The 272033-nt window shown below is 44.7% G+C and overlaps 2 protein-coding genes and 1 pseudogene across 3 annotated transcripts; all 3 read right to left on the bottom strand.

Annotated features, from left to right (window-relative positions):
- Nucleotides 1-5632: 5632 nt before the first annotated feature.
- On the bottom strand, nt 5633-6433 carry LOC308307438 (GPN-loop GTPase 3-like; the record flags this gene model as incomplete). The annotated part of the gene is made up of 1 exon (XM_080752704.1): nt 5633-6433. One exon carries the CDS (start codon nt 6431-6433, stop codon nt 5633-5635), a length of 801 nt encoding a protein of 266 aa, XP_080608830.1.
- A 3960-nt stretch (nt 6434-10393) lies between these two features.
- Nucleotides 10394-14438, bottom strand: LOC308307448 (annotated as a pseudogene). The gene is made up of 3 exons: nt 14262-14438; nt 11034-11653; nt 10394-10399 (listed from the first exon to the last, which is right to left on the bottom strand). The product of its transcript is annotated as an uncharacterized misc_RNA (transcript).
- A 14339-nt stretch (nt 14439-28777) lies between these two features.
- Nucleotides 28778-270582, bottom strand: LOC308307447 (titin-like; the record flags this gene model as incomplete). Its single annotated transcript, XM_080752712.1, has 255 exons — nt 28778-29070; nt 30467-30763; nt 30897-36860; nt 37267-37477; nt 37671-38053; nt 38228-38533; nt 38742-39317; nt 39741-40040; nt 40455-40760; nt 41357-41672; nt 42125-42393; nt 42887-43189; nt 43425-43727; nt 44136-44435; nt 44877-45167; nt 45535-45944; nt 46323-46506; nt 47056-47337; nt 47622-47924; nt 48176-48339; nt 48515-48656; nt 48844-49143; nt 49265-49555; nt 49714-50025; nt 50380-50682; nt 50909-52164; nt 52425-52900; nt 53019-53353; nt 53630-53929; nt 54161-54448; nt 54754-55047; nt 55190-56959; nt 57088-57393; nt 57539-57689; nt 57861-58012; nt 58682-58981; nt 59192-59479; nt 59646-59939; nt 60303-60605; nt 60809-61146; nt 61328-61577; nt 61901-62209; nt 62407-79506; nt 79848-80150; nt 80320-80598; nt 80813-81121; nt 81448-81744; nt 82129-82320; nt 82507-82611; nt 82781-83087; nt 83280-83560; nt 83893-84180; nt 84706-84996; nt 85294-85581; nt 86150-86464; nt 86927-87229; nt 87805-88107; nt 88541-88828; nt 89235-89534; nt 89965-90267; nt 90630-90929; nt 91610-91885; nt 92146-92451; nt 92966-93274; nt 93816-94100; nt 94544-94870; nt 95007-95271; nt 95613-95971; nt 96403-96731; nt 97264-97954; nt 98366-99685; nt 100124-100417; nt 100745-101044; nt 101189-101470; nt 101597-101753; nt 101938-102089; nt 102178-102341; nt 102486-102624; nt 102733-102844; nt 103085-103272; nt 103556-103837; nt 104312-104617; nt 104957-105259; nt 105648-105929; nt 106027-106177; nt 106530-106762; nt 107122-107436; nt 107819-108118; nt 108534-108830; nt 108946-109042; nt 109461-109681; nt 109799-109946; nt 110072-110223; nt 110457-110586; nt 110803-110984; nt 111251-111559; nt 112609-112723; nt 112859-113173; nt 113486-113715; nt 113809-114117; nt 114456-114755; nt 115170-115463; nt 115754-116041; nt 116358-116535; nt 116930-117048; nt 117566-117708; nt 118299-118455; nt 118968-119270; nt 119662-120213; nt 120478-120780; nt 121309-121489; nt 122104-122222; nt 122698-122822; nt 123194-123347; nt 123591-123902; nt 124334-124530; nt 124668-124773; nt 125114-125413; nt 125681-125980; nt 126136-126251; nt 126440-126626; nt 126903-127199; nt 127776-128063; nt 128592-128713; nt 128832-129009; nt 129170-129317; nt 129520-129671; nt 130288-130572; nt 130933-131047; nt 131175-131362; nt 131611-131913; nt 132336-132635; nt 132939-133208; nt 133696-133962; nt 134071-134195; nt 134365-134773; nt 134992-135267; nt 136736-137002; nt 137978-138247; nt 138365-138533; nt 139277-139374; nt 140468-140734; nt 142790-142913; nt 145015-145157; nt 148902-149028; nt 149673-149812; nt 150757-151023; nt 151677-151940; nt 152063-152329; nt 152607-152733; nt 153375-153514; nt 154458-154721; nt 155140-155406; nt 155676-155942; nt 156881-157007; nt 157590-157729; nt 158291-158560; nt 159128-159406; nt 159897-160292; nt 161025-161081; nt 161635-163245; nt 164179-164223; nt 165398-165463; nt 166080-166203; nt 176313-176614; nt 177841-178188; nt 178476-178964; nt 179351-179416; nt 179931-180116; nt 180687-180758; nt 181893-181946; nt 182959-183006; nt 183150-183197; nt 183643-183699; nt 184030-184056; nt 184469-184546; nt 184675-184884; nt 189390-189650; nt 190278-190545; nt 191775-191858; nt 199179-199362; nt 200229-200514; nt 200959-201069; nt 203446-203733; nt 205395-205685; nt 206237-206524; nt 206958-207245; nt 207476-207754; nt 207939-208220; nt 208326-208604; nt 208810-209097; nt 209203-209481; nt 209594-209875; nt 209975-210253; nt 210418-210699; nt 211020-211298; nt 211416-211703; nt 211905-212183; nt 212345-212623; nt 212979-213257; nt 213848-214129; nt 214231-214509; nt 214830-215117; nt 215231-215509; nt 216120-216398; nt 217076-217354; nt 217896-218177; nt 218347-218625; nt 218733-219020; nt 219225-219503; nt 219639-219920; nt 220364-220642; nt 221122-221403; nt 221782-222348; nt 222485-222763; nt 223938-227768; nt 239239-239289; nt 240977-241327; nt 241939-242127; nt 242466-242591; nt 242994-243278; nt 244252-244483; nt 244954-245122; nt 245634-245778; nt 245995-246255; nt 246671-246931; nt 247497-247757; nt 248454-248717; nt 249408-249668; nt 249779-250039; nt 250577-250840; nt 251174-251446; nt 252187-252453; nt 253139-253420; nt 253844-255528; nt 255648-255816; nt 256373-256537; nt 256981-257213; nt 257347-257591; nt 258071-258298; nt 258805-258959; nt 259505-259647; nt 260223-260448; nt 261147-261191; nt 261460-261718; nt 262068-262127; nt 262888-263133; nt 263478-263591; nt 264135-264515; nt 265487-265672; nt 266780-267004; nt 268245-268327; nt 269038-269325; nt 269791-269994; nt 270492-270582. 255 exons carry the CDS (start codon nt 270580-270582, stop codon nt 28778-28780), a joined length of 94599 nt encoding a protein of 31532 aa, XP_080608838.1.
- Between the last annotated feature and the right edge of the window lie 1451 nt (nt 270583-272033).

The raw sequence follows: 272033 nt of genomic DNA, 5'->3' as shown, positions 1-272033 counted from the left end.
TGAAATCTTTGATTCTGTGAAAAAAAGGAAAAATAATATTAAATTATTTGATAATATAGCTTTGTTTAGCGATATTTCTTTTCACAGAATCAAAGGTTTTATGGTCAGGATTCACTGACATCCTGGATGGTCCCAGATCAATATTTTGGGGGGTCACGGCCTGAAAAGTTTGGGAACCCTTGGTCTCTACTCCACGGTCTACTGGGCACAACAATGGAGAGACTAGAAAAGATCATTTCTAAGAAATTTTAAGTGTGCCTGCAGCTCGCTAAGTGTGTGCAACCTTGTATAGCAGTTGGTGTTAGCATTAGCATTTTGCATTAATATTAAAATCATTAGAATTTTTTACATCAGCATTTTTATCATTAGCCTTAACATTAACATTTTTTTAACATTAGCATTATCATAGATTTTTTTTCTTTAAACATTAGGCATTTGTTAGCATTAGCATTTTTAGCATTAGCATTTGCATGTGTTAGCATAGCATTAGCATATTTGGTAGCATTAGCATGTGTTAACATTAGCATGTGTTAGCATTTGTTAGCATTAGCATGTGTTAGCATTAGCATTTGTTAGCATTAACATTTGTTAGCATTATCATTTGTTAGCATTAGCATTTGTTAGCATTAGCATTTGTTAGCATTAGCATGTGTTAGCATTAGCATGTGTTAGCATTAGCATTTGTTAGCATTAGCATGTGTTAGCATTAGCATTTGTTAGCATTTGCATTTGTTAACATTAGCATGTGTTAGCATTAGCATGTGTTAGCATTAGCATTTGTTAGCATTAGCATTTGTTAGCATTAGCATTTGTTAGCATTAGCGGTTAGCCGTTGGGACTGTGGGACCACCCACCGAGTTTGTGACCAGTAACGTGTTGGGAAGTGGAGTCATGGCTGTTTAAAGCCCAGCCAATAGGAAGGCATAGGGGGCGGGGCTTAAGCATTTACAGATAGTTCCTTTTTGCCATGTAAGTACACACAGCGAGTTTCGAGACGGTACCATGCTGCAAACTGGAGATAAAGCTGTTTAAAGCTAAGCCAATAGGAAGATAGGGGTGGGGCCTAAGAGGGGGCGGGGCTTAAGTAATAAGTCCCTATTGGCCGTTTAAGTCCAAACACCAAGTTTCAAGACGGTACCATGCCGTGAACTGGAGTAGTGGCTGTTTAAAACCCAGCCAATAGGAATACAGAGGGGGCGGGGCTTAATCAATTACAGCTCATCCCTATTGGCCGGAAAAAGACCAAAGTTGTGTATGCATTATAAAGTTTAAGTGACGTTGCTAGGCAAAAGTATGGCAGAGTTATTTGGTGCCAAAGTTTCTGTTTCCCAGTCCCCCATTCTAAGTCAATGGGGTTTTTGGGCGTCGTTTTTTGCGAATTACGTCAGAATGGTAACGCGGATCGGAAAGAAAAGTAATAGCACCCCATTCCCGGCCGAGCCGCACGTTTTGATGTATATATTGCGGCGGTGGCGTAAATCGTGCGGCAGTTATTACGTGCCAAAATTTGTGGCGAAACTTAATTAATTACGTACTTACTTAATTAAGTATGGCGGATTACAATAAGTGTTTTGCCATTGCGTTGCATGGCAGGCACACTGAATAAAGGAAGGAAAAGTGGGCACCTCAGTGTTGCATTTGGAAAATGGTCACATGATTTGAACATGCATCATGCACATCAGACTTAAATCTTCAGGACCACAATGGAAACTAGAAAAGAAAATTTCTAAGAAATTTTAAGTGTGCCTGCAGCTCGCTAAGTGTGTGCAACCTTGTGTAGCGGTTGGTGTTAGCATTAGCGTTAGATTAGCGCTAGATTTTTTAACATTTGCATTTTTTGCATTAGCTTTAACATTATCGACTGTACGACAAACGGTTCATGAGATATAGAGGCACTTCCTGTTTGGTGAAGGGCACTTCCTGTTTGGTGAAGGAAGCATCAATTAAGGTTAAGGACTTTTAATCAAGTCATATAACACCACCCACGCGTCTGTACGACAAACGGTTGATGAGATATAGGGTCACTTCCTGTATGGTGAGGGGCACTTCCTGTTTGGCTAAATAGGCCCAAATTAAGGTTAAGGACTCTTAATCAAATCTTAATGCACCACCCTTGCGTCTGTACGACAAACGGTTCATGAGATATAGGGTCACTTCCTGTTTGGTGAGGGGCACTTCCTGTTTGGCGAAATAGGCCCCAAGGAGTCTTAATAAAGTCATTTGACGCCGCCCACGCGTCTGTACGACAAACGGTTCATGATATATAGGGTCACTTCCTGTTTGGTGAGGGGCACTTCCTGTTTGGCGAAATAGGCCCCAATTAAGGTTAAGGACTCTTAATCAAGTCATTTGACGCCACCCACGAGTCTGTACGACAAATGGTTCATGAGATAAAGGGTCACTTCCTGTTTGGTGAGGGGAACTTCCTGTTTGGCGAAATAGGCCTCACTTTAGGTTAAGGACTCTTAATCAAGTCATTTGACGCCACCCACGAGTCTGTACGACAAGCGGTTCATGAGATAAAGGGTCACTTCCTGTTTGGTGAGGGGCACTTACTGTTTGGCGAAATAGGCCCCAATTAAGGTTAAGGACTCTTAATCAAGTCATATGACGCCACCCACGCGTCTGTACGACAAACGGTTCATGAGATGTAAAGGCACTTCCTGTTTGGCGAAGGGCACTTCCTGTTACAGAGGGGGCGGGGCTTAATCAATTGCAGCTCATCCCTATTGGCCGGAAAAAGACCAAAGTTGTGTGTGTATTTTAAAGTTTAAGTGACGTTGCTAGGCAAAAGTATGTCAGAGTAATGTGGGGACAAAGTTTCTGTCCCCACATTACTGTGGGACAGAGTCCCCCATTCAAAGTCAAAGGGGGTTTTTGAGCGTAGTTTTTTACGAATTACGTTGACATGGTAACGCGGATCGGACAGAAAAGTAATCCACACCATTCCCGGCCGAGCCGCACGTTTTGATGTATATATTACGGCGGTGGCGTAAATCGTGCGGCAGTTATTACGTGCCGAAATTTGTGGCGAAACTTAATTACGTACTTACTTAAGTATGGCGGATTACAATAAGTGTTTTGCCATTGCATTGCATGGCAGGCACACTTAACAAGCCCAATTGTATAATCTTACCACTGTATTATTAAGTGGGCCTGCCATGCAACGCAATGGCAAAACACTTATTGTAATCCGCCATACTTAAGTATGTAATTATCGCCACAAATTTCGGCACGTAATAACTGCCGCACGATTTACGCCACCGCCGCAATATATACATCAAAACGTGCGGCTCGGCCGGGAATGGGGTGCTATTACTTTTCTTTCCGATCCGCGTTACTATTGCGACGTAATTCGCAAAAAACGACGCCAAAAAACCCCATTGACTTAGAATGGGGGAGGTTTCGGCACGTAATAACTGCCGCACGATTTACACCACCCCCGCAATATATACATCAAAATGTGCGGCTCGGCCGGGAATGGTGTGCTATTACTTTTCTTTCCGATCCGCGTTACCATGGCAACGTAATTCGTAAAAAACTACGCGCAAAAACCCCCATTGACTTTGAATGGGGGAAAAAAACAGAAACTTTGGCACCACATAACTCTGCCATACTTTTGCCTAGCAACGTCACTTAAACTTTATAATGCATACACAACTTTGGTCTTTTTCCGGCCAATAGGGACGAGCTGTATTTGATTAAGCCCCGCCCCCTCTGGATTCCTATTGGCTGGGCTTTAAACAGCCACTACTCCAGTTCACAGCATAGTACCGTCTTGAAACTTGGTGTTTGGACTTAAACGGCCAATAGGGACTTACTACTTAAGCCCCGCCCCCTATTAAGCCCCGCCCCTATCTTCCTATTGGCTGAGCTTTCAACAGCTATATCTCCAGTTTGCAGCATGGTACCGTCTCGAAACTCGCTGTGTGTACTTACATGGCCAATAGGAATTATCTGAAATTGCTTAAGCCCCGCCTCCTCTGCCTTACTATTGGCTGGGCTTTAAACAGTCATGTCTCCACTTCCCAACACGTTACTGGTCTCAAACTCAGTGGGCGGTCCCACAGTCCCAACGGCTAACCGCTAATGCTAATGATAAAAATGCTAATGTTAAAAATTCTAATAATGATCTTAATGTTAATGCAAAAATGCTAATGCTAACACCAACTGCTGTACAAGGTTGCACACACTTTGCGAGCTGCAGGCACCTTAAAATTTCGTAGAAATGTTCTTTTCTAGTTTGCAAACTGTTAAGCATTCAATCAATCTCTTCAACCTCTTGTTTATGCCCAAAATGATTAATTTTTTTTTGGATTAATCGAATGTTCAATATGTTCTCATCATGTATACTTTACATTAGGCCTACTAACCCTAACGGCCAAACCCTTTTTCTTTTTCTTTAAATGGTAAATTTACCATAATGAGGTAGAACTGGTCTGGTGCTGTTTACATTTTTGGGGTGGTGGTGGGCTGCTGTGGTGTAGGCAAGTAGGCAAGGATACACGTTTTTTATACTTATACTTAAAGTCCTCCATTCAAAGTTTTACTTTGCGTAAAAGTACAAAGGCATTGGCATCAACAGCAGCACTAAAATAAAAGTGAAGTCGACCTACTCATGAATGGACCATTTCATCACACCATCCAGGGCCTTGTCCTGCTGTAGGCCTACTGTGAGTGTCTCTGTCTCAGCCCCCCACAGCAGTACAGATTATATATAGAAGGATAACGTGAGGTCAGTCACACTGTTGAAAGTAATAATTAGCTGAAAACCTTACAAGATGACACCACCTGTCCATTGAACTCAATGGACAGAAGGGGAACAGCTTCCTCTTGAGGTCATCTCCCACGTCAGCTCCACAGTCTCCTCATCCCACACAAGGAATTCCAGGCATTCACTGTAACTGTACAGTAGATACAAGATGGCAGATGTCACTTGCCCAAATATGGAGTTCTATCTGGCCTGTCAGTTACAATAATATGCTCCACTGAGCCCACCTACTTTATGTTATTTAAAAATGTCAACATCACTAGAATTTGTATTTATCAGTCACTCAACATTACTTATCCACCAGGTCCAAATCTGTGGATCGAATGGGGTTTTTGTGAGGCTGAAGATGCTTTCCAGCATAAAAAGTATGATTTCATAGTATGGTTTAGAAGTCAGTCAATTGTCTTTCACATATTCAAATATATTTTATGTATGTATTCCTTAAATCATTTTCATCACAATTGTTTTTTGGGGAGGGGGGCTAAATCCCCCTCTAACCCCCTCTGATCTAGACCTCCTGACACAGAGATGCATTTTATGCCAAATCTGTATAATTCATAAGCACTACTTTTGTTATAATATAGTCAGAGGATGAAGCCTTGACCTTTTTGTTATCTCGTCCCCTTATGTTCTTTAATTAATAATTATTTCTTAAATACCGGTAGCCTACTACTGCATCTGATTGGAGTTCCCCAGGGGTCAATACCAGGCCCCTAAGAAAATAGCAAATCTACAAGCTCTAAAACACATCACAACCCCAGAATAGTGTTAAACCCATGTATGGGGGTCCCCTGGCACATAATATTTTCAAATTGGGGTCCGTGGCCAAATACATATCACTTTGGGAGTCCTTGAAATGGGTTAAACCTCCTTTGGCTCCTTGACCTCCAGATCCTCTCCATACTGTATAGTCATGTCAATGTGTTGCAACACCACACCAATCTCTTCCTCATCTCTACGATCTAACGGCAGGAATCTCACCATGCTGTAGTCATCGATTAGACCACAGATGACTTCAGTAAGCTTCCTGAACTTCTTGCTCCGAAGCGTGACAGAGTCGACCCCCATCATGGAGTGCGCGTCCGGCTCCAGGTGCTTCTCCATGTCCCGCTTGGCCTTGGGGCTGAGCAGGTCCATCTTGGTCATGATGTTAACCTGGGGAATCTCCAGCGTTACCATGGCACTCAGGGCTGCCATGACCCCCGAGATGAACTTGAAAGACTCGGCCATGAACTGGGAGTCGACCAGGAATACGCCGCACACCCTGAACTCCCAGCGCTGTAGCTGCTCCGCCAGCTGCCTCATCACCGGGAGGTGGGTGTACAGCTCTATCTGCCCGGGGCAGTCGAAGAGGATGTAGTCGTCCTCGGCATGGCCGAGGTTCTCCTCCAGCCAGTCAAAGTTCTGGGCCAGGTATTCCATGCAGAAGACCAGGCCCCCATTGGGGCCGTAGCTCAGAGACCCATCCTCCATCACGTCGTCCAGCTGGATCAGCTCGCGGATATCCACCGTGACCGGGTAGTCAAAGTGTTCGGCCGCCGGGTCCAGGTTCACCACCTGAACAGAGCGGTTTATGGCCTCCGCATGTTGGATCATAGTGGAACAGTAGGTGCTCTTTCCACTGCCGGCCGGTCCCATCACTATTTGTGCATAACGAGGCATCTTGCTTCTCCTTCCTCCTCAGTGCTTTAGCGTTGACACCGGTGGAATTTATTCTGCTAATACCAAACACGTTCGGACATCCTGCTGTTGTGTTCAGGCTCCCATGAGGATCTACAACTTCATGGGGCGAGTCTGTGACGTCAGTTGTCTGTGATGTGTCTATGACATCATGACTCCATACTTGCACAAGGTTTCAGCCTGACACGACCTTCTCAGCTTCTCTGACTTCCATGATGACGGAATGAAAATGCAGGTTTCATACAGAGATTCCAGACTATGGTGTGACCATGCCTGGCTTGTGAGCTTGTAGATTGAGACTAGAAAAGAAAATTTCCAAGAAATTTTAAGTGTGCCTGCAGCTCGCTAAGTCTGTGCAACCTTGTGTAGCGGTTGGTGTTAGCATTAGCGTTACATTTTTTAACATTAGCATTTTTTGCATAAGCTTTAACATTATGGTTCTTCATATGACACCACCCACAGCCATTTCGACTAATTAGTGGCGTTTTGGCGCATTTTTGGCCGTTATCACGGGTCGCACTTTAACGACTGTTTTTTTGAGAAAAAATTGTTTTGTGAGAAAAAAATTGTTTTGTGAGAAAAAAAAAGTTTTTTGAGAAAAAAAAATTTGAGAAAAAAAAATGAGAAAAAAAAAATGAGAAAAAAAAATTTTTGAGAAAAAAAATTTGAGAAAAAAAAATTTGAGAAAAAAAAATTTTTGAGAAAAAAAAATGTTTGAGAAAAAAAATTTTGAGAAAAAAAAAATTTGAGAAAAAAAAAATTGAGAAAAAAAAATTGAGAAAAAAAAAGAATTATGACACCAGCCGCGGGTCTGTACGACAAACGGTTCATGAGTTATAGAGGCACTTACTGTTTGGCGAAGGACACTTCCTGTTACAGAGGGGGCGGGGCTTAATCAATTACAGCTCATCCCTATTGGCCGGAAAAAGACCAAAGTTGTGTGTGCATTTTAAAGTTTAAATCACGTTGCTAGGCAAAAGTATGGCAGAGTTATGTGGCGCCAAAGTTTCTGGGTTTTTTTCGGAGTCCCCCATTCTAAGTCAATGGGGTTTTTGGGCGTCGTTTTTTGCGAATTACATCGCAATCGTATCGCGGATCGGAAAGAAAAGTAATAGCACACCATTCCCGGCCGAGCCGCACATTTTGATGTGTATATTGCGGGGGTGGCGTAAATCGTGCGGCAGTTATTACGTGCCGAAATTTCCCCCATTCTAAGTGAATGGGGTTTTTTGGCGTCGTTTTTTGCGAATTACGTCGCCATGGTAACGCGGATCGGAAAGAAAAGTAATAGCACCCCATTCCCGGCCGAGCCGCATGTTTTGATGTATATATTGCGGGGGTGGTGTAAATCGTGCGGCAGTTATTACGCGCCGAAATTTGCCAGAACATGACTTACTGACTTACTTAAGTATGGCGGATTACAATAAGTGTTTTGCCATTGCATTGCATGGCAGGCACACTTAATAATAGATTAAGGTTTTAATGTAACACATTATTACAGCTGGAGAGAAAAATATAACTTTGCAAGAAAGTATTCAGATTGCTTGGAGTCATCAGGAAAATGAGTGGCCTGGTCAATCAGAACTGTCTGCTTACATTATATTAAAGCTTGATTCTGGGCCAGTACATAGGCCCTCTACCTCCTCAGTGCCTCCTCAGTGTTATTACCTTAAAGGGGTAGACCACCCATTTTCAATATTGAAATATGTCATTATTATATATACCTTAGAGGAGTTGTGTGGAAATAGAAAAAAAGTTCCCCCCCTTCTGTGTTGCCTAGAACTGGAGGAGTGATTTTGGGGTTTGTATAAAGGGTATGCATCTACGTCACGTCTCCCCCGGGACACGCCCCCTTTTGCTCACTGAGTGGCAAAAGTAAACACTGGAACAATGGCGCAGCATAGTGGAGGGAGCAAAACAGACGAGCATTCGCTAAAATTAAAGTCAGTTGGACTCGACAGTGACCCTTACGACCTACCTAAGAACCAGTGGTCCACCACGGACATTAACATGTGGCCAGATATCAATTTTGGCGACATTTATATGTACTTGATATCGTCACCGGGAGAATACACACAACGGAGCCTGCAAGCATGGAAAAGCCTTGACGCTTGGGCGTTCTTCAAAGCTGGATTTGTTGGTGAAATTAAGGTGACCAGGACCCCGAAGGATGTTCTAATCGTGTGTGGACAGGTTTGTACTTTTTTATTTTTTACTTAAACTTTATTGGAAAGTTGTAATCTAGCATTCTAGCCATACTTTGGCAGTAACTCTACCGTTATGTATTTGTGCAGGTAAAACACAGCCAGCGAATGAATGAGACACCACTGAGGGATGGCTATCCTACACCATTAGCACATCTATATGATTCAGAGAATCTTGGCTTAACCTACAGTGAGCTTTGTGACAAATGTGACAAGGTCTTTGAAGAGTTATTGATCACAGATGATCAGTGTAAGCTTGTTGAACAGGAGACAAGGCGACAGACTAAAGAAGAGATGTGGTATGTCTACAGAAGTGGCAGGATTACTGCTTCCAGGTTTGGTCAAGTTGTAAAGAGCAGAGATAACAAGCCCCCCAAATCACTTCTAAATGACATGCTACCCAGAGTCAACAAAGTTTAAAAGTGACCCAACAAGGTATATATTATATATTTTTTAATGAAAAGTAAATTGATTTGTTTTTATGAGGTCTTGTTTAGCCCCGTCCTTTTTATTAGTGAACAATTTGAAACACACACACAAACACACACATATGTCTGTCTGTCACTGTAATGAAAAGTATAAGAATGTATATGGTAAACAGAAAATATGAAATCATGAGAGACACTATCATTTAACATGTGAGGCAATAAAGGTCAAGTGGGAAGTCTGTTGGTTACTAATCAAAAGGATGGGGCTATATAAAACCTCAAAACACTGCAGTTATGGACATGTATATTAATGCACCTAACCTAAGTTATATCAAATATTTCTAGCTGGGGTATTCGTCATGAGACCACGGCCAAGGAGAAATACATAGAGTCGGAGTCATCAAAGCATCTCAATTTTGAGGTTCCCCCCACTGGATTCTACATTTCTCCACAGTACCCTCATCTTGGTGCATCACCTGATGGGAAGGTGTCTTGTGACTGTTGTGGCTCTGGGTGCTTGGAGATAAAATGTTCCTACTCAGCACAAGACAAGACACTGTCAGAACTGTCAAAAAAAAGAGACTTCTGTTTGGTTGCATCCTCATCCTCAGATGTGACACTGAAACTCAACTGAAAACACAACTATTACTTTCAAGTCCAGTGCCAGCTTCATGCTACACAATCATCATACTGTGACTTTTGTGTGTGGACACCTACAGAGTTACATACTGAGAGAATAGCCCCAGACGCAAATTTTGAAAGTTATGTTATGAAGGCAACAGTGTTTTTTAAGTATGCAGTGTTGCCTGAATTGCTAGGAAAATGGTTTTCACGAAATGAGAGTTCATCTGAGCTGTAGGACAGCTTGTGTTTAGGGGAGATCAATTGCACTCAAAAAAGGGATTAGCACATTTATACACTTGACACTAGTTATCACAATGATAACTACTGAAATTGTAAAAAAAAAAGAAAATGTAAAAAAACAAAAAAAGCAAAAAGTGTATCACTTATTTGTCAGCCTTGCTGGGGATTCAACATAAACAAACCCTTGTTTTTGTTACATATAGTTACCGTACCTGAAAATAAATATTCTCTGAAAATGATGCTATGTGAAATTTATTTCATATAGTTACATTTCTTGTTCTTTACTTGCATTATATATGAAAATCATGTCTTACAGTTCACATTCAAGATAATCAAGGTTGGGGAAAAAAAACCATTTTAGACCAACAGTGGTGATATGGCTATTTGAATAACGTTGATATTAACTGATAACTGATATTCACTTCAACCCGAAGGCACTATGACGACTATGACTTCACACAGATTACAGAGAGCACAACATGAGAACACAATCTTGTCTATAAGGCTGTCCTCCACTGTGTCATCCTGTTTCACTCTAATGAGACTTACAGGCAGAGTTGAGCTTAGAATGGAATATTTTTGCCTCAAAACTCCAATGACTCTTTCAACATGGATTCTCACACGAGAAATTTCTCGAGCATGCTCAATCTCTCTTTTTTCAAGCTGCTTCTTTCCTCGTGTGAATGGAGGTGTTTTTAGTTCAGCACAATGTAAACCAACACTATCCTGTACAGTGAAACCCCGGTCAGCAAGTACCAAGTCCCCTGGCATGAGCTTGTCAAGGAACCCACTGTGTTCAGTAATGTGTTTGTCTGTAACACGTCCACCCCAGGCCTTTGACACATAGATGCTTCCTTGAGGAGTAATTGAAATAAGAAATGTAATAGTGTTGTGGTGTTTGTAGCTGCTCCATGTTTGAGCTCGAGCTTTTAAATCTGAAGGACGCTCTATGAACACCTCAAAGCAGTCAATGATGCTCACACATTTTTTGAAAAAAGTCCTAAAAGACATTGGTAAGCTGCATCTTATATCTTCTCTTTCTGGCCACAATATCAGGTGATGAAGCCTGCTTGCCATAACATCTACCCAAAGGTGAAAGATTCTAGATACAGTTGACTGGTGAATGTTAAAGAGGTAACCTAAAAGTTCCTCAGACAGATTGAGGCGCAGTTTCATCAGTGTAAGCAGAAGTCTCTGAGTTTCAGTGAGTGACTGTTTCGCAGTAGGAGGTAAACCTTGTGACACAAAACTGAACACCAACATGAAAGTCTGCAAATTTGGTAGTCCTGTGAAGAATTTAATTTTTCTGTCATCAAATTGTGAAGGATCAAGAGTACGATGTTTCAACTCACTTTCTAATGTGTTAACTTTATCCCTAAGTGATTGACATTCAGCGTTTAAAGATTTAATCTGTTCATGTAATGAGGCAATGTCATTGTGCGTTTCCTCTGTCTGGACCTCAATGCCTGGGACTTCAACAATCTGTTCCTCTGCAGCTGATGCCTCTGGTGCAGGACATTGCTGCAGGTTCAGAAGAGCTGAGGCAGCGAGCGCTCTACTTGAGTTGACAAGTCTTTTCTCAGAAACATCTTGAGATCGCAGATATCTCTTCAACTTGATCACAGCCCGAGTTCGATCGGTGGTGGAGGTGAAACAGAATAAACTTGGCACGTAGTCAGGGTGTAGCAGTTCATCACTCTTTTTTCCTTAAACAACAAAAACAACAACAAAAGAACATTTAAATTTTAATAGAAATATAATATACTGTATAATTCAATTTGTTTATGTAATGGTGTTCTCACATATGTCCCGTTTCAGCCCTCAAAACACGTACTTGTCTGGGACCCCCATGGGAGCCACCAAATTAGCTTTGTAGGAGTTTTTTCTTCTTTTACATTTTAGATAACCACATTAACCCTAGCATCCCTACTCTGGATAGAACATTTGCATAAAATAGCAGATCTACAAGCTCACAATGTGACAGTGTGAGCTTGTAGAGCTGATACTTTAACAAAGAGGTTTGTGTAGAGGGAAATAAAGAGCAGACCAAGTACAGAGCCAAGGGTAAAGTTGAGAAGGTATTGAGGGTTTTGTGATTAAATATAACTTTGAAATGTCACATTGACATGAATCTAACATACAGTATCAATAGAAAAGATCATGTGTAAATAATTAAACAAATATATTAATTTACAAAACACATTATAGTCATGAAGCTCTCCCTCTCAGCTAAGGGGTCCTTGGCCTGAGAAACATTGAAGATGTTGTGGATATGATCCATCAAATATTATCGATAGCCACTCTCATATTTTATTGATATTTCTGTACAGTATATAAATCAAGTCTTACCAAAAGGTTTTGTAGCAATAAAGTATGTATCCAACAGGTTAGCATACAAAACAGCACTGTAGTGCTTCTTAGCCTGAACCAATGTCTACTACTGTATACATTATTAGCCTAATGTCTACTACTGTATACATTAGCCTTAGTCAGTGTTTCTCAAACTTTACATTTTAAGGTCTGACTCTCCCCTAGCCGCAAATTGCAACACTAGATTCTTTTTTATACTCGGATGAATCTAGGGTTGCAATACCTCCCATAGGGATCCAATGCATCAAAACGTTTTTTTGCTATCTGATTGTATTAAACGACTTCAAACTCACCAATATTGTGGCTCTATGGAGAGCTTGGAATTTACTCTTGCTATCTGCAAAGTGTTTGTTTCAGAAAAATCCACCGTAGAATTGTTATGATTTCTTTTCTGTCAAGAAATCCGAGCAGACATGGTTTATTTTCTAAGTGTTGAACTTCGGAAGCGCTCGTCTTCTATTTACGCAGCGTCCCGCTGCCTCCTGCATTATGTGACATTTAGAACCAGGTGGTACACAGGACCGCTGAGTGACTTCCCACAAGCGCTTCCAAACTCCAGCACTTAGAAAAAATAATCACCCGAAGCCAATTTCTTGATAGAAAGTAGCTCCTAACAATTCTACGGTGGATTTTTCTGAAACAAACACTTTGCAGATAGCAAGAGTAAATTCCAAGCTTTCCATAGAGCCACAATATTGGTGATTTTGAAGTCGTTTAATACAATCAGATACGTTTTGATGCATTGGATCCCTATGGGAGGTATTGCAACCCTAGATTCATCCGAGTATAAAAAAATCTAGTGTTGCAATTTGCGGCTAACTCTCCCCTTTGACAGTGTGCAAAGGGCACCAAATGGACCCGTTAGCGTGCATTTGGTTCCATTTACTGTATATACGAGTTAGTAGGGGTGTAACGATACATTTTAAGAGCGATTCGATACATATCACGATACATGGTTGACGATGCGATACATGGACGATATTGGTTCATTAATGGCGATACGATACGATTCGATTTAATTATTTAAAATCGATATAGTAACTATTTAGCAAAGAAATTAAATCTGTGTGAAAGGTGTGGATAGTGCAGGTTTTTAAGGGAAACGTGTATTATTATGGATATAAATAAGTAAACAGTGATTATCTGCCAAATACATGGTCATTGTATATTGACAAACCTGCACCTTGACATGAACCCAGAGATTACTCACATTTATCGATAGACCAGTGTAGCTATATGGAAAGGAAAAGTAATTAAACCCCTCCTTTTATTTTTTTCTTCTTAAAAATGCTCAATACAATGCACATGTAGGTAGTATCGATACAATCGATTCTTTGCACTGCCGAGTGCCGATACGATACAAAATAAAACGATTCGATTCGATTTTAGCTGTTTTCATTTCGATCTACTTCGATTTTTTAAGTTAAAAACGATATTTCGATACAGTTACTATATTGTTACACCCCTACGAGTTAGACTTGTCTGGGTCAATTTAGACCCCCATAAAGGAACCCACAGAGTCCATGGAATCCACTTTGAGAACCACTGGCCTAAGTTATTCATTAGCGGTTTCATAGTAGAATGACTCAAGTCTCGTTTTAACGCTATGGACCAGAGCAGTACATCAAGGTACAGCAAACATAATAAATCATATCAGGTACAGGTCTGAGTCTGAGGTCTAACGAAATTACATGTGGACAGAATGAGGACTGAAGCCCGATCATTGCTGAAGTGGACCCAGTGTTTGTTATAGTTTCCTGGCTGTTATAGTCCCAAGCATAACTCTTGCAGGTGAACTGACAATGTTTACAATGTTAATCCACCATTTGGTCCACATGAGGAAGACTCTTTTCGGTTCATTAAAAACGGGACATCATGTGAAAAGGCCCTTTTACATAATGGTGTATATATTAAACGTATGGAACAAAAATAAACTTTACATACCTGACACAAAATGGTTACCGCAAATCCATGTTTCCCTGTCTGGATTCCAGTTGTCTCGGCGAAGTGCGCGGATCCATATTCTTCTTTTTTCTTTCTCTTTAGGCAGTCTGTAAAATGATAACTCAAGTTCTTTTTGAACCCGTTTGAACAGTCAACGGCACAACAGCTCTTTCCCATTTTTGAAGTTTTTTTGCGGTGTTAAGAGCGAACGAAAAGCTGCGTCGCAACAGTGTTTACTGCCTGGAAAATAGTGATTTGCCACTCAGAGGGGCATGTCCGGCTGGCTTTCCCGTACGGTGACGTCACGCGCATTCCCTTTATTGTAAAGTACAATGTGATGTCATCAAGTTGTACTTTACAATACAAACCCCAAAATCAATCCTCCAGTTCTAGGCAACACAGAAGGGGGGGGGACTTTTTTCCTATTTCCACACATCTCCTCTAAGGTATATTAATGACACAGTTCAATATTGAAAATGGGTGGTCTTCCCTTTTAAGCAATCTTTATTAGATTGAGGTGATTATTGTTGCAACATATCGTACAGCAGTGATTCTCAACCATTTCGGCCCGTGACTCCACAACATAATCATAATTGAACTGGGGACCCCCACCCTGACACGCACTTGGAATTGTAGGAGTTGGGACATTACATTTAGTTTGACTCACTTACACAGGTAATTATTGTGAAAATAGCAGATCTACAAGCTCACAACACCTTGCAACTCCTTGTAGATCATCTATTTTCCACGTTTGTCTCTTTCTTATATTATTTGACATAGAACACTGTTCTATAGTATACAATAGTTTGTTACTTTTGAGGCAGTAATACAGTCTTTTACATTTCTTTTAAAGTCTTTTGCATTTCTTTTAAGTCTTTTTCATTTTCGTAAAATCATGTGTGGACCCCCACAGGTTGAGAACTACTGTCCTACAGTACCTTCTACGTGCCGTGGACCTCTCCATCATAAAGTTCATGTCGTCCCAATGCACCCATTGTTTTTTCTTCCCTCCGGCCGACCCACTCCTCTCCTGTTTCTCCTTGTCCCTCTTGTGTCTGGTATGTGTCCTTGAGGTTTTTCCACCGAGCCTTTGCGTCGGCCTCTGTGAAGTAGAAGCATAGTAGCATTAATTCAATGAATTGAGTAGAATGGACCCCAATGCAAACAAGCCATAGTGCCTTCTTGGATTTCAATATGAAAGTGGTACTAAACTATCCAGTAGGTCTGAGCTAAGCCAAACAGGGCCAAACACTTAATAATGACTGATCACTCACAGACTTTTCATTAATACCTGTATATATCAATTGTTGTAATAATAGATAATAATCACAGTTAAGAGTCAATTTATTTCTTACTGATAGTGATAGCTAGGGTACAAAGTGATTTGTGTTTGTATACAGGACAATGATACTGCAGATGTGTTTAATGTGGTGTGGTGTAGTGTTGTGTGATGGGGACCGTACCTATATTCCCCAGGTCATTTCTAATTATTAATAATAACTCTAAACACACAATAACAAGGAGACATTATGAATACTAGTGGGACAGGGGGCACTAAAGTGACATCTGGGCACTAGGGACATGTGGGCATTTTGATGAGAGGGCACCTATTGATTGATTGATTGAAGAATTCATTAGAAGTTTGCAATAGAAAAAAGTACAGTTTCATGACAGTACAAATCACTGGTACAAGGTCAACTAAAAGGAGATCCTAGAAAGCCGAGGCTTATTTCCACAGGAACCACACTTTAAGTATCTCATATAACATTGAAAGACAGACGGATAGAACATAGTACTTTATCTAGGATAATATCAGTTTCAAAAGCATAACATCAAAAACAAAAAAAGAGAAAAGGGGGGGGGGGGGGGAGCATGGGGGCTTAGTCTATTTACAAGTCACGGGTAGCAGCTGTCTGAAGGTGACTTTTCATACCAATTTTGAAGGAGGCTAGGGATTTGCTCTCCTTTAGGGCTTGTGGAAGGGCGTTCCACATGTTGATGGTGTAGCAGGAGAACGAGTTAGAGCCTAGACAAGTTGGCACTTAGGGGTGGAGACATCTGGGCACTATAGTGTGTGCCAGCGGCTACGTCATTGTAGTCTTTAGCGGCCATTTCTTGGGTCAAAACACAGGTGTTTCAATTGTTTGATTGCATAGAACTAATGCTATAGTCTAATCAGAACACCTGTGTAAGGCTGTGTTTACCCAAGAAATGGCCGCTCTTAGAACTACATTTGGCACACCCTATAGGGACATGTGGGCAACTGGGCACCTAAACTAGGATGTGCACATCCTAGTTACAGTGATCTCTTTTGTTGGTTAAGTGGGGAACATAATATTATATAGAACCTTTTTGTGGGGAGGGCCTGTATCTGATTTGTACTGTCCTGTGCTTTTCATACAAGAACTGCTAATAAAAGTATACACTGACTCAATCTATCGCCGTCTCTTTCGGGAACCTGTGTCGATTTTGTATTTTGAATGACGACGGTACGGTGTCACCGTGATCATAACGTGTCTGCTGTTAACTTTGCTGTGTTTAATGCGAGTCGCATTAAACACGGCAAAGTCAACAGCAGACACGTTATGATCACAGAGAGTCGTGTTTATATTTATACAACATTGCATTGATGATCATGACATTGTTAAACAACTATGAAAAAGTTACCGGAGCTGCCCGGCTAGTTAGCTACTTTAGCTTCATATGCGCGCAAAGCGTAGGCAAGCATGTACGACTATTGAAATATACTCACCAGTTAATTGAAGCTCTTCTTCAATCTCCTTCCAGGCGTTGTCTTTCAGTTCACTGTCTGTAACTGCTCCTAAGCTGTCCTTTTCCAGGCAGAATAACTTGCGCTCCAACTGATGTTTCTCAAGTGTTTCTTTTATTTTACACCCAAGATTAACAACGTGAAAAACTGAAATGATACAAATACATATTTTTAGCCATAATGAATAAAACAATGCAATAACCATTTACAACAATAAAAGGCAATGTAGTGAGTTAAACCAGACAAAATAACAAGAAACAATGATACAAAAACAAACAATAAAAGGTGACATACCGTGTGGCCTTCTGCTCTGAATATGTTTAGGAGAGTTAAGTTACTTTCTTGTAGAGAGCCTTATTTGCTCTGACTTATCTTGGTTTTTAGAGACCCTTCTCGGTAGACAGGGCTCTTCTCTACACACAACCTAGTGTGTCTGTTCTTCTCCTCTAACTAACCTGAACCTTGACAGGTGCACCTCATATACTAGCTCAGCTCTGATTGGCATCATGTGACCATGCCCATATCATGGCACAAACCAAACACAAGATGGCCTCAATGTCTGTCACCCACAAAAAGTCACCCAAATAAAACATAAATTCACACTTCACATATTTCAAACAAACCCAACAATAAAATAAAATAAATCATCTAGTCCCCCCATTGCTGGGACAGCTACACTGCCCCCAAAATTACCAAGATTTCATTACTGCTAATTAGGTCCATTTAGGCTGTATAAATCTGTAATTTTTCTATCAAACTGAACCCAAAGTGCTATATTTAAATTGACCTTCAACCAACCAACATTAATGTTTTTAAAGATTTTTTTTTACCTTTATGTTTTGCGTTCTACTTTATAACTGAGTACAACTGAGTGTTCCGTTCACCTTTTCGTTTCAGGTTTGTCAGACCTTCAAGTGTCTCTGCCCCCATGGGCCTTCATTTTGACCTTTCTCCTTCCACTTCTTCTTTCTCTCTTCCTTCTCCGGAACTTTGCTCTTTTTCCATTTGCGTCTTTTCTTCTTGGACTCAACCCCAGCAACCTGAACTGTCTGCTGTTCCTCCAGTGTTCACTGGTCTTTTCATTTGCGTTTAAAGTGCTCTGAGGACTTGTGCCTTTCCTTGCCAGTTCAGCCACCACCACTGGTTGCTTGCTTGGCTTGTCACTGTCCGTTGGGTCAAGCTCTTGCTTCAGGCTGGGTTGATCTTTTGCAGTACTGGGCCCTGGGTTGGTGGCCTCAACTTGCTTGCTCTCAACCTCTGCTGTGAGTACAGGGGGGTCCGAGGAGGTAGGGTTCACGTTCACCACATGGAGAGAAGCTTCCCCTGCCTTCACTCCAGATGGTGGCGCCAGCTCCAGGACCGGTGTAGAAGTGCCCTTGTCCACCTCCATGGACTCAGACAACACTGACATCTCATCTTGAGAGTAGACAGCAATGGTTACTTTATTTAATAAAGGCATTTCCTTCTCTTTACCTTCTACAGCTTCAAAGTCCTTTTGTTTCTCAGTTATTTTCAACCTTTCAGTTTCCATGACTTCCAAATATTTTTCCTCCTTTTGGGCCCTTTCTGGGCCCAACTGTGTTTTCCCAGCTTCTGCTGAACGCCTCCTTATAAGAGCCACCAGTTCACTAGTCACTGAAACACAGCTTTGCATTTTTCTTCTGAAATCTTGACATGGAGTGGTCAGCTCCCATAAACCTCCATATTGTCTCTTTATGTCAGACTCCCATTTCTTTAGAGTAAATACCCATTCCTCCAATTCAATTTTTGAGCATTGCTCCTTTAGTTTGAGGCTGACATGTTTAACATCAGTTTTAAAGTTATTATACAAGGACAGGAACCTTTTCTCTAGTTTTTGAATATCATGGTTTAATAATTTAGTTGGCTGGGTTTCAACTTCTGATACTGCAGGGATCTTAATTTCAGGTTTTAACTCATGTTGCGTTACAAATTCTGCGAAGTATGCATTAATCTCTGTTATTCTATTTTGAATTATTAGTCTTTCGGACTCATCAGTTGTAGTTTCCAATATGTCCTCCAAGTACAACCTTTCTTCTTCTAGAGCTGCAGTTATTTGTGCTGGGCTGAAATCATCCATTTTTAATTTCAATGAAGAGCCCAAGCTTAAATTAAAGTGCTTAAGTTAACATGGGTTAGCCCATTATTGCACAACTCAAAATAAAGTGACTAGCTCAGGAATTATTATTGCACTCTGAAATAAAGTGACTGTTGCTCAGGACCAATTGCACAACCCAGAATGCATAAGAGTAAAGGCTAGGTTTAAACCACCAAACTGACTCGGAATTGTATTTGGAATTACTTTTAACAAAATTAATCCTTATCAAAACCTTAAACCTCAACCCTTGCCTAGTTAGCAGCTTTACAAAATATTGCAGTGGAATATTAAACCCATTTTAATGAATATTCAACCAGCAACAATAAAATGTATTTCACAGTGTACGATGTCATCTACTCAAATAATCAACCTTCAACAATAAAACTTAAACTTGTTAAAGTGCTTTTTTTTCTTTCTACTCACACCAGTCCGACCTGTGATCCCAAACCAATGTTCTGACTGTTGCACAGGACCTCCAACCTTCTCTTGTAGAGACCAAAGGACCGGAGGAGACGATGCTGCCCTCTTGTAGTCAACTCGACCACGCAGCAGCACCAACTTATTGCTCCTCTACCTCTGCTCACCGCTCTGTTTAGGTGAAGTTCACATGTGCATTGTCACACCAGGTTGAGACTTGTAGACATAGACTGGTCGGCTGATGCGGGTGGCACTGGAAGATGCTCCTCTCCCATGGCCATGTTGTGTGGATTTGAATGGACCGCAGCGTCCCAAGGTTTCACCGCCGCTACCGGTTGAATCGCTCTCCCCCAGCAAGGAAACTCCGTCGGGGTCCGTTCTTCAACTCGGCCTGGCAGTGAGTGGCGGACGTTTTTCACTGTAACTGCTCCTAAGCTGTCCTTTTCCAGGCAGAATAACTTGCGCTCCAACTGATGTTTCTCAAGTGTTTCTTTTATTTTACACCCAAGATTAACAACGTGAAAAACTGAAATGATACAAATACATATTTTTAGCCATAATGAATAAAACAATGCAATAACCATTTACAACAATAAAAGGCAATGTAGTGAGTTAAACCAGACAAAATAACAAGAAACAATGATACAAAAACAAACAATAAAAGGTGACATACCGTGTGGCCTTCTGCTCTGAATATGTTTAGGAGAGTTAAGTTACTTTCTTGTAGAGAGCCTTATTTGCTCTGACTTATCTTGGTTTTTAGAGACCCTTCTCGGTAGACAGGGCTCTTCTCTACACACACTAGTGTGTCTGTTCTTCTCCTCTAACTAACCTGAACCTTGACAGGTGCACCTCATATACTAGCTCAGCTCTGATTGGCATCATGTGACCATGCCCATATCATGGCACAAACCAAACACAAGATGGCCTCAATGTCTGTCACCCACAAAAAGTCACCCAAATAAAACATAAATTCACACTTCACATATTTCAAACAAACCCAACAATAAAATAAAATAAATCATCTAGCCCCCCCATTGCTGGGACAGCTACACTGTCTTTATATTCTCGGCTGGATTTATCCCATAAAGCAGGGTACTGCTGCATACAAATGATAAATCTATCCATGTTTGTTTGTAGCCTGCTGATTGTACTGGAGGACGTGACGTCAAGCACATGACAACAACACTGCATTCCAATTGGTCAGAGAAACACGCACAGTTCCCCTCGGCCTCAATGCAACGTGAACTTCGTGAAGGTCCCTCGACCATCCTCTCTCTCTTTTGAAATAGGGCAGAGTGAGCTTACTTTCATACAGAGAGAGAGATGAATTCGCCTTTGAACGTTCGCTAAATTCGACACAAGGGCGAATAAAAAACAGACGCCTTTTCGCTTTTTCGAAATTCGCTTTTGGTGTGGATGCTTCCATTGACTTTATAAGGTTTTTTTTTTTTTTAAGCGAATTATACGCTAATTCGCTATTCGCCAATTCGCCCTCTGTGTGTACGGACCGCCTAATCACATTACTATTACATGAATAATCATCCTGTAAGGGGCAACTGTGTGCTCATTCAGAGCAGCAGCAAAGATGAGCCTCAGCAAGTGCTGAAAAGTTGATGCAGAGAACCAGCACTTTCATTTTACCATCTCATGCATATTCAACATCACTTTGTTTAATTTGCCAGAAAACAGTGTCACCTGTTAAGATCAACAATATAAGACAGAAGTTATCAAGTATCATTAATGTTGCCATTTTATCAACTGGGCCAGCTATTTGAGTATTCCTGATATAGGGCATTAATTTATGGAAAGAAATATAGAGATACAAGTTTCTGCCTGACAGCAACAGTATGTTGCATAAACCTGACTAAATCCATGAAGGTAAACCTATGTAGGAGGGTATTAAGGGCAATAAAAACTATGACATGTCTATTGCAGTTTCTCCTTGGTTGGGTCCTTTATTCTTTTTAGCTTGACTGCTAGCAGATGCATTTCCATTTTGTCTTCAGGATACAATTTCACCCTTGAATTAGCCTGTGTCTACCTGAACTACCTGACATGCAAAGAGAAGTAAACACTTGTCTTACTGATTCTTGGCCTATGCTTCTCCAGTTCACTCTGCAAATAAAGTGAATTAATGGTTACAGGCTGCCATCCCCTGTTGGCAGAAAGAACTGCACAAATGGCATAAATCAGACAACATTCATTAACTTGTAACAGAGTATTTCTGCAGTGCAGTATTGATACTTTTACTTAAAGGAGGACTTTTCAACCTATCTTCATAGGTTATAATAATGTTCATAATAAAATTGCAAAAGGTCATTTTGGGGGCTGCACTATCCCTTTACACCATGTAATGTATCTGACAGAGTTGACATCTTATGGAGTCTTACAGAATCAGTCATAGTGTGTAGACTATTTATTTTGAGCGGTGCAAACCGCTCCTATACATCTGGCATTACTCAGATATTATTAGATGATTATTTAGAAGGACTTACGGAGTTGACATGTAATGGTTGAGACACATCTTATAGCAATAATATTGAATGCATTTATCAAAATATGGAAAGATTTTTTCTTATTTATATATATATATATATATATATATATATATATATATATATATATATATATATATATATATATACACACACAATGATTGATTTAAAGCAAAAACAATCACACAACTTTCAGCGAATTCTCATATGTTTTGCGCAATAGGTTTCTGCAAAATAACTGACACAAAACATCAATGCAGACTAGTACAATAGCACTGATAATCATACTTTATTACTATCAATGGACAAGGCTCACAGAGGTGAAAATCTATACAAATCTATAGTCTATTCAATCAAAGGACAAACTGCACTGGTAATAATGATGGAAGTAGGGAAAGGGGGAAGGGTCGATATAAGATGTTTTAAAAAAAAAAACTAAAATCAAATCAAACACAAGTATGGAAACAGTCGTTCTGTTGGATTCACAGCTCATCACTGCTTATACCAGACTGGGACAACTCAGTGTTTCTGGCTTCTCCAAACAAGGCACCGATACTATACTTTAGTAGCAGTTGACCTTTACCCATCTCATGTCTTCAGGCAGGGTTTCAATCCTGGAAGCACAGCCTGGAAGTAGAATCATCATCATTGCAAAGGTGTTCATACAGAATATATAACAGGTAAATGAATAACATGTAAACACATACAATATAGCCTAAATAACAGTTGATGTTCTGACCCTATATGAACGTCTTTGAGGAGTAGCCAGCCCTGAAGTGAGTGTGGCGGTAGTGATCAACTCTGGTCATTTCAGGGACAAATGCCTTTGCAGCTTCCTCATCCTTGCGGCGGGATGAGAAGGCGGTGAACTCTCCTTTGGTCACATCCAGGGTGCCGTAGTCCGAGGCCTCTCCTTTGGCATTGGTGCACACGCAGCGGTAGGTGCCGCTGTCCTCTGCTTGGCAATCCCGGACAGCAATGGACAAGACCCCAGACATATTGGTGAAGACGTATTTGCTGCCCTCAGAGATAGGAATGCCGTTGTGGTACCAGGTGACCTCGGCCTCAGGTCTAGCCCGAATATTCAGGGTAAACTTGGCGTTTTGGCCATTCGGTACACGGTGGGAGCGCATTCTGAGAGTGACGCGGGGCGCGTGGTCCAGGCTGAAAGGTGTCTGGGTGACTTCCTGGTACGTCCGCTCTAACTTCAGAGCAGACTTCCTGGCCTCATACGGGGACATGCTGTCAACGTGGGAAGAGCTCTCAAACCTGGAGGAAGAGCGAGAGGATGTTGGTTAAAATCAAACCAAAGCTGCGAACATATATAGGCACATTTTAGAATGTTAATGTCACTGCTTTCTGACTGTAATTTGGGAATTTAGGAATTTTTCTAATAGACATTTTAGGTACCGGTATATGTTTGTATAGAATGATTTACTGAGGGCACCGCCGCCTTTAGCTGCAGTGTAAACAGTAGTGTAAAATAAATTACATTTACTTAAGTACAGTACTTGAGTATTTCCCATTTTCAATCATTTTACTTCTACTCCACCACTGGCTGCAGTTTACACTAATGGCAACAGCACTCTCTACAGGGGAGCGCTCAGGAAATCGGTCTATTGAAAGGCCTATAACCAGGGACTGGGGTTGCAAATTAGCCATGGCTATAAACCCTATATACAATGCAACGGTTTCATGTTTTTATAACTTAATACATTGTTTTTTGTATTGTCCCTGTCAAATAAACATATAAATAAATACATAAAAATCTCTCCACAGACCTGATGGGGCTGGGGGAGCGGGCACGGGTTCTCTCAGGGGTGGGGGACCTCCTCTCCACTGCCTCTCCCTCCACCTCCACAGGCCGGGCACGTGTTGGTTTGATCAGCTCAGAGACTGGACGCATCAGCTCGATGTATGTTGGAGACAAGGACCTCCTTCTCCTCGTGAGCTGAGACACAGTTTGTTTTTTCTTTGTCTTTGTGACCTCCTCGACCTCCCGCCTGACCACCTGCCTTCTCTCCGCCTTCTCTGCAGAACTCAGGGCGGCACGCTCATATCGGACAGGGCTGCCGACGGGAGAGGACAGGTAGTCGTCCTCCTTACCAGGACATCTCCAACTGGATCTGATGGAGGCCTCAGACTCAGGAGATGGGGAGCGGCAGGTGGGTCGGACTGTCTCCAGATCATCCAGGCTCACTTTGGGAACGCGCCATCTTGGCCTGTAATGGTCGCTGATTCTGGGGAGGGGCACGACGTAGGACTGCTCCCCCCCACACAGAGGGATGCGTCTCTGTCTCTTCGGCACAGTCCTCTCCATTCTCTCAGGAAGCTCATACGTCTGGTCTCTCAACTTATTGTACCACTTCATGTCTGACAGAGGCACAAAGTGTCTGATAGTTTTGTCTTCATCCAGAGCTCTGGGATTGTGCAGCACAGGTTCAGGGACCTCATAAGGCATAAAGATCCTCATCTTCTCTGTCTTCTTGGTCTCTGACTTCTTCTCTGTGATATCGAACTCTCCTTTCACATTCTTGGTGCTCCATGCAGGCTTATATTTCTCTGCAGCATAATCGAGAGCGGCCTGGGCTGTGGGGGTCAGTGGAACCGTCTCAGGGGCAACAACACGCTGGGCCATCTTGATAGTCTTCTCAATTTGTTTCAGGTTGTAACTCTGTCTCAGCTCTTGTACTCTCTCCTGGTCTAAGAAGACAAACAGACAATATGAAAACTATTTGTTTCTCATCTGGTTCTCTGTCATAATGTTAGATATCCTATGGTTTTCCTGCATCCGTTTCTCGTCTACTAAAGTAAAACAAACAAGCATCTCTTCAAGTATTCCTTCCTATTGATAGGCCAATTTTGACTTGTGTTAGGGACTACAGAATGAACAGTGCCCTCCAATGGCCATCATTAATACCATGTGCTTTCTGACGCTGTTCAGAGATTATACAGTATATATAAAAAATTAAAACCTGATTGAGCTTGTTGGTTGATGGCTGTGAGCTGGAGGCTAATACTCTCTTAGGTAAACGTAAAACAGTCTAATTTAAATGTAAAACAGCTGGGTAAATGCATTTTGCTCTTGTGAAGTAGTCAGTTGGAGCGCTCTTGAGTAATAATAATAGTAATAATGTTAACTCACCCAACAAATGTTTTCTTTTGGTTTCGTAGAATTAATTAGTTAATTATTTATTCCTATCCGCCTTCCGACTGTACGACTTCACCGCTCTGCCTGTAGCTGTTTACTGCCTGGTACCAAAGCAGGCTGACAGCTGATTACATTTGGGGCGTGTGACTCATTTGACCAGCATGAATAGATGGGTCAAGTTTCTTTAAAGGGGTATACTGTGAGAACATGTGAGTGTGACTCTAAAAACTGAGATTACATTCAATCAATAGATTTTGTAATTTTTTGTAGTATAAAGGTCTACTGTAGACTATAAACTGGCCAATGTCTTGATCATTCTATCAACAAATTTTTGTGTTATTGTTTATTTATTTATGTTTGTAGTCTTTGATACATTAGCTAATATTGAGATACATTTTCTTAAGACTATAATTTAGGGCTCTATTATGATCCAGGTCTTATGCCTTATGCCTTCTTTGCCTTTTTTTACTATTTTGAAAAACATTTTTAAATACTTCAAATGCTGATCTACATCTGCACGTTGTGAGCTTGTAGATCAGCTATTTGAAATATTTAAAAAAATATGTATATATAGTAAAAAAAAGGCAAAGAAGTTAAGGCATAAGGCATAATACCTGGATCATAATAGAGCCCATGTTTTAACACTTAGACAAGCAGTAAAAATAAGTCTAACTGGTCAAGTTGGAGACCCTCTGGAGTCCTATTTATATAGTTTGGCACAGGGTCACCCTGGCAACTGGTGTTGGAGGTCATATCATGTCTCCTGCCAATGAAATCCGGTATTTTCAACCTACATGTCCTGAATTGTCTGCTCCAGCTTCCAGTGGGGGAAAGTAACTTTACCAGCTCAGTGGCCTTGTGGTTAGAGTGTCCACCCTGAGACTGGGAGGTCGGGGGTTCAATTCCCCAACCAGGTCATACCAAAGACTATAAAAATGGGACCCAATGCCTCCCTGCTTGGCACTCAGCATCAAGGGTCGGATTGGGGGGTTGATCACCACTAAGGTCCAGGGACTACAGATGAAAATTAGCCTGTGGCTAACTCTGGCTCATTTACATTGAAGTGAAAACTGACATGTCCATTAATGAGTACTGTCCCTGTCAAATAAACAAACTTTCAACTGTACTTTTTTTCTCTTCTTCTTTTTTAACTTTACATGGGTATTTCCAATTGTCAATACTTTATACAATACTTATACTCCACTACATCTCAGAGGCAAATATTGCTTGTAAGCTTGTAGTGATTCCAAGTAAAATGTTATACTGTGTGCCTCTACCACAGTGTGGTAGGCTACTTTTACTTCTTCCACCACTGACAGCTTCATACTGTGATGTTTGGATTTATTGATTGATTGATTACCTTTATTGTTCACAAAAAAGATATATATTCATGTCACAGGTAACATACATCAGACCCACCATAATCAAAAGGTTGCAAAAAAAGCTTACAGCTTGTTTCCGTTATGGTCTGTGTGTATGAGGTCATGTAGTGTGGTGCTGGTGAGTGCATGAATGTATAGAGTTCAGGATGTGGTCATCTAGTTTTTACTAAAACAAACCTCAATACTGTACCTACAGTACGTACTCAGTCAGTTCCCTATGCAGAAACAGGTGAGCAGGTAGACCATTCAACACAGTAGCACAGCAGAATATTTGAATGCATTTTTTTTTTTTTTTTCAGTAAGTTTTGAACCTGCAAGGCACCAAGTCAGTGGGGTTACTTTTAGATGAGGTGCTAAACGAAGGCTTAGGCCTCCTGTTTTATAAAAGTGACAGCTGACGTAAGTGAGATGGGTTAATGAATGACCTACCAATGAATACATTTCCTGTCATTGTCTTTGCCATCATGTGATCCTTTCTACTTTCACTCATTTAATCAGAATACCTGTAACAAATGAATCACTTGACTGACCATTGATTCTTAGTCATACCTGCCAACCTTCAGGGGGTAGGGGGATTCCCCCTGGATTTTTAGCATAGATGTCATTCCAGTAGGTCAACATAAATTGAATTGATGACGAAGCAATAAAAGATGAATTTAATAATAACCACTAATTACTTAAAAGTGACAGCTATCTCTTTATAAGTGCATTCAATTACAATGTATCTTAGATACATGGAGTGTATGTAGGACCGGAGTTATACATAAAGAGTAACATTCCCATTTTTGGTGTTTGTGTGTGTGTCAGAAGCAAAGTGGCATGGCAAGAGAGAGAGAGCTAGATCTCACAGTATCACACCTTTCAATAAAAAGAACAAACAAATACTGCCGTGGCGTATCATGGCGTATCAAATAGCCAAGGAACTATAATGCCCATAGCTGCATATTATCTGATATATCAGATACTGTATGTATTACAGATCCATAGCTTCAATTTGGACCCCTGGTCCCTGGGACAGACGGCGAGATCCAGTGCCTTAGTGTGTATATAGTTAATGCATGTGAAATTATTGATACAGGATGTTGGGGGAGCGGCAAAGAATGGACACAAATAATCAACACAGAAAAGCAGAATAGTGCTGATAATCATGCTTTATTAAATCAATAATGGATAAAGCTCGAGGAGGCTGAGGAAAATCGCTACAAATCTAAATTCAATCAAACCAAAGTGCAGGGCAGACTGCTTGTAACACATCCATCTCCTTCATGTTTCGGTTTAAACACAGCTAGTTGTTGCGGCTGTGGTCCTAATGCTTAAGCAGTGCCCTGCTGATTGACCGGTGAACTTCTAATGCTAACACACAAAACACACTGCAACACCTCCAAGAGATGGCCCCGCCTCTGCAAGCAAGCGCATGATGGACTCTGTCATTTTGATTTGGCCAGGTGATGATACTCGCGAGAGTCCAAGACAGGCGGTCGCTTGCCAGAAGCGGAGCACAAAAAGAACACTTGTGCTCAGGGAGTGCAGGCCGCTCGCACTGTGAGCATGTCATCAAAATGGTGGTATGACATAGTCAAGTCAGAGCACAAGACCAGTTCATGCTGCTTACATGAGGGTAGTATGCAAACAGCACTCAGGGTCTTATGGTCGTGTTATAATTCATAGGAGTACCGTAACAGCACTGCATCGTTTTATATACAGTGCTTAATATTGTCTCGCTGATTTAGTAAAACTTCAACAGGGAGCCTCTCTACCTGCTGAGGCAATCTTAGACTTCAACATATCGTTGAGGCACAGTGTTTTAGTTTCAGGTTTAACAGGGTATTCGTTTCATGCGAAACTTTCTCCTTTTGTTTCAGTTAATATTGTCATAAATAACAATTCATACATTTCCCATAACCGTTAAATTCGGCTATATACATTATGTACATGTCACAGAAAAATGGATCAAAAATCCTAAGTCATATTTATCCAATATGGCACATTTTATAACAACTTTAGACTTTAGTCTAGTTTGGCATAAATTAATGTCAAGTTTGGTATAAAAATAGTTCATATTTACAAGAATAGAAATCCATGTCTTTGTCAAGTAAGATTAGCTTGCTTAATTAATAAATAAAAAGTTGTGGAAGTAGGGAAAAGGGGAAGGGGTCGAGATTAGACGATACATTTTTCTTTTTTACATTGATCGAATACTAATGGAAACAGTGGCTGAGTCGGATCCCAGCTCGTTGGACAGTTTAAGGGTGTAGGCTCCAGCGTCCTCCTGCTTCACGCCCGTGATAATGAGGGTGGTCAGGTCCTCTTGGGTCTCGATGTGGAAGCGTCCGCCAGGCGTCACCTCTATGCGTTTACCAGACCGGACCCACTCAATGTTTCTGGCGTCTCCAGAGAAGGCACAGGTGACTGTCAGGACTTTGCCCGTCTCGATGCTGATGTCTTCAGGCAGGGCTTCGATCCTGGGTGCACAGCCTGGAAATTCAACACAAGGTATGTTAGAAAATAAGGAAGGGAATGCACTGAGCAGCACTGACAACAGTGTGAGATGCGGCTACAGCAGGGCTTGTATGTACAATAAGACAGTCAGACAGACAAATCGGCGGAGATTTTGCAGCAGACAACCACAGCTGGGCTCACTGGAGACTGGGCGCATGACGGTCATGTCATATCGACCCTCCTGTTTCAGGCTAACGTAGCCCTGAAACATGTCTGTGCTTGTCTGCCTCCGCGTCATTGAAAAATATAGTCAGCACCGACAGTGCACGCAACAGATCGCAACGGCCAGGGAACGTGGCATATGCCTATTGTGCCACAAATCTCCTCCAACGAGCCACCAGAGTGTTTTACAAAGCTCAAAGCATCAAACTGTTTTAAAAAGCTCAAGTACAGTAACAGTGCAACTCATAGCAGATATACAAGCTCACAGCGTGGCACCGAGTGCAACTCAGGCTGAGTTGAACTGTACTTGAGTTATTGTTCCATATACAAACTCACCAAAAATAGCCAATCTACAAGCTCACAACGCATCTTGTGATGAGCTTGTAGATTGTCTATTTTTAGTGAATGTCCCCACAGAATAGGGATGCTGGGGTTTGAGTGATTAAATGCCAAGTATAAAGGTTTGTTTATTAGGACAGATTTAAAATCTGTCCTAATGAAAAATGTAAGGGAGCCTCAGCCTCAGTACACTCAAAACTTTGCAAAATCAAGTTTTTATTTTCAGTTATATAAAGTGCAAGCTTTAGGTCATAGAACTTCTTCAGGCATCCAGCACCTCACCTAAATCTATTGGCAGATGAGCGGTGGTCCTTTCACTATTAAATCTGTCACTATTAAATGGAAACACATATTTTCTCAAGTTGTTATATGTTTGTTAGGCCCACTTGAAGATTCTGGACAGTATTTGTCATTATAACAATAATAATAATAAACATGATGCATTTGCATAAAGCAAGTATTTATCTACTCCCATGTTGATATGACTATTAATATCTGTTTAAGGTAGATTTTGAACAGATGACAAATTTGCGATTAATCGCGTAATCAATTGACAGCCTTAGAAAATATGTAATCTCTCAAGTCAGAGAGATTCAGAGCAAAGGAAAACAACAGCAGAGTGCGCTGTTTTTTCTTTTGTCGATGGGTTCCCAAGATTGGAAAATATGATGGCGCACACACAAACACTCACAAACCACTGTGTGGCTATGGAAATGTAAACCAATCAACCGGAACCCAATATGAAAGTACTTATAAATCATTGCAAAGGTGTTCATACATCAGATATAAGGTAAAGTAACTAATAACAGTTGATGTTTAGACTCCTGTATGAAGTCTCTTTCATCGTGAAGTTAATCTTAAAATAACTTACTGATTGATCTGAAGGTGGAGCCCTCCATGAGTGCAGATGTCTCATGGCTGCTGGAGCTCATGGCGTACGTCTCAGAGGTCATGGAGGACATGCTGGACATGGACATTGTCTCAAACTTCATCTCAGCCGCCATGCTACTGAAGGAGCTGGACTCCATCATGGAGGACATCATGGCTTGCTGGGCGGAGGAGGAGGTGGAGGAAAAGGCGGAGGAGCTCTCCTCCATGGTGTGGATTTCTTTCTTCATCATCATGGATGATGATGATGATGACTCCTTCTGGCTCATCATCATCGATCCTGGAGTAGAGAAGAGGAAGAGAGGATTAAGAGGACCTCCATAACAGAGTTTGGCAGTTCTCTTTAATGGTTTGGCTTAGTCTAGTTATCTAAAAATACAAAGCTGTTTTCTGTTTTAAAGCAAGTCTCTTACCTTTAAGTGCCACTTTCTGCTCTTGGTACGCTGTGACCTTCATGCGAATGGACTGGAAGGCCTGGCCAGTGAAGGAGAAGGAGGATTTGGAGACTCCTCCCTCTGCTGTCATCTCACAGGTGTATTCTCCCTGGTCGCTGTCCGCCAGGTCGTGGATCACCAGGCTGCAGGAGCCCTCAGAGTAATGCATTTCAAATCGGCTGCTCTGGGACAGCCTTCGTCCGTTGACGTACCATGTCACCTCCCTCACACTGCTCTCACACACACATGACATTCTCACGGTGTCCTCTGAAGCCTCGGCGGTCATCTGGCTCAGCACCTTGGGAGGTTTGGAAATTGGGGATTTGACCCTCTTGGGCGACATGATGGGGGGAGGCGACTTCATCCTCGGGGGTGACTTAATTCCCTCGGGCTCAGGGGATTTCAGACCAGGGGATTTCAGACCCCTGAGTCCAGCAATTCCGGCTGGTTCTGGTGACTTGACACCTTTTGGCGTCTTGACGCCAATGGGTTCTGGGGACTTGAGTCCTCGTGGTGATTTAAGTCCTGCAGGCTCTGGTGATTTGAGCCCCCTGGGGGATTTGATTCCCTCAGGTTCAGGGGACTTGACTCTGGGAGGAGAAGCAATAGGTTCAGGAGACTTAAGACCCTTGGGTGTCTTGAGTCCTTCAGGCTCAGGGGACTTCACACTGGGAGTTGGGGATTTGATGCCTGGAGTTGGTGATTTGATACTGGGTGCAGGAGAAGTCACAGATGGCTCTGGAGACTTCACTCCTGGAGATTTGATACTGGGTGCAGGAGAGGTCACAGATAGCTCAGGAGACTTCACCCCTGGAGATTTGATGCTGGGTGCAGGAGAGGTCACAGATGGCTCAGGAGACTTCACCCCTGGAGATTTGATGCTGGGTGCAGGAGAAGTCACAGATGGCTCAGGAGACTTCACTCCTGGAGATTTGATACTGGGTGCAGGAGAAGTCACAGATAGCTCAGGAGACTTCACTCCTGGAGATTTGATGCTGGGTACAGGAGAGGTCACAGATGGCTCAGGAGACTTCACTCCTGGTTCAGGTGATTTCACGCTTGGAGCGGGAGATGTCACACTTGGTGTAGGTGACTTCACACTCGGAACAGGAGATGCTACACTACTCGGTGCAGGTGACTTTACACTTGGAGTAGGCGATTTGATTGAAGGTTCGGGTGATTTGACACTGGGCACTGGAGAAGTTACAGAGGGAGCAGGTGATGTGACTGAAGGCTCAGGTGACTTCACTGAAACCTTGCCCGCCTCTTTTGGAGCAGGTCTGTGAATGGTCAGGGTGAAGTGAGCTTCCTGCCTGCCCTCTGAGTTCTCCACCACCAGCAGGTAGTCACCCTCATCAGAGATTGTCACAGATGATATCTCCAGGCTGGACTTGTACTGGGTGGTGGTGACCTGGATGCGGTGAGAGGTTACAACAGATCTGCCTTCGCGCATCCAAGTGACAGTTGGTGCTGGCTCCCCATCAATGTCGCAGGAGAAACGGGCTGTTTCTCCCTCGGACAGGACCAGAGACTGGGGCTTGGTGAGGATCCTCGCTGCGAGAGTAGACTTCACGGCAGCGGATGACTTCACCTTAGCCTCAGACACGCTGTGTTTCTCGGTCAGGGATAACTTTTCAGAGGAGGCAGAATAGGAGGAAGCAGAGGACAGGTATTCAGCGGAGGCATACTTAACAGATGAGGCGTACCTCTCAGCAGAGGAGTATCTCTCTCGTGTCTCATGTGTTTCTGTCCGCTTCGTTTTGGTCTCCTCCACGGCAAACTCGGTCTTTGATGAGTAGCCAGCCTTGAAGTGAGTGTGGTGGTAGTGGTCAACTTTGGTCATTTCAGGGACAAATGCCTTTGCAGAGTCCTCATCCTTGCGGCGGGATGAGAAGGTGGTGAACTCTCCTTTGGTCACATCCAGGGTGCCGTAGTCTGAGGCCTCTCCTTTGGCATTAATGCACATGCAGCGGTAGGTGCCGCTGTCCTCTGCTTGGCAATCCAGGATAGCAATGGACAAGACCCCAGACATATTGGTGAAGACGTATTTGCTGCCCTCAGAGATCTGAACGCCGTTGTGGTACCAGGTGATCTCGGCATCGGGCATGGCCTGGACGTTCAGGGTAAATTTGGTGTCCTGGCCAGTTGGTACACGGTGGGAGCGCATTCTGACAGTGATGCGGGGAGCGTGGTCCAGGCTGAAGGGTGTCTGGCTAACCACCTGGTATGTCCTCTCTGCCTTCAGAGCAGACTTCCTGGCCTCATAACGAGACATGATGTCAAAGCGGGCAGTCCTCTCAAATCTGGAGGAAGAGCGAGAGGATCTCTCCACAGACCTGATGGGGCTGGGGGAGCGGGCACGGGTTCTCTCAGGGGTGGGGGACCTCCTCTCCACTGCCTCTACCTCCACCTCCACAGGCCGGGCACGTGTTGGTCTGATCAGCTCAGAGACTGGACGCATCAGCTCGATGTATGTTGGAGACAAGGACCTCCTTCTTCTCATAAACTGAGATAAAGTGCGTTTCTTCTTTGTCTCTGAGACCTCAACCACCTGCCTTCTCTCCACCTTCTCTGCAGCACGCCGCTCATACCGGACAGGGCTGCCGACAGGGGAGGCAGAGAAGCCCAGCTCTAGTTCATCCTCCAGCATCATCTTCTCTTCCTCAGTTCTCCTCATGGACAGGTAGTCATCCACGGGCACCATCAGCTCCTCGTCACTCAGGTCTCCCAGAGATCTCCTCCTGGATCTGAACGATGCCATAGACTCGCTTCCAGGAGATGGGGAGCGGCGGGCGGGTCTGACTGTTTCCAGATCATCCAGGCTTACTTTGGGAATGCGCCATCTTGGCCTATACTGGTCGGTGATTCTGGGAAGGGGCACGACGTAGAACTGCTCCCACCTGGAAAGGCGGATGCGTCTCTGTCTCTTCTGCACAATCCTCTCCATTCTCTCAGGAACCTCATACTGGTCTCTCAACTTCTTGTACCACTTCATGTCTGACAGAGGCACAAACTGTTTGATAGTTTGGTCTTCGTCCAGAGCTTTGGGATCGTGCACCACAGGTTCAGGAATCTCATAAGGCATAAAGAACGTCCTCTCTTCCTCCAACTTCTTGGTCTCTGATTTCTCCTCTGTGATATCGAACTCTCCCTCCACGTTCTTGGTGCTCACTGCAGGCTTGTAGACATCTGCAGCGTATTTGAGAGCATCCAGGGCTGTGGGGTTCAGTGGAACCGTCTCCTCTGTGGCAGCAATACGCTGTGCCATCTTGTTAGTCTTCTCAATTTGTTTCAGGACGTATCTCTGTCTCTCCTCCTCACTCTTGAACTCTCTCCTGTGGTAAGTAAGGCGGTCCACCTTCAGGGTGGCGCTGCATGTAATAGAGCCAGCAACGTTGGTTGCAGTGACCTTGTACACACCTGAGTCCTCCAGTAAGGTCTCTCTGATGTGCAGCACGTGGTATTCGGCATCTTCCTGGACCACCGCAACCTTTGAACTCATCTTAAGTAGCTTGCCATCCTTCTCCCATTTCAGAGTAGGTGCGGGGAGTCCCGACACCCGGAGATCAAAGCGGACGCTGTCTCCTTCCACACATTCAACGTTGGCCAACAGGCGCTTGAACATGGGTCTCATGGTGTCCTCCGACACAGGATGAGGAGCCACAGTGAGACGGGCAGTGCAGCTGTCCTCTCCAAACTTGTTGTGGGCCATGACGGTGTATTCAGCATCATCATTCATGTCCAGGTTGTGGATCATCAGTTGGTATAGACCCTTGTCACTGGTGAAGGTGTATTTGCCTTCATTTTCACCTGGTTTGATTCTCTCGCCATTCTTCAGCCATGCCACAAGGGGCTCAGGGTGCACGGTGATAGTGACACCAAAGCGCACATCCTCTCCAATGTAAGCACTGCGGTTATAGAGAGGCAGAGTGAACTCGGGTGGCCTCTGCAACAGCTTTGACTTGTCAACCTTCTTCCTCAGTTTCTTGACAGAGCGGCTGACGTAGAACTCCCTGATGCACCTTACTGTCTCAACGAAGAGCTCTCCGTAGGCACTGTCCTCTCCGTCATCACTGATCACCTTGCATCTGTAAACACCATCATCAGACTCCTGGATGTCCTTCACATAGATGCTGGCAAAACCATTGCTATAGGTAATCTCATACTTGGGGCTTGGGTGTAGTTGACGGTTGCCAAGGAACCATGACACCTGTGTGCTCTTGTCATAGTTATAAATGTTACACATGAATCGGACATATCCGCCCTCTTCGGCTGAGCCGTGTATAACTGGGCCAGCACGCAGGCCGCGGAACTCTGTTCCAATCTTCGCTCTACCGATGGCCAGGCTTCTCTGGTTCTTGAAGGCACCACCAAAGGCAATACGAGCTGCAGAGACAACAGTCTCGGTCTTCTTAACCAAGGTCTGGTAGTACCTCCTGTGTCGTAGTGTCTTAATGATCTTGTTGCTGACATTTTCAATCTTCATCTTCAACCATGGGTGATCAAGAGCCTCTTGAGCCGTCATACGGAGCTTTCTGTCCTTAACCAGCAGTCTGTCAATGAAGTCCATGGCCAGCAGGCTGGTGTCCTTGAAGGCCTCGCTGTCAAAGACGTACTCACAGGCAGAGATGTTCTCAATCATCTTAGTGGTGGACTCTGCTGCGAAGGGGTTGAGGCCGCTGAGTAGGACATAAGCCATGACACCAACAGACCACATGTCAGTGGCTGTGGTGATCAGGTCACTGCGGTGAACCTCAGGAGCGTAGTACTCTGGTGCTGAGAAAGTCAACCTGATGTTTTCTCCGGGCACCAGCAGCCTGGACTGGCCCATCTCAATGATCTTCACTTCAGTGCTTCTCTTGGTGGTATAAACAATGTTGTCAGGGCGGATTTCAAGGTGGCCGAAGTTATGGCTGTGCATGAACTGGAGTGCAGAGCAGACTTGTCTCAGGTAGCGGACAATCTCCTGCTCTGTGAGCTCGAAGCTACCAGTGCCGAGACGCTCAAAGATGTCTACGCCTGAGATGAACTCGAAGATCAGGATGATTTCCTCAAGGCTCTCGAAGTACTCATGCAGGTAGATAACATTCTGGTGCCTAGCCAGGTTAAGAGCCTCAATCTCCCTGAGGACCAGCTCACGGTCCATTCCTTTGACCTTAATGAACTTGGCCATGTAGGTCTTCTTAGTTTCGATCTCCACACAGCGGTGGACCACTCCAAACTGGCAGCGAGACAGCTCCTCAGAGATGACGTATCTCGAGGACAGCTCCTTCACCTTGTAGGATAGAGCCTCCTCCTTGGTGACCTCCCTGGTCTCATCCACTTCATCGTCGTAGTTCCTGAGGATGGACGTGACTTCCTTGGTGGTGATGGCTTCCGTGGGACTCGAAGGCTCGCTCACGCCATACTGGTTCTCGGCAATGACGCGGAACTGGTACTTGGCCTTTCCAAAGACGTTCTGGACGGTGAAGCTGCAGACTTCAGAGAGACCGGCACGGATCCACCTATCACCATTAGTGGGGCATTTCTCCACAATGTACTTGGTAATGGGAACTCCGCCGTCAAAGCTGGGGGCTTCCCAGGCCAGAGTGATGGAGTCGCGGCCAATTTCGGCAATTGCGATTTTCACGGGAGGATCGGGCACGTCGGCCACCGCAATCTCAATGGTCTGCTTGTCCGATCCGAACCTGTTCTTGGCTGTGATGTTGTAGTAGCCAGTGTCCTTCCTTTGGACTCCCTTCAGGAAGACCAGGGACGTGAAGGACCTCGTGGTGATGACCTGGTGGTAGGAAGTGTTGGAGATGATCTCCTGTCCCTTCTGCCAGGTGATGGCTGGCTCTGGCTTGCCGGTGATGGGGATCTTGACGGTGACGACCTGGCCACGGACGGCGTTGACCGCTCCCATGCCCTGGAGCTCTAGTGGCAGATGGATCTTTGCAGGAACTGGAAGAGAGAATTCGAGAAAGACCACAGTGAGTTACTGTAAGTGCCACGAGACATAATCCATGTGAATGTCAAATCCACTTCTCTCTTAAACACGTTCTTGTCTCATATGTTGACGGGATTGTTTTAAACCATGATGTGGGGAGGTTTTGTGTGTGTGTGTGTGTGTGTGTGCGTGCGTGCGTGCGTGTGTGTGTTCTTTCGGGTGGGTCGCACATTTTATTATTTGTCATTTGAATCATAGGTGGAAAAAGTTGAAAACGCAAATAAAAAATCAAACTGAGCATGTTGTTTCAGAGACAAATATGAAATTATACCAAATATAGAAAATACACATTGAGAATCGTCAAAATCAAAGTTGAATGAATTGAATTGAATTATGATAGTTATTTGTATTCTTTCATACCTTCCACTTCCAGCTGAGCTGTGGTGGAGATAGATCCTGAAGGGTTGGTGGCTCTGATCTGGTAAGAGGTCACGTCCTTCTCGTCAGCATTGGTGATGACCAGCTGGTAGTAGCCTCCCTTGAACTCCTGGGCCTTGATCTTGGTTCCGTCAGCCGCCAGCTCCTTTCCGCTGCGATACCACTTCACCAATGGCTGGGGATATCCCACCACCTTGGAATGACAAGAACAATGTTAAAACACATTTTTCCTGGATTGGACCTTTCAACATACAGTACTTAACAGCTTAGACTGCACTACACTAGTGCACACACTAGTGGCCTACCACTCGCCCCAAGCATTATTGTAATCATTTTAATTATTTATTTTTATTCTGTATTTTTGAGCCCCAGTAAAGACGACTCACCTTGGTAACGAAGGTGGCGTTGGCATGGTATTTGACAGTCATGCTCCTGATCTCCTCCCTGAAGACGGGAGCGCGAGGAGCCTGCTCTGACTTGGGGATGATGGGCGCAGAGATCTCGCTCCAGTCGCTCTCCCCGCCCATGTTCTCGCACTTGACGCGGAACTCGTACTCGAAGCCCTCCAGCAAGGCTTTGACCTCGTATGTGGTCTCCACGATCTTCTTGGAGATGACCGACATCCACTTGTTCTGCTTCTTCTCGCGTTTCTCCAGGTAGTAGCCGGTGATCCTGGCTCCTCCGTCGCTGCTCGGTGGCTTCCAGCTCACGACGCAGGAATCCTTGGTGGAACTGGTGATGAACGGCTGCTGAGGAATGTCAGGCTTTTCTGAAAATAGACGGAAATTAAACAGAACATCAGTCACGTCATCAATATAAGTCTTGCTCTTTACATAATTGTGTTGCATTTGAGTGGAGCTAGTGAGCATTACTGTTCCACTATATCTTGTGCAAACATTTGATACATCATCATCTCTCCAATAGAACTAATGTGAACACTAACCGAATGGACTCTTAATGATGAGAACGGAGGGAATCTCCAGAGATTCGCTGACTCCATACTGGTTCTGGGCAGACACTCTGAAGTAGTAGCCGGCCTGCTCAGTCAGGTTGGGCACACGGCAGGTGTTGCCGGAGACGGACGAGGACACCAGGTGCCACAGCTCGCCCTCCTTGGCCTCGCGCTTCTCCACGATGTAGTTGGTGATCATGGAGCCTCCATCGTCCTTGGGAGGCTTCCAGCTGATGATGACGGAGCTCTTGAGCATTTTATCCACAATGATGGGGCCCTCTGGGATACATGGCTTGTCTAGAGACACACACACACATAAAGGATTGTTTAGGCTTTGTGAAAGGTTTTTCTATGAAGGTAATGTGACCACATGCAGAAAGCTATTTTATATATACATAATATACACATACATAACACACACACACACACACACACACACACACACACACACACACACACACACACACACACACACACACACACACACAGATGCATGTGTCTTCACCTTGGATCTCGACGCGCAGCGAGGTTTCGACGGTTCCGTACACGTTGCTGAGCTGCACCTTGTAGCGGCCGGCGTTGGTGGCCCGCTGGGCGTTCCTCACCACCAGGTGAGTGTAGCTCTCCGTGTTCTCGATGACCACCTGGTCCGACGCGGTGAGGGGCTTCTTGGCGTAGAACCACTTGATCTGCGGGATGGGACGCCCGATGTAGACTACGTGGAGCCTGAGACTGGTTCCCGCTCCGGCGTAGTACTTCTCCTTCAGGGGAAAGCCGGCGTGGAAGGCCGGGGCGGCCTGCAGGCGCAGCTTGCCGCTGGTCTCCACCTCGCCGGCCTCGTTGACGGCCCGGCAGCTGTAGACGCCCTCGTCCTCCTGCTCGTCCGACAGGATGGACAGCGAGTGGTTGCGTCCGTCGGAGCTCATCTTGTACTTGCGGCTCTGGATCAGCTCCTTGCCGTAGCGGTACCACTTGATTTCGGGCAGAGGTCTGCCGATGATGGCGCAGGTCAGCGTACCGGACTCGCCCAGATTGGCGGTGACGTCCTGGATGTCCTCCTTCAGGGCTGGAGCCTCACCGACTGTTGGTTTGTATGGAAAGGATTTAGACTCTACCGCTATTCTATTTTTCGTTAATATTGTAATAGTGCTTTTTCCCCCCTAATATATATATATATATATATATATATATATATATATATATATATATATATATATAAGCTATGGTCACATGCAGTACTTGAATCTAAAAATATAAAAGATATAGATAGATATAGATAAAGAAATGTAAATCAAGATAAGCTTACCCACTTAAACCTTACATACATTGTTGAGTCCCTCTGTTTTTATACTTCACCAAATCTCTTTGCTGAAAATACTCGATCTATAAGCTCACAAAGTGCCACAACGTTGTGAGCCTGTAGATCGGCTATTTTCAACACATTTTGGCCTACTTTCACAGAGAATATGGGCTTCAAAGGTACACAGACTGCAGGTCAACTCACCGCTCAGCTTGGTCTTGATGCCCATGGCTGTCCTGCGAGGTCTGCTCATGCCCGTCTCATTCTGCGCGAAGATTCTGAACTCGTACTCGGTGGCCTCCATCAGCCCGCCCATGGTGAACTGGCGGTCCTTCGAGCGCTCTTTGTTGCATTTCTTCCAGGCGCTCTCTCCGGCCTCTCGGAACTCTATCCAGTAGCCCAGGATCTCCTTGCCTCCGTCGCTCTCTGGCCTCTGCCAGTGGATGGTGATGCAGTCCTTGGTGACGGAGATGATGTCGATGTCTCCTGGCTGGCTGGGTTTGTCTGGAACACACAAATTAGCAAATAAAGATGTGAGATTTAGGGTTGGAACAAACCAATGGCTTAAAGTGTTAAAGTAAACAAATATTTTCTCAATAACTGTGGGCTCGCTGAAAGGCGAGACCAGTATGTTATACCAAAACTAAAAAAAAAAAAAAAAAAGGGGTGTGTCAAGTTTATTGTCCTAAAAAAACTGACTGACAGTACAAAGGCAGGGCCAATGGGGAGCAGTGAAAGGGTAGCTCTTTGTGCCCATACATGGTGTTCCATGCGAGCCCACACTGTTTCGTAGGAACAGTATTTATAGTGAAATAATTATCCTTTTCTTAATACACTCAATTAGAACAACCTGAGTTTATTTATTGTCATTATTGTTCAAAGACTTTCATTCAGATAAAAAAAAGAAAAAACACTCACCGAATGGATCTTTGCAGACCACTGGGTCCGAGGCTGGACCGGGCTCACTCTTTCCGATGTCGTTCTGAGCCACCACCCTGAAGGTGTACTCTGCGTCGGGGATGAGTCCGGTGACATTGTACATGGTGGTGGTGATGTGGGTCTTGTTGTGGCGCACCCACTTCTCCGTGGACACCTCCCGCCTCTCCACGAAGTAGCCAGTGACCCTGGAGCCGCCGTCGTCTCTGGGCCGGGCCCAGGACAGAGAGATGGTGGTCTTGGTCACGTCCATGATCTCTGGTGGGTAGCCGGGAGGTTCTGGTGGGCCTGGAAGGAAGCAGAAAATGTACACATTGTTATGATCCAATGGTAATCAAAGGGGATAATTTCATTAGTCAACAACTAGATACCGTGTGCTACTATATAAGCCTTTTGTTTTCTCGATGAGCTCATGAAAATAAAAAAATCCAGTATCTCAAAATATCTCAAGTCTACCTGCAATGGATTAATTCCTTAAATCGCAATAATTAGAATAAGAATAAGAATAATAATATAAAATGTCTTAATTCATTTGTGTCATGTTCTTTACATATTCTTATCCATTCCTAATCCTTTTCCACACTGTTCAAATGTTTTGAGATGCACCTATTACTACTTCTATGAATAACATCAACAAAAGTTGAACATCACCCAAATATCGACGGGACTTTGTCAAACCCACATCCACACTAAAGGCCCATTCCCACTGGGCGCAATAAAGATAAAGATAACGATAATTATCGTTAACGATCATTATGTTGGCGTTCACGGCGTGGCCATCCACTTCAATTGAGAACGATATTTCTTTTATCTTTATCGTGCCCAGTGGGAATGGGCCATGAATAAAACTAATAAAGTGTGGCGGTCAAAAAGTGACGTCTTACACAGCGGGGTCTTTGGCATGACGGCTTCGTCGGACTTCAGCGATCTGCTGACGCCGAACTGGTTCTCGGCAGAGATCTTGAAGTGGTACTCCACGTTCTCCTTCAGCCCCTTCACCACCAGCGAGGACTCTGTGACTCTGCAGTCCACTGTGCACCAGGCGGCCTTGGGGACCTCGCGCCGTTCCACGATGTAGCCCAGGATGTCGGAGCCGCCGTCGTCGGACGGGGGTCTCCAGCTCACCCTGACGGAGCGCGCCTGGATGTCGTCGAACTCCAGAGGACCCTCGGGAGCGTCCGGGCGGCCGATCACCTTCACCTGGTGGTGGGAATATAATGTTCAAATGAATGAAATGCATTTAAGCTATTGAAGTATGTAAATCAGTGGGACCCAAACTAGTGAAAACAACAGATCTACAAGGCGCCACGTTGTGAGCTTGTATATCGGCTATTTTCACTACCTCTTTATTAATAAAATTTCCTACTAATTAATCATTACCTTTTTTATTCGTGAAAAGCTTTTTGGAGAATGTTTTTTGAAAACGTTTTGAAATAATAATAATTAAAAACAAAATTTCCAGTGTTTGGGAACCAGTGATGTAAACCACTGGTACTAAAAATGGGGTCAGCGTAACCCCATCCTTGAGTTCCAAGAGGGATCACCGGGAAAATTGAGGAACAGTTAAACACTTAAGCTCTATTTCATTTTTCGGCTATTTGAAACTTAAAACAATCTACAAGCTCACAGAGCTGACCAGTTGAAGCACTAACCTTGATGTAAACGGCCTTTTTGCCACATTTGTTCTCCAGCACCAGGTCGTAGGTGCCCGTGTCGTCTTTGTGTGCGTCTTTGATGATCAGCTCGGTCAGGTCGTCGTGGGTGGCGATCATGGCCCTGTGAGAGATGTCACGGCCATCTTTGGTCCACTTGCAGGTGGGGAAGGGTTTGCCCTTGATGGGCACAGCCAGACGGATGACTCCGCCCTGTCTGACAATGTAGCCCTCCTCGTATGCCGTCTCCAGTTCGTAGTCGGGATAGACTAAGGTGGAGATGAGAGAACAGGTGAGTTCCAACGTATGGATATTCAAAACTATAGAATTTAAGAAATGATGTGTGGAACGTGGTTGCTGTCGGGCATTACCATTGTATCTCCATATCTCCCAACTTTTCTGTAAATTAATGCCCTACTTTTAGCCGTTTTACAAGCTCACAACACATTGGGATGCAACGCGTTGTGACCTTGTAAATCTACTATTTTAGCCATTTCTGAAGAAATTTGAATGTGAAAGTGGTTAAGTGTGTGTGTGGGTTTCTATAAATATTGAACAAATGAACAGTATCAACAAGAGCTCATGACCAAATAATAACTACATTGCATCCATTGGAACACAGCTTATTTTTTCTGTTGAAAAGTAATTGTTTTGGTCATACAAGGATTCCACCCGACAGTGACGATATTCTGAACTAAAGAATAAAGAAAAGACTTGCAGAAACACGACACATATTTAAAAACACAAGGAGCGGATACTCACTGAGCATTTCCTGTACTTTGACGACTCCGGGGACCTCTGCCGCCTCGCCGGCCCCGCCGCCGTTGCAGGCCCTGACGCGGAACTTGTACTCCGCCCCCTGGGGCATGTGGGTAAGGGTGTACTCCAGGATCTTGATGGGGGTGGTGTTGCACATGGTCCATTCCTCCTGGTCCACCCTCTGCATTTCAATGAGGTAGCCGGTGACGGCGGCGCCCCCTTCTTCCTCGGGAGGCGACCAGGCCAGTGTCACGGATGTCCTGGTGGTGTCTGTCACTCTGGGCTCCACCGGAATGCCTGGTGGCTCTGTTGAACACAGACCAACGGCTGGTTAATACAGTGGCTCTCGCACTTTTTTTTATTTCAAGGACCCTACCTTAACTCTGACAGTATACCAATGGAATCAAATGGTTCTGTTTGTGTGCAGTCAAGAGTTGTTGACTTATCAGAGTCCATTTAGAACCATTTAGAATTGTTATTTTCTTAGTCCCCCCCCTTTTCTTTGTTCTAGTCAACTAAATAAATAACTCTTTCCACTCACCGATGGGATCCATGGCCATGACGATCTCAGAGGTCTGGCTGGGTTTGCCCTCTCCTCTGGAGTTGATGGCGGTGATCCTGTACTCGTACTCGTTCCCCTCGATCAGAGCCGACGACCTGAAGCGCGTCATGGTGACGGGGTTCTTGTTGATCTTCATCCAGCGCTCCGAGCCCGCCTCCTTGCGCTCGATGATGTAGCCGGCGATGGTGGAGCCGCCGTTGTCCTCCGGGGCGCTCCACGTCAGCGTCATGCCCTCGTGGGTGACGTCGACGATCTCTGGTGTGCCGGGGGGTCCGGGGATGGCTGCAGGAGAGAAAGAGAGGGAGAGAGAGAGAGGTGTGTCAAAAGGTTTTCTTGCTCACATACATAACAATTTTATAACAGCCAATGCGCAGTTTTTGTGCATTTTGTGCAAAATCACAATCTTTCAAAAATAGCAGATCTAAAAGCTCTCATTGTATAACCGCTATTTTTCAATAATTAAAGCATTAAATCAGTGGTTCTCAAAGTGGAATCCAGGGACTCTGTGGGTTCCTTTAGGGGGGTCTAAATTGACCCATACAAGTCTGTAACTCTGACAGAGTACAAATGTCCATTTGTACTCTGTCAAAGTTAAGGGGAGACCTTGAAATCTGAAAGTTTGAGAAACACTACATTAAATAATTCTAGGCCTAAATGGGTTGGACAGTGAAACGGATTGGTTAGACTTACTCTTGGGGCTCTTGCACTCCACCACTTCAGACTGCAGGAATCCGCCCACGCCGAAGCGGTTCATGGCCGCCACACGGAACACGTACTCGGTGCCCTCCTTCAGCCGGGGGAACTTGAAGCAGGGCCGGGTCACCGACTCGGACACCGTTCTCCAGCCGGGGCGGTGGGCCTCACGCTCCTCCACCACGTAACCGCTGATGTTGGCGCCGCCATCCTTCTCCGGCGGGTCCCAGCTCACCGTCACCGAGACGCCGTCGTTCTCGTCGATCCTCACCGGGCCCACCGGGAGGCTGGGTTTGTCTGCAAAGGGGCAAGTAGGATGACTGGTTAGTATAGATCAGGGGTTTTCAAACCTTTTTAGGCCGTGACCACCAAAATAAACATATTTGAACTGGGGACCCCCCCCCACCCTGACAAGCACTTGGAATTGTAGGTATTACATTTAATGTGACTCGGTTCCACAGATAAATATTGTGAAAATAGCAGATCTACATGCTACATGAGCATGTAGAGCGGCTATTTTCACGATGTTCGCCTCTTGCTTACTTAATGTTTGACAGTTTGGCCAGTTTGGTATTAAAACGGTCTTGAAAGTCCTTAAATTGTCACTTTATAAATATGCAGATACCCTGTATACACTTATGTTGGTTTGTTTGTCCTATCCAATAAAGGCATAAAAGCCCCAAAACAAATCTTAAAAAAAAGAAAAGAAATAAGGTATATAAAAGCGATGAGACTGACCCAGGATGATGACTTTGATGACCTCCCTGGCTGTGCCAAGGGCGTTCTTCACCTCCAGGGTGTAGCTACCGGTGTCGTTGATGGTGGTCTCCCTGACCACCAGACGAGTGTATTTGCCGTTGCTGTCAATCTTGATGCGGTCCAGGCTGTCCTTCATCTTCTGGCCTCCGAAGGACCAGGTGCAGACGGGAGCTGGCTTGGCCTGGATGGGGATGTTGAGGTCGATGGGTTTGCCATGGTGCACCATCAGCATCTTCTGGGGCAGGGCGGACATGTCGATCTTTGGCACAACTGGGAGACAACGGAGAGACGTGTGTCAGGTCATATTGTCATCATTAGGGAGTGTGTGCTCGTTATCTGCAGCCTACCAAGCTGAAGATTTGGAAACGGTTATTCTTTTACAATTAATATAATTTGTTTCCCTTAATATGTCAGATGTTGGTGTTTCCCTAGTCGTTATTATCGCGCCCCATCTGCATGAGAAGCTGTGAATTTACAACCCAGGTTTTTCAAAGAAAATATCTGTAATCCGTGCACTAGGACTCTCCAAAACCGGGATCGGACCCAATAGTCTGGCATCGGTCGGCTCTAGCTGACGCCCTGACAGATAGTGAGTGGGTGAAGTGATTGGTGAGGGTGACGTCTGTTCTGTGTGTACCTTTTTCGTCCTGGATGATGACAGGCGTGGGCTGGTCCATGGGCTGACCGGCTCCTCGGCTGTTGGTGGCTCGGATCCTGAACAGCAGCTGCTCGCCCTCCGTCAGCGACTGGATGGTGTACTTGGACGCCGAGGCCTTGACGGTGGCCACCGTGCTCCAGCGGTCCGTGCCCACCAGGCAGGCCTCGATGATGTAGCCCGTCAGCCGGCTGCCGCCGTCGTGGTGGGGCTTCACCCAGAACAGGCTCACCGTGGACTTGGTGACGTCGGTGATCTGCAGGTCCAGCGGCACGGACGGCACCTCGCAGGTCAGCACGGCCTCGGCGGTCTCGCAGCCCTCCCCAACGCCGTAGATGTTCTCTGGCAGGACTCGGAAGAAGTAGTGGCAACCCTCCTCCAGGCCAGTGATCCTGAACACATTAATGGTTGTATTGTGTTCAATTATTGTTGTTCATTTTCATTGAGTTTAAAATATGTTTTCTGTCAGTAAGTTACGGACGGTGCTTTCCAAATTAAACAGAAGGGATTTACCACAGTTAATGGTGTTTTTGACTCTGAACGTTGGGAAATGTATACAAATTTAATTTCCTTTTTTAATTGCACAGTGCATGTGACAAATACCTTAAATATACAAAGAAATGATTGAGACTACAATACAAGCTCATAGCGCGCTCACAACACGTTGAGAACGCGCTGTGAGCTCGCTATTTTCCAACCGATTGATTTAAACAGAGGAATTGAAACGATTCTGTCGATGACGCTGATGTAAGAATTGCGACAGGGCCTACCTGTACAAGGTCTTCTTGCAATCTGTGGTGACCGTCTTGTAACCCTTCATGTTGGCTTCGCGTTTCTCTATGATGTAGTTGCTGACGTGGGCTCCTCCGTCGAGGGTCGGGACGTCCCAGGTGATGACCACAGTCTCCTTGGTGTAGTCCTTCACATTCACCACGCTAGGAGGCCCAGGGGTGTCTGCAGAGCAGGGGCAAAACAAGGATTACAAAAGATTAGTTCTGAAGCGATTCTAATAGTCTTGAATTTGAATTCATCATGACTCATATTTAGGGATGGAGCTTGTTACTTTTTATTGATAATGAGCACCTTATCGATCCTGCTTATTGAGCTGGGCTTTTATCGATCCCACAATTGAGCGTTTTCTAATATTTTGTGGAAAGACGTGAGACAAATTCTGGCTGACCACCATCTATGAAGATGACTATTGACAAAAGTAACAAATATTATTATTAAATATCATTAAAACAATCATTCATTAGTGTGCAATAAGTGTTAAATGGCTTTATATATTATGATTTATGAATAGCACTGTAATCATTTCTTGATCGCCTCTTGTCTTGATTGTTTAAACATGACGTCATGGGCCACTATGCTCGATAACAATCTTGATAAGCTTATTGATACCGGGTACTCAATACATTTGTTTGAGGACCCTAGTTTCGAGCTCCACCCCTACTCATATTGTGCTGCAGTTTAACGACATCATTATTGTTATCGTCGTCTTACCGTAGACCTTCACCAGGAGGGTGATGGTCTTCTTGCCAGAGGGGTTCTCGGCCTCGAGGACGTATTTTCCGGAGTCGTATCGGTCCACCTTCTCTACCATCAGAGAGGTGTACGTGTCGGTGGTCTCGATGAAGCCGCGTCTCTGCAGCTCCACGCCCTCCTTCCTCCAGGACACCACGGGCGTGGGTCGTCCCTTCACTGTCACAAACAGCCTGAGGGTTCCCCCGGCTCTGAGACACACTGTCTTCTTCAGGTCTTCCGAAAGCTCCAGGTCTGGCATGTCTGCATCGGGACAGAGAGACAGAAGATTAAAAACGACGTTTAACACATTTTATAGAAAAGGGCTATTTGAAGTGCTTTTCAAAACTTGATAGATTTGGGGACCCCCAGGGGGCGGCCTGAAAAGGTTGAGGACCACTGCTTTACAAAACATTGCACTTAAGTGCAGTACTTGCTTAAAATGTACTTTGTTACTTTAATCCACTGATTACAACCAATATTTTACGAATCAACAACCAATCTGTCTTTTTTTGTTGTTTTTGTCGTTTTCATCCGGTCCAACTTACCGACTTTCTCCAAAGGCTCTGTGATGACACTGGCACCACTGAACTCTCCGGTGCCGTTGCCGTTGACGCCTGCCACGCGGAACATGTACTTCTTGTTGGCCTGCAGGCCGGCCGCCACGTACGAGTTGGTAGTGATGGCCTTGGCGGTGGCGCGGTACCACTGCTCAGTCCCCTCCTCCAAGATCTCCACCATGTAGCCGGTGACGTCGGAGCCGCCGTCGTACATGGGTCTGGTCCACGTCATGCTGATGCTGTGCTTGGTGGTGTCCGTGATGCGAGGCGTCGAGGGGGGAGCAGGGGTATCTGGGGGGGGGGGATTTGACACACATGATAGCTTTAATCTGTGCTCAGTGGCTGGTATTAGGGTGCACTATCAAACCGATATCAAAATAATATACAGTAGCGGTTTTAGGCGATATTATGTTTTATATTTATATTTGTATGAAGCTGAAAAAAAGCCTTTTGTGATGATGAAGACTGCAGTTCCGTGTTTTCTGGGGAAGCTTCCGAAAGGTCAATATTAATACATTAATGGAAATGAGTGTGGTTCTTACAGGTGGGGTCTTTGCAGAGGATGTAAGGCGTGGCGTCACTGGGCTGGCTGCAGCCGGCAGCATTCTCCGCCGTCACTCTGAACTGGTAGTCACTGCCCTCCAGCAGACCTGTAATCTTCAAACGAGTGTCATAGATGGTGTAGTTCTTATTAACCCTGGTCCACCTAAAGAAACGGAGAAAGAGATAATTATGGTTAATTAACACATTGCCTGCTCACATTGAGGAGAATACTCTTTAATTCAAAAAAGTCTGCGGTTCCCCGCTATTGAGGAGAATGGTTTAACATCCATCCATCCATCCATTCATCCATCCATCCATCCACCCATCCATCCATGTACCTGGTGCTACTCTTCTCTCGTTTGTCCACCAGGTAGGTTTTGATCTCACTTCCTCCATCACTCTCAGGTTTGAGCCATTCAATGATGACATGCTCTTTAGCTACAGTTACGGCTTCAGGAACTCCTGGAGACGATGGAATGGCTGAAACACACAAACACAACACATCACAATCATGTACTGTGAACACACTTATATCTACAATACAAAAGCTCACAGCGCGTTCACAACGTTTTGTTTGTTATTTCTTATTTATCTGACGTCGGTACAGCAGACAATAACAAAAAAGAATCATTCAGTCAATCATTTCAAAGCTCAGGTGTCAGCTTACTGTATGCGTTCCTTGCGATGATGGGCTCGGACTCCCGAGGGACTCCGACTCCGAACTTGTTGACTCCCCGCACTCTGAAGATGTACTCGTTGTTCTTGATCAGCTTGGAGCTGACGCACGACAGGGTCTTGCACTCATTCTCCATCACCACCCAGTTGAGGCGGCTGGTCTCGCGGCGCTCCACCACGTAGTGTGTAGTGCTGTCACCGCCGTCCTCCAGCGGGATCTTCCAGCTGACGGTGCATTTCTCCTCCGTCACCCTGCTGATGGTGATGTTGTCTGCTGGAGCCCCGGGAGTGTCTGGAGGTAAAGAACACACTCATAGTCAGACTACAGACAAGACAAACAGACAGACCAACTCACATCAAAGCAAAGAAAAGAACATCTGTCTTTCATCGGGAGGTTGTGTTGTTTTTCTTACCCAGGACTTTAACATTGACGGCAGCCGTCTTGGTGCCGCCGGCGTTCTTCACGGTGAGGACGTATCTTCCTGTGTCATATCTGTCGCAGCTCTTGATGACGGCAATGGCTTTGGTGGCGGTGTAGGTCAGAGAGTACTTCTCTCCCAGGTCCAGAACCTTGTCTCCTTTAGACCACCACACCTTGGGCTCTGGTTTACCTCCAACTGCGCCGTCCAGAACCAGGTCTGAGCCAGCTGTGACTGTCACTGTCTCTCCTAGAGCTGCGGTGTTCAGCTCTGCTTTGGGAGGACCTGAGGAGACAGGGAACAGGGCCAGGTGTTTTGAAATGCAGTTCCATGATATATGATCGCTTATATAAAGATTTATATAATAATGCTGAATTACAAGCACAAAGACTAGGAATGGGCTTAATGGTGAAACGAGTAGAGGACAGCAACCGTTAACGTACTGTATTCGTCCTTGCAGGTGACGGGTCCGGTGGTCGCGGAGGGAGCGCTGTGGACACCGCCGGCGTTCTTGGCGATGACGCGATACTCGAACGTCTCGTCCTCTCCCAGGTTGCCCACGGTGAAGTAGGTCTCGGTGATAGTGGTGTAGTTGCACTTCAGCCAGCGGTAGTCGTCCCATTCGTCGGTGGTGTACACCTTCCTCTCCACGACGTAGCCCACGATCTTACTGCCGCCGTCGTTGAGCGGCACGGACCAGGCCAGAGACACGGAATTACGTGTGATGTCTGTTACCTCTGGTTTACCGGGAGGATCTGAACACACGGCAGGGAAGGGTGTTTAGAGGTAATATAGAATAGAAACACTTGAAAATGTAGAACATTTAAAGGTGCTGTTGGTGATACTTTTTGGTGAAAGCAAAAATAGGTTTTATTTGTGTGTGTTGTGATAGTAATCACTGCTATAGATTGGATTGGATAAAATTGTTTCTGTTTGCTAAAGACCTAGATAGATGGGGACACTCCTGTTACTAAACAGAAAAAACACTAGCAATGCTTACTATGTTAAATATAGACCTATTTAACACTTATTTTCAAACCAAAACAATATCACTTTCTGCACCTTTTAATAGTTTATCCAAATATCAGTGGACAGTATTTTTCCCTTACCGACAGGGTTGAGAGCCAGCACAGGCCTGGAGGCCTCGCTGGCCTTGCTGAGGCCGGCGATGTTCATGGCGTAGACCCTGAACTGGTAATCCAGTCCCTCGATCACACTGGACACCTTGTATTGGCACTCCAGGCAGGGCAGCTTGTTCTCCCTCACCCACAGGATGGTGTTCCTCTCCTTCTTCTCAATCCAGTAGCCGGTCACCTGGCTGCCGCCATCATTGTAGGGCACGTCCCATTTGATGCTGATGGCACTGCCTGACACCGACACCACATCTGGACGAGTGGGTGGGCTCGGGGCAACTGGAAGGACAGAGAAAAGGGCATTGAGATTATTCCGTAGCTCAGAGACCATATGTTTTATCGATAGGTTCAAATGTTAAAACAAAATAATTACTGTGAATTTAATTACATGTTGTTGCTGTAATATGAAACCAATGAAAAGTATTAACAAGATCTTATGACTAAATAATACCTACAGTGCCTATCCTGAAACGTAACTTGTGCTTCAGGTGTCAACACAACTCACCGAATGGATGCTCGATGACCACTGCAGCAGACTCGATGGACTTGCTGACTCCGAACTTGTTCTCGGCGCACACTCTGAAGGTGTACTCCATGTACTTGGTGAGGTGAGACACTTTAATGGTGGTTCTCTTCACGCTCGAGTTAACCACCTGCCAGGACGCCGACCCGGACTCGCGTTTCTCCACAATGTAGTTGGCGATCTCGCTGCCTCCGTCGTCGGCAGGCTCTGACCAGGCCAGGTTGCAGGATTCCGAGGACACTCCGGAGATCTCCAAAGGACCCGTGGGAGGGCTGGGCCTGCCCACAATCACCACCGTCACCGCGAAGGTCTTCACTCCGGCGGCGCTCTCCAGGACCAGGTAGTACTTGCCGCTGTCGGTCCTCTTGCTGTCTTTGACCACCAGAGTGGCTCTCTCGGCACTGCTCTGGATGGACACTCTGTCCGTTTCCTTCAGCTTCATCTCCTCCAGCTTCCAGGTCGCCTTGGGAGACGGTCTGCCGCTGATGGGGATGTCGATGGTGAAGGTGTTGCCGAGCTTGCAGACGATGAGCTGTTTGGTGATGCTGCTGAGGTCGGCCGTGGGCTCGATGCGAGGCTCCTTGATCATGATGGCGCCGCGGATGGCCTGGGGTTCACTGATGCCGGCGTCGTTCGTGGCCTTTACACGGAATTCGTACTCGGTGTTCTCGGTCAGACCCTCCACCAGCATCTTTAGGGACTTGGTCTCCCCAGCCACGTTCCACTTGTCGGTGCCCTTGATCTTGCATTCCACGATGTATCCTCTGATGCGGCTGCCTCCGTCGTGTTCGGGTTTCTGCCACACCAGGGAGGCCGTGGAGCTGCTGGTGTCCACGACGTCCAGCCTCTTGGGCGGAGCAGGCTCCTCTGTGGCCATGATGGGCTCGGTCATCTCGTGAGCCTCTCCCTGGCCATACTGGTTGACTGCGCACACCCTGAACAGGTACATCACGCCGATATCCAGTCCGGTCACCCGGATCATCTGGCGTGAACACTTCATGCTGACTGGCTGCCAGGCCAGGCGGCTGGCCTCGCGTTTCTCAACGGTGTATTCACGGACACGTGCTCCACCGTCATTGCTGGGGGCGTCCCACATCATGGTCAGGGCTCCACGGGTCACGTCCTTGAACTTGATGGCTCCTGGAGGTCCAGGTGTGTCAAGGACTTTGAGCGTGAGGGTGATGGCCTTGTGTCCGCTGTTGTTCTCCAGGGACAGCATGTACTTGCCAGCCTCATACCTAGGGGTTGGCACAATCATGACATTTTAGTTGACGATTAATCTTCGTACAAATCATTGTGCTTAGCGATTTTACTGTGTTTTTGGCATTGCACATTGTAATGTATACTACATTTCTGTTAGCCTTTTAGGCTTCATAAACAAAAACTGCATAACTTAAATATACAAAGAAATGACAATGACGGGGACCAATAATCAAAATAAATAATGTACAAAGGCCAAAACAGGCCATATACTTGTGACAAGGCCTATACTCCGTACCTGGTGACACCCTCGATGGTCAGCGTGGAGGAGGACTCTGTGGTGTGGATATCGGCCATGACGGGCAGCTCGGCGTCTACCTTTGACCACGTGGCCAGAGGAGCGGGTTTGCCCCGGAAGGGAATGTGGAAGGAGACGGTGCCGCCGTTCTTCACAATGTGGGTCTGCTTGAAGTCGGCGCCGATGTCTATCTCCGGGGACGTCAGCCTGTCCAGGGCCTGGACGGCGTTGGGGACCACCCCTGCGTCGCCCTGTCCGGCCCCGTTCACCGCCATCACTCGGAACTTGTAGAACTCTCCGGCCACCAGGCCCTTGGTGGTGTACCGGGTGTCGATGCAGAGGATGTCGTTGACCCTGTGCCATTCCTCCAGGCTGGCCTTGCACATGTCCACGTAGTAGCCGATCACCTCCAGGCCTCCGTCGAATATCGGCTTGGTCCATTCGATGGTGATCGAAGACTTGGTTGAATCCACCGCCTAGACAAGAAACGACAACAAGTTCAATGGCTGGATTTTCTCACAAAGTTACTTTACCAACACCCACCACCACGAACTCATAAAAACAAACAGTTATTATTAACCCTACAAGCAGTACCTTGACCAGCGTGGGGGCGCTGGCAGTGCTGGTGGGCTCTCTGGTCTTGAAGAGCCTGGATGTGCTGCTGGCCGGCCCGACGCCGGCGCCGTTCTCCGCCATGACGCGGAACTCGTACTCGTAGCCCTCGGTGAGCATGGTGACCCGCTGGCGGAGCTCAGTGATGGGCCTCTTGGAGGAGACCTTCACCCAGCGCAGGCTCTTCTTCTCGCGCCTCTCCAGGATGTACTGCTTGATCTCGTTGCCGCCGTCCGAGCGGGGGCGGGTCCAGCACACAGTGATGCTGTTGCCTGTGATGTGAGTGGCGTCCGGAGTGCCGGGTGCTTCGGGAACGGCTAGAGGAGGGAGGGAAAGATGGTTGGTTATCCTGTGCTGTCGGGCAGAAACCTCTTATCTCCGTATTTTAACTTTTTGAGAATAACAAAATATATACAGTACTGCACATTAAGTACTTTTACTTTTGTTACTTTAAGTATGTTTTGATGCCAAAATGTGGGTATTTTGAGTAAGATTTTAATTTAAATACAGGACTTTTACTTTCTACACTGTGGCATTGCTACATTTGCTCAAGTCGAACATCCTAGCACTTCTTCCATCCAGCGTGTACTTACTGTACTGCATCTGAGCGATGATGGGCTCAGAGTCGAGGGACTTGCCCACGCCAAACTTGTTGACGGCAGAGATCCTGAACTGGTATTCGTTGCCCTTGATGAGGTTGACCACGTTGTAGGAGCAGGCCTCCACCTTGGAGTTGACGAGGGCCCAGGAGATCCTGGACGTCTCCCTCTTCTCCACCACGTAGTGGATGATGGCCGAGCAGCCGTCGTTCTCCGGCGGGTTCCACCACACCGTGCACTTTTCGGCAGTAATGCCTGTGAAGCGGATGGGTCCTTCCACGGGTCCGGGGGTATCTAAAGGGAGGGGGGATTAGTGGATTAGTTTTTGCAGCCCAGACAATATGATGGACCTTTTGTGATCAGTGCACGTTTTCGCTTAATACGTCAATGGCTCTGGGGAAGAAGGGGAATGTTTCCGTCTGTAGCGCCTCAAGGGCAACAGGTGATGGTTCGGGTGTGTACTGTCCTGCACATATATGATATATAATATATGATAATAATGTAGTTTTATTCATGTGTACTGACCCTGTACTCTGACGTTGACTTCAGCCTTTGTGCCTCCAGAGCTGTTCTTGGCCTCAACGGTGTAGAGGCCGCGGTGGCTCCTGTCGGCGTCTCGGACGAACACGCTGCTGCAGCCGATGTTGGTGGAGACCTCGATGTCGAACATGGTCCTCTTGTCGATCTCCCGTCCGTCCTTGTACCAGATGACCTGAGGGACGGGACGGCCAGTGATGGTGCAGTTCAGCTTGACGTTCTCGCCAGCCCTCAGGGTCAGAGCCTGGTCCTTAGCCCACTCGATCTGAGGAGCAACTGGATGGGGGACAAAGCAAGCATCAGACGTCGGCACAGTACTCAACACGTAAACCCCATACGTTGATGGGCAGAGTCACTCAAGGCTCTACGTGCCTCTTAAGTTGTTGCTCTAGATTAAATATATTTGCTGAAAATTGCAGATCTACAAGCTCACACCTTATTGTCATTCTACGTGTTGTGAAGTTATTTTTAAATGGTACTTTAAGGACACTTTTGGTACTTTAAATATATTTTATGGAATGGTATCCTTCCACATCTGCAGATATACGGTATGCCATTAAATATAAAATCTGAATACATACCGCTTTCATCCCTGGTCATGATGTATCCAGAAGAGTTGGACGGTGGGCTCACGGTGCCCACAGCATTCCTGGCAATTACATGGAACTCAAAGCGGTCTCCAGATGGCAGGCTGGTGACAGTGAACTGAGTCTCACAGATGTCAGTGAAGTTGCAGCGCAGCCATTTGCCGCGGCCCTGCCGTCTTTCCACGGTGTAGCCCACGATCTTGCTGCCGCCGTCTCTCTTGGGAATGTCCCACGCCAAGGTGACCGAGTCTCTGGTCACGTCGATGCATTTGGGGGTGCCGGGTGGGTCTGGACGGAGGAAGGGGTCAAATACATTAATTGTTTGAGAAATGGTCCCACAGAAATACAATGATTCCTTCAATGTAACTTTTAAATTAACCTTTAATTTATTATACTTTTGTATTTCTTGGAGCACTCATTGGGGACTTACCAACAGGCTGGATGGCAAGACGGTGTTTGCTCTGTTCACTGACGGGGCTCAGGCCCGCGTTGTTCTCGGCGTAGACTCTGAAGGAATACTCCAATCCTTCAATCAGGCCACCAATCCTGTACTCTCTGTTGGTGATGATGGTCGAGTTGTGCTTCTCCCAAAGCAGGCTGTTCCTGTCCTTCTTCTCCACGTGGTAACCCAGGATGGGGGAACCTCCGTCGAAGCCCGGCGCCTCCCACTGGATGCTCATGCCGTCACTGGTGATGTTGAAGGCAACTGGTTTGCCCGGTTGGCCTGGTGCCTTGTACTGGTGCTCGGCTAAGACCTCGGCGGAGGTGAGGGACTGGCTGACACCGAACTTGTTCTCGGCGCGCACTCTGAACTGGTAGAGTGTGCCCATGACCAGGTTGGTGATCTTGAAGGAGGTCCTGACCACGCTGGAGCACACTAGCTTCCAGGTGGAGTGGGCGGGGTCGCGCTTCTCCACGCTGTAGCAGGTGATCTCGCCTCCGCCGTCCTCCTTCGGTTCGTCCCAGGAGATGATGATGCTCGTCGCTTTGATCTCATCGAAGCGGATTGGACCGATCGGCAAAGAGGGGGGACCCAGTGTTATCACTTTGATGTCGAAGAAGGCCTTCTCCGTCATCCTGTTGTCCAGGACCAGCGTGTACATGCCGGCGTTCTCCTTCTTTGCCATTCTGACAGTGATCGAGGTCTTGTTATCCGTGGTCCTGAAGCGGATCTTGTCGCTCTCCTTAATGGGGACGTTGTCCTTCATCCAGCTGATGTAAGGTCTGGGTTTGCCCTTGAAGGGAAGCTCGATGTGGATGTTCTGCCCGACGCGGACAGGCAGCTCTCCGTTGACGTAGTCGATGAGGTTGGCTTCAGGCAGGATGATGAAGTCCTTCACCGTAATCGGTCCGATCAGGGAGAAGTCGCTGTTGCCCTTCTCGTTCTTGGCGAACACTCTGAAGTCCATCTCGGCGTTCTCCTTGAGTCCTGTCACCTCGCAGCTGCAGCGCTTGCAGGTGGCACCCAGGACCCAGGTGGGGTCCTCCTTGGTTCTCTTCTCAATGATGTAGTCGGAGATGTGGCTGCCTCCGTCATGATCGGGTCTCTGCCACTGCAGGGTGACAGAGGTCTTGGTGGAGTCCAACATCACCAGGCTCCTAACAGCGCCGGGCGTCTCCGTCGCTCTGACGGGCTCTTTGGTCTCACAGGTGTCGCCCACACCGAACTCGTTCTCAGCGGACACGCGGAAGAAGTAGGCCACGTCCTCCTCCAGACCTGTCACCTTGTAGAAGGTGTTGGTGCACTCTGCACTCATCACCTGGTAGGCCTTCATGGTGGACGCCTTCTTCTCCACAATGTAGTTGGTGATGGGGGAGCCTCCGTCGATAAGAGGAGCTTCCCAGCTCAGACTCAAGTTGCCTCTGGTCACGTTCTTGATCAAGACCTTCTGGCAGGCGGACGGGCTGTCCTGGACCCTCAGAGACACTGTGATGAGCTTAGGCTCTCCGACACCGTTCTCGATCTCCAGTATATACTTTCCGCAATCGTCGCGGGTGACTGCGGGGATGAGGAGGGTGGTGGAGCGCTCTGTGTTGGTGATGTTGTAGCGGTGGTCGCCGGCGATGTTGCGGTCGTCGCGGCGCCAGGTCACATTGGGAGCGGGGCGCCCCTTCAGCGGGATGAACACCTCGACGTTGCGGCCCGCCTTGGCTGTGTACTGTGTTGTCATGTTAACGTCCAGATCCAGGTCAGCCTCCTCTGTTTGGACCAAAAATAACACAAAATAAAGCAAATATATATATACGAATATATACGAATTTCAATAAATACGTTTAAATAATTTACCAAATATCACACTTTAAAACGTTTAGTGTAGGAATACAAACCCAGGATGTCTTTGGCTTGGATGGGCGAGTACATTTTAATGTCCTCTCCCCGGCCCTTGCCGTTGACGGCGAACACCCGGAAGAAGTAGTACATTCCAGGCTTTAGGTGGGACACCACATACTCGCAGGTGCGGACCTCTCCCTTGGAGCTGATGGTCACCCATTCTCTGTCGTCCGTGTTCATCTGTTCCACGTCGTAGTGGGTGATCTCGCTGCCTCCGTCGTACACAGGCGCATCCCAGCCCAGGGTGATGGATGTCTTGGTGGAGTCCACCACTCTCAGCTTGGACGGTTCGCCTGGGAGGTCTGGCGTGGAGGAAGACACAACATGTTTGTTACACGTCAACTTATATTGTTACAGTTATTGTGCTCAAAGTCCGGAATGTTGCGATGAAAGATGACATTGAAAAACTCTTGATCTGCGTTAATATTCAATTAAGTTGTTTTGTACCGATGGGGTCGTAGGCCTTGTAGAGGTCCGATCCTTCGGAGTATTTTCCGGCTCCGGCCTTGTTGACGGCACACACTCTGAACTGGTACTCGTTGTTCTCCGTCAGGTTGCCCACCTTCTGCCTGGTGTCTCTGATGGTACCCTTCACCACCTGGTAGGGAACCAACAGCAGCTTCAAGTTAAACACTTAGCTAAATTATGTCTTTGTGATGCTTGAATCCTGAACACAATCAATGCAGTGCAGACCGTGCAATGCAAATGTGAATCTGCAGATGAGATATTTTACTTTTTATTATGTTTCATTTCTATAATATATATTGACCTTAAACCACTGCAGACTCTTCTTCTCTCTCTTTTCCAGGTAATATCCATCGATGTCACTGCCTCCGTCCAAAGCGGGTCTCTCCCAGAGCACTGTCATGCACGACTTGGTGATCGTCGTCACTTTGGGCTTGGAAGGCTCGCTGGGAGGAACTACGGGAATGAACAAATATAAACCGGTTGAAATATACAATTATACATAATACAAGTCATATTGTTTTACTTACAATGAGTTCAAAATAACAATGAAATATATATATATATATATATATATATATATATATATATCAAAAATCCTTTTATTGGTGGTGAATAATTAGATCATTTTATTTAAGATGTCTCTGATTTAGGGGTTTAAGAGTTTAATCAAACTAAACAAATCGATTTGGGGACTGCCCCATAGGTCGAACTTCCGTTGGGTCAAACAGTGTTGGCAGGTTAGATAATCACTCACCAGCTTCGGCAGGTTAGATAATCACCTGCATCACGGTTACTGAGGTTAGGGCTAGGGTTAGGGTTAGGTTTAGGCATAGTTTTACTGAGGTTAGTAAAACTATGTTAGGGTTAAGGTTAGGATTTGGTTGTCGGACCAAAAGGGTGTTCGACCTAATGACATGTTTGTTACCCATCGATTTAAGCAATCATACACAGTATGATTAAAGTATTAAATAGGGCACTATGTAACCTTTTAAATGAATAATACGGTATGTAATTTTGTCCAATCTGTATGGTAGACTATGTTAATACAATATAACCTTCGTCTCCCCGCACTTCTATTGAGGTAATTCTTTGATCGTGATCACGTGTGTTGCATTTCTTTACCGAATGCGTTCTTTGCAACGATGGGCTCGGACTCCAGGGCGTCTCCCACTCCGTATTTGTTGATGCCGCGGACCCTGAAGATGTACTCGTTGCCCATGATGAGACGCTGCACGTTGACGATGCAGTCCACCAGCTTCTCTGAGATGATGGACCACATGATCCTGCTGGTCTCCCTCTTCTCCACGATGTAGTGCGTGACCATGGCACCGCCCTCGTCGGTCGGTGGAGCCCACATGATGGTGATGTTGGACGCTGTCACCTTCTTGAACTGGATTTCTCCCGCCGGAGGACCCGGCTTGTCTGGAGAACACAATGCAAAGGGAAGAAGGAATTAGAGCTGGGAAGATTCTCTTCTATTATTATTTAACAGCCTATGAATTTAATTAATTATATAACCCATAATTATCATCAATGAATCCAATGATTATGATCAATAATCAATAGATGAATCTAATGATTCTTATCATCAATAATCCATGTTATGATCTATTAATTAAAGTAGCAGCCCACCTAGGATTTGAAGCCTGACGGTGGCGGAGGCCGATCCCAGGGAGTTCTTGATTTTGACCTCGTAGCTTCCAGAGTCCAGACGGGTGGTGTCCTTCAAGATCACGGCTACGGATTCAAACGTGCTCTGGAAGGAGACCTGAGCACTGGCCTTCAGTTCTTTGCCGTCCTTAAACCACTCGATGGTCGGAGCGGGCTTGGCGGTGATGCTGAATTTGAGCTCCACAGTGGATTCACGGTGGTGTTTCACTTCGGTCACATACTCCTGAGGAATGTCTATAACTGGAGCACCTGCAGAACAGAATCAGAATCAGCTTTATTAATGTCGCATCACAGGTTTTTGTAGTTTTCGTGAGAGAGGCGGATAGAGATAGAGGAAGTGCAAGGAGAAACATTCAAGAATCACTGCAATAAAAAAAGATAGAAAAAGTTTCTTCAAAAAGAGTCCACTACCCACCATAGGTGTCCACACATGTAGCAGGTCCCACCACAGCGGAGGGGTTGCTGGTGGAGCCCACAGCGTTCTTGGCCATGACTCTGAACTCGTAGCTCTGGTCCTGGGTCAGACCGGTGATCGTGTAACGTGGGTCGCTGATGTTGGTGAGGTGAGCCTTGGACCAGCGCCCTTCGCCCTCTCTCTTCTCCACGATGTAGCCGGTGAGCTTAGAGCCGCCATCGTAGTTGGGTTTGTCCCACATGAGGCTGATGGACTGCTTGGTGATGTCGCAGATACGCACGTTGATGGGAGGTTCTGCAGGACAGAAGGAACCGCGTGTTTAGTTTATTTTCCTCTATTGAGTCAAATAAATGACATTTGCTACATAGTTCATGCATTATGTCAGTCATTGCTTCTAAATACAACTGATGATGTAATTGATCAACTTGATTCACTGTATAGGTGGGAGGGACAGCACTATGGGCAGTGACAGCCAAAATCACACATGAGATATTCCGATTATGCAGCTGAGGTGCTAAACCTGCATGCTGATATATATTTTAAATTCAAGTTTGACTACACAACTCTCAGCAGAAATTAATCATTTAACCACTTTAGGCGAAATTAGGCAATCTACAAGCAAGTAAATATGCTAACTGTTTTCCACATCAAACTCACCGCACGCATCGATAGCCAGCACAGCATCGGACACCTTGCTGAGAGGGCCGACTCCAGCAGCATTCTCTGCTGCCACCTTGAACTCGTAGATCAGTCCAGGGGCAATGTTAAGGACCTTGTAGTGGTTGGCACGGATCACCGTCCTGTTGACGGTGGTCCACAGGATGCTGTTCCTGTCCTTCATCTGCAGGTGGTACCCGAAGACTGGGCTGCCGCCGTCAGACGTGGGCCCATTCCAGACCACGGTGACAGTCTCCCTGGTCACTGACTTGATCTCTGGAGCGGATGGAGCGTCAGGGAGAGCTGCAAAAGGACAACACAGACAGGTCAGTGATGAGATGAGGTGAGGGGAGGGGAGGGGAGGGGAGGGGAGGGGAGGGGAGGGGAGGGGAGGGGAGGGGAGAGGAGAGGACAGAACACAATCTATATTCTATGGCTTCCATCCATTTTAATGTGTCTTCCGTACAATATCAATCAGGAAGAGAGGTCAAATACTTGAAACGTACTGTAAGGCAGGCTGACAGTGATAGGTAGTGAGTCCAGTTGCTCGCTGATGCCGTATCTGTTCTCGGCCCTGACTCTGAACTGGTACTCCACCCCGGTGTGCAGCTTCAGGATCTTATAGGTGCAGCGGGCCACTGCAGACGACACCTCTGCCCAGTTGGTGCCGGTGGTCTCTCTCTTCAGGAGCACGTAGTTGGTGATGACGCTGCCGCCTTCGTAGGCCGGGGGGAGCCAGGTGAGGGTGACGCTGTCCTCTGTGACGTCGGACATCTCTATCGGTCCCAATGGAGCGCTGGGACGGTCCAGGACCACGATGTTCACAAACGACTTGGTGGTTCCGCTGGAGTTGGGGCAAGATCGTACATTTGGTTGAAAAACTAACGAAACAAAGTTTATTGTGTGTATACAAAACTGAGTAAAATCACAGAGAAAATGTTTTTGTTGTGTGGACCAAACTACAAAACCCACTTTAAAAACAAACCAAAAGTCTAAACTGACAACATTTTCAAAACTATAATAACCTGGAGTTGGAGGCAGTGATGTCGTAGCGGCCAGCGTCAGCAGCGATACTCTCCCGCAGGGTGATCTTCAGGCTGTCGGTGGTGACCTCCGAGTTGAACCTCATGGTGTCCTTGCAGATGACGTTGTCCTTGGCCAGGCTGACCTTGGGCAGGGGACGGCCCGTCAGGGGGATCTCACATTTGAGGTTGGAGCCGGCCCTGACGAACAACGTGTTGTGGGGAATGTTCTTCATGATGATTTCAGGGGATTCTGAGAAAGAACAAAAATAACATGTGAAGACAATGCACAATGACGCGTGTATTTTTTTTTTATTGGTTTACCCTAACCCGTAAAATAGTGATGCTAGTCACAAAGCATTCTATTGCAGGGTGTTCCCAAACATTTTCAGCTTCGGACCCAAAAGATACATTTGGTGTCTCCCCGGGACCCAAACTTACAACAAAACATTTTTTTTAAATGAACAAAGAAAATATCTGATTTACAAGCTCTTTATTTTATAGCTGTTCTATAAAACTGTTCTACTATTTACACGTCATAATTTACCCTACTCATCTCCTCAGTCTGACACTCACCAAGCTGGTCTTTCACCATCACAGGTAGAATCATGCCTGTGAAGTCACTGAATCCGGACTGGTTCTCAGCTCGGACTCTGAAGAAGTATTCAGCACCCTCCCTTAGACCAGACACTGCAAAGTGGTTGAACTTGGTTGTGCCGCACGTGACCCATTTCTCCTGGCTCTTATCCTCCACCTTTTCCAAAGCCTCCACCAGGTAGCCGGTGATCCTGCTGCCTCCATCGTGGTCTGGTTTGGGCCAGCCCAGCGTCACACTCTCCTTGGTCACCTCAGTCACACCCAGCTTGGGAGGTGGGCTTGGTTTTTCTGTAAAGGTGAAGATTTTAGCAGCTCGTCTCATGTTTTCATATTCATATGAATTGGTATTTTGTGGCCTAAAGAAATAACTGTAAACATGTTGTACAATTAGTGAATCATTTTGTCACATTTGAGGTAATCAAGGCTTAAACAACGGTAAAAAAGTTAAATAGTTATTGTTTTTCTTTCAATCAATATTTAAGTACCTGAGATCTTGGTTCCGTCCTTGGTCTCAGCGGAAACACCGGTGCCGTACTCGTTCTCTCCTGTCACCCTGAAGTAATAGATTCCTCCCTCCTGCAGGTCTGTCACCTTATAGGTGAGTCTGTGGCAGGTGTCAGTCAGCCTGGTCCAGCCCTTCTTACTGGCCTCACGGATGTCCACCAGGTAGTTCTTGACCGGTCCGCCTCCTTCATTCTCAGGAGTGTCCCAGGTCACAGTCGCAGAGGTCCTTGTCACCTCCTTGGTCCCCACATTGGAAGGTGGTCCAGGGGAGTCCAGGACTCTGACATTGAGTGTGAGCGAGGTGCTTCCAGCCACGTTGGACAGTGTGATGGTGTATTTTCCAGAGTCGTTGCGAGTGGCTTTCTCCAGGGTGATAAGGGTAAAGGTGTCTGTGGTGTCAATGACAGCACGGACTCGCAGGTCCACGTCAGCCTTGGCCCACGACACGTGGGGGACAGGCTTGCCTCTGAAGGGTACCTTCATGGTGAAGGAGCTACCGTCCTTCACAATAAGGGTCTTCCTCATCTCGTTGCTGATTTCAAACACTGGCTCCTCCTCTCTCTCCTTGGCCACCAGTCGTTCAGACTCCCAGCTCTGATCACTGGGTCCGATCTTGTTGATAGACCTGACAGTGAACACATACTCGGTCCCAGGGTTCAATCCCACCACTGTGAATTCTGTAGCCTGTGTGTTCTGGACGCCAACAAACCATTCATCGTCTAAGTATTTCCTGTACTCCACTTTGTATCCAGTCACAGGTGCTCCGCCATCAAACAATGGCTTGTTCCAGGACAGAGTGGCAGTGGTTTTGGTGTAGTCGATGATCTTAGGCTGAGCAGGAGGAGAAGGCAGGAACTGTGGGTCTTCCGCCTTGATGAGAGGGCATGGTACACTGGGAGCACTGAGGCCCGCTGCATTCTCTGCAAACACTCTGAACTCATACTCACAGCCGTCGCGCAGGTTTCCAGCCTTGACTCTCAGGTCATACACAGGTTTCTTGTTGACACGGAACCAACGCAGGCCAGTCTTTTCTCTCTTTTCAATGACATAGCCACCGATGGCGCTGCCTCCGTCGGACACTGGCCTCTCCCAGCAGATGGTCATGGCCTCACTGGTGACTGAGGTGACTTGGACGTTAGTGGGAGCAGCCGCTGCAGTGAATTGATCCTTGGCCCTGGCAGGATCACTTTCCAGGGCCTCACCCTCTCCATACTTGTTGACTCCTCTGACTCTAAAGATGTACTCATTTCCTTTGAGTAGCTTGGTGACCTTGCAAGTGGTGGCTCTCATGTCTCCATAGATCAGTGTCCAAGCGAGGCGACTGGTCTCGCGTTTCTCTACGATGTAATGCATAATCTCAGCACCACCATTCTCCTGAGGAGGTCCCCAGGTTATGGTACATTTCTCTGCTGTCATGCCAGTCACGACCAGTGGTCCAGATGATGGACCGGGTCTGTCCAGAACTTTACAGTTGACAGCCACAGACCTGGTTCCACCCACATTATGCAGGGTCAGCACATACTGACCAGAGTCTCTCCTGATGGCATCTCTGACGATCAGTAAGGTCTTGAAGTTGGTGGAGATGATCTCACACCTTGGCGTCTTGGCATCAATCTCCTTTCCGTCCTTTGACCAGGAGATAACAGGAAGGGGTCGACCAGTGACCTCTGCGTCAATACTAATGACCTCTCCTGCCTTGACCACCATCAGACTTCTGTACTTCTCGTCCAGAATAACCGTGGGTGGGTCTACATCATCCTTGACGGTCACAGATCCAGTGCTCTCAGAGGGAACACTGAGTAGCTCGGCGGAGTTCTTGGCAATGACATGGAATTCGTACTGCACGTCTTCTGTGAGCTCAGTCACATCAAAGTAAGTGTCCTGCAAGTTGGCAAAGTTACACTTCAGCCAGCGGCCGTTGGGCAGCTCTCTGCGCTCCACGATGTAGCCGGTGATCTTCACTCCACCATCGTACTCTGGGCCATCCCAGAGCAGTGAAACTGTGTTCCTGGTGATGTTGGTGACAGTGAGGTTGCGGGGAGGGTCACATGGGTCCCTGGCTGCTGCAGGCTCGCAGGGCTTACTGCATGGGCCAATACCAGCGGCATTCTCAGCATAGACTCTGAAGTGATAGGACAGGCCTTCCTCAATGCCGGTCATCTTGAACTGAGTCTCAGCCACCAGACCTCTGTTCACCTTGTTCCATAGCATGCTGCTTGTGTCTTTACCTTCAACATGATATCCAAGGACAGGGCTTCCACCATCACTGGCGGGCTTTCCCCAGGTTACCAGCATTCCATACTTAGTGGAATGGGCGATTTGGACATTGGTGGGAATAGTAGGAACTTCGAAGGGATACTGGGCAACAATAGGCGCAGAGTCAATGGCATGGCTCTTGCCATAACGGTTTTCAGCTGCAATGCGGAATAAGTACTCTGTGCCTTGGTTGAGACGACACACCTTGATAGATGCCCTGGCAACTGTGGCAGAGACGATCTGCCAGTTTGTGGTGGTGGTGTCTCTCTTCTCCACCACATAGTTGTTGATTTGACAACCACCATCATAGCTTGGAGGGTCCCAAGACAAAGAGATGAAGTCAGCGCTCACCTCATCCACCTTGATGTTGCTGGGAGGTCCAGGTTTGTCCAGGATGATAACAGATACCTCTGCTGTTTTGGTGCCAATAGAGCTAGTTAGGGTGATCTCATACTTTCCAATGTCCTCCTTGGTTGCGTCCTTAATGATAATCTTGGATGAAGTCTTGGAGGTGACAACATTGACCCTGGTGGTCTGCTTCAGCACCTGGCCATCCTTCTTCCAGGAAACCTCAGGCTGAGGTCTTCCCTTGAAAGGAACATCAACCTTCAGGTCGTTTCCAGCCTTCACGCTGAATGTGTTAAACAGCAGGTTGATGGTGGGTTCTATTGTCATGTCCTTCACCAAGACAGGGTTAGCCAGGGGCTTGGCATCGCTCTTGCCCTTTTCATTCACAGCAGTCACCTTGAATGAGTATTCCTCTCCAGCTGTGAGTCCCTCAATTGTGGCCTCCAGTGCTTTAATTTCACTGCACACGGTCCATTTGTCCTCTCCCTTAGGCTGCATCTCTACAATGTAGTTTGTGATCTTGCTGCCTCCATCATGATCAGGCTTCTCCCAGGCGAGGCTGACACTGTTACGTGTCACATCCACCAAGGTGATCTTACCAGGAGGCAGAGGGGGCTCTGACACTTTGACAGCCTCTGTGGAGGCAGGCAGACCTACTCCTAGCTCATTTACAGGCAACACACGGAAGTAGTACAGTCCTCCCTCCTGGAGGTCAGAGATAATGTACGAATTCCTCACACAATTGTTGCAGACACTGGTGAACGCCATTCTCTTCTGCTCTCTCTTCTCCACGATGTAGTGCGATACCTTGACCCCACCATCAATGAGGGGAGGTTCCCAGGAAATAGAGACTGATTCTCTCTTTACGTCCTTCACCTGTAGGTTGGTAGGAGCACTGGGGGAGTCCAGAATTCTAACATTGATGAAGGCTGACTTTTTGCCACTGAGGTTCTCCAGGGTTAGCACGTATTTGCCAGTGTCAAATCTGTCAACATTGTCAATCAATAACATTGTGTAGGAGGAGGTGGCCTCAATTTGGGCACGCTCAGTCAAAGTACCATCAGCCTTAGACCATTTCACCTCAGGCTCAGGCTTTCCTCTGATGGGGACGAACAGACGCAGGGTGGCACTGGCACGGACATTAACCATCTTCCTCAGGTCAGCATCAAGCTCAATCTCAGGCGCTTCCAGCTTCTCAGCAGCAATCACAGACCCAGGTAAGTCTACGTGCTCTCCTACTCCCTCGATGTTCATAGCACAGATACGGAAGTTATACTCTAAGTTCTCCTTCAGTCTCTTGACAGTGTAATTGGTAGTCTGGACACCCCTGGGGGGTGTAGATGTGATCCATTCATCATCTGCTTTCTCCTTCACCTCAACAACGTATCCACTGATTGGTGCGCCGCCATCATAGATGGGCCTGGACCAGGCCAAGGAAACAGAGGTGCTAGAGTGGTCTGTCACTTTAGGATTGCTAGGAGCACCTGGTGGATAAATGGCATCGCTGGCCATGATGTATTCAGTTGGAGCACTGGGCTTGCCCACGCCTGCAGCGTTTTCAGCTGAGACTCTGAACTCATAGGAGTGTCCTTCTGTGAGGCCTGCACATCTGAACCTGATGTCAGTCAGTCTCTTCTTGTTAGCCTTTGTCCATCTGATGCCCTCTTTGTCACGCTTCTCCAGGACGTATCCATCAATCATGGATCCTCCGTCACTCTCAGGTCTCTCCCAGGTAAGCACGATGGAGTCTCTGGTGATGACACCAACCTCAGGGGTAGAGGGGGAACTGGGAAGTGTGAAGGGGTTGCGAGCAACAACTGGATCAGACTCCAGAGGTTCACCAACACCATATTTGTTCACAGCTGTAACTCTGAAGATGTACTCATTGCCAGGCAGCAGCTTGGTGACCTTGTAGCTGACGGCAAAGATGTTTGGTTCAACCACCGACCACGACAAACGGCTGGTTTCCCTCCTCTCAATGATGTAATGGGAGACGGCTGCTCCACCATCATGCGTGGGGTGGCTCCAGTGTAGATAGCACTTCTCAGAAGTCACTCCCTTCACCTCTAGTGGGCCTGCAGGAGGACCAGGTCTGTCCAGAACCTTCACATTAACTGGGACCGTCTTGACTCCACCTACATTGATGAGTTTTAGCATAAAGTGGCCTCCATCCACTCTGATGCAGTCCTTGACTGTCAAGACAGTTTGTGTAATTGTGGTCTTGACCTCCATTCTAGGCGTGGTCTGGTCTATCTCTTTTCCATCCTTCAGCCAGATAACCTCAGGCAAAGGCTTACCAACATAGTCTGCGTCTATGACGAACGTTTCACCAGCATGAACCACAGTCAGATCCTTGAACTTAGGATCCAGGGTGGCTTCTGGTGCCTCAATCTCATCCTTGGCAGTGATTTCTCCTGTGCTCACAGAAGGAGCACTCAAGGTGCCTGCTGCGTTCCTGGCGATGACTCGGAACTCATAGACACGATCCTCTGACATACCCGTGTAAGTAAACTGTGTATCAATGATGTTGGTGAAGCTGGCCTTCATCCAGCGCATGTCTGGGTGTTTTTTCTTTTCAACAATGTAGCCAGTGATGCGGCTGCCTCCATCATATTGGGGCCTTGTCCACTGGAGTGTCACAAAGTTCCTGGTGATGTTAATAGCCTCAGGCGAGGTTGGTGGGTCACAGGGGTCCGTGGCCACTGTAGCTGCAGACAGTTTGCTAGCGGGGCTAAGCCCTGCAATATTTTCAGCATACACTCTGAATTCATACTCAATGCCCTCCTCCAGCTCAGTGGTCCTGTATCTGGCATCAGGAACAATCAGCTTGTTGAGTGGGGTCCACATCAGACTGTTCTTCTCCTTCCTCTCTATGTGGTAGCCCATGACAGGACTGCCTCCATTGTTGGTGGGAGGTTTCCATTCCACCACCATGTTGTCCTTAGTCACAGAAGAGATGAATGGGGTTCCAGGAGCGTCAGGCTCTGTGAATGGATACTGAGCAATAACAGCAGGAGAGAGAATAGCAGGACTCTTTCCATATCTGTTCTCAGCCGTCACTCTGAACTGGTATTCAACTCCAGTCTTCAGCTTAGTGATTTTGATGGTTGTTCTGGCGATGGTAGCAGAGACGATCTGCCATGCTGTAGTGGTGGTGTCTCTCTTCTCCACGATGTAGTTGTTGATCGGGCAGCCTCCTGTGTACACTGGTGGCTCCCAGGTCATGGTGACAAAGTCAGAGCTGACCTCATCAATAGTGATGGGGCCAGTGGGAGGCCCAGGTTTTTCCAGGATGACAACAGTAATCTCCTCTGTGGCTGTTCCAATACTGCTGGTGGCTGTCACTGTGTATTTACCAGAGTCCTCCCTGTTTGCCTCTCTGACAAGCAGTGTGGTAGAGGACGCTGTGCTGGACACATTCAACCTGGTTGTCTCCTTAATAGCCTGACCATCCTTCTTCCATTCAACTATAGGTACAGGGCGACCAATCACTGGGATCTCAATCTTCAGATCATGGCCAGTCTGCACACTGTAGGCATTGAATGCCATCTTGAAGGCGGGTGCAACTGTGACATCCTTGGCAGTGACTGGTGCAGCCAGAGCCCTGGGGTCACTCTTGCCCTTCTCGTTGAATGCAAACACTCTGAAATTGTACTCCTGTCCAGTGGTGAGGCCTGTTATTGTGCCATCACAGGTCTTGGTTGTGGTGGCCAACGTCCACTCCTCTGAGCCCGGAAGCAGCATCTCAATGTAATAGCCAATGATTCTGCTGCCTCCATCGTGGTCAGGTTTCTCCCAGGACAGAGATGCACTGGTCTTTGTCACCTCAGTAAGAGTGACCTTGCCCACAGGTAGAGGAGGTTCAGAAGTCCTAGCACCCTCTGTGGTCTCCGCTGCTTGACCTATACCAAATTCGTTCTCAGCCATGACCCTGAAGTAATAGACACTTCCCTCAGTTAGCCCAGTGATACGGCAGCTTGTCTTGGTACATTTGTTGTCCACATTAGTGTAAGATGTCCTGACCGTATCACGCCTGTCAACAATGAAATTACTTATTCTGGCGCCACCATCAATGAGAGGTGGTTCCCAGGTCACAGTAACACCGGTCCTCGTAATGTCCTTCACTGCGATATTCAGAGGGGCACCTGGTGTGTCTAGAACTTTAACAGTAACAAAGGCTGACTTGGAGCCAACACTGTTCTCCAAGGTAAGGATGTATTTTCCAGCATCGTTCCTGTCACAGATGTCAACGGTGAGCTGTGTGAAATCATCACTCTTCTCAATCTGGACTTTAGCAGGCAGCTCTCCCTCTTCCTTGGCCCAACTGATTGCAGGAGTGGGAAGGCCTGTGAATGGAATACCGATCCTCATTGTAGCTCCTGCACGGACCACCACTGCCTTTCTGAGCTCTGAATCCAGAATCATCTCAGGAGGCTCCATCTTCTGTTCGGGTTTCACCACTCCCTCAACCTCTGTAGGCTCACCAACTCCCATTTTGTTTATGGCACATATGCGTACCTTGTATTCTTGATGTTCAACTAGATTCTTAATAGTGAACTTGGTGTCATTAACTCCAGAGGCAGGAGTGCAGATGGTCCATTCTTCTTCATCAGCCAGGGTGATCTCCACAGCGTACCCCTGGATATCACAGCCACCATCATAGATGGGCCTATGCCAGGCCAATGTGACTGAGTTCTTAGTAGTACCAACCACATGGGCATTAGTGGGAGTACCAGGCTCAAAGCTAGGGTCGCAGGCCTTTTCGTAAGGGGTAGCGGGGCTTGGCTGACCCACTCCTGCTGCATTTTCAGCAGAGAGCCTGAATTCATACTCATGGTCCTCAGTGAGGCCTGTCACTCTGAATCGCAGGTCTGTGAGTCTGCGTTTGTTACACTTAGTCCATCTGATTCCAGCTCTGTCTCTCTTCTCCACAATGTAGCCAGAAATGTCACTACCTCCAGTGGTCAGAGGGCGGGTCCAGCAGACAGTCATGGATTCTCTGGTGATGTTGGCGATCTCTAGCTCTTGAGGTGGACCAGGAGGAACAAAAGGATTCCTCATGATTACTGGTGCAGACTCCAGAGGCTCACCTGTGCCATACTTGTTGACAGCCATAACTCTGAAGATGTACTCATTGCCCTTGAGCAGCTTGGTGACCTTGAACATGGTGGCTCCACAGTCACCGGAGACCAAGGTCCATGCCAAGCGGCTGGTCTCTCTCTTCTGGATGATGTAGTAGGAGACACTGGCTCCGCCGTCATGCCTGGGAGGCAGCCATGACAGGGAACACTTCTCCTCGGTGACATTGCCGATAGTGAGAGGTCCCTCAGAGGGTCCAGGTCTATCCAATACTTTCACGCTGAAGGGAACAGTCTTGGATCCAGCCACATTAGTCAGAACCAGAGTGTACTGTCCCCCATCAACTCTGATGGCGTCCTTCACCACTAGCAGGGCCTGGAAGTCTGTGTTTTTTATCTCTGCTCTGGCTGAGTTCTCCACCACAACGCCATCCTTGATCCACTGTATTGTCGGAAGGGGCTTTCCTTCCACACTGGCCTCCAGTGTGAAGGTCTCTCCAGCATTAATAACAACGGTTGAGGCGTACTTAGAATCAACCTCAAACTTGGGTATCTCAACTTCATCGATGGCAGTGATGGCACCGGTGCTCTCAGAGGGCTTGCTGATAGCTCCACCTGCATTCCTAGCAATCACTCTGAAGTCATATTTTTCATTCTCAGTCAGTCCTAATACTGTGAATTCATGCTCAAGGATATTTGCGAAGCTAGCCTTCATCCACTTTCCTTCTGGGAGATCACGTTTCTCCACTACATAGCCAGTAATCAGACTTCCACCATCATACACTGGAGCAGTCCACCTCAGCTTCACAGTGTGCCTTGACACAATAATAGCCTCAGGGCGGCCGGGAGGATCACATGGGTCACGGGCTACATAACCCTCTGACAGCTTGCTGCATTTGCCAACGCCGACAATGTTCTCGGCGTAGACTCTGAACTCGTATTCAATACCCTCTTCCAGAGGAGTAGATTTGAACCTGCAGTCCTGGATCAGAGACTTGTTGATCTTGGTCCAGAGGATGCTGTTCTTCTCTTTCCTTTCCAGGTGGTAGCCCAGGATAGCGCTGCCTCCGTCAGATGGAGGTTTATGCCACTCCACCACCATGTAGTCCTTACTGTATGAAGAAACATATGGTGTTCCAGGTGGACCAGGCTCCTGGAATGGATACTGCGCCAAAACAGGCTCTGAGTCAATAGAGTAGCTCTTTCCATATTTATTCTCAGCATAGATTCTGAACTGGTACGTAGCACCGGTCTTCAGATTGGCAACCTTGAATGTGGTTCTGGCCACAGTTGCAGACACGACCACCCAGTTAACTGTAGTTGTGTCTTTCTTTTCAACAACGTAGTTGGAGATCGGGACTCCACCAGTGTATGCAGGAGGCTCCCAGGTGAGGGTGATGCTCTCAGCACTAATGTCGTCACATTTGACAGGACCTGTGGGTGGGCCTGGTTTGTCCAGGGTGATCACCTCGATGGTGGCATCCTTGGATGCCAGGTCATTAGTGATGTTAATGCTGTACATGCCTCCATCCTCTCTGGTAGCGTCTTTGATGGTTAGAGTGGTTAGGTTTGCAGCATCAGTGATATTGACTCTGGTAGTTTGCTTGAGCGCAGCTCCATCTTTGGTCCAAGTAATGGTTGGTTTGGGATGGCCAGCAATAGGCACCTCTATCTTCAGGTCATAGCCCACCTGGACATTGTAGGTGCTCATTCTAGGCCTCACATCAGGCATAATCACAAGGTCCTTAGCTACAATAGTTTGAGCCAGCTGCCTGGGATCACTCCTGCCCTTTTCATTGACGGCAACCACTCTGAATTGGTATTCCTCACCTTTCTGCAGGTTTGTAACTGTCGTCTCCAGTGCCTTAATACTGGCACATACAGACCAGGTCTCACTGTCCTTAGGAGCCAATTCTACCTCATAGTAGCTGACTCTGCTGCCACCATCATGCTCAGGCTTCTCCCAGGCCAGTGTTACACTTTTACGTGTGACATCAAGGACACTGACTTTACCAGGTGGTTGAGGCTTTTCAGAGACCCTCACTGGCTCCAGAGTTTTAGCAGGTTCACCCAAGCCATATTCATTCTCAGCCAGGACTCTGAAGAAGAACATTCCCCCCTCTGGAAGAGGTTCAACCTTCCATGACATCCTGTTGCAGGTGGTGATGCGAGAATATACCTTTCTGGTAGTCTCACGCTTTTCAACAATGTATTGCTTGATCTTGGAGCCACCGTCTAGAAGAGGAGGTTCCCAGTTTAGAGTGACAGAATTCTTGGTGATCTCCTTTATTTTGAAATTTGCTGGTGCACTGGGTGAGTCCAAAACTCTGACGCTAATGAAGGCAGACTTGACTCCACTGGCATTCTCTGCTGTCAGAACGTACTTGCCACTGTCAAATCTGTCAACATTCTCAATGAGGAGAGAAGCATAACTAGAAGTGTTGTCAATCATAGCTGTCTCCTTAATCTCTCCGTCAGCCTTGGCCCATTTCACCTCAGGAGCTGGGCGTCCTCTGATAGGAACAAACAGCCTGAGGGTGCCGGCTGCTCTGATGTTGATCATCTTCCTCATATCAGCATCCAAGTCAAGGTCTGGCGCCTCAAGCTTCTCTTCCAAAATAATCTTTCCTGGAAATTCAGCAAGCTCCCCAACTCCAACCTTGTTGATGGCACATACTCTGAACTTGTACTCATGTTTCTCCAGAAGCTTTTTCACTGTGAAATTGGTGTCTTTTATTCCAGTGGGAGGTGTACACATGACCCACTCATCAACTGCTCCATTGCAGGCTTCAACAATGTAGGCCTGAATCTCACAGCCACCATCATAGATGGGTTTGCCCCATGTCAGGGAAACGGTGGATCTGGTACTGTCAACCACTTTAGGGTTGTTGGGTGGGCCTGGTTCGAAGATAGCATCAAGTGCTTTGTAGTACTCTGTTGCCTTGCTGGGTAAGCCAATGCCTGCATTATTTTCAGCAGAAACTCTGAATTCATAGCTGCGGTTTTCTAGGAGGCCTGTGACTCTGAAGCGCAGCTCACTCACTGTGCGCTTATTGGCTCTTGTCCACCTCACACCTTCCTTGTCACGTTTCTCAATAACGTACCCTTGGATAGGATTACCACCATCCTTATCTGGTCTCTCCCAAGTCACCACCATTGAGTCTTTGGTGATGGTGGCGACGTCTACTTCTGTTGGTGGGGAAGGTGCGACAAATGGATTTCTAGCGACCATCGGCTCTGATTCCAGAGGCTCACCAATTCCATATTTGTTGACTGGGATTACTCTGAAGATATACTCATTTCCAGGGAGGAGTTTTGTGATCTTCAGATTCAGAGTCTGAACATGGCCGTCAACCCGGGTCCAGACAAGCCTGCTAGTCTCCCTCCTCTCCACAATGAAATGGGAAACGTCACTGCCTCCATCCTGCAAGGGAGACTTCCAAGCAATGCAGCATTTCTCACTGGTGACTCCATAGATGGAGATTGGGCCATCAGGTGGGCCTGGTCTGTCCAAGACCTTGACATTAATGTTAACTAACTTCTCTCCGCCAACATTCTTTACCAAAAGTGTGTACTGGCCTCCGTCAACCCGAATGGCCTCCTTGATGGACAGACAAGCTAAGAAGTCTATGTTCTTGATCTCCAGGCGAGCTGCTTCAGGAAGTGCCTGTCCGTTCTTTAGCCAATGCGCTGTGGGAAAAGGCTTACCACTGAAAGTAGCCTCCAGCTTGACTGACTCTCCGGCATTCAACACTACGGTTGAGGAGTACTTGGAATCAATGTCAATCTGGGGTGGCTCTACTTCGTCGATTGCAGTGATGGATCCAGTGCTCTCAGATGGTTTGCTATGGACGCCAGCTGCATTCCTTGCAATGACACGGAACTCATAGACCTGATTCTCAGTCAGGTCTGTGACAACAAATTGAGGCTCGAGGACATTGGCAAAGCTAGCCTTCATCCAATGGCCACTATCTCCTTCCTTCTTCTCAACCACATAGCCTGTAATCTTGCTGCCGCCATCACTCTCAGGCACTGTCCACTTAAGAGTCACCCGACTTCTGGTGACAATTGTAGCTTCTGGCTTTCCAGGGCTGTCACATGGGTCTCTGGCCACTTGCATCTCTGTCAGTTTGCTGGCCTGACTGAGGCCAACAATGTTCTCTGCATAAACTCTGAACTCGTACTCAATGCCTTCCTCAAGGCTGCATACCTTGTATCTGGTCTCTGGGATGATCTGTTTGTTCCCCTTCGCCCACATGAGGCTGTTCCTCTCTTTGAGCTCCAGGTGGTATCCAATGATCTTGCTTCCACCATCACTGCTGGGTGCATCCCATACAACCACCATGTTATCTTTTGTGGCTGACTGGACGACAACAGAGCGGGGTGAGCTAGGCACTTCGTAAGGATATTGGGCAACAATGGTCTCAGAGACCAGGCACGAGGACTTGCCATATCTGTTCTCTGCAGCAATCCTGAACTGGTACTCAGTTCCAGTCTTCAAACGAGCTGCCTTTACGGTAGTTCTTGCTACAGTAGCAGACACAATCTGCCAGTTAGTAGTCTGTGTGTCTCTCTTCTCAACAACATAGTTGTTTATACTACAGCCACCTTCATACTCTGGTGGTTCCCAGGACAGAACCACGCTGTCAGCAGTGACATCTTCCAGTGTAATTGGGCCGGTTGGGGGGCCAGGTTTATCCAGGACAACAACATTAATGTCCATGGTGGCTTCTCCTGCTGTATTAATCAACTTAATGTTGTATGTACCCACATCATCTCTGCAGGCCTCCTTGATGACCAGTAAAAGGCCTTTCTCAGTAACTTCAGCATTAACCCTAGTTGTCTCCTTAAGGGCAATGCCGTCTTTGAGCCAAGCCACAGTGGGTTTAGGATGCGCAGAAATCGGTACTTCTATCTTCAGATCATCCCCTGCCAAAACGTTGAATGTTGTGAACTGCAATTTGAAGGCTGGGGCGATGACCAAGTCTTTAGCTGTTACAGGCATGCTAAGAGGTCGAGGATCACTGACTCCCTTCTCATTGGCGGCCAAGATACGGAACATGTACTCCTGTCCCTGAGTAAGGCCAGTGACAACAGCCTCATTGGTCTTAACCACCATGACCTGGGTCCACGTATCACTGCCCTTATTCTGCATCTCAATAATGTAACCCGTGATTCTGCTGCCACCATCATAATCAGGCTTCTCCCAGGACAGGCTGATACTGGTGCCAGTTACCTCACGGAGAGACACTTTGCCTGGTGGCAGGGGCTTCTCTGAAGCCTTGATTGCCTCCATAGTTTCCACTGGGAGGCCAACGCCATACTCGTTCTCAGCAAGGATTCTGAAGTAGTATAGTTTTCCTTCCTCAAGATCTCCGATCTTCCAGCTGGACTTGTGGCAGCTGTCACAGACTGTTGAGTAGGCCATTCTGGTAGACTCACGCTTCTCCACAATGTAGTTGCTGATTCTAGCACCTCCATCAATGAGAGGTGCATCCCACATGAGGGAGACTGAATCTCTAGTGACCTCTTTGATGGTCAGATTCTGTGGTGCTCCAGGGGTATCCAACACTCTGACATTGACATAGGCCGTCTTGCTTCCAGAGACATTCTCCACAGTCACCAAGTATTTACCACCATCAAACCTGTCAACATTTTCAATCATAAGAGTGGTAAAAGATGAGCTGACTTCAATGTTGGCCTTGTCTAGGGATTCTCCATGCTCTCTTGCCCATTTCACCTCAGGTGCTGGTCTACCTTTGATGGGGACAAACAGTCTGAGGGTGCTGCAGGCTCTGATGCAGACCACCTTACGTAGCTCAGCTCCAAGTTCAACCTCTGGAGGAATAATTCTGTCCTCAGCCTTGGGAGTTCCAGGCACGGCAGCAGGCTCTCCAACTCCCTCACAGTTAGTGGCACATACATTGATTTTGTAATCTTGGTTCTCCTTCAGGCCGGTAATAGTGAAGGAGGTGGCTGTCCATCCCTTCTTGGGTGTGTGTATGGTCCATTCATCTTCCTCAGGCAGGCAGGTCTCCACGACGTAGCCGGTGATTTCAGAGCCACCGTCATAGACAGGCTTGCTCCAGGCCAAGGTGACGGAGGACTTGGTTGTGTCCAGCACTCTGGGGTTACCAGGAGGTCCAGGCTGGAAGATGGTGTCAACGGCTTTGTACAATATACTGGCGGGACTAGGCTGGCTCAGACCAGCATTGTTCTCTGCAAGGATTCTGAATTCATACTCATGTCCTGGTGTAAGGCCAGAGACCTTGAATCGGAGGTCAGACACTGTCCTCTTGTTGCACTTCACCCAGCGCGTGCCAGTCTTATCTCTCCTCTCAACAATGTAGGTGTTGATTTGGCTGCCGCCATCATGCTCAGGGCGGTCCCAGCAAACGACCATGGAGTCCCTAGTAATGGTTGTGACCTCAGGCTGCATTGGTGGGTCTGAGACCACGTAAGGGTTTGAACAGATGACAGGCTCAGACTCTATAGGCTCACCGACACCATACTTGTTGATAGCCAAGACTCTGAATATGTACTCATTGCCCTTGAGCAGCTTGGTGACCTTGAACCTGTTGGCCTGTAGGTCTGTGGCCACATTGGTCCATGCTAGTCTGCTGGTCTCACGTTTCTGGATGACAAAGTACTCAATCTTGGCACCGCCATCATGTTCTGGATGCACCCAATTGAGGACACACCTTTCTGCAGCTATGTCTGTGATGCTGAGAGAGCCTGGAGGTCCAGGTCTGTCCAGCACCTTGACATTGAATGAGAACTTGGCAAAGCCACCAGGGTTGCTGGCTGTCAGAGTGAAAACACCACCATCCCTCCTCAGAGAGTCTTTGTTCACCAGAGTGGTGTGGAAGTCAGATGACTTGATCTCAATCTTGGCTGTGTCTTCAAGCTCCTTTCCTTCCTTGGTCCATACCAGGGATGGGATTGGTCTGCCAGTTACGTTGGCCTCCAGCTTGAATATTTCTCCTGCCATGACAACGAGAGTGGTGCTGTAGGAAGAGTCGACATCAAGCTTGGGTTCTTGAATGTCATCTCTACATGTGATCTCCTCTGATGGCAGGGATGGGGCACTGACCGATCCAGCTGAGTTCCTGGCCAACACGCGGATCTCATAAGTGGCATCTTCAGTCAGACCACTGACTGTGTAGATGGTTTCCAGAATGTTGTTGAAGTTGGCTTTGAGCCAGCGTCCATTAGGCATCTCTCTCCTTTCTACTTGGTATCCTGTGATGGAAAATCCACCATCTCCCTCTGGCTTGGTCCAGGAAACTGTAATCTCATGCCTGGTGACATTCAATGCCACAGGCTTTCCTGGTGGATCCACTGGGTCCAGGGCAAAATACGTGTCAGAGGGCTTGCTAGCTTTGCTCAAGCCGGCCATATTTTCAGCAATGACACGGTATTCATATCCAATTCCATCAACTAAACCTACTGATTTATAGATATTTCCAATCACCAGAGCCCTGTTGACCCTCTGCCACAGGATGCTGTTCTTCTCCTTCCTCTCTACGTGGTAGCCCATGATGACACTGCCTCCATTGGTTGCTGGCTCGTTCCAGTTCAGAGTCATATTGTCCTTGCTGAAAGCTGTGACAACAGGAGTGCCTGGCTGCCCTGGCACTTCAAATGGATAAGCAGCCACTACAGGATCCGACACAAGGTAGGGTCCAGAGCCATATCGGTTCTGGGCTCTGACACGGAACTGATACTCAGTTCCTGTGTGGAGACGAGCTGCCTTGAACGTGGTGCGGATGACTGTGGCCGCCAGCTCCACCCAAGAAGTGCCAATGGTCTCTCTCATCTCAACAATGTAATTGTTGATCGGAACGCCTCCATCATTCTCTGGTGCCTCCCAGGACATGAGAACATAGTCACATGACACCTCCTCCAACTTCACTGGCCCTGTGGGAACCCCTGGAATGTCATGGACCAGGACTGTGATGGTCTCAGTCACAGTGCCCAAGATGTTCTTTGCGGTCATGGAATATTGGCCTCCGTCCGTCCTCTTGCATTCACCGATGTTGAGGATGGTCGAGGTTGTTGTATTTTCGATGTTCATTCTCTGTGTCTCCTTCACCACTATATCTCCCTTCTTCCAGGATACCACAGGCCTGGGTTTGCCAAGCACTGGGATCTCCACCTTGATGCGGTCTCCTGACTTGGCGATGACTGTCTTCTGGTACACCGCACGCATGTCGAAGGATGGGGCTGTGGTCAGCTCTTTGATGACAGCAGGCCTGCTCTCACGTGGATCACTCCTGCCAGAAGCATTGACCGCCATGATGCGGAAGACGTACTCTGTACCCTCAATCAATTCTGTGGCAACGTAGTCCAGAGCTTTGATTGCAGCTACATGGACCCACTGCTCAGTATCCTTCTTCTGGGCCTCAATGACATATCCTGTGATCAGGCTTCCGCCATCATGAAGTGGCTTGGTCCAGGCCAGGCTGGCCGTGTCAGATGACACATCTGTCACATACAGGTTCTCAGGGGCAGAGGGGGCCTCGGACACTCTGATCGGCTCAACGGTTTCTGCGGGCTCTCCCACACCAAGGTCATTCTCAGCAGAGATACGGAAGTAGTAGTGGGCTCCCTCCTCCAGATTGGAGAACTTGAAGGAGCATTTCTGCCATGTGGTGCTCAGTACAGTGTAAGCCTTTTTAGTCGCCGCTCTCTGCTCAATAACATAGTTGAGGATTTTGGATCCACCATCAATAATGGGGATCTCCCACTGCATGGTGATGCTCTTCTTGGTGATCTCTCTGGGCGTCAGGTAGACTGGAGGTCCTGGTGAGTCCAGAACTCTGACGTTGACGAAGCCGGTCTTCTTTCCAGCAACGTTTTCCAGGCACAGGTTGTACTTGCCAGCATCGTATCTAGTGCAGTCAGGGATAACCAGCAGGGTGTAGGACTCTGTAGTGTCGATGTGAGCGCGGGCCTTAAGGTTAGTGTTGTCCTTGGACCATGTCACATCGGGCGTGGGACGTCCCTTGATGGGGACAAACATTCGGATGGAGGCGCGGCAGCGCACAACCAGGGTTTTCCTCAGCTCAGAATCCAGCTCAAAGTCAGGCAATGACTCCTGGTGAACCAGTTCAATGACCTTCTCCACCTCTGCTGGCTCTCCCACTCCCTCTGTGTTGACGGCGTAGACTCTGAACTGGTATCTTCCTCCCTTCTGCAGGTTGCCAATGACATATTCTGTGCTTCTCAGTGCGTTCTGGTTCTCTGCTTCCCAGTCGTCACGGCCCTCCTGCCGGTACTCAACGAAGTATCCGCCTACATCAAGGCCGCCGTCATAGTGCGGACGCCCCCAATTGAAGGTGGCAGTGGTTTTTGTGGTTTCTGTGATTCTGGGGTTGGATGGAGGACCAGGTGGATCTGCAAAATGAGAATAAAAGACAAAACATGAGAGATAATAAGCTTTGAGGTGACATCTCTGGTGACAGCAGTTTATATAAATGTATGTAGGTTTCAGCTTATAAAAGTGTGATTATGCCCACTATAAAATAAGTGAACTCTAAGTGGACTCTTTTTGAGTCCAAAACTAAGCGAACCATGACATGTAACATACTTCACTGGTTCTGATTTGTTTCCATACGCTACTACCGTTTCCATATGGTAGTAACTAGTAACTTATCATTTTAATTTCTTTCAGAAATAGCAGCTCTACCAATCTACCATCTCACAACGCGTAGCATGAGAAGCAGAGATTTACTTACATACGATATCCTTGGTCATTTCGGGTTTAGAAGCTTCACTGGGCTCCCCGAAGCCGGCCTTGTTCTCAGCTGTCACTCTGAACTCGTACTCCACTCCCTCCGTCAGGCCCTGGACCTTGTAGCGCAGGTCAGGGACCGTCCTCTTGCACGCTCTCACCCATCTCATGCCTCGCTTCTCCTTCCTCTCCACACAGTAGCCTCTGATGTCACTTCCTCCGTCCACAACTGGTCTCTTCCAGGAAATGGTGATAGCATTCCTGCTGACGTTATCAACCTCTGGGACAGAGGGAGGACCTGGTGGCTCTAGAGGAAACAGCACACACAGGAACATTACAGTAACAGAAGAGCTGAATGGTTTCATCTATGAATCAAAATTAACATTTGTTTAATTGAAAAAGTTACACAGTATGTCGTTAAGTACATCTTCTGTACAATATTAATTAAACAACAAACAGTCGTCTTGTCGACTTACTATAGCTGTTTTCCATTTTGATTGGACCTGACACATTGGGGTCTCCGGTGCCGTACTGGTTGACAGCGGACACTCTGAAGATGTACTCATTTCCTTTCACAAGCTTGTGGGCCACGTATCTGCAGTCCATGACATTCTCCGCCAGCTTGGTCCACATCAGACGGCTGGTCTCTCTCTTCTCCAGGACGTAGGACTTGATGGCGCTACCTCCATCCTCGTCTGGAGGTAGCCAGAACAGGGTGCACTTCTCTGCTGAAATGTTGCAGGCCTCGATGGGACCTGGAGAATGGGGGTTGTTGTCATTGTCATGAAATGTTTAGTTGACGATTAATTGTCACTCATAATTATGTTTTTCTTTTTTTTTTTGCTTTGAATGTTGGAATATATAAAAGGCTTTGTAAACTAAAACAACACAGGGCAGATATAGCAGATAACTCATTATACATACAGATACATACAGACTAACGGAATTAATATAGCGATCAGGCCTTACCTGGAGGTCCAGGGATGTCCAGAACCTTCACCCTGATGTGGTCCTCCACGATACCGAAGGGGTTGCTGGCGGTAATGGTGTACTCTCCCGTGTTCTTCCTGCTGGCGTACTTGATGGCCAGGGTGGAGGAGGTGGGGGTGTTGGTGATGGTGACCACGTCAGAGTTCTTGAACTCGCGGCCTGCCTTGTTGGTCCACACGGCTGTGGGAGGAGGCTTGCCGGTGATCTTGGGGGCTGAAATGATCATGGTTTCTCCTGCCCGTACGAACACCTCCTTCATGTCCGGTTCGATTGTGATGGTCGGAGGCTCTGCAAGGAAGAGAGAGGAGCAATGTGGTCACTATAATCATTGGTGGAAAGTTACTATTTACATTTATATATTTAGTGTACTTAACCCATTTGAAAACACTTGGGTAGTTGTTGCTATGTACAGTATATAGCAACATAAATTTTTTGAGAAAACCTAGGTCAAGATTTAGAAGGCATTTTTAGAATCGGCCTCAATCCTAAATGGATTAAGTACAATTTTGAGGTAGTTTTACTTAACATGAGTAATGCCCACTTGTCAATACTTTATTAGTTAATATCTATGTAAAATACAATAAGTGATATGTTCAAAATGAAACCCCTCTTACCATACTCATCCTTGCAGGTGAGCATCTCAGTGGTCTCGGAGGGGACGCTGATGGCGCCGGCGGCGTTCTTGGCGCGGATCCTGAACTCGTACTGCGCCATCTCCGTCAGGTCGGGCACGGTGAAGGCACAGCCCTGCACATTGATGTGGTTGGCTTTCATCCAGGTCTTGGTGCTCGCCTCCAGCTTCTCCACCATGTAGCCGATCAGCTTGTGGCCTCCGTCGTACTTGGGAGGGGTCCACATCAGGGTCACCGTGTTCCTGGTCACGTTGATCACGTCCGGCTTGCCGGGAGGATCTTGGGTGATGAAAAGCAAAAACGAATTGTTAATGTTGTTGCTGAACTGTGCTTTTTCTTTTTTTAAAGCCATATTCTCAGTAACCCTAACCCCATCTCTAAATAAACTATTTATCAGCTTTTGGTCAAGAATATATAGATTGTATATTATATCATATATATAGATTCCAATTGTGTTCACTCTTTGTTTAATCAATTCCAATTTCATGTGTTTCTTGAACTCTATTTTTTTTAAACGTAGGCCTGTCACAGTAGTATATCATCGTCACAATCTTGATATTGAAGTACTTGATCCAAAAATATAGAGATATTTATTATATTGTGTATGTTATTATTATACACAGAACTTCCAGCATAATATAAGTGTTTGCGCTCGGCGCTCACCAATAGGGTCCAGAGCGACTATTCCATCGGACGCTCTGCTGGGCTTGCCAGTGCCGGCGGCGTTCATGGCCATCACTCGGAACTCATACTCCAGTCCTTCGATGAGGCCGGTCACTCTGCACTCCTTCACCTTCGTCTTAGGGGTACGCTTCCACATCAGACTGTTACGCTCCTTGTACTCCAGACGGTAGCCTGGAGGAACACATCAAAAACATTCTGGTATTCTGGCAGCACTGCCTGAAGCTCATAAGCCCAATAATATCCAATGGCTCAAGCAGGGAATCTGTCTTGGCCCAGCATATGTTTGGGTTCAAATCCAGGGTAGGACACACATTGTTATGATAATCATAATAATCATAATCGTAATATTAACTGTACCAGTTATTGGGGAGCCGCCAGTGTCTTTAGGCTCATTCCAGACCAAAGTGGCCGACTCTTGACGAATGGTCACTATTTCTGGAGGAACAGGAGCCTCAGGTACGTCTGGAGAGGGAGAGATAGAAGCATAGGAGTGGAGTGGACAGAGAGAGGGGCAAAGAATGTAAAAGAGAGTATTAAATATGTGCTGAGATATAACTTCACAATAACAACACCACGTGTAATGAACCATGTTAATATGGTCGGTATAACGTTTTGATTTCGACCGACTTACTGAATGGATGCTGGGCGATGACTGGGTCCGACCTCAGGTATTCCCCGACGCCATACTTGTTCTCAGCGAACACTCTGAAGATGTACTCCACTCCGGCGCTGAGCCGGATGACTCTCATGGTGTTCTTCTGCAGGGCCGAGGCCACCGTCGCCCACTTGCTGTCCGTGGTCCTCCTCTTCTCCACAATGTAGTTGGACACCTCGGCGCCGCCGTCGTCTTTGGGCGGTTCCCACTCCAGGGTGATACCGTCGGCCGTGATCTCGTCAAACTTGATGGGTCCGGTGCAGATGCCGGGCTTGCCCACCACCTTCACAATCACAAACAACAGAATCGATTATTTTATTAGCCATTACTCCATCGAAACATGGAAATACTCAATGAATGTAAAAGCACAGAGATGTTGTGAGTTTACTTAAGTTATTTTCCACCACCGTAAAGATGTGGGAAAGTGAGAGGGAGGAAGAATAGCGACAGGGATTAGGGTGAAAAACAAACAAACCTTGAGTGTAAACTTGCAGTCCTTGACTCCGCCGATGTTCTTGACACTGATGGTGTAAGTGTCAGCGTCTGATTTCTGGCAGTCTCTGATGAGCAGGGTGGTGACGCCTTGCGACGCCTCCACGCACATCCTACCCGTGTCGCCCAGGCTGGTGTCACCTCGCTTCCAGGTGGCGGAGGGGACAGGGGTGCCGAGCAGCGGGACGTTGATGCGCATGGTGGCGCCCTGCTTGGCGATGTAGGTCAGGTCGTGGATGCCACTCAAGTTGCAGTCGGGAGCGACTGGAAGATAGAAACGAGTGAGTTTAGATATGACTCAGATAACATCAGCCGAGCTAAGCAAATTACATTTATTGAAGTACAATTATTTGATGTACATTTACTTTACTTCAGTATGTCCATTTCTCCTATGCTTTATACTTCTACACCTCTGAGGCAAATGCTGTACTTTTGTCTCCACTAGAATTCTTTGACAGCTCTAGTAGCTAGTTACTTTACTGCAGATTTTGATTATTAATTCAAAACATGTATTCATCCAATTGGTTAACCAAAAATGTCAAAATCTGGCTAGCCTAGGGACCTTAGGGGGTCCCTCGCCAAATACTAGGTCTTACCAAACTGGTCCTTGACGACCACGGTCAGCTCGTTGGGGGGTCCCTCTCCGGATGCGTTCTCTGCCTTCACTCTGAAGCAGTACTCCTGGCCCTCGGTCAGTCCCTCCAGGGCGTGCGTGATCTCCTTGCTCTTGGTCAGCAGCTTCCACTTGTCCTCGCCCTCGCTCTGCTCCACGATGTAGGCCGTGATGTGGCTGCCTCCGTTGCTGATGGGCTTCCTCCACGCTATGGCCACAGAGTCCTTGGTGATCTTACTGGCTCTCAAGTCCGCCACCGGCCCTGGTTGTTCTGAAAGAGAAGGACCCGGGACGTTAAGACAGTGGTTCTCAACCTTTTCAGGCCGCAACCCCCAAAATAATCACATTTTAACTGGGGACCCCCCACCCTGACGAGCACTAAGAGTTGAGGCATTACATTTTGTATAATACGGTTGGTTCTATTGTGAAAATAGCAGATCTACATGCTCACAACGCCTCGCGTTGCGAGGCGTTGCGAGCATGTAGATCAGGTATTTTCACAATTTCTACCTCTAATATTTGACAACTTGGTCAATGTTTAATTTGTCATTTTAGAGGTATTAAAAAGTCCTTAAATTGTCACTTTAGAAATGTTCAGATACCCTCTATACGCTTAAAACTTTATGTTGGTTTGTCTACCAGTTGAGAGAGAAAACAATCTTGGACATTAAGTTAATCATCTGGGGACCCCCCAAAATAATTTGGGGACCACCGTGGGGGGTATTGAAGCTGTCTCTCATATAATATTGACATAGCGTTGCAGTCGGGGGCAGACTCTCTCCCCAGGCGGTCTTACCGGAGGCTCTGACGACGCCGGCGGTCTCACATCCGTCTCCGATGCCGTACGCGTTCTCAGCCAGCACTCTGAAGCAGTAGGCCTGCCCGGCCTCCAGGTTCATGATCTTGCAGGAGGGCTTGCGACAGTTGGCATTCACACAGGTCCAGGCCTTCCTCTCTGCCAGCCTCTTCTCCACCACGTAGCTCTTCACCAGGCTGCCGCCGTCCACCAGGGGGGCATCCCACGTGATCCAGGCGTGGCTCCTGGATGTCTCCTGGACGATCAGGTTGGTAGGGGGTCCAGGGGTAGCTGGAGAGAGGAGGGACAATATCTCTGGTTAACCCCCACTGAAGTAATCACCTTTTTTTTTGGGGGGGGGGGGGGGGGGTAGTCTTTATCAAAGTGGTATTACTGTGAGGGAAGCATTTTCGAAACGTTCTCAAGACGATTTTTGAAACTTTCTCCAAAACATTTCAAAAACATTGAAACATTCACAAAACATTTTGTCTGTAATGACGTGCCCAAAACAAGGGAGCGACAGCCATGTTGATACTGATCGATCGACAGACTGCTCGATCGAATGATTGAATGGCTTGAAAGGTTTACCGAGGACTTTGACGATGATGATGTAGCTCTTGGAGCCGCTGCTGTTCTCCAGGTTGAGCATGTACTTTCCGGCGTCGTAGCGGGTCATGTCGTCCACCATGAGCAGCGTGTCCCAGTCCGACGTCTTGATCAGCACGCCCTGCCTCTCCTTCAGGTCACCGCCCACCTTGGTCCAGGTCACCTTGGGGGCGGGGCGGCCGACCAGGGGCACATACAGCCTCATGGTGACGCCGGCTCGGAGCACCAGGATCTTACGCAGGTCCGCGTCCAACTCAGCCTCGGGGGCGACTGGAGGATGGAGAGGGTGGGAGAGAGAGAGAGAGAGAGAGAGAGAGAGAAAGAGAAAGAGAAAAAGACAAAAGTAGAGTGAGAGAGCAAAAAATAGATGTTTATTTTTTATTATACAATTATATATTCCAGTTCATGCAGGGACGTGCAGAGAATGTTAGAGAGGCAGGGGCTGACATTTCTAAAGGGGCCTTTTGGTGAAAATATTGAAAATAGCAGACCTCCAAGCTCACAACGCGTCGTGAGCTTGGAGATCGGCTATTTTCAATAATTCTTTCAACATGAGAAGCTGCATTCCAGTTCAGGAGAGTTTGGACAAGGTCATTTTCTTGAATACTGTCTTCAGGTATGGCATGGAAAGAGGGGCATTTGCAATTCTTTCACCATAGTAAAAAACGCATGCATGGTCTGGAGAGGGCACTCTTTACAGACGGATAAAGGGACAGGGGGCTCAAGCCCCCTTTGATGTCTATGTGTGCATGTGCCTGAGTTCATGTATAGATAAATCAGGCAATGGTCGCATATGAATGATCAATAATTCCATTTATAGATAAAACGTGTTGCGTACTGAGGATGTCTTTGGGCGTGTGGTTTTCGGGGACTTCGCTGGGCTCTCCGTAGCCGATCCTGTTGACGGCCGAGACTCTGAACTGGTACTCCTTGTCGTCCATCAGGCCCGTCACCAGGAACTTGGTGGCCTGCTGCTTGATGGCCACGTTGCACTTCATCCAGTGCGTCTCCACCTCTGCCTCCACCCGCTTGCTCTCCACCAGGTAGCCCATGATGTCGCACCCCCCGTCATACGCTGGTTTGGTCCAGCTCAGCATGATGGAGCTTCTGGTCGAGTCCACCACCTTCGGGAAGGCGGGGGGGCCAGGGGGATCTGTGGTCAGACAAGGAGGAGAATATTCAGAGGCTGAGAGTAACTCAGTACATTTCCTCAAGTACTGTACCCAAGAACAGTATTTGTACTTTTACCTTACTTGAGTAAGTCCGTTTTTCCAATGCTTCAACTCCACTGAACATAGCACTTTTTACTTCACTACAGTTATTTAGAAAACTTTAGTTACAAGTTACTACAAGACGTAACGTGTCAAGATGCTTATAGTTCTGCTATAACTATAACAAATGTGGGGGAAAATGCTCTAATTCAGTGGTTCTCAAAGTGGATTCCAGGGACTCTGTGGGTTCCTTTAGGGGCGGTCTAAATTGAACCATACAAGTCTGTAACTCTGACAGTGTACAAATGGAACCATTTGTACACTGTCAGAGTTATGGGGAGAACATGAAACTTGAAAGTTTGAGAAACACTGCTCTAAATTGTGATTATCATCCCAATACTCACAGACAGGGTCGACAGCGCAGGCAGCCATCGAGGGGTCGCTGGGCTTGCCCAGACCGGCCTTGTTAATGGCGATCACTCTGAACTCGTAGTCCGAGCCCTCGGTCAGCTGGGTGGCCTTGATGCTGCGGTCGATGACCAGCTTGCGGTTTACCTTGGCCCAGGCCAGCTCCGTGGCCTCCCGCTTCTCCACCATATAGCCCAGGATGACGGCCTTGCCGTCGTTGGCTGGGGCCTTCCAGCTCACTGTCATGGAGTTACAGGTGATGTTGGTGATGACCGGAGCCTCGCAGGGACCGGGGACATCTGGACGGACACACACACACACATACATACAAACAAACAAACACGGACACAGACAAGATGTTTAGATGAAAGTGCTGAAAATGTGTTACTTTAAAGGTGCAGTAAGTATTAAGTGAATGGGCATTCTCTCCTGAGACAATATGATGAATTTACAGTACATATAGAATACCAGTAAGACCGCCAGGTCGCAGCGTGATTTTAGGGCAAAATGTGTAGGAGTAGTGTCCAAAAATGTGTTTGAAAAAATTGGCCTGATGGTGGCGCTATATGGGGCAGATCCATGTTGATGAGATGAGTGTAGACATACTGTGTACCGATTTGCGTGATTTTAGGGCAAAATCTGTAGGAACAGTGTCCAAAAATGTGTTTTGCAAGAATCGTCCTCATGGTGGCGCTAGAAGAGGGCCATGTGAGAATTGATGGGTGTGGTTTGGCAGGCAAGGAGTGTGCGTGCAAAATTTGGCATGGATCGGGGAAACGGTTGCGGAGATAAGAGCAGGGCAAAAGTGTGACGTGTGACAGACGGACAGCTGGTCGAGGTTTTGATAGTATATATATTCTATACTGTATCTTACCATATGGATTCTTGACCATGATAGGATCTGTCAAGACGCAGGGTCCTACTCCGTACTGGTTCTCAGCGCTGACACGGAACTGGTACTCGTGTCCCTCGATGAGCCTCTCCACCGAGCAGTCAGTGTAGTGGCCGCTTATGTTGGAAGTGACCAGCGCAAAGTTGGCTCTGCTGGTCTCCCTCTTGTCCACAATGTAGTTGGTGATCTCTGAACCGCCGTCGGCTTTGGGAGGTTCCCAGCGCAGCCTCACGCGGTCCGCATAGACTTTGGAGACCTTGATTGAGGCTGGAGGACCGGGTTTATCTAGAGGAGACGGCGAGAGAGAGGCAGACAGAGAGGTTAGCTGATTCAGAGAACAATATACAGTAGCCAACAAGTGAACTGGATAAATAACATTGGTCTAGGTACAGACGAGTGTGCAGACACCACCAGGTAGTATCTCGTTGTCTACTTTACTACAGTAGTAAAGAAACAGCAGAAGCATCATCAACATGCCCACTCGCTCATGTAAAATCATGGGACTACATTATCTACGGACCATTCACACATTTTGAGGCATTTAGGTTGAATCAGACATCACACTCACTTAACTCAAGGGAACCGGCAGTGTAAAGCCCATTCATTGTATGTCAAATCCTACTGTGTCAGACATTATTTCAACTTACGATGACAGACTGAAAACAAGGGTCAACAAATGAAAGAGCCAACATGGCCGGCGACGGGCGGTTCTTCTTACCTAGCACTTTGAGCTTGACAGTGGCATGCTTGGTGCCGCTTTGGTTCTCAGCCGTGATGGTGTAGTCGCCAGACTCCTTCCTGGTGAGGGCGTAAAGCTCCAGCACATGCACGTGCTTCTTCACAGTCTGCTTCATGCCTTCGCGCAGGGCCAGAGCCTCTCCGTCCCTCTTCCAGGTGACCTTGGGCAGAGGCTTACCGAACACTTCGGCGTCCAGGAAGACGTTCTCTCCCGCCTTCACCACGATAAGGTTCTTCATGTCCACTCCGAGCTCCACCCGGGGAGGCACTGCAAGGCACAACACACAGGTTGGTTGGTTAGTCAGTCATTGGAGGAGTTACTAATTTCCTCAAGTACTGCACTTGGGTACAATTTTGACATACTTTCCAGATATTGTACTTTCCACTCCACTACGATTATTTGAAAACTTGAATTACTAGTTACCTTGTAGATTTAGGTTATCAATAAAAAAAACATACGTTACCCAGTTCACTTGGCCTATTTAAAAACAGCAGGCTCACAACGCATAGTATCGCAACACACTGTGAGCGATTTTTGTTTATTTTTAACATTTTGTTACCTTTAATTGCATTGATCGATATCTATTCAATTATCATCGATTATGTTTTGTATAATGGATCAAATCAATCCGATCGATTAACCATCACGCCCCTGGGTAGCATCCAGTGTTTACCGTATTCAGCGATGACACGAATGGGGTCGGACAGTTCCGAGGGAAGGCTGACGTTGATGGCGGTCTTGGCGATGACTCTGAACTGGTACTGCTGTCCCTCCTCCAGACCTGCCACCACGTAGTTCTCTGATAGGATGCTCATACAGTTGGCGTTGCAGCGAACCCAGATCTCCCCGGGCAGCATGCAGTACTCCACGTGGTAGCCAATCAGCTTGCTGCCTCCGTCGTGCTGGGGCTTGCTCCAGATCAACGAGACACTGCTCTTGGTGACGTCCAAAACCTCGGGTTTGCCTGGCGGGTCTGCAGAAAGGAGACGAGGAAAGGAGACAGACGCTGACTCACACTTGTCCAAACAGGAAACAACGGACGACACGTAGACCTGTCACAATTATTGTGATGTGCAGTTCTAGTTTACAAAGCCTCAAAGTCAAACTAATGTATTTTTTTTGTATTGCACGTTCCAATGTTCAAACCCCCAAAACAATGTGTCCGTTCGGCCTATTCCAACACATCGGTCGTCTAGGAAACCAGCCATTATGCAGAAATATATAAAGCATGGGTTAGGGTTAGGGTTAATTAGGGACGCGAATTACCTCGCCTTTTCAGAGCTGCTACGCAAAAATCGTCACGTTTTTTTCCCTTTTTCATTAGATCAACTGTGATTGATTGCAATTATTTGTTGGACCTGTTAATGGGCAACAAAAAAAAATCACACGCGTGCGAGACATACCGACGGCAGTCCTAGCGGTGATCCAGTCGGTCTGTATGCAGGGTTTTCCCTGTCCGGCCAGGTTCATGGCAGACACTCTGAAGGTGTATTCCAGGCCCTCCAACAGCCCCGTGCAGGTGTACTGGGTGGCCTTCAGCACGGCCTCGTTGGCCCTGGTCCACAGCAGACTGTTGCGCTCCTTCTTCTCCACCACAAAGGTGGTGATGGGGCTGCCTCCGTCGCAGCTGGGCTTCTCCCACGACAGGATGACGAACTCCTTGTTGATCCTGTTGATCTTGAAGTTCAAGGGCTCGCTCGGAGGGTCTGGGAGACAGGCACAGACAAGGGGGAACGATCAGTCTTAGATGTGTTTGACGTTACGGGGGAATTTTACTTTAATTGAGTATGTCCATTTTTCAATGCTTTATCCTTCATCCACTACATCTCAGAGCCAAATATTGCACTTAGTTATTTGACAGCTTAGTTACACGTTTTCTTTGTAGATTTGGATTATTATTATTACAAAACATGCATTGACCAAAATAAGCACTATAGGCCTATTATAGTTTACAAAATTAACGAGTACTTTTGGTACTTTAAGTATATTCAATGCCAATCATTTTGTACCATTACTCAATACAGTACATCTTCCACCACCGGTCATAATAAATCATAGTGAAACTCACTAAATGGATATCTGGCGATGGTCCTCTCAGAGTAGATGGGCGCTCCGACACCGAAGCGGTTCTCTGCCTTCACCCTGAAGGTGTACTCCTTGCCGGGGTTGAGCTTCTGCACCCTGCATTGGGGCTTGGTGCAGGCGGTGGAGATGATGAGCCAGTCTCCCTGGCTGACGTCACACTTCTCCACCACGTAGCTGGTGATGTGGCTTCCTCCGTCCTCCTCTGGGTAGTTCCACAGCAGCGTGCAGGAGTCCGTGTCCAGCTCCGTCACCTCCAGAGGACCGCCGGGAGGACCAGGGATGTCTGGAAGGAAACACACAAGAGGAGGGATGATTTTTTTTTTTTCTTCTTTTTCATCAGTGGAGGAAAGTAACTACATTTATTTGAAACTTTGAGTTGTTAGTTACTTTGCAGATCTGATTATTTAAAATACAAACCAAAAAGAAAACATTTTTTTTATATTTTGTCTATTTGAAAATTGTAGATCAATAAACTCAATAAACAGATCAATGATGTGGATCTGCTATTTTTGAATTTATAATGAGTTGTTTTACTTTGGTAGTATCTTTTATGCCAATAGAGGGTACTATGCGAATGCATAAAGTGAATGGCAAATCGAATGGGAAATCAAGTGGCAAAGTGAGTTTAACGTCGTTTAACATTGTTTAATGCAATCAGATAGGACTTGGATGTATGGGCTGTCAAGGCCAGAAAGTAGTTTTTTGCCACTCCGTAGGCGTTCCCACATAACTTCCGGGTAGGATGATGATGTCACGCGCATACCCTCTATACTTTTCCTCTTTTACTCAAGTAAAATGTTGACCTTTTTAACATATTTTTACTGTTGGTATCGATAATAGTACTGCTGTGCTGTGCTGTGCTGTGCTGTGCTGTGCTGTGCTGTGCTGTGCTGTGCTGTGCTGTGTCGTTCATAGTGTCATATCATGTTGAGTTTTTCTGTGTTTTTCCACTGAGACACTGACCCATGACGATGACTTTGAGGATCTGGTTGACTTTGTTGGTGCTGTTCTCGGCAGCCATGCTGTAGTAGCCGCTGTCTGCCCTGGTGACGTTCTTGATCATCAGAGTGGTGGTGGTCAGAGTCTTCACCACGGACAGACGGTCCGACGTCAGCACGGCCTCGGGGCCTCGCTTCCACTGGGTGAAGGGAGCGGGCTTACCGGCCACCACGGCCTCCACCACCAACTTACCGCCGGCCCTCACTGTCACCATTTCTGGCATGATGATCTTGGCGGCCACTTGAGGAGGGAAACAAAACGTGTTTTTTAAATGCACAAAGAAAACATTTAGAAAACACATTTAGAAAAGAAGATTACTTTAAAAGTTATTCTGTATGTGTTGCTTATATACCGTGATTTGATATTAAAAGCAGCAATTCATAACATTTTGGTGTGGGAGACCTAGGTTCATTGTGGATTGCATCTTTTAATATGTCAACTATGGTTTTGGATGGCTGTATTGTATCGCCATCATCTCAGTGGTCAGTCGGTAAACTCACTGAGCTGCTCCTTGACCTCGAAGACGCCCTCGGCCTCTCTGGCCATGCCGACGCCCACAGAGTTCCTGGCCGCCACTCTGAACTTGTACTTGGCCCCCTCTTTGAGTCCCACCACCACGATGGTGAGGTCTTTGACCACAGAGTAGGGGGTCCATTTGTCCTCCTCTGGGGCTTCTGCGTCCTTGTAGTCCACCACGTAGCCGTTGATCCTAGCTCCTCCGTCCCTCAGGGGCTTGAGCCAGCCCAGCGTGGCGCTGTTCTTGGTCATGTCCAGGACGGCCATCTTCTTAGGAGGATCGGGCTCGCCTGTGAAAGCAGAGACGCACCAAAAATGTGTGAGGAAATTGAATCAAACTGAATAGTAATTATGTCATCGGGCAGATATCTTTTATCTAAGACTGGAAACTGGTCGCATTTTTTTATACTGTTATTGAATTTGAAAATCATTACAATTGCAAATAATACAATAATAAGAATTTCTACGTTCTATCCAACCTTACGTACTGCGGCTGTCGAAACCGTGTATCTATCTACATTCTGTCATTCGGTCAACTATTATTGGTATTTTTGAAACATTTTGAAAGTGAGAGTGTTTCTGTGGGTTTTATAAATATTGAACCAATGCAAAGTGGGGGTGGCAGTGGCTCAGGGGTAGAGAAACCGTCATTAGAACACAGAGGGTTCCAGAAAGGTTTAAGAGCTTACGACTAAAATAACTGGATCCATTACCCTTCTTTTTCAGTTTCCTGAAAACTGCGTTTGAACAAGGTTTGCGCACGACACAGATTGCTCCGCTACTCGTACTTGTCGTGCTACTTACTGATGGGGTCCACGGCCTGGATGGCCTTGGGGGTGTCCTGAGCCAAGCCGATGCCGTACTTGTTGCACGCCATGACGCGGAAGTAGTAGTCCACGCCGGGGGTCATGGTGGTGATCTTGAAGCTGGTCTTCTTCAGCAGGTATTCTTCTTCTATGCATTTGGTCCAGGTCTTCCTGTCCACCTCGCGCCTCTCCACCAAGTAGTTGGTGATGGGGCTCCCTCCGTCGTTATCGGGGGGCAACCAGGCCAGCTGACAAGACGTCTTGGTGATCTCTGTGGCGTCCAGCTCTCCGACAGGCCCAGGGGTGTCTAGGTAGACAATACACCGATGTTATTAAAACATTTTAGGTTTGACTATTTGCTTTGATTAGTTATTTTAGATTTTTTTTTACAGTATACAAACAAAATGTAATATTGAGTAAAAAAAAACATTGCAGATGCCATAGCAGCCCAACTCATCACTGACTGAGGAAACTTCCCACTGGACTTCAAGCAACTCTGACTTCAGAAGGTTGACATTTCTCTATTATAAATCCTTGTTTTGAGTGGTCTTGTGTATTATAGTAAATATGTTGAAATATGGACTATAATTCATGGGACTATACTATGCCATTAAAAAAAATCAAAATCTTAACAAAAAAGGTTTGAAATAATTCACTGCATGTGCAATGTATCTATCTACCTCTAAAAATATATATGAAAGTTTCAAGAAAATGTACTTTTACACAATAATCTTCTGAGATTGATCTGTATATATGAAATATTTACAGAGAGTAAAACCAAGGACATTGTCTTTATGATAGTTATAAAAATCTCTGGCCAGTACGGAGAGAGGGTGCACTCCACTCACCCAGGACTTTGACGCGGACGTAAACGGCCTTCTCTCCCGCCTGGTTGGACAGGAGCAAGCAGTATCTCCCAGAGTCCTCTCTGGTGCTCTCTGGGATGACGAGGAAGGACATGGTGTCCACCTGGTCGATGTGGCCTCGGCGCACCACGTTGTCCACGCCCATGCGCTTCCACGTCACCTTGGGCGCCGGTCTTCCCCTGATGACGGCGAACAGCCTGATCGGGCAGCCGGCCCTGACGGACAGGCCCTTCCTCAAGCTGGCGTCCAGGTCAATCTCCGGGGCCTCTGTTGTCGTGGAAACATGATGGCGTCAGTTATCTCACGGTAACATCTTTAACAATGGAACATATTGTATTATGTCGCTGTATTCTGTTTATAGACATGACAAAAAAACGGAGAACTGTCAACGAAGTAAAACAGAACATCATTTGGGCTCACACTACAAGATAATCCGGGGATTTGGGGTCGGGAATTGCTCACAAACGATCAGTAATACATTTAACACTTTTCATATCTGAGAGAAACGACACAGACGCAGACACAGAGCGTTGTAGACTTAAGTATAAATTGTTGAATAGGTCAGTAATCTGCCCTGTGCAGTTTGTGAAGTATGTATTCATATGTTCCAGTCTTCAACGCCAAAAACACAATTAAATCGGCGATCGCAATTATTTGCGTGACAATTAATCATCAATTTTAAATTTGCAATCGCGACTGGCACTACTCACCGATGACCTCTTGGGGTGAGGCGGGGTCCTTCAGGTAGGAGTGGCGTCCCCAGCCCACCTGGTTCTGCGCGGACACCTTGAACTCGTACTCGATCTTCTCGTCCAGCTGCGGGATGGTGAACTCAGTGAGGACGAGTGGGCCGTGCGTGTCGATCCTCTTCCAGCCCTCGCTGGGCTTCTCCGGGTCGGCCAGGGCGTGATCCCTCAGGTCCAAGCTGTAGTTGATGATGGGCGCGCCGCCGTCGTACATGGGCGGCGACCAGACCAGGGTGATGGAGGTCTTTGTGCTGTCGCCCACCTTCAGGAAGGACGGCGGGCCGGGGGGTTCTGCAGGATAGGGGAACAGATAAAAAGGAGTCATTTCAGATCTTTACTGCAGTGGTTCTCAACCTTTTCAGTCTGCGACCCCCAAAATAATCATATTTTAACTGGGGACATCTGTCTGGCACCAGCTGTGTCTCACCAATTGGATCTTTGGCTGCGACGGGTCGGCAGGCCTTGCTGGGCTCTCCCAGGCCAACCTCGTTCTCGGCCTTCACCCTGAACTGGTACTCGTGGTTGGGGATGAGGTTGGACAACTTCATGCGTCTCTCAGGGATGGGGCACTTGGAGCATGGAACCCAGCGCACAGCTCTCTTCTCCTTCCTCTCCAGGATGTAGCCGGTGATGGACTTGCCTCCGTCGTTCTCTGGAGGAGCCCACACAACGGTCATCTCCGTCTTACCCACCTGGAACCAAAGAACCAAAATGAGATCAGCAGAATACCTTATTGTGTTATATTCTTGATAAAGTATTGTGGTAATTGCTTTTCAAATAATTGAATCTAAACTGCAGCGGAGTAGAAGAATAAAGCACTGGAAAAATGGACATACTCAATAAAGTAGCCTACCTCAAAGTTGTACTGAAGTACAGCACAAATATACTCTACTTTCCACCTCTGTTTGTGTGTGTGTGTGTGTGTGTGTGTGTGTGTGTGTGTGTGTGTGTGTGTGTGTGTGTGTGTGTGCGTGTGTGTGTGTGTGTGTGTGTGTGGCTGTGTGCGTGTGCGTGTCCGTGTCCGTGTCCGTACCTTGGTGACCTCGGGCGCTTCGGGGGGTCCGGGCCTGCCGAAGCGGGTCCTGATGGTGGCGGGCTTGGCCTCGATGGCCGGGCCCGTTCCCATCTTGTTCTCGGCGCGCACCCTGAAGATGTACTCGTTGCCCTCCACCAGGCGCGACACGTTGCAGTACGGATTCACCACGCGGTCCGAGTAGATGGACCACACCATCCTGCGGGTCTCGCACTTCTCCAGGATGTAGCTGTCCACATCGCAGCCGCCCTCGTCCTCCGGGATGTCCCACACCACGCGGCACTTGTCCGCGCCGATGCCCGTCACCCTCAGGTTCCTGACGAGGCCGGGGACGTCCAGCACGTTGATGTTGGCGAACGCTGGGAAAGAAAGACAGATTAATTGGTCGTCGTGTCAGTATCGGCGATTTCAGGCCTCAAAACGGCAATGCCGGTATCGAACCGATATCTAAATGATATATCGGTTGTATTTTTATTTGATGGTTTAATCATATTTATGTGTTTTCTGGAGAAGCTTTCAAAAGGGTCAACAAGTTGGTAAAATGTTATGTAATACTACTTACTGTTAAATTAAGTTGTTTGAACCAATTGTCAGCAGGTAATAAGAATGTTTCTTTTTGCATTCTGCACCCAGAATCACAGCTAATGAAAAAGTGTTTAAGATAAACCCTACTAGAACCTTGTATTGCCAGTATTGTATCGTAGTATTGTATTGTCAGTATAGGCGGATTTGACCATGGAATTAATAGGTAATAGGATATCGGCTAAATGTCAATATCACGCATCCGTACCTGAGAAGGTCCCAGCCGAGTTGGTTGCGGTCACATTGTATTTTCCGGTGTCTGTCCGTTTGGTCTTGGTCAGGAGGAACTTGGAGTAATCCTCTCCGTTCTCGTAACTCAGTCTGGGGTTGACGTCGGTGCACTTGTCCTTCGCCCATACAACATCTGGTTGGGGCTTTCCTTGGATGGCTGCTTCGATCCTCACGGAGTCTCCGGCCTTCACAGTGACCGCGCCGGACACCTTTATGTCGATGACGGGTTTAATGATCACCTCCTTCACCAAAACATCAGAAATCTTCACCCAGGCGCTCTCTCCGCCCCCACTGGATGTCTGGACCCTGGAGACATACAATAGATCACATTAAATAAAGAAAAGATCCACATTTAGGAGTAGTTACTACATATATTAGAACAGTGGTTCTCAACCTGTGGGTCGGCACCCCCCAAATTATTTTGAGGGGTCCCCAGATGATTAACTTAATGTGTAACATTGTTTTCTCACTCAACGGTAAACAAACCAAGATACAGTTTAAGTGTATAGAGGGTATGTGTACATTTCTAAAGTGACAATTTAAAGACTTTTTAATACCTCTAAAATGGCAAATTAAACATTGGCCAAATTGTCCAATATTAGAGGCAGAAATTTAGAAAATAGGCGATCTACATGCGATATGGGAGATCTAATAGGCGATCTGCTATTTTCACAATAGAACCGTGTTATACAAAATGTAATGCCTCAACTCATAGTGCTCATCAGGGGTGGGGGGGGGGGGGTCCCCAGTTAAAATATGATTATTTTGGGGGTTGCGGCCTGAAAAGGTTGAGAACCTCTGAACATATTCCTGATGAATGACTGTGAAGACAACAAACCTGAAGTCGTAAGTCTGATTCTCCAGGCATTTGTCAGCCAGGAAGAATGTGTCAGCGAGTGGAGCAGCGTTGAGTTTCACCCACTCCTCTCCCTCTTTGTTGAGCTTGGACTCAAGGTTATAGTAGAGGTGGGGGTTGCCTCCATCATAGTCAGGCTTCCTCCACTTCAGGTGGACGTGTTTCTTTCCGACTTCGGTCACACAGAACTTCTCTGGCTCTCCTGGCTTCTGCAGCGGGTCGATGGCCAGCAGTGCTGTCTTGGTCTCGGTGCAGGGACCGAGACCCATCTTGTTGGCAGCGCAGACGCGGAACAAGTACTCCTTTCCCTCCATCAGCTTGGCTTTGATCTTGCTGTTGGTGCATTCGGAGGAGATCATGGACCACAGGCTCAAGCTGGGCTCGCGGCACTCCACGATGTAGTGGGTGATCTCTGAGCCTCCGTTGTCCGCGGGCGCCTCCCAGTTGATCATGCAGGAGTCTTTGGTGGCGTAAGTGATGCAGAGGTTCTGGCAGTGGCTCGGTCTGTCCAGGACGTTGACGGTGATCATGCAGGACGCCTCTCCGCCCTCGTTGGAGGCCTTCAGGCAGTACAAGCCGTGGTCTTGTCTGGTGGCCTCCTTGATCTTCATGTGGACCGTGGGGAAGTTCTGGATCAAGGTGATCCTCTTGCTGTTCTCAAAGACGGTCTCTCCTAAAGAATAATGATAATTATGTGAGTGTTGTGCTCCTTTAGTTGTGCTCTAAAGGTGGTGTTAAATATAACATATATACTGAGAGTAAACATTGATATTGATTGTTTGGTCAATAAAGGGGGTCTCTCCGTCTCTCAAGCCCTTTGTAAGCACAACATGTATTTTCCAGTCGGGACACCCATTTTATCCAATAAGGAGAGAGAACTCATACAGGATACAAATTGGAAGTGATGACACAAAGAAGTGAGCAAACAAAAACTGGAACACTATAACATTTAAGCGGATAAATGTTCTCTCTCTTGATTGGATGGAATTGGCAACCCACCTGAAAATGTAATTTCTGCTTATTTCTGAAAAGACAGGTGGACCCCTGTTACTAAATAAACACACACAAAAAAAAGAGAGATTACCTCTAGACCAGATGATTTCGGCGTCAGGTCTGGCCTTGATGAAACCGATGATGTTGATGTTGTGTCCGACGCGCACGGTGAGGCGCTCGCGGCAGGTGGCGGCCATCTCTATCTCAGGAGGAATGAGGATGTCATTCGCAATGATGGACTCTGGGATTTCTCTGATCTCGCCTTCTCCGACCATGTTGGTGGCATAGATGCGGAACTTGTACTCCGTTCCCTGCTCCAGACCCGTGACGGTGTAGGCACACTGTTTAATTAAATCATCATCCGCTTTGACATTTTTCCATTCCTCTGAATCGGCCTTCTTCATCTCCAGGGTGTAGCCCAGCACGGGGGTGCCTCCGTCCTTGTTTGGTTTGATCCACACCAGGTCTGCTGTAGACTTGCTGTAGTCTTTGACCCTGGGGTTGACGGGAGGTCCGGGGACACTGATTGGTCTGCAGACTTTGCAGATGTCAGAGGGGGGAGAGGGGCCGCTGAATCCGGCTGAATTTTCAGCGAACACTCTGAACTCATACTCGGTGCCCTCGAAGAGGCCTAACACCCTGTATTTCAGATCCCTACAGGGGATCTTGTTGACACGGATCCACTTGCCTCCCTTGTGTCTGCGCTCAATGAGGTATCCACTGATCTGGCTGCCGCCGTCAAACAGAGGCATGGTCCAGCCCACGGTCACAGCATCCTCTGCGATGTCCGATGTCTGGGGTTTGCCAGGGTGGCCGGGAGCCTCAAAGGTGTGCTGAGCCACTGTGGGCTTGCTCTCCAGGGGTGCACCATTGCCCATTTTGTTCACAGCGCGGATTCTGACCACATACTCCACTCCTTTCTGCAAGCGGGTGATAGTGAGCTGGGTGGCCAAGCTGCCAGAGCTCACACCTCCCCAGGTTTCCTTGTTGGACTCTTTCTTCTCCACAAGGTAGCCGGTGATGGGGCTGCCACCGTCATCTTTGGGAGCACGCCACTCGATGATCATGTACTCGGGAGTCACCTCCAGGAGGTTGACAGGTCCGATAGGAGCGGCCGGGACATCCAGGACCGTCACGTTGAGTGCAGCAGTCTTGGTTCCAGCCGGGTTGGACACGGTGAGCAGGTAGCTACCGGAATGGTTCCTGGTGCACTCGTTGATGGTGAGGATGGTGGAGAAGTTGTCCGTGTCGACCTTCATGTTGTCCTTGGTGACAATCTCCTCTCCCTCGATGGCCCACTTGGCGGTGGGCACGGGGATGCCTCTCATGATGGCTGGCATTCTGATGACGGTGCCAGCCTTGGCGATGAAGCCCTCTGTAAACTTGACGTCCACCTCCAGGAGGGGAGCCACTGAAGAAGCACAGACAGAGTACCTTTAGTCAGCTATCCATAGTTGTACTTGGGTACAATTTTGAGGTACTTTTCTTTTACTTGAGTGTTTCCATTTTCCATTCACAAAATCCATTCAAATTATACTGTACATACCACTTAAGCCATATTTTATACTTAGTGAATAAAGAAATAGACCATCTACAAGCCTATAACATGCCACGTTGTGATCTTGAAGATTCTATCTTTGAAAGACTTTGGCACATTTTTACACCGTTAAAATGGGAAATTGGACACTCTGCAAATAGTACTTTATATATATATATATATATATATATATATATATATATATATATATATATATATATATTATATATATATATATACAGTATATATATATATATAAATCTAGTGCTTTTTACTCAAGTAGCCATTATGTCTAGCTGTTCAGTGTCTCACCCAGTTTCTCCTGGCAGAGCACAGGCACAGTGGTGTCGGGTCGGCTCAGGCCAATGGCGTTCTCGGCGCGCACTCTGAAGCGGTACGTCTTTCCCTCCTCCAGGTCGGTAATGTGACTCTCGGGGATGCTGACCACCTTCCACTCGTCCCACTCCCGCTCCCCTTCCTCCTGGTACTCCACCAGGAAGCCTGTGATGTCACTGCCTCCGTTGCGGTCGGGCCAGTTCCACACCAGCCACACCTCCGTCTTGTCAGCGTCCACGTGGTGGAGGTCTTTAGGAGGGCCAGGGGGGACTGCAGACGAACACACCAGTTAGGTTAAATAAAGGTCACTACTGTTATTTAACTGAAACTAAACACAATAACGGAAACTAGAATTGAAATAAAATAACTAAAACTATTGCAAAGAGGTTTTTACAGAACTAACTAAAACTAACTCAAATCCTATCTACAAGCAAAAAGTCAAGCAAAAACAAAAACTAATAATACATTTTAATAAACTACAACAACCTTGCTCAAGGACATTTAGACACAACAGACACTACAGTAATAGTAATAAATGATCACAAACGATCATAACATATAGCAGCAGGTGTAGCCCATTCTAATGTCTTGACTCACAGAGAGGGTTCATGAACTTGATAGACTTGCGCGTCTCCACGTATTCACTCCTGCCGTAGATGTTCTCAGCGGCCACGCGGAAACTGTAGGAGGAGTTCTCGACGAGGTACTTGAGCATGTAGCTGCGTTTCTTGGAGGAGGAGCAGATGGGAACCCACTGCGTGGCCGAGGACTCTTTCTTCTCCACCACGAAGTTGGTGATGCGGGAGCCTCCGTTGTCCTCGGGGTCTTTCCAGGACAGTTGGCCGGAATCACACCTCACGTCAGACACACGAAGGTGCTGGATGGGACCTGGTTTGTCTGGAGAAAACATTGAAGACATAGTCGTGTTTAATCTTTCATTCTAAAACAGATAGTTCCGTTGTTTGATTCTCATTGGCTGAGTCCTATTGTAAAATACACGGCAAACCAAGCAAAAAAAAGGTTTGGAACCACTGTTCTTACCCAGAACCAGCACAGTGCAGGTGGCGGTCTTCGAACCGGCCGGGTTCTCCACAGTCAGGGTGTAGTCTCCACAGTCGTCGCGGTTACAGAACCTCATCTCCAGTTTGGTTCCTGTCCCGCTGCACTCGATGTCGGCTCTCTGTGGAATGTCGCCGTCGTTCTTCTTCCAGGTGATGGTGGGGAAGGGAGCACCCAGGACCTCTGCCATCAGGACAATGTGAGTTCCAGCCATGGCCTTCAGCTCTCGGGTCATAGCAGCGTCCAGGATCAACTCTGGAGGTTCTGTAGTGGGGTGGGGAGGTCCAAAAAGTTATACTTTTATACTCCCCCCAAGGTTTCGGACAGTTGTTGACAATCTTTGCCTATAATGCCCATAATAGTGATGCCGGGATATACAATATACTGTACCCAGTCTGTCCAGCGCTCTGATAGGCTCCTTGGTTTCTGTCGGGTCAGACTCTCCGGCAGCGTTGACGGCCATCACTCTGAAGCGGTACAGGGCTCCTTCCTCGAGGTTGATGACCTTAAACTTGGTCTCCTGACATGAGTCTGGGGTCTGGTTGACCTGGAGAGGGGGGGGGGGGGACACACACACATTAGCCATTCCATTAGAATAGACATAATTACAGTCAAAGTCATCAAAATAAAAAAAACATAATAATATTAGAGGTTACAAGACGTGTTGTCTCTCTCATTCATTTCTGTTTATTTACAGGTGGGTTCTTTGTCCATAGTGAATTAACGGTTACCTTTTCCCATTCCTCATCTGATGTTTTCTGGAACTCCAGCAGGTAGCCGAAGATCTTTCCCCGGCCCGTGTCCAGCGGAGATTCCCAGGTCAGAGAGACAGACTCCTTGGTCCTGTCGATGGCATCGACATTCACCGGAGGGCCCGGTTTCACTAGAGAGGAAAAAACAAAACTTGTGATATTGTACGACTGTAAAAAAAAAAAAAAAACAAGTCCATGGTTATGAATATAATGACTTACCGATGGGGTCCTTGGCGAAGACGGGTTTGGAGGGCGGGCTGGGGTCTCCCACGCCCACCACGTTCTCCGCGCACACTCGGAACTCGTACTCGCAACCTTGCAGCAGATCAGTCACACAGTACTCCACTGCGGGGCAGATGTTGCCGGTGCTACAGGGCACCCACCTGGAGGCAAGGGAGGAGGGTTCATTTAGATGATTGACAGGAACATTACGCATTATGATCATGTTATTTCACGCCGGATCGTCGCTGTCGGGTGGAAACCTTGTATTCCCGAAACCGTGCGCGTGTGTGTGCACGTGTGCGTACCTGTTAGCCATGGTCTCTTTCCTCTCTACGATGTATCTGGTGATGGGTTTTCCTCCGTCTACGGGGGGTTCCCAGGAGACCAGAGCTGTGTCGTGGGTAACATCCTTCACCATGGGCTGTTTGGGAGCGTCTGGCACCTCTGTCAGAGCAACACACACACACACATGGTTAGAGAAAGGCGCACAGACATCAGCAGGTCACAGATACGGCAGATGTGTGGTGTAGAGGGTGTAGTTACTGTACTTACTGAAGAGGTCTCTGGCCTTGCACTCAGCAGACAGCAGTGGATCGCTGATGCCGTGGATGTTCTGAGCAATGATTCTGATGATGTAATCGCGACCCTCGATCAACTTGGGAACCTGAGGACCAATCACAAACCACCTTACTCTAGAATCCTGTCTCGTGCACTTACAATACAATACAGCAAGTGTGTGTGTGTGTGTGTGTGTGTGTGTGTGTGTGTGTGTGTGTGTGTGTGTGTGTGTGTGTGTGTGTGTGTGTGTGTGTGTGCGTGCGTGCGTGCGTGCGTGCGTGCGTGCGTGCGTGCGTGCGTGCGTGCGTGTGTGTGCGTGCGCGTGCGTGTGCGCGTGTGTGCATACCCTGCATGAGGTCCTGGTGCAGGAGGAGATTACAGGCATCCAGAGGTCTCTGTTAGTGTCTCTCTTCTCGATGATGTAGTTGGAGATGGCACAGCCGCCGTCGTCTGCCGGAGGCTGCCAGGAGATCATCATGTAGTTCCCGTACACCTCATCAAACACCACAGGGCCCTCGGGAGGCTGCGGCCGGTCTGAACATACAGGGAGTCCGTGATACGTTAGACACCAGTCGTCATGGATTCATCAATCCCTCTTACACGATACGCTAGGTCCCTTATCTTTTGGCTTTCGTTGTAAACAATAAGGTTTCCATAAGCTCACGACTGAGTCTCAGACAACTGTCTGTGTTTCTACAATTGATAGTTTTGAGCACCCGAAGGCACGCACACTGAGACACCAAATTAAATAAAAATCTTAAAACTATTACGCATATTTCAAAACTGTTAATAAGTTAATAATAAGTTTCCCACTCACCGACGACAATCAGGGTGCACATTCCTTTGCGCGTTCCCACAATGTTCTCGACAGTAACCAGGTAGTTCCCGCTGTGCTCCCTCTTCACATTGGTGATGGTCAGGTCCAAGGTGCTGGCGGTGCTGCTGGTGGTCCGATCCTCATCGAATCCCATGTCCTCGTCATTCTTGGTCCAGGTGATGGTTGGAGCGGGTTTACCTGTGTAGCGTCCCGCCAGGACACACATGTCTCCGACCTTCACCACGAGCCTGTCTCTGAAGTCCAGGTTCAGGGTGGGTGGTTCTGGAAAACGTCACACAGTCAAAGTTAGACATTTCAATACGGTATTCAACAAGGCAGCGTTGTAAACAAACACACAATATCCTTTTAAGCAAAAGAATACACTGAATTATGTTTCTGAAAACATTTGAGGAGAGAAATAGGCAAAGCAGTAACATAATATTGCTTAATATTTCCTACCTGTTGCATTGGACACAGCTGGCATAATCTAATGGACTATACCGTAAGCAATTCAATCTTTAAATTGTTCTGTGTAGCTGTGTAACAAGCGGGGTAATTAACGGCGAGCAGGAGAAATAAAACCTTTCGGGGTGATAAAGACACCTCTGCTTCGCATGGGTTCATTCTTAAATCATTTCCGGCTTGCCATTCATTATCCCTAGCATTATGTAAGTATATCAGATCAGGTATTTATTTGTCCATATTGAAGCATTTGGTGTTAAATATTTGGGATGGATTCCAGCAGTCAGTACTCACCCAGCTCGTCTTTGCACTGGACGGGTTTGGTGGCGAAGGAGAACCTGCCCTGTCCCACCTGGTTGACAGCGGCCGCTCGGAACTCATAGCTGGAGCCCTCCTTCAGGCCGGCGTGCGTGAACGTCTTCTCCATGAGGGTGCTGTCCGCGCCCACGCGGCTGAAGTGGTCTTTGCCCAGGAGGCGGGCCTCCAGGACGTAGCTGGTCACCTCGCATCCGCCGTTGTACTTGGGCGGTTTCCAGGCCACCGTGACGGATTCCTTGGAGATGGCTGTCACCTCCAGTTCCTCGGGGCGCTCGGGGACAGCTGGGAGGTGAGAGAGAGAGAGAGGAAGTGAGGAACTTGGAAGAGCTTTTTGTAACGCAGAAAAAACATCCCAAAGTCAAGAATGTCGCGTTATTACGTAACGTAACAAGTGATAGAAACAATATCTTATAGTAAAACGTTTTTTTTATTAGGCAGAAATTCAACTACCGTATATAGATTTATGAAACTTCAGTGAATGCCATCTTATTTGTAGATACACCGATGTCGAGACATTTAAATCGGTGTATCCCTAATATAAAATGTGTATGTTTATTATATTCATGACACAAAGGAACATAAACCTAGAATAGAAATGTATAAAATCATAAAGAAACTTACAGATGGGATCTGTGATGGACACGATCTTGTCTGTCTCAATGAAGGGACCCATGCCGATGATGTTCTCAGCGGCGATCCTGAAGAAGTAGCCCTTCCCGTCGATGAGCCCCTGCACCACGGCGTTGTTCCTGGTCACTGTGTAGGAGACGGACGTCCAGCCCATGCGGTCGGACTCTCTCTTCTCGATGATGTAGTTGGTGATGGCAGAGCCGCCGTTGTCCTCCGGGGACAACCAGGTCAGCTTGCAGGAGTCCAGGGTCAGGGCCTCTCCAGCGAATGGTTGGCCTACGGGTCCGGGAACGTCTGGAGAGGAGGGGAGACAGAAGGTCCTTGGGATTAAACAGCAGTCTAATGTCTTGGGTAAGGTGCAAATGCTGTCTATGTGCTCTTCAGAAGTTGTAAATGTTTGATGCGTAGCGGCACAACAGCCTTCACATGGGTTGTATGCCTTTTTTATGATGTATCGTTTTGAATTGTTCCTAATATGTAATAGCCACTCAATAAAGTAATTTTAAACTTTCTTGCCGGAAGAGTGCCATGGAATTTCCTCTTTTGTTGCACTTTTGTGGTCCGAACCACACTTTATTTAGACTTCCGAGCACCTTTCAGTTTCTTCTCATAAATGTTTAACTTTGACCCGGGCAGAACTGTTGCTAATGTATTCTTATTTATTTTAATGTTGTTATCTTACCCAGGACCTCCACGAGGATGACCTTCTTCCTCTCTCCTCCTTCGTTCTTGGCGCTCAGGGTGTACATGCCCTGGTGGGAGCGTTTGCAGTTCTTGATGACCAGAGAGTTGGAGATGCCCGTGGTCTCCACCACCGCCTCCTTGGGGACCTCGGCATCGTCGCGTTCCCAGGTGATCGTGGGAGCCGGTTTGCCGGAGACATAGGCGATGATACGGATGGTCGCTCCGGCATGGAGACAGATCTTCTCTTTCACAGACGCATCCAGATCCATCTCAGGAGGAACTGGAGGGGAGAGAAGAGGAGTGGTTAGCGTGAATTTAAACAGGAATTAAACTTGGGTAAGTCTTTGAGGGGGAACAGGTGAGTGTCTTTGTCTTACTGGTTCTGTCTTTGCATTCGATCATCTCAGACACGTGTCCCGGCTCTCCAACTCCGGCCACGTTGACGGCTCTCACCCTGAACTTGTACAGGCCTCCTTCCTTCAGCTCTGGAACCACAAACTTGGTTCCTCTGATCTCGGTGTCTTTTGCCTGAAGAAGAACACATTTATATTGAGTCGGATTGTATGGACACAATAACAGCCCTGGGCCAACATTCATCAAGTCACTCAAACTGCAAAATTGGTCCTGGTGCCCAGACATTTGCAGATTGACTCATATTTTTACCTAGTTTTAGGCATGGGAGTAAAAACTATAACCAAGGAAAATCTTCCCATCTTCAGCAGGACTTATGGAAGGTGTTCTAACCCATTGGGTGTACCGTAGTTCCGAACCAATGTGCAAACATGTCAAGTAATGACACATGGCTTGCATGGGGACGCTTGACAAGAGCAAGCTTATTAACATGTAGTTTACAAATGAAACTTTAGATGTGTTTGCTGACCTTCGTCCATTCTTCTGTCTCCTTCTCCTCCGCCAACTCCTTCTCCAATTCCTCTTCGCTGAGGAACTGTCTCTTCTGGGCCTTCAACTCCTCCTCCTCCTTGTTCACCTCCTTGTACTCCACAAAGTATCCTGTGACCTTGGAGCCTCCGTCCACCACAGGGGGGAGCCACTCCAGATCCACTGTGGACTTGGTCCAGTCAGTCACCTTGGGGTCCGGGGGACCAGGGGGCTCTGGACGGGGACACACACATGAAATATTAGAAAAAACTGTATACAAAACATAATTTCCAATTATTTTACAATAGCAGACTATGTGATATTTCTTTGTTAAAATAAGTGTAAAATACCTATATACTCTAATATTAATCATTGCTATACAGTGCTTGTTCAGCAACAGGAGTCTCCCTGTCTCTCCAGCCAACACATTTTCTGTTTACTAGAGAGCTGGAGACCCTGGTTACTGAACAAACATAGAATCGATTGCTATCAGAATATAGAGCTTTAACTTTATAGCATCACTTACTGTGCACTACCTTTAACAGTTAAACAAAGGGTTTAAGGGTTGACTGGTGTTGACTAAAGGGTCTTACCGATGGGGTCTCGGCAGACGGCGGGGTCAGAGGGCAAGCTAGGCAGACCACAGCCGGCCAGGTTGACGGCGGTCACTCTGAAGTGGTACACGGCCATCGGCAGTCCACCGGTGACGTCAAAGTTGTTGCCGATTGGGCACGCTCTGATGGGCTCGCGCTGGACCTTGACCCAGCGCTTGCCGGAGGTCTCCTTCTTCTCTACGATGTACCCGGTGACCTCGGAGCCGCCGTCGTACTTGGGCTCGTCCCAGTTGACCGTCATGAACTCCAGACACACCTCTGAGACCGTGGGCTTATCGGGCTGGCCGGGAACCGCTGGAGAGAGGGCGAACACCAACCACGTGTTAAGGTAACTAAGTGGTTTTGCTCAAGTGCTGTGCTTTTACTTACCTGAGTATTTACGTTATATTCTTTGACAATTATTTGGAAACTTTAGCTGAAAGTTACTTGTTCATACATTTTCAAACACTGCAGAAATAGCCAATATACCTGTACAAGTGTTTGAGCATGTCTATTTTCGCTATTAAAACGCTTTTTGGCCACATTATTGAATCTGATTACTGCTACCAGTCAGTGTCATATCTGTCAGTGTCATATCTTACCTAAAAGGAAAACAGAAATGATTTTTTTTTAAACATTTAAATCAATAATCGAAATGATCGTGACAGCCCTGGCGTCGAGACAACAATTAACTCACTGAAGAGGTTGCGGGCCTTCTCCGACGGGCTGGCGATTCCGGGTCCCACGCCGAACTTGTTCTGAGCCGTCACTCTGAACTCGTACTCGTGGTTCTCTGTCAGCCGCGTCACCAAGTAGGCGCACTCCTTGGGGTCGTTGGACACGTGGACCCACGACTTCCGGTTCTCCTCGCGCTTCTCCACTACGTAGTTCGTGATCTTGGAGCCGCCGTCGTCCGCCGGAGGTTTCCAGGACAGGCCGATCCTGTCGGCGAACACCTCGGTCAACACGATAGGTCCCGTGGGTGCCCCGGGTGGACCTGTGGGTGGGGCGGGAAAGGAGAGCGTAATTTTATTGGACCATGAACCAAAACTAGGAAGTGAAACTATATTGTGGCTGTCGAGGCGGAAACCTTCTATGTTCGAAATTGTTACTATTCAGGAAATGTTCCAATGGGTGAACTGTAGTTATAATTTAGTCACAAGCTCTTGTTCATATTAATATTTAAACAACTTTCAAAATTGTTTAGAACAAATAGCAAATAATAGGTGACCTACAATCTCTAAGTCTGAGCTTGAAGATTATCTATACTTAGATTTTCTTGCACGACACTCTTGTACGACAAAGTAGGGCATTAATTTACAGAGGGGGAAAAAACAACAACATAAAATATGGAGATTTTGTGTTTGTGACTGGCAGCGATGACGAATGCAACGCGGAACAGGCTTACTGACCCAGAACGGTGAGTTTGATGTCCTTGGTGGCGGTTCCCAGGCTGTTGGTGGCCGTCAGGATGTAGATGGCGTTGTCTTCTCTGGTGGACTGATGGACCAGCAGGGTGCATTTGTCATGGGTCACCAGCTTGTTCATGTGCTGATCGTAGTGGATGGCTGCCTTCACGTCCGGCTTGGCCAGCGAGGCCTTCTCCCAGCTGAGTGTGGGGAACGGACAGCCGCTGATCTTTGCCACAACGCTGACGTCGCAGCCCTCCTCTCCCTCAATGGCTTCACGTGCCTCGATGGTTGGAGCACCTGAGGAGAACAGAGAGAGGAGAGGAGTGGAGGTTAGGAGCTGGGTTGGACTAATAGCCTAATAGCAGGTTACTAAATGTTTCTGATTGGCAGAGCCAACTTGTCAGTCACTCACAGGTCTGGTCCTTGATGACCATTGGTCCAGCGGTGGCTGAGGGCCTGCTGGGTCCCGCCTCGTTCACAGCCTTCACTCTGAACTCGTACTCTCCTCCCTGGCAAAAATAACAACACATTTAAACCACATGACAATACAGCAATACATTTGCATACCCTGCATTCAATCATGCATTACATTTGTACGAAGATCTATAGCAGTGGTTCTCAAAGTGGGTCCTTGAGTGGCATATGAAAATAGGGATACCATGTTGAAAGTTTTTTATTTCAATATTATTTCAGGAGTTATTTCCCAATGAGAGAAAGGAAAAGAATTATTCACATTATAGTTCCCCACCTACAGTATACAGTACAGTATCTGTACTTAAATATAATCTAACAACCAAGACCTTCTCTCAAGACACAACATAGTTTGGAATGGGGTTCCACCGCCAACCACTGCTAAACAGGACATCATTTAGTTACACTTTCTGTATTGTGGATGTTTGTTTGTTAAACCAAAGACAGTAGACTGACCTCCTTCAGTTCCTCCACTATGAAGGTGAGCTCCTCGACGTTTCTCTTGTTGCACAGTTTCCAGGTCTCCTTCTGCTTGGCGCTGGGGTCCCAGCACAGCCTCTCAATGATGTAATGTGTGACTGGAGAGCCTCCGTCATTCTTAGGAGCTTCCCAGGTGAGAGTCACTGTGGACTTGGTAACCAAGTTGATCTTCACCTTAGTGGGAGAATCGGGAGGATCTGGAGGGGAAGGGAATATTATTATGTTTTTTTAAATACAGGCTATAATATGCAGTATTTTTGGTAGTTTAGTCTGTTTCAGTAATAATATTATCATCATATTTCATGTTCTCTTACAGATGGGGTCTCTGGCTTTGACGGGGTCTGTGGTGAGGGCGTACGGTCCGAAGCCCAGTCTGTTCTCAGCTTTGACTCTGAACAGATACTCCTGACCCTCCAACAGTCCAGGGCACACGTAGGCCTGGCTGGCGCACGCTGCGTTCACCTAGACAACAACACACCAGCGATTAATTTACAGACTTACTGATTACAATGTTCAACAACAGTCTTGAGGGACTACAAATAATTCACGCTGGAATACTAAGCAGTCGAGTGATGGCGTTATCTTACTATGGTCCAAGCCTTGTCGGTCACACTTCTCTTCTCAATGAAGTATGTCTTGATGCGCTCTCCTCCATCGGTTTCTGGGAGCTTCCAGATCAGTCTCATGGTGCTTTTGGTGACGTCAGTCACCTTCAGCTCCTTAGGAGCTCCAGGGACGTCTGGAGATACAGTCACAGTCAGATTCACAGAAACTTACAGTATTATACATCTACAAAGTGCATCTAAAAAATATCCAATATTTGGAGATTTTGGGGGGATTTTCTTCCGTAAGGTAATTCAAAAAGTTGAAACTTTCAAAATGACATATAAAGTAAACAGTCTACATACAATGTCACTCAAAATACGATAAGATAATAATGATTGACATTGAGTGTGAGTGTGCATTACGTACCAAGGACATGGACAAAGACGTTGAGCTTCTTTGTTCCTGACTTGTTCTTGGCTTCGACGTGGTAGCGACCAGAGTGGGTCCTCAAACTGAGGGGGAAGCTCACTAATGACCTGGTGTCTGTCGTCTCAATCTGGGAGCAACACAACACAGCATCAATACAATTGACTTCTTTTCAATGTGTTTTTTTTCCTATGTCCCCCCCCCCCTTTTTTGATAGATAAATATACATAAATAGTATTGGTACCGCAGGCCTAATGGAGTTATCAGAAACTACCCTGCAGTGTTGATGTACGGCCCCAGTGACCATCGCTGCATCTACACATTTATTTCTATGCCTTTTTCTGACCTTGCAGTCGATGGGAAGCTGGTGGAGTTTGTTCTTCCTCTCCGTCTTGGCTTTGCCGTAGAAGTCCCAGGTGACCTTGGGAGCGGGGCGGCCCTCTACAATGACAGGGATCTTGAATGGATCTCCAGCTCTGACGAAGAGCAGGTCATCAGCCAACATGTCCAGGGTGAGGCTTGGTACGGCTGGAGAGAGACAGAACACAGTCAGTGTTAGAGAAAGGGACACAATGTTTCCCAACACCGGGCTCCGGCTGTGCCCCCCATCTGGGCTGCCAAAGATCACAGGAGAGGCGTGAGGAATTGTCTGTTTTTTGGAGGTAGTCCAAAATTGCAAACATGTTGCAACAAAATCAGTGCAACTCCCACATGTAACACTATTGTGAATTCAAATGTTTCACAAATAGCTAAACTAGCTCTAGATCTTCATGCTTATATATGTAGCGACTTACTGTGAACGTCCTCCACACAGACATCCTGGGTTTTGGGACTGGGGTCAGACTCTCCCTTGTCGTTGACGGCGATGATTCTGAAGCGGTATTTCTTGAGCTCTGGGAGGCTGGGCACGGTGAACTCTGTGTTGGGACACAGGCTCTCCATGTCGTTGACGGGGATCCATTCTGTGCCGCTCTCTTCCTGGATCTGGATGATGTAGCCCTTGATGGGGCTTCCGCCGTCAGACTCGGGGGCCTTCCAGGCCAGGGAGACGCTGTACTTGTTCTTATCCGCCACTACTGGAGCAGCGGGCATGCTGGGGGGAGCTGGGAGGGAGAGAGAGAGGGGGACGCAGGTTTAGATCAGTGATTCTCAAAGCTTTTCAGCTTAAAACCCAAAAGATATTTGTTTAGTCTGCCAAGTATCTAATCTTATAGAAATACATTATGAAGTAACTAAGCTCTCCTGTCAGAAATGAGAGAGGGCGAGATCATTTAGCGGCCTACAACCGGGTCGCGACGTGGTCGGTAGTTTTCAGCGACCGGGTCGCAAAATCGAGCGACCGGGTCGCTAAATGGAGCGACCGGGTCGCTAAATCACCGACCGCGGCACTAAAGCGAGCGACCGGGTCGCTAAATGGAGCGACCGGGTCGCTAAATCACCGACCGCGGCACTAAAGCGAGCGACCGGGTCGCTAAATCGACCGACTGGGACGCTTATTCCATCGACCGGGACGCTAATTCCACCGACTGGGACGCTAATCCAGCGACCGGGTAGGTAAATCCACCGACCGGTGGTCGCTTCCACCGACCTACTAACCCTAACCCTAACCCTAACCGACCGGGTCGCTAAATCGACCGACTGGGGCGCAAAATCTTCCGACCGGGTCGCTAAATCTACCGACCTAAAACTGCAGGCAGGTCGGTAGATTTAGCGACTGGGTCGGTCGATTTAGCGGCGCGGTCGGTGATTTAGCGACCCGGTCGCTCGATTTAGCGACCCGGTCGCTGAAAACTACCGACCACGTTGCGACCCGGTTGTAGGTCGCTAAATGATCTCGCTCCTACTGTCAGAAATAGTGAAAATAGCCGATCTGCCGTTTTCACTATCACACTATCTTTTTATTTGTATGTTTTTTTTTGCAGTGCTAACCGCTCCTACATCTGGCTTTGTCTGTTTGTACGCATGTCCCACACTCTCACTGGCCAAGCTTCACGAGACGCTTAATGAAATTAACTCATGAAAAGCACAGCTCACTTCATTTTTGTCTTTACTCACAACCCAGAGTTTATAATAGTAGTACTAGTATTATATATCTATTGTAGTAGTACTAGTAGTGCTACTACTAGAAGTAGTAGTATTAATGTGTACTTACTGAGTGGGTCCACAGCGAAGGCAGAGTCAGAAGGTTCGCTGAACGCTCCGGTTCCAGAAGAGTTACTGGCTGCGACTCTGAACTCATACTCTGTGCCTTCAAACAGACGAGTCACCTAGAGAGCACACACAACAACGTCGAAACATATTAATAACAGCATTACGTAAATGTAATAATTGTGACAGGCCTAATGTTTTTATGAGTTTAATGAGTTTTCATTTCATAATAATTCATAATCATAAAAGCTGACCTGGTAATCCCAGCCCTTCGAGCCTCTCTTGGTGATGGGGACCTTGTTGACCTTAGCCCAGTAGTCACTGCCCACCTCCCTCTTCTCCAGCCAGTAGCCGTTGACCATGGAGCCTCCGCTCTCTCTGGGGGGATCCCAGGTCACAGTCATGGAGGTCTTGGAGTACTCTGTGATCTTGGGTTTCTCCGGGGGTCCGGGGAGACCGAAGGGGTCTTTGATGGGTACCTGTTCGGTCATGCATGGGTCTGACTTGCCGTAGCGGTTCTCGGCACGGACCCTGAACATGTAGGTCTTGTTGGTCTCCAGGCTCCACACCTTGAGAGAGGAGAGAGCAAGAGAAAACTGTCAGTGGTGGAACAAGTACTGGGTTCCTCCAAAGGTTTCACAATATTGTCAAAATATTTCGAAAATACAAGCTCACAACAGGTCACATCGTCACAAGTGTTGTCAGCTTGTAGATTGGTTATTTTCAAATAGACAAAGATCAAAATAGGGCTTGAAACTAAAAAACTACAATATTTGCCTCTGATACGTAGCAGAGTAATTTAAGTATTGAGGAATGGACACCGAGCAGTGGTAAATGTACTACTGCTACTAGTATTTGTATTAAGTAGTAGAAAAACTGACCCCATATTTCTTCTCAATGATGGTGCTGGTGACCTCCTCCCACTGGGGACCAGGAGGTGCTTCCTGTCCCTCCTCCAACTCCACCTGTACCTCCTCCACCACCAACAGCTTCTCTACGATGTAGTTGGTCAGCTCACTGCCGCCGCTGTCCAATGGCGGCTCCCAGTTCAGGTAGCAGGACTCGGCCCTGATGTTGGACACTCTCAGGTTCCTGGGTGGCGTGGGGCGATCTGCAGGAGAGGAAAGGAGAGGAAAGGGTCTCAGGCCTGGTCTAAAAGTAGACAGATTGTATGAACCTCAAGCCAATGGTGACGGTCACTCACCCAGCACAGCGATGGTGATGTTGTGATGGGCGGAGCCCATGTTGTTGGAGGCGGTGACCGTGTAGGTGGCCTTGTCTCTCCTGTTGACCGCCGGGATGGTGAGGGTGGTCTTGCAGTTCAGCCTGCCGGTCTCCACCGTCTCAATCTTCAGAGCCTCGGTGGACTCTGCGATCAGCACGTCGTCCTTGAACCACTCCACCTTGGGGATGGGCAAGCCAAGGACGTCCGCGGGGATCTCGATGAGGTCTCCCTTCCTCGCCACGATGGCGTCTCCCTTGAACACCTTCAGCATTGTGATCTCAGGAGAAACTGGCGGCAGAAACGAGAGGAGAAGCTCAGTGGTGGAGCAAAGTATCAAATGTGTCAAAGTTCCATGCATAGCGTCGGTCAGAAACATTGATTCTCGATGTACCAACTTTGTTGTAAATTAACGCACTACTTCGTCATACAAGAGTGCAAAATGTTGTCATTGCCATTTCTATGTATATTTAAGTTGTCATATCTGCCCTGTGCAATTTGTGGTTATGCACCCTAAAAGGCAAACAGGAATGTACGAACAGTATAACGTTCAATGCCAAAAACACAAATGATTTGTTAGTCGCAACTTTGCATGAAAATGTATCGTCAGCCCTTGTCCCAGCAGGTACCTTCATCATCTATAATGATGACGCTCATGGGGATGGACGGTTGGCTCTCTCCGAGCAGGTTGGAACATTTGATCCTGAACTCGTACTTGAAGTCCTCTTCCAGACCCTCCACGGTCATGGTGAGGTTGGGGCACAGCTCCGTGTTGCAGATCACGAAGTCCGGCTGGTCCACTCTCCTCTTCTCTATGGTGTAGCCGATTATGGGGCTCCCACCGTCGTTGCGAGGAGGTTTCCACGTCATCGTGACGGAGTTCTTGGTTCTCTCGATGTAGTGGAACTTCTCTGGGTAGCTGGGAGGACCTGGAAGAACGGAGGAGATGGGAGATGTTCAGAGGATCTTTTCACAGTTAGAAACTCATATGCAGCGGTCATATGCAGGACAGGTTCTATTACCGGTAGTAAGTAAAAGGCTTGTGTTAAAAAATGTACCTAAAATGATAAAATTATAAAAATAGAGCTTATGTGGTTATTGTATGTTTTGTAATAATAATATAAATCTGGCATGAAACTAACTAAACATGTCAAATAATTAAAGAGTAAAAAGTACAATATCCTTCTATATGTAGTGGAGTAGAAGTAAACAAAATCAAACTTAAGTTACTTTCCACCACTGTATGTATACCGGTATAAGGCATATATATATATATATATATATATATATATATATATATATATATATATATAGCATATACAATAATTCAGCCAACAACTTACTTTGTGGGTCCACAGCCTTGATAGGTCCCAGTTCGAAGGGTACACCCCAGCCGTACTTGTTCTTGGCAGTGACTTGGAACATATATTCCATTTCCTCTATGATGCCACTGATCTCACACTTGGACCCTACGGTCTCTACAGGCTGCCTGTAGGAGTGCATCTTGGCATCTTTCCTCTCCACGACGAAGCCTGTGATGTCACTTCCTCCGTCGTCGTCTGGGTCGTCCCAGTTCAGGAAGATCATCTTGCGGGTCACCACGACAGGCTTCAGGTCTGTAACCGGTCCAGGGACATCTGGAGAGAGGGAGTGGGAGGCACAAGCTGTCAATTATCTAGACTAGTTCAATGCCCGTTTGTTGGGTATCGATCAACTTCCTTGGGTCCTCAGCAATACACCCGAAAAATGTGAAGGCCCTTCCAGCCAACAGCATTCGTTTCCGTTTGCATTTCAGGACAGAAAATTCCAAGGTGATTTAAATACATAAAAATAAATTTGGTCTGTTGAAATCAATGGGTCACGTGACGTGACATAAGACTGTAACGTTGTTTTACGGTTTATTGTATGAATGTAATGTCCTACTCACCCACTACATCCACCTGGCACCAGGCAGACTTGATTCCGCTGGGATTACAGGCGCTGATCGAATACTTTCCACAGTCCTCCCTGGTGGCGTTCTTAATGGTTAAGGTGCACAGTCCTCCTTCATCTGAAAGCTCCACACGTTTATCGTCTGGCTTCTTGTCATTAATCAGCCAGGTGATGGCGGGCTTGGGCTTCCCGCGCACGGGGATCGGCACCACCAGGGTCTCCCCGGCTCTGACGATGATACCATTATTCTTCACGTTCAGGTCCATCTCAATCACTGGCGGCTCTGCAGAGGGAAACGACACGAGAGAGAGAGAGACAGGGTTCAGTAGGACCAGAATATTGTGAACAAGTAGCGAAGATTAAATAGACTGCAACAAATATCTGGAGATTAAGGTGGAGAAAATACATTTTATATACGTATACCAATAAATCTCCAATCAAGATTACGCATTCAGTTCAAATTTTGTCAGCTCATTTATTTATTTCATCCAATTTAAAATGTATTTTAGTTTTCTCTCCACCCCTGTTACACAACATTATATGGCAATGATTACTATCACAACATAGAGCTATTTAACCATGTTAAACCCAAAACGTACCTGCAGGGTTCTTGACGATCACCTGTTGAGTTAACCCGGGTGTTCCCTCTCCTGCAGCGTTGACGGCCATCACTCGGACCATGTACTTCCCTCCGTCTCTGACTCCGAACACCGTGAAGTTTCTGGTCTTCTGCAGGCGCTCGGTGGCTCTGGACCACTCCTTCTGGCCGGCCAGGCACTGAGATCAACAACAACACAGAACGTACGTTGTTATTATCAGTATAAAACATCACATTTCTAAAGAAAACAAGACTGGTTGACTGACTGTTCAAGTGGCTGGTAGACAAAACTAACCAACTAACCACAGACCAACATAATGACGATACAATACATATAATTGCTGTCGGGTAGAAATCTTGTATCTCCACATTTCAAATGTCCATGTATTCATCATCACAATGCGTTGTATCGTACGCATTTTGTTTTCCATTTCCTGGAAAGTAATGGTTTTGAACATGCAAGGGTTGAGCCCGACAGCAACGATATTTTCCGTATGTTATGTTTTGCTTTCTATTTCTATTTGCTACTTCCTCTCCTGCTTGTATCTGTGTGTGTCTGGCGTGAATAAAGACCTTCTCAACGTGGTATCCCGTGATCTCTCCTCCGCCGTTGTCCGCGGGAGCTTCCCACTCCACCTCGATGGAGTGATCCGTTGTCTCAGTCACTTTGGGTGCGGGTGGACCAGGAGGCACTGAGGAGGAGACGGAGCATAATGTTCATACTTAAATCCTATCCATGTATATTGTGTAGTGCAGGGGTTCTCAAACCTTTTTAGGCCGTGACCCCCAAAATAAACATGAACTGGGGACCCCCACCCTGACAAGCACTTGGAATTGTAGGTATTACATTTAATGTGACTCGGTTCCACAGATAAATGTTGTGAAAATAGCAGATCTACATGCTCACAACGCCTCACAGAGCATGTAGATCTGCTATTTTCACAATGTTCGCCTCTTGCTTACTTAATATTTGACAGTTTGGCCAGTTTGGTATTAAAACAGTCTTAAAAGTCCTTAAATTGTCACTTCATAAATGTGCAGATACCCTGTATACACTTACAGTGTGTTTTGGTTTGTTTACCATTGAGTGGGGGAAAAAATTACATTAAGGTAATCATCTGGGGACCCCACAAAATAATTTGGGGACCCCAAAGTTTGAGAACCACTGGTGTAGTGTATTGTGTTGTGTGTAAAGTCTAGTGATCTTACAGATTGCAGCCTGGGCGGTCTTGGGTTCTGACGGGGGGCTGAACTTTCCTGGCCCAGCCTGGTTCTCTGCAGCTACTCTGAAGATGTAGGTGAGTCCTTCCATCAGGCCCTCCACGCACAGCTCCGTTTCTGGGACCGGATCCCTGCAAACACAACCACAACCGTTACATCTCTCTGCATTGGAATTCACACCATTAACCAGGGGTCTTCAACAGGGGGTCCGGGACCCCTAGGGGATCCTCAGAGTTACTACATGGTGGCCGCCAAATCTTTGTGTGATAGGATAATTCTTTTAAAATTAACAACTTGAACCCCTCACATCCCAATTCTGAGGAGAACTTTAGCCAAAAACGGCAGATCTACAAGCAGATCGGCTATTTTTGGTGAAGAGGTAAAAAAGAGCAGACCAAGTACAGAGTGAAAGGTCAAGTTTAGTAAGTAACGACAATTTAAGTGGTTAAAAGTCTGTAAGAAAAACACATCAACACAAATCTAACAGACTGATGACAGTTCTGTCAAACAAGTTTATGAATCCATCTATGAAATCGATGAAAGTCTGTATCACACATTTATACAATATGTAGAGGGGGTCCCTGCTCTCTCAGCTAAGGGGTCCTTGGCCTGAAAACATTGAAGACCCCTGCCATAAACGACAACTGATCTAGGATCAGGTCCCCCAAAACAAATAACACCATGAGCATCTCTTCAACGGATGCACTGTTGAGGCTGTCACCTGTTGGCTCGAGACCAGTGGGTGCTGTTGATCTCTCGTTTCTCCACCCAGTATCCCACGATGGGGTTACCGTTGTCCGCCGGTGGCTCCCAGGTCACCACCATGCTGGTGGCGGCGACGTCAATGATTTCTGGTTTGTTAGGTATGCCAGGAAGCTCTGGAAAAACAACACAAATATATATACTCGTCATTGACAGTTTGTGATAGTTTTAAATTGCTGTCACATTACTTATATATCACAGAATACGTGACAGAACTACTCATCAAAATCTGCTTTAAAAATGCAATTTTGTATCGAACTAATATCAAAATAATATATTGGTTTTAGTCAGTCATTTATTTAATTATATTTATATTTGAATGCCATGCTGAAAAAAGCCTTTTGTGATGAGGTGAAGGCAGCAGATTCAACCCGTGTTTTCTGGAGAAGCTTTCAAAAGGGTCAACAAGTTGGAGAAATGTTAAATAAAAATACTACATTTAAGTAGTTTCAACTAATATGTGCATCAGTATGCCTAATGAATCAGGTAATTAAGGATGCACTGTTTTGTAGAAGTCTGCATTTGCACCCAGAACCACAGTTACTGTTTAAAAAGTGTATGGTAAACCCTAATGGAAACTTAGTGGAACCTAGTGAACACGTAGTGGAAACCTGGGAAAAAAACGCACCGAATGGATTCTTGGTGATCATGGGTTTGGAGACGCAGGGTGGACCGGCGCCAAACTTGTTCTCGGCCACTGCCCTGAAGATGTACTCCTTCTTCTCAATGAGTTTAGGCACCAGGTAGCGGCAGCTGGCCAGGATAGTGGTGACAGAGCTCCAGCCGAACTCCGCCTTGGTGTTGTCCTTCTTCTCCAGGGTGTAGTTGAGAATCTCGCAGCCTCCGTCGTCCACAGGCGGGTCCCACTTGCAGAGGACCGAGTTCTTCCTGATCTCCTCGAAGCGGAAGTTCACAGGACGAGTGGGAACGTCTGGAGGAATCGCACATAATACAAACGTCTCAACACGGCTTTCATTTCAATGTGTCCATTGTCACCGGCACCGAGGTGATGCATTACAATTAGTGGCCAACCAATAAGGGCTTTTCAGTGACCGATGCTGATGCTGATATTTAAACAACATGACTGTCGATGGCAAATATATAATGCCGATATCATGTTGCTGTTTAATAATAATAAAAAAATATACACAACATTTCTTTGGTTAATAACTTTTCACAAGTAAATTTACACAATTTATTAGAAACAATCTCGCTCATTCTAATCGGCCCGGCGCTGATTATTATATAAAAATGCCAGATATCGGCCCGATTGGATCTGTTTCTCGCCGAATACGATAGAATAGAATGGAACAGAATCTTACCCAGCACGTTGACTTCACAGACAGCAGTGCATTTGCCGTGGTTGTTCACCACCTTGACGGTGTAGACACCATGGTCTCCGCGGACCGAGTCCTTCACGACGAGGAAGGACTCGCCCCGCATGCTGTTGTCGATGGTCAGGCGCTCGTTCAGCGTGGGGTAGTCTGACTCCTCCTCCTCCTCCTCCACCGGCGCCTCCGCTGCGGCTGGCTCCTCCTTCTTCTCTCCTTCCTCTCCCTCCTTCTTCTCTCCTTCCTCTCCCTCCTTCGTCTCTGCCGCCGCTTCCTCCTTCTTCTCTGGCGCGGCTTCCTCCTTCTTTTCCCCTTCCTCCGTCTTCTCGACGGCCTCTTCTTTCTTCACCACTTTCACCTCTTTCTTGGCGGGTTTCTCGCCGCGGACCCTCAGGGGCTCGGGTGTGATCTCCCGGTCGTTCCAGTACCAGGTGATCTCCGGGTACGGCGCTCCGGTGATGTTGGCTACCAGGGAGATCTCGTATCCTCTCTTGACGTTGAGGCCAGCAGCCAGACTGCCGGCAAGGTACACCTTGGGCGGATCTGGGGGGAGAGACAACACCATGTTTACAGTTTCAGTGTTTTGGTATGAACTGCGTTTCTAGAACATTGTGATTAGTCAATGCTCTGGGTATATGCTTTGTATTTAGAGATGTCTGCACTCTGCATGTGTATATTGTGTGTCATTGTTGTGTATCAGTGGGCTGGGCTCAGTAGAAGAAGTAATGAGGACCCACTGGTTTCATTCAGTGAATGATGTGGCTTAAATGGCCATGCTGAAACGGTATTATTGGTATTATGTCTTACCAATGGAGTCCAAGGCCTTGGCGAAAGGCGTGGCGCGAGAAGGTTCACTCAGGCCTGCCGCGTTCTCCGCCGTGATTCGGAACTGGTAGCTCTTTCCCTCCGTCAGTCCTCGGACGGTGTAGGACGTCACGGGAACCAGGAAGTCATTGCATCGGGACCACAGGTCCTCTCCTTTCATGGACTGCTCCAGGATGTAGCCCATGATCTTACAGCCTCCGTCGTACATGGGGGGCTTCCAGGTCAGGGTCATGGTGTTGGCCGTGGGGAGGTTGGTCTCCACGTCGACCGGAGGGTCTGGGGGATCTGGGAACACACAGAAGTTGCAACAGTTAGTGCACTGTTTTCCAAGCACTGGGTCAGAACACATTTGAAGGTCACAGACACATTATTATGGGTCCCTTAATATTTTGTTTCCTACATTTTATTTTCTATTTTTTATTATTTAAAAACATTTTAAAAAGAAATTTCAAAAAAGCATTTTTTTTCATGAATTACAAAACAAATTCAAAGATTTTTTTCAGTCATTTCATGAAGAAATCAAAGAAAAATCTAAGAAATTCTGTGTTTAAGAAGTAGTGAAAATAGCCGATCTATTCATAGCCGATCATTAGTTTGGGTCCCAGGCTAAAAGGTTTGGGAAGTTAGTGGACGTGGAAGTGGTAGTATGAAATGTGATTTATCTATTGTATCTATGTATATGTATCTATTAAAGCACAACATACACCAATTGAAGTAGACACATGATGTACATAGTGCATGAAAGTGGAATCTATCTGTTAAACTTGAAAGTGTGTACTGTGTATCTATTCATTCTAGAAAGAGCTGCCGTACGTTTCTGGTCTTCTGCAATAACAGGGTGGCGGAGCTCAGTGAATTCTCCTCCTCCGATCTTGTTGACAGCCTGGACTCTGAAGTAGTACTCTCCGTTGGGGACCAGGTCTTTAACGGGCCAGGTCAACTTCAGCTCTCCTGACATCACGTTGACGTATGTCCTCCTGCCGGCTTCACGACGCTACACACACACACACACACACACACACACACACACATTTAGTTTTTTTGTAGGGAAGGTAACAAAAAGATGTATATGTCACAGTTTTTTTTGAGTTTCAGTGAAATTGAGAACAGGAGCGCTCGTCGTGCGGCGCGGGGCGGAACAATCGGTCGCTTTGATCCACAACAACAACAACGACGACAACAACGACGACAACAACGTAGCGTCGGCAGGAATGATAGCGCCTCACCCCACGGAGGTTAGGGTTAGGCATAGTTTTAAAGAGGTTAAGGTTAGGGTTAGGGTTAGAGTTAGGCATGGTAAGCTAATGGCTAAACACAGCTGAGCTAGGCTAGTGGATAAACAATGAAAGAGGTGTCGCAAACGAGTGACGTCAGCGACTGCACAAGTGAATGGCTGTTGTCGCCATCTCATGGTGAATACGCAGAATTACACAGGTGCGCTGATAAGAGACTATCAAGGTGAATTGATCCAGGTGGTGTTAGGGGGTGTGTGGTGAACGACAAAACGAGCGCTCTTACCCCAATCTCACTGAGTTACCCAAACTGACTGTAACATATATAATATGTACTCGGGACTCATAAATATGGTACAGTAGATGCTGTCATTACCTGCATGACATAGTGTGTGACGGGCGTTCCTCCGTCGTAGTGTGGAGGATCCCAGGAGATCTTACAGTTGCTCCTAGTGATGTCAGTAGCGACGATCTGCTTAGGTGCTCCGGGCAGCCCTGAGAACATACAGATAAGAGGAGCTTTAACAGTCCGCTTCAACACCAAACATACCAGAACCCCAACCAGGTCAGGTTTATGAGTCAAGCCCAAGGCTACCTTTGAAAAAGAGAGGAGGGATCCGAGCACTCAAAAAGTTAAAAGAGGAGGAGAACGGACGTAAAAATAGGGGAATTTATTTCATTACAAAATATTAAAAGCCAACATGTTTCGACCGCTCGCGGTCTTCATCAGGGCAATTTGAGGCGACCTTTGTTTTAGACCCACATTTTGTCAAAATAGTGCAAAACCAATCCTAAGCAACTTGAACCCCCCCCCCCACCCCCCCCCACACACACACACACTTTAAGAAAAAAAATACACTAAATAGGGATTAAGCAGTTCAACATCGGGACACATCGGCTGCATAGTTGCTTGCAAACATGGCTCTAAAACATAAGCAGTAGAATGTGCTTTTTTTTTAGAGAGACGTACCGATGACTTTGACGTTGACGGTGGCGCTAGCCTCTCCCAGTTTGTTCTCCACGGTGACTCTGTAATTTCCCGCGTCCGGGTGCACACTGTTCTCTGCCTCCAGGCGACAACCAGTAAACTCCTCGCTAAAAACACAATGACAACATCACGTTAGAATCATTTATCTATCTGCATTTAGAGTCACCATTCAATCAATCAATCAGTCAGTCAGTCAGTCAGTCAGTCAGTCAGTCAGTCAGTCAGTCAGTCAGTCAGTCAGTCAGTCAGTCAACCAACCAATAATAGAGTAAGTTGGTCACTCTCAATCAATCAATAATAGTATATTTAGAGTGAGTGAGTGAGTGAGTGAGTGAGTGAGTGAGTGAGTGAGTGAGTGAGTGAGTGAGTGAGTGAGTGAGTGAGTGAGACAGACAGACAGACAGACAGACAGACAGACAGACAGACAGACAGTCATCTATCATATTTTCAGAGTAAACCAGTAGATCAGAATGCAGACCTGAAAGTGATGCGTTCGTTGGCCCACAGTTCCTTGCCGTCTTTGTGCCAGCTGATTTGAGGTTTAGGAACAGCCCTGTAGGGAATGTTGATGATCATCTTCTCTGTCTCCACCACCACCAGGTCCAGAGCCGTGAACTCCAGGCTGGGCACACCTGCATACCATGGGGATAACATTAACACCTCAACATCGCAATGGGACAAAAGGAGTTAAAGGACGATAACCAAAAGTATATAATGATAATTATGGTGAGTGTCCACAGTGGCATCAAACGAGCACTGGACAGTCAAGCTGTGTCAGAGCCCACACAGAGAGAGACAGAGACAGACAGACAGACAGACAGACAGACAGACAGAAACAGACAGAGAGACAGAGGTCTGTTAGCGAGAGTTCTTACATTCCGAGTCATTCGCGGCCACAGTCTCGGAGATGTCGGACGGTTCGCCCACTCCCACAGCGTTGAAGGCTCGCACTCGGAAGATGTACTCCTTCTCAGAAACGATGCCTTCCTCTGCGCCCGCCTGGTATTTCTGCTCCTTCACGGGGCGGTCGTTGATTCTCATCCACTTGTCGGATCCGGCCTCGCACATCTCGATGTGGTAGCCCGTGATACGCACGCCACCGTCTCTCTCTGGAGGCTTCCAGGAAATGGAAATGGAGCTGCGACTCGCTCCGGTCACATGCAGCTCAATGGGAGGAGATGGGACGCCTGTAAGAATATTTTATTAAAGACATTCATCATACTACATAGAGTAAAGGGATGGTTTAATAGATTCATTTTCATTATGATATTCATTTTAAAATTCATATTTCTTGTGGAAGGTTGGGAAATACAACTTCTCCCTCTCAACATGTTAGGGAAAATAGCAGATCTACAGGATTGGCTATTTGGAAAGTATTATCTAGGGCTTCAGTGATTAAAACGAAAGAAAAAAACAACAACACTGAAGCAATATCACGATATTGCATGATCCAAAATCCCAGCCTCAAGTCACAATATAAATAGGCCTATAATATAAATAAACTGACCAGTAATCATTTTTCTATTAATACAAACATAGGAACAATTCCAGGTTTATAATAAAAGCAGAGATTCATAGTCAAACCACGAATCCAAATGCTGATAAAAAAAAAACTAACCTTTGTGGTCTTCAATGGTGTATATCTCAGTGGATTCGCTAGGATGTCCAATGCCAGCTTCATTCTCAGCGCAGACCTGGAACTGCACCTCGGTTCCCTCGATGACGTCAGTGACTTTGTATTTGCATTCAGTACCTGCTGTCTTTCCACACTTCATCCAGCGAGTTCCCAACTTCTCTTTCTTCTCTATTTGATACCTGATGAGACACAGAATACATATTTATTAGACCAAATAAAACTCAAAGGAAAAATGTTCAATCAAGAAGAATCTACATAGCCTTTATTTGCCACTACTTTTGATTGTTCATATATGGTGTGTTTTTCCGTTTCTTACTTGAGTACGGGTCTTCCTCCGTCGCTGGTTGGGGCCTCCCACATGAGGTCGACGTATCGCATACTGACTCCTTCCACTGTCAGGTTGAGGGGAGCTCCAGGTGTAGCTGCGCCACAAAACATGAATTACTAGTTAAAACTTTGAGGTACATTTACTATGACAATACAATTATTTGAAAACCTTAATTTTCTGCCTACTCACTGTGTCTTAGAGGATGGCTGTGGACAGTTCAGAAAGCTGCTTTTTTTGTATTAATGCAAAAACATAGGGCTTCTATTTCAGCATGCTAACTTTCCAGGAAGAGAAAGGCTATCGTTTATAGCTTGGAATCCCTGTTGAGGATGTCATTGTTATGCAGGTACCTGAACTGTCCACAGCCCGCCAATGAGACACAGAGTGAGTCGACAGACAGCCATCTTACAATGAGCATTATAGTGAGGACTTACTGAAAGTATCTTTGGCGAGCACAGAGTCGGACAGCTCGCAGAACGGCCCGACGCCAACAGAGTTCTCGGCGGCCACTCTGAACATGTACAGAGAGCCCTCGTTGAGGGGCGTCACCGAGTACTCCAGCTCCTTGATGGTGGTGTCCACCGCCTGCCAGCCTTTACGCCTCACATCTCTCTTCTCCACCACGTAGTTGGTGATGCGGGCACCTCCGTCTCTGTCGGGGGCCGTCCACTTCAGGTCACAATGGTTCCTGCCGCTGCCCGCGACCGTCAGCCAGCGGGGGGCATTAGGGGGGTCTGGAGAGGAGGAGGATGAGAGAGAGGAGACATTAAACCTCAACTCAATGGCGAGTCACACTAAACACACCAACCGAACTTGAAATAAGTGTTGTGTGCTAAACGTGTGCAACGGCACGCCAACAACGTGTCCCGACCTGATACCACGGACATTTTCCAGAGTTCATATTCATGTGAAAAGGGCTTTAGTTATTAACCACTAGTTTCACTTACTGGGTCTCTCCATATTTATTAGGCACTAGTTTGTAAGCTACTAGTTCTACTTACTGAGTCTCTCCTTGCAAAGGACGGGGTCACTGGGCTCAGAGGGGTCGCTCACTCCCATCATGTTCACAGCTTTCACCCTGAAGGAGTACTCCTGCCTCTCCACCAGACCTCTCAGCTCGTGCTCCAGTTTGGTGACGTCCTCGGCCACGCAGATCCAGTCTGTGGTTCCGCTCTTCAGCATCTCAATGATGTAGCCCTCGATCTTGGCTCCGCCGTCGTGCTCGGGTCTGGTCCAGGTGACACTGCAGGAGGTCTTGGCCACGTTCTTCACCACGGGTTTACCAGGAGGCCATGGAGGATCTTAACAAAAACAAAGTATAGATTAGCAACTAGTCTTCTATTTATTATAATAACCGGCTCTTGTCATCTATTAAAAGATGAACAATTAATTCAGTTTGCATTTAGCATCTCCCTCCTATCACATATAAAGCTTGTGATCGTCCCAGTAGTTTTACCAATGGGATCTTTGATGAGGATCTGGTCTGTCTCCTTGCTGGGATTTCCGGTTCCTGCCAGGTTCTCGGCCAGCACTCTGAACTTGTACTTCTTCTTGGTAGGGAGACCTTTAACACTGCACACAAAACACAACAGCAGCTACATCAGTACATGTACTTCATGTATGTACATACAGTACATACATACAGCAGTACCTCTGTTTCTAATTCACACTGGCACTCACCAGGGAGGGTTATTATAGTTCATTCAAACTAATGAAAAGAAAAAGAGCACTGTCTTAAATGAAGCAGCAGACAGACTGACCAGTAGTTTGTGTCTTTGATGGGTAGCTTGTTGCATCTCATCCACCGGTCATGGTCTGGTTCGTATCTCTCCACCCAGTATCCAGTGATGGGACTGCCTCCATCCTCCTCAGGCTCGAACCAGGCCAGATTCACGGAGTCCTTGGTCACGTCTGAATGCTGCAGGTTTAAGGGAGCTCCAGGCGTGTCTGGGTGAGAGAAGATTTTTGTTTTAGGTTATTTGTCAGATGGATCTAACCTGTGCATTTTTTGTTTACAATGCTTAAAAGGCAAAAAGAAGTGTCATTTTCATTTATACTGTACGTTCAATGTCGAAAACACAATTTTAATTAAAATAATTAATATGACAATTAATCATCGACTAAAATGCCATGATCATGACAACACTGGTAATGAATACAACATGTCATAGTGATATTTCTACTCCAGATGTGATGTTTTCTTGCATGTACAAGTTGACATACCGAAGGGGTATTTGGCCACGATAATGAGACTCTCGGCTTCGGGTCCCACGCCGAACTGGTTCTCAGCGTAGACCCTGAAGACGTACTCCTTAAAGCGGACCAAGCCTGTGGCCTTGTAGGTGGTTTGTTTGATGGTGGACGACATCTTGTGCCAGATCTTGCTGGATGCTTCACGGCGCTCCACAAGGTAGTTGGTGATCTTGGCGCCTCCGTCGTCTCTGGGCGGGTTCCAGGCCAGGAAGGCCGTGGTGTTGGTGATTTCAGAGATGTCGAACGCACCAGGAGGCCCGGGCTTGTCTGGATAAGGGATGGACAAAAACAACAAGGAGATTAGGATTCAGATCATTCTCACTATCTCTGATTAGGGTTCTCACTATCTCTGATGCCGGTTCCTTTCAGGCAGCGGTGGAAACTAAATAATTATATATTTACTCAAGTGCTGTACTTAGGTAAGAACATTTTTGAGTTTACTTTTAATTGTGTGTCCCTTTTTCAATGTGTTATACTTGTGCCACACTGCATCTCAGAGGCAAATATAGATTATTTGTTTTACTAAGCCCTAAGCGGGAAAAAAAGCTAATCTACATTCTGGTTAATATTCTTAAATAGAAACTTTAATCAAATCAAAGGTTTTTTTACATTGATTCTAAAATCTTCCACTTTTCGACAAAATATCCAATTATGTCAGGTAACAGAGGAAGGAGTCAATTGGGTATGGCAAAGTATGGTAGCTGCCATACCTTGGCGACAGGGATTAAAAAATAAAAGGTACTTCTTAAAGGTATGGCAACTTGACTGGTGTCTTGCATGCACGCGAAGGCGCTTTTGCTGAACTGACGCCACTGTGAGGTAACCCGGGCCGGCAGGTCTCACCTAGAATGTTGACGTCGACAGTGGCGGTGGCTCTGCCGCTGCTGTTGGTGGCTTCAATGATGTAGGTGGAGGTGTCCCCTCTGATGGTCTTGGCGACGGCGACGGTGGAGGAGCCGGGCTTGGTGTCGATGGTCACCCTGTCGTCGGGCTGCAGGACCAGGTCGGCCTTGGTCCACTTGACCTTGGGCTCCGGCTTTCCCTTCACCTCTGCCGGGAGCTCTATCTTGCTGCCCGCCTTGGCCGTCAGGCCAGCCAGCAGCTTGGCGTCCAGCTGGATCTCTGGTGCCTCTGCAGGGGTGACACACGACACAACGCGTCTCGTTCATTTAACTGTGCCACTCGCTAGTTACTTTGTTACAAAACATACATTGACCAATTAAGCCCTATTTGATACTGGGATATCTTGTGTAATGGGTACTTTTACTTTTGATACTTAAAGTATATATCGATACCAATACTTAGTACAATAGAGGGTATGCGCATGCATAAAGTGAATAGCAAATCGAGTGGCAAAGTGAGTGGCAAAGTGAGTTTAACGTTGATTAACGTTGTTTACTGCAATCAGATAGGACTTTTCTGTTTGGATGTTGAAAGTAGTTTTCTGCCACTCATTTGGCGTTCCCACATAACTTCTGGGTATGCTGATGATGTCACGCACATACCCTCTATTTGGAATGCAGGACTACATAATAGTCCTATGTCCCATTGCATTAACTGTGTTAATGTAGCAGAGGGGTTTAGTGCCGCACGTGACTGTGTGTGTGTGTGTGTGTGTGTGTGTGTGTGTGTGTGTGTGTGTGTGTGTGTGTGTGTTACCTTTAGGATCAACAGCTTGGATCTCGTCCGTAGCCTTGCAGGGAGTGCTGGCTCCCAGCCTGTTGAGGGCTCTAACGCGGTACGCGTACCACTGACCCTCAATCAGCCCTGTCACCTCACACCTGCAACCACAACCACACCAGGAAACATCTTAACAAGCTGTGTACGCACAAGCTCCGAACATGGACCTAAACAAAGATGTTACAGAATCATGGTGAATGATGATGAGTTTGTCCATACTTGAGTTCAGGCACCATGTCTCCACAGGGTTCCCACTTGTCCGTGCCTCTCTGGCAGCGCTCCACGTTGTAGCCCTTGATGCCGGTTCCTCCATCGTATCGGGGAGGGTCCCACGTCAGGAAGATTCCACTGGCAGACTTGTCTCTCCACTTCAGTTGCTCGGGAGGATCCGGTACGGCTGGAGTGAGAGAGAGAAGAGAGAGGGAGATTACAGTTTACGTTTATTGGATTATCTCAAAACGGATCCAGTCCTTGATGTTACATTTCCTTTATGATCTCCCCATCAGTGTATGCTTGTAGGTATAGCCAGTAGCGGCTGAACTGAAAAGGAGACTCACTGGCAGGAGAGGAGACGTTGACGGGGTCCTCGATGTAAGCTGGCTCTCCCGGCCCACACTTGTTACAGGCTGTGACTCTGAACAGATACTCTTTGCCTTCCATCACATCTGTCACTGTGTACTCCTGATCTTCAATGCCTGTGATCACCTGAGGGACACAGCAACATACACAGCTTTATAGCATACTGTCCACACATCAACATGTGTGTGTGTGTGTGTGTGTGTGTGTGTGTGTGTGTGTGTGTGTGTGTGTGTGTGTGTGTGTGTGTGTGTGTGTGTGTGTGTGTGTGTGTGCGTGTGTGTGTGTGTGTGCGCGCGTGTGTGTGCGAGTGCGTGTGTGTGTACCGTACCTTGACCCAGGTCTTGCGGGACACGTCTCTTTTCTCCACCTGGTAGCCAGTGAGAGGACTTCCTCCGTCATGTTCAGGAGCCTCCCAGGTCAGATGGACGTGTTGTCTGGTCACCTCCAGCACCTTGAAGTCCTTAGGAGCGCTGGGACAGGCTGGAGGTGCGACACAATGGACACAGTGAGACCGCTTAGATTCACCACTTAGTCCCTCTGTGCTCTACACTAGTGTCTTTCCTGTTGTCTGTTATTGTGGGTTGGTTTTATTTTTTACTGTTTTTATGTCCTGAACAGTGTTTTTATGTAGAGCAAATTGAATGGCGTTGCTGCTGAAAATATACAAACAAACTTTGCCTTGCCTATATTGGTTTTGATGATGATAATAATAACAATATGTGGGTCAGGGGTCTTCAACGTTGTGCTGCAGATTTCTCACAGATTTCATATATGGATTCATAGACTTGTTTGACAGCACTATAATCAGTCTATGTTTGATTTGTGTTTTTCATTTAACATTTAACCACTTAACTCTACACCAAACCTATTTGCCAAAAATAGCCGATCTACAAGCTCTCAACGCCTCATTGAGAGCTTGTAGATCTGCTATTTTTGGCTAAAGCTCTCCTCAAAATAGGGATGCGAGGGTTCATTTAAAAGAATTGTCCTATCACACAAAGATTTTGGCAGCCCCCCTGTAGTAACTCTGAGGACCCCCTAGGGGTCCCGGACCCCCTGTTGAAGACCCCTGATGTAGGTTATAACAATGACATACCGATGACGGTGACGTCGATCTCTCCGGACACGGAGGTGACGTCGTTCTCCAGGGTCAGTGTGTAGGCTCCCTGGTCGGGACGCACACTGGGCGTCACCATCAGCTCCGTGTAGGTGGACCTGGTCACCATGGTGACGCGGTCGCCGGCCACCAGCTCAGTGTCGCCGAACGTCCACTTGGCGCTGGGGGTGGGGTAGCCGGTGAGGGGCACGCGGATGGTCAGAGGGTTGGGGACGATCACCTCCAGACCGTTCTTAAACGCACTGAGGTCCAAAGTTGGACCGACTGAGGACAGACAAGACAAGAGACCACGGTTGTTATAGTGCGAATTGAAAACAAGGTTTTTACAGAAATAAAGATAACTAAACAGAATTGTTTGTTTACAAAACTAAATAAAAATAAATGGAACGAAAAATAAATGGCATCAAATGGGAAGCTAACGGATATTAAACTGGGGGTCCTCAAAATTCAAAATGGTTGAGAATCCCAAACGTGACAGTACTCTAAACAATGACTCTCAGGCATTCTTACATAGTGGAATTGCCACTGAGCTGAATGTCTTGAAGCTAAAACAAGGCCCTAAGGTTTAAGCAGTATATTGTTTGTAGTAACAAATTAACAATTTAAGCATGGTTGTGTTCTGACCATGTGTGTCGTCAGCCAGCAGGGGGCCGATGGTGTTGGACGGATCTGACACTCCAGCTGCGTTCTCGGCAAACACTCTGTAGTTGTACTTGGCTCCATACTTCAGCCCGCACACCTACAATTCACACACACACACACACACACACACACACACACATCATTAGATAAATATAAACCCATATTCATATTAATACACAAGAATGAATGAATGAATACATTATGTTTTGTATAGTATACATTACCCTGTAGACGAGGTCCTGGCAGAGTCTGGCGTTGCACCGGAGCCACTTGTCGGTTCCCTCCTCACAGCGTTCGATGATGTAACCAGTGATCATGCTTCCTCCGTTCCTCAGAGGCGTCTCCCACGTCAGCTGGACTGAAGACTTGTTCTGGTCCTCGTACACCACATTCTGAGGTGCACTGGGACGGTCTGCAAGGAACACAACATTGTCAAATACTATTAACAACCAAATTATTTGTATTTAACACAGAAATCGTTTGGATACACACTAAAGACTGATATATCATTGCTGTTGGGTAGAATATTTTGACTTTTCATGATGTTGAACACCTACTTTGTCATACAAGAGTGTTGGACAAAAGTAAACTAAATATCGAACCAGTAACAGTAACCCGACATCCACAATCCAATACAATGCAGCGATGGCCGTTACTCACCGATAGGATCCATGATCTTGACAGGATTGGAGGCTGCGCTGGGCTTGCCGACACCGGCCTTGTTCTCGGCCTTGACTCTGAAGATGTACTCCTTGTTCTCGATGACATCGTTGACGATGGCACTGAGCTCGTCCGCCTTGGTGCGCTGGACGGCGGACCACTGCACCGCCGTGCGGTCGCGGAGCTCGATGATGTAGGCCGTGATGGGAGAGCCTCCGTCAGACTCCGGCTTGTCGAAGGAAACGGTGCAGCCGAACTTGCTGACGTTCCCCACCAGCACGTTGCGAGGAGCCTCAGGGACATCTACAATGCCACACAAGGACACAAGTTTGAGTTCACTGCACTGCTGTTATCAAATGTGTTAATAAAATCAACAGGAGACACCCCATCTCTCCAGCTCTTTAATAAACAGTAGTATATGTTTAGGTTGGGATATTTTTCATCCCATCAAAAGAGAGAACTCATATAGGACTCATGATAAACAAGTGAAATTGGAAGTGATGGAACACATAAACGAACAGACACAACTGGAACTTAAACATCTTAAATGGGTTGTCTCTCCTGACTGGATGAAATTGGCAACCCAGCATTTATTAAAGAGCTGGCGAGACGTTGAGACCCCTGTTACTGAATAATAAGCAATATAGAGCTTAAACTTTTTCCATCTTTAAATCACCATTTGATAACACAGAATATATTGACAAGACAAACTAAATGGCACCCACCAAACTTGTTCTTGGCCTGTACGGCCTCGTCAGTCTCCACGTTGGGTCCGCTGCCCACCCTGTTGCGAGCGCATACTCTGAAGAAGTAGAAGGAGTCTTTCTGCAGACCGGTCACCGTGTACTCCGGGCTGTCTGCCTTATCTGTGGCCAGCGTCCATGTCTTCCTCTTCTGGTCCCGCCTCTCCACCACGTAGCCTTCCACCTTAGCGCCGCCATCGCTCTCGGGCTCCTCCCACGCCAGGCTGACCTCACCGTCCGCCGTGTCGATCACCTGCAGGTTCTTGACCGGTCCAGGAACATCTGGACAACACAGAGACACACTCACAGTCAGCCACAAAGTCTCCGTCTACAATGTTGTAAGTGTGACTGTGTGCGACTGTATGAACGTAAACCATGAGGTGGTTCAAAACATATAGTCAGATTTCAACGGGCAAAAGCAATAGAATCAACTATCTAGGTTTGGTTTAGATCTGTTTTGTTTCTGAAAAGCATAGCATGTATTTTCTGTATAAAGAAACACTTTAACGTAGCTTTTAAACGACAATTCTAGGACACAATATTAATTTTGTTTGCGTCTGAGACGCCCTGGTTTAGATGACTGACCGATGACTTGCAGGTTGATGAAAGCTTCTCCCCCTCCGTGTTTGTTCTTGATGAGGATCTTGTAGCGGCCCTCGTCAGCCTTCTTGGGGTCTTTCAGCCTCAGCTCTGTCTTGTCCGCTGAGGTGTAGATGTGGTCTTTTGACACGCTCTGCTGGTCGAACAGCCAGTCGGCTTCCGCCTGGGGGTAGGCACTGTAGGGCACCGCCATGACGATGGGCTTCCCAGCGTCCGTCACATAGTCCTGGTCTGTTGTCTTGATCTGGGGCACAGCTGGAGCCAACACACAGGGAGACAATGTTACAGCACTATTACAATAATACTGCCTCAGATGACACACACAAAAAAACGATACCGTATATCATCACTGTCGGGTAGAAACCTTATATCTCTGCATTCATTATGGATTAATGCCCTACGACGTCATCATACAAGTGGCTAAAATAGCCAATATACAAGCTCACAACGCGACACAACTGTACTTGTACTGTACTATCTTTTTTTTTATTGTATTGACTATACTTGTACTGTTCTCCATTTTTGTCTAATAAAAGACTCAATCAATCAAATAGTGACAACATACGTAGTTTCTCCAGCATTTTTTGCTCAGATTAAACTTAGGCATTAACATTAGACCTACACCTTCTTCTGAAAGTGATTACATCCGCTAAATTCAATCGACAATGGAGGAGGCTGAAACGAAGCATACCGTTTTCCTGAAAGAGTTTCTAGAAGCAGGGAGGATAGCGAGATAACCTACCTGCCAGTTCCAGCTTGGCCTTGGCGTCTTTGTCCTTGACGACAAGCCTGTATTCTCCCTGGTCGCGGGGTCTGATCTCACACACCTGCAGGCGGTGGACTTTGCCCTCGGTCATCATCTGGTATTTGTCCCCCTGGACCACGGTCATGTTGTTCCTCAGCCACTTCACTTCCACTCTGTCTTTGTTGAGCTCCACCTCGAACACGATGTCCGAGCCTGGAGGCTCAAACACATCCTGCGGAGGTCTGATGATCTCCACTGGAACCTCTGCCATGACGGGAACCATAAAAAACAACATTTAGAATACAACCGATGCACTTCTTAGTGTTATGTGTATCCATTGCGCCTACATTTATCAGTCCACAATCATTTTACCATCAACAAAGAGTCTAGCTCTGGATCTCTTCTCATCGACTCCGCAGGCATATTCACATTCATCATCTGGTCTGCACTCCTTAACGCGCAGGATGAAGTTCTTCCCATCTCGTTCAAACGTATATCTGTTGAAGTAGCATGTAGATCATTAATAAATACACTAATGATCTGTACGTATACTGATCGAACATTAACCACATCATCTCTAGATTCCCTATTCTGGACATACAGTAGCTGGCACACACAGGCTCATCGCCGTATAATTAAACCGTTGCCAGTCCCATTGTGACATACCTGGGTCCTTCTCTGATCTCACGTCCGTTTCTGTACCACTTGACGTCAGCCTTCTCCTTGGTCAGCTTGGCGACGAACTCTGCGTCTTCAAACTCGGTGACGGTCTGGTCCTTGAGCTGTGCGGTGAAGTCTGTGGGAGCCTCGCTGATGATCAGCTCGGCTGTGGATTTGTCCGCGCCGGCCATCACGGTGTACTCGCCCTCGTCGGCCAGTGTGCAGTCCTTGATGGTCAGCGTGTGTTTCTCCTTGTCCACCCGGTAGACGATGCGCTTGCTGAGGGTGACCTCCTCGCCGCCCTTCATCCACGTCACCTTGGCACCGGGGATGTTCACCTTGCAGGTGAAGGCCACGGTCTTCTTCTCCTGTGTGTCAATGTCGTCAATAGGAACCACGATGCGCAGGCCCTTCTCTGCAACACACAAACACACATACACACGTGTTGGTCCCAAGAATAAATATTGTGCAGTGTCAAGAAATTGAGAATGTTCTCCTGGATTTTACCAACATTTTTTGTTTAGCTCTCAACAGATAATATCCTCCACTATGAAGCTATTCTGATCGTTATGGACTGGTGTGGTTGTAACCATGTGAAACATACGCAGACGCAGATGTTTCCATGTAGAGTACCTTTGACGCTGAGCTTGCAGGAGCTCTTGGTCTGCTCTCCTCTGTGGTTGATGAGGGTGACGGTGTAGTTGGCCTCGTCTGCCTTCTTGGCATCTTTGATCCTCAGCGAGAAGACGGTGTCCCTCTGGATCATGATGTACTTCCCGCTCTCGAACAGGGTCTCGTCGTTCTTCAGCCACTTGGCCTTGGCATCCGAGCTTACCTCGCAGTTCAGCACGATCTCACTTCCCTCTGGGGCCTCCGTGTCCTTCAGAGGAGTGATGATGCACAGTTGCTCTGCACAACGGAAAACACAACGTTTAATACAGGTGCAGGCAGCACAGTTAAAGACTACGCTAATAAGGATAAAACCATAAGCCCCAACGGGCCTGTTTCCATTGTGGTCCATTGTACTCAATTCATCAGTATTGGCATGGGTTTGGGCATGTGTAGTGAGGATGAGATGAGGGGTGCATTGGGAAAAGGATGATGAAGATGGAGGTTAAGAGGAGAAGAGGAAGGCCAAAAGCCAAAGAGGGTGTTTATGGATTCAGTGAGAGAGGACATGCATGTGGCTGGATTGACACAGGAAGACGCAGAGAACAGAACAATACAATACAATACATTACAATAAAGTATACAGTACAATACAATACAATGAAATACAGTAACAATACAATACAATACAATACAATACAATGCAATACAAATACAATAACAATACAATACAATGAAATGCTCAGTAGAATCATACAGTTTGTTTATAAAGAAAGGAGTGGCGGGGATAGAGGATTCTAATAGCAAGGTGTTCAAGGAGTTAACCTATCTTCACATGATACAGTGACACAATTAGGCCTGTAACAAGGATTACACAATCGACTGATGACAATCATTTGAGATAATCACAATTATTTTTTTGTGTAATAATTTCATTTGTTTATATAAATGAATCTGTTGAAAAGTTGTTGAATAGAAACCCAAGTCCTGACGTCACTAGCACTACCCCTGGCTGGGTCACAGTTCTTTTTTTATTTTTTGTATTGGAATTCCCATAGGCAAATCACATCATAAGAGCTGTGTTCCAAAATTAAATGGAAGAACAAACCAAAAATATATGTATATAATAATAAAATAGTACTGTTTCACCATCAGTTGATGCTTCATATCCATATGAATAAAATCACAGGGTGAATTGTTTATTGTTGGAACTCACTTCTTACATGACGCGATCTAAGATTTGCCTATGATTTTCCAATAGAAAAAATAACATTGTGACCCAAGGGGATAGCGCCCTCTAGGGATGTCAGACTTCGGTGCTCTATAAGCTGAACAGTTTTGGATATATTGATGTCCAAGTCTGTTACTTTTCAGGATTCAAATTCAAAAGTAGCAAAAGTTACAGATCTACAAGCTCAAAGGTTAAAAGGTTTGGGGTAACACAAGAGAGGCGAGGTTCAGGTGGTATGGGTATGGTATGTGCAGAGGAGGGATGAGGGGTACAGTGGGAAAAGGATGCTGAAGATGGAGCTGCCAGGCGAGAGCAGAAGAGGAAGGCCAAAGAGGAGCTTTATGGGTTCAGTGAGAAGAGGACATGCAGGTGGCTGGAGTGACCGAGGACCACGCAGAGTACAGAAGCAGATGGAAACAGATGATCAGCTGCGGAGAACCCGACGAGAAGTAACCGGAAGAAGAAGAAGAAGAAGAGAAACACGTAACATTCTTAGAGGACGATAGAGATTTGACTTTAAATTGAACGGAGACTTACTGAGTACAGTGAGCTCAGCGCTGGCTCTGGTGGTGCCGATGCGGACCACATAGCTACCCTTGTCCTGCATCTCACATCTCTGGATGACCAGAGCACGTTTCTTTCCCTCGCACTTGATCTGGTATTTGTCTCCTTCCTGGAGCTCCTGGTTGTCCTTCCACCAGGTCACCTCGAAGGTGTCCTTGGACACGGAGCAGACAAACTCTGCCTTCTGCCCCTCCACCACCTCCTGGCTCTGGGGCCTGGAGATGAACTCGGCGGCGAGCTCTGCAAGCAAAACAGGACAAGAACACATCATCGCACACAATCTTTGGATCATTACAAAATCTACAAGCTTCACAACGCATCGCATCGGGACACGTCGTGATCCATGTAGATCTGCTATTTTTTGCCATGTGAAAATATGATATGGGGCTTACGTTACGTGCTTAAGTAGAGAGGTGTGTCAGTTTCACACACTGTTGTATTATTAAACAACTCTCATAGAGCTTAATAATAGCCTCCCTGTGCAATTTTTAGCTGGGGATAAGTTACAATGTGTGCAGTTTGTGAATGAAGACTGTAGTCTTCAGTATCAAAGCTGCTTTGTGTTCAGATCCCAGTGGGGTGTCTGTCTACTATCTTGCGCATAATAAAACTGCATAACAAATGAAGTGCTTCACAAGCCCATTGTGGTCATTTCAAGAGCTGTGATTTGGTCTATTGTTGAATTGTCATTCATCTACTGATCAATGAATTGCAGGGAATTAAGTCATTTTATACAGTAGCATGGCTTTAATCTTTATTGGCACTGTGCTAACAGTGTCAAACTGCTCATTATGTGTGTCAGTTCAACTCAGAGGTGTGGAAGTTGCCACTCTTCCCAACCAGCCCCCCCCCCCCCCCCTTCAGAGGGGGTGGGGTGGGAGGATCAAAGGGGGAGGGGGGTTGCTCTAATGGTGTGTGAGTTAACACTCATTAGACTGAAATGGGGCCTGAATACACAGAAGAACATTTGTAGATTTGCAGATAGTTCATGATGACATTTGACCCTTTAAGTCTGTAATGCTTTTCAACTGCACTGACAAATCAAGAAACTCTTTCTACATCTGAGAGCATGAGAAACATGCATACGAGAGTTTGTGTATGTGTATTGTGTACGTGTGCGTGCTTGTGTGTGTGTGTGTGTGTGTGTGTGTGTGTGTGTGTGTGTGTGTGTGTGTGTGTGTGTGTGTGTGTGTGTGTGTGTGTTCTTGTGTGTACCATTAATTGTTAGTTTTCCGGTGGTTTTCGCGGCAGATGGCAGTCTGCAGTTGTATTCTCCAGCGTCATCCATCTTCAAGTCTTTAATAATGAGGATTCTCCTCTTCCCGTCAACAATCGTCTCGTATCTTCCTCCCTCCGGCAGCTCCTGGTCTCCTTTGAACCAGGTGACCTCTGCCGTGGGCTTGGACACCTCGCAGATCAGCTTGATGCTGTCTGTCTCTGTTCCCTCCACGTTGGCCAAGTTCTTGGAGAACCTCGTCTCCTCCTCTGTAAGGAGAAGATGGGGACATTAAATGACTTGAGCTTAAACTACAAAAAAAAAAAAATAATACATAATTAACAATAAATAACATATATAACAAATTAAAAGTTGGCGTTTCTTACCAACGACAGTGAGCAGGCCGGAGGATTTGTTTGTCTTGGCGTCAATTTCGTACTCGGCTTCATCATCGAAGCCGGACTTGTGCACAATGAGCACGTGTTTAAAACCTTCTGAAATCATTTCATATTTCTTCCCTTTTCTGATTTCAGTTCCATCCTTAAACCAGCGCACCTACGGACACAACAAGTCAAGTTAAAAGTTTGCAAGTCAATAACATGAATATGAATGAATTAATGAATTAATGAATGAATATTAATCTGTTAAAAGTCAATAACATTAATATGAATGAATGAATGAATGAATGAATGAATGAATGAATGAATGAATGACTGACTGGATGAATGAATGAATGAATGAATGAATGACTGACTGAATGAATGAATGAATGAATGATTATTAATCTGTTTTTTTTTCACACTGAAAAAGTCAAGACTGAGAAGTTAATTATGTTATGTAAATTATGTTATCACAATCAATTACTAAAGTAATGGCTAACATTACTCTGTGTCAGTGGTGTCAAGTAGAAAAGCCAAATGATTTTTAATCACTATGTGAATGTACCTTCCTGTCACCTATTTTGACAGGTGCTAGTAGTTATACTATCAATGTTGGTTACTTGTTCACATGTTGCTATTTAAATGTGTGTTTGCTTGACCACAAATGCTCTAAGAATGTTATTTAGATAGAATTATGTTTAGGCAGATGCTAGTTTCAATGTTTACCTGGTACCCAGCTTCTTTGTATCTTAATTGTTTTCTTTGCACTCTATTTACTTGACTATTTACCATGCCGTTTGTTGACAAGGGTTCATGTCATTTGCTCTGCAAATTGTACTGTGAAGTGCGGTATGAGGTGACATTCATTTATATATAATTGCGAAGTCACAAATGATGTGGTTATGCTGATGCGTTTACCTTTACATTCTCTCTGGACAGTTCACATTCAAACCTGGCAGATTCCTTCTCTCTGACCTCGACGTCATGGAGAGGTTTTCCAAAGTCTACATGTGGAGCTGTCAATCAACAGGAGTTCAGAGTGTTAAATGGCATCAGCAGGTGACAGCAGGACAGGACAGGACAGGACACCACAGGAGGTCTCTTAGCCCCAAAGTCACAAGTCACTTCACACTTTCAACGCAACATTTGATTTCTTGGGAAGCCAATGGCATTTCATAATAATAAATAATAATTTTGGTCCCCATTCTTTTGGATTATATTGTGTCCCAGTACATTGGCAGTTTGCACATAATGTGACATTCGTCCTCTGCATTTAACCAATCTAGGAAACTAGGAAAAGTGGATGTTATTAATACAGCACCCGATGAGCAATTGTTTCGTGTCTTGCTCAGGGACACTTCGACACATAGATTAGGGCCGGGACACGAACCAGGGGCCTTCTGTTTCCCAGATGGCCTCTCTACCCACTCAGACACCTACGTAATTTCCAAACATTTGTCGAATAAAACGTACTGCAGGTGATTTTCAAAATGTGACACGTCATCGTCTTTTTCAGGCTGGTGTGATATACATTACTGATTTACCATTAAGGTCTCTAATTACTGTCATGTTCTCTGACTTAAAGGAGCACTTCACCCATTTTCAACCATATCTTCATGTAATTGGCCCTCACTAATGCTCATTGACAAGATGGCACCATTTCTGTCTATTCAGTCTGTGTCTCAGAGGGGCAGCTGTGGACAGTTCACAAACCTGCATACCAATGACGTCATCGATAGGCAGGTTTGTTCCAACAACACAACTCCAACCAGATTAGAAACGTATTATTTTTTGTTTCGTTTTTTTGTTGCAATAACAACAATGACTTCTATTTCAGCATACCTTCCAGAAAGAGAAAGGCTGTATAGTCTATTATCAATGGGGATTGGAATTTCCCTTCAATGATGTTACATGGGATTAGGTTTCTGAACTGTCCTCGGCTCGGCTCAGCAATGAGACGCAGAGTAAGCTAAATTTCTTATAATGAGCAAGAAAATGGGAGTGAAAGTAGTCCTTTAATGTAAAACACCTTGAGCTTAATTATACAGTATATATGAAAGGTGCCTGCAACTGATGGTTTTGCTCTAATACAGCAGAAATGGTACGTACGTATCACATCCAGGAAGCAGGAGGTCTTAAAGTCCTTTGCATCGCAGGTGTATGTCCTGGCGTCATCCACGGTGCAGTCGTGGATGAGCAACGTTCTCTTGCGCCCGTCGACCAGTATGTCGTACTTCTTGCTCTTACGGATCTCCTGTCCGTCCTTCAGCCACTGGACCACGGCATTCTCCCTGGACACCTCGCACTCTAGAGTAGCAGTGGCCTCCTCCTCTGCTGTCTGGTCCTCCAAAGGTTTGGTGAACTCCACCGGCGGTTCTGAAGCCGTGGACGTAGTGTACGGTACGGTTAGTCACGGTTCAGTGTTAACAGGTGATCTAACTCAGTGGGGTCCAGCGGCGGGGGAGCCCCCCCACCCACACACAGGGATCTTTGAGGGGGGTCCCCATGCAGCGAAGTGAGGAACAGTTTAACCACTTTAACACAATTTTATAATTGGCCTATTCGAAAATTGCTGATCTAAAATAGCATAACGCGTTGTGATGCAAGATTTTTGTCAATTAAAACAAACTGTCTGCTGTATGTAGTTGTCTAATATATATATATATATATATATATATATATATATATATATATAGGCCTATATGTTTTTGTTGCCTTGCTGCATCAGTGAAATCTTACAGAATAAGATTTTGTAAGATTTTTGTAAGAAACTAAAATCAAAACAAACAACAAAAAGAGGGGAAAAGCACAATTAAGCAGACTTACAAACAAAAATTGCATAAAATAATAATAAAAGGACAAAATTAAAATACACATAAATATAGAAAGACATAAGCATGGCACATATTCTTTACATAGGCATGTAAAGAATGAAGCAGACCTAAACAGACACTAGTAACATGTATAAATATACATATACAGTATATACTGTAAATAATAACGAATAATACTGTGTGATATTGTGGGTGTTGTGTGCTGTTATGCGACCAGACTGTTGTATGCTTGCAGTATACTGTGAGCTTGTAGCCTACGACTAATAACCATAAAGTAATGGGGTTATTAGTCATACTAAACATAATTTGTAAAGTAAGACATAGACACTGTAGTTATAGCAGAGACTGAAGTTAAGTAAAAGAAAAAAAAACGAATACAAAGGCAGTGTAACCGTGTCAGCTGTGGTTTACTGATCGTGCTCGTTGTGTGCCAAAACAAACGATTGTGTGCATTCGCCGGGCACGCGAACACACCCGATATTGTGCGATTAATGTTGAGGGGGCCTTTTGTTTTGGTGTAGCCCCACAGCCCTGAGAGACCTGGATCCGGGCCTGGTCAGATGGAGAATCCAAGGACCATGTGAAAGACTTACCAGAAGAACCAGCAGCAGAAGCCTTAGTTAGATCTGTATGACAGTGGCAGTTATGGCTGCCACCACACTATTTACTGCAGTTAAATGCATGTATAATACTTAAGATCTTAGCCCACCGTTTGGATGCAGAAAAGAAAAAAAAACAGCTCCACATTGACCACAGTACCTGGAGATGATTGGTCTAGCCTGTGCATTCATCAGATATGAAAGAACAAGAAATTGGGATCTGCACCTTGATACCCTGGTAGATATGATGCCATGCATGGCCTCCAGACATGACTTGCATGTCAAATCATTGAGCATTATACCTCCACTGTTCAGGGTGCAGAGGTGTGTATGAATTTATCAGCTTGGGATGAAGACATGGATTGATGATTATGGAGTCCTCAACAAATATTTCAAGCTTGGTCTAATTTAATATTTCATTCTGTGTGCTGATGAGAAAAATCTATTACTAAGCACATTTTGTAGCTTTTGTGTAAAACATTTATTGACAGAAAAGTGTTTAATAACTAATTTGTTTGGGTAAAAAAAAAAACAGGTAAGTGTACCCCTAATGTGCACATACTGTGTATGTGCTGGTCTTATCTGATGGTTGTATGTGAAAGAACACCCCAAAAACCCAGATATAGATATAAATAAATTATATGAAAATAGCATGTTCAGAAGTAGGGGTGATGCTGAGACATGAAGGCCTTGAATGATTACTATTGCAATTCTCCCTGGACTAGTCAACACCAATGACAATACTCCTTTCTATTGACTCCATTCTGTTCACTGCATTTGGTGTGATTCTTGACACTTTCCCTCTGTGAGAGGAGATTTAAATGTTAAATGAGCGGTGGATCTCAAAGTGGAGTCCAGGGACCCTCTGGATTCGTTGAAGGGGTTCCAAATGCACAGTGCACAAACGGGAAACAAATGGACCCTTACCGGTCCATTTGGTTCCGTTTGAACACTCTCAGAGTATTCGATAAAGGTTTTCAATCTATCAGGTGACATACCTCCCACGATGAGTTGAGCTTCTGTCTGGAAGTCCTTTGCCACCAGTTTCACCTCACCGGCCTCAGTGAGTTTTACATCCCTGAGCGTTAATTTGTGAAGCTTCCCATCCGCCCTGACGACCACCTGTGCAAATCAAAAACATTGATAAATCAGCTGTCCTGACAGGCAGGCCTGAGGGGTCAGTGTGCTGTAAATGAACACAGGCAGCTGGTTAGCTAGGGCTACATTTACCCTGCTGTGTGCTATCCGACTCCACCACGGCTCCGCTATCACTAGCTACACCACTTTACCAGACGCTCTCTCTCTGCTCAAAGTGCAGGCCGTATTTCACCAACAGTACAGCAGTGACCCTGTTTTAACTCCACAAGTACTTCAGCAGAAGTACAGTTCATTAACTTAACCTTCTGCATGCATTTAATTGAAACCATAGTAGCGTCACTCCCCGCAGGGAGCCGTCTGTTTGAACAGTAACAATAATAGAGACAGAATGACTTATGTCTAAAATCACTTTCACAGCCAGCCCATATTAAAACCAATGGTGTGGCAGACGTCTCTTCTAATCGAATCACTACTTAGTTTAATATATAGAACACAATATATAAATAAACCCTTTCCTAATTTGCTAATAATGAACCCGGTTTCACACTCTGGAACTTTCAGAACAGTTTAAATTAAAACTTGGGACAGTATTTCTGATTTTGATGATGTGAACTGTAGCTGAACCATGATTACAAGATGTATTTTTTTCTTGTTGCATATAACACGTTTCATTACAGGCACAGATCTATCATAAAGCTGCTTTGTATAATTAATTGTAAGGTGACCATACAGCTATACAAATGGCTATAAAACATCCCAGTGCATCACTTAAACCCTATAATATTTGCTGATCAGGGTCCCCCAGGGGTCTGAATTAGGTTTGCTCCACCAAAATCCAAATCTCTTCGCAGAAAATAGCTGATCTACAAGCTCAAAACTTGTCGTGGCACTTTGTGAGCTTGTAGATCTGATATCATTCCTGAATATTCACCTATTTTCACTGAATGTTTGTCTATTATGACATGCCCAGCATAGGGACGCTAGGGTTCAAGTGGTTAACCACTTTCAATCTGGTCTTCCTAAGGAAATTGTCCAAAACCTGAAAATGGCAGATCTACAAGTGAGATTGCATATTGCAAGTATAAAGTGGTTTATCTCTAAAGACCGGTGAAATAGCAGCTACTAACCAGTTAGAAAAGACATCTTTCAAATTAATTGTGGGAAGAACAGTGGGACAGACAGTGTGTTGACACGTAACATGCAACATAATGTCTTGCACAACTGCTCAGGCCCAGAAAAGCTCCTGCAGCCTTCTGAGCCTATAGATATCACATTACAGCCCATCATCGAAATAATCCTTCATTATGATGGGGATATAAGCATGCTGGCATGGCCTCTTCAACACCATTTCGATACCACAATTACTCCCAATTTTAACACAGCACATTCTGATGTTTAAACATTAAGATGTCATAGAGCTGTTGTTGCCACCTGCCCCGCTCACGATCATTGGGAGCAGTTAAAAATAACCGGGAGAACGCTTGCAGGGCAGAAAAGCCCTCCTGCGTTATCTCAAAACCCAGATCAAATGCTCAGCTGGAATCCCAATCCTCACAGTACCTTATATGAAGAAAAGCATGGAGCAACGCACACTGATTCAACAATAGACATAACATTATTATTATTATTTAAGACAATGCAATATGCATAATCTCAGTTGGCATTAATCCAACAACAAACAGGGTATGAAATTATGAGGAATATTTGGAATGCTCTTTTAAAATAAAGGTATCATGCTGATTGATTAAGGCTCAGGTGCACATCACAGGAAGTGTTTATTGATATCATAAAGCAGTGGTTCTCAAGATGGGGCCCGGGGACCCCTTAGGGGTCCTTGGGAGTTGCAGATTTTTAATTCTGGGAGAGCACAAATGGAATCAAGTGGACCCTTACGGATCCATTTGTTTACATTTGTATACTCTCCGAGTTAACATAACACTGAGTTAAATCAACATTTTTACAGTGTAGATTTGGGTCTCAAAGATTACAATCTTATCACACTGGGGTCCTTGAAATGAGACAGGTTGAGAATCACAAGTTTAAGTCTAAGATTGCAGTGTGTGTATGTGTGTGCGGCTGCAGACTGTTGCTGCAGTGTGGGATTGTGTAAATTAGTGGCACTTACCCTGTCGCTTGGTTCCAACTTGGTACCCCCAAGGAACCACTCGACGGGGATGTCATCATAAGTCAGCTCACACTCGAAGGTGGCTGTCTCCCCAGCGGTCACGGTCACGTTGCACAGAGGCCTCTGTAGGCCGATCACCCGGGCTTCAGATTGGGGAGAAGACATGGTTAGTCAACCCCCAAAAACAGTGTCTCAAAAAGATCCCCCCAGAGAAAAGTTAATCCTTTTTAGTGGCTAATAATCCTCATGGTTTGGTTGAATCTGGAGACAGGCCACTGGTGAAAGCCCTCAGTGCAACTGAAAGAGAGCCTCTGGGACACTTGGCACTGGGGACCCTAGCTCATTAGCATACGGCCAAACCACCTCAATGTAAATGGTCAGCACAGAACAGCCAGGGAGGGGCTCAGGCCCTCCCCCCTGCCAATCACTGACAGTTCTGGATAAGGCATGTCGATTCTAAAATAACCCAGAGGTCTGATTGGCAGAGAGCCCAAACTGACGGGGGCCCCCAATCTGTCCCTGTCAATCACAATCACCATGCCGGAATTTTCAGGGAAAGGCAGAATGACGTGTCCAGGAGTTACCCAACGAGGAACACACCTGCTTACATCACTTCCTGTTCTATAACATCATGTTATAAGACAATTTAATTTGACTGTATGTATGTTGGCGCAGGCATAGGGGTGACTGACTGATAACTGTCCGGAATGTGAGCCCGGATTAACAAGATCCCTAAAATATTTACAGCAAGCTGCTTCACATAGCTACTTAGCAGTGGTGGAATGTAACATTTACTCAAGTACTGTACTTAAGTACAACTTTTTGATGCTTCATACTCACATTACATATCAGTACTCTTTTACTCCACTACAATTATTTCTAAAACATTAGTTAGCTACAAGTTACTTGATAGATTTAGTTATTAATGCAAAACATACATTAACTAATAAAGCCTTGTTTTGTACTTTGGCTATTCGAAAACAGCTGATCTACAATCTCATAACTTGAGCTTGTAGACAAGATATTTTCGAAAAGGGTGGATCAAATTTGAAACATTTCACTACTTTTGGCACTGTAAGTATTCTGATGCCAATACTTTTGCATTTTTACTCAAGTAAAACAAATTAATACAGCACTTTTACTTATAACAGTGGTGTCCCCAAATTATTTTTGAAAGATGATTAACTTAATGTGCAACATTGTTTTCTCACTCAACAGTAAACAAACCAACATAAAGTTTAAGTTATATGCACATTTCTAAAGTGACAATTTAAGGACTTTTTAATACCTCTAAAATGACAAATTAAACCTTGGCCAAATTGTCAAATATTAGAGGCTATTGTGAAAATAGCCGATCTACATGCTCACAATGGCGTTGTGATCATATAGATCCATGTAGGCTATTTTCACAATAGAACCATCTTATACAAAATGTCATTCCTCAACTCTTAGTGCTCGTCGGGGTGGAGGTCCCCAGTTCAAATATGATTATTTTGGGGGTCGCGGCCTGAAAAGGTTGAGAACCACTGACTTATAACAGAGTATTTCTACATTGTGGTATTGCTACAGTACTTTTACTCAAGTAAAGAACTTAAAAGTACAAAGTACTTCTTCCACCACTGCTGATCAGAAAGCCCTGAACATCTGGTAGTTACACCCTGGCACTGATCTCCATGGGACCCACCACTGTGGTGTGACAGACAGCTGCCAACATGTGTGACAGTTCTACTGAGAGGAGGTGTGGGAGTCCTCACTCTTCTGGGCCACTGGTTCCCAAACCCCTCTGGGGGCCACCAAAGATTAAGGCGGGGGGGGGCTCTAGAGGTGTGTGACTTGTCACTCTCTATACTGAAATGCTGCCTGAATCCACAGATGAACATCTGTAGAGTCACATTATCTGATGTGATCAGCAAGGATTCATTATAGTTAAACATTTTAGGAGGAAAGAATGCTTTCCAACAAAGATAACTAAAACTGTATTGTCCAAAACTAAGTGAAACAGCTTAAAGTCACAGGAGACTTTTCCTTAGTTTTAGTTTTTGTGAAGTACTTAGGTTGTAAGTGAAATCCTTTGAACCTCGCCTGTTACAAATACCCCAGAGAGACTGCCGTGTCCACTTGTACTGAGGGCGTTCGTATAAAACTAAAAGTGACATTTGAACTCATATAAACTAAACTAGCCAACACACGTTAAAAATGTGGGTTTGTTAAACTGACATTGATAAACAGAAACTTAAAATTAAATAAAAACAAATGGAAAAACAAACTATAATAACTGTTAGGATAAATTATGATACATAATTATGTTATTGGTGTATGAGTCTCATATGACCATATAAAGGCATAATATGAACTGAACGTACAGTATATAAGAGACCACATTTTGGTCGCATACTGTAGGTTCAGGCAAACTGATTAAAGGTCATAATAACTTTGAATGCCCTGAATAGAATCATGTTTTGGTTTATACTGTATGTCACCAGACTCACTGTCTTCCTCTGTCTGATATAAGTCACTAGTGGTGGAAAACACTACGTGGCACTTTCTTCCTACTACTTCCTTGTTATGATATGGGAACAAATGAATGAGTTCCACGCTTCTTACTGTCATAAACTGTATGTCTTTATATACATGTTTTCCTCCATCTTGGAGGAGAGAGAGAATGCTCGACCTACCGTTAGGGTGGGGAGAGATTTAGAACTGTCTGTCTACCTTGTCTGTCTCTCCTCAATACAGCAATATAAGAAATATAGTCCTTTGGCTCGTCTCTTCTTATTTTAACTATGGATTTAGAGATCCATATTTATCTTTAATAATTTATCTAATAATAACCATGGTGAATGTACATGATCTATGTTCCATTCTTCAAATACAGTGATTAGTCCCACATTCTAAATAGTAAATATAAGTGCAAATGAATTGATTTGACCATTTAAATCTGTAGTTTTAACTGCATTGACAAACAAACCATTTCTGAGCCTGCACTGTAAAATGTCCACCCAGTCACACCTTTGTGTAAGGTAAAGCTTTTTAAAATGCACCATGTCAGACGTATACACAACACATACTTTATCTAGGTCAGTCACATCTTATTATCATGGTATTATCACATGTTAGTCAGCCACATGTATGAGTGTGTGTTACAATTACAATTAAGGCATTAAACAGACGCTCTTATCCAGAGTGTCTTACAAGCAAGGTAAGCACATACATAGAATGCAGGGAAAGATCATAGCATCAGTCTAAAACAATACACAAAATAACAATCTGTACATTGAAACCAGGATGTCAGTCACATCTTATTATCATGGTATTATCGCATGTTAGTCAGCCACATGTATGAGTGTGTGTACATTACAATTACAATTAAGGCATTAAACAGACGCTCTTATCCAGAGTGACTTACAAGCAAGGTAAGCACATACATAGAATGCAGGGAAAGAACATAGCATCAGTCTAAAACAATACACAAAATAACAATCTGTACATTGAAACCAGGCTACCAGGTCAATTATTTTCATTCGTTCATTCTTAACATTGTGGTCCTATTTTCATGCCGCTGTTCAACTATGAGAGCGGAGAGACAGACACACACACACACACACACACAGACACACACACACACACACACACACACACACACACACACACACACACACACACACACACACACACACACACACACACACACACACACACACACACACACCAATTAACGCAACAGGCACAGCTGTGAGGAGGCTAGCGCGAGGGGTATGAGATGGGAGTCTGAAGAGGTTAGCGTTAAGGTATATGACATGACATATGACAAGTCTGAAGAGGTTAGCGCTAGCGGATGAGTTGGGAGTCTGAAGAGGCGAGTCTTCACATAAAGATTCTTCAGTTACCTTTAACCCTGAGCTGGGCTTTAGATTTGGCGTTAGCTGCCTGGAAGTCGATGGCTCCAGCCATGTCCACACGACAGTTATACAGAATCAACGTGTGTCTGCTTCCTTCTTCCACAATCTCCACATCCTAGAGACGTGATCATACAGGGTCACACAGGATCATACGGGGACATCATGGCCTTTATAAAATGTTGTCCCCTCTGTTACCAATCTAGTTTTAAGTCTAGTCTCTAGTTTTAGGAAGCAAATTATGATTCTCTAGAGCAGTGATTTGCAACTTTTATTTCAAGGAATCTCAGTTTGAAATCCAGTAGTCCCAATCTTTTTAATCTCTGGGATACCCAATCTACACTGCAAAATCCTCCTAGAGTGTATAAAACCAATTTATACACTCAAGGAGTTACATAGCCTTATGGGTCAATGTGGATCTCTGATGGTCCCCGGACCTAATGCTGAGAACCAGTGCTCTAGAAAAGATAATTGAACCACCCTAGCATCTGGGGGCAAACGTTCTGCGAAAACAGCAGATCTACAAGCCCACAACATGGCGTGAGGCGACACACTTTTTAGCTTGCAGATCGGCTATTTTTTGCAATATTTGAATACATTTGAAAGTGAAAGTAGTCAAGATTGTGGGTTTTATAAATATTTTAAGGTTTCCAGCCCACAGCCTTCATAATGTAAAAATAACATGAGTAGAAACTAGTTGGGTAAATATGATTTGAGGGGGGAACTTTGTTTGGAGATGTTGGGGTGAGATGTTGTTCTTACAGTAGAGGGGAGGAGAACTTCTCCTTTCAGTTTCCAGTTGGCGTGGATCTCTACTTCATCGATCTCTGTCTCAAACTTGGCTGTCTCTGTCTCTGTTACTTCTATGCTGTTCAGCGCACGCACAAACTTAATCTCACGCTCTGAAAAGGACACATTATGCAACAGAGGAAGTCGTAGTTAGAACAAGAACATTTTTTATGGTAACTGGGAACAGTGGGCACCTGAGAAGAAGTAGAACAAGAATGAGAAGAACTAAATGTAAGATAACATGAACATAGCTTTAGCATACATTCAGAGAGCTAGAACATACAGTATAGAGGTGTAACATTTAGAGCTGAATAACATTCAGGCGTATAGCTGCCACTCTTATTCAGAGAGGCTCACAGAATGCGTGAAAGCAGGATGTGGTAACACTTTATAATAAGCCAACACCATGAGCCTTTTAACCAAACTAACTTGAAGTTATAAACTGTCACTTTTTCAATAAAAAAAAAGTTATTATTGATAATAATTTTTCACTGGTATATATTTCAAATAACCATTCCATAATTAAAAAAAAAAGATGTTGTCAAAGAGACACACTAAAATGAATGTTACACAGTCGGACTAAAAACAAAAAGATCTAGATTATAAGGACATGTTTCAATACAAATGCTTATTAACATTTACACATTCAGAAATGATAATTAAAACTTTTTTCCAAGTGCTTTATCAATATTAAAGTACATGCTGAACATGACATGTTTGACAAAGACTAAATAGTTTTATAACATGATTATATATACATATAAGATCATTAATTATGCACACACTGTTTGTGCACATTGACAAATGTGTTTATTTGGAATGTTTTAAAATAAATGCCATTTGTCCTTTACATAATCATCTCTGTTGGCTTATAAAGTGCTACCAAGTAACTTTATCTAGACCACAGTCAGCCATGAAATGAACAACAAGCGGTGACAGAAAATCAACATCTGTGTAATCGGTGAGGACAGGAAAAGGAGTGACAGAGAAAGGGAGGGATGGATGGATGACTGGTGGATCAGAGGGCGGATCGGTTCCTCGGTTCCGTCTGCTTTACCTTCGATGTCCAGGGTGGCTGTGGTTTTGTCGGAGCCACAGTCGCAGCTGTACGAACCAATGCTGCTTTTCGCCGCCTTCTTGATGGTCAGAATGCGTTTCTTCCCGTCGCACTGGATTAAAATATTCTTGGAGGGTAAGATCTCAATACCGTCTTTGTACCACTTGACGTTGCCTGAGGCCTTGCTCAGCTCACACACCAGATACACCTCATCCGTCTCCACCGCCGAGTAGTTCTGAAGCTTGGTGGTGAAGTAAAGATCACCCTCTGGAATACAACACAACATTCACGGTGTGAAGCCATTGCGCTGAGCGTCCACACCGACAGTTGTGGCATGCAGATTAACCACTTGAACCCCGGTGTCCCTATTCTGGGGCGAACGTTCGGTAAAAGGAGCCAATCTCAGCTTAGTTCATATTATTCTCAGTGAAAATATCGCTGCTGTCAGACAGAAACCCTGAATATCCATGTTTCAACTTCCCCCATATTCCCCATTTCCCGCCCATACATTAATGCCCAAGGGTGACATGCCAAAGTAGAGCAAATAGCCGACCTACAAGCTCCTGTGCGTTGCATCACAGCGTGTTATGAGCTTGTAGATTGGCTACTTTCAAAACATTTTGAAGGTGAACATGAAAGCACTTCATGAAGGTCTGTTCTCTTGAGTTTTAAATATTGATCCAATGAAAAATATTAACAGAAGCCTGTGTTTGACAAAATAACTACATTGGATTCATTGGAACAGTGGCAGTTTTTCCACCACTTCCACTTCCACCCGACAGCTAAGCTATTTACTGTAGAGCGAAAACAGGAGAGTGCGTAGTATAGAGCCCTGTGGGACTCCGGTCAACTAAGTGTATAGGATTTAAGTGGTTGATCAAACAATTCCTTCAACGGCAGTTAAAGATCGTGTGACTAACCAATGACAGTGAGCATTGCCTCTGAGGCCTTCCCCATGGCTTCCACTTTGATCAAGGAGGTGTCATCCATGGTCACCTCCTTGAAGGCCAGAGTGTGGACCTTTCCTTGGTCTGACATGTGGACAACCTTAGTGGGGTGCAGGCGTGCGTCATTCTTGTACCAGACAACTGGCACCTTATGTGACAGTTCGACACTGAACTCAGCCGTCTCGCGCTCCTTCACAGTGACGTCTTTAATCGGCCTGAGGAACTCCAGGCGGATTCCTGACCACAAATTAAAATATTAATAATAATGATGTGGTACAGGTGATTGACACTGTTTTCGAAGGTACCTTTCCATATTTATTTCATCAAGAGCATTGAAGCAGAAGGTCTTCTTTGCTCACCTTGAATGATCAGTTTGCCAGCTGTTCTGTCGCCTTCAGCCTCAAATGAGTATTTTCCTTCATCTTCATATCTAGCTGCTTGGATCAGCAGAGAGTGTCTTTTACCCTCCACAAGCAGCTCATGCTTCTCATCGCTTGCCAGTTCCTGAGTTCCCTTAAGCCAACGGAAGCTTTTGGCTTCTCTGGAAACTTCACACTCAAAACGCGCTTCATCCTTTTCGTATACATACACGTCGTGGAGCGGTGTAACAAACTGAACGGGAGGTTCTGTTAATTCAGAGAAATACAGTTAGCATCACACTGCACGTTGAGGGCCACTGACGTACTGCAAGGAAGCCTGCAAGGCTAAAAGAAGAGCGCCTTCATACTTTTCAAAATGCAACAGTCATTACCCTACGTTCATCACTGTTGTGTTTTGTAAAGCAGAAAGCAAAATAAAAAAGGCAGACTTCTAAAACTCAATAAGAGAAGAACGGAGATAAATACTGTACATAAAAAGAGTGCAGTTTTCTGCTCGTAAGACACTCATGAAGTGAAATCTCACCCTTCACTTTGAGGTTAGCAGAGCACTTGGCGTTGGCAGCAGTGAATGTCAACTCTCCTGTCAGAGGGACTTTACAGTTGTAAAATATCAGAGTGTGCTTTGGTCCATCCTCCACAATGTCAACATCCTGTAGACGGCAGCCAGCAAAAATGTTCAAGGAAACGTGAGGAATCACAGCGCGATTACAGCGGGAACGTGTTCAGTCCACTTTCAATCAAACCAAATCAAATTAAACGCTGAATAAAGCGCAATGGGAATGGGTAATGTACTGTACATAAGGCTAGGTATTAATTAAGTATATTTAGTCAACTACTGTACATAAAGTTACATTTTAAGGCACTTTGAGGTATTTCCATTTTTCAATACTTTATTATACTTTATCCACTACGTCTCAGTGGCAAATATTGTACTCTTTACTCCACTACTAGCCCTAATTAGATATGTCGGTATTGAAAAATAGCCGATCTACATAATGACAATGGGTTGCATTGTGACATGTGAGTTTGTAGATCAGCTATTTTTGAAAAAGTTTGACACATTTTGGATGTTTTATTTGTGTGAAACTTTGTAATTATATTTTGATGCCAATACATTTTTGGGGGTATTTAAAACATCTACTTCTTCCACCACTGGGAGTATAACACATTCCTTAAGTGTTTCTCAACCGTTTGAAGAAGACAACCATCTCAGATTTGTGGTTGAGTTGAAAGTGAACTGAAGCTAAAAGATGATTGCGGTTATTATCAGTGTATTTTTTGTAGAACATACAGCTGACGGACTGAGGACTTCTCCATTCAGTTTCCACTGTCCATGGATATCGTCCTCAGAGATCTCCACTTCAAAGCGAGCCGTCTCGCCTTCAAACACCTCAACACCATACATTGGCCGAACCACCTTGATGTCACGAGCTGACGTTTAGGAGAGGGGACACATTCAAATTAACGAACCACATAAAACAAATCCACACAATGATTAAAAAAAAAAAAACACACATAGGCGACGTTGCATATAGAGACATACAGGACAAACACACAACGGGGTAAGAACCCAGATAAATCACACAAAAAAACTGAAAGGGGACAAAAGTATGCTTGCATAGAACGTCTTTAGGTGTTATATAGAACCTCTTTGGGTTTTATATAGAACCTCTTTGTGTGTTATACAGAATCTCTTTTTGAGTTGCTGTAAAACATTCTCTGAGGATCTATTTTAAGGAACCACATTAAACCAAATGCTTCTCAGTTTGCATTCAAGGTTCACATGGAATCCCTTTGTTGACGGTTCTATATGGAACTACTGGGTTCTATTGGCCAAGTTCTTCAAATAGCAATGAAGAACCAGTCAGTGGGCTCAAATGTTTCTTCAAACTGGAGTGGCTCTGTGTGTGATGGGAGAATCACAAACAACTCTGAAGAAACATGTCAGCATACTAATGACACGCAAAAAAAAGAAAAAAAAAGACAGAAAACAGGATGGTCCCCGGACAGGGTAGAAGGACACTACAAGATCTCTAGCTGCTGTTGATCTAAGCCCAATTAGACACTGGTCCGGGGTCAAACTCACACCACAGGCTCCCTCACAGCTTCACTGATTTTGAGAAACCTCCATGGTGAAGTTGGAGAGCTCTTGTAGCATTTCTACCATGTTGGGAAAAGTTGTGATGAAGACGTGAGCAGAAAACCACTATGAAGAAAGGGTGCAAGGGAGGTGATTAGGAGGAGGTGGAGGTGAGATGAAGAGGAGGCTGGTAAGGAGGAGGTTTGAGTGGTAATCTCTTAACACACTCGGCGGCAGCCATGGGCGAGATTATCTCGATGAAACAGATGAATCTCAAATCAGCTGTTGCATTACCTTCGATGTTCAGCGTCGCGGTTGTCTTGTCCGTTCCACAGTCACACACATATTGTCCCTTGTCTTCGTCCTCAACCTTTTTGATGGTGAGGATCCTGCGTTTGCCTTCAGCTTTGATGGACAAGATCTTAGAGGCTTTGATCTCGGCCTCGTCGTGGTACCACAAAACGTCCACCTCCCTGCTGAGCTCACAGTCTAGAACGACCTGGTCTTTCTCCACTGCAGTGTAATCCTGCAGCTTAACTGTGAAGTACGCGTCACCCTCTGGAAGGGGGAAGGGCACCACGTCATTCCCAATATGCAGTGCATGACATGTACTGTATCGTCTCAACAATATCAACATCGGTGTCAAACTGTCAGTTATTAGGATGATTAGGGAAGGATGGGGCAGGATGGGGAGAAATTCAATCTCATCGCCAGGGAACCGTGAACTTCTCAAGTGTTGTTACTGTATCACATGTATATACACTGTGTACACAACATGAATGGACGGATGAGAAAATACACAACATACACATGATAGCGAAAGTAAATGAACACTACGACAAACATGGATACCAGGAGGATGAACGCAGACAAACAAACAAACAAACAAACAAACAAACAATGGGGTGTGCTCAGTGGAGGCGGTTGTGCAGCTGAACGTGATGGAGAGATGAGCACACAAGACAGTCGTGGTTACCTATGACCGTCAGGTTGGCCATGGACGGAATTCCTTTGGCCTCTGCCTTGACCTGGCAGGTGTCATCGAGGGTCACCTCCCTCATTTCTAGCGTGTGTTTCTTGCCGTCGACGCGCGTGAGCACCGTTCTGCTGGGGTGCACTTTAACATCATTCCTGTACCATGTGACCGGCACGTTGTCATGTGACAGCTCTAGCTCAAAGCGAGCCGTTTTGCCTTCTTTCACAGTCTGGTCCTTGATGGGCGATATAAATTTGAGCCTTATACCTATGGAATATTAGTAGGGCATATTCATAGGAGTTAGGTTTCTAAAAGGTGGCGACTGGCTCAATTAAACAATGGCAGAAGTCAGAACCAGTGGTGGAAACTAAGTACATGTACTTACAACTTTTTTTCTATTTTTCATAGTTATATATCATATGTTCATAGTTATATATAAAAAATGTTAGTGATTTTTCTTTTTATAAAAAGAAATGAAATCAGTGTACTTCTTCCCCCACTGGTTAGAACTGGTAGCACAGTCCTCTAACACTTACCCTCCACTGTGAGTCTAGCTGTGGAGGTTTGGCCCAAAACCTCAATAGAGTACTGGTCCTCATCGTCAAACTCACAGCAGTTTATGATGAGCATGTGTTTCTTTCCATCATCGATGATGTCATACTTTTGATCCGGGGTGATGATGTCATCACCTCTGTACCACATGACCTTTGACACGTCTCTATTGATGTGGCATTCGAACTTAGCCTGTTTCTTTTCAGGGACACTCACGTCCTTCAGAGGGACAACGAAGTCCAGCTCGATTTCTGGGAGGTGTGAATGAGGGTTAGGATTCTGTTCAACACGACAGCGGTAAAACGCAACACCAACACAACCCCAACACAGCAAAAAACTACACAACACAACACCAATACAGCAACAACACAACCACAACACAAGACTGTGTAGAAACAACAAAACCAAAACACTGCTCGGCAGAGTGTCTCATTGTCATTGCGTACCGTACAGGAACCATTCAACCCAATGAACTGACCACTTGTACAAGCGCACAACACCATGTTGGCACTGCAACACATTAGTCTATGTTCTTCAGCTCTTGAGTGACACAACACAGACAGGTCAACGTCAAACATATAAACATACAGTAGACAGACAGTATGAAACATATAAACATACAGTAGACAGACATGAAACATATTACATACAATGAATAGACAGACAATATGAAACATATTACATACAATGAATAGAAAGACAGTATGAAACATATTACATACAATGAATAGACAGACAGACAGACAGACAGACAGACAGACAGACAGACAGACAGACAGTATGAAACATATTACATACAATGAATAGACAGACAGTATGAAACATATTGCATACAATAGACAGACAATGTCAAATGAACACATACCAGACAGACAGTATGAATGATAAACAGACAGTAGGAACACAGGACACCAATGTTGAGTGTCGAGGAGAGAGCCTTTTCTTCTGTCTTCCGGTGCTGTGACGAGTCTCGAAGCACAATTGAAGCTTCATTTTAAATAGGATACAAAAGGAATCAAACACCCACGCAGATTAACCACCTATTACAAATAAAGCAATACGGTCCGCACTCAGAACTTTATTGAAAATGTCTGTCCACGGAACCTTATGTCTTTATTTCACCTAACTCCGCGAAGGACGCGGAGGTGCTCCATCGCAGCGCTGCAGCGGACACTTTCACTCAGTTTACCTTTGACGGTGAGCATGGCGTTGGTCTGGGCGTTCAGAGCCTGGTACGTCACTTCTCCAGCCTGGTCCATCTGAACGACCTTCAGTGTCAGTCTACGCATGGTGCCCTCCATCTGGATCTCACACGTCTGTTGAGGATCACATGCCAAAGATTCACTCACAATTCTGCAGTACAGTAGCGCTGACTGAGAAATCTGAAGATTAAGCATTGCAGCACCACTGGACAATCTCAAATGCAAGATTTGAAAACAGCCTAATCTAACCTAATCAAAAAATATATAAAAATAAAAATAAAATACAAGCGGAGATAGCTTTAATCTGGATCAAATCTTCAAAACAGGTATTTCAAAACCAAAACATCGAATTGGGATCAGTTTGATCACAAAAAGCAGGACCTTGATCCCACTGGAGGGGTGGATTTATAGTGGATTACCAGAGCAAAACAAACAATTAAAATGTAAACAATATTGACAAATGTTGTAAACTGAAATAATACACCATGTGTAGCCCCCCCCCCCCCCCCCCCCCCCCCCCCCACACACACACACACACACAAAGTAAATGTAAGCAATGTCGATATACTCTGTTACAAGTGGTAGTCCTGTATTCCAAATGTACTGTGTAGTGTGTAAAGAGCTGGGCATTATTAGACTATATAAAAAAAAAAGACTGATGCAACATCGTTCCACATAAAGTCTGATAAGTCTCACCGGAGATCGGGTCAGAACCTCTCCTTTGAGCTTCCATTCCCCTGGAATATCGTCCTCTGAGATCTCCGTCTCAAACGTAACATCCTCCTTCTCTGTCACTTCCATGCTGGCCAGAGGCTTCAGCACCTCTGCCTCACGCTCTGGAGAAATAGGTTTTGTTAGTAGCCAAACATTAGATTACATTACACCGGTGGTTCTCAACCCACCCAGGGGGGTCCCAGGGGGCTCCCCAAATTATTTTGGGGGGGTCCTCAGATGATTAACTTAATATGCAACATTGTTTTTCTCACTCAACACTAACAGTAAACTAACCAACATAAAGTTTAAGTTTATAGAGGGTATCTGCACATTTCTAAAGTGACAATTTAAGGACTTTTTAATACCTCTAAAATGACAAATTAAACATTGGCCAAATTGTCAAATATTATAGGCAGAAATTGTGAAAATAGCCGACCTACATGCTCACAACGCCTCGCAGCGTTGTGAGCATGTAGATCGGCTATTTAAAAAAGTTAAAACATGGTTATTTTGGGCATGGAGGGGGGGTCCCCAGTTAAAACATGGTTATGTTGGGGGTAGTGGACTGAAAAGGTTGAGAACCACTGCATCACACAGACAGACAGACAGACAGACAGACAGACAGACAGACAGACAGACAGACAGACAGACAGACAGACAGATAAAGAGATAGATGGATAAACCTCCTAGAGTCAGTTTGGCGGTGTAGGGGCGTCCCTCCACCTCCAAGGTGTAGTCGGCCACATCTTCCGGTTGGCAGTTCTTGATGGTCAGAGTCAACTCTTTGCCGTCCTTCTTTATCTCTATCTTATCGGATGGAGTGATCTCACTCTCTCCTTTCAACCACTTGATACCTTCGGTGTCCTTGACCAGTTCACATTTGAACACGGCTGCGTTTTTGGGCTTCACATGCTGGTCCTTCAAGGGCTTAGACAGCCAGTCGTGGATGATTTCTGCAGAAGGTACGGTATATGTTACTCAGTCAGCTGTGCATGTCAGGCCTTTGCCTACCAACCTTTTAAAACAGTGGTTCTTCAAAGTTTGTCCGGGGACCAAAAGGTGTCCTGATGTGCCCCCTGCTGGAACAGCCCTGCACAGCAGTCCTGTGTCACCACTTTAACCATTATTTCATGCTTGAATTATCAAAAAAATAGCAGATATACAAGCTCACAGTGCGGCACCGTGTGCTCCGCTGCGAGCTTGTAGATCTGCTATTTTTGAAAAATCCTGAAAATGTTTGCAAATCCTTGATCAAATACATATAATTCTAGGGGATCCTTGATATGAAAAAGTTTGAGAACCACTGACAGAGAAATCTTTTTTTTTTTCTTTCAGAAAACTGTTAGGATCTAGAAGACGTTTTTTTCAGGTCTAAATGGGTTAAACCACTTTAACCTTATTTTGTAATTCGGCTATTAAAAAGAATGCTACAAGCTAACAATGCATTGCAATGCGACACATTGTTAAAAAATGAATAATTTGGGCATTTTTTTAAGTCTACCATGCTACCTACTCCTTACCAATGATTTTGATTTGACACTTAGTCATGATGGTTTCCTGTCCGTCCACCTCACATGTGTAGACGCCTGCATCCCTCTCATTGGTGTTATTGATGGTCACGGTGTGCTGCATGCCGATCACGTTGATCGAGCACTTGCCGTCCCTCTTGACCAGGAAGTGTCCGTCCCTCTTCCAGATCACGTCTCTCTCTTTGTTCAGCTCACAGGTCAGGTAGATGTTCTGACCCTTGATGGTTGACTGCTCCTCTGGCAGTTCCTTAACCCATACCACGGGCAGTTCTGTTGCAGAAACATTCGATTACGCGGTGAACAAACTGATATTATTTCTGTTCGGCAGAAACCTAGCTGTATGTCCATATTTCAATGCATCAACTCTCAATGCCAATATTTTCTTTTTAGAAAATGACTGCCCTACTTCGCCTTACAAGAGTGTTTGCGCAAATCTAGGGAAAATAGGACATCTATAAGCTCAAAAGAGTGTCTATTTTCACCATATCTGAAACATTTTGAGAGTGAAAGTGAAAAGTTATTGTTAAGTTAAGCCTGTGTGTGGGTTTTATAAATATTGAAACAATGACAAATATCAACAAGAACTTGTGAGTACAAAAGTAGACCTGAAGTAGGTCTCTATACTAGAGTATTTTCTATTTCCACATCACACTCAATATATTTGCTGATAACAAGCCGATGTAATGTTACAATGTGCTAACGATTTGTTGCTTGGCTTCAAGTGGTTAACAAATGTTAGGACTAATAAGAGTTTAAATACCTTGAACGATCAATTTGGCTGTGCATTGAATTTCCTTGCCGGCATTTGTGGCGATACACGTGTACTCCCCTTGGTCAACCAGCTGGACGTCAACGACGGCCAGCTTGCGGTCTTTACCATCTGAGGTGAATTTGTGCTTGGGGTCTTCACGGAGGTTGCTGCCGTCCTTCTGCCATTTAGTCACGGCGGTGGATGGAGAGACTTCACACTCGAACATGGCGGCAGAGCCGAGAGACTCGGACTCGGACAACACAATGTCTGAGATCTTCTTGATGAATTTCAGTGGAACGGCTTTTAGTTTGAAGCCTCCGAAAGGATCCTCTGGTGGCGTCGGGCCTTTTCCTCCAGGCTTCAGCCCCCTGCCTCTACCTTCACCGGGGGATGGCGTTGGTTTGGCTGAAACACAAGTACAAGGTAGGGGTCACGATCCATTATGTTTTTAGCGATTAATTACCATGTTTAATTAATTGTTGTACGAATACGATTTGTGTTTTTTTTGCATTGAACATTGGAACATAGAAATCAAAAATACATTTCTATTTACATTTTAAGCTTCATAACTAATGACTAATAACTAATGAATTGTCAATAATCAAAAGTAAATAATGTACTATAGCCAAAACAGGCCACACAATTCATCATCAATTCTTTCAAATGTTTTGCAGAGCTTGCAGAATGGCTATTCTTGCGAGGGTCAAGGGGTTAGCTAGTACAATTATTCATAAATCCATGGAATCAGGCTAAAAACTACAGAAGAGTACAAATATGGCAGGCTGCATAAGTCTGACCTTTTACATTGTGATAAACAATGTAACACAGCTGCAGCTGATCAAAAGTATAATGGGTGTGATTTAGGTGTGCAAATGTGCAAGCATTAATACTGTACACCCATGGCACAGGGCACACTGGAAGTCTAACACAACCAAAATGAATTTGATAAATTTTAGCTGTGTTGCTTTCTCGCCCTCCATGTTATTATCCTTCTGTAGTTTTTAACTTGAACAGGAAAACAAACAAAATAACTTGGCCATGGGTTTCGTGCCTCCCCGTTTTGTTGTACATCAAATGAGGAAATAGCAAATACCCAATGCTATTGGAAACGTTTAATTTTGGGGAATTCTGTCTTACCTTTCAATCCTCTACCGAAAGCAGGTCCAGCAGCTGCACCTTCAGCTGGTTGTCCCTCTGTTCAGAAACACATTCAATGAGTAACAGCCATAATACTGCATAGACTAATGTTAATGTCTTACAACCAGGGGAACATTTAACGTCCACTCCAGGAGATTATAACGTGACATAATGGGTGTGATGGTGATAATGATGAATGGAGGACAGAGGTACAATACAGAAAACACAGAACACAACACATTCACAGGAATACGATGGAAACAAATGACAAATACAGTGATTTTGAAATGACAAAAAGACTTGGATGGATGGATGGATGGATATGACATGACATGACATGACATGACATGACATGACAAAGATGATAAGACACATGATGATGATGATGATGATGATGAGTTTGACAAAGACTGGCTGACAACTGATGAAATATGAAATTATATTTGACGTCGACAAACAAACAGATAAAAATCGCATGTGAACAAATGCTGGCGGTCAACATTTATATAGATGGGAGGCATTAAGGATGGAGATGAGTTGAGGTTATTGAGGGGATGAGGGAGTTTTTCAGCCGTCACCCCAATGAGTTGAGGCAGCCATCTTGTCTCACCTCTCCTGGCCACCCCTGGAGCCTCCAGGGCATCCTCCTCTAGTTCACCTTCCCAGTCCTCAGAAGGAACCATCTCCCATCCCCAGGCCTCTTCCTCTTCCTGCTCTACCTCAAACTCCTCCTCTTCCACCTCCTCCTCCTGCTGGGTGGGGACTTTCTCCATTCGCACAGCTCCCGGAGACACCTCCTTCACCATGGGCTTCTTCTGTGGCTCTGCTGCCTTCTCTTCCTCTGGAGAAACTTTCCTAGGGGTCTTTTTCAGAGTCACTGCTTCGATGGAATCTCTAGGAGAAACTGATTTGATGGAGTCTTTAGGAGAAACTGCTTTAGGAGTTCGCTTCCTCTCCATTGGAACAGACTCCAGTTCTTTAGGTTTAGGCTTCTCAGTCTTGGGAGATGGAGTCTTTTTCAGTTGTACCTTTTGTTCAAAGGGTTTCAACGCCACTTCCTCTTTCTCTTTTTTCTCCTTTGGAGTAACCCCCTTCTTCAGCTGAAGTGGCTTGGTCTCCTCAGGACTCTTTTCTTTCTTAATAGGAGCCAATTTAGGAGACACCAACTTCTGCACCGGAGTAGGCTCAGCCTCTTTCACCTTCTCAGGCTTCTTTTCAGGAGCTTCAGGTGTTTCACTCTTCTTCAGACGGGCTTCAGGTTCTTGTTCTCTTGGAACTTCATCTCTGGGACTTCGACTGAGTCGTCTATCATCAATGGGCTTCCTGTCTTTCTCCTCTGGTGTTTTCTTCTTCTCTGGCTCTTCTGCGTCTTTGGATGGTCTGGCGAAGGGCTTCAGTTTGATGCCATCCATCTCATGCTCCTGTGTTGGGATCCTTTTTACTTTGGTTGGTGCTTTGTCTTCTTCTGGTTCTTTCTCTGGAGTTTTCTTTTTATCTCCTGGTTTTAGCACCTTGGCTGCTGATTCCATTTTCTCTTCCGGAACTTGATCAGGTTTCTTATGAGGTTCCTTAGGCTCCTCTTCCCTGGGGGATCTCTCCCCCTTTGGGTAGGGCAAAGTGTCTCTGTCTGGTCTCTCTTTCTTTTCTTTCTCCAACTCCTCTGTTAATTTTAGAGGTCTGTCAAATGGCTTTAGTTTAACAAGTTCTTGTTCCGCTTCATCTGAAGGCAGTTTCTTAACTTTTTTCAATCCTTCAGTTGGTGGTGACTGTTCCTCCTCCTTTGGAGTCCTGGGAGTTTTCTTCAGAGAAATCTTATCATCTGGTTTGGCATCTTTAGGGGTGACCTTCCGAGGGCTCCATGCATCTTTGGGTGAATCTTTTGGTTCCACTTCTTTAGCTGTTTTAATCTGTGGCTTTCTCTCCAGAGGGGTTTTCTCCCTAGGTGCCCGCTCCTCTACAGATATCCTGGAGCCTATTGACAACTCAATGGCTTCCTCACGCACCATCTCTTCAACATCAAACACTGTGGTCGTGGTAACTTTCTGAGGTTTTCCTTCTTCTTCGATCTCTTTAAATGGAACTGATGGAACCTTTTTCAGTTTGATGGCTTCCTCTTCCCCTTCCAGTTCTTTAACGATCCTTGGTGTCTTCTTCAAAGTCGGAATAACAAATGACCCATCCACTTCCACTTGAAGTTTACCTTTTTTGGGCAGAAGCATTTCTAAGGCAGCAAAGGTGTTCATGTTACTCATAACATGAAGAGAACATGTATAACAATTCAGGTTCAATAACATTAGATATACCTTATGTACATACATAAGATATTTATATAAACATCGAATTATGCCATTCACATAAGAATGGTGTGGCTTCATGTGGCAGTCATCTATGACATATCTTATTATGTATGACTCCAAATGTGGGCAAGATTTGAGCCCCATTAACAAATTAAAGTTGAACATTTGAAACATATACATTATATAAAATGTGGCCTATTGGCAGTATACACAAGATTAACTCTGGACATACAGACATGCAGACAGACAGACAGACAGACAGACAGACAGACAGACAGACAGACAGACAGACAGACAGACAGACAGACAGACAGACAGACAGACAGACAGACAGACAGACAGACAGACAGACAGACAGACAGACACAGACAGACAGACAGACAGACAGACAGACAGACAGACAGACAGACAGACAGACAGACAGAAAGAAAGATGGACGCACACACAGACAGACTTGACTCCCATAGAGCCACAATGTAAAAATAAATAAAGGTTCAAACCCTAGAGGGTGTTTTAATCATGCAGTATAAAACAAACAAAACAAAACATACGTACAAACAGACACCAGATAGACACTGACACCTCTGTAAACAAATGTGTGTGTGTGTGTGTGTGTGTGTGTGTGTGTGTGTGTGTGTGTGTGTGTGTGTGTGTGTGTGAGTGTGTGTGTGTGTGTGTGTGTGTGTGTGTGTGTGTGTGTGTGTGTGTGTGTGTGTGTGTGTGTGTGTGTGTGTGCATGCTAAGTGGACATCTAGTTCTTATATTTTACTCTCTTTTACTCTTGTTGTGTAACGTGTTGAATATGTGATGAGCCAGCAATGTAATAATAATATTAATGGATATTATAACGCTCCTACCTTTCTTGACGCCCCCTGGTGTTTGCACTGGTCCCTTGGTTTCATCTAGTACAGAGGTAGAGTCCACAGAATCATTCATTAGACATTTAATCAGCAGATGAATCATTTCAGTGATACAAAAATGGAAAGATCTTACAGAAACTAAGACTGTCATTGAACATTAAGAGTTGAGAGTATCAACAGAGTATGAATGTGATTCACATTCTGTAGAATGATGACCCTGCAGATTGGCATTGGATTTTACCTTAAAGTGCAGCTTCAAATCACAACCAATCAGAAAATAAATACAAAATGGTTAACTGTTATTAAACCGTTATATCAAGTTATCATCAGGAGAACAATTGCATGCTCTGACTGCTTTCATTAAAAGTCGAGTGAATTAGTAGGACAGACAACATGAATAGACAGCTGGGACAAGTCACCCAGCTAAGATACTGTAGCATGACATGACAAAGAAAACGCTACACTAGATGAAGAATACAAAACTGACATGATGCGTTGCCAACATTCACAGTGACAATAAACAGAAGCTCAACAACATGGCATGAATGACAAGAACCTGCAAATGTCAAAAAAGATTTCCTCCACTGCCTCTACCTGTCTCTGTAGCTAGTTCCTCTATTATTACATCTTGGTCTCTGTCTTCAGCCTTCTTGCTTGGTTCTTCGGCCTTCAACACAGGCCTGACCACTTCAAGTATAAAAAGACCAGACTGAAGTGAAGTGTATGCCACATAAAGAATACATCCCCAAGTCAGGGAAGAGTAGCCTTTGTTATATACAGTACATCTATCTATCTGTCCACTTTCTTAGTTTCATCACCGACTTCAGCATTTTGGTTTCTTTCACAACCTTTACCAAAGCCTGTGATGTGCTCGCTTCACGTACCACATTCATCCAAGTGCCACAAACAAATGTACCGGTGTAATATCTAATGTGTAGTTGTTGGATACGTTTTTGGGATGTTCACAAAGAGGTTAGTTGTTTGGCTATAAACGTCAGGTTTGTACCTGTCTTGGCATCTTTTCTCTCAGCATCTTTCTGTCCTTGCACTCTGGTCACAGATGGTTTGATATCTTCAGTTGCTTGAATGGCATCTTGAGTAGCTTCAGAACAGTATTAAAGATTTTAATTTGCAAGATTGACATTCAGTTCCGAATGCCTTTTTAAAAGATAGCACATAGAAAAGGTGAAACCCATCAAAAGATGATGATGAATACCTGCTTTGGGACTGGCAGTCTTTAGCAGTGCCTCTCTAGCTTGTGGGGGAGACTCCAGCTCCTGCACTGGAACTTAGAACAAAACCACACGCAGTCAGAATCACATAAGACAGATGGGGTGAACACTGACGTATACACAAGAAAACACACATCATGACATAGAACATACATGCAGTCAACACACACATTTGGAGGTGGAGTATGGGTATCTTCCTGCTATAGGCTACTCTTTCTTCTGTTGTCTTCTTTGTAACCACCTGTGGCAGCCCACATCTTACATCTTGATAACATTTAAGAATACCATAATCAGATTTGTCCAAGGCAATGGACCAAGATGGACGTATTGACACCGAAACACAAACGATATGACTCCAACTAATAATACGAACCCATATTCAGGTGAGATGGCTCAGACATCGACCAACAAAAAACATGAAAGGAAGAGACTGTCACATTCGGGAGCATGACTTCACTATGAATGCGCTTCACAGCGAGCAAGAAGATTGTTTGTGCCCCGAACAAAATGAGTGATATGATACGGTAACTCTTGAAATGACAAAATGATGAGGAAGAGGAGTGAAACAGAACGGTTCCTGAGATGACACGGAGGAAGACGTGGTGAACAATGTTTTGTGCTCTGATGACACGTGCTTGGTGACACATAACATTTTCACCTGTGTACCTCTGGAAGATGCTTTGAGGGAGACCATCTTCCACTCCTCTGGTTCCAAGGGGAGTACCTTTCTTTCTACAATGTCCTTGAATATAAGAGTTTCTTTCTCCTTTTCATGCTTGGCATCAATTCTCTGAGGATGTACATGTCTGGAGTGTTCGTCAGCAGCAGTTTCTAGACGAGTTTCTTCCGTTTCTGATCCCAATATTCTGCATTGTTCTGGATATATTTCTGAAGTGCCTGATTCAATTGTTTTCTCCAAATCTTTTGGCTTGCTTCTGATATCTGTTACTGAGTTACCTCTAGTTGAGAGGTCTTTCCCTGGTTTCTCATCAATAACACCACCCATTGAAATCACTTTGGCTGCTTCAGTTAACTTCAGTGAAGGGGATTCCTGACCTTCTGTAGGGATTACTTTAGTAAATTTGCCTTTGAGTGTAATATCCTCAACCTTCTGTTCTCTCAGTAAAGAATCTTTTGCTATCAGAGACTCTTCAGATATTGCCTCCATCAGAGGCGCAACATCAGCCTTTCTTTCAAGCTTTTCTTGCCTTGTTTTCATCTCAGTTGTTGAAATTCTATCGTGTTTGTCTTTAACATTGATAAATTCCAACTGGTCTTGAACATGAATTTCTTCTGTTTTTAGCTGACGACTTTTAATTTGTTCCAACTTTGGTTTAGTCTCTTCTACTGGAATAACTTTAGCAAACTGTTCTTTTAGTGTAACTAATTTAGACTGCATAGCTTCAGTTGTTATCTCTTCTCTTTGCTTTTGAGTTACAGTTGAACTATCTTCCTCTGGAATTCCTTCTGTTGTGGTTATGCTCTCTATGCCCCTGTCTTCGCATACAGGAGGCGTCTCTGGTGACGTCACAGCTATCAGTGAAGCTTGTCTTTCAATTTCTTTACATTTAGCTGATTTGTCTGTAACTGTTTCTCCTTTAAGTGTTATGTCCTCAGCTGTAGCTATTTGTTGTCTCCTCTCTACAAGATGTTCTGATAAAATTGATTCTTTAGAGGTTACCTCTATTATTGGTGCTGCTGAGGCCTTTCTTTTAATGTGTTCTTGTCCTGATTTCACTCCTTCAGTAGGACTATCTCTGGCAGTTTCATCTTTTACCTTCAACTGGACAATATGTTTCTCTGAAACATCAACCTGTTCAGATCTAGTCTCTGGTAAAGTGGTCCCTGTGGACTTAATTTTGATTTGTTTGAGCTTTTGTTTAGTCCCATCAATAGAAATAGTTTTGTCAAATTGGTCTTTAAGTGTAACTATATTAGACTGGATAGCTTCAGTTGTCATCTGTTCTGTGTTAACTGCACTCTGTCCTCTCTGTTTTAAGGTTGTAGGTGCCTTTGAATTGCCCTCGACCTTGACATCCTCTGCAGTGGTTAGCCTCTGTCTAACATCTCCAGGTCTACTAGAAAAATCTGGGGTGTCTGACACTACATCCACAGCTTGCTCCATTAGGGATTTTTCATAAGTGTCTGTTGTTATCGAGGTGGGAATAACCTTTTTAGTGTTATCTTTAAACAGGACAGTTTGTGACTGTGTTTTCTCCACTTCAATCTCAACTGTAGCAAACTTTACTGCTCTCTCTTCAGCACTATGTCCGATTAATGATTCTTTTGAGGTTACATCCATCACAGGTGCTACCAAAGCTTTTCTAACGACTTGTTCCTGTTCAGATCTAGTCTCTGGTAAAGTGGTCCCTGTTGACTTAATTTTGATTTGTTCGAGCTTTTGTTTAGTCCCATCAATAGAAATAGTTTTGTCAAATTGGTCTTTAAGCGTAACTATATTAGACTGGATAGCTTCAGTTGTCATCTGTTCTGTGTTATCTGTGCTCTGTCCTCTCTGTTTTAAGGTTGTAGGTGCCTTTGAATTGCCCTCGACCTTGACATCCTCTGCAGTGGTTAGCCTCTGTCTAACATCTCCAGGTATACTAGAAAAATCTGGGGTGTCTGACACTACATCCACAGCTTGCTCCACTAGGGATTTTTCATAAGTGTCCGTTGTTATCAAGGTGGGAATAACCTTTTTAATGTTATCTTTAAACAGGACAGTTTGTGACTGTGTTTTCTCCACTTCAGTCTCAACTGTAGCAAATTTTACTGCTCTCTCTTCAGCACTATGTCCGATTAATGATTCTTTTGAGGTTACATCCATCACAGGTGCTACCAAAGCTTTTCTAACGACTTGTTCCTGCGTTGTTTTAATATCTTGAATGGGAGTAACTTTGTCAGTTTTAGCTTTAAGTGTCAATACCTTTGATTTAATTTCTTCCCCCTCTATCTCTTCAGTTTTCTGCTCACTTTCCTTCACAGAATCTCCTTCCATTGGAGATACATCCTCTGATTTATACAGTTTCTCTTGCCTTGATCCAAGGCCTTTGACACGATTATCTGGTGTGGTAAAGCTTTGTCGAATATCTAATACATCATCTCCATATCTCACTAGCTGTGATTCTTCATATGCAAGCTCCAATGCAGATGATCCTGAGACCTTTCTTTCAGCATCTTCTTGCCTTGTATGAATTAATTCAATAGGAGTAACACTGCCAAATTCATGTCTAACTTTTACCACTTTAGATTGGATAGCCTCAGCTTCCCTGGCTTTAACTTTAGATACTTTCTTTGTTTTTAAGGTCTCAACCGTGTCTGCGGAAAGGTCGTCTGGCTTTATTTCCTCAGTTGTAGGACATTCTGCTCTATCCCCTGCAATCAAAGATTCTTTATGTGTTACCTCGGTCAGATTGCTCACATTAGGCATTCTTTCAGTTTTGTCTTCATTTGCTGCTACCGTTGACTTGTCATCTTCAACATGTATTTCTTTACTTTCAGCTAAGCTCTGTTTTCTTTCTTTTAGGGATTCTTTCATCTGTAAAGAAGCCTTTTCTGACTCACAGGCTGCAGTTGTTGAAGCAATAGGCCACTGATTTTCAGGAGTAGTATATTTTTGTTGGATATCTATGAAATCTCCTTTTTGTACAATACATGTTTTTTCATGTGCAGTGTCTAGCATAGGTACCTCAGTAACCTTGCTTTTAATATTCTCCTCTCTCCTTTCTGTCCCTTCAAGAGGTGTAACACTGCCATATTCATGTCTAATTGAAACTACCTTGGACTGGATTAAATCCACCTTAACTTTGACATATTTGTCTTCAACTTTAACTACCTTTGACTGTTCGTTCCCAATGCCGACTTCTTTAGTTTCAGTTAACTTCTGTCTTCTGTCTTTAGGAGAAATGTCTTCTGACTTTATTTCATCTTTCCCCGTGGTTCTGTCTCTAACAATTTCCTCAGTTCTGTCATATTTTTCTCGAGCATCTTGCTTTACTAAAGAGCCTGTATGCATTAGTTTTGTTTCAGGTGTCACTGAGATTTTTCTTTCAATTTGTTCCGGTTTGGTTTGTGTAACTTTAATTGGGGAAACATTGTCTGTTTTGTCTTTTATTGAGACCAATTTTGGTTGGGTGAGTTCAATAGTAATATTATCGTCACCTTTGTCTAGCTTCTGCTTTCTCTCTGGAGTATATTGTTCCAATGATAATTCTTTAGCTTTTGGTGCTGTCACAACTGCCTCTGAAGCTTGTCTTTCATTTTCCTCTTGTCTTGTTTTAATTTCTTTAGTGTGTTTATCTTTAACTGCCTTTAATTTGACTTCTTCAGAAGTAATCCCTTCAGTTTTTGTTAACTTCTGTCTTCTGTCTTTGGGAGAAATATCTTCTGGCTTTATTTCATCTTTCCCTGTGGTTCTGTCTCTAACAATTTCCTCACTCCTGTCATCTTTTTCTGGAGCATCGTGCTTTACTAAAGAGTCTGTGTACATTAGTTCTGTTTCAGGTGTCACTGAGATTTTTCTTTCAATTTGTTCCTGTTTGGTTTTTGTAACTTTAATTGGGGAAACATTGTCTGTTTTGTCTTTTATTGAGACCAATTTTGGTTGGGTGGGTTCAATAGTAATATTATCGTCACCTTTGTCTAGCTTCTGCTTTTTCTCTGGAGTATATTGTTCCAAAGATAATTCTTTAGCTTTTGGTGCTGTCACAACTGCCTCTGAAGCTTGTCTTTCATTTTCCTCTTGTCTTGTTTTAATTTCTTTAGTGTGTTTGTCTTTAACTGCCTTTAAGTTGACTTCTTCAGAAGTAATCCCTTCAGTTTTTGTTAACTTCTGTCTTCTGTCTTTAGGAGAAATATCTTCTGACTTTATTTCATCTTTCTCTGTTGTTCTGTCTCTAACAATTTCCTCACTCCTGTCATCTTTTTCTGGAGCATCATGCTTTACTAAAGAGTCTGTAGACATTAGTTCTGTTTCAGGTGTCACTGAGATCTTTCTTTCAATTTTTTCCAGTTTGTTTTTTGTAACTTTAATTGGGGAAACATTGTCTGTTTTGTCTTTTATTGAGACCAATTTTGGTTGGGTGGGTTCAATAGTAATATCTTCACCTTTGTCTAGCTTCTGCTTTCTCTCTGGAGTATATTGTTTCAATGCTAATTCTTTAGCTTTTGGTGCTGTCACAACTGCTTCTGCAGTTTTTGTTAACTTCTGTCTTCTGTCTTTAGGAGAAATATCTTCTGACTTTATTTCATCTTTCCCTGTTGTTCTGTCTCTAACAATTTCCTCACTCCTGTCATATTCTTCTGGAGCATCTTGCTTTACTAAAGAGACTGTATACATTAGTTCTGTTTCAGGTGTCACTGAGATGTGTCTTTCAATTTGTTCCTGTTTGGTTTTTGTAACTTTAATTGGGGAAACATTGTCTTTTTTGTCTTTTATGGAGACCAATTTTGGTTGGATGGGTTCAATAGTAATATTATCGTCACCTTTGTCTAGCTTCTGCTTTCTCTCTGGAGTATATTGTTCCAATGATAATTCTTTAGCTTTTGGTGCTGTCACAACTTCCTCTGAAGCTTTTCTTTCATTTTCCTCTTGTCTTGTTTTAATTTCTTTAGTGTGTTTGTCTTTAACTGCCTTTAAGTTGACTTCTTCAGCAGTAATCCCTTCAGTTTTTGTTAACTTCTGTTGTCTCTGTCTTGAAGATAATTCTTTCTTTGGTGAAATACCTTCTGAGCTAATGTTCTCTTTTGTGGCAGTATCTCTGATGACCTCTTTGCTTCTTTCATATTTTTCTGAAGGGTATTCTTCTATCAAAGATTCAATACATGTTTCCTCTGCTTCAGCTGTAACTAAAGCCTTCCTTTCAAGTTGTTCCCGTCTTAGATCCTTGTCTTTGATGGGAGTAACTTTGGTAGATTTGTCTTGAACTGTGATTAACTTTGACTGTTCATCCTCGATAGTAATATTTTCACCTTTATGAAGCTTCTGCTTCTGCTCTGGAGAATATTTATCTGTTGATAATCCCTTAGATTTTGGTGCGGTCACAACTGCATCTGAAGCCGTTATGGTTAAACTCTCTCTGATTTCAGCACCAACTGAATCTCTTTCGGTGACCTCTGATACTGGAGTAATTGAATCTTTTTCCTCTGTTTCAATGAGTTTTGTTTTGTGTGACATTAATTTACTCTCAGCTTCCCTGCTTCGAATACCTGGTTTAGGAACCTCTGTTATGTCTGATGAACGCTTTATAGAGACACTATCATTCCTCTCATCTATAATGTCCTTTGTTGGAGAGTCAATCTTCCTGGCAAAAGATTCTTCTCTAACTTGTGGTTTAAGTTTTGTAGTTTTATGCTCTGTAGTTATTTGTTTCTCTAAATCCTCAATGTTTGCCTTTGTTTTGGGTATAGCTTGACATTTCATTTCCTTAGAGCCTGTCCTATTTGAAACATCAGTAACAGATATCTCAGTAATAATATCAGGCACTTCTTCGCTCTCGGATGGTTTTTCGGGTAAACTTAAAATGTCTACTTGTGACAGTGATATATTCTTTCCCACAGGTTGGTCTTCATCCTCATACGACACCTCTGCATACTCCACAATATCTCCATGTTCAAAGACCTCCTCTATGGGAGAAGCTTTCTCTGTCACATAATACATCTCTTGTACTTTTTGAGCTCCTGTCGTTTGCTTGATCTTGACGACACTGGTAACAGCTTGAAGATTAAAGCAGTTTTTAAGAGGTTTGAAGAGAAAGCACCATGCAGCGGTGCCAAGAGATTAGGACAAAACAAAAGACAAACATATGGGTTAAAAAAACAACAACACAACACAAAGCTAAGACTATCGGAGCAGATGCTCCGCCTGTGGTGTATTATCATCATAGATGAAAGTGACTGTCAGGTGGACATTAGTCTATGTTTTACCTCTCTCCGGCTTTGTTTCTTCTATAAGATTCTGAGCCTCTGTTTCAGAAGCTGAGGCAGCAGGAGTTCTCTTGGGAATCTTCTTAGCTTGTGGTTCTTTAAAGAATAGTCACTTTTTAAGCTCAAGACACGACAGTGGGTTTGTAAGATAAAGAGATGATTTTGACACAAATGGACAAACAGTTAACACACATTTATACACAGAAACAATGACAGAACAAACAGTCTGAAAAGCAAGGCTGAATCGATGAGTAAACTGTGAATTTGACATGAAGTTTTATAAGTGAAATGAGGATGAATGATGGTTCTTCTGTTCCAACTGTTTAAACCCAAACCCAAATATGGAGAGGTGAAATGCTCAAGATGGTGAATGATAATGGTTGGATAGTACATTTTGTCTCGATACCTCTGGAAGATGGTTTAGGGTAAATCCTTTTCTTCTCCTCTGGTTTCGAAGTAGGGGGTTTTGTATCGACTGCATCCTCAAATACATGAACTTCTTTCTCCTTCATCATATCAGCTCTTTGTGTTGATATTTCTTCTTCAAGGGCAGACTGAGAGGCTTTGAAAAGACCTGCTTCAGCATCTGATTCCATTTGCTCGGTTGTAGTTTCTTCATATTCTTGGTATATTTCTGAAGTTTCATATTCAACATCTTGCACACTCATTTTTGGTCTGAGGTCGATATCTGTTACTGATTCTTTTCTTAAAGTTGTCTCTGGTTTGATCTTTTTCTTAACTTCGGTTTTTGATTTGGAAATCACCACCATTGAAGGTTGGTCTTTCTCAGTAACCTTGAGCGCTTGTATCTCCTGAACTGTGCCAATGATCTTGTCAGATTTAAACTTTGTGTCTTGTTTCTTTTCACTAGGTTTAACTTTCTTTATTGAAATGATTTCAGGCACACTAGTCTCATCTTTTTCTGAGACAGGAGTTGTGGTGTCTTTTACTTCAGGCTGCTCTTGTCTGATGCGTTTTTTGTCCACCATTTTATCTTTTGCTGGTGAAACTGTGGTAGGTTTGTCTTTAACGGTTACGGTCTTTGGAAGGACTTCTTCAACTCTAATTTCTTCAGTTCTATACTTCTCTGGAGCATCCGATTTAAGCACCTCATGTTCTAAGACCTCTTCTTCATACATTGTCTCTGGTAACGCCGGTGCTCCTGACACTTTGCCTCTAACTTCTTCCTGCTGAATTTGCTCTGGTTTGATCTTTTTCTTAACTTCGGTTTTTGATTTGGAAATCACCACTGTTGAAGGTTTGTCTTTCTCAGTATCCTTGAGCACTTGTGTCTCCTGAACTGTGCCAATGATCTCGTCAGATTTAAACTTTGTGTCTCGTTTCTTTTCACTAGGTTTAACTTTCTTTATTGAAATGATTTCAGGCACACTAGTCTCATCTTTTTCTGAGACAGGAGTTGTGGTGTCTTTCACTTCAGGCTGCTCTTGTCTGACGCGTTTCTTATCCACGATTTTATCTTTTGCTGGTGAAACTGTGGTAGGTTTGTCTTTAACGGTTACGGTCTTTGGAAGGACTTCTTCAACTCTAATTTCTTCAGTTCTATACTTCTCTGGAGCATCCGATTTAAGCACCTCATATTCTAAGACCTCTTCTTCATACATTGTCTCTGGTAACGACGGTGCTCCTGACACTTTGCCTCTAACTTCTTCCTGTTGAATTTGCTTCCTTTTCTCTTTTAGTGGAGTGACACCGGCTGGTTTTTCTTTTTCAAAAGATTTCTTTGGCTGTATTTCTTCAAATGAATAAGCAGTTTCCTCGGTTGTAGCCACTATCTGACCTCTCTTAGGTATCTCTGTTTCCTTTCCCTCAATTTGATCTTTACTTATCTGTTCTGCAGTAATGACCCCTGACATTTTCCTTTCTTGTTTCTTTGTAATTTTTTGCTGGATAGGGGCTGTACTTGGAGGCTTGTCTTCTATTTTATCGGGAATACCTTCCCTGCTCTTTAATGGTTTCATTGTGACTTCCTTACTCTCTGTGACTACTGCATCTGTCCTCCGAGGATGCTCTGATTCTTTGTCAGTCTCTACTACTGTTTCTGTTACTGGTCTGTCAGGAACACGTTTTGCGGTAACAAATGCCTGCTTTTTGCTTTTTGTGACTGGTATAGTGGCTTGTTCATCTGGTTTAGGAACTTCTGTTGCGTCTGATGAATGTTCTACAGACACACTATCTTTCCTCTCATCTATAATGTCCTCTGTTGGAGAGTCAATCTTCCCGAAAAATGATTCTTCCCTAACTGGCTTTTTCAGTTTGGAAGATTTGTCATGCTTTGTAATAACTGGCTTCTCAGATTCTATTTCTGTTATAACAGTGTCCTTTGTTTTAGGACCAATTTTACGTTTGGGCACTCTGATATCTATCTTCTTCGTAACATCAGTAACAGATATCTCTCCTCTGGGCTCAGATTTCTTATCTCTCTGGCCAGGTTTTTCGGAACTTAAAATGTCTACTTGTGACAGTGATGGAATCTCCTTGCCCTCTTCTTCCTCATACGAAACCTCTGTATACTCCACCACATCTTCATGTTCTAAGGCACCTTCTATGGAATAAACTTTCTCTGTCACATGATAATCCTCCTGTATCTTCTGAACTCCTGTCCTTTGTTCAATCTTCACAAAACTGGAAACGGCTTAAGGTTTAAGATGTGTTGAAGAGAAGGCACCATTCGGCGGTGCCAAGAGATGACAAACATAACACAGAAACAAGCACAGGAGTTAAGAGCAACAACACATAATGTAAGAGGAGATAATCCACCTGTGGTGTATTATCTTCATGTTTAAGAGGGAGTAAACGAATGGTCAGAAACATTTTTGTACCTCTCTCAAGTGGAGATGCCTTTTTCTGTAACTCAATCTCTTTATCAGCAGGAGCGGGAGAAGGAATCTTCTTGGGAATCTTCTTAACCTCTGGTTCTTAAATTTGTTGTTTTTTGCACACAAGGGAGAGTGAAATTACACAGTTGACACAAAAATACTTTGTGATTGCAATATCATAAGTTGAGCTTTTATGACATGCTTTCTATTCTGAAAGTGTAGTATTTTCATGACACATGAATTATTGCCGCAGATGGACTGTCGCCCATAACGCACGCACGCACGCGCACACGCACGCACGCACGCGCGCGCGCGCGCGCACACACACACACACACACACACACACACACACACACACACACACACACACACACACACACACACACACACACACACACACACACACACACACACACACACAGGAAGGCATAAGCAGTAAGAAATATGTGAGCTAAGAGCTGAGGTTTAACTTAAGTATACCTCTAGGAAGAGCTTCCGCTATTTCCCGCTTAGTCTTAGCTTCAGGTATCTTCTGAGGTTTCTTCTCAGGTGTCTTATCAGGGATCTTTGTAATAAGTGCTTTTTCTGGTACTTTTTCTGCAGCCTTTTTCTCAGTTATCTTGTCAGACTCAATCTTCTGAGGTTTTTTCGTGGGTAACCTCTCAGGCTCTATCTTCTTAACTTGCACCGGTATCTCCTCTATCTTTTCTGGTGTCTTTGTCTCTGGTGCTTTTTCAGGTACTTTCTTCTCTTGTTTTTCCAGAACCATCTCCTTAACCTGCACAGGCATCTTCTCAGGTATTTTTTCTACCTTCTGGGGAACCATTTCAGGTGCCTTTGTCTCTGGTACTTTTTTAGGAAGTTTTTCAGATACTTTCTGCTCTTGTAGTTTTTCCGGAACCAACTCCTTAACCTGCACAGGCGTCTTCTCTGGAATTTTTTCTATATTGTCTGGAACCTTCTGGGGAACCATTTCAGGTGCCTTTTTGTCTGTTACTTTTTTCTGTGGTATTTCAGGCACTCTCTTTTCTGGGATTTTTTCTGTAACCTTCTCAGGTACTTTTTTCTGCGCTACTTTTTCAGGTACTTTCTCTGGGATTTTTTCTGTAACCTTCTCAGGTACTTTTTTCTGTGCTACTTTTTCAGGAACTCTTTCAGGTGTTTTCTCCAGTAACCTCTGAGGTTCCTTCTCTGGAACGTGCACAGGAATAATTTCAACTGCTTCCTGGAGGGGCACTTCAGGTTCTCTGGGGGCCATCTTCTCAAGACCATGTTCAGACATTTTATCTGGGATCTTCTCCGCTTTCCTCTGAGGTCCCTGCTTGGGTTCCGTCTCAATTACTTTCTCAGATACTTGTACAGGTATTTTATCAGAAGACTTCTGAGGTACCTTCTTCAGGTGCACCTCTTCAGGAATAGATTTCGATTCAGGCATGACCACTTTAAGAGGGTAACACACAAACACACAAAAGACAACTATAAAGAAAGGCAAATGTGCTGTCGCACAAATAAAGACAAGTGAGACAGTGGTGAACAATTCATGTAAACCATCTGAAGATACTTCCATTAAAGAAATGAATCTACCTTTCTTAGAAGCCTCTGGTTTCTTGGCTGGTTTTGGAGGTTCTGGTATCTGTTCCTCCACAACTTAAGAGAGAACCATTTAGGTTTGTTAGAAGTTGAACAGATACTGCAATAAAACAGTTGGACAATGGCTACACTCTAGCGAGTGCAAAGATGGAAAATGATACCTGGGACAACCAGGTATCATCAAACAACCTCACAAAAACAAACACACAAACAAACAAACAAACAAACAAACAAACAAACACACGTATAATACAGCAAGCAACTGACAAACTAACACATGACTACTGACTAACAACCCCATATCTCTGTAAGCCAGAGGTTAGACATTAGACAGACGAATACTAAAAGTCAGGATGATGTGAGTGTAAAAGTAGTGGGAAGAGCATGGGGGGCGCTTCACCACCCACACCTCATTGACAGCCTGCTAGGCTTCAATGGTTTGATACCTTTAGTTGTGACTGGTTTCTTTTGAGGCTCTACTTCTGCTCTGTCCACCTTTTGTGGAACTGCAGTTGGAGGGGGAGGTGTAACAACTTGCTTTGGTGTTTCTGGCACTTTAAAAAGAAACATGCAAGTTATCAGATAATTGAAGGTATCTAACTATGTAAAAAGATACAAATTAGACAACCAAAATGCTTATATGGACCTTGGTCAGCCCATATAAGAAAACACATATTGTATGTGCAACACACAAAAAGGACAGGTCAAAGTGCTGTGCAGAAAGACTAGGCTTTGAAAGTGGGTTATTGGAGCTATATGGATAACTATTTTAAGGAGATGATTCTAAAAGCTCTCTCCTCTGAATTTGTATACTTTTAAATGACACCAGGCAAAAAGGAACAATAAGACAAGCTCAAACATTCTGTATCATACTGACACAAACATGTTGGGACAATACAAGATGTTTTTTAAAGATGTTTTAAAGATTTCCTAAAGTTAAATAGAGTTTGCTAGCGCAAACAGACTAAGTGCTAAGTGGCATCATGAGTATGGTGATAAGAATATCAGTCTGGATGAGAACAATGAGGGGAATTAAGAGGTCTAAGCTGTCTGTGACGACAGACCCCAGCATATACCTGTCTTTGGAGTGACCTCCTTAGGAGCGGGTGCTGGTGGAGGTTCTGTTCTTGGGGTGACCTCCTTTGGAGCAGGAGATGGTGAAGCTTCTGGTTTGGCCTTCGTGGGTTCAGGTCTTGACACAGCTTGCTCTGGTTTTCTTACTTCAGGCTCCATTGTCTTGGGTACTGCCTCTGGCTTAGGAACTGGTTTCAGCTTGGGCATTGGAACTGGAGCCTCTGGTTCAGGTTTTGACACAGCAGCCTTTGGTTTACGGACCTCTGGTTCGGACTTAGCAACTGCTGGTTCAGGCTTGATCTTTGGTGGCTCTGCCTTTGGAGCATCAGGCCTCTGGGCTTCTTCAGGGACTTAAAGTGACATGCACATCGATTTAGATACCATATGGGCAGAGGAAAGAAAAACATAAAAGCACACACATATACTGTATAAAAGAGATTCGCTTCCATGATAGAAGCTACAGTATACAAACACAAAAGACACAAGAAGACATTGACAGTCATACAGACAGAATTGCAGCGACTTAAATAAAGAGCACTGCAAGCACATACAGACAGAAAGACAGACAGACGGACGGACGCTTAAGCCACTACTTAAATAAAGGCCACAGCAGGCACAGGAAGATGACAGGAAATACCTTTGGATGGTGGGGTCACTGGCTTCTTTACTGGCACTGGCTTGACTTCTGGCTCAACCTCTTCCTTTGCTAATGCTTTTGGCTTGAGTTCAGGTTCCTCTTTAGGTTTAAGCTTGGCGTCTGGTGCACCCTTTGGAGCAGCCTTGGGCTCTGGTTCGACCTTGGACGCAGCTTTGGGTTCAGGTGCAACCTTCTGAGCAGTCTTGGGTTCTGGTTCGACCTTGGAAGCAGCTTTGGGTTCAGGTGCAACCTTCTGAGCAGTCTTGGGTTCTGGTTCGACCTTGGAAGCAGCTTTGGGTTCAGGTGCAACCTTCTGAGCAGTCTTGGGTTCTGGTTCAACTTTGGGAGCAGCTTTGGGTACTGGTGCACCCTTTGGAGCAGGCTTAGGTTCTGGTTCAAGCTTTGCAGCAGGTTTAGGTTTGGACTCAGGTTCAGGCTTAGCTGCAGGGGCCACTTTAGCCTCTGCTGGCACCTGAGGCTTGCGTTCATCTTTAGGTAACACAGTGACATTAACAGTAACATTAGCTAAAAGCTAATATGAAACATACAGTAGATAACATTCAACCATCTAAAGATTAAGAAGAAGCTTTCAAACCGCCAAGAATATGAAAATCAAAGAAATGTAGAGACAAACTAGTGGCAGAGAAAACAAAATCCAGACGTACAATAGATGGTACAAAAGATTAACATAATGGGGCGAACATATATTAAGATTTAAGTCCAGAGTGACTTAATTAAGACGAAACAGACAATCATGGTTAAGAAGTGAGAAGATACACAACAGCATATAATATGTCTGCAAGAATAAGCTGTAGGAACATTAAGACCTGGAGCTAAAAGTGAAAAACTATCAATGAAAGTATCAGTACAAGTACCTTTCTTTGGCACCTCTTGTGGTTTCCCAGCAGGGAGAGTGGGAACAGCAGGCTTCTTAACCTCGTCTGTTCAAAGACAATGATCATAAGCACCATGAAAACAATGGGATGGTAGGAACACCAAAGGAAATCAGGATCAACAAGACAGACAGATCGATGCAAATTAATGAAGCAAAATGAATAAGAGGGTAATGTTAGCAAAGAGGTTACACAGGAATGAAACATGTGGACGCTACCTTTAGGAGCAGAAGGTTCCCTCTCTGGAAGCGAAACTGCAGAGACAATCTCTTCTACCGGCTTTTTGGCTTCAGGAACTTGAAAAGTTTAGTAAAGTTAAATGAACTGTTTTCAGAGTACAGAATAAGATTTTAACACACTAACATGAGTTGGTAGAGATGGTTAGTTTAAATTACAAGTTAAATCAAGGCTAGAGTCGCTCTGGCTTAAGCCTAAATTGTAAATTGTAATTGTAAGGCAAGTACATTACATTCAAGTACATTTAAACATATATTAGTTTTCATTGTTATGGAGCTGTATATGAATGGTGTTAATGATACTGAAAACACGCAGACACAGTTACCTTTAGATGGTGCTGGCTTCTTCACAGTCTCTGCAGGCTTCTTCGCAGCGTCTGCAGGCTTCTTCACAGCATCTGCAGGCTTCTTCACAGCCTCTGTGGGCTTTTTCTCAGCCTCTGCAGGCTTTTTCACAGCCTCTGCAGGCTTCTTTACAGCCTCTGCTGGCTTCTTCTCCAGGCTCTTCTGAGCTTCCGGAACTTAAAAGAAACTTACTCTGTTAGCCTTGCACTGTATTAGCCTAGCACCAGTTAAGAGAAGCATCATGCATTTGCACGAATAGAAAAGATAAACTACTGAAAAAGATGTAATGGATAAATGCAAAAGGTCGCCATAGAAGCTACTGCATACAAGACAATATTTAATGTACAGAGCAGCACAAAAACTACTGCATTACATAGAGAATATCTACAGTTAAACATGAAAACTACCGCACTAGGCCTACTAGACAATATCTATAGTTAAACATGAAAATTACTTCACTACTAGACAATATCAACAGTTAAACATGAAAACTACTGCACTACTAGACAATATAGTTAATCATGAAAATGACTGCACTACTTACTACACAATATTAGTTCAAAATGAAGAGGCAACAGATTCAAAGAGTAAACGCAAGGTTCCATTTACAACCATGTTGACAAGAATACATGGTTGAAGATTTTAGTACAGAGTTTACACACGGACAAAAGTACAAATGAATTTGCCAGGAAATAGAGCGGCAGGCAGGACAGGACAGGAATGCGGCATGGCAGTACCTTTGGTTGGCACTTCCTCTCTCATCTCTAGTTTCTTGGTTTCTACCGTCTCCTCCACTGCAACCCTGGGAACTGACGGGACAAGAAGAAGCACATTCAACATAATCTCAACATTACAGTACCATGAAGAATCATTGGGTAATTGCATTCAATAGGCATTACAAGGAGTACTGTACTGTATGTCGATTATGTCAACTGAGACTATCTTTGCACTAAGTCCTGTGTGTCATATCGTTGCTGTTGGCCAGAAACCTCTTATTTCCATATTTTAAACTCCATATTTTTAAGCGACACGTTATGAGCTTGTTGATCTGCTAGTATTTCTACTTCTGCCTCCCCCTGGCCAGCCGAAGCACCTGATGGAGGACAAAGGAACTGGTTGGAATAACGTGTTCCTTCCACACGCTACGTCCAACCGGGGAAACTCCCCCCTTTCAGGTGAAAAGAAGAGACTTGGAGTCCTCATGCATAGAAGGAAGCATGAGGTCAGTCCGTTGTCTCCCCAGGTTGGCAGAGGGAGTGTAGCGTCCAGTATTACATTAGATAATTGACACCGGGTGAAAAATAGGTTACAAAATGTAAGTTAAAATAATAATAATGATAATAATAATACACTTTATTTGTATAGCACCAGCTCAAAGTGCTTTACAGTGCAGAAACAAAGCCCAAGTGCTTAACAGAAAAAGTACACATGATTAACAATTACTACTGCACCTGCTGCTATCCTCACATTATTGCTGCACCTCATGTCTAACCTCTTGTACATACTGTACCTGTTACTGTACTGTACAGTAGCTTTGGTTTCTTTTTCACCTGTTTCTCTACTGTGCTTTTTTCGCCTTGCTCTTTCCACTTCCTCTTATCCTACCTACCTTTTTTTCTGAAAGCTACAAAATGATAGATGCTTGTGATGTGACAATGAAGCTGATTCTGACACATACAATAGGCGTTAGAAGAAGAGGCAGTACTGTTGGGTCAACAACAAACTGCTTCTGAAGCTGCAAACACACAACAGACAGACTGGATGAACGTGACACACATAAAGAGAGAGCCAGGGTCGAGATTATATCTCCAAGAATGGCTCAACACATGTAGACATGACACTCGCACGCACGCACGCACGCACGCACGCACACACACACAAACACACACACACACTGAGGTGTTAGAAGTACTCTAAAGACATCCCTGTGAATGATCAGATACCTTTAGCTGTGGACACCTGTGTTACCGTCTCTTCTGTCCAGCTTTGGTATTCTACTGAATGATCAAGATGACACAACATGAGTTGGTGCACAATGATAGGAACATCTTTGATCCACTGGTTCTCAAAATGGGGTACAGGGTCACCCCTAAGAGTATTTGAGGAGGTTCCATTTTATTTTATGCGTCATGAGCTTGTAGATATTTTCGAAAATGTACAAATGTTGGCCAACCTTAGGGGTACCTGGCACAAAATCTTTTCAGATGGGGTCCACAACCAAATAAATAACAATTTAGGGGTCCCATGACATGACAATATTTTGAGAACCACCGGTCTAATCAGCCCTCACCGGCGGGGACATTAAGACAATTCACAAGTGACAAGACGACACAAGACGTAAACAACATGAGTATAATTGAGTGAGTGACTGTTGTTGGACACAATGATAAGACGGACTGAAGATGTTTAAGTGGACATAAGGACATACAAACACAAAAATGTAACTTTGTGGACCACATGCACAGTTAAACACGTCACCACTGTCACGTACAGTAACACCCACCACGCTGATTACAAACAAACCATGATCCATTTTGTTACGATGAATATTAGAGGCAGATTTGGGCAAAAGTATCAAAATGTTCCTTGAGCACCTAAACCCTATACTTTATTCAGTGGAGTCCCAGAGGGGTCTATACTAGGCCCCCCTACTCCCCCCACCTCCCCCCTTACATCAAATCTCTTCAACAAAAATAGCCGTGTAGCTTGTAAATCTGCAATTTTCACCAAATGCTGTTAAGGTAAGGTTTAATAATTTATCATTGTTTCTTTCTTTCAATCGTATAATAATACTGTACTGCAGCATTACCAGCTGTCTAGTACACATAACATAATATTCTATTGTAATTCATCACGTCATGGCTGATTATGAGTTCATGATTTAACCATGACATCACATGCTAACAGCATGTAATACAGCATACAGGGTTTCGCCCAGGTCTGTTTAGTTTAGAGGCTGGAGGATAATGGAGAGGATGAGGATGGGGTTGGATAAAAACAATATTCTACCTCTCTGCTTCACCTCCTCTTCATACTCATAGGAATACACTGCAGATTCTGCAATGGACAGCACTTAGTTTGATAGCTGTGGTTGCTTTGACCAGCGGTCATTGGTTTATAGTTCTATAGCTAAATGTTGAGGATAAGGTACATAATACATAAGGTCCATAATAAATAAGTGGTGTTAGTAAAATATGTACCTCTCTGTTCCCTTTGCTGTTCTTCATATTGATAGAACTCAGATGATTCTTTAAAAGACAAAGGCCAGACAATATTATAAACATACGTTTGATATGTGTTGTTTGTTTTGGTGTTGTAGTTTTTTTTTAAAGGTTAAAGCTTTATATTCTGATAGTAACCATTGCTATGGAGTGTTTGTTCAGTAATAGGGGTATCCCTGTCTCTCCAGCTCTTTAATAAACAGACAATAAATGTTCAGGTGTGAGATGGAGAGAACCCACTTATCCAGTTCCAATTTTGTCTGCAAATGTCTTTGTTTCATCAATTCCAATATCACTGGCTTATCCTGTATCCCGTATGAGTTCTCTCTCCTGATTTGAGGAAATTGATAGCCTGACCTGAAAATGTACCTTCTGTTTATTAAAGAGCCTGGAGAGTTACTGAACAAATACTGCAGAGCAATGAATACTATCAGAATATAGGGCTGAGGGATTAAGTAACTCCCTGTCTTACCTTGAATAGCAACTGATGAAGGCACTTCAGGCCTCTTAACTGAAGAGTCTGGAACAGCTACAGAGTATTGCACAAAGTAAGGTTTATTGAATATAGTCTACAAAAACAAAAACACTTTCCTTTTGCTAGTAAGGTAGAATAAATGATAAAAAAGCATGTTATATATAATTAAAAGTAATACATCCTGAATAGCGTTAATGACCATTTTAACTATTTATTGTTATGCATATACTGCATTGCAAAAAGCTATTGTTTTTTTTTTTTCAAGATTGCATTAAGGCAATTTGTCTAATACAGGTTAGTGTTAAATTGTTTGTTGATTAATCAGAACTGTTGCTATTTGGATTAAAAAAGGGTTGCGGGCAACATAGAAGAAGACAAACTTACTCATGGGGAGCCTTGCTAGTTCAATTTCTGTGAAAAGGAAACATTGAACATATTACACGTTGGATGTCACACATATATGCACGCACGCACGCACGCACGCACGCACGCACGCACGCACATACACACACACACACACACACACACACACACACACACACACACACACACACACACACACACACACACACACACACACACACACACACACGCTAAATAGCTGCTTCCCCCCGGACAATCAGGTGTATGGGAGGATCCGACCAGGGAGAAGAAAAACATATGCACACAACACACTTATTTACTCAGAAGATGTAACACACACACAGGACACACACACACACACACACACACACACACACACACACACACACACACACACACACACACACACACACACACACACACACACACACACACACACACAAACACACACAGACGGTACCTTTGCCCGACAAATATAGCTCAGCAGTGCTCTTAGCCTCTCCCCTGGGCTCCAACCTCACAATGACTGAGTACACGCCTAGAAGAGATTAGTAACGAAGAAGGACGTTTTAACACAGGGAGAATGTTCACAGGGAGAAAGAGTCCAGAGAAAAACCACACACTGCCTGGGGGTGTTGTTGGACGCAAAGCGGGCCCTTTACACACCTTCGTCATCGGTGGACACGTTTCTGATGACCATGAAATGTCTTCTACCCTCGCTGGTGAAGTTGTACTTGGGACTCTCCTTCAGCTCCCACGTGTCCTTGTACCACGACACGATCGCATTGTCAAAGGACACCTCGCACTCGAAGGTGGCCGACTGCCGCTCGTTCACCTCGATGTTGTGGATGCGTTTGGTGAAATGAATTTGTTCAGCTAAGAAACAGATAGACAATGGGGCAATGGTAAATGTGTTGGTCGGATCTCCCCAAATGGAGGATGTATGAAAAAAAATTCTTGAATGGGTTTTAATTTTTATTTTGGTAAAACATCACATGAAAACCAAGGTTATTATAGGCAACTAAAACTAATGAAATAACAAAAACGATTTTAGTTAAAGCTTTCCTGCCATGGATTTCCTGCACAAGCGCTGACATATTTACCATTGCGCTAATAGAGCCTGCCTGCTTGCTCGGGGGATAAATTGAATCTTGACAATCATGTCAAATTCGAGTCAGATCCTGTGTCTAGGTGAGACATGACCTTTGACACAATCTGAATGTCTCAATAGAAGAGCAGGAAGGCAAAATACAACCACCCCAATTGTATAAGTTATCTTGTATTAACTAACTGAAACTCTATTGTTTGTTCACAAAAATAACTATAACAACTAAAATCATAGAGATAATGTCCTTAGTTTTCATCTTTCTCAGTTTTAAGTCCAGTATTTTGGGAGGATATGAAATAAATATTACTTTTTTTTATCTCGTCCCTGACAAATACCCCATGTTATATGCATTATATATTTTAAACTAAACACTAAAACTAATAAAAACTAAAACTAAAACTAAGCCTTTACAGTAAAATAAAACTAAATAAAACTAAAATAGTAAACTAACTTTTAAACAAAAAGTCAAAAGAAAGATCAAAATGTAAGTAAATATAATAACCTTGATGTCAAGTGTCACAAGCTCGCTTCTTACGACACTTGATTCTGTTGCTCCTCTTAAAAAGAAGGTAATAAAGCAACAGAGGTTAGCCCCTTGGTATAACAATGAAACCAGAAGCCTTAAGCGAGCCTCGCGCAAACTGGAAAAAATATGGCGTTCAGCCAAACGGGACGAATCCTGTATAGCATGGCAGAATAGCCTTAAGCTATATAGAAGGGCCCTTTGCAATGCCCGAACTGCCTACTATTCATCCCTAATAGAGGAAAATAAAAACAATCCCAAGTTCCTTTTTGACACCATAGCCGGGCTGACAAAAGGCCGTGACTCTGTGAAACAGCGTATTCCGCTAACTCTCAGTAGTAATGACTTCATGGGATTTTTTAATGATAAAATCAAGAAAATCAGAGATCAAATCGATGATCTACTGCTTTTGTCTCCTACTGGTCCACATGTGGCCTCGGGAGTGGCTTTGCAGCCTAGTGTGTACTTGGACAGTCTCTCCCAAATCGAGCTCTCTGAATTCACCTCGATTATCACTTCCTCCAAGTCAACGACCTGTCTCCTCGATCCAGTCCCCACTAGATTACTTAAGGAGGTCCTGACCCAGATCGGTCCTTCCTTACTCAATATGATAAATATCTCTCTTGTGACAGGCTATGTGCCACAGTCCTTTAAGGTAGCAGTAATCAAACCTCTTCTCAAAAAGCCTACTCTCGATCCATGTCTTTTAGCTAACTATAGACCTATATCGAATCTCCCGTTCCTCTCTAAGGTCCTTGAGAAGGCAGTTGCCAAGCAGTTGTGTGACTTTTTACAACACAACAATTTATTTGAGACTTTCCAGTCAGGTTTCAGAGCACACCATAGCACTGAGACAGCACTTGTGAAAGTAACAAATGATATCCTGATCGCGCTGGATAACGGACTCCTCTCCGTATTAGTTTTGCTGGATCTTAGTGCCGCTTTTGACACTATCGACCACCATATTCTGTTACAACGACTAGAGCACCTGGTTGGTATTAGGGGTACCGCACTGGGATGGTTCGAGTCCTATCTGTCGGACAGATCTCAGTTTGTAAACGTTAATGATACATCCTCATTACGTGAAAAGGTCAGATACGGAGTCCCACAAGGCTCTGTGCTTGGACCAATACTATTCACCCTATATATGCTTCCTCTGGGTGAAATCATTAGAAAACATTCTATACACTTCCATTGCTATGCTGATGACACTCAATTATATCTGTCAATGAAGCCAGATGAAACGGATCAACTGGCTAATCTGCAAGCATGTCTCAAAGACATAAAGAGTTGGATGACCAGTAACTACCTACTCCTCAACTCTGACAAAACAGAAGTTATCGTCCTGGGCCCTAAGCACCTAAGGGACAAACTGGCAGATAGGAACTTTGCTCTGGATGGCATTACCGTGGCCTCTAAGGCCGCTGTGAAGAATCTGGGGGTTATGTTTGATCAAGATATGTCTTTTCATTCTCACATCAAGCAAACCTCAAAGATTGCCTTCTTCCATCTGCGTAACATTGCTAAAGTGAGGCGCATCCTGTCTCAAAGTGATGCAGAAAAACTAGTCCATGCATTTGTTACCTCTAGGCTGGACTACTGCAACTCAGTACTATCAGGCTGCCCAAGTAAGTCTCTGAACAGCCTACAGCTAGTCCAGAATGCTGCCGCTCGTGTATTGACAGGAGCCAGAAGAAGTGATCATATCACTCCTTCCCTGGCATCTCTACACTGGCTCCCGGTTAAATACAGAATTGAATTTAAAATTCTCCTCCTCACATACAAAGCATATCACGGTCTGGCACCGCAGTACCTCGAAGAGCTCATTGAGCCTCGCAGTACTGCTAGACCGGTGCGTCCACAATATGAAAACATGCTTGTCATTCCCAAAAAAATACCTAAGGCCAGAACAGGAGCCAGAGCTTTTAAGTATCAGGCACCTCAGTTGTGGAACCTCCTCCCAGTCTCTGTCCGTGTGGCAGACACACTTTGTGTTTTTAAGACTAGATTAAAAACGTTTCTCTATGATAAAGCCTATAATTAGGTTCGTTCGTTCGTTCGTTCGTCGCTTGTTCGTTCGCTGCTTCGTTCGTTCGTTCGTTGCTTTGTGTCGATCAATTCGGAGGACTCGCTCCTCCGCGGCTGGGGCGTCGCAGGCTCTCCGGAGCCTTCGTCCCCTTAAGTACAGACCGTTGCTTCGTTCGTTCGTTCGTTGCTTCGTTCGTTCGTTCGTTCGTTCGTTGCTTCGCTTGTTCGTTGCTTCGTTCGTTCGCTGCTTCGTTCGTTCGTTCGTTCGTTGCTTCGTTCGTTCGTTCATTCGTTGCTTCGCTCGTGCTTCGTTCGCTTGTTCGTTCGTTGCTTCGCTCGTTGCTTCGTTTGTTCGTTCGTTCGTTGCTGACTAAATTACCTCCCTCAGGCTGTCCGGGTGCATGTTGGGACCAGTGGCCGGGCTGACAAAAGGCCGTGGCTCTGTGAGACAGCGTACAGTCACTCCTAATCCCAACCTACAAAGTCACTGGGTTGGGCTGAATAATGGGTCAGAGGGGAGGGGGAACCCTCCTCCCTCTCTTCCCCCTTTTGGTTGTGTGGGTTTGTGTCACATCATTGCAATTGTAACTAGCACTGTGCCTGCCATTATAAGGCCTGCCACTAATTCGAACTCCGGGGATCATCCCCGGAGTTTCTTTTCTGTCTCCCACTCCACAGTTCCAGTTCCTGGAAACTCGACAACCTAAATACCTAAAACTCGACAACTCAGCTGCTGGGATTGCTACTAAAACCCGACTACTCAGCTGCAGACCAAGAGTGTGACCCCGGACCAGGCCTCCATGAAGCACACCTGTGGACCTGCCTGGATCTCTCTGTGTCTATCTCTTGTTCTCTCTTTGTTCCTTACTGTCCCCCCGACTCGGTCGAGGCAGCACGGCTGTTCACCCCAGAGTCAGGATCTGCCTGACGTTTCCTCCTCCTTAAGAGGGGGTTTTTCGTTACCATTGTAGCAAATTGCTTGCTCAGGGTGGGGGCCTCGGGCCTGTGAGGTATCCACTCGAGTTCTCTCGGGGGGGTACCTCACAGGTACAGGTTCTGCTCGGGTTCTCTCTCTCCTCCCCCCACCCCCCCTACCCTTACCTCCCCCTCCCCTCCCCTTCCCCTCCCCCTACACACGCGTGCGCATGCAGCGCCTGTGTGTGTGTGTGTGCGTTCGTTCGTTCGTTCTTGTACATACGCATGCGGGACCTGTATATGTGTGTGCGTGTGCCCCTTGTTGTCTTTCCCTTGTCTCTCCCCTGTTTCTCCCTCTCTCCTCTCTCTCTCTCATGGCTCTTTAGCCTTTGTAAAGTGTCTTGAGATAACTTGTTATGATTTGACACTTTAATAAAATTGAATTGAATTGAATTGAGTCAATGAGCGATGGAGTTAGAATGCAATGTATTGATGATGATTATGAATGGTTTGGGTTTTCAGTTGACGGGGGTTAATGGACAAACGGGATGATGGCTTGATGATGATGATGATGATGATGATGATGGTGATGGTTTGACACTTTGCAAGATCACCCAGTAGCGGAGAAGCATTTAAAGAGAGTTAAAGCAAAAGGAAGACAACTCCACAACGAAAAAGACGGAGGAGGCGGAGAACAAGAACGCCAAACCAAAGTCTTCTCCATTAGTGTGACACTATGGATGCTGGTAGTTTGTCAAGAGATTAGTAAGTAGAAGGGTTTGGAGCACGTCTAGAAGACATACAAACCTGCCACCCAGAGGTCTGCGGAGGACTTGAGGTTCTTGTAGCAGCAGGTGTACGTGCCTTGATCTTCTGGCTTCACATCTCGAATCATGAGCTTGTGAACTTTGTGCTTGACCTCTGACGTGAACCTGCCTTTCATCTCTAACTGCTTGCCGTTTTTAAACCACTGAGTCTGAACGTTAGGGATGGACAGCTGACAAGACAGTGTGCACGGCTGGCCCTCCTTACCCTGTGTGTCCTGCAGGTGGCGCTCGACCTCCACTTCTGAAAGACACAAGCAAACGCAAACAAAATAGGTGTTAGTGGTGTCGACCGCTGACCAAATACCACTGTAGACTTTACGGCAAAGATTATTATTGGCATTGATTCTATATTAGGCAAAATTCTCAATATTCTATTCTATTCTATAAATTATTATTATTATTATTATTATTAGTCCTGTTGACAATTTCTGCGGAGTAATTCCGTCACCGATTTAGCAATATTTCAGCAGCCCTCGGACAATATATTTTGTCCGGTACTTGCAATAGTCTAGTCTTCACTTTTGGGCAGAGTTGCATTGCTGATTCAATGTTTGAGGGTACACAATTTTCAGGACGTCACGCATACGTCGCTTAACACCTACTATACAGGTCTATTGATATGCATACAGGCTTGTTTCTTTGTTAAAACACCCTGTTGTGACACTAAAGCGTTGTTGAGGTGTGAACTTCGGGGTTGTTTAGCATCAATGTATGTCCGTGTGCATGAGAGGTGTGACACTGGTCAGAAAAGATATGGGTCGGTGACTGCCCGCATGACAAGAGCAATACAACACTGTTTTGGGGGACAAGGCATTTGGTGCTCCCCCAAGCTTGGTGGCCCAGGCTGGAAGCCCCTGTAGATACTGACCCATGACAGTGAGCTTGGCACTGGAGATGTGTGGTCCACACACCACCCGGTAGTTGCCCTGGTCCTTGGCCTGGCAATCTTTGATCTTCAACAGGTGACGGTCGCCAACGATGCTGATGTCATACTTGTCACCGGTGTCCAGTTTCTGGGTGCCCTTGTACCAGGACAGGGTGATCTCTGGGTAGTTGATTGTCACCTCACACTCGAACACAGCTTCCTTGTTGGTGAAGGTAGACTGGTCCGAGATGTCTTTCACCACAGTAACAGGCTGCAAAGGGACCACACAAATTACGATAATTATCATTTGGTTTGTATAAATAAGTCTGAGACGTGACATTTACAGGTGAGAGATGCAAATATATATTTGTGTCGTGCTTTAAATGTGCTTTCATTTGTTGTTGTCGGGGTATTTTATACAGTACATTATACGTTTAGACCCCTTGAGGGTCGTCAAGAGTTACTACAGGGGGGCCGCCAAACCTTTCTGTGCTAGGATGTGTTTTTACAAGCTCACAAGGCCTTGAGCTGCAAGCGCTGTGAGCTTGAAGATCTGCTATTTTGGGCTAAAAAGGAATAAACCAAATACAGAGCCAAAGGTCAATTTTATTAAGTATTGAGGGTTAGGGTTTGGATAAATGTAAAAAAAACTCAATACTGAAGTAATTGATGCCAACTATGAAATATATGAAAAAAGTTTAAATGGCAAGTAGGGGGTCCCCACTTAATCTCTCTCTCAGCTATGGGGTCCTTTTTACTGAAAAACGATGAATATCTACAATGTACCCAAGAGGGTTAGAATACGTAGCCATTTAATAAAAACATATGCTGCTAGAGTCACAGTTGTTTAAAAGCTAAGCTATGCGACTTTTTGTGGTGAGCAGGTGAATACAATCTTATTTTAACCAATCTGTCTGTACTATGTTAATACAACATAACTACAACCACAGTGGTTGTATTTGGTCTCCCTGCTGTTCTATTGAGAAATGTAGATCTTGTAGTCTGGTAGGACCACTTCTGGTTGAAACTTGGTATTGCCTGAAGCTCATGTTTGTATGAGTGCTTTTGTAATTGATGTTATCCTATGCAAAGTACTGTGTTCTATCCGTCTGTCTTTCAAAGTTATATGAGTTACATAAAGTGGTTCCTGTGTAAATAAGCCATAAAGCTTACTATCTCCTTTAGTTAACCGTGTACCAGTGATTTGTGCTGTCATGAAACTGTACTTTTTTCCTATTGCAATCAATCAATCAATCAATCAATCAATCAATCAATCAATCAACCAACCAACCAATCAATCAATCAATCAATCAATCAATCAATCAATCAATCAATCAATGTCTCCCCTGTGCAAGCAGGCGTGCTCTATTAGCTCAGTGGTAAACATTTCAAATCCCCAGTGTAAATGAAGAAAAGTTTCTGGGTGGCAGTTTGTTCCCTTCAGCATGTGCCTTGGTACCAATACGTCACAGGGACCTCGGGGGTACCAGTAGAACTGACCTCGGTGCGTTCCATCCTCTTCTGTAGGTCAGCCACAAGTCTGGCCATGTCCTCGTCAGAATCCCTATCTGCACGCTCCACATCCTACACAACACAGAGACAGCAGCAATACTGAAATACTACACAACACAACCACTGCAGCAACACCGAACCTCAGCACATCTACACTAGGGATGGGACGATATGAGAATGTCATATCACGACTATTGTGACCAAAATCGCGATAATCAAAATGTCCCCAAGATCCATTATCCTGGGGTGGAACATTTGCCAAATAAATAGGAGATATACAAGCTTGCGTTGTGCGCTTGTAGATAACCTATTTTTTGGCAAGAAATTTGGTAGAGAGTGAAAAAAGTATGTATGTTTTTTTTTGCACAATTAGAAGAATCACTTTAGTTCATCTGTACAAATGAAACTGTTGAAAAGTGTTAATATATTTTCAAACATTCTCAAAAATAGAGGTATTTCCACAATGTTTAAATATATGTCTAGTTTGGGCCATATCTGGAGTATTGGTACCAGTCATTTCTTTATTATTTGTCATATCTGCTCTGTGCATTTTTTTATTTACAAAGCCTAAAAGGCAAGCAGATATGTAATTTGTATTTACAACATTCATTAACAACATTCAATGCAAAAAACTAGAATATCAGGTTATCAATGATTCTAAATGATCTAAATAACATTCAGATGTCTACAGACATCTAGTCTGTAGACATCTGAATGTTATTTAGATCATTTAGAATCATTGATAACCTGATATTCTAAAGTTTCAAATGTACATAATGTTATTGTGGGCTCGCCTATAAGGCGAGCACACTTTAGATATTGTCATTAGTGTGGTTGCCCTTACAGGGCAACACACTATAGTTCTAGGGAAACTTTATTCTTTCTAGGGTAACCAAAAGTTTGACGGCTTTCTTCGCCCACAGTTTTTGCGCCACACATTCGCGCCATATGTCAAATCGACCGGCTTCATCGGGAATCGTGTGCTATGATTTTGCTAAGAGAAAAATTGTATAGTTTAATTGATATTAATTTATTAGTGAATAAATTTTCCCCATTGACTTATAATGGGAATCGCAAAAACTCACATTCATGTATTTTTCTCTCGCAAACCATAGGGGCTACAGTTTCAAAACTTGGAGAGGAGATTCATAATAATTGTAAGAATTAATAAAAAAATAATTACATCAGTCGGCCACATGGTGGCGCTATAACACCCCACTTTACGTTTTGCCCTATAACTCTTGAACCGTAGGTCGGAAAATTAAAATTCCTTTTTCCCTGGATTCCTTGGGTCATGACGCATCTCCTCATATAGGCCACGTCCATTTGCGTCAGGATAGATTTTCCGCCATTTTGAATTTTCTTCAAAACACACTTTTTGCTCCTTTTCCCACATATTTTCTCCAAATGTCATAAAAATCGGTACACATGATCTATGGACCCATGCGATAAACATATTCAAGCGATATTTCGATAGTCCATACCGTTCGTCCGGAACAGGCTTACGAAGTTAGCGAGAGGGGCCCGTTTCGCCAAAAATAGCCATAAATCACAAACGAAACATCCAGTCAACACCAAATTTTAACCACAAGTCGCGGGTGGGATATTCAACAAATCCCCAAAAGCATTTCCACTTCGACCCTTAGGGGGCGCCACAAACGCGCAAAACGTAACCGTTTCATGCCAAAACGTGTTTTTCAGGGGGAACGACCCTCTCAAAACGAAACAAACGATCTCGGGAGAGACGCGACAACGTAATCGCCTTGCGGAACTCGTGGGAGGAGCCTATTTCTTAAAAACAAGAAACCACATCCTTACTTCAGGAACGCAGGATCCGACCGGCACCTTTTCCAATCGCGCGTCGCACGGCCCCGACGCTATCCGTCCCGACGTCGTCTCCCTCGGACCCCTGCGTTTTGTTCAGGGTCCCGGCGGCGCATCCCAGCGACTCGCGCCGGGGCAGGGAAGGCAACCACACTCGCAATTTCCCAAATTGCACATTTTCTAGTTAGTGTGGTTGCCCTAACAGGGCAACACACTATAGTTCTAGGGAAACTTTATTTTTTATTCTTGACTTCTAGTGTAACCAAAAGTTTGGCGCGAATCTCCTCCCACAGTTTTTGCGCCACACACTCGCGCCATATGTCAAATCGACCGGCTTAATCGGGAATCGTGTGCTATTACTTTTCTAAGAGAAAAGTTGTATCGTTTAATTGATATTAATTTATTAGTGAATTAATTTTCCCCATTGACTTATAATGGGAATCGCAAAAACTCACATTCAATATTTTTTTTCTCGTAAACCATAGGGCCTACAGTTTCAAAACTTGGAGAGGAGATTTATAATGATATCAAGGATTAAATAAAAAATAAGTTCGTCAGTTGGCCTCATGGTGGCGCTATAACAGTCCACTTTACGTTTCGGTCTGTAACTCTTGAACCGTAGGTCGGAAAATTAAAATTCCTTTTTCCCTGGATTCCTTGGGTCATGACGCATCTCCTCATATAGGCCACGCCCATTTGCGTCAGGATAGATTTTCCGCCATTTTGAATTTTCTTCAAAACACACTTTTTGCTCCCTTTCCTACATATTTTCTCCAAATGTCACAAAAATCGATACACATGATCTATGGACTCATGCGATAAACATATTCAAACGATATTTTGATAGTCCATACCGTTCTTCCGTAACAGGGTTCCAAAGTTAGCGGGAGGAGCCCGTTTTGTAAGAAGTAGCCATAAATCACAAACGAAACATCCAGTCAACACCAAATTTTAACAACAAGTGGCGGGCGCTATACTGAACATATACCCAAAAGCATTTCCGCTTCGACCCATAGGGGGCGCCACAAACGCGCAAAACGTAACCGTTTCATGCCAAAACGCATTTTTCAGGGGGAACGACCCTCTCAAAACGAAACACAAACGATCTCGGGAGCGACGCGACAACGTAATCGCCTTGCGGAACTCGTGGGAGGAGCCTATTTCTTAAAAACAAGAAACCATATCCTTACTTCAGGAACGCAGGATCCGACCGGCACCTTTTCCAATCGCGCGTCGCACGGCCCCGATGCTATCCGTCCCGACGTCGTCTCCCTCGGACCCCTGCGTTTTGCTCGGGGTCCCGGCGGCGCATCCCCGCGACTCGCGCCGGGGCAGGGCAGGCAACCACACTCGCAATTTCCCAAATTGCACATTTTCTAGTTATTAGTGTGGTTGCCCTTACAGGGCAACACACTATAGTTCTAGGGAAACTTTATTAGTGTGGTTGCCCTTACAGGTAGGGATGGGTATCGAAAACCGGTTCTTGTTGAGAACCGGTTGCCCGTGGTTCGGTTCCATGGAATCGTTAGCCAATGTCCTTAACGATTCTGCTATCGATTCCTGCATATGCGCGATGACATCACGTCACACACGCGACGCGCTGCCTTGTTTAGAAGCAGCCAACATGTTGTCTGATGCTCTGGTCCTGTGACTAACTAAAGCAAACATAACAAGTAGCAGGCAGTCTACTTTATAGTGGCAGCCTACATAATACAGATGGTGCTGGTTACCTTTGCAATGTACGGATATATTCCATAATCCTGTGTCTGTCAATGTCGTCTCAAAAAAGAAGAAGAGAAAAAAAAAAGCATCGTGTCACCAGGCTTTCCTGCCTCCAGACGGTCCATGCAGAAGGAGTTTACTTTCACTTTCATTTAACAGAAAGCAACAGCTTTGCAAAAGCTCTTGCAAGGCTGCAAGGTACAGAAAAAGCCATCCTATAGCCTAAATGTCCCTTTATTTTAGCCAGTTTCAAAGGAAAACCACCTCCCGTTTCTCTGTTGTTGAAAAAAAAAAAAGTCAGTTCACTTTGCGTGGTGTCGTTGTGTGTCTGTCCGCACGCTGGATTAATCAATGCATGTCCAGGTGAAGCCCGTTAAAAGTCGTTATAGTATCCTCCGATAGTTTCACAAAGTACATTAAGCAACAGAAATGTATTATTTAACATTTTAAGTCCCTTACAGAGGTTTTACAACCCAAACAACAGGAACAGTGTCATGAGGTAATATTTTGCCCTTAAATATTTGAAAGGAATAGACTAGAGTCAGACTACTGTGACATAAGGTAAATTTCTCACCTTGAAAACAACAAATGCAACCTTATTTATTTTAGCTTTTAAGACAATCGTTTTAAAACAATATTTATTCAATAATAATATTTTTAATAATATTTGAAATAAATTATCTCAATATGTAGCCATAATTTTAAAATAAAGTTTTTGCCATAATCATGCAGCTCTAACAGTGACACAGACATAGCAGCAATGGCACAGCAATTACAAATATAGGCTATATACAGTAGTATGTATTTTTAACTTTAGGCCTTTCAGTGAATGATCAGCTGGCATCAATATTATATCCATATTAGGGCTACACTGTAAAAAAAATAAGTTGTGCCTTCACATTCTGAGCACTGCAAAAACGGGACGTTGGATTGAGCTTTTTTGGGTGAAAAATATAAATAAAAACTAGAAAAAGAAGAAAATGACAGGAGGAGAATAAGGAGTGGAGGAGGTAGAAAAGACCATTGGCCACTATTTCTGACCAGCCCCCTGCATGGCGAGGGGGCTGAGAATCGATAAGAGAATCGATAAGGAACCGGATCGATAAGCAGAACCGGAATCGGAATCGGAATCGCTAAAATCTTAACGATACCCATCCCTACTTACAGGGCAACACACTATAGTTCTAGGGAAACTTTATTTTTTCTTTATTTATAGTGTAACCAAAAGTTTGGCGCGAATCTCCTCCCACAGTTTTTGCGCCACACACTCGCGCCATATGTCAAATCGACCGGCTTAATCGGGAATCGTGTGCTATTACTTTTCTAAGAGAAAGGTTGTATCGTTTAATTGATATGAATTTATTAGTGAATTAATTTTCCCCATTGACTTATAATGGGAATCGCAAAAACTCAAATTCAATAATTTTTCTCTCGCAAACCATAGGGGCTACAGTTTCAAAACTTGGAGAGGAGATTCATAATAAGGGTAAGAATTAATAAAAAAATAATTACATCAGTCGGCCACATGGTGGCGCTATAACACCCCACTTTACCTTTTGCCCTATAACTCTTGAACCGTAGGTCGGAAAATTAAAATTCCTTTTTCCCTGGATTCCTTGGGTCATGACGCATCTCCTCATATAGGCCACGCCCATTTGCGTCAGGATAGATTTTCCGCCATTTTGAATTTTCTTCAAAACACACTTTTTGCTCCTTTTCCTACATATTTACTCCAAATGTCACAAAAATCAGTACACATGATCTCTGGACCCATGCGATGAACATATTCAAGCGATATTTCGATAGTCCATACCGTTCGTCCGTAACAGGGTTCCAAAGTTAGCGGGAGGGGCCAGTTTCGCCAAAAATAGCCATAAATAACAAACGAAACATCCAGTCAACACCAAATTTTAAACACAAGTCGCGGGTGGGATATTCAACAAATCCCCAGAAGCATTTCCACTTCGACCCTTAGGGGGCGCCACAAATGCGCAAAACGTAACCGTTTCAGGCCAAAACGCGTTTTTCAGGGGGAACAACCCTCTCAAAACGAAACACAAATGATCTCGGGAGCGACGTGACAACATAATCGCCTTGTGAAACTGGGGCGGGGCGGGCAACCACACTCGCAATTTCCCAAATTGCACATTTTCTAGTTATTTATTCCTATACTATATCAAGTTCTCCTCAAAACTTCGGTTCCTTTCTACCCCTACATACTTAGTGAGAAAATGAAAATAAAAACATCAATGTGTTCAGTTTACAGTGGCGAAGTGTGCTATTATTTTCTATAGCAATCGGCCAAATGGTGGCGCTGTAGGAAGCCTTCGAAAGTGCGAACTTTGAACAGGTATAGCTCATGCTGTGTTTGAGTTACAGTCATGAAACCTGTATACACGTATGCGTCTCCTCATGCCGAACAACTTTTACCCTCTAACTTTTGACCTCTGACCTTTAGGTCTCCCACAATTCGGAATTATATGAAAAACAGTAAAAATCTATCTCCTCCTGGGATTTTCGCGTCAAGTGCACAAAACTTTTTTTCACATGAACTTTGGACCAATACGGTCAAACTGTCTGGTTGGATTTCTTTTAAAGTGAAATATAATTTTTTAATAATTCAATATATATTGCGGTTTTATGCAAATTATTCTTCGGCCTCTAAATCATACATGCAAAGTTACACGTTCATGGCATTTGGCAAAGATGTGGAGGGTTAGTCAAAGTATCACTGAAACCAATTTTATTCCAATCGGCCAAAGGGGGGCGCTATACGAAGCGTCTGAAAATTCAAACTTCAAACGGGCATAAGTCATGACTCGTTTCGTTTGAAGACATGCAACTTGTTACACGCGTGCTTTGACTCAAGCGGAAGACATCTGTGTCGTTGTTAAGTAAGCTCCGCCCTTCGATTTTCCGCCACTTTGAGCAGTTTGTAAAACGCGTAAACCCGCTTTTATTCTGGAATTTTCGCGTCACATGCACAAAACTTTTTTTACGTGAACTTTGGACCGATATCTAAAGATCTGTCAGATCGGATTTCTTTAACATTGAAACATGCTTTTTTAAATAATTCAAACAATATTGCATTTTTATGCAAATTATTCTTCTGCCTCTAAAACATACAAGCAAAGTCACATTTTCATGACAAAATAGTGTAGAGGGTTAGTTCAAATATCACTGAAACCAATCTTACCCCAAATGGCCAAAGGGGGGCGCTATATAATTTTGAGCAGTTTGTAAAACGCTTAAACCCGTTTTTATTCTAGGATTTTTTTTGCAATTTGCATGAAACATTCTACACGCAATCTAAGGACCTTTATCTAACATGCCTATGAAGTGCACACAAAAAAATTATAAAATAATAATAATAAATATAGCTGCAAGCAGCGATAAAGTGTCCAAAGCCAAAAACACCTCAAATCATGAACACAGCCTGGGATGTGTGTGAAATCTTGCAAGCACATTCCCAATAGGTCAAGGAACAGATACCAACCTTCTCACATTGGCCTGTTATAGCGCCACCAGCGGGTCAACTTTTGCACAACACATTTTTGGAACAAAATGGACCAATCTTTGACGTCAGTAACGTCAAAGAGAGCACTGCCTGCGATCTTGACATTTTGTGCTTTTATAGCCATTGTTTTCTGGCTTGAAGCGAGCCCACAATTGTTTCGAAGGAACAATATTTTTCTAGTTTAGATATCATGTTGTTTAGGCAGATGTTAGGTTCACTGTTTAGTTTACCTGGTATCCTATAGTTTCAAATGCACATAATGTTATTTAGACAGCAGGTTGTTTAGGCAGATGCTCTGGATAAGTAAATTGTAAATTGATCGTGTTTACCGGTCTTCCACTTTCTTCAGCTTTCTCTTTCTTCAGAATCTCGATGGCCTGCAGCAGGCCCCTGTAGTCAGTGATGCCGTACATGCGGGCATATTTCTCATACTCTTTGGGGTCCACGTTCCTCAACAACTCGACAATGTCAATGTCCTTCTCCTCCTGTGGACTCTTCTGCTTGGATGGAGTCCTGAGGACAGAAGATAAGAGGACACAGGACATCAGCTCAAAGTTCTTTAAAACTGGTATATAAATTACATATCGAGCTGGAACCTTGCATGTCTGAAAATGTTACTTTTTTTCCATTGTTGCAATATTAATATATTATTATTATATTATTATATATATTTATAAAATATAGCATAACTTGTTAATGCATGATTCTGCAAAGTAAAAACTAAGTAAAGTTTAAAAATAATTGTAGTGGTTTTAAGGGGGCTAGATGCTACCATCCAACCTCTGAACTTTGTTCTTATGGGGTAGGTTGTTATAACTACAAAATATCATCAATAAGAAGTTCTGATGAGCGGTCTCAGACCACCTAGGAGCTGGGTGGTCGTGTTATAATGCATTTATTTTTTTATTTCCACATTCAGATCACGGCTGCCAGATTTTGAGAGTATAATCAGCCAGGTCTATGAAAACAAGCCCAAAGGAGGCAACTGGGCTTACACAAGCACTTTAAACCTATATACAGTTACATTGGCTATTTGAAAATAGTCCATCTCACAACGTGTCAGATTCACAACACGTTGTGAGCTTGTAGATCTTTAAAAGAAAAAGTGAAATATTTGGGGGTGATGGGGGTCTGTGAAAGAAGCACAAATAACTGCACTTTAAAAACAAGCTCCCCATCCCCAAATAAACAAAAACCGCAACTAACAATAACAAGCAGCTTTAAAGAAAGACAAGCCCAAAGTCGCTTTAAAAAAAGACAAATGGACATGGAAACACTGACTTGGGCTGAGGAGGAGTCTCAACAAACACCTCTGTCCCCCTCTAGTGGCCAAAAACACAAACACACTGACACTGATTCAACAAGGATCATGCTCTCACTTCTTCAGCTTGGCTCTGAGGTCTCCCTCCATTGCACCCGAGTCTTTCTTTTCCTCTACATGCATGTCAGTGCTGCATTCAATCTCTCCGTGTTTGCTGGAGGCCACACATCTGTACTGTCCAGAGTCAGACTTGGTCACTTCTCTGATCTCCAGTTTGGCTTCCTGGCCCTTCTGCTCCATGGAGATACGACCACCGTGGGTGATCTGTCTCCATTTACCCTTCATCCACTTCACACTGGGGATGGGCTCGCCTCCTACTTTAGCGATGAAGGTGGCAGTGCCCTCTGTGAAACACCACAATGATTGTAAGCAGGGATGTACGGTTAATCAGTCATCATGGTATCGGCCTATATAGATATTTAGTTTTAATATTAAATGGTAATAGCAATATAAAATATATTACATGAAACTGTAATGATCTAGGATATTTCAGAAACGCAATGGTTAAAGTCGCAATCTGTGATTTCTGGTTGGCTGTATGTAGAACAGCAAGAACATTATGTTTAGTACAATAAATACCAAATCCGAGCCGATCTACAACGCGAGGCTTTGTGAGCTTTATCTGTGGAACCGAGTCAAACAACATTTCATGCCTCAACTCCTACATTCCAAATGCTTGTGCAGGATAGGGTGGTCCCCCATTATTTTGGGGGGTCACAGCCTGAAAAGGTTGAGAACCACTGTTCTAACTAACATGATGACCCCCATGTAACAGCAGAGGAACTCACTCTCGGCGACGGTGACTGTTTTAGGCTCCTCAACAAAGAACAGGCTGTCTGTTTTCTTGACTGGAGCCGCTGCGGGAGCCTCCTTGGGTGCTGGAGCCACGCTTGCTTTCTCTGCAACACAACATGCACAATGTTAGAACATAAACACTTGTATGTGCCTTGCTCAAGACACATACAGACGCACGCACGCACACACAAATCTAGATAATATACAGTAAATGGTAAATGGTAAATGGTGCATTTATATAGCGCTTTTATCCAAAGCGCTTTACAGAGATTGTGCATTACATTCACCCATTCATACACCGGTGGCGGAGGAAACCATGCAAGGCACCAACCTGCTCACCGGGAGCAATTAGGGGTTCAGAGTCTTGCCCAAGGACCCTTCGACATTAACTCAGGGGGAGCCCGGATTCGAACTGGGAACCCTTTGGGAACCCTTCGTGCTCTAATAACGGTTTCTCTACCCCTGAGCTATGCCGCTCAACAGTAACTAAAAAGGTGCAATTCTGGGAAATTGCAAGTGTGGTTGCCTATCGGATTCTGTATTATGATCTATCAGCTTGACCAATCCTCAAGCTTGCACCACTCCTCCATTGAACTCAATGGACTTTCGGGGTTACTCTAGATGACATTATTATTATATTGTCCAATCAGAAAAGGGACAGAAAAAGTCCATTGAACTTAATGGACTTTTGAGGTTTTGGGGTTACAGAAAAGGTCCATTGAAACTCAATGGTTTTTTGGAGTTTTGGTTTTACTCTAGATTAAATAATAAAGATGAACAATAACTATAGCTTGGCCCTATAGGCAACCACACTAATAGCCCTTTATCTGAGAGGTACAGTCTACTCTAGAGAGACAGGAAACATTGAGAGAGAGGGTAGGGTAGAAATGCAGTAAATGGTATGTGATCAGCCAGGAATCAAACCGGGGACTCACTGTCAGGCATTAGAGCCCATGTGTGGTATACCTGTGTGGCTCTTGGGTGCAAATATTGTTGACAGCGGTTGCTATGGAAAACTAGAAAGATGCAATTGGAAATTGCAAGTGTGGTTGCCGTGACGCGAATTTCACAAATGAATGTCGTCTTACCATTAGAAATTTCCCCATTCAAGTCAAGGGGGAAAATTAATTCACTAATAAATGAATGGCCATATATAGAGATCTCTGTCAGTCCTTGTCCATTGTATGCCCATATGGAGATCCCTGAGGTCATCAATATTAAGCCCATATATTGGAAAGCCCATATATGGACATGTGTCAGTTTCATGTGGTCTATGATGTCAGACATCTATGATGTCAGTCATCCCTTGCCTGGTTAATAAACCAGACCGAACACAACAACACCCCCTAGCGGTAGTGGTGTTGTAGTACGGTCTGGAACCAATCCATTGAGATTATATTTCCTCAACCAGCTTCAAGGGTTGGCCAATCAGGGTTGTATGCTTGGGGCAGGTGGTTTGGGGCTCGCGTCACTAGGCTTTAGCCCGCCCCACAGAAATGAAAACTCTTCCTGAAATCCCAGACTCTCTTCCCAAAACGAAGTGTGTGATAGAGGCTGGCAACGCCAGGCAAAGTCATCCCCATATTTGAGAAAAGTAAATCTTTTGATTAAAGTCAATGGAGAAAATGTATTAACGAATACATGTATATAATGAAACTATATAACGTATCTCTTAGCGAAATGCATGCATGTGTGTCCTGATGATTTGACATAATGGCCCAAGTGCGTGCCACCAAAACTGTGGGAGGAGTAGCGCGGCAAAGAAAAGTTTACTTAGGAGACAATGGAAGATGGAATAAAGTCGGACAAGTACTATAGTATGGTTGCCCCGAGGGGCAACCACACTAATAACACAGTATACTGTACACAATACATGCTAGCATAATGAATGATCTCTACCAGGCCTGGAATTTTGTCATTTTAGGGGCAAGGCCACTTGGCCTTTGGTGTTGTCCATTTGTTGAGGGCACAAAGGCGAAATGCCAGGGCAGGAAGGCCATAATATAAAACAAGATTTTAGTCCACTGAAGGAATTCATTGAATCTAAGGGTTAGGGATGATAATCTAATCTGCAGTGATTAGATTAAAGATGGGGACTCGGGGGAGTTAAGATTTCAGAATCTCAACAAAAGACAATGACAAAAGAGAGACACTGGTGATTTCAGAATCTCAACAAAAGACACTGATAAGAAAGAGACACTGGTGACTACTGTCTACATTTTGACAAGAAAGAAACAGAGGAGAAAGTGGTACAGTCAGCTGGGGGCATTAAGGCCACCGTGGCCTCAGGTCATGCCATTGGTTTGAATGGCCATATATAGAGATCTCTGTCAGTCCTTGTCCATTGTATGCCCATATGGAGATCCCTGAGGTCATCAATATTAAGCCCATATATTGGAAAGCCCATATATGGACATGTGTCAGTTTCATGTGGTCTATGATGTCAGACATATTCCTGCCCTGATCTCTACTGTATATACCTTTCACAGTGACTTTAGCCTTGCAGAACTCGCTGCCAGCCTCGTTGGAGGCCTTGCAGAGGTAGTCCCCGGCATCGTGCTTGGACGCCTGGCTGAGCTCCAGACACGCGGTCCCGTCAGAGAAGCTGACTCGGGTGTTTCCAGTCGAGCTCAGCTCCTTCCTGTCCTTCATCCACAGGACCTTCAGGGGAGGAGAGCCAGACACGTGGCACTTGAGGCTCAACTTGTCCCCCTCGTCCACTGTCACTGGCTTGAGAGGGACGTCGAACACGGGAGGCTTCTTCACCTCTGCAAGGAGGACAGGATGGGATGGTAGTGGTTAGACACAGACCTGAACGCAACTCTGTGTCACTTTAGATTTGAACCACTTTAACCATTATTTTATGCTTTAAGTTTTAAAAAATAGCAGATATACAAGCTCGCAGCACTAGCCTAATTTCAGACTCGCACCTTAAGTGCAAGTCTTTGAATATTTTTGACCTGATTCTATAAATGCCTTCTAAATCCTTCTTTTAAATGAGTGGTCCTCAGACGTTTTTCATGTCAAGGAACCCCCAAAATTACATGGATTTGGCAAAGGACCCCCGTCTCAAAATATGTTGTTCCAGGAACCACCCAGAAGCAGATATTTGTTGCAAATGTTCACTTTTAAAAATATATTTTCAAAGACTTGCAAAAAAATCATGTTTTCTTTTAAAACAGCAAATTTAAAAGTTCGCTGTGAGCTTGTATAACTGCTATTTTTCAATAGTTAAAGCATTCAATAATCCTAGGCCTAAATGGGTTAAGCCCCGAGGCTGATTCGACAAATCATCTCTGTTGCGTGGAAACGACATTATATCCCAAACTGTTACATCTCAGGATTCAAATTCCAAAATAGCAAAAGCAGCAGGAGATCGTCAAACTCGAAACGTGTCGCTTCGCGCTGTGTTTCAGTTACTTCCCATGCGACGCTGCAGTATGATCAAGTAGGGTGTTCATTTACAAATAAAACACAAAAAGTTAGAATATGGAGATAAAAGGTTTCTGCCTGAAATCTGCCTGGTTTTAATGGGTTAAAGGTCGTTTAAGTGGGGGGTTTTTAAAGGTCGTTTAAGTGGGGTTTTTTTTTTCCTAACAAAAATTATTTTGTTAAAAAGTTAAAGCTCTATATTGTAATAGTCAATGCATAGAGTGTTTGTTCAGTAACAGGGATATCCCTGTCTCTCCAGATCTTTAGAAAAAGAAAATACGTTTTCAGGTGGGTTGCCAATTTCATCCAATCAGGAGAGAGTAGAGAAGTTAACAGCTTCACTTTTACAGTGTTTACTAAAGAGCTGGAGAGAAGGGGAAACCCTGATTACTATGTAGCTATTTAACACTTATTTTAACAAAACACAACAAAACAAAAATGACTTAATCACTCACTGCAAAATCACGTTTGCATTGTGAATGTAGGTGGTTCAATTGTTTAGAAATGTGTTAGCATAAGGAGCCAGAGTGATCAACACCTCTGGCGTGTGTTACTTTTACATTATAGAAATGATTTATCTCAGCACAAATAATGTTATCAATGCTAAAGACAAAGGACATTTCTACTAATGTGTGCTGCATTTCAGCACTTAAAAGAAAACAAGAATCAAGAATCACTAGAATCAAGAGAAACAAGAATTAAGAATCAAGAATCATAGCTTTGTTCTAAAGAGAATGAGCACATTTGAAGTGAGTAATTCATACATATTAACCACATGAACCCTAGTGTCCCTAATCCTGCCATGTCATAAAAGATGAAGATTCAGCTAAAACAGCAGACCTACAGGTTGGTCACCCTGTGAACTTGTAGATCGGCTATTTTCAGCAAAGAGATTTGTGGAAAGGGGGGGGGGGGGACCCCAGGGGGACCCCTGTTCAACTGAAGAAGTACATACTATACAGCAGGGTTTAAGTGGTTAACGGCATAGTCCACCTACCTGTGACTCCCACAGAAATGTCACACTGGACTTTTCCAGCTTCGTTGGTGGCCACACAGGTGTAGCTGCCACTGTCAGACACCTGACTGCTCTTGATGCACAGCACAGCGACATTGCTCTTGAAGCTGACGTCATATTTATCAGAGCTCTGGATCTCTGTGCTGCCCCTGTACCATTTGACAGTAATGGGCTGGGAGCCGGCCACACGGCCCTCCATCTTAACCAGTTTACCCTCTGTGTCCTCGATGTGCTCCGAGGGCTTTTTGGTGAATGAAGGAGGGTTCTTACGCTCTGGAATTGAAAGGAGAGCATGTTAGGCATGCATGATTAGTCGCTTGTGAAATCGGTGTCGGCAATATCTGCCTTAAAAGATATTATCGGTTTTAGAAACTATTTCGCCTTTTGTGACGTCGAACAAGGCTGCCGATTCAGTGTTTTCTGAGGATGCTTAAGGGTCAACTAGTTGGAGAAAATGTTAAGAACTACAACAAAGTAAGTGCATCAGCAGGCCTAATAAATCAGGTAAAAAGAACACAGTTTTGTAGAAGTCTGCATCTGCACCCAGAATCACAGCTACAGTATAACAGGGTGTAAGGTAAACCCTACTGGAAAATTATCGGTATCTGGTAATAATCAGATATCATAATAATATTTCAATACCGTGCATTCCTACAGCATGTTACTGTTTTGAGAAAGAATTCTAGCAATCATCAAAATAAAAAGGCCACAATAAAAACAACACCACCACCACCACCACCACCAATATGGCCATTCACACCACCACATTCACAGGACAGGGCCAGAAAGACATTTGAATGACCCCACAGAGGTCACACTGATACCTTTGACCGTCACTTCAGACGAACAAGAGTCCTTGCCCATGTCGTTAGAGGCATGGCAGAAGTACGTCCCCGTGTCACCTTTGTCCGCCTTCAGAATGGTCAGGTGGGCGACATTATCCACGCATGTCATCTTATAATTGCCACCAGAGCGGATGTCTTTGTGGTCCTTTGACCATGTGACTTTAATGGGGGCGGACCCCGTCATGTGGCACTCCAGCTCAATGCTGTTGCCCACCGTCACTTCCTTTGGCGACAACTTCCTGTCAAAGACCGGTGCGTACCGGGGTTCTGCAGGAGCCAGGGTTTTTTTTTAAGAGTCGGAGAGGAAAAGTAAAAAGAATAAAGGACATAACTTTAGTGAGAAACAGAAAGGAGGTGTCTGAAATTCATCATTCGAGATGTATTACGTTAATTTTATTATACTGTAGGTAAACAGCGCATTTCCCTCTGATGCTCAGAGGGAAAGGCACACGTTTTTAATTTAAAATAGGTTTGTGCTGAATTATTCAAATGCTTTGAGGAAGAATAAGCGGTAGTGTGGTTCTTTTAAGACCGATGTTTGAGTCTGTAACTATATGAATGGAACCAAATGCACCCGTGGTTCCATGTGTACACTCTCAGAGTTAAATTAACACTGAGGATTTTACAGTGTAGATTGTGGTCCCAGAGAATAATAATTTGGGTCCTTGAAATGTAAAAGAATCACTAGACATGAACAGACCTTGCAGAGTGAGCTTAGCCCTGCAGGACGCAGTGCCCACACTGTTAGTGGCGACACAGCTGTACTCCCCAGAGTGTTTCATCTGGCTACGGCTGATCTGCAGCACTGCCGTGTTGTCGTCGTACGACATGGAGAACTCCGCGCCCTGGCTCAGGGGCACGCCTTCCTTCATCCAAGAAACCTCGATGGGCGAGGAGCCCGCAACGCGACACTCAAAACTGACCGGCAGGCCCTCAGTCTGCTGCAGACTGGTGATTTTCTTAGGGAAGGTCGGCGGCGTTTTAGCCTCTGGAATAAGGAGGAGGATGTGATTAAAAATGAAATAAAATACAATAATTCTAAAGTCCTTAAATATGTAATTTAAGGATTTTTTTGTTTTTATAAATAATATATAAAATAGAGTAAAAGAAAAAATATAAAAAAGAGTATTAAATACTAATGTTAAGAAGCTGGTAGATTGCATTGCCAGAAAACTGTCTAGATGTAAGCGAGCGTGTGTGAGCCTGACAGTGCTTCACCTTGGACACTGAGCTTGCAGGTGGAGGAGGCAGATCCGATATGGTTCTCTGCCTTGCAGGTGTACTCTCCAATGTCAGCCTTGCCGGCTTTACTGAGCTTCAAAATGGCAACGCCTTTAGTGAACTCTATCTTGCAGTTGGGGCTGGATCTCACTTTACCGTCCTCTTTGAACCAAGACACCTTGATCTCAGGCGTGCCTCCCACTTGGCATTTGAGGCACACTGCATCTCCTGCAGTCACTTCCATGGCTTCCAAGCCCTCAATGAAATAGGGTGGTTCTACAGCGGCAGATCACACACCGTTCAGACAAAACACGAAATACAGAATAACACACACACACACACACACACACACACACACACACACACACACACACACACACACACACACACACACACACACACACACACACACACACACACAGAAACAACCCATTTTATCAGACAAAACGAGCAAACCAACCTAGAATGGACACCGTGGCCTGGCATCTGTCCTTCCCAGCGTCATTGGACACTTCACAAGAGTATTTCCCAGCAGCCTCTTTGTCGTCCGTGCTCAGACACTCCAGCATACAGGCGCTTTCGGTGGTGGTGATGTTGTACTTATAGGAGGCAAAGATCTGCTGGTCGTCTTTGTACCAGTTCACTGTGATCTTTGGGCTTCCGGTGTACGTGCACTCTAGAGTCAGTGGTTTGCCCTTCTCAACAGAGACATCCTTTAGCTTCTTACTGAAGCATGCCGGCTCTGAGTGACAATCAAAGACATTAGTTAGTTAATATGATAGTTAATAGAAGAACGTACATCATTTTAACAATTATTATTTGGGAAGTTGTTAGATATTAGACTGACCTTTGACAGACAGGTTAACTTGACAGCTTTCCTTGCCAGCATCGTTAATGATCTGGCACACGTATTCACCAGCGTGGGACTTATCCACGTTGAAAAGCTCCAGAGTAGCTTTGTTATCCTTCAAGGCAATGTCACAGCCCCTTCCAGGAACAATCTCCTTGGTTCCTCTGAACCATTTCAGTTTGAGAGGGGCACTGCCTTTCACCAGGGCTGAAAATGTCACACTACTGCCTGGCATAGCTTCCACAGGCTGTGGCTGCACCACAAAAGATGCGGGCTCTGTTTGGCAAAGACAAAGTAAGGGCTTTCAGAAGAAGGGTAACTGACAATGAACCAATTAATGACAACTTAATTACAACTTCACTTACTGCCTCGCAACAAGAACAGCAGCAGCAACACCAACAACAAAAAACAACACAACCAACGATTACACTAACAACACAAGGACCCGAAGCAACAACATGCTGATCTATTACTTACTGACCTTTCACAATGAAAGAGGCACTGGTTTCACTGGATCCAGCCTGGTTGACGGCCCTGCATTTATACACTCCAGAGTCTGACAACTTAAGAGTGGGCACCTTCAGTGTGCAGCTGTTGTCACTGAATGCAATCTCATAATTTGGCCCACTCTGTACCTCCGCTCCGTCGTGGAACCATGAGATAGTGAACGGAGCCGTGCCAGATACTTTGCATTCCATTTCTCCGGCAATTCCGACAACAGTATTACAATCCTTCAACTGTCTTGTGAATGTCGGAGGTATGTGTTTATCTGTGTGGGAGGGAAATTGGTTATAACGTGGGCATCAGGCAACACACATGCACAAACATGAACATTGTTATACTGTCATATGTAGTATAGGAGTTGGGCACCAACCTAGGACAACGAGGTTTATCTTACTCAGGTCCCTGCCAATCTCGTTTTTAACCTCAAATGTGTACTCTCCAGTGTCCAACCTCTCTGTAGAGAGAACCTTGAGGCTGGAGATCATCTTAGAGAAGGATATTTTGTATTTCCTGCCAGAAGCCAGTTCAACCCCGTCCTTGAACCACTTAGGTATGAGCTCGGGTGATCCGCCCACTTTCACCTCTAGGGCTGCAATATCACCTGCTGTCACACTCAACGCGTCAGGCTTATCCACTATCTTAGCGGGTTCTGAAAATCAAGAGAACAGGGCAGAGAGAGGTCTTGTAAAAACCTGCGAGATGAAAACGCACACTCAAAGAACTGCAAGAGAAGAGAGACACAATTAGATTTGGTTACAAACCTATAACAGTCAAGATAGCAAAACATTCCACATTGCCAGCATCATTTTTGAGTTGGCAGGTGTATTTCCCTGCTGTGGTGAGATCAGCCGTGAACACTGTAAGAGTGACCTGGTTGTTCTCAAAGGTGATTTTCCTGTTGTCACTGTCCCTGAGAATGTGATCCTTGTCCTGAACCCAGGACACAGTAATGGGCTCTGAGCCCTTTACTGTGGCCATAAGGGTCACCTCCTCCCCATTTACCACTGTCATGTTGGACAGTTTCGTCACGAATGATGGAGGTTCTGAAGAAAGGGAGAAAACAATGCATAGAGGCAAAGTCAGCAAGGTGACAATCCGGAAAATCTAATGTAACACTTTTTTGTGATCAGATTTCTACTGACCTCTCAGATTAACTGACGCTCGGCAGGTATCACTTCCTACACTGTTTGACACTTTGCACTCGTACTCGGTGGCGTCCGAGGGCTCTAGTCCAATGATATGCAGTGTAGCCGAGCTGCCCTCGGCCACCATCTTATACTTCCTGCTCTCCATCAGAGGCTTCCTGTCTTTGAACCAGGTTACCTGGAATGGAGCCGTACCGTTCATCTCACAGTACAGACTCACATCCTTGCCCTTCAGCCCTTCGACCGGCTGGGGCACATTGGTGAAATATGGAGGTTCTACAAGGAAATCGAAACACGGTTTAGAGGCACAAAGGACAGACTAACCGTATTGAAATGTACCAATGTTGTCGCCCACTCTAAAGGTCTCAATGGTACGACGGCGCTCAAAGCTGAGCGGCCAACGCATCAGAGAGAGAGAGAGGAGAAAAAGAATGAACTACCTTTAACGGTAAGAGTAGTGCTGCAGCTGACACTGCCAGCATCATTTTGAGCTTCACAGGTGTAAACTCCATCATGGTCAAAGCTGGTGCTCAGCAGTTCCAGGACTGCTACAGAGTCAACAAACGATGTCCTGTAGTTGCCACCGTCCATGACCTTATTGTCGTTTTTGTACCAGGTCATTGTCAGAGGAGCCGTGCCTTGGACTTTGCACTCCAGGCGAACCGGCTCGCCCTGTTTCACAAACTTAGCGGCAGGGAGTTTCAGGACAAATTCAGGGCGTTCTGGAAAGCCAAAATATAAATGTATTTATTAGGAGCTAGAGGTGTCCGTTTAGTCAATATTAAACGACACAAAGGGAGAGGGTGGGCTAATGAGCTGAGGAGATGAGCTGAAGACAGTTTGTTAGCAGCAGGCAACATGGATGGAGAAACACAAAGCAAGACATTTAAAGGGTTTAGGGAAAACGTGAGTTCTGGGGAGTTGAGGAAAACCTGAGTTAACTCCAGATGGTTCTAGAACAGAAACGCGTGAGATGAAGGTGTATGACGATGAAGGATGCCAAGCAAGAGTGTTGACGTTGAAGGAAGATAATAAACCAGACCTTTGACCGTCAGGTCTGCACTGGAGCGTGCAGAGCCGGCATCGTTGCTCACTTGACAAGAGTAGACCCCACTCTGGGCCACACCCACCGAGTAGAGATCTAAGAAACAGGACTGGCCCTCCAGTCCTGTGAAACAAGCGGGTCCGCTCATGAGCTCCGTGTCGTCCTTAAACCATTTCACCGTGAACGGAGCGGTTCCTTTAAACGTGCCTTTGAATCGTACGTTGGAGTTGGGCAGCGCGGCCTGCGACTCTGGCTGCACCACAAAGCTGGGAGGTTCTGAAGTGGAAAAGATGTAGTACAGTAGGTTATAAAAGAGACACTCACCTTCACTCCACACCTGTAGGCTGGTGGTGGAAATATTGACCAGTGACGCCATACAGAGTCCAATCTAACCTTTGACCCTGAGCGATGCGCTGCTTTCACAACTTCCTGCTTTGTTTGTCAGTTTACAGGTATAGGAGCCTGCGTCCGGACGCTCCAGCTGTTCCATCTCAATGGAAACCGAGTTGTCCTGCTGGATGAGTTTGTGTTTTACACCGCTGGTGATTCTGCTGCCATCTTTGTGCCACTCCACAGATATAGGCAGAGAGCCAGATATCTTACAACAAATCTGAACAAAGGAGCCCAATATTTCCTGCATGTCTGACAGTGGCTTGGTGAAGCTTGGAGGAATGACTTGCTCTGTTTGTACAAGAACAACCACAAATCTATTAGGACATTCAACATCACTGCAAATCACCCATGACCATTTTGTTGTGTCTTCGAGGGAAAATAGACGATTTACAAGCTCACAACGCGTCGCATGGTGACGTGTTGAGAGATTGTAGATCTGCAATTTTTTTTATGAATTGGGTGGTTTACATAATGTAGTTTCACACCAACCTAAGACAACCAGTTTGACCGTGCAGCTGCAGGTACTGATGTGGTTGGCAACCTCAAACACATAATCTCCTTGATCTTCCCTCTGAGCCATCTGAATCTTCAGACTGCTGACGTTCTTCTCAAAGCTCAGTTTGTGTTGCCTGATAGACTGAAGCTCTTTGCCGTCTTTCATCCATTTAACTCTGAGCTCCGGAGAGCCGCTCACCTTACAGTCCAAACTGACTGGGTCTCCAACTGTCACCTTTATAACCTCAGGCTTCTCTGTAATCTGAGGGGGTTCTACAATATAAAACAACATCTGTTATCTAACACAATATAATGACAGGGTTCTCTAAATAAGATGATGTACATCATTTCGGAATGACCATAAGGTTTGAATACTCAACAACTGAACTAAAAAAAGAAAAAAGAAAAAAAAAGAAAGATAAGCTCAAATCTACCTTGCACCAAGAGGGCTGCAAAGCACTTGTCCTGCCCTGCATCATTAACCACCTGGCAGGTGTATTTCCCGCTGTGACCGGCCTCACAGGCACGGATCCTGAGAGTGGCCACGTTGTTCTCAAACGTCCTCTCAATCTTAGGATCCTCCAGGATCCAGCTCTCGTCTTTTTGCCATTGCACAGAGAGAGTGGGAGAGCCCTTCACCATGCACCGAAACTCAGCCATTTTGCCCAGAACTGTGGCGGTGTTCTCAATCCTCTTGGTAAACGATGGTGGTTCTAACATGAAATATTATAATTCATTATTATTATAAATTAAATATTAACATCAGTGGTTGTTTTGTTTTTTTTGCTTGATGGAAAATCCAAATATCTACTCGTACATTGTTGCTGTTGGGCAGAAACCTTGTATATCCATAATCCATATGTCAACAAGCTCACAACGCGTTGTGAACTTGTAGATCTGCTATTTTTGCTATTAAAATAAATGTGTAAGTGCAAGTGAGAGTGGTTAACCCAGATTTTATATTGAACCAATAATAACATTAGATCCAATGGATCTTTCCTGAAAAGGGGACTGTTTTGGACATACAAGGCTTCCACCCGACACGATACATTATGTAAACAAACCAACCTTTGATGCCTAGCGTTGCTTTACACGTGCAGCTTCCCACCTCGTTTGCAGCTGTACACTGATACTCGCCTATATCTACGCTGTCACATTTCTGTACCTCTAGGGCCATGGTGCTGTTGAGCTGGGAGACCGTGTGCTTGGCACTGGGTTTAAGCTCCTTGCCGTCTTTGTGCCATGTTATGTCAAATGGACCGGTACCAGTCACCTGACACTGAAATGAGGCACTGGAACCTCGGACAATATCAGCCGAGGACAGCTCTCTAACAAATGATGGAGGCTCTAAGATGACAGGAAACAGAGAGTTGTTACGAGTTTGTAGAGAACTGTGTTCTAGAAATAAATGTTTAAAGTTGGTTTAAGTGATTTTTTATTGATAAAACTAACTGCTTTTTTGTAAGTATTGTGATAGTAAGGATTGCAATGGAGTGTTAAGAAACAGGGGTCTCGTTGTCTCTCCAGTTCTTTAGTAAATGGGAGATGCATTTTCAGGTGGGTTGTCAATTCCATCCAGTTCAGGAGAGTTAAGCCCCAAAAATGTATCAATGGTTTTGTCTGCTTGTGTCTTTATGTCATCACTTCCAATTCAGCTTGTTAATCGTTCATCCTGTATCCTGCATGAGTTCGCTCTCCTGATAGGATAAGATTGGTATCCCAACCTGACAATGTAATATCTGTTTAGTGTTTACTAAAGAGCTGGACACAGGGAAAGCCCTGATTGCTAGCAGAATTATTTCTGAATTCAAAATACCATTTAACACTTATTTTAACAAAAAATAAAACATCACACCGCGGCAGTGGTTGAAACTACGGCACTATATTTCTAAATGGATCTTATTGGTCGCATTAAACCAGGTGATGGCTCAACTAACCTTTGACTTTCAGTTCCATGCTGCAGCTCTCACTGCCTGCTTCATTCCGAGCCTCACAGTAGTACAGGCCGGTGTCTTTCATATCAGAAGCACTTATCTCCAGAGAGGCTACTGAGTTCACAAAGGACATCCTGTGCCTATCACTGGGACTGATCTCAGAGCCCTCTCTGAACCAGTAGATGTCTATCTCAGGTGTCCCGGTCACCTGGCACTCAAACACTTTACTCTGACCAGGGCGCACCACCGACACTCGGTCAGGGGTGCGCACAAATTTAGGAGGCTCTACGAAATCAAATAAAACAATGTGGGAGAAGTGTCAGATAAAACAATTACATTCAAATAAATCAAATCTGTTAATTATTCATGAATAACACGTGAATGACCTTTGACAAAGAGCGTTGCTTGCGATGAAGCGGAACCAACGTCATTGTTTATCTCACAGACATATTCTCCAGAGTCTGAACATTTGGCAAAGAAGAGCTCCAGTGAACTGGAGGCGCTGTCTTTGATCACAGAGCAGTCGGAGCTGGAGACAATCTCCTTTTTGTCTTTAAACCACTTAATGGTCAAAGGTGGGGTTCCAGAGAAAAGGACATTAAACTGGACCTTTGATCCGGGCAAAACGTTCATTGAGTCTGGCTTTTCCAGAACACAAGGTGGTTCTGCAAGGGGAAAAGACAATGGCATTGACTGTCACAACTTTCAATATACAATATACTGTATATACTGTATAATAGCATCTCTGTCGGGCGGAAACATTCTTGTTTTGGTTTTCAAATTCAAAAACAGCATAAATAGCAGATATACAAGCTCAAAACACTTCGCGCCGTGTTTCGAGCTTGCGGATCTGCTACTTTTGAGGGGCGTTAATTTACAACAAAAAAAACACATACGTAGTTAGAAAAAGGAGATAAGAGGTTTCTGCCCGACAGTGACGATAATATATAATAAATAATATGAACGAGAAGAATAGTGTTGTAACCTTTAACAAACAAGGTCCCAGAGCACTGGTCAGAGCCTGCTTTGTTTTGAGCCATGCAGGTGTAGCTTCCACTGTCTTTACTATGAAGACCAGAGATCTCCAGACAAGCTACGTTTTCATAGAAGGTGCATTTGTGTCTTTCGTCAGCCTGGATCTGTTTCTCATCTTTGTACCACTGTACACTTATAGGAAGAGAACCAGACACCAGGCAGTCCAGATGGGCAAACAATCCCTTGATTCCCTCTGTTTGCTTCAGTTTTCTTGTGAAAGAGGGTGGCAATATTTGATCTAGCACAGAGAAATGAAGGTAGTGAGAGCAATAAATAAATACATCATGAACTTATCACAAAACCTATTCATCATAAGCAGCTGGCTTCAACGGTTCAAAACCATGAACTAACCTAGAATAGTGAGCGTGGCCTCACAGGAGCTGAATCCACCATCATTTGAAACCTCAAAGGTGTATTCACCATTGTCACTTTTCTCTGTTTTCAGTATCTTCAGAATAGAGGAGGTATCTGTGCTCTGCACTTTATATCTCTGACCCGAGGTCAGCTCTTTGCCCTCCTTCAGCCACCTGACCTTTAGGGGTTTAGTGCCTGAAAACCTGCATTCCAGAGTAGCCGGGTCTCCCTGGGTTACACTGATGGACTGGGCCTCCTCTGTGATTTTAGCCGGCTCTGAGATGTCAAACAACACAGTCAACAAACAGTCTCCCGTAGATCACTCAAATATATCCTAATAATAAATGGTAGAGAGCCTAAGAACGGCCAGTGGTGGACAGTAACAAAGTAAGTACTGTACAGGCAAATTTTTTGATTATCTGTAATTTATTTTTATTTGTTTGTTTGGAAGCTTATGATTTTCACTCCACTACTTTTAATAGATAGATATTGTACTTTTGCCCACTACATTTTTAGGAAGGGACCCCCAGGACCCAAACATACAAGAAGTACATTTCGAATTAAGCACTATTTCAACACTAGTGAAAATAGTTTATCTACAAGCTGACAACAGGTCACTGTGCTACACATTGGTGAGCTTGTAGATCATTTGCTATTGTGGAAAGGTTTTGAAAGTGTATGAATACTTTTGAATGCCTAAGTATTTTTTAAGAGCAAGTACTGTACTTCATTAATAACAGTAAGTACACATTTGAGTGAGCGACCTTTACTTTACTAGTGGATAATTATTTGACCAGGCAGTATCTACGCTGTATTCTTTGTACTGGGATCAAGTACTTTGTCCACCACTGGGAACGGCCTTTAGCTCCTCAGCATCACAACCAACCTTTGACAGTCAACACAGCGGAGCACTTCTGGCTCCCGGCAGGGTTGTGAGCCTGGCAGGTGTATTTCCCACCCTGTGTGGCCTGTATGTTGGTAATACGCAGTAGAGCTGTCCTGTTCTCATACGTGATGTGAACATGCTCAGCCTCTTTGAGCTCATGGTCGTCTTTAAGCCAGGTGACAGTCATGGGCTCAGAGCCCTTCAGCGTGCACGGCAGACTAACCTCCGTGCACACCACACAGCTCACGTTCTCCAGCTTTTGGACAAACGACGGCGGTTCTAGAAGTGAACAGCAGCAAAACACAGATGTCTGACTTCCACAATACTAGAGTAGGTTTTTACAAGCAATCCTTTTAACTTGTCTTTTTTAAGGGCAATAATATGTATTATTTATCCAGTAGCGGGTGCTTGTCAGTGTTGCCAAGACTTTGGGCTTGTTTTTGTTTTGTTTTTTGGGGGGGGGGGGGTATATATGATTGGTTGTTAGGAAAATACAACAAAGTACTGTTTCTTTGACGTACGGTATCTATTTTCTACATAGGTTTGCGTGGGTGAATAAACACCCATGATATCTTCAGACTAGTTAGCGAACCACCACTCATTGTGAACTGTGATATAATGGTGTGTGTGTGTGTGTGTGTGTGTGCGTGTGTGTGCGTGTGTGTGACGTGTGTGCGTGCGTGCGTATATATATATATATAAATTACTAAATACTTTTATCAAGGTTTTGACATTTGATATCCAGATTCAGAAATTTGCAATGACTTTTAATTATAAATTAGAGTGTCTAGACTAGAGGTCTAGAGGTCTTTGCACATTTCATTATTGATTTGTTTTATAATCGATTAAATTGATTAATTGTTGCACTCCTAAATACAAGCGCCCTTTAGTGGATATAAATTACACAGCGCCCATCTAACTGCAGCAGCAAAAAATATGTATTGTTTTAAACCAACCTTTCAGTGTTACTTGACAATCACAAGACGCATTTCCCACTTCATTGTCAGCGGTACACTGGTACGTCCCCGCGTCCCCTGCCTCTATTGTCAGGATCTGCAGGGCCACTTGGCCATCCTTCACTGTGATCCTGTGTCTCTTATCGTTCCTAACCGGCTTGGCGTTTTTATAAAATGACACGGAGAACGGAGCCGAGCCAGAAACCTGGGCCTCCAGTATCACCTCCGAACCCTTAACCACATCCCTGGGCTCTAAACTCCTCACAAACACCGGAGGCTCTGAGAGAAGAGAGCAGCCATGTCAGCTCCTCATACACTGAGACAACACTGTTGTAAAACACTGTAGCACTTATACAATTAGCAGTGGTGGAAAGTAACTATGTACAGTACAATTGACTCAAGTACTGTACTCAAAACAATTGTGTTTCCAATCTTTTAACACTGTACAATATTGTACTTTTTAGTTGCTAGTTACATTGCATATTTTCATTATTATATAACATTAATCAAGACATATTGAATGTATACTTGGTCTATTCAAAAACAGCCCATCCAAAAGCTCACAACTTGTGAGCTTATATATCAGCTATTTTCTAAAGAAATTGACACATTTGGGGAAATGTCTGCAATTTTAGCCTACTACTTTAGCCTACTGATTACTGAAAGTATATTTTGATGCCAATGTAAAATCTTGAATACAGGACTCGTACTTGTATTTTCATATTGTGCTATTGATACTTAAGTAATAACAATCAGAGTACCACCACTGACAATTCTAAGAAAATGAATAACCCCGGAACAAAGCAAAAAGCCAACCAACCTTTGACCGTCACTGTGCTGCTGCAGCGGTCACTGCCAGCCTCGCTGGACGCCACACACACATAATCTCCACTATCCTCAACAGTACAGTCCACTACCTCCAGAGAAGCCACAGAGTCCGTCACGGACATTCTATATTTATGACTGTCACCGATGTCGATCTGGTTCTTGGACCATTTAAAGCTGATCACAGGGCTGCCTGTGGCCTTACACTCCAGTCTCAGAGTGCTGCCACTGGTCACCAGCTTGGTCGCCTCGAGTTTCGTCACAAACACAGGAGGCTCTGAGAGTAAGAGGTTAACAACATCCGTGTGAGATCTTTATACATAAGACATTCGAAGCAAACACACCGATAATCTTTTTTGTCAAGCAAGTCAGAGACATTTCTACCTATTTCATCTTTGAAGAGGAAAACAACTAAGACATATCTGAGCATGTAAAAGACAGGGCACCTTTGACAAAGAGGACTGCGGTACAGTCCACCTTCCCAGCATCATTGGATACTTGGCATGTGTATTTGGCAGAGTCACCAGGTTTCACTTTGTTAAGCTCCAGGGAGCTTGAAGAGGCGTCTTTCTTTATAAAACACGAGCCTCCAGTGGAAATCTCTTTGTCTTCTCTGAACCACTTAACAAGCAGTGGAGCCGTTCCAGTGAAGGCTGCTTTGAAGGTAACCGTGGTTGCCGGTATGACCTGCTGGTTGTCTGGTTTCACTGTGAAAACTGGGGGTTCTAGAAGCCGTTAAGAAGACACTCCATGTTAGCATTAAATCATTTAGTTAGTTTACACAAGAAAGGGAGCAACATAAATCTAAGTGAAAGGCAGGAGAATTCATAACCTTTGACATAAAGTGTTCCACTGGTTTCCTTAAAGCCGGCAGAGTTGGAGGCTCTGCACATATACACCCCAGAGTCAGCCTTCTCCAGACCAATGACTCGGAGCGTCGCAGAGCTATCCTTAAATTCAGGCTGGAACTTCGTGCCAGGCTTAATCTCCTTGTCATCTTTAAACCAACTTATGGTCATGGGTTGAGACCCAGACACTTTACAGTCCATGGACACATCACTGCCAATGTTCCCATCCACTCGTTTCAGAGACTTTGTAAAAGACGGAGGCATTATGCGATCTGGTTGTTGAAGAGAAAACACCTCATGAGTTATTAACTTCCAACGCCATACTATCCTTTAAAATAAGAGATGTATTTAATAAAAAAAAATAGCACACTGTAATAATACTACAACTATGTTTGTTAAATACTATGATTATATCATTAAAAAAAAAGAAAATTATTAAGGATTAGTTTTGTAAAAGAAGCAGAGGATGGTCTGACCTAAGACGGTAACTGAGCATGTGCACTGGTCCTTTCCAACTTTATTGGACACCTCCATCCTGTACTCAGAAGTGTCTCCTTTTTCTGCAGTAAGAATCTTTAGGCTGGAAACATTGTCCTTGAGAGTCATTTTATATTTACGACCAGTCGTGATCTCCTTCCCGTCTTTAAACCATTTCACTTTAAGTTCTGGGCTCCCAGCGATTGTACACTCCATGTTGGCTGAATCTCCTGCTGTTACACTGATGGACTCTGCAGGTTCTACGATTCTGGCAGGTTCTGGGATGAAATAGAACCAGTTATGAAGAGTGAACAGCTTACATAAGGGAATACGCTTTTGTTTGTTCGTTTTGAATAATGGTCTTATATACGATTGTCTATGCACATAAATCTCAGTTGAAGTAATCTTCTGACCTTGCACGGTTAGAGTGGAGTCACATTTCTGCTGGCCAGCCTCATTCTCGGCTTGGCACGTGTACTTGCCACCGTGGCCAATGGCCACTACTGTAAACAAAAGGCTAGCAACGTTGTTGTCAAACTCCATCTTGACGTTTGGATCGTCATCTCTCAGTATCTCAGAGTCTTTCATCCATTTAACAGTGATGGGAGCTGAGCCTTTTAGGGTTCCCTGCAATTTCACTGCATTTCCCAACACCGCAGTGGCACTCTCCACTCTCTTTGAGAATACTGGCGGCTCTGTACAAAACACATCATAATCAACAGACTGGGTCTAACGCATCATGACTCAACCGGGATACATCTATTTCATCTAGTGCTGCAACTATTAGCAAATATTTTATGTAATAATTTTTTGCTTGAATAACCGATAAGCAAGTTGAACCGATTAACCACTTAAGCTTTATTGTTTAATTTGGCACAGTGTCATGTTAAGATAAATACAAATTGGCGATCTACAAGTTCACAACAGGTGACCCATTGTGCGCTTGAGATAGATATTTTCACTATTAAATAGTGAAAATATCTAAAACCTAAAAAAGAGATATTTTCGCCTATAATCACATGCCTAAAAGGGTGACGAATTATTCATTGATTCTTTTACTAGATTATCGTGATTTTAATTTTATTATTATCGATCAAATCGATTAGTAACTGCTGTACCCCTGCTGTGTCAAACTAACCTTTCAGCTTGACCTGTGCCTTGGTGGTGACTTTACCCACACTGTTGGACACGACACACTGATAATCTCCCACGTCGGCACTTTCGAACGACTGGATCTCCAGCCTGACGAGAGAATCCTGGGAAATGATCTTATATTTGCGATCGGTGGAGATGGCCTTCTTGTTTTTGAACCATGCGATGTCAAAAGGAGCGCTGCCTGTGATCTCACACTGCAGCTGAGCAGCGGTTCCCTTCACAGTCTCTACTGTCTGAAGCTCCTTTCTAATGGATGGAGGCTCTGAGAGTCGGGAGAACATGGTTACAAAAGACCTTCACTGAACTCTCACTGAATAATATTACTCGTTATATGGCTCTTTACGACTACAAACCGATAGCACCTTCCATGATAGCCTGAAACCTTCCAGAACACATCGAGTTCTGTGTGATATTTTGTTCCATTAAAACCAGAACCATCACTGAAAGGAGGCACGTCATAAGGATAGCCTCTGTGTATATTATCAGTTTGATTTAGCTGTTTAATATTTTAAAACATGTTCAAATACCGGTATATATATGTTTTTTATGTATTTATTTATTATTATTTTATTTTATTTGAATAGTGAATTTCTTTTTTGGACATTTCTGAAAAGCTGGGCCAAAATTACGAGAACCTTATTTGAAACTCAGCATGTTATGGAAGGAAACCCAGAACCCATGAAATAGGCTTATTCTTGTAGTGGAGAAGAGCAATTAGTGAACAGTGTCTGACTGACAAACCTTTAACTGCTATCTGTGTGTTGCAGCTTTCACTCCCAGCGTTATTTGACACCTCACATGTGTACTTTCCACTGTCTGTGACAATAAGATTGATGATCTCCAAAGTGGCGACGCCACTCTTGAGAGAGATTTTGTATTTGTCTCCGTCACTAAGCTCTATCTCATTCCAGAACCAGCGAACGCAGAGTTCAGGCGATCCTTTGATGGTGCACTGCAGGCGTGCGGCTATGCCCTGTTTCCAAGTAACATTTGGCTCCATTTTCTTTACAAACGAGGGGGGCTCTGAAAAGAGTGTTTTACCATTGCAAATAGAAGAAAGAGAAAATAGGAATAATCACCACGGTGAAAGGGTGAAAAACAAAATCAATTGTGGAAAAAACTAAATAAAAACTAAAGTGCGAAAAACTAAAGAAAGTGTGAAAGACAAAAGAAAGTATGAGGAAAAAAAGAAGGTGCGAAAGACAAAAGTATGAGAAACGAAAGAATGTGTGAAAGACAAAAGCAAAAGGAAGAGCAAGACAATAGCATTTAGCACCAGCACACAAGAGTGCTGAAGAGCCTTGACTTCAGCATCACTCCACCAGCTCCTTTCGAGAGAACAACAATGTTCGTTAAAAAAAAACCCTGAAGATCAGCAAGATCTCACAAGAAAGATCTTACCTTGCACTGTCACCTGCGCCTCGCAGGTCGAACTGCCAGCCTCGTTTGTGGCTGTGCACATGTATTTCCCAGAGTCCTTTACTTTGGACTTTGGTATCTCGAGAACGGCCACCTTGTCCTCGAAGGACATTTTGCAATCCATGGTGGTGTGGCACTTTTTGCCATCTCTGGTCCAGGTGGTGGTGACACTCGTGTCCTCATCCACCTGGCACTCCAGCCTCAGTGGCTCATCCACCGCTGTTGACAGCGACGCAATGCACTTCACGAAGCTGGGTTTGTTGATAACCCTGAGCTCAGTGCTGAAAGTAGCGGTTCCAACTTTGTTGGAAGCCTTACAGAGATACATACCCTGGTCACTCGTCTCAAGTCTTTTAATCTGTAGAGAACATTTGTTCTTTTCGCTTTTCATGACATAGTTTTCCCCTGCTGAAGTGATGGCCATGTTGTCCTTGTGCCAGACAATGTCCATGGGCGAGGAACCAGTGAGCGAACACTGGAACAGCGCTTGTTTGCCGACAAATAAAGTCATTGGGTCTGGTTTCGATACAAATACCGGTGGATACATTTCTAAGGAGAGCAGGTAGAACATCATGTAAATAGTAGGAAACCACCATGTGCATATTATAATGCATCGAAAACACATTAAATAATACTTTACAGCATTTCAACAAGACAACAAAAATCGTTATGTTGTGGGTCTTACCGGTTACAATGAGTGTTGCAGAACAGCTGTCGGAGCCAAACTGGTTAGTGGCCTTGCATGTGTATTCTCCACTGTCCACCTTCATTGGTTTCACCACCTCCAGGGATGAAGTGGTCGGGCGACTGATGATCCTGTATTTTTCGCCGTGTTTGAGCTCCTGGTCAGCCTTGTACCATCTGAAGGTGACGTTGGGGGCGTCCTCGATCTCACATTCAAACCTGGCAGCGCTTCCAACGTTGATCTCGATGGGGGCTATTTTTTGCTTGAAGACAGGTGGCACTATGGCACGCACAGAGGAAGTAAAAAGGTCAAGTTAGTATTGAGTATTGTGGGACAAGTTATAGTTTTTTTTTTATGTATAATGAGAAACAGGAGCAGGAATGGTGGATTGTGACAACAATGGTGGGAGACATTCCAGGAGTGACTGTGGAGGAGAAAGATGGTGGGGTAATCTGGCTGAAAGACAACGAGAACACCAGCCCCATCGGCCATATTTGCACAGCACCATTTTTCCATGTGTTTATGTGTATATATAAAATTCCATTAAAATTCAATTCATACTGTACGATTATTTTGCCAGTTAAACAATTTTAAACTGGCTTCCATTTCTTTTATTTGTTTTCATTGCCAAAATAACAAGCACACGTTTACACGATTTACACGATTTAAGTCAAATTGTCTCAGCCAGAGGCTGAGACAATTTGGGGGTCCTTAATTGGCATGGAAATGTTTGGGACCTCCTGCTCTAGACAAAGGCTCTAACATGGGGCTGGGTTCAGGCTGGGAGGAAAAGATGACACCATGACAGATTGAAATGCTGGAGGCATGCAAACCATTGCAACCCAGTGAAGTAAATGGAACAAGAGTGAATTATGACATTTCATGGATGGAAAATAAAAACACACATTTTCATAGTATGGTGACCGTGAAAAGAACATGAAATGAAATGGAGCCTGTAGGCCAGTATCATGATAGTCTTATTAGCCAGATGCTTAGCTCCGGGTGACAATTAAGCATTTGGCTTGACTCTAATATTCCTGGCCTACAAGCTGGAGACCCTGCAGTGGTGTGGATGAGGTGAGTTAGTGCTGTACAGTGACCTGCCAGGGAACTCATGCTGAGCTGTGAAATGACACAGAGGTGAAGCCTGTTGTCATGAGGACACAACAGATCCTCCATAAAGTGACTTATTAGTGAAGATAAAGGATTACACTGTATGCCTAATTAATGCTCATGTCATACAGTGGTGTCGCGGACAGAAAATGGCCGATCTGTAAGCTCACAACGAGTCGCGACCGCAACACGTTGTGAGCTTATATTTTGACTATTTTCGGTCTGTCACACCGTCATAAAACAAAGCATAAATTGAGCTTTAGAATGTAATTGAAGCCTCTGTTAGTCTTGTGTGGAATAATGAGTGACAAGATAATTTTAGAAGACCCATTATTCAAACCTCTGGAGACCACAATGAGTGTTGAGGTTGTTGTCGTCTTGCCCACTTCATTCTCAGCCTCACAGACATATTCTCCTTGATGTTTTTCCTTGATAACTTTGTTGATTGTTAGTGTGTACGTGTCGTGATCTGTAGAACACTTGAACTCTTTGCCAGACTTCACCAATTGTCCGTTGAAAAACCAGTTCACCTTGGTGACATGCTTAATGGTCGTGCTGAGGGTCATCTTACTGTCCTCTTCAATGGATACGTCCTCCAGAGAGGTGACTACTACGGGGTATTCTCTCTGTTCTGGTCTGGACACTGTCATCACCTGTTTGAATGTCTCTTCCCTGTGTTCCCTCTGGACACTAATGTCCACAGACTTCTCTGTGGGGACAGGCGCAGGGGGGAGGGCGGTGGTGATGTCAGCAGCTCCTACGTCTCTTGTGCGGCCTTTCACCGACACAGACCTAACCTCCTGCCTGGAGACCTGCACTGACTGCTCAAACTCCATGTGGGCTTCTGTAGACACTTTGACCACCTGGGAAAAGTCTGTCTGCTCCAGCTGAGCTGCCTTGGATTCCTGGACAACGAGCCGTTGTTCGGCTGTGGCGGATTTAAGAGCCATTTTAGATTGCGTTTTGAGAGCGGCGGCTTGAATCTTGACAGCAGTGAAATCCACTGCGCTCTCTGCTACACTCACCGTCTCCACCACGGATGACTGCATCTCTTTGGAGCGGGCTGAGCTGACCTGTGCTTTCTGAGGCCTGTCTATCTGCATGGTACCAGGCTGTTCTGATGTGAGAACATGCTGCTCCTGGTAAACTAGAGCATGGAGAGCGGCCTGCAGTTCAGTCCTGAGGTCAGCCATCTGGGGGTATTTTCCCTCAAAAGCCAGGGTGATTTCTAAGGGGGCGCCCGCTGTTGTGATGAGGTATGTAAACACGGAACGTTTGGGCTCTTTCTGAACCTTGACTTCCTGTATCTGAGCTGCCTCTAACCTCCCGACAACATCAGCCAGTAACAGAGGCTGGTCGCGGGCCACAGCAGACTGCAGCGCATCTTTCAGTTGACGCTTGATATTCACACTGGATGCTTTGGGAATCTGAATCACAAAAGTCATCTCTTTTGGAAGAGCTGTGCTTTCTTTGGACTCTGAGGCCATAAGGGGCAGCTTAGGCTGTGTAGTGACACTAACTTTAGTTGACTCTGACTTAACAATCTCCTGAGAGACCTCGCCCATCAGAACTTGTTTTTCGTCCATCAGTATCGACTGTCTGACTGACTGACCCTCCTGGATCTGCACAGCAAAGTCCTGCTCTGCTGCTGCCAGAGGCACACTGCTCTCCGTAGAGATTTCCTTCTCCTCTATCTGCACAGGCTCTGTGGGGACTTTGGGCTCCACGGCTGTCTGACAAGTAAATCTGTCTATGGCTGTTAGGCTCTCGGTATGACCTTCTTCCAAGGCCTGGCTATCTGCTACACTGGTGACGTGGATCACATTCCAGCGCTCCTCCTTCTGAACTAAAGCGCGCTGCTGTTTAGCGTCGCTGGTGAAGGGAGTCTCCTTCGGGAGCTGCATGGGCTGAGAGGAGACGTGGAGAACCTTCTGGGGTCTGGGTTCTGTTCTAAGCTGGGGCTGAACTCCGGTCACAGACACATCTAAATGTTTGTGATAATCTGCCGTGAGCTCAAGTCTCTCCTCTGATGTGGCTGCATGTCTCCTGGCCTTTTCCTGTTTCTGTGCTGCCACCTGCTGGTCAGGCTTCTCAACAATAAGAATGCCCTCTTTGGGTAATGTCTGCTCTGACTGAGTTGAGTGGAGATGTAGTGGAGTCTGGGTCTCTTTCTGTGGTTGTATGGTCATAGTGCTGGCTTTGGCCTCAAACTCTGATGTGTCCTCACACACAACTGTCTTCTGCTCATCCTGGGTGACAGTGTGCAACAGAGTGGGACTTTTCCTGGCACCTGCCTTCTCTGGCACCGGTTTCTCACAAGTGAACCTTTTCTCAGATGGGAGAAGGTCCTGATCTGTGATCACCTGCAGGTGTAACAACTGTTCTCCCTCCACCTGTGACTGAAGGGACAAAGCACTGTCCAGACTGGGCAGATGCTGGGTGTGCTCAGCTTGGAGAGTCTGTTTCTCCTCAGCTGTAAGAGCTGACTTCATCACTCTATCCTTACACAGCTGGGCTGTCTCCTGGCCAGGCCTTTCCGTGGAGAACTTGGTCTCCTTAGATAAAGTATGTTTGGACTCACTAACTGAAGCCAGAATAGGTCTGGGTGGCTCTTTGCCTGTTGAGGACTTGACAGCAGAATGTGCACTATCTATCACTGTGGTGTGACCCTCAGCGAGCAGCCGCTGTTCTGTCGACTGAGCTGAGTATAAGATCTTAACTCCCTCTTTGACTTTATAGCTCTTCTCCTCCTGTGGTTTTGGGATTTCATGGGACTGTTCTTTCAGCATAGACAGCTGGGATTCCACCTGATGTCCACTGACTAGATGTTTAGGTTCTGATGTTGGCTGCACCTTGCTGGACCTCCTGTCAGTGGGAGGCCCTGTGCTAACAGTAGAAAGAGGAGTGAGCTCCTCGGCTACAGCTGACATCACCTGTGACCTCTTCTCCCTAGCAGTGTGCAGCTGAATGACCTCAGGACTCTGGATGCGTTCACAGTGTTGCTCAGTGAGGTCCTGCCTCTCCTGGACAGAGGACGTAAAGGCAGCAGCGTGAAGCTGTTTTAACGGAACGGCTGACACCTGAGGGGGATGGGTGGGGGCCACAGACACCCTCTCCTCCACCTTATGAGACTGCAGCACTGCAGCCTGCTGTGTGACCTGCTCTCTGTGTAGAGTAGCAGCTGAGATATCCAGCTCTCCAAGAGCTGCCACCTGTTCACTGGGAATAATCTGTCTGTCCTCAGTACCAATGGTGTAGACCATCTGGTCTGATCTGTCCTGACCTGGACCACGCACCTGGTACAAACGGGATTCAGTGGCTTCTTCCGTCACTGAGACTTTATACGCTTTAGTCTGAACCGTTCTGTGCTGTTCCTGTTGCCGGGACACAGACACAGACACCGTCTCCCTGAACACGACCAGCTCAGCGCTACAAGACGCCTGTCCAAACTGGTTGGAAGCCTTGCATGAGTAGACGCCGCTGTCATCCTGCTTGACAGCCTGCATGTTGAGGCTGCCAGAGCCGTCAGCGTTGGCCTCAATCACACACTTCCTACTGGGCTGAATCTGAAACGCCCCCTTATACCAGTTCACCACAGGGACTGGGTCGCCGGTGGCTTTGTACTTAAAAGACACGTCGCCTCCCTCCGCGCATCGCACAGAGTTGATCTGAACTGTGAAAGTAGGGGGCTGACCCGTGACCTTAAACATCTTCTCTACCCATTTCTCTGCCTGGATAATGTCCTTCTGTTTCACCTCAAGGTACGTAGTACAGGTCGTTTGTCCAAACCGGTTAGTGGCCGTACAGGAGTACTCTCCCTCATACTGTTTTGTTACCTTGGTTATTATCAGTGTGTACTCCTCTCTCTCCTCTATCAGTTTGTAAACCGAGGAGCTCTGGATTAATTTTCCATTGTGGAACCACTGAACAGTGGGTTTAGGGAACCCAGACAGTGTGACGGTAAACCTAGCTGTCTCTCCATCAGCCGCGGCTGCTGCTGGAGAGAGTTGGGAAAGGAAAACTGGCTTTTCTTTTTTCTTCTCTAAAGAGCTAGAGAAACGTTTGGATTCTGGCTCGAGTTCAAGTGTCTTGGTTTTTTGTGGAAGCTGTATTCCAGTATAGTAGGTTTCTTCTTGTTCCTCCGTGGTGGTGATGATGGTGCTAGAATGCTCTGTCAGGAAATAATAATGAGCAAGGTTCATAATCATATCTGGAACAAGACAACTAGCCAGGTCAAAGTTCACTGTGGGAGAATAAATGGTGAATATGAACAAGGCTTTGGGTAAGATCAATTTAAAACCAAAGTGTTTTTTTTTTGTTTGTTTTTATGATCAACTGCTGATATGATATACCTTTTATATTCTTGGTAACACTTATGCATCCAATGTCTAAACATACCTATAATTCATATAATCTGCTTATAACTAAACCCATTTATAATGAGACTTCCTATGCATCCCATGATAATAATAATTATTATTAAGACAGACAGCTTGGGCTGAAGAATGTTAACGTTGAGTCAACGTGAGAGAAACTGGAATCACTGGCTTGGTTTTATGGCACCATAAAGAAACTCAATTTATAATCTGTCACAAGTGATAGGCAAGTGTTTTCACTTCCTGAAAAGAACTAAGCTATGTGTCGAATTGCAGCATTTTATTTTTATTTTTTGCTGGAAGATCTGTCCTTTGCAGGTGACACTATCATGCAACAGATTATAAATTAGGCATAACAAAAGCATGTTCATTTGTTTGTGTATTAGTGTGTAGAAAATTATATTGTTGGCCCTCCTGTTTGTTGTCTTGTTGTTTTTGTTTTGTCTACAAGCACCAGCAAAATGCAACCAGTGGGAATCACCAAAGACTAAATAATGAATGATTAAACATTTTATACAACCTTTTTATGATTAAAACTGCCTGCAATCTGGGACTTATTTTAAGGAATAAAATAATATATTAACCAATCTCTATGGTAGAATGTACTAATGCTGGTATTGGAGATGGTACATCTGCAGTGGTTGGAAGTGGTCTCCCTAGTCTTCCATTGAGAGATTTACACCCTGGTGTCGGGTAGGACACTCATAAGCCCATATGCCTCTGGCCAAGTGTGAGATTCCTCTTACAGTAGATGTTTGGGCAGTGGCGGAATAGGACTTCACTCCTTTTCAATCTATCTTCATATACTGTAATTGGTCCTCACTAATGTTCATGATAAAATAGCACATTTGTTTTCAACACGGTCTGTGGGCAGTTCAGAAATCATCGATGGGGAAATAGAAACTGTAGGCTTTCTATTCATGGAGTGTATTTGTAGTCCTACACCGTCCATGTTGAGGACCAACAAAGGTGTTTCAATTGTCTGATTGGCATAGAATTAATGTTCTACGCCAATCAGAGCACTTGAGTTGGTCCTCAACATGGCCGCTGTAGGACTACAAATGCAACCCATGAATTCCTGAAAAGTTACAATGTTATAATGGAAGCCATTGTTATTGCGATAATACACATTTTTCTGAACTCCCCAGAGCCTTCCTTCTTTTTTGCTATTTTATTGTGAACATGATTGAGGACCAATTATATGAAAATAGTCAATACTGTAATGTAGAAATACTCTGTTAACAGTCTGCTAAAAGTCTGGAAAAGAAAAATGAACCTGCATACCCATTATGCATAAAGTCCCATTTCAAGTTTTCAAATGTATACAAATCTTTTGAAAATAGCAGATCTACAAGCTCACAATGAGCTTGTAGATCAGTTATTTTCAAATGGCCAAAATGCACAGTATATATGGGCGGAAGTAGTTAAAGTATGTTTTGTAATAATACTCAAAATCTTCAAAGTAACAAACGTTATCAAATAATTGTAGTGGAGTAAATTGTAATATTTGTCTCTATATGGAGTGGAGTAAGTAAAAGTATTGGAAATTCTCCAGTAAATTAAAAGATATGCAGGCGCAGTTCAGGCCAAAGGTGGTACTGCAGCTGAAAATGCTCTGAGAGCCATTCAAAAATGAGAGGCTCTCTATTCAGGAGTAATTTAGCCTCAAACCTTTTGAAAAACGTTTTTTTGGGACATAAACAACATGACATAAATACTTTTTAAATGCATGGTGTATATATACAAGCTCACAGCGCGGCACCGAGTGCCGCGTTGCAAGCTTGTAGATCTGCTATTTTTGAAAAATTGTGAAAATCTGTGCGGAGTCTGAATATTTGAAATCCTTCTAAGGTTTTTTGAAAAACCTATGTTTCTATGTCAGTGACGCTCCAACTTTTTTATGTGAAGGACCCCCAAAATGATATGTATTTTCCACGGACCCCCATCTCAAAATATTTAGTTCCAGGGACCCCCCAGAAGCAAAATTTGAGTTAAAAATGTTTGTTTAAAAAGTACATAATTATATTCAAAGATTTGCACACATTTTCACAACTTTTCAAAAATAGCAGATCTACAAGCTCGCACTTGTATATCTGCTATTTTTCAATAGCTAAAGACAGGCCCCTCCACCCTGGGCCCTAGTAACTCAGTCCCACTCCCCCCCCCCCCTTGCGACACCCCTAGACACCACCAAACTAAAAACATACACAGTCTTCATCTTTACACCATCTCCTTTATTTATTTATATTATTTATTTATACTTACAGCATAAAATCATATAAACTCTGAGGAAAAAAAACATTGATTTCTGTACAAATAATTATGTTTTCTCTCACTCTCTTTATTGCTGTTTATGGCCAACTGGAAATTTCGTAATGAACTCAACTGATTTCTAACATACTGTACTCTCTCTAAAATGACTATATATTTACAACACATCTTCTAAAACGTACTTCCAAAAAAAAAAAAAAAGAGGAAAAGAAAAAAGTTTCACAGTCAGTCAAAACCTCTAACAACGCACATTTCCAATAAATACTATGGAATCATTTCACCACACCAACAATGAATTCAAGTTATCTAACTTCCCACATAATAAAATATTTTCTTGAAGCTTACTTTGACTTGAGACAAATTTTACCAATATTAATTAGCTTTCAATTTGATGATTGTTTTAACGAAACAAAATTCAACCTAACACAATGTATTTTTTTTATTGATAAGAATGGCTACGATATCTATATGTTGTGTTTTACAATATGTACCAAAATGCTAACAGATGTTAAAACAAGTTGGTAACAGTTTCCTATAAGTTACTGTATAAAAATAAAACATGTTTTATATCTGACCAACAAAAACTTTGTGAGGCTGAAACCCTTTTTTCCCTAATTCGCTGATGTGTTGAGGGGATTGTTTAATGTAACGTGTTACCAAACAAACATGTATTTATTATTATCTCTGTTGTTTTTAATTGCAAACCAATTAAAACAAAATTAAAAAACATTTAGACACCGGTGTAAATATAAACTTTGATAAACCTCTCATCAGCAGACTGATTAAACCAAAAGAAAAAAGAAAAGATACAAATGTTTTTATTATTTGACCATATAAACACTACAACCTTCATTTTACACTTTCCAAGTTGAACTACTTAACCCTGTATACTTAGTTGATCGGTGACCTCTAAATTAAATATCTTTGCCAAAAATAGGCAATCTGCAAGGTCACAGCACGTTGTGTTGAAGTGTGTTGTGAACTTGTAGATCAGCTATTTTCGCCAAATATTTGCCTATTATGACATGCCCCAGAATAGGGACGCTAGGGTTTAAGTGGTTAGAATACCTTCAACAGAGCAGAGGTTTCAATGGAACCAGACTGATTTTGGATAACACACTTGTACTCCCCAGCATCACTCTGTGCAACGTTAGTTAAGAGCAGATTGAAATGACCAGCGGCTTTCTCCTGTATGATACACCTGCTGTCTGTGACAGCGTCTCCGTCTTTAAACCACTCGGCAGTAGGGCCGGGCTTACCGCTAACTAGACACTGGAGAATTACCGGCGTCCCGAGTGCAGCCGTAACGTTAGTAAGTGGGATGATACATTTAGGAGGGGTCTCTGTCACCTGGAAATGGAAGCTACACATGTCAGACGACTTTCCCTTGAACTCTATCTTGTCGTCTTTTGCCGGGTCTGCAAAAACGTCAAAGTTGATGCTAACGTATTTCTCTCCGTGTTCGCTTGTTTCGTGATCGGTGTTGGCTACCAGCCTGACTGCCCTCTGAGACTCATCTGCTTCGTGCTGAAACTCAAACTCAAGCTCGATCTCTGATGCCTGCTCGCCATCAAACGTGTTACCAACCATCATGTCAAACTTCTGAGGCTGGACCTTTGCACTGCCTAGAGAGACTGCAGTCAGCTCTCTGCCTCTGGTGTTCCCTGAGAAAGCCTTTGCGCTCAACACCTGGAGGGAGGCTCGACACAAGGTCTCCCCTACCACATTAATGGCCCTACATGTGTACACCCCACTGTCCTGAGATGTGACTTTACATATCTTAAGGAAGTGGTTGTCTCCGTCGGAGGACTGGAGGTATTTCTTGTTATCATGGGGGATTTTCTTGTCGCCTTTGAACCAGGAGACAATGGGCGACGGCATTCCCATCAGAGAACATTCAAACATTACTGTGGTGCTCTCGGGGGATTCCATGTCGCAGATGGGATTGATGAATCTCGGGGGCATCTCAGTGACCTCGAAAGCAATTTTAAGGTCATCATTCTCCTGAGTAACAAAGTCCACAGTTCCCTCCTCATACATACTAGGTAAGACGTCCAAGGATATGATCATACTCTTATTATCAGCAGTGTACTCAGGAATGGTGATGATCTTTATCTGTCTCTCAAACTCTTTCACATCATTTTCATCTAGCTCTACCTCCAGCAGGATCTCCTGTGGTGACGGAGATCTCGAGGAGTCGTTCTCCTCAACATCAAACTGCATCAAATGCTGTTGAGTGACAGTAGGTGGAGCCGGCATGAACCTCACCTCCTGGGATACAACTACAACTAAGGCAACACTCCTGGCTTCGCCTACGTAGTTCACAGCCTCGCAGATGTACTCGCCCTGGTCTGCTTTTGTGACAGAGTGAATGGTCAGTCTGATGTTATCCCCATCTCTGCTCATTCTCACCCTGTCATCTGCTACCAGCTGGGTTTTGTTCCGGAACCATCTCACCTCAGGAGATGGGAGGCCAAACACCTCAGCGTAGAAAGTCAAGGACTCATTTTCAAACACTCTCTTCTTGGTGAGAGGTTTAAGGAAGGCAGGAGGGATACCCTGCACCTTTTCCTGCACAGGGCCCAGGCCTAGAGCAGGACCCCTGCCCTCAGTGAGGATCCTACTCTCGTCCAAAGTTAGGACAGAATGAGTGGTCTCATCAGAAGGGGACCTCAGGTACTGAGCTGGAGAAAAGAACCTCTCACTGGAGTCATCAGTAGAGGCTCGCTTGTACCCTATAGGAGAGAAGGATAACTCTTGGGGGGTTGTAAAATGACCAGGGCTGTCAGTGGCAGATCTGTGGAAGGACTCTGCGATTGGTTGTGAGATTTCAGTGGAGGTGGCAGGAGTATAGAACCTGTCAGCTACCTCTGCTATCTCCTCACTAAAGGTGCTGCCTATCTCAATAGACATCTCAGACTCAGGTGACAGTGGCCTGCTCCCTTCAGTTGGAGGGTTGTAGTAGTCATACACAGCATTGAATGTGACTTCCTCTATCTCCATAGAACTGACACCAGCCACTGCCTCCACCTCACTCGAGATTGAGTCCAAATCACTACTGTCCTGTTTGGATACAGGAACCTTCTGGGGTTGCTGTGCTGCAACATAGTCAGCCTCCAAATCAAATTGCTGGGATGTGCTTTCAGCTTTGGGCTCAACAACCAGAGGTTGTACTGAAGAGACCTCCTCCATGTGTTCCTCAGCCATAGCACCAGCCTCAACCTCTGTGATGTCAACCTGGGAGTCTGGCATGCTGAGGAAGACACCACTGTCAAGCTCCTCACTGACAGACGTAGCCCCTTCATTCACATATTTAACTTCCTCGCTAATATGGTCTGTCGTCTCCTCAAGCTCCTCAATAATATCCGTCACCTCCTCACTGATGTCTTTAGCCTCACTGCGAACCAGACCAGATCTGACAGATGTTTTCTGTTTCTCAGCACTTACTTTAGGCTTAACAACCTTTGCTTCTGAGGCTCTCTCACACTGGAAAGGTATGAAGCTGCTGGTTTTTTCAAACGTACGAACAGCATCCCCTCTTGCCATCTCCTCTAATAAACCTGCCTGGATATGTGCAGGTTTGTCTGGCAGCAGAGCCCGAGGTCTGACCAGCTCCGGTGACTCCTGCACTACCCCTACAAATGGTTTGATGGGCTGGAAGGTCTCAGGAGCAGGAATTATATCACTGTCTTTTCCTGACTCAGTTGTTCTCTCTTCCTGCTGCTCGGTGGTAATGCCCACAGCTGGGATAAACTCCCCAGGGAATACAGATTCCTTCCTCTGCTCCACTGGAGGAGGAGGAGAGGACGTGAATGCCACAGGCGAGTCTGACTCAAATGCCTGTTTGATCTGAGAAACTTTGATTACAGCAGCGGAGGCTTGTAGACCGCAGCCAGATATAACTGGAGGTTCTCTGGACAAACCTGGTTTGATTTTTGACACTTTGGCCAGCCCCTGTCCTGTACTCTGTGAACTGCCAGATGCAGCTGTTGGTTTCTTTATGTATCCAGACTCAGGGACAGGAGACAATGCTACTCCACCCTCAGAAAACTGAACAGGCTCAGCTATTTGTAAAGATACATCAGCGATGCTCACAACCTCTCCCAGCTTATTCCTGGCAACACATTTATAAACCCCAGCATTGATATATGTTAAGTTATCAATGTATAACCTGTAACTTCTGTCATGCTCCTCAACTCTGTATTGTCCAGAGGGACTCTTAAGGCAAACATCATCATGATACCATACAACATCCGGTCTAGGTTCTCCTGCAACTACACATTCCAATGCAGCAGTCTCACCCTCTGAGCAGCTGATGTTCTCTAACTCAGTGACCACCTGAGGGGCCTCCCCAACAACATCAAAGGAGAACGTAAACTTGTGTTTTACAGTCTGAGATGCTGCCTCATCACCAGGCACATCTGAAATATTATCTTCAACAACGATTGGAGCCGTATCCTTGCCACCTTCCTCTGCCATTTCAGGGACAGGTGTGGGAGCTGTGACTCTGATCTCCACAGGGGAGGAGTCGTAGGAGTCATCAGAGCGGCAGGGTTTGCGAATGACAGCCTCGGGCACCTGGAGTGTGGCTTTCCCTGACTCCATATAGTACCCAAGTTCCTCATCCACACATTCCTGACTCACCGCTGTCTCCTCAGTCACTATCACCTCCTGCTGTGTCACCCGTGAGGCTCTCACCAGTTTCTCATCACAGATCTCCAAAGTGGCACTACAGATGGCTTTACCATGTTTGTTGGTGATGGCACAGTCAAATGTTCCCTCGTGGTCTGTGGTGGGGTAATAGACTGTGAGCTTTGATTCATTAGATTTGTTCATGATATCATAATCTGGGTTGTGGGCTAGTGGGTGACCATCTTTGAGCCAGGTGACCGTTGGCTTAGGGTCACCATGGAACTGGCAGGTAAACTCTGACATCTCGCCGATCTTTACTTTAAGGGGTGACATTTCTTTTACAAATGTTGGACGAGAGTCTGTCACAGTTTTATCACCTGTTGTTAACTTGCTTTCCTGTGCTGACTTCCTTGCCATCCCAAATTCAAGGTGCTCATCTATTATGTGTGCACTCCTATTCATCATAATTTCTTCTCTGCTCCTTCTATCCTCTCCCCTCACATTCTGTCTCATCTGAACACCCTCTCCTGACGTTTCCCTTTCTTCTCCTCTAGGCTCCACTTTCCTACTATCTGCTCTCTCAAGGCTCTCCTGTGAGCTTGGTGAACGCCTCCTCGCTGGCGACTCTTCTCTGGCCACCTTACGATGGCTGTCAGCCTGAGCGAGTTCAAAGCTCTCAACAGGCACACCTGTAAGCTGTGTAGGAGAGCGCCTTCTAATAGTATGACCAGTCACATCAACATGTTCATGTTGATCTAGAGCCCATTCCGGCTCCAGTTCAACCACCTCTTCTTGCTCTAAAATGTCCTCTTGCCAATTCAGGAGGCGCTGAGCTAATGCCTCCTCCTCACTGACAAAGTACTCGCTGTCTGTCTGCAGTCTGGTTTCACGGCCCTCTGTGGCCAGTTCCTGGGCTGGCGGCCAACGCAAATGCTCATCCTGCTCATCCTGGAACCCTGCAGGAACCGACTGACTGAGGAGGAACTTCTCTTTGGATGATCTATCTGGAGAAGACTTTCTGTGCTCAGGCTCAGCCGTTGGTTCTAATGCAGTGGCTCCCTTTGTCTCATCTGACTTCTCTGGCTGGTATGGTGAGTAAGGCTCCACCCAGTCTGACTCAACCTCCACAGTCTGTTCAGTCTGAACATCATGCTGCCAGTTCATAATCCTCTGTGCCAGGGCCTCCTCTTCACTGATAAACTGCTCTGTCTCAGCTTTCAAGACAGAGATGTTTTCCATTGACAGCTGGAGCTCACGCTCCTCTCTTGTCTTCTCAAATAATGGTTTCATTCTAGGTGATTTCTGCGCTACAGCGGCAGTTGCTTCAGCTTCGATGTCTGATGACCTGCTTCTCATTCTAGGTGATTTTTCAGCTGAGATGCTTTCCATACCCTGAGATGTCTGAACCTGTGAAGAAGAGACAACCTCTACTTCCTCTGCTCTTGATTTCATCCGTGGTGATCTAATCAGTGGCAATGCTTCAGGTTCTGATGACCTAGATCTAATTCTGGGGGATTTCTGGAAGGAAGGGACTGAAGCCTCTACTTCTACAACAGTTCTTTTCTCTACCACCTCCTCATGCTCAATGTGCGTTGGCTCTACTGGCAAGGGGAGATCAGTTTCAGGTTCAAATGTCTCCTCCTCTGACATCCGCATTCCCTGCTGCCATTTACGGATGCGAAGAGCGAGGAGTTTCTCCTCACACTCCATCCTCTCTGCGTCCAGACTCTTCTCATACTGAGCCTTTAGAGATTCCTCAGCAGGCTCATCTTCATAAGCCTCCACTACATCTCTTACTTTAACCTCTTCTGTGTCTGGATCGCTAAGCATCCTCCCATTCTTTGATCTATATGGCTTAAGTCTAGGTGATTTCTCCGTAGCCAACACCAAACCAACAGCTTCTCCTTTCTCAGTGTATTCAGTGGACTCAGTCTGACCCACTTCCATCTCTGTAACCTCCATCTTAACCTCAGTGACCTCACGATGAAGCTCATCTGCTGCAACATCTACCTGTGACTCTGCTGCAGTCTCTGAATACATTTTGCCAGACAGCTTCTCTCTCTGCCAAGGCAACACAGTATCATCCAGCTCGCCTTTCATCAACCGAATGGCCCGATTTCTCTGGGGGGACTGGGGTTCAAATGAGTGCCTGGCGCGACGCTGGGACGACTCTCCACTCTGAGATCCAGTCTGAGATGGAGGACCTGAGCTTCTACCATGAAACTCCCTACGGCCATCTCCCTGGTCAAAGGGTCGGTTGAAATTAGGCACATCAGGCAGAGAGGCGGGCTTGACCCTCAGCCTGTCTACATAGTCTGCATAGCTGGACTCACTGGCTACTGACTCCAGGTCAAACTCAGAGGAGGACATGGTTGAGGTGGACATCCTCTTTTTGTGTTTGACAGCCTTCTGCAGCGAGGTGAGCTTAGCTCTCACCTCGTTGTGAAGGCTCTCAGTGTCACTAAACTTGTCACTGTATCTGTCACTACACCTGTCACTGAATTTGTCACTGAACCTGCCGCCAGTCCGCCTGTCACAGTATATATCACTGAACCTGTCATTAAACCGCTCAGCCCTGTCAAACATCGGGGGAGGAGACCGGCCTCGCTCTGAGGCAGTTTCCAGTCTCTCTCGCTTTTGTGATTTCTCAGTTTCAGAGTCTTTCTCTTTGGACGGCGAGTCAGTCCTAAACAACACACTACGCACAAGAGAATTCTTAGATCTGGACCTGCCCTGATGGACCTTCGTCATTTTATCAAATGGAGACCCCACACACCTGAGATCCACCCTGATCTTCCTCTCCTTCCTCTGCTCCACCATGGAGTCTATGCTTTCATGGGCACTGGCCGTGCGCTTGACAAAGCTCAGATAATTAGCAGACTGCTCTTCTCTCAGTGACACTAGTAGTGATGCTGTTGTGTCTGCAGAACCCTCTGTGTTGAAGGCCAAAACCTTGTAACTACCCGAGTCCTTCTCTACAATACAATCAATAACCAGGCTACTGGTGTGCATGTGCATTATGCTCTCTGTACAGATCCTACGTCTGCGTTCTTTATTATTAATTGGCTTGTTATTATGGAACCACAGTATAGTTGGCGAGGGAAAGGCCGCCAGCTTACACTTGAGTGTTGCTGAGTCCCCCTCCAGCACTGACTGGAACTTTAGTTTTTTAGTGAATGAGGGTTTCATGTTTTCTGTCCATGACGTGACGGAGGATGTCCTGCTTGCACAGCGATCGGCTGAGACCAGCCCGTGATCCAAGAAGTCTTCGGTGTCTGAGAAGGCTCCTCGGAGCTGCCGGTTTCTGGTGACGGCCGATCTGCTCTCTTTACTGTAAAACTTTTCTGCAAACGAAAACGAGACACAGCCGTAAGTACAACACAGCCTCAGGGCTTTCAAAAGAAGGCAAAGGAATTTGAATGAATCATTAATGGAAATATTAAATGCATGCTGCAAGACACAAAGCCATAGAAAATAACAATGTCACTCACCATATTTGTTCGAATAAACGCAAGACTTGATTCTTTTTATAAGAAACCTGCTGGAGGTTTTGATCCTTCTTCTGTGGAAATTTCTTCAAAACAAATTACTGATTGATTAAAGAAGCAAATGTTTCCAAAATAAACCGAAGTCTCTTTGAATGTATAGATTTGGTCTCAGGGTATAATATTCCTTACCTGACTTGCAGACAGGAGAATAAACGCCCTTTCTAATCCTCAGACTTAGAGGGAAAAACGATTGTTATCTTTTAAACTTGCCCATAAAAGAATTGAGTGAGAAGGCGTTTATTCGAACTAATATAGTTTACTGGTGTTATTTAGAGTGCAAACCACAGGAATCACATCCCACTATCTGCAAGCCAGACTAAGAAATATTTTGCAGGAGGAAGTCATCCGTTCCAGGTGCAACAGTGAAAAGATGTGTTATCTTTCATATCTTTTAAGATTTAAAAGATACACATCCTGCACGTTTTCCATCATGCCAAAAAGAGAGTTTTTGATTGATGCAAACCCCACGTTTCCATTATTGGTACAAGCATGTCTGTCAGTGCTCTCCTGAGAGAAATGATGGCGTATTCTCAACAATACAGCATATTCAATAATACAGAATCACAATTCTTCATGACACATACGGTACAGATATGACATGCATTCAGGTAATTGAGACTTTGTTAAAGGGACAGTTCAACCAAATAAAAATGTTCTGATTCCCTGTTGCAATGTTGGTCATTGTAGACTACTTCAAAAGGTAAAATATTTGGTTGAACTGTTCCTTTTCCAGTAAAAATGCTGAAATGGTTACGATTTGTGTACTGTATGTAATAATACTAGTAATACTAATAATAAAAGGTGTCATGCCTACCTTTGACTTCTTCCTCTACTTTGGCCTCAATGTGCTGCATCACTTGAGTATCTGTGAAAGAAGAGAGATCCCATCAGAACAGTGTGGACAGAAAGCTTAGAGGGAGCACACACGCCTGGGTATTGAACCTGCGATCATCTGCTTACAGGACAGCATTTCTAATGGCTATAGAGCATCGCAGTGGAAGTGGTTTAATGGTGCCCCAAAAAATCCCATTCATTTTCCCCATAGACTTTTACAAAAATATTTATAACAATTATGTTAAGCCTAGAACCAAGCCATCCAGGGTCTCAGTGAATCATCACCATAAAACCTTTGATCTTATATAAAAACATATTTTTAATATTTAATTATTTGATATACTACATTTAATAAATACCCTTTGTTTAGCGATTTTCAAAATGTTCTTTTCACATAATCAAAGGTTTCATGGTCATGATTCACTGACATCCTGGATGGCTTGGTTCTAAGCTTAACATAATTGTTATGAATATTTTTGTGAAAATCTATGAGGAAATGAATGGGAGATGGCACCAGTTTTGTGGCACCAATAAACCACGCCCACTGCGATGATCTATCGTCTCTGTCGGGTGGAAACCTTGTACAGTAAGTCAGATTTGTCAGAGGCTTGTTTTTCCCCATTTCCTGGAAAGTAATTGTTTTGCACATAGGCCTACAAGGTATTTCACCTGACAGCAACAATATGGTCCTTTTTCATGACTTGTAATGCAGGCCGGGACCAAACCTCACTATGTATCATAACAACCCAGAATGCAGGTCCAATATCAAGAAACCAGTACATTCGGTCAACAACCTCGAATATAACAACAACAAATATAAACAAATAAAAGAGACGCATTTCCGAAAGGAGGGGATCAATAAAACAACAAAAAGCTGAGGGTTTCTGTCAGGGAGGAAGAAGGTATACGATGAGTTTCATGCGAGGTCCAGAGAAGAATGGCATGACCTGGGGAGTCAAACGTACTCCCCAGTGAAGAGAGGAGTGCATGGATTGGATGGAGGGTGGGGGAAGCAGTGAGTATATTATTTTGGCTATGCGTATTAGGTGTGCCTTGAGATTTTGACTTGCTCACTGGTGTGCCTTGGGCACAGACAGTTTGAAAAGCTCTGCTGTAGAGTATGAAGAGAAGAGCTGCGGTGAGGAAGAGAAGAGAGGGTGAAGTTCTGTTGAACTAAAGGTGCTCGTGACATTAGTACAGCTCATAGAACCTCAGTCAGACAGGATGGATGGTGGAATTTGTCAGCTGGAAGTGAACCTAAGGAGGAATGCTGGAAGTGAATACCGGTGCTGTTGGGCAGAAACCTTGTATCTCCATATTCCAACTTCTTATTAATGCCGTACTTCATCATGCATAAGTAGCAGAAAAAGACGCTCCACGATGTTCAATCTTCTACTTTCTTGATTATAGAAACATTTAAAGTTGTTAACTATGTACCTGTGGGTTTTATAAAGATTGTACCAATGCAAGCACTTGTGACTAAATATGAACTACGTCGGATCCATTAGATTTGAGAACACAGGTTATTTTTCTTTGCATTTTCCAAATTTCTGTAAAGTGAAAGTTTTGGACTCACAAGGTTTCTACAGCGACAGCGACCATATAAGGACGAGTGATGATGGGTTCAGACAGAGAAGCCTCATTTAGTTCTGGTGGGTAAGGGTGTGATTGGGAGGGAGGAGGGGCGGCAGGCTCCCGGATGGATCCAGAAGTGTTACCTTCATGTTTGGTTATGGTCAGCGTAGCAGAGCACGCCGCCTCGCCGGCACTGTTGGAGGCCCTGCACGTGTACTGGCCAGCGTGTTCTGAGAACGCGTCCACTATGATCAGCGTGGCCGTGTTGGTGGTCTCATCGAAATGAAACACAATGTTCTTTGAGGCCTGAACGGGCCGCTGGTCGTGAAACCAGCTGATCTGTGGCTTGGGCATGCTGGCCACGCAAGCATGAAACCTAGCCACCTCCCCGTGCGCCACACTGACGCTCGTTATGGGGTGGACGAACGTGGGCTTTTGGCCAATAGAAGCTTTCTTTAGACTGGCGATGGAGATGTCCATGGCGTGTTTTTTCCCTGAAAGGAAGCAACGTTTGTGGACCTTCAGCGTCATGCATACCAATACGTCAACTTACGGCTGGGTGATATGGGGGGGAAAAGTAATACATTTCTGACCAAAGCACCTCAATATCGAAATGTTGATGATATCGTATTGTGATGGTAATAATGTTCTTTTAGATTTAGAGGTGATCAAAACCAGGACAAGATAACATTAAGATGCCATATCACGATACCCAAAATCCCAGGCAATATCTAGTCTCATATCACAATATCAATATTATAAAGGATAGAGAGATGAGTACTATTGGCAAATGTGATTGCTTTACAATGTGTCAACTGCTGCACTTGGTTATGTATCTTGACCATTTTAGTTCTTGATCCCGATTTTGCAGTGTGATACTTGTATTGTTTTTGTATTGTTTGCGCATTATTGTTATAGCAGAGTTTCACGGTGCTCTCTTGGCCCCGGGTCACTATTGGAAAACACAATGTTTAATATCAATGAGAATCTGACCTGGTTAAATAAAGGATATAATGATGAATATGTATATATCGCCCAGCCCTACATCAACTCATAGCAGAGAACACATCTGTCAGAGTAAACCCGTGTTGACAGTGACACTCACCCTCCATTCGGAGCATGGCGGAGCAGGACACGGTGCCCGACTTGTTCTCGGCCATGCAGGTGTACTGTCCCTCGTCCTCTGGGTAAACCCTGGAGATCTCCAGCTGACAGCTGTCGTCAAACTGCGAGATCCTGCAGTTGTTGGACTGCTTCACCACCGTCTGCCCGTGGAACCAGCCGATCTTCACGTCTGGAGAGAAGCGACGTAAACGAAGAGGTCAAATATTGGTAAGTTATATTCTTTGGTTAAAATAAGCAATTTGGGCACAAAGAAGTTTGAAAACCACTGCTATAATATAGTGTTCTTTCAGTAACCCGTCTCTCCAGCGCTTTAGTAAACACAAAATACATGTTCAGGTCACGATACCAGTAGGATACCAAAAGAAATATCACATAGACTACAATTAACCACTTAAAATCTTGTGACCTTGTATCTCGGGTAATTTCGACAAATGTTTGCCCAAAGAGAATAAGGGCGCTAGGTTTTTAAATTGGTAAATCTAAAGTATAAAAAGAAAAAATAGTTACCATCTCCACGGACACGGCACTGGAAGCGGGCCGACTCGCCCTCTTTGGCGGAGGTGTCGGAGATGGGAGAGATGACGACTGGAGGAGTCATGGGAACAGCCGTGTCTGGAGACACCACCTCAGACACTAAACACACAAACAAACAAACTTACAGTTAATTCTCAAATACCTGGAACGCGCCCGAGTCGCGTTAGATTTTAACCACTTTAACCATTATTTTATGCTTTAACTATTGAAAAATAGCAGATATACAAGCTCACAGCGCGGCACCGAGTGCCGCGCTGCGAGCTTGTATATCTGCTATTTTTCAATAGTTAAAGCAGTCAATAATCCTAGGCCTAAATGGGTTAAGCACCTACCCTGTCATATATCACAAGACTCTGCTAAACACTAATGAGCGGTATTGTCTTTAGCTGCTAGTTTAATTGGAGACTTCACACAGCACATCAATATGTTTTGTTAAAATAAGTGTTAAATAGATAAGCACGTGTGTTTCTTCTGGTTCTAGTCACGCGGTATATACGGTACCTTCCACGTTGAGTGATGCTGTGCTCGTCGCCGTGCCATAATCGTTCTTGGCCTCGCAGTTGTAGACGGCTGCGTCTTCTGGGAAAACTTCAATCAGAAGCAGCGTGTGCTCGTTCCCGTCGTGCATGAACTTGACTTTGAAGCCGGGAGCCAGGGCCTGGGAGTTCTTGTACCAGAAGACCTGAGGCTGTGGAATCCCGGTCACCTGCACGGAGAAGCGGGCAGGTTTCCCAGCCTCCACAGACAGAGGCTCCATGTGCTGGATGATCTGAGGAGGTTCAGGGACTGGAGAGAGAGACACAAAACCACCAACATACGTTAATTTATCTCTTTACGAATTACGATGAATCAAATAACTGAGATGAAACATTTCTTGTCAATGTATTTAAAACTGTCATTAAGTTGTTTTAAGTACAATTACTACATAGTTCCTTAGAGCCTTTTTGAAAAATGTTGTGTTGCAGGTAAGCTAAACGCCTAACAACAATTGGTATATTGTAGATGAAGAATATTTGAGTTGAGTTTGGTTAAACAGAATATATTTAAAAGATACTTAGTCATTATGATTGAGGACGTATCATGATCATCTCCAGAGAGGCTGGAGTCGTCACATGACATGAATTACAAACAAAAACGTAATGTCATAGACAGAGGATGAATCTCATTCCTCAAACATTCCATTTAATAGTCTTCGTCAATAGCCATTTTATAGTCTATAGCAGGGGTCTTCAACAGGGGGTCCGCGACCCCTAGGGGGTCCGCGGAGGTACTGCAGGGGGTCCGCGAAATTATTGCTTAAAAAAAAAAAAAAAAAAAAAATCTTTTTTTTTTTTTTTTTCATTTTTCACATTTGTTAAAAAATAAATCATGGTTCTATCCATTTTGAATAGCTTGAATACATGATTATATGCAATTGACAGATTGTTGATATTATTGACATTGGTTCTCAGTTAATAAGTAGTATGTTTAGAAATGGTAGTGGTACGGCCCACCCTGCTCGCTGTAACTTGTACATGTTTAAAATAAAAAATAATGTCGTAGCCCCGACCCCCCCACCCTACGAGGTGGTAGGGGGTCCCTGCTCCATCTCCCCATCAGTTTGGGGGTCCCCGGCCTGAAAACGTTGAAGACCCCTGGTCTATAGCTTTTATAATCTGACTGATTGGTTATTTATTTTGACTTTACTGTTAACATTGAAGGTCATGGTTGTACTCTTCATAATCTGGTTATAATCTGAGGTAAGGTGGATGTGACTTACTGTTGACACGCAGGCTCATGGTGCTGCGGTTCTTTCCAGCGATGAAGGTGTATTCCCCAGCATCGCTCCTGTAGGTCTCGGAGATGGTGAGACGGTGCATCTTTCTGACGTTCACGTAGTTGAACCTCTCCTCCACCGAGAAGTGGATCTCCACTCCGTTCCTCATCCAGCGACCCTCCACGTCGTCCTCGTTCACCTCAAACTCAAAGGTCGCTCTCTGTTTCTCAACAACCTGGAAGTGGGTTTATAGACACTTGTTATAGTACAAAACCGCCTGAGCCTCGATAGCGAAAAGTCAACACGGTCTAATGCAAGGGTCTTCAACAGGGGGTTTGGGACCCCTAGGGGGTCCTCAGAGTTACTACAGGGGGTCCTCCAAATCTTTGTGTGATAGAAACTTTTTTTATATTAACCACCTTGAACCCTACTGTCCATATTCTGAGAACTTTAGCCAAAATAGCCGGTCTACAAGCTCACAACGCCTCGCGGCTATTTTTGGCAAAGAGGTTTGGTGTAGAGGGGGAAAAAAGAGCACACTAAGTACATAGAGAAAGGTCAAGTTTATTAAGTATTGATGGCTCAAGTGGTTAAATATCCAAAAACACACATTGACATGAATACAAATCTCTCTCTCTCAACTACGGGGTCCTTGGCCTGAAAACGTTGAAGACCCCTGGTCTAATGAAACAAATTGTTTCTCACTGAGATTTCCCTCTCTGCGGGTTCAGAGATCCTGATGTCTCTTCCCTCAACGATCAGCTGAGCCTTGGACACGCTGGCGCCGGCCACCACCGAATACTCCCCGGCGTCTGACAAGCGGACGGTCTGGATCATCAGCCTGTGCAAGAGCTTCTCTGCTGTCACCACGAACCTGTGAACAAAAGCGTCACGCTGGTTTAAAAAATCAAACATTTAAAAAGCGCTTCATTTATCACAGAAGCTCTGCTTTAGAAGTGTGCGTTGTGTACAAGAAAGAACAAATCGGTTGCACAATCCATACGGTGAAATACACAACAAAAACATTTCTAATTGTATTTCAATTATATTGTTGCTGTTGCACAGATACTTTGTATCTCAATATTTAAACTTTTAGTTATGTTTTAGTTTTTAGTTGTTTTATTTTTATTTGTATTCTTTTTATTTTTTGAGAAGCATCTACAAGCTCACAAGCTTGAAAGTGTGTCTGTGGGTTTTATAAATATTTAACCAATGAAAAGTATTAATAAGAGCTAGTGAATATATAATAACTGCATTAGATCCATTGGAACAATGGTCATTATTTTCCTATTATCTGGAAAGTAACGGTTGTGGACATTCAAGGTTTCCACTGAACAGCCACAATATGTATGATGTAAGTATAATATAAAGTGTGCCTGCTTCACCTTTCTTCAGACATGTCCAGTTCCTGTCCGTCTTTCATCCACATCAACTGGATGTTGGGCTCCGAAACCTCACATTCAAAAATAGCCTTCTTCTTCTCTGTGATCTTGATGTCTTTAATTTTCTTGGTGAACTCAATCAAACGAGCTGGGACACAAAAAAACAACAGAAAAATAAATGTCAAAACTAATTTGACATCATCTGCAAAAAGCATACACTATCAATCACGTACTGTATGTACTGTAAATATTGTCTAGATAGATAAGGCAATATTGTAATAAATGAAATACTGTACTGTGCCTGATGATAAATTAACCGACTTTGCAAGGATAAAGTTGTGTTCATCCGCAAAACAATTCTCACCTTCAACGTAAAGGTTAGCCGACGTCGCAGTGGCGCCGGCCACAAACTTGTACTCTCCTCCGTCACCGAAGTGCACGTTTCGGATGGTGAGCGAGTGCGTGAGCTGCTTGCTGCGGACCTGGCACCGGTCCGACGACTTGACCTCCACTCCGTTCTTCAGCCACTTGTAGGTGATGCTCTCATAGTTGACGTTCACCTCGAACGTGATGGTGTCTCTCTCCTTGGCATTCAGGTCCTTCAGCATGGAGGTGATCAGGATAGCTGTATGGTGAGAAGTGCACATGTTGGTGACATGATTTGACCAAATTTGCTGTTTAAGAGAAAACTAAGTGTTTCCTCAATAAATAACAGCTAAGAGGGTAATAATGTGAGTATAAACTTTATTCCAGACACACAGGGGGTGTCTCTACACACAGGGGTAGAGTAAATACAGTCAACAACATTTAAAAACAAAAATAGCCTGGAAACAAAAATTGCCTGGAAACCAGACAAATCTGACAGTGCAAAAAAAAGCCTAATATCTACGCAGTGATATTCTGGCCATGACAGGCTATCCCAGAGATACAAAAGGGTATCAATTAGGGGTCCGTGGCCTAATCTATATCAAACTCCAGTTTGGTTGAGACTCACAGCTTCTTTAAAGTAACTGGTAAGAGCCTGTGTAAGGTGAACTTACGGCTGACAGTGAGCGTTGCAGACACTCTGTCGTTCCCACAGATAAAGGTGTATTCTGCAGAGTCCTCCCTGCTTGTGTTCACGATCTTCAGCTGGTGAAGTTTGCCCTGGACCACGATCTTGAACTTCTCACTCATCTCGATCTCCACTCCGTTCTTCAGCCAGGTGGACGGCACGTTGAAATGGGACGTTTCACACTCAAACGTGGCCACGTGGGTCTCTGGGACAGACACGTCCTTCAAAGGCTTGGTGACGCGCAGAGCTGAAACAGGATCATATGAAACGTAACGTTATGAAACATTCTGTAGCTATGAAACATTGTTGGCTAAGGTGTCACGGTGCCGCGACGAAGGTCGGGAGCAGTGGTGAAGAAGGTATTCAACTCAGGGCCCAGAACTTGAGTCAAAGTACAGTATAGATACTCCTCGTCAAATAACTATAAGAGAAAGCTGCTCTGTCAAATTTGTAACTTCTTGTAACTTGTTTCTTTTTATATATATATATATATATTTAAGAGTACAAAAGTATGACTTGGGAAGTGCATTTTATTTTATTATCAATGCATTGCTGTAATCAAATTTAGACATTTACCCTGAAATATTCAAATATTTTCCAGGAATGAAAAAGTAGGGCATTCATTTCTTTTCTTTTTTTTTAACACAAAAGGTTAAAACACAGAGATAAGACGTTTTCTGCCCGACAGCAACATTTATTATATAAATAAGCTAAAACGTATACTGATAAGATTCCAAAAACATAAAAACGAATTAGCAATAAAAGGTCCTTCCTTATTAAATAACATCAGGTTTGAGTGTTTGAATGCTCACCCTCCACCATGAGCATGGCGCTGCACTGCAGGTGTCCCACCACGGCGGTGTACTCTCCTGCACTGCTGCTGTCCACCTTCTGGATGGTCAGCTTGTGAGCCTTCCTCTCACACTGGATCTTACACTTGTCGCTGGGCTTCAGCTCCACGTTGTTGAACATCCATTTGACGGGCACGTCGTCGTGGGACAGGCTCAGCTCAAAGGACGCCGTGGCGTCCAGCAGCGATGTCACGTCCTTTATCTTCTTCACAATCTTGATCGCTATAAAAAATAAATTACAACAGATTTAGAGAGCAGAGGTATGTGGGCTTTCACCGTGACAGATATTCTGTCCGACTCCTACAACTTGTAGATAGGCTATTTCCTGTATTTATGTTTTGTATTAAGTCTATATTGGCTTGTTTTGACCATAGAACAGAATGTTTTGTTTTATTAATAGTATTGGTACTGGTAATAGAGCAATTCTCAACTGTTCTTCCCTTTTCCAGAAGGTGCTCTGGAAAAGGCACCTTCCTGTTGCTCTGCTGAGCTTGTAGATTGGAATATTATTTGAAACATTTTAACAACAAAAAAAAGTATGGGGGTCCCTGGCACACAAATATTTTCAGATGGAGGTCCACAGTACCCAGACAGTTACTTCACTACCTTTTTTTTATTGATGTCAATTTTTTAAAAACCTTTTAAACACACTTAGTGATTCTCAAAATAATCACTGTGATTAATGTTCAACAACAGTTTTCAAAACTAAGAAAAGATCTGATGAGAACAGAGATACTCTAAATCAAAAGTCAAGCCAAATCATGCTTATTCATAGAATAAAACCACCGTTGACCAACATGTTGTACAACATGAAAATAAATTAACAAAGGCACACAGCAGCAACAGAAAAAGCATCAACATCAATCAAATAAAGACAGATATCAGAGGCGACAGTACGATGATATGTTCAGTACTCACTCTCCACGTTGAGCCTGGCGCTGGCCGACAGCTTCCCCAGCTTGAAGGAGTAGACGGACTCGTCGGCGGTGTTGCAGTTCTTCACCTTCAGTGTGTGGACGATGCCGTCCGAGACCACCTCGTACTTGTCTCCGGTCTGGAGCTCCACGCCGTTCTTGATCCACTGGGCTCCCTTCACGTCCGCGTGGGTCAGCTCCAGGCTGAACGACGCCTCCTGGGTCTCCGTCACCGTCAGGTTCTTCAGTGTCTTCTTGACCTTCACGGCTGCAGAGAACCCAAAGAGGTTTGGTTTGGGATCAGTATGGTAATACAGTGGTTCTCAACCTGTGGGTCGGGGGGCCCCCGAATTATTTTGGGTGGGTCCCCACGTGATTAACTTAATGTGCAGCGTTGTTTTCTCAGTCAACAAACCAACATAAAGTTTAAGTGCATAGAGGGTATCTGCACATTTCTAAAGTTACATTTTAAGGACTTTTTAATACCTCTAAAAGGACAAATTAAACATTGGCCAAATTGTCAAATATTAGATGCAGAAATTGTGAAAATAGACGATTTACATACTCACAATGCCTCGCAACGTGAGCATGTAGATCTGCTATTTTAACAATAGAACCGTGTTGTACAAAATGTAATGCCTCAAAATATGATTATTTTGGGGGTTGTGGCCTGAAAAGGTTGAGAACCATTGTGGTAATAGAACCAACCACTTGAACCCCGGCCAGCGTCCATATTCTGAGGGGAACGTTTAGCCAAAAATTGCTGATCTACAAGCTCACGATGTAAATAAGTTAACCAGACTTTTAGTCAATTATTAAAAAAAGATTCTGTAATGTATGCATTTAGAAATGCAGCCCTAATTTGTAAAGGTCTCGACTCACTCACTTGTGTGAATACAACATCCAAATAGTATTAAACTAACTTTCTTTCAGAGAATACAGGTGGTCCAATACATACCCTCCACCTTAAGGTTGGCTGTGGTCTTGGACGTAGCCACCTGGTAGGTGTACTCTCCCACGTCTTGGGGTCTGGTGATGTGGATGACCAGGCGTCTGACCGCTCCGTCTACCTGGCTCTCCACGTTGTCATTGAAGTCCACTTGCTGGCCGTCCTTCAGCCAGTGACCCTCCGATTTGGCGTTGGCCACCGCGCACTCCAGCACTGCTGTCTGGGACTCTGCCACCGTCACGTCCTTCAGGGGCCGCGTGATAGCACCACCTAGTGGTAGGGGGGAAAAGGAGATTACATTTTGCACACACATTACCACTAGGTCAAGGAACAAATGCTACCATTTTCACATTGGCCTAAACATGGTTGGTTAAACATACCGGAGACTGTGAGCATGGCGCTGGAGGTCTGCTCTCCGGCGTGGAAGGTGTACTGGCCCTCTAAGTCCTTCATGGTGTCGACGATGGTCAAGATGTGAACCTTCCCTTTGGTCTCCATCTTGTACTTGGGACCGGCTTTCAGCGGCTGGCCCTTGAGGGTCCAGAGAGGATCGATGCCGGGGTGAGAAACCTCCACCTCAAAGGTCACGTTCTGAGACTCGGAGCAAACCTTGTCCTCCATGTCTCTCACAATGTGCACCTCTGGAAAGACAAATGGACAATGGTTCATATGATTGATGAGACAAAATCCAACATTTCCATTGAAAACCTTATTTGCAATGCACAAACGTAGTTTTGGTCCATGGTAATACAGATTAATACAGAAGAAATAGTTCAGAATATTGTATTTTGGAGTCTGCAGGCCCCCGTGGTGTTCCAGGGGGTACACAGAAAAAAAAGTACAGCAAGAGCTCCTTTTTTTTTACAAAACCTCTTGAACAATTTGTAATGAGGGTCCCTGGCACAAACCAAATAGTGTCAATGTGAGGGTTCTTGACTTGAAAATATTTGAGAACCACTGTACAAAATGTGGTTCTCAAAGTGGTTCAAATGGAACCTTACAGGTCTGTAACCTTACAGGTCGGTAACTTTGAGAGTATACAAATGGAACCAAATGGACCAGTTGGTTCCATGTTGTACAACCCCCATTCTGTACCCCCATAGCACAATTCCAGAGGTATGGGGGTGCTTGAAATTTTAACGTTTCAGAAAAAACTGCTGGTAGAGAAAACATCTTACTCTCAATAGACAGGTTGCAGCTGGACTCCACCTTGCCCACCATCAGTTTGAAACGGCCCTGGTCAGAGGCGAAGGCCCTGTTGTACACCAGACGCTGCTTGGTTCCTTTGGTCACAAACTGGAGTCTGTCGCTGGCCACCAGGAGCTTGTCCTTGTGGTACCACTTGCATGACTTGATGTCCTGGGCTGAGATCTTGGCCTCCAGAACGACTTTGGTGCCCTCAACGGCACTGACGTCCTTCAGCGGCACCACAATGTCAATGGCTGAACAGAGAAGATAATGTGAAATTTTAGATCACAGAAAATAAAATGCTGGAATACATAGACATAAACGCTTGCACGAGTACGACACACGCAGAGGGCGAGTATGTATACTTTTAATAATATTAGTTTGAAGATGTATTTTTGTAATGTTATTCGTACAGTATGTACCTACTGTACTTCTTTGACATTTAATCTATTTATCTATCTAATTTATATATCAGCATGGCAGAGTTCCAGACCCTGATGCTAGACTCGAGGCTATGGACGTTGGCTAGTCCACACTTTCGCATCGCTCAATGAATCGGATGAGCTGTGTCCAACATGCCGACTTACTCTGAACGCTAAGTTTCCCAGAGGTGGAGATGTCCTGAGCGGGGACGACGAAAGAGTAGGACGCAGCATCCTCTCGGTTCACGTTCTCCACCAGCAGCTTGTGGACCTGCTTGTCGATGATGATGTGGACGCGGTCCGAGGACGTGATGGCCTGGCCGTTCTTCAGCCAGGTTCCTTCGATGTTCTCCTGTGAGAACTTGACCTCCATCTGAGCGATGTCTCCCTCACAGACCGTCAGGTCGGTCAGAGGCTGCATCAGGGTCACGGGGCGCACTGAAACATCCAGACAAAAGATTTTTTGTTAAAGTTAATATGTCCTTTTTGACACCTGTTTTTTTTGACAACCATTTTCCATATTTCAATGAATTAAAGGTGCAGTAAGTGATATGTTTGTTCAAATAAGTGTTAAGGATATTGAGGTTATTCTGATAGTGTAATCATTTCTATAGTGTTCTTTACAGTAACAGGGGGTCCCAGTCTCTCCAGCTCTTTTGGTGTCATTTGTACATTCTCAGTGTTATGGGGGAACCAATGTGCCACTCAGGAACACAGCCTTCATTAGTATAATTGGTAAAACCTGTGGAGGAAGTAAGAGGGCCAATTTCTTTCCATTGTGGCTGCTGTGCATAGAGCAAGGGTCTTCAACAGGGGGTCCGGGGGCCTCCAAATCTTTGTGTGATAGAAATCTTTTTTCTCCTTTTTTTTATATTAACCCTAGTGTCCATATTCTGAGAACCTTAGCCAAAATATTTTGTGGTTTGGTGTAGAGGGGAAAAAAGAGCACACTAAGTACAGAGTGAAGGTCAAGTTTATTAAGTATTGACGGTTCAAGTGGTTAAATATCTGAAAACACAAATTGACATGAATCCAAAATACACTGATGATTGTGCTGTCAAACGATTAAATTATAATCTATGAAAAGGTTGTGGGGGTCCCTGCTTCATTTATCTCTCAACTAAGGGGTCCCTTGCCTGAAAGACCCATGGCATAGAGCCTATTTAGGGTTCTCTCACCTTTCATCTTCAGGGTGGCGCTGGTCCTCAGGTCTCCACACACAAAGCTGTATTTCCCCTGGTCCTCCTTCTTCACCTCCTTGACGGACAGCGAGTGTCTCCCGCGGCGTGAGAACATGACGTACTTCCCACTTTGAGAGATTGCCTTGTCCCCAAAGTACCAGGTGCCCTCGGCGTCCTCCCGGGACAGCTCCACCTCAAAATCTCCAGAGTAGGTCTCTGGAACCTCAATGTCCTCTATCGTCTTGATCATCTCCAACGCAGCGCCTGGAGTCCACAGGGGCAGAAAGACGGGTTGAGAATCACAGTTGTACAGTAGGTAATAGTGTGGAACTGTCATTCTCAAATACAACACTTTGTGACCAACTGTAGTCCTGTTTCACAATTATTACAATCACCTGAATTCATTATCAGTTATTTGTATAATAGTCCATTTCCATACATAATATAAATGAATCTGCTGAATAAAAGAAAAAGGCTCACAACTTGTAGATAGGCTATTTCCAGTATTTCTTTTTGGTTTTTAAGTATACAACTATTATTGGCTTGTTTTGACCATAGAACAGTATTTATGTGTTTAATTATTGGTACCGGTCATAGTACAGTTCTCAACTGTACTTCCCTTTTCCAGAAGGTGCCGTGGAAAAGGCAAGCTCTACTCAGCTTGTAGATTGGATTATTATTTGAAACACTTGAACAACAAAAACATGTGTGGGGGTCCCTGGCACAAAATATTTTCAGTTTGTGTAGTACAGATTGTACAGATTACAGAATTTGTATTATACTGTTTAGACCGATTATAGGTTTACCTATGATCCTAGAGTACTATTTCTATGCATTTGATGTACTACCTCGTGTTTACCTTGCCTACTGTAAACTGCTGCATCTGATGAATGCCTAAATTGTAACATTTATATATATACACACAACATAGAGTGGATAAAAAGATCACCTTCTACGTGAAGTCTTGCAGTTGATCTGATGCTCTCGTCATCCAAAACCACACAGCTGTACTCTGCGTCGTCCTTCAGACCGATGATCAGCACAGACAGGAAGTGGACCTTTCTGTCCGAGTGCATCCTGTATTTGTCCCCGGAGAAGATCTCCACGTTGTTCTTCAGCCAGTGGACCTTGACAAAAGGCTCGTTGGTTTCACACTCAAAGGTGGCCAAGGAGGCCTTCTCCTTGGCACTGATGTCTTCCAAGTTCTGCGTGAAGCTCACAGATGTTTTACCTACGAGGATGGAGAAGAAAATGAAAGAATGTACACAATTCACATTGAAATGTTTTCTTTTTATGTTTCATAGTATATATCTATGTTTAGTATCTATGATATTTGTCAGTCAGTCAGTCAGTCTTTCTGTCTGTCTATATGCATCTAATTTCAGACAAACCTATACGGCTAAAACTAAAGTAAATAAAGCCCTATTCTGGGGTGAACATGTGAGAATAACAGATCTATGAGCTTTTAGGCTATTTCCGGTGACAATATTTAATGTAGTCAGAAAAAAGAATGGCTGGAGTCCCCTGGGGGAGGGGGAGTCTGGTCAAGTATATACAGTACGGTGTAAATGATTCAAAATAAATAAATAACACTTCATTTTCTTAAGAATCACTTTAAAAATAGAGGAAAAGGGAGTAAATCCTGTGAACATACCTTGGACCAACAGGAAGGCATGGCTGGATGCCTCTCCGGCGACGTTTGTGGCTTTGACCATGATGCTGGCAGAGTCCTCGGTTCTGACATCTCTGATCACCAATTCACACACATGGTCTTCGGGCCAGTACCAGTAAATACGATCCGTCTTCTCCAGCTCTACGCCGTTCTTGAACCACTGACACACGGGCTCAGGTCTGCCGACCACCCTGATCCTGAAGCGAACCTCGTCCATGGGTGTGGCGGTGTTGCTGGTGATGCGTTCTAGGATTTTGGGAGCCTCCATGCTGGGGGAAAGCTGGATCCTCTCTGGTTTGATCACTGGTATGGTGAGTTTTCCCTCTTCCTCCAGCCTTTTCCTCTCAGCCTCTTCCGCCTCTCTCTGGCGATGAAGCAGATCCTCCTTGGTCTTTTTCAGCAGCTCCTCATAAGATTCATCCCTCCTGCGAGACTTGAATTCAACAGCAGATATGGACTCGTAGAAGCCTTCCTCAGTCCTGCGCTTGAACTTGCTCTTCAGCTCCTCAGTCTCCTCCGATGTCTTCTCGTGGACGTTTTTCTGGACCTTCTTCAGCATGACCACTTCCCTTTCCAGTGACGTCTCGCGGGGCTTGTCGACCTTTACGATGTCGAAGGCCAGACCAGTGTCCGTGGTGTCAGCAGGCTTGGCAGCCGGCGAAGCGCGGCGAAGGAGGGACCTGAAGTCATCCTCCCTCTGCTGGATCTCCAGCTTCACAATGTGCTCAGTTACACCTATGTTGCTTTCAGCTACAATCCGAACCTCCCCAGAATCATAGGACTTGACATCTACAATCTCCAGGTAGTAAATACCGTCATAACGAAGTCTGTATCTCTTGCTCTTGCGAATAAGTTGTCCATTGAGGTACCAGTTAACCTTTGGTGTTGGATAGCCGGTCACTCTGCAACGGAATCTTGCAACTCCACCTTCCAGGACTCTGGCCGGTTCGGGAACCAGAACAATTTCAGGTTTTGACTTCTCCATTTCCTCGTCCAGCGAAACTCCTGCAGGTCCTCCTTCATGAGCCATGCGTTCAATCTCATGTCCTCTCCTGCCCTCAGGAAGCTGTGAATCCTCTACAAGACCCTTCTCGTCCTTGACAATCAGGGTAGCTGAGGTCTGGTCAACTCCAAATTTGTTGGTAGCTCTGCAGGTGACGACACCACTGTCTCTGGCATAAGCAGCCTCATAATCAAGACTGCAGTAGCCAAATTCATTGACCATGCGCAGTCTGTTAGCAGCTTCAAGGGGTTTACCATCATGCAGCCACTCAACTATCATGGTGGGGTCGCCAATAGGCGTCAACCTGCACTCAAAATGAGCTGGGCCGAAGCGCTTCATTCTGACAGAAGTCAGCTTCTTCTTGAAAGATGGTTTCTGTTGCTTCTCTTTGTCGTAGAGGTCTCCTTCCTCCCACTGCTCCTGACCGTAACGCTGATGCAGGGGTTCCAGCTCTGGAGGTGCGATCTCTTTGGCCTTGTAGGTTCCTCTAGGAATGACAAGCTTCTTCTCTACCTGAGGCGCAGAAAAGTCTGTCTCAATGTTGATTCGGCAGCGGGTGGTATCTCTTCCAGCCTTGTTGATGGCTGTAGCTGTGTACCAGGCACTGTCTGCTGCTGAAGGCGAAGGGATCTGGAATTTGGCCTCCCCTTTAATGCCTTCAATCCTGAAATAGGGATGTCACAAAATTAATACGGATATTTTGACTTTTTGTTACACTACTACACTGCTGAAAATGTCAGGACAATACCATGCATTCGCAGCCAAAAAACATAAAGCACATACCTGATATGTGGGTACTTCTGTGGGGTGATGATATCGCTGTTCTTCAGCCAGACAATGTCAGGGAGGGGGTTTCCAATGGCCTTGACAGCCAACTCTACCAGAGTGCCCTGCTTCACGGTGATGTTCTTCAGTTTCTCCATAAACTGAGGCCGTGCCACACTTTCTCTTGCTGCAGATAGGTCAAACATATCACCAGTCAAGACACAAACAAACGTGTGGTGGAAGATGTATTTCTTACTTTAAGTAACAGTAACGATATCTCTGTAAAAAAGCTTTGAGCAAAAGTCCTATATTCAAACTTACTTAAAGTTTAAGTATTATCATCAGAATATTTGCAAACGTAAATCATATACAGTAGTATCTTGTTATTGGACTAGAATCATTAACCACTATTCGAAAATAGCTGATGTACGCATCGCAATGTGTTGAGCTTGTAGATCTAGTAGATCTACTATATTTGAAAAGTTTAATTATCAATAATCTAAATCCATAAAGAAACTAGTAAATAACGTTGTCAAATAAATGTAGGCTAGTGGAGTAAAAAGTACAACATTTGATTCTGAGATGTAGTGGAGCAGAAATGGAAGAACTCAAGTAAATAAACCTGGAAATTGTAAAGAGTACTTTGTTACTTTACACCACAGCAAACCAATTATATTGAAATCCAAGAAAAGAGACAATTTGCAGCCCCTCATGGTCAGATCTGGGATATACTCTAGGCTTACCTTCAACAGTCAGAGTTAGGGAGATAGAGGACTTTCCAGCTCTGTTCTGAGCTACAACGGTCCACTCCCCACAGTCTTTGGGCATGGCTGGAACTATGATCAGAGACTGAGTTCCATCTTCTTTAATTACTATCTTGTGGGTGAAATCATTGCCCACTTGTTGCCCTGAGAAGAAGAGGATATACAGTATGGGGTTTTACTGGGGGTTGGATAAAGGCACATAATGGCAGATACATTCGTTTTGATCAGGGCCAGGCAATATGACTTCAAATCAATGTCATTTCAAATGTTTGTCTCGATTACGGTTAATGAACGATTTGTTTTTTACATGCCCCTCATAGTTACTGTAAACATATGTGTGCAATCGATTTAATCGATTATAAAACTATACTGCATTTAATAAAATAATACATTTTCATAAATAATGAAAATTGCAGCTCTACAAGATGTTTTCACACCGCCGTTGTACAATGAAGTAGAATATAGGGCTTACTGTAAGTGGTTAACCAGACTAATACAAAAAAAAATCTTGATTATTCTACATTTCGGTTTCAATACATTTTCGTAAATTTCCCAGCCTTAGTTTTGTAGCAGAAGGGTTTTCGTACCATTGTGGAACCAGTATGTTTCAGGCATGGGTCTACCAACAACCTTCAGGTCAAATCTGGCAGTCTGGCCCTCAGCGCACTTGACTGAGGTAGGCTTCAGGACGAACACGGGCTTGTAGAGTCTCTCCAGCTGAGCCTCGTCTAGGTCATCAAGCCTACGAGACGGAGAAACTCCCGGAGAGCGACTAGAAGAACGACCGGGTGAGCGACTTAGGGAACGAGGAGATGCGGACCTGGGAAAAAACACACAAAACATCAACATCAAAGATTTAATAACGCTATAAAAGATACTGTAAGTGACAATTATTTCTATATTTTCATAGTAATCATTAACAGGACGTGCACGTGCCTGACTGTATGAAATACCTGAGTCTTTGCATGGCTCCTGGCTGGGGTGTGTAGCCCCGGGGTGTTGCCATTCCAGAGGGCTCCACGTACAGCTTTCCAGAGCTGACAGAGTTTCCCTTCATGTTGCTGGCGAAGGCGGTGTAAACACCCTCGTCCTCTGGCAGCACCACGGGCAGACGCAGACTGGCCCTGCCGTCCTGAAGAACCTCCATCTGGTACCGGCCGCCGGGAAGCAGACGGTTGCCATCTTTGTACCAGGCAATCTAGCAAAGGAAAGAGAAAAGAACTTTGTTTCATGATACTGTTCCAGTTCTATCTTCCTCTTGCCATCTTTTTTAACCTGCACCTTGTCTAACCTCATGTACATACATTACATTATGTTACTTTATGCACCTTGTCTACCGTCATGTACATACCTGCTACATTGTGCTCCATATGTCTAACCTCATGTACATGGCAAACAATGGAACACAGGAGCGCACAACAGTAGTAGTAAGTGGTTAATTAATGGACCATTGTTAAGTTATTTGAGTTTGCAATATGCTTAGAAAAGTGCTTTAAAATTGCAATCCATTATAGAAACTTTAGGTACTACTATTTTTTGTTGTGCTGTGTCTTTTTCAACTGTTCTCGACACTGCTGTGCCACCTCTGGGTGACTGAATTTCCTCCTTGGGATAATAAAGTTGTCTATCTATCGATCTACCTATCTATCCTATCTTAATATTTATGACAAAGGTCACCTTGGGCAGTGGGGCACCTGCCACCTTGCAGTGGAAGGTGACGCCCATCCCCTCCAGGATCCTGTAGTGTTTGACGGGAGTGTTGAAGGCGGGCTGCATGGCCTCGTGTTCTGCCACGATGACGGCCATTTCTCGGTCTTCTGTTATGATCTCTGTGTAGCTGATCATCATGATGCGCAGTTCAATCTCCTGGATGATCCTCTGCTCAAAGGCAGATATATGGAATTCCTGGTGGGAGTGAGAGAAGGGTGAACATATTATCTTTTTAGAATTAAAGTTTCATGAGCTGTTAGTGAATATCTATTTGGTATTGTATGCTTTATTTCAAATATGTCAGAGGAGAGAGACAAAAAAACATGGACAGAGAGAGATAAATGAGAGACAAGATGGTGGGGCGGATTCAAACCCTGCATTCATTGGGAGAAAATGATTTGTGCATTGGCCTGAGCCACATACCAACCACCCCTCACTGACATTTTAAAATTAGAGATCAGATACCCTTTTTTATATTTCATTTTATTTTGTTTATATCCAATGTATTTGTATTTAAGTTCATAAAGTTAATATGAGAAGTAAAAGCATTTGAAATTAAATGTAAGAAAGTGATGGGGTTTACAGTATACCACTGGTGAGAGTGCAGGTACACAATTTATTACAAAACTTGCAGGTCCTCTCCATCATCAAAGTTGCCCACCCCTGGTCTAGTCTAGAGGGTTTTAGTGGTTAAACGTTACCCCTTCTGAAATGTAGCTCATGGCGGGGGTGATGGCCCTCCTCTGTTCCATCTGATAGTGAGTGACGGTAACAGGAGGAGGCTCTGGGACCACCGTCGTTGTCACTTCAGTTTTGTACGTCACGTCAAACTGCTTCATGTATACTTCATACTCCTCTGCAAACACAAACACAAAAGCACCAAAAACAGCTTTGATAAGTATGCATAAAAACAGACATGCACAGTGACTGAATACAGTATTACATCTTCATTCTGATAAGTGAATACAGTTGAAGGAGCACATTTTCAACCTTATTTTCATAATTATAATTGGTGACAGAAATAAGATAAATGGACAGAAATGGTGACATCTTTCATAATTTCTGTCTCATTGTCTCAGAAGAGGGCAGTGGGCAGTTACTGCACCACTGATGATATAATTGGTGGTCATTTCCCTTTATTGATGCAAGAACAAAGGCGTCTATTTCCACAAGCTAACTTTCCGGGAAGAGAAAGGCTGCAGTTTCTATTCAACTGCAAATCCCCGTCGACAATGTCATTGGTGGGCAAGTTTCTGAACAGTCCAGAACCCACCAATGAGACGCAGAGCGAGTAAACAGAAATGATCTTATAATGAGCATTAGCGAGGACCGAATGTAGATAAGGTTGAAAATGGTTGAAGTGCTAAATCCCATGTTTCCTTTGATTAAACTCAAGTGTACCTTCTTCCATCAGAGTGGCAGAGGCTGAGACTTCTCCATGCTGGTTCTTGATGAAGATTGAGTAATCTCCTGCGTCGTCAGCAAAGGTCATGGAGATCTCAAGCCTGCACTCTCCAGTCTCATTCTTGTAGGCAACTTTGTATCTAATGGGCAGATGAGATAATCCATGAAACCGTTGTGTCAACAAAGTGACCAAAATGATTCCATAATAAGTCCAATACCCAATTAAAAGTCTATTGTCACTGCAGGGTGGAAACCTTGTATGTCAAAACTTACTTCACTTACTTTTTGGGAAAGAATGTGTTCCAATGGATTCAATATCGTTATTATTAGTTTCCAGTTCACATCTTTTATTGGTTTAATGTTTATAAACAAAATATTTAAAATATAGCCAATCTAAAAGCTGGAAGCTATACTTTCAGTACTTTTGCACAAACTAGGTCATCCATTTACCAAAATATATAAAAAGTTGAACTATGAAGATGAAGAACAAGGTTTATGCCAGACAGCAATGGTATTACAAGGATTAACCATTTCCGGCTTTAGTTTAGTTTTTCCTTGGTCTGATCATTCACAAGCCTGACTGTCAACAGTATATTTCTATATATAGGTTTATAGATCATGTCTACAAACATATTAAACCATATTAACTATATTATGAACACTATTTAGCAGTCTACTGCTAGTGGCCGTGTGACTATACTATAGTATAGTGTACCTGTATCCTGTGGTGAGTGGGATCCCACTCTTCTTCCAGATAATGTGTGGTCTGGGGCTTCCTCCGATCTGGCAGTCGAAGTGGACACTCCCTCCCTCCACCAGCTTCTGTGGGGCGGGCTTCTTGATGAAGAAGGGGGCAGCCGCCTCCCCTGCGCTTTCTGTCACTGTCTCTGTCTTTGTCTCAGCAGCAATTCTAAAGGCATATTTCAAATCGACAGTTAAAGCTCATGTGTTTTCATCAGTATACATTTTAATGTATACCTTGGAGTGTTTTGTTGACGTTTTTGTTAATTGCGATCGTAGGTCGCAGTTTACTATCAGAACCGTCACAGCTTGTCTGTATATATCTGTCCGTCCGTCCGGCCACATACCACACTAACCAGAATCCATATATGGCCAAGACAGATGGCCAAGAAAGCCCATATCTGTGTGGCTGGTTCTACAGACAGGGATCTCCATGTATGGGCATAAAAGTGTATGATGTCAGATGTCATAGACATCATAGGACTTTCACATAACAAATAACTGAGTAAGCATGTTTGGGCTCTCACAGCATATCTCCATATACAGTATGTGGATGGGTAACAGGGGTCTCCATATATGGGTAACTGGTCCGATATACATCACTGGCCAGATGGCCAAGACATGGCGCGCCCTCGCCATTTAGGACAAGGTCACTTGTCGCCCTGAGGCGTCTTACTAGCAAGATTACTATATATGATACGTTTACATTTGAAATCTATATACCTTGATCAAATGTTGTTCTAGTGACATCCGCAGTTATGCAGTGAAGTTGGTTAAGTTATGACCTCTTCAACATTGGGTATTGTGTGTTATCATGACTCTCAAACTCACGTTGTCTGCTGTTGCGTCACTACAGCTTCACTGGCATATGAAGCAGTTTGTGTCACCATAGCTTCACTAGTATATGAAGCGGATTCTTCTCTACTTTCAAGTTCTTCTGAAACTAGAAGGAAGCATAGCAGTTGTTAGAAAACATACTGTACCAACCAACAATGGAGTTAGGGCTAATCTACATACTATTGAAGCATTTAATAAAAAAAATAACTTGAATTTTACGTTTTTACAAAAACATTACTCTAAACACCTTTAATTAGAAACGAAAAGATGGAATTACATGTCTTTAATTTGAAGTTGAATGAAACACATTTTCCTTTTTAGCTTATTTAAATCAGTTGGTCAGATGAACTCATATCCAGCTATGTTCCAGTTACCTTTGACCAGCAGGAAGCAGGAGGTGCTGATGGTTCCAGCCTCGCTGGTGGCTGTACAGGTGAAGCGTCCGCTGTCCTCAGCGAACGCCTCGCGGATCACCAGACGGGCGTAGCTGCTCTCGTAGGTGATCTGGAAGTCAATGGAGCTTTCGATCTTGTAGTCCTCTCTGAACCACATGATGACGGGGGTGGGGTGGCCCGAGATCTGACACTCCAGGGTCACCGTCTCTCCCTCCGTGACGTTTGTGTTCGTCAAGCCCTGGAGGACAGAGATAGATGTTACACATGTGAGAAAGGACAGGGTGACCAATTTCTTATGCATTCGGCCAACAAAACCAGATTTGATATTATGTATTTATCGCTGACAATTCAATCTACCCTATAAACTCATGTGTTCATTTATTGTATCGTTTTATTGTAGTTTATTGAGGTTCGAGACCTCGTTTACAAGTGAGACCTGGCCAAAACAAGGCCAGAGCAGTACCAAAACAACGAAACAAAACTGAAATGGAGAGGACCTGAAACTCTGAGATTGTACACATGAGAGTACATTTCTAGGCCTATTACTATAAATCCAAATGTATAAACATTGCGGAGGAGACACTCACAGCAAGAAGTGTAGGGGGAACAACGGGCTCTTGGGCTGGTGCAGGAACGGCGGCAGCCTCCTGTAGAAACACGAGCAAAGGGTCACACACACATATCTCAACGCGACACAAAAAGCTGTGTAACAGCTCTCCTTCTCCCGTGAGGGTGAAGACGTGGAAACCACGGAACACAGTGTAACACCTCGGCTTCTCCGGTGAGGATGAAGATGTGGAAGCCAGTTAGAAACAGATAGAACCCTGCTCAGGAGGAGAGGACGACAGCCATGATGGGAGGAGAGCCATGAGGTGAATGAAGAAAACCACAGAGACAAGGATGGAGGAGGGCATAAAGGAGTCAGGCGGGGTCCGTAGAGGACAGGTGAGCTCAGATTTTACGAGGCGCTTGATTGGGTGTGGCGTTACGGTGAAGGGGTGCTTTTGACCAATGGGCACGCAGGTGGGAAGTCCACGCCAGTGTTAAACAGGAAGTGAAGAGGGAAGCACGCAGACGGGCCCAAGGGTTTACAGTCGTACCAGTCCAGTCAGCTATTTTCAATGACTAGTAAAATACAGTTGCTTAGTTAAAGTTCTTTAACTTATTTTGATGCTATATTAACTTATTTGTTCCCCTTGGAACACCCTTTAGGACCCCTGGAGGGACCCACTTTGAGAACCATTGGAATAAATTCATGCTACTGAAAAAAGTACGATAGCACCAGAAATTTACCAAAACATTTTTTACAGATTCTGCTTCTAAATATTTCTGTTGTGCTTTCTATAGCGTAGTAAGTCGTGGCACTGTAGACCCCTGGGACCACCAGACTTGGGGACAAGTACAAACCTGAGGCTCCCAGTCCTCAAACTCATCCTCGCTCAATGTCCCCTTTCTCTGTGACTGAGCCTGGTAAAGAGACTGATATCTGGGGTCTTTGAACGGAGGAGGGGTGGCCACCGATGTCACCCGTGTCTCCACAACAACTTTACGTGAAGGACTGGGAGACTTGACGGGCTTGATGATTTTCCTAGCAGAAGAGGGCGAGGAGAGCTCTTTCTGCAGGCTGGCAATAGCAACGCCTGCCCTGGAAACCTGACCAAGCCAAGGAGAACCAAGAAACATGTCACCGTCACATAACAAAAACAAGCCAGGGAGTGTCAAACATATGCTTGGCTTTGTTGGAACAAGAGTTTTAGTGATGGAAAAATACACAGTGAATGAATCTGATGAAGAGTGGGGGTTAGTTTAAGGTTGGAATTTTGAAACGTATTGAAGCATATCTTCAGATAAAACAAATAAACGAACAAAAACGAAATTCCAGGGATAGGAGACGTTGTTATGATGGATGTGAAGTGTGAACACACCACAAACCCAACAGTGAAGAGTGGATGTTAAAAGATGAATGGGATGTTTTCCTGCCTAACCTCTCTGCTTACCTCAATGCTAGCTTCAGGCTTAGGGACAGTAACTTTAGAAACAGTGAAATGTGGAACTGGGGACGGTGCCAGACCAGTGTCCACATGCGTGACTCTTTCTGTAGTTCTTTGTATCTAGAGTGACCAACAAAGTTCATGTTGAGTGGTTACAGATTTTTTACTATATATGAAAAATAGTAGGGATGCACGATTAATCAGTCATCATATCTGTATCGGCCTTAAAAAGCAATATCGGTATCAAACCAATAACCAGATAACCAGTATTTGGTTATAATTTAAAATACTACATTTAAGTTTTTTTTAGAAGTCTGCACCAGAATTACAGTTGCTATATAACAGGTACAAGATAAACCCTATCTGGGAACTTGTATTACAATATCAGTATCAGTATCGGTATCAGTGTTTAGACCTGTATAGTAGGTGTTATGCAACGTGCGTGGGACGTCTCTAGATAAGCGACCCCCCAAACATTGAATCACCAATGCACCACAGAACGGTATCTGTCGATTTGACCAAGTATTTAATTGCTAATCTGGTATCAGCCAAAATGTCAATACCGTGCATCCCTACAAAATAGTAAATCCAGTGTACAGTAAATTAGAAATAGCTTAGTATATTTAGAAATACTTAAATCTTCCTGAAGATAAAAAAAGAGACCTGGATGGTGTGTTGGTCTAGGGTCGGAGTGACCACGGGGGATTCAATGGCCACTGTTTCCACTGTAACCACGGGTGTTTCAACAGACAATGTTTCCATTGTGGCATGTTTCTCAGCCGTCTCGAGCGTGACTGACTGCTCCTGCTGTCTTAAGTCGGTCTCTACAAGCGAGACGTGCTTCTCTGCGGTAACGTGTTTCTCCGCAGCCTGCAGTGTGAGCGACTGCTGCTGCTGCTGTTGTCTTAAGTCAGATTCTACCACTACAGCCTCCTCTTCGGTACCACGCGCACCGTCCGCGTGCACGGGCGCACGGACTCGTGCCAGGTCTACGGCAGCCACCACCGTGGCCACGGCTTCGGCTTTCTTCCCATCACCCTCACCCTGGAGGACACAGTTAGCAGTTGGGTTTGATGCACAGTCAAGCACATGTAGATCTCCATTGAGATCTCCATCTCTACCATCCATGGCAACACTCCCCCCAAACAAGAGAAAACACACTGACTTGTTTGTGTTTGTTTCTGTGACCTGGAAACGACACACTGTCATCATAATCATAATCATCATCATCAACAACATGGATGCAAGTTTAGTTTGGATGCACTGTGCAACATTAAACATTCAATAATGTTTAATAATTAAATGTAATTAATTTCATACTAAATTCACTCATGTCCAATGACTGAATTTTGGACACAAAAACGTGTTTTCTAAAAAAGGATAGTTTCCTAGTTAGTTTCTTAGTCCCACGGTACAAATCTTGTCCAACAGGACTGCTAGTATTGGTATCACTGCACCAATGTTTTGTTTACAATATTCACTGCGTCATCCCATGGATTTATTAATATGCATTATGTTTATTTTTTTCATATGGCAAGGTAAGAGCAGTTCCTTTTCATCCTCCTGTGTATGTGCAAAGTTTTACAAATGACTTTGAAACAAGGTAGATACTGTCTGCAACACATACCACTCCATACCTTCCATTCATTTGCACTTCCTGTTCCAAATAACCTGTGGAATGAGGACATTCATTCATACATAACACCTTCCACTGGAGGGCGCCATCGGTCAGGGAAGGAGAGTGATAATTGCTTCATCCATAAGCCTCAAAACTCACCTGAAAACATGTTTCACTGGACTATAACAATGAGATTTTAATATTAGGATTATTTTGATTTCCAAATGATCACTTATTACCTGCCAAATGAAATGTCATTTTAACAAATATACATACAGTACATACTGTAGTGAAGTAACTTTGTCAAGACATTCCCATTTTTATCATACCTAATGTCGCATGTCGACAACAGCCGACCCACAGGCCGCACAAGTGCACAACTCTTTCCATTTCTCACCTCTGTAACAGCCATCATGTGCTGCTCCTGCTGCTGCATAGCGTAGGATCCCTCCCAGTGCTGCTCTCTGGTCACCTGGGTGGACGTAGCACTGCTCATGCTGGCACTGGTCATACTGCTGTAGCTGGCCTCCGACACAAAGCCTCCCTGCTTCCATGGGGGCAGCACCTCCGGAGAGGACGACGTCTACAGGAGGAGGAGGAGGAGGAAGAAGATAAGGAGGACACAATGACAGGTATTAATAGGCCTACTTTTAGGCCTGAACGCAAATCTGTGTCACTTTAGATTTCAACCACTTTAACCATTATTTTACGCATTAACTATTACAAAAATAGCAGATATACAAGCTCACAGCGCGGCACTGCAAGCTTGTAGATCTTCTATTTGTTGTGCAAGTCTTTGAATATTTTTGACACGATTCTATAAATGTCTTCTAAATCCTTCTTCTAAATCAGTGGTTCTTAAACGTTTTCATGTCAAGGACCCCCAAAACTTACATGCATTTGGCCACCCCCATCTCAAAATATGTTGTTCCAGGGACCACCCAGAAGCAAATATTTGAGTTACGAATGTTCGCTTTTAAAAAGATATTTAACAAATTTCATGACTGAAAATTTCTATTGTTTTTCTATCGCCCAGCTAGCCCAGAGATACAACTACTACAACTACCTACTTATAGTATGCCGTTGCTGTCGGGCAGAAAACTCTTATCTCCATGTCTTTATTATTATTATTTTTCTTTCTTGTAGTTAACAGCCTACTTGAACATACGTACTACGGCGACACAAAAAAGCATCAATCAATCCTATCTGCCTTAAAATTGCTATGTCAAACTAATCGAATACCAGTTTTATTTGTATTTATTTGTATTTGAATTTGAATTTGTTTGCAAGGGGAAACCTCCTATCTCCACATTTTAAATGAACACCTTGTACTTGATCATAATTTACAGCGACACACAAAAGCCTCAAAAGTAGCAGATCGGCAAGCTCGAAACGCTGCTAAAACTACATTTTAATTTGGATCCTGAAAAGTAACAGTTTTGGACATACACCTGACCGAGACAATATACTATGCCAATTGGGAACACATGCCACTCATGTTATGCAATACCCCATTGTACCCGTTGGAACCGTTGTCAGAGTACTACTAAGAACCACTGGATTTGACTATGCAATGAATCATTTATCAGATACAGTATATCGGCCAAAGATATCAATATCGTGCATCCCTACAGAACAGGCTAGTCTGTGCGTAATCCCATAAAGCCATAATAGTGAAAATGTGTCTCACCTGTTTTTTGGACATGGTAGGACCCTTTACGTGTCTGACAGGTGATGGGGACTGCTGGCGTCCCACGGTCACCTTGGGTAGCAGTGAAGGGGGGGATCTGGACGTGGGTTTGGGTGGAACTCGAGGGGGGGTCTTGTGTGCCATTTGTTGCATCATGGCGCCTCCTTCCATATGCATCTCCATCATGGAGCTCGAGGAAGACTGGTAGCTACTCATCTCTACTCTCTGCATGAGAGAGGCACAACATGGAATAGCAGAGGTCTTAGCCTATGGTAGAGGTGTAACAGTGTAAAGCAGGGTCTGGGGACCCCCCGGGGTCCTTGAGTGCTATAATAACTAAATTAGTTATTAGCATAAAGATCACTTTAACCGCTTTGACCCCACATACACATGTAGACTCGCAGGCTGAAAATAGCCCATCTATAAGCTTGAGCCAATCTTATAGATCGGATATTTTCGGTCCCTGCACACTGCCATATGATGAAGCATACATTGAGCATAACACACTAGTAGTAATCAGTAGTAATTTGCTTATGTCTAACATTACAGTAGTAGTAAACCGTAGTGATCAGCTTATGTCTAACATTACAGTAGTAGTAAACCGTAGTGATCAGCTTATGTCTAACATTACAGTAGCAGTAAACAGTAGAGATTAGCATATGGCTAATGAGTGTAGTAGTAAAGTGTAGTAGCTGGCTTCTGAAAGGTGAACCGTAACCCAGTATCTGTAGAGCATTGGTTTTCAAAGTGGGTGACGGGGCACCCTGGGGTGCCGTGACGGCAGTCCAGGGGTGCCGCGAGATAATTTGATAATATTTGGAATTTATTTGGACACAAATATTTGTATCATTTTAAACTTGAAGTACAAAGTTCTAACCAAAATGGCTATTATCTCAACGTTTTCCTACATTTCCAACATAATCACTAAAATATCGTCACTGTCGGGCAGAAACCTTGTATTTCCAAGTTTCAAATGTGTACGTCTTTTGGTAAAACAAAGCCCTGCTTCATCATACAAGACTGTCGCACAAAACTAGTGAAAACATCTGATCTACAAGCACACAACGCCTCGCGATGCGCGGCGTTGTGTGCTTGTAGATCTGCTGTTTTCACTTCCTCTGCTGTAGAGAAAATGCGATCTGTTCCACTGCTCTGTGATTGCAGGTCACAGAGCTCCAGTCTAGAGCAGGAGTGCACACATTCTTACAGCAATGACGCAGAAATATTGATCTATCATCTATCTATGCAACCCAACCTAAAGTAGTGATTATTCACAATAATTAATTGATAATGAATTGTTTGACTGCTGACAGCAGCCATATTCAGATGAATGTTTGTATTTATTTAGTAACATGTAAGGTACCAATAAACAATATATAATTATCAGAAAAGTCTGTGCAGTATGTTTAAAAGTGATCTTTGTGTACCAATCGTATGTGACTCTTTAAAAATAATAACATCATACCCTCTCCACTCTGCTCTGTCCTGTAGACATCTGGGATGTGGCCACAACTGTCTTGGTTTTCTTAATAGGTACAGCTTCTTCTCCTGAGAAAAAAATACATTTACATTAATTTACACTATTTTAAAGATACAAATCAGGAATTATTGAACCATTTTTAAATCTGTATGGTATAGTAAGTTAATACAATATAACTAGCACATCTGTATTGCAGAGTATGTTAATACAATACAAGTAGTAGTCTTACTCTTCTATCGAAACATTTACACCCTGGTGTCGGATATGTCACCTACTCGTTGACAATGTTAATAAAGTTATATGAAGCAGATAGCGCACCAGTCTAGATCCCCCGCCATCTTCAGACAATTACCTCCATTGGGAGATGGACACAGTTGAATTCTTTTTAAACATTATGGGCACACATACTGTACAATGCCCTGTACCAGTGCAACCATAGTCTTCTACCATTGGCTACTGAGCAGTTTCAATCGGCTCTGTGCATGGCTGTAGTCTGAGAAGGTGGCATACCTGTTTACGGTTCCAGTTCAGATTTCCATTACATAATTTGGCTCAGTAGCAGATGGGAACTGCTGCTGAGCCAATCAAATGAAGCTATGGGAAACTGAACTGGAAGTATGGCACCTTCTAGAAACCTGGGACTATAGTTATCCACAGAGCCCACTTGTCTAGCCTAGTCAGTTCAGGGATTCCACCAAGCAGCATTATAATTCACAAAACAGGCTTCCTGCTTCCTAAAACCATACATCTTTAGTCAAAACAGCACACACACACTTACCCTGTACCAGTAGTTCACATGTGGAGGTGCACCTTCCACTGCTGTTGGTAGCATTTACGGAGTAGGTTCCAGAATCCTCTGGGAAAGCCTCTGCGATCAACAAACTGTAATGCTCTCCTTCCTGAACGATGCTGAAATCCGGGGAGCTCTGGATCTCTGCTCCCTCTCTGTAGAACTTCACAACGGGTGTAGGGATTCCTGTGACTCCGACATCCAGTCTCACTTGGCTTCCTTGTCTGACGGTCAAACTCTGAAGTCTCTGTGTAAAGTTGGGTGGCGCGGTCTCAGCTGAGGATGAAACGCAAGGTTTAGGATTTATAGACTTCGAGAGAAAACATCTTTGAAGCAACCGTAATATTGTTGCCGTATTGTTCTAGCTTTTTGTGTTTTTTCTTCTACTTTCTGTGTGTGTGTGTGTGTGTGTGTGTGTGTGTGTGTGTGTGTGTGTGTGTGTGTGTGTGTGATCCCTTGTCGGTGATCAATCTCATAGTGGGAAAACCACAACGATATTATGACAGCCGATTTCAAGAAAGACACTTGTGTAGTGTGAAATACTCCAACGATCCAATAATCGCCAACCACTTAAATATCGTACATTGTGTCTTAAAGGAAATCAGCATCAAAAGTTGGATTCCCTGTGACATATTAGCGTCATGCCAGCCCAGGGGGTCAACCTGTACATCAAGCCACCTAGCACTACAGATACAGGAGACAGGCTCCTGACCTAGGGCCAGGTTGAAGCCAGCTGCTCACCTGTAACTAGGAGTTCAGCGGTACTAGTAGCTTGTCCAGCTCCATTGGTGGCTCTAACAGAATATCTTCCACTGTGTGCGGCAGCCACAGCGGGGATCATCAGAACAGCGCGGCCTTCGCTGAACGAGATCTGAACGCCGGGCAAAGCAGCAGCGGAAAGAACCTGGCCATCACGGAACCAGCTCACCTCAGGAACTGGAGAACCTTGTGGGACAGAACCAACCGTGTTGTAGTTAGAAGTGAATCCCCATTGACCGCTAGAGCAAAGTGTTGCGCTGTGAGTAGTATATCTGCTATTTTCAATACAGTTTGAGAGATTTGGATTAAAAAATATATATATATTTTAACACCACAAATCTTGTATGGGAGACCCTTGCATAAAATACTTTCAGGTGCAGGTCAGAGGCCAAATACATACTGTATCAATTTGTCCTGGTCCTTGATGTGAAAATGTTTGAGAACCACTGATCTATAATAAAGATTGGTGCATGCAAGGAGATGCGTTTGTTTAATTTTCATTATGAGCTTCTCGGTGCCTTTACAGCTAGAGATTGCTGTTTCCAAACATACTACATAACAGTGCAATACTTTATCTAATTCCAGTTCATAGTATTTCACCCAATAGCCAATACTGTGTTTAAAACTAAACACAGCATTACATCCCTGAGTAGGTTTGAGGTGATAAAAAATGTTTTTCTTACCACTAACTTGAGCCTCAAACGTTGCGGCACTACCCTCAAGTGCCACAACGCTTTGCAGCGGCTGTGTAAACGTTGGCGCCTGTGTTGACATGTTGGTCGGCACCCTGGACAGGAAAAACAGAACGTCAGCAATTAAGTAAGCAAATGTTCAGGAAAACAGACACACTCACACACGGTCAATTTACAAGTTAGGCATTTAGCAGATGGTCTTTTCTAGAGGGACTTAAAAAGAGCAAGATCAGAGTCAAGACTAATCTGCAGTATATTCTTTTAATACTGTGCAGGGGCCGCACAATACAGCGTAAATGTTCCTTCATCGCAATATCAACATGCGCGATACATACAAAGACGGCTTGAACTGCAATAAATGTCATATTAACGTATTCACTCTGCATATCAAAATATTTGGGCAATCAATCACTCAGAGCCATGGTAATTATTCAAACTGTTATCAGGTTTTTATTCAATTCAACAATACGGTTAGGCTATAAAGGATTTTGTTTAGATTAGAAGCAACTCTTTTAAGGGGGGCAGTGAGAAACTGTATTGCTAAGTTTGTTGGTATATTCATTGTCAACAGCAGATGTAGCCATGTTTTCAGTAAAACCGTGTTGCTAGAATGGAAATATATAATTTATTTCTTCTTCTTTTTTTTCAGTGTGCATACAGTAGGCTTTTCATTGCCTGGGTTCTATGTTAGCAGCAAACCTAAGGCAGAAATACGTTAAAACTGTATATACTTCAATATTTGTTTACTTATAGCACATCATAATCGTCAACGCAATGTTCATCGCATATCGCATGCTGTCCTAACACCGTGCAGTCCTAATAAGTGCCTAGGACAGTTTAGTAAGGTCAGTTAGTAGCCGCTCTCACCGCTGTTCTAGCATCTACATTTCTTTTACCAGTCCCCATGTGTGTCAATATAGGTGGATATTTGGATTGCCTGGCAACACAACATTAACATCAGGTGATCTATATAAAGTACATTAGTGCCTATATAATATCGTCTGTCGGGTGGAAAACTCATCCAAAACAGTTACTTTTCAGGATTAAAATTCAAAAATAGCAAAGGTAGCACATCCACAAGCTCAAAATGCATCACCTTGTGCAGCGTCAAGTAGGGCATTAATTAACAACAAAAAACGCAAAAAGTGAAAATATGGAGATTTCTGACCGACAGTAACGATATGTAAAGGCTTAAATCAGGTGATGTACCGTCAACCTACAGTATAAGGTGGTCTACATAATGTGAAGTCCTACATCAGGTGGTGTACACACATAAGGGCCTACATCAGATGATGTACATCCATTAGATCCTACAACAAGTGATCTACACACATCAGACCCAACATCAAGTAATCTACATACTGTACAGTACATACAGTACATCAGAGCCTATATCAAAGGATCTACATCCATTAGATCCTAAACAACCGTAAGTGATCTGCCTACATAATATGATCCAACATCAGGTGGTCTACATAAATAATATGATCCAACATCAGGTGGTCTACATAAATACTATGATCCAACATCAGG

The sequence above is a fragment of the Nannobrachium achirus genome, assembly GCF_963921795.1.
Source record: "Nannobrachium achirus genome assembly, chromosome: 22".
In the NCBI taxonomy this organism is placed as follows: Eukaryota; Metazoa; Chordata; class Actinopteri; order Myctophiformes; family Myctophidae; genus Nannobrachium; species Nannobrachium achirus.
The sequence above is the reverse complement of the archived record's forward strand: the minus strand, read 5'-3'. Positions and strand labels throughout refer to the sequence as shown.